This window comes from Hetaerina americana, unplaced genomic scaffold, assembly GCF_022747635.1.
Source record: "Hetaerina americana unplaced genomic scaffold, ioHetAmer1.1.p SCAF_3, whole genome shotgun sequence".
Taxonomy (NCBI): Eukaryota; Metazoa; Arthropoda; class Insecta; order Odonata; family Calopterygidae; genus Hetaerina; species Hetaerina americana.
This window is the reverse complement of record NW_027286874.1, coordinates 65,470,750-65,714,542: the sequence shown is the minus strand read 5'-3', so window position 1 is coordinate 65,714,542 and position 243,793 is coordinate 65,470,750. Positions and strand designations below refer to the sequence as shown.

Here is a 243,793-nt window from a genome sequence, read left to right as displayed (position 1 = left end):
TATGAGCATGAAAATATCAGATGAGTGGTTTAGAAAGCTGTTTAGTACTCTAATATTTCCACTGAAAATGTTCCTAATCTTCCTTTGACTCAGATATTTGTAAGCATTACTGCTTTGTGTATATCCTTCACCTGTGCTGCTCTAAGAGCAGTCCATTCCTCTGATTATACTGAGTTTGTGTTTCAACAAGAATGCAGTATATTTTTTAAAATGAAAACCTTAAAAATGTTTAATATAAAACTAAGGACACACTTCCAGAACACCACACTCCACATAGCAGCAAATTCTTTCTATGTCCACATAATTTTTTCACCAAGAATGTTCTTCATAAAACCATATTTTCCATATAATCTCAGATCCTCATCAAGGGCAATATTTATCTCCAATGCAGGTAGGTAAGGTGAATCCCAAGCCTATCCCAAAATTTTAATACTCGACAATTCCTCACATTAAAATAAATGGTATACAATTTATGCAGCTGTATTTTTTGTGGTGCATTTTATCATAATTACAAATATACACTGAAACATGACAAAATACGAACATAAAAATTAAGCGATGACCACATATCAAAAAAAAATATTAACACCAAACATGTTTATAAAAAAATAAACATTTTTTTTAACATGAAGGCTTTTAAAATTAACTTATGCAATAACATGTCATCAGTTAAAATTAAAAGTAAATTTTTTAAACATAAATATGATTTGTGACCATGTCTCCCATGAAAACATGTAAAATTTACAAAGGGTAGTATGATGTACATGCAATTTTGGGCACATACGTTAGAACGTAATACTATTTCTGCAAAAAATTGCCATAAGGTACAAAAATGGAATTCATTTGTAACAAGCCATTCACAGGGTATGTTGTATTATCCCGTTGTTACATAGAACTATCTACCTTATGTCGCTAGCTATTAGATCAAGGTTAACAAGATGGCGCATAGTTGGCCGACCATGAGGGCAGTTCTGGAAAGTAAAAACAAAATATCAATGGTAATTAAGATTTTTTGATAAAATTATCATGCAAATGCAACAGAGAAACATGAAAAATGTTCAAAAGTAACAAACAATTGAATGCTTAAATGAATGCCATAATAGATTATTTAAATAACTTAAGTTATCAATTTTTTCTGGAATAGGGATAAAATGAATGATTGGCTCTAAAAAATTACAATGAAAAAACCAAACAATTTGTTTGAAAACACATGCAAGCATGTTTCTTTAATATACCACAGAAAATGCCATTTATAACCTGGATCTCATGCATATTTTTTTATCTAGTTTTCATTATCTCCCAGTGTCTTCCTTCACTTATTGTAGGTCATTTACACTATTATCTACACATGAAATTAAGGCACTAGTTAAAATTAACATCGCACATTTTTTTTAACATTGATGTGATTAATGATAAGCTTGAGAGAAGAGTACTAGACTTTCAACAGAGAGAGGTTTTCAAGAGAGAGACTTTTTCAGCATGAAATTAAAAAATGATTGAGATGAGCACATATGGATAAAATACATATAAATTACTCATTTTATTCATGTTTAAACACAAAAAATCTTACACCGATTTAATTGAGGCAGAGATAGATAAAAATTAGAGGACAGTGATCAGCAATGACAATATGGGTACAGAAACAGAAGGGTAAGTATGAAGAGAACAGAGCTGGAGAGATAAGTGGAAGTTTCTTATCTTGATTAGAAAAGTATCAGCCAATCAGAAGGTACACGGCAGTTTTGGATTCAGTGTTCAACATTCTGAGGACAGAGGCAGAGTCAACCTTTAAGAAAATGGCAACTGATAACTAGGCCTGACACAAGACATTCATAGACTTTACTTTTTTGCAATAATTTTGTACCCATATCAGAGTATTATCATGTGTGACAGATTTGATGAGCAATAGAATATAAGTTATTATATCACTGGAGTCTAGGTTTAAATTTTTTTTCTCAATCTATAATTCTCAACACCCACCAATTTAGTCAATGCTTTGGGATGAAGGTGGACAAAATAGTAATGGCATCAGAAGGAGAATGGTGTAAGTTAAAGAAGCTTATACAAAGAGGAGAGAATTAATGATGGGGCTTGAAGGGAAGCCACAAAGGAAATAAAGGCAAAAACTTTAATTTGGAATGCAGCACAGCTAAAAAAAATTGTCTCAGAGGTAAGAGCAGGTAAGACGTTTTTGGGATGTAGGAGTTAAGGAAATTGATTTAAGTGAAGCAGACAGAAGAAAACACAAATGAAAAACTTACCCAAGGTTGATCCATCTCGCCCATGTGAGTAATAATGCGGTGCATATCAGCAATGCTCAAGGCATCTCCAATCATGACTGATTTGCGACAAGCCCGTGAAGCAAACATGTCTCTTACACGAGAGGGCCTGCAGTTTGCATGGGGAGAATCCTTGATAGAAGACAAAGTGGACTGCATTAGTGACATTTGACAGTGAAATGGTTAAATATGAAATGGTCATGGAAATTAGAGCTCTACCTGTAGCATGAAAATCAACTCATCCACATCCTCCTTCCCAAAAGTCCAATTTCGGCTGAAAGGAATGGAAGTCAAATAGGCTTTGCAGTCTGAAACTTCCTCCTTGCTCTCCGGAGGGAAAGAAAAACGAAAACCATTACGCTCAAACACTTCAATGTTTTCAGTTAACACTGATTTGGCTGCCACTGTTAAATCCAATGGTTGGGGTCTGAAACAAATTAAATACTGGATATTAAAAAACACCGTTCAAATGCTTAACAATTGAGGAATTATTAATAGTGCCTCACATAAAATGAAATAAATACATAAAAATAGGTACTTGAAACATCAAAACATATTGAAATGAAATTATTGACTTTGTGATGCCACACACTTTGTTTAAAAACACGACCTAGGTTTTGACGTTGAACGTCATAATTAGGTGGTCCTCATAGAAACAAACTTGGTTTATATTCCTTCTGATCAAGGGAGGGGGGTTGGTCAGAGAGGGAGGGTAAAGGAGGGTGGAGGGGTAAAAAGGTTAAAATATAGTAGTAGTAGTATTTAGGGGAGGCGACGGACTTCTGAGGTCATTTGCGCCATGGGGGATGGATAGGAAAGGATGAAGGGTGGAGAGAAACCCGGCGTCAGCATTAGCCTACTCTTAACGAAAGGCGCCAAGGGGTCCGCAGCTTAATGTCCCATCCGACGGACGGCGTACTCACTCAAAGTGCCCTCCACAAATCATCTCAACTAGGGATCGAGATACCTTTGAAAAATATTCAACACCACCGGGATTTGAACCCGGGCCCTCTGGGTGGGAAGCCAGTATGATAGCCACCTCTCCATCTCGATCCCCAGGTTAAAATATCGATGGGAGGAAAAGAGAATTACATTTTTCGGTGTCAATTGTTGACTTGGAAGAGTGGTATGTCTAGGGGGGAGGGATACAATTTTTTGTTGCCAAGTTCATCCTTTCAACGGATGAATTTAAAAATTTTCAACAGCTCCTAAGCATCAATCCTTAAACCTTTGTTTTCAAAATAAGGAATTTTAATCACAAAGTTACTTTTGTGGTCATTCTCAATGAGGTACTTCGCATGGAGGGATGTTATGTTCTTATTTTTCACACATGTTGACCCAAAATCACATCTAGTGTGAAATTATGAGTGCCCAGAGACATCACCTGGACACTATGCATTCTATGATGCCATTGAAATAACACAGAAATGACAAAGAGTTATATCATTGAAATTTCTGATACAACAATCCCAGCTTATGGGTCCAGAGAGTTGGCCAGTTTGTAAAACACTGTAAAATGGTCTCTCTTATTGCAATTATTTCAAGATTCAATAGAGGCATGAGGTGATTGTCAGAATCAAAAATATTTCTTCAACTATAATGGCACTCAAGATAAGAGTCTATATTTCAAGGTATCTTTGAACACTGTGTAAGGCACACATTAAGTGTTGGCAAAATAATTTTTGAATGAAAAAACAAATATTATGTTCGTACAGGTTATCAATTTTATATATCATGAAATGGGAAAGATAAATTTGTCTAATATATTTATTTAACTTTAATCTTAATAAACCCTAGCTTCCAAGAGATACATGTTAATATTTAGGTGCTCAGGCATATGAAGCTATTTGGGTATGCTGTATCAATTCAAAAATATTAACAGCAATGAAATACATCACCAGTGGTGGGAAGCAAACTGAAATCATTGGATAACACACATGCCTGAATCCAAGTACAAGACATAAATCAAAAAGGTCCAGGCTTAATGGAATAAAAACAGATACTGCAACAATCTCAATGTGCACTTACACCACCAATGGCTGCTGCTGAAGATTGGTTGTAATCTGAAGGGTCTCAAAATTATATTTTTCATCCGATGCATGCTGATCAATTATGAAAAGGTCTGACCCCAATTTTGTTATTAAAAATCCTAAGTTGAATTGTCCAATTACTTTCATCTGAAACATAGAAAGACATTTGTAAGTTGATGCATTATTATTATAAGGTAATCTACCGCTTAAGGTAGGTTTTTGGATGGACACAGCTACTAAATAAAACATTTTGTGACTCCTAACAAAACACAAAATCCAGCAAAGTTGATGCATATGAAAGTAATATTCAATTCCTAATCATGTATCCATGTCTCTTGCATTTGAAATGACTTATGTGAAATCACAGAACTTGGTAATCAAAAATGATCTAAACATATTGATCAGACATATGTCTCAGCTTGGGGTAAATTTCATCTTGGACCATATTAGGTAAATTAATTTTATCTCACAAACAATTGTTTAAATTAGAAATTCCCAAGAGAAAGAAAAAATAATAAAAATGTACAACAATACAGATTTTAAATGTTATCTTGATTTTCACTTAATATCATCAAAAATGGAATCATTTCAATGACTGTATTTTCCCATCGAAAACTCGCACCTTATGTATAACGCGCACCCAGAACTTTGTAGTTATTATGAATTTGAATAGATACCGCACACCCAGGGTTTCATAGTTATCTTGAATGTGTATAGATGCCGCACATCTGTATTTACATATATATATATGTGCATAGAAATTATATATAGTTTGTGTAAAAATACGTCTATATCAGAGACGGAGAGGAACACGAAATTTGTGCAAAAAATATGAAACTAAATTAAACTACAAATTTAAACAGTGGTAAAGAAATAGCAAATCAAGACAAAAATTATGATACATTTTACAACCTTAAAATAAACCTTTCATACTCTATACATGTATTAAAACCTCACCAAATACAAATATAAACATTTCTTCATAATCCAGGTTCAATTGATATTTTCTCAAAACTAAGGATGCATCAGGTTTATTTAGATCACGGGGGCTATGCTATGTTTCACCTTCATTCTTTAAGACTTGCACATCATATCCGATGAACTCTGCAATTTATAGGAAGCTATGTTATTGTACCTCTAGTACCCTAAAATCCAAGCAGTCAGTGAAATTTCACAATGACAATAACATTTTTCTGGTTTGAAAGTTATTTTCCCATTTACCAGTACTTAATTATGCTTCCATTCCTTAAAACTTCTAGAAGTTTGATTGTACTGATTTTCAGTTTCCATTTATCTGGATAAATTAACTAAAAGGCTGAAGCCGGTTTATAAGCCAATGTATTCTTTTTCCTAATGCATAAAACATATTTCTTACTCCTTAAAAATTATTTTGATAGAAGACAGATAAACGCTCCACATTGAAAGCAAATGGCTGTGATAAAATGGAATGAAAGCAGAGAAGTGAAAATAAGGAAAGAAGGCAGTACAAAATTTCAAAATTCCTGTCAAAATGGAATGGATACATCAACGGGTTTATTTTAGTTACCTTTGAGAACATGTCCTTAGTAATTTCCCGTTGAAGCTCAGTCTCAGCCATGCTATTATCTTTTGGATTTATGGCAGCGCTGAACCTTAACTTTTTCTTGGATTCTTGTTTAATGCACTTTAATTTTCTTTCCTCTTCCCTTTCAAAATTTTTTGAAATGTCAATCAGAGAAACATTCATTCTCACAGACCTCAAGTCTCTATTTTCAGCGACAGCATCCTCATCCAAGATTACAACTTCTATGCTAGAGTCACTCTCCATTTCTGAGCATTGCTTCCGAGAATTTTCAATGGGCAAATCAACTTCATACTCTCTGACTTTCATCTTTTTGGCAGATGCATGACGTTCATAGATGTCGATGCTTCTATCCTCGGCTTTAAATGAAAATCTCCTCACATCACAAAGTGCCTCTTTTGCATTACCTGCCACGGGCTCCCTAATCTGTGTCTCGATTGTCATTTTGCTCTCCTTTCCTTTCGAGGGTGCACATTCACTATGGTCTGACTCAATGGAAATATCTCCAGAAGTAGAGTCTTTCATTTCTGAATTTCTTTCGGGGGCTTTTATGTCCGTCACACTGATTTCAGAATTGAATTTATCACCACTATCACAATGCTTCAAAGAGTCAGTCACAGTATTTACATCCACAGCTTCAATATCAATGGCAAGTGGGTGGGTTTCTTTACTTTGAAATTTATCAAACTCTTTATTTTTGGGGGGATTGCCAGATAAATCAGTACAAACACTTTCTGGTTCTTGGATTACATCTGCATATTGTGCATCATTCACTTTAGGGACCTGAGAACCGGCAGATTTAGATACCACAAATGAATCCAATCGTGGCTCTGGAACAGAAGAACATTGCACATCATTACCATAAGTTATCATTCATGGTAGTTCCTAAAATCAGATAATTATCAGAAATATCAAAGTCAGAATAAAATAATACATAGGATTTTAAGTTTCAAAGGGTGATAGCCCATAAAAAACAATGTCAAGAATAGCAAAATACACTATTGTAAGGCATCAGCAGGTTTTATCAGTTAGTGTGTACACAGCAAGAAATTCTGTTGACCTTTGAAATGTCAATCTACTCAATTAATGGATAAAAACGCTGATTCTATACACTTACGCTTGATTTTTGGGCTACCAAAATTTGCACCATGCCTCTTGGATGTACCAGGAGCACTATTTTTATCCATTACGGAACTATTAGATTGGGCAAAACGAGACAGTGCCTAAATCAAACAAGAAAAAGTGTAAAATTAGTCTCAATATATGCTGTAGAATTATTGTATAAAAACAAAGGGTAAAATTAAACAGCCAATTGCATAAAAATTACAAAAATAAATTCATTCTCACATCCTAGTATCATCATAATAATAATGAATTCAAATTTTATGTAATTGACAGAATGAATTCAAATCCCACCAGCATTGAGCTTAATCAAAAAATATACCAGGTAAGTTGGGTATTCTAAAAATAATTTTAACTCACTATGTAATATTTATGTATTGGGTATCTGATTTTGATTCAACTGGCAAAGATGGTATTCAACATATGGTTAATGAATCAGCCCACTTATTGCATCCTATAACCATCATCATCATCAGGGTAGGATGGCCAGTTCCTTCTCTGTGCTGGCCATGGTTTCCCAGGAAGATCTGACCCCCACGACCCGCAACCCAATAACATCATTCACAATGCAAACCACAGACTTTTTGTTGCAAAAGATGTCTTATCAGAAAAGCATACACTTTTAGGACCTTTTTCATATGAGTACATGATACGTGTACATACATCTAATGATTCATCAATTATTTTTTGAAACTCATATTTTAGGTCTTAATGAACAACAGACAAGTCTGTCCATTAATACTATGGAAGATCAAATATCTATTACCTTAGTTATAGTAAGAGCCTTGGAATGTGGAGGAGTTGATGAAGTTGCTGTAACTTCAGTTGCAGAATTTAGTGCTGCATTCATAGAAAAAGAATTGGGTAAATTTTGAAGTTTAAATGTGCTAGGAGTTGACTTGTACATTTCCAGCAAAGATGTCTGAAAAATAAATAGTATTTCATTAATCTGTGACAGAGACTTGCAAGGCAAAAATATTGATTGACACTCAATAAGCACTCAGTGAGTAACTTAGTAATGCTTAAAGTTTATGTACACAAGCATAAGTATATAATTCCTTAATCACCATTAGCCTGAACAATAAAATATTGGAATGAGATAAACAAAAGAATACCAACAATTGTTGATATTATGTGTGTCCTCATCAAAGAGTAAGAGTGCTTTATATCAATGGTGGAGATATTATGCTACAAAACCACAGACAGCTGAGGAAAGACAAGAAAAAAACCCATCACTTAATGAAATGTTACACTATAAAATAAGCACAAAATATATGTTAAAAGTAGAGCAACACAATGTGATCTTGAAATAAAGACAATACACTCTTTAATAAAATATGCACAGCAGAGCCTCAGTCTGTTGGTCACAGTAAGAGACATTCTATCTCCTCTCAACCACCCTCACTTTCATGCTTTCACCAAATGAAATTGAATTCACTTGAGAAGTTTTTCTTATTTCACCTAAGTAATTTACTACCATAATTTAATGGCATACAGTTATACGATGAGTCTTCCAATGTATCTGTATAAATACAACCCAAGATAGCAACTGCATATGCTGCTTTAACTTATGTTGGAGCTGTCTTATTAATGTTTCCTCAGCATGACTCAAAATCATGAGCGCCAGTGCCTAATATCGTTCTAAAAATTAATTGAAAAATAGTCACAGAACGTTCACAACAAAAGAATAGACATTGAGTGCAAAGATAGTCTGATCAGCTGTCAAAACTCATTTTTTTGTTGTAAGGGGAGGACCTTGATTTTTTAGCAATCTAGGAGGAGAGAGGATTCAGCTAGCAATAATCAACATCTGGGAATGATTGGATCTCTGAAAGGCCATCTCACTAAGGACAAAAAACTGCTACTTTTTCAAAGCCACTTTCTTCACAACCCCACTCTACTTTGAACTTAATAATAGGTCAAAAAACCCAAGGTGTTAAAAAAATACTCACTCAATACAAAATTTTAAAAATTCATTACAGCCCTGTCCGTCATGCTATGTGGGTATGGGAATGGAAAAGGAGAGAAATTTTTTGCAGTAAGATTGGAAAATAGGGATCATCAGGGAATTAACTTGATGCTATAAGGTTTGTTGGAGCTAAATGCAGACACGATGAGGTCAACTAAAGCAAAAGTGGGAGGAGAATGGGATTTCATAGATAGGGAATGTCATTCAAAATGCATTTTTTTCAATGAAATATTTCTTTCTCATTTTGGATTGGATTACCTCCCACTGTTTTCATGTATATAAGCATTGACCTTTGTTCTCAGCATGAAGAAATTTAAACTTGAATCCAAGCTGTTGGGTGACTTCAGCGATCAATTATTGATCCAACACCACCAGGATTCTGACATCCTAATGTTGAATTTCCTCCACATGTTAAATAAATTGAGCAAAACACAACTATTACAAGGCAACTGGTTTACATTGAAAATGTTTTTTGGGTTCAACCTTTTGTTTAGTACTTCATTCAAATTTTACCGGCCCCAGTGGTGGCGGGGTAACATCCTCGTGCCAACCCTGAGGTGGCAGGTTCAATTCCCACCTTGGTGGGTTTTTCTCCACCTAAGGCTTGGGTGTTTGTAATTGTCTATTGTTAATTTTTTGTTAAAAAGTCCGATGTAAAAGGCTGAAGTGCTGTTTACAGATTAATGTTAAAACAATAAATGATAATTAAAGAATTAAGGGGATAATACACGGTGATTTATGGATGATAACCTAATCACTTTAAGAGATGTTTTTTCAACAAAGGGAAATTGCACTATTGAGACAAAGAAAAATTACATATGCAGTGATTAACTGGATTATACCTAAATTTAGGAGTTTGGTTGATGTGTTGGCTAGTGCGCCAGTTTCTCACCATGAGGGCTCGGGTTTGAATCCTGGCAGCAGCAGAATTTTTCAGTGGCATCACAATCCCTCCTTGGGATGTTATGTGGAAAGTATTTCAAGCGGTGCATGATATCCATTGAATGAGAAATTGAATTGTGGACCCCTCTGCATATTTCATTATAAGTAGGTTTATGCTGATGCCAGGTTTCTCCCAACTCTTCCCCCATTCCCTGAAAGTTCTGTCAAACCACCTACCTAAACCTTAATGGTGCACATGGCTTCGATTGATGGTTGCATACCCTAATAACTGCTAACATTACTAATGTGTCTAATTCTTCAGTATACGAGATCTGTCTGGAAACTATCAATCCATACAATATTTTGAGAAAAATAGCCAACCTAGAACAATGAGGCCTTAGTCCCCTTGGGACCTCACACACTTATCCCAGCATCTTCTCCACTTTTCAAAACAATCAGTAAAGTCCTTTTACAGAATAGTCATCAGCTTCCACGTCAAATTCTCCTTTATCTCATCAACCAACTGTATAGAACTCTTAGCTTTTGTTTCTGGGTCATAGCCGTAGACCCATGTCTCATCTCCAGTTATGACCTTTTTTAGAAAACCTGGGTCATCACTTGCGGCTTAGAGCAAGTTCCCAGCAACTGCAGCATGAAATTCTTGATGCTGACAAGATGACAGAGAATGCAAGGAAGCAGCTGATGATCATTCCAAGAAAGGTGTTTGCCAATTGTTTTGAAAAGTGGAAGAGATGCTGGGATAAGTGTGTGAGGTCCCAGTGGGATTACATTTAAGGGGACAAAAGCCCCATTGTTCTAGGAAGGCTATTTTTCTCAAAATATTGCAAGGCTGAATCCTTTCTGGAAAAACCTTGTATGCCTTTTAGCCAAAGTGATGTTTTACTCTTCTAATATTCGTGTGGAAGACTAACATTTTTGCTCCCTAAATGATAAGTGTATACATGAATCACTGGGCAAAACTAAGATCAGGAAATAAGTTCAATACATGGAACATTAGAAAATTTGAAAAGGATTTGACAAGAGTTCAATCCAGGTCATATATTCTTCAGGAATATCCAAGATTTTCCAGGGCATGGTACTTTTATGATAAATAAAACACATCAAAGAGAAAGGAACTAAGCTGAATGCATGAATTCTATGACCTGCGACAGAGAGTAACATGGTAAGCACAACTCTTAGGTGAAAAATCAGCCTTTGGATGGATGACTCATTTTTACATAATATTCCAATTATTTCTTAAACATTAAAAAATTTAGCGGGGGATTATTCCAAGGAATGAATACGCGTTTAATACTTCCTTAATGCACTTACCTTGATTGTAGCCAGCAGTAACTTCTCATTTTCAATAAAAATCTGACGTTTGTCTGGAGTCACATTCACATCAACACCATTTCCATCCATTCCATTTACTTTGACGTCTATGAACACAAATGGATATTGGTGAGAGTTGTATTGATGGTATACCTCATTTATTAATCGAATAACCTTAAACAAGAAAGGAGAGGTGAAACACTCTGCAAAAGCAACATATGAACACAAAACCTCAAAGAGTGTAATATCAGTTGAATATTTTTATTGAACTGGAATATATACCAATATGAATATATTTTTTATTCACGAAATGGCAACTGGTTACCTTTGTTGGCTCACATGGGCGAGAGTTGATGAAGAAGAATTGCCTATCAGGAGCACCCCTACCTTTCCCATGCTCACAGGAGGACAAACAGCCAGTGATAGTAAAGGGGGAGGATTCAACTTTTATCTTCTCTAAACCTATAGCATATTTGTATGAAAGGGAAATACATGGTATTAAATGCAATACATTTTCAATCAAACAAGCAGAATTAATGATTACAAACCAAGCACTCTTCTTGCAATTCACAAATTTACCTTCACATTCTTCAACACCAGATTCATTTAAAGTATCTCTTGTTTTGATGCCAAACTCCTCCATTATTTCTTCAGTGACTTCCTTTTGCTTGAAATCAATCAATGCCATTAACTGAAATAAATGTATGAAGAAAACGATTTTAAGCAATAAAATAACTTCCCATTAACATAGAGTTAAACAATAAATTAGCACTCCTAAATCGTACAAAATTAATAATGGCAATTGGGGCTGAGAGGTCAAAGCTGATTACCAATCACCTGATTCCATCCTTACATCACCAAATATTTCCATATATTCTGATTAGAACAACCCTTACAATTAGAGTATGGTATCTCCTCTTTGAATGTTTAAAAAATGAGTGTGATTCTATACCAAATGGTATTCGAGGTTGCTGTATTGATGTGATTTTAGTAGGCCAATTAATGTACACTAAAGTTACTATTATATGTATTTTATAATCCCAAGAAACTGGCCTGGAAAGTTCTTTTAAGACCCTGGTGGTTTTTTTAACAAAGGCACTTCAAGGCCTCAGGGAAAAAAAGCATTAGATTGTGATCAAGTATCTTCTGATGCTTTGAAAGCATTAAGATCAAATACAGTAACTAGATTGACCAGTCTAGTCAATAGATTCAACGATTCAGACATTTGGCCTGAACAGACAATTTTAGTTTCCTAACCAAAGTAGGGCAATTCAAAAGAATGAATGTAAAGATAATGTATCACAATCATTTCTACCTGCCATTTTACATTACCAGTTACAACACTTTAGAGAATAGGAAATAAAATAGACGAGAATATGAACGAAAGCAAGTTTGGATTCAGAAACATTTGAAAGAGTTAATCAGAGAGAGAGAGACAGAGTATGACAGAGAGAGATACAGAGCAAAAACAAAAAAAACAAGATGCTATTCGGTCATTGACAAATAAATGCAGGACAAGAACCAGGACCTGTATACATCTTTTGTAATTTGGGAAAATGGGTTTACCAGAGTCAACTGGAGTATGCTGCTGAGGATTTAAAAGCAAATTGGGAATAGACTCAATGGACAAAGGAATAACAAAACAACTGTTAAAAAAAACAGAAAGTGATGGTAAGAGTTGCAAATAATGAGACAGATGAGACAGGTATTGGAAGTGGTGTCAGATAAGGATGCTATGTCGCCAACTCTCTTCAATATTTATGCTGAAGAGGTTACTAATAAGGCTTTAGAAAAATCAAGAGTGTTTGTCTTGGGAGGGGCAAGAATAAATACCATGAAATATGCAGATGATCAGGTAATACTGTTGGAATAAGAATAGGAGCTACAGTATATGATGGAGAGTGTGGACAGAATTTGGAATTAACATAAATGCAGGAGAGACAAGCGTTGAGAGTAGTAGGCACGATTGATATGTGTATAGAGGGAAAAATGGTTAAGCAAGGGACAATACTTTGGCGTTTGAGAAGCTTAGTGGCACTAATTTGAAGCTGTACTGAGGAAATAAGAAAAGAGATATCAATGGGTAAGAAGATTTTGAAAAGGCAAAAGGGCTGATGATAGCAAATAGAATTTCAATTGAACAGAGAAAAGATTTGCTAAATGTTTTGCCCAGAATGTGCCATCTTACAGCAGCAAAACATGACTGGGTAAGTACTAGCAAAATTTTGAATTGTGGTGAGGAGAAGAAAGCGTACGGTAAAGTGAACTGATGCACTAAGGATTGAGGAAGTAATGATGAGGATAGGAGAGGGAAGAAAACTGCTGAAGAAAATAAAAAAGGAAAAGACATATTGGTTGGGGCATATATTATACTGGAATTGCTTGCTGAGAAGAGTCATGTAGTTCATATATTTTGGTCAGTCTCTCCATTTCCCTTAAGCATGTTTCCAAGAAATTATTCCATGCAAGGCCTACCTCTACCTAAGGAAAAAAATTAAAAGAAAACTCAATAATATTCAACTTACCACTGTTACATTAATATAACCTTGCGCCAATCACAAAATATGTGTAATTCCCAAAAGCCGTAGCCATTGAGGATAAATACTGTGGAAACCTCGGATTCCATAAAATAGTTATGTGTGTAAGCACCCAATTTTTAGGTTGAAGATAATTTTAACATTATATAACTATGATGTCTATGCCATACGGATGGCAGTCAAAATCAATGCAAACATCTAAATATAATTCTTTATCGCATGCTTTCTTTCCCCTATAATAGTACCTGTTACTAACTCAATTTATGCCTTTATGTTAGTTATAATAAGTATGTTTATAATAATAAGTATTTAGGCTAGGTAATGCCTTATTGTAGCAATAGAAATGTATACACTAGCCGCTGTCAATATGTACAAGGGATAATAATTGCCAGCTAACTGGAATCAAATCAGAAAGGAGACTATGCAAAAGAAGACTATGCAAAGATTTTCATGATCATAAAACCATCAAATTAAAATTTTCAATTAATAGTTCTGAACATGATTATTATTATGAGATCTCGTAAACAATAAAAATCTCACCTGTTTATGTCCAAACACACAGCCAATATTATCAGTAATTGATTCTCCTCCTTGAGTGGCAACGATGGTACTCGAGTGTGAGCCCTTGCTTTGCTTTTGATTGGTGCAGGTAATTCTGTAACAAAATTTGTCAACGTTTTAACTAAAACAGGATACAGTTAAACATGGCTAAGGGAAAAAGGAAGAGCTCCATATCATTAGGATTGCTACAGAATCTGAACATTAATACTTCCTGACTTCCTTAAGTTTTAATTTTAATATTTCCTAACTGCAGGACATGGTACTTTAATGGATAAGATCATTGGACTATTGACCGGAGATCCCAGGTTCGATTCCCACTTATCATGTAAAAACTGTGCTTTATACATGTATGATATAATGGTATTATTAAAAATGATTTTGATAAATATTTCTGGAGCTTGAAATGCATATTATACTTCTTTTACCTAGTCATTGACACTTGGAGTTCCAAACACTCAATGCAACTCAATGCTTCTGAATATTGTTGCTGGCTTATATATAGGAGCTCATCAATCACACACCCAATGGAGACCATTTTCAGCCATAGTCAAATATGTTTCAACTAATGGTCACATGCAATCTGTGATTATTTCAAATTCTATCTATGACAATCTGTTTAGCTATCTTCACACCAGCTGAACAATAGCCAAACTCAGGCTAATATCCTATTAATGTATTCATTTCTGTTTCAAGACACATATTCAGCTCAGGACCTGAAGATTATGATCTAAAAATGTATCCAACATCAGATTAAAGAAGTTTGCAGCACAAAAACTTAAAGGAAGATTCTGCTAATCGAGACGTTTTGGACTCAATTTTACATTGATTTAAGAGACGAAAGCATTTAACTTAAAAAAGATATGAAAATTTACAAAGCAAACACAATCATAATGTGATTTATCAGCAAATATCATTACAATATTGAGACTATATTAGTGAATACATTGAAATGAAAGCCCATTACATGTGTAGCAGAAACCACTCTGCCACAAACAACAGTTGCAATGTTTTCATAATAGGGTTTTTTCCATATTTTCTAAATTGATTATTGGTCAGTTCAGTCAGAGTGACTATAGCAACATTAGATACTTTCAATATACTATCACAAAAAAGAAATTGCTAAATCAAGGACAGTATATGTTACCATAACAGATTCAATAAAACCTGCCAAAGGTGGAATCACATAGGACCATGTGATTTATTTCTGAGATATGCGGATTTTCCATCTTCAGTTGAATCAATCAGCACAGATGTCCTTCCAGAAATTGAATAAATGAAACGCATTGCAATATATGTTTAAACTCAAAAATTTACCTTTAAAAGCATAACATTCCTGAAAAATAAGTAAATTAAAAAGAAAAGGTATTTTTATTTGCAGCTGACACTAAAATGTAAAGATCTCAAAGCTTATAAAGGACAAGCTGAAAATATTTTTTTCAAAATACATGTATTATTACTGCCTTTATTATTATGAGACAGGTTTCACTGTATTTAAAATGCCTGGCTGTCAACTGCTGTTCCCGGAATTTGTTACAATATGTGTAACAGAATATGCAGGACATAATTAACAGAACACAAGTTACATTAAAAGCATATGAACTGCCAGTGAATATACTTTAAATGCATGAAGGAACAGATACTCACCGAACTCTAGTTGAGACAAGGCAATATGCATATAGGAGATGTGTCATTTTTGTAAATTCCCTCTGTAAGTGGCGAAGGAATTCCCTGCGACGAACAGGCAATCCAGAGAAGAGCGACTTTAAGGAGACTGTTGTTCCTATCTAAAGCACAAAGGATTTCTATAAATTCAGAGCAAATATTTCAAATGGTAATCTATTTATTATTTCATCTTGTTATTTTACAATGGTAAAATATAAGACATGCTGCACAAAAATATAAAATGAATACATTAATTTTGAGAAATGGTTATTAAATCACCACTAGTTATACCTTGACGAAAAATATTCATTAAAGTCATAAAGACAATTCTTGATTAAAAAAGATTCAAATCTAGATTTAAATATTTGATATGAGTTGGTATATTTTATGCCTGCTGATAAATAATTATAAATTTTAATGCCAGCATAAAGATGTCTTTTTTGAGACAAAGAAGTGGAATGCTGTATTACATGCACCTTTTTTCTTTGTCTTGTGATGTAATCACAGTTACTCTCATTTTTTTTAAATAGACACATGCTTTTCTCGCCCTACTACAACCTTGACATGTTGGAGGAGCTTGTGCATTCCGATAACCCATGTGCTGACGGGAGCAGTGATAATTATTAATACCCATGATATTTATGATGGACAGTATAGAAAAAATGAGTCCTGGCTTTTATAGGACTAATCAACCATGTGCCGTGCCCAACAGGGGGAGAGGCAAGGCTTCCACAGTCATCATCTCATAAGAGGCTTGCAAAGCAAAACCGACAGAAGATGCAGAAGAAAACAACCAAATTAGTTAGAGTAGGAACTTGGAATGTTTGGACAATGTAAAGGACAGGAAAATTAGAGAATATAAAGAGAGAGATGGAGAGAGGAAAATAGATATTTTAGGCCTCAGCGAGATGAGATGGGAGAATTGCGGGGATTACAGGAGTGATAGGTATAGAATAACATACAGCGGAGAGGATGAGAGCTAGCATTTGATTAAACAAAAGGTAGGAAGAAGCATGGTCAACATAGGGCAAGTAACAGATAGAATATTACTAGTAGAGCCAATGGACTAACTTAGTCATTGTTCAGGTATACATGTCACCAAGCAATCATAAGGAGGAAGAAGTTCGGTTTAGGTATGAGGGAACTCATCTACGGGGAGAAAGAAATTGAGTTCTGCAGGAGAGAGGGGTTAATCATCACCAACACTTAGTTTAGACACCACAAAAAGCATAGGTGTACATGGAATATGCCAGGTAACTCAGAAAGGTATCAGCTAGATTATATTATGAGAAAAACAAAATTTGCACTTTTCCACAGATTTATTTGTAACATACAACACGTTCCAGTTCATCAAAATATCTTTAGGTACAAGACAAGATTCAACCTGCCATTAATAATGTATTTTGTTCATTTAGATTCGTACTACAACTTTAAGGAGAACAAAACTTTTTCAAAATAGTCCACATAAATATTGGCCAAGAGAGGGAACAAGAGCAAGCCCATGGCTAAACCATTGGGTTGCTGGAATATGCACCATTAAAAATAAAATAATTTTGGGAAAAACACGTCTTTAAGAATAACTAGAGTTCCCTAATAACTGGCACTGGGATGGATTTCCAGAGAAGGATGTCTTCGGCGAGGTTCACAGCTTCTATGGGTGGCACGTTGATGAAAAGGTTACATACTTGAAGGAAACAAGCATGCACTTTTATGGGATGACCTTTTTTATTAGTTTCCTGACAAGGTCCAAGGAATTCACTACACCATATTCTGTGGAAAATTTGGAAACCTCCCAGAAGAGTTCATTAAGTCTTTTCCTGGCATGTGGTTGGGAGCTGACATATTTGATACTACTTGTATGATCGGAATCCCATTTTTGTGAACTTTTGGTAGCCCAAAAAACCGTGGTGCTGAGGGATCCATTTGCACTAGTTTGAACATTTCACAGCTTTAAAATGATGTATCACTGGATTTAATCACTTTCTTAATTTATTGCTGAAACTTGGGGGTTGGGTCTGAACAAAGTACTTCAATATTATTGTCTCTGATGAAGTCTTTGCATTTTTTGATGCAAGTATTTCTTTCTAATAAAACCACTGCACTGCTTTTATCTGCTTTTTTGATGAACAAGTGTTTAGCCGTCACTGAATGTATAATGGACTTCAAGGCCTCGTACTCTGTAAAATACTTTTTCTTTTTTACTTCCGGTTGTGAGATTTTAAGGAGCTCCTGTGAAAAAACTTGTTTGACCGTGATGTTTCCTTTCTGAAGGGCAACTTCAAGGTCAACCACCAAGTTTTCTTTATCTTTAACAGAAATAGGAATTTTAGGTATGTACTTGAGGTACTTTTCTAGCAAAGAAATTTCACTATTAGAAAAGGAATGCCCAGAAAGATCAACAATTTGAGGTCCAAACTTATGGTCACATTTAGAACTTGTTGATTTTAAATTGTACTCATTTTTCTGTAGTAATTTTACCTTAAGGTTGATTTTTGCTTTTTTTTAAATAAAAGGAAATCTAACTGCATTCCTGGCAGACATCATTATCAAAGTATAGCCACTCGATGGAATGAATTTCATGAGACAATTCCACATACAACAGTATTAAATAATGGGATATAGCATCTCTTTTAACAGACCATTTGTGTAACTCTCTTTTTAGCCAGGCTTTCTTGGCTACTCCTCTAGCAAACTTTCCAGTCGAGGATTGGGTTTTCATACACTGAAGGTTGATGAATTTCAGGAAAACTCCCAAGGGATATGCAGCAATCGCTGAAGAAGATAATCAGTGACACAATCCGGTATTTGATGGAGAGTCTTCTGTAGAGACTTGCCTTAACTGCATTACTGGTGCACCTAATATGTGTTTTTAAATAAAGTGTGTGGAATTACAAAGTGAATAATTTTGTTTCAGTAGTTATGCAAATTCCATATAGTTACGTCGAAGACAACAAATTTTAGATTGGATGCTTTAGAAATGTAGCTGTGGAGAAGGATGGAGAAGGTGAAATAGACCGAAAGGAAAACAAATGAGTAAGTGCTAGGTATGGTGGGCTAGGAGAGAAGATTGTTTGGAGAAATCATAAGAGGCAGAAAAAATGGATAAAAAGCATATTAATTACGCAGGGGGTGGTTAAAGATTGTGATACAGGGGAGACTGTTGGGCAAACAAAGAAGGGGCAGGAATACGTTAGGGATGTTAGATGGAATGAAGGTTGGAAGGTAATATATGGAGATGCACAGAGGTTTGTTGAAGAGAAGGATGTGGGGTTGTGTTTTGTTGTTAGAGACAATATATTTGTTAGTTTTGTCCATCCAAAATCTACCTTAACCAGTAGATTACCTATAATAATAATAATAATATTTTCTCAAACATACACACATACATGATATATGCACAAACATGTTACAGGTTTCTTAGGGCTTAGGAAATTCTGGAAAGTTTACTGCATTAATGCCTAATATGTTCATTTCAGTTTAAACTTTCATCAGTTATTAAACCTAAAACGTCCATTTCAGGGGTTTCTTTCTTTTTTTTCTTGAATTGTACTTGGTTTTTCAAAATTTACCGAAAACTCATTGTTTGTGAATCAGTTTCCTAAGAGTGCTATGGAATCATTAACATTATACCTCAGCAATGAATTGTTCTTTTTACTTAGAATTAAATTTGTGTCATCTGTATAAGAATTATTTCATCTCTCTAAACATAGGTTGTTAAATCATTTATCTAAATAAAGAACAGGACCTTGTGTACTTCCTTGTAGTCATTATGAAAGACAAAGAAGAACACTTTGGAAATTCTAATTTATTTCTACATCAGGATATAGAAATTCCACTTTAGAGTCCCATGTAAAGGCACAGTGTGTCCCATCTAGTGTACCACACATCATGAAATCAAAAATAGGAACTATCTCCCACTACTATGCTGTCAAGACAGCATGGCAGTGGGGGACACCAGAGACCAGCTATGAACCAAAGAGATTATTAGTATTGGGTACTGAAGGTAAGGACGGTTTTCAAGGAAATTGGTTCCCACAATGCGACTGCAATTGGTTGAAGTTTATCGATTTTGATACTTCACTAAGCGTAAATTTTCAAACTGTAAATAAAATTGTGTCTATAGGATGATAGTATTTACTCTATCATTGAGTTGAAATGTGGCTTCACTGTTTAAGCTGCTGTAGAATCATCATATTTATGCTGTCCTATTTAGTAATCATATCTTTTAGCGCCAAATAGGAACTGCAATATATAATTTAAGATTGGACCAAAAACCTCTCCCAATTAAAGGAAGGTTCTGCATTGTGTTTGAACATTAAAAGATGGGACTAAATTGTCATTAAGGTAAACATATGGCTAAGCTATAAACAAGGAAAATGTGAAAAATTCCAAAGAAACTGCGGGAGATGCCGCAACAGTAACTTTTAACGGAGTCATCCGCTAATGTGCATTTCAATGCAACAATTTCAGAGCGTAAAAATCATTCGCCTTGACTGGGACTCGAACCCAGATCCCTCAATATCCGGTCGAGTGCTTTAGCCACTTAAGCTACCGAGGCGTCCTCTTAAACTCTGAAATTTTGGGGCTTTTAAAGGAACTAGATGTTATGACGAAATACCGTACATACAATGTCACATGTATTCGTAGTCGTGCGCGAGGCGCCACTGTCCACGAGGTTAAAGCCAACTTTTAAACACGTATGGTGTTTTCCCTTTGACAAATTCCAAAGAAACTGCGGGAGATGCCGCAACAGTAACTTTTAACGGAGTCATCCGCTAATGTGCATTTCAATGCAACAATTTCAGAGCGTAAAAATCATTCGCCTTGACTGGGACTCGAACCCAGATCCCTCAATATCCGGTCGAGTGCTTTAGCCACTTAAGCTACCGAGGCGTCCTCTTAAACTCTGAAATTTTGGGGCTTTTAAAGGAACTAGATGTTATGACGAAATACCGTACATACAATGTCACATGTATTCGTAGTCGTGCGCGAGGCGCCACTGTCCACGAGGTTAAAGCCAACTTTTAAACACGTATGGTGTTTTCCCTTTGACAAATTCCAAAGAAACTGCGGGAGATGCCGCAACAGTAACTTTTAACGGAGTCATCCGCTAATGTGCATTTCAATGCAACAATTTCAGAGCGTAAAAATCATTCGCCTTGACTGGGACTCGAACCCAGATCCCTCAATATCCGGTCGAGTGCTTTAGCCACTTAAGCTACCGAGGCGTCCTCTTAAACTCTGAAATTTTGGGGCTTTTAAAGGAACTAGATGTTATGACGAAATACCGTACATACAATGTCACATGTATTCGTAGTCGTGCGCGAGGCGCCACTGTCCACGAGGTTAAAGCCAACTTTTAAACACGTATGGTGTTTTCCCTTTGACAAATTCCAAAGAAACTGCGGGAGATGCCGCAACAGTAACTTTTAACGGAGTCATCCGCTAATGTGCATTTCAATGCAACAATTTCAGAGCGTAAAAATCATTCGCCTTGACTGGGACTCGAACCCAGATCCCTCAATATCCGGTCGAGTGCTTTAGCCACTTAAGCTACCGAGGCGTCCTCTTAAACTCTGAAATTTTGGGGCTTTTAAAGGAACTAGATGTTATGACGAAATACCGTACATACAATGTCACATGTATTCGTAGTCGTGCGCGAGGCGCCACTGTCCACGAGGTTAAAGCCAACTTTTAAACACGTATGGTGTTTTCCCTTTGACAAATTCCAAAGAAACTGCGGGAGATGCCGCAACAGTAACTTTTAACGGAGTCATCCGCTAATGTGCATTTCAATGCAACAATTTCAGAGCGTAAAAATCATTCGCCTTGACTGGGACTCGAACCCAGATCCCTCAATATCCGGTCGAGTGCTTTAGCCACTTAAGCTACCGAGGCGTCCTCTTAAACTCTGAAATTTTGGGGCTTTTAAAGGAACTAGATGTTATGACGAAATACCGTACATACAATGTCACATGTATTCGTAGTCGTGCGCGAGGCGCCACTGTCCACGAGGTTAAAGCCAACTTTTAAACACGTATGGTGTTTTCCCTTTGACAAATTCCAAAGAAACTGCGGGAGATGCCGCAACAGTAACTTTTAACGGAGTCATCCGCTAATGTGCATTTCAATGCAACAATTTCAGAGCGTAAAAATCATTCGCCTTGACTGGGACTCGAACCCAGATCCCTCAATATCCGGTCGAGTGCTTTAGCCACTTAAGCTAAAGCACTCGACTGGGTAAAGCACTCGACCGGATATTGAGGGATCTGGGTTCGAGTCCCAGTCAAGGCGAATGATTTTTACGCTCTGAAATTGTTGCATTGAAATGCACATTAGCGGATGACTCCGTTAAAAGTTACTGTTGCGGCATCTCCCGCAGTTTCTTTGGAATTTGTCAAAGGGAAAACACCATACGTGTTTAAAAGTTGGCTTTAACCTCGTGGACAGTGGCGCCTCGCGCACGACTACGAATACATGTGACATTGTATGTACGGTATTTCGTCATAACATCTAGTTCCTTTAAAAGCCCCAAAATTTCAGAGTTTAAGAGGACGCCTCGGTAGCTTAAGTGGCTAAAGCACTCGACCGGATATTGAGGGATCTGGGTTCGAGTCCCAGTCAAGGCGAATGATTTTTACGCTCTGAAATTGTTGCATTGAAATGCACATTAGCGGATGACTCCGTTAAAAGTTACTGTTGCGGCATCTCCCGCAGTTTCTTTGGAATTTGTCAAAGGGAAAACACCATACGTGTTTAAAAGTTGGCTTTAACCTCGTGGACAGTGGCGCCTCGCGCACGACTACGAATACATGTGACATTGTATGTACGGTATTTCGTCATAACATCTAGTTCCTTTAAAAGCCCCAAAATTTCAGAGTTTAAGAGGACGCCTCGGTAGCTTAAGTGGCTAAAGCACTCGACCGGATATTGAGGGATCTGGGTTCGAGTCCCAGTCAAGGCGAATGATTTTTACGCTCTGAAATTGTTGCATTGAAATGCACATTAGCGGATGACTCCGTTAAAAGTTACTGTTGCGGCATCTCCCGCAGTTTCTTTGGAATTTGTCAAAGGGAAAACACCATACGTGTTTAAAAGTTGGCTTTAACCTCGTGGACAGTGGCGCCTCGCGCACGACTACGAATACATGTGACATTGTATGTACGGTATTTCGTCATAACATCTAGTTCCTTTAAAAGCCCCAAAATTTCAGAGTTTAAGAGGACGCCTCGGTAGCTTAAGTGGCTAAAGCACTCGACCGGATATTGAGGGATCTGGGTTCGAGTCCCAGTCAAGGCGAATGATTTTTACGCTCTGAAATTGTTGCATTGAAATGCACATTAGCGGATGACTCCGTTAAAAGTTACTGTTGCGGCATCTCCCGCAGTTTCTTTGGAATTTGTCAAAGGGAAAACACCATACGTGTTTAAAAGTTGGCTTTAACCTCGTGGACAGTGGCGCCTCGCGCACGACTACGAATACATGTGACATTGTATGTACGGTATTTCGTCATAACATCTAGTTCCTTTAAAAGCCCCAAAATTTCAGAGTTTAAGAGGACGCCTCGGTAGCTTAAGTGGCTAAAGCACTCGACCGGATATTGAGGGATCTGGGTTCGAGTCCCAGTCAAGGCGAATGATTTTTACGCTCTGAAATTGTTGCATTGAAATGCACATTAGCGGATGACTCCGTTAAAAGTTACTGTTGCGGCATCTCCCGCAGTTTCTTTGGAATTTGTCAAAGGGAAAACACCATACGTGTTTAAAAGTTGGCTTTAACCTCGTGGACAGTGGCGCCTCGCGCACGACTACGAATACATGTGACATTGTATGTACGGTATTTCGTCATAACATCTAGTTCCTTTAAAAGCCCCAAAATTTCAGAGTTTAAGAGGACGCCTCGGTAGCTTAAGTGGCTAAAGCACTCGACCGGATATTGAGGGATCTGGGTTCGAGTCCCAGTCAAGGCGAATGATTTTTACGCTCTGAAATTGTTGCATTGAAATGCACATTAGCGGATGACTCCGTTAAAAGTTACTGTTGCGGCATCTCCCGCAGTTTCTTTGGAATTTGTCAAAGGGAAAACACCATACGTGTTTAAAAGTTGGCTTTAACCTCGTGGACAGTGGCGCCTCGCGCACGACTACGAATACATGTGACATTGTATGTACGGTATTTCGTCATAACATCTAGTTCCTTTAAAAGCCCCAAAATTTCAGAGTTTAAGAGGACGCCTCGGTAGCTTAAGTGGCTAAAGCACTCGACCGGATATTGAGGGATCTGGGTTCGAGTCCCAGTCAAGGCGAATGATTTTTACGCTCTGAAATTGTTGCATTGAAATGCACATTAGCGGATGACTCCGTTAAAAGTTACTGTTGCGGCATCTCCCGCAGTTTCTTTGGAATTTGTCAAAGGGAAAACACCATACGTGTTTAAAAGTTGGCTTTAACCTCGTGGACAGTGGCGCCTCGCGCACGACTACGAATACATGTGACATTGTATGTACGGTATTTCGTCATAACATCTAGTTCCTTTAAAAGCCCCAAAATTTCAGAGTTTAAGAGGACGCCTCGGTAGCTTAAGTGGCTAAAGCACTCGACCGGATATTGAGGGATCTGGGTTCGAGTCCCAGTCAAGGCGAATGATTTTTACGCTCTGAAATTGTTGCATTGAAATGCACATTAGCGGATGACTCCGTTAAAAGTTACTGTTGCGGCATCTCCCGCAGTTTCTTTGGAATTTGTCAAAGGGAAAACACCATACGTGTTTAAAAGTTGGCTTTAACCTCGTGGACAGTGGCGCCTCGCGCACGACTACGAATACATGTGACATTGTATGTACGGTATTTCGTCATAACATCTAGTTCCTTTAAAAGCCCCAAAATTTCAGAGTTTAAGAGGACGCCTCGGTAGCTTAAGTGGCTAAAGCACTCGACCGGATATTGAGGGATCTGGGTTCGAGTCCCAGTCAAGGCGAATGATTTTTACGCTCTGAAATTGTTGCAAGGAAAATGTGTATTATGACTGCTATTATTTCTTACTTGACGAGCACATGGTTTCTTCATGATGAGGGTGCCACTGGCATCAAACTCAAGGGAAGATGCACACGCAGATGACTGATGGCAAGTGCTGATGGTGAGACCACCACAGAGTGAACAAAGTGAGCTGAGGGCCTCTCCTCTGAATCCAAATGTACTCACAGACTCCAGGTCCGTGAAATTGGATATTTTTGAAGTGTGATGCTTTAATGCTGAGGGTGGTAAAATATCACCAAGATAAATGAGAAAGCCAATCCTTAGTACATGTACATACACTCATAAATACATAGCAAGGCAAAAAAAGTTAGCACACAATTATTAATAGCCAATATTTAATTATTATATCCAAAAAAGTCATCTCAAACATGCATAAAAATAGCATATGATATATTTTTTCTTGATCAGATGCGCACATACTTTGCCTCTTAGGTGTTGTCCACAGAAGACAAACAGTTTAAAGTCACTTTTTGATAACCCCTCTTTAGCTGAAACTTTATTTTAAGAAACTTAATAATTAAAAAGATGTCCAAAATTATGGTAAGCTCCCAAAGACCAAATAAAATTTTATATTGTACATGGGAAACCTATTCTTTTCTACAGTCAGTTTGAAAGTGCATGATAGCATTCAATGAGATACTTGATAATATGATAGATTAAGCAATAAAATAGCCATGCCAATACATGGGTACATCATTATTCATTAAATTATGATTGATTCACGGCAAATTCCCCCTCACAACTAGAGTGATCAACCTGAAGATAGATTTTGGTAGGTGTGATTAATGACCACTTTATGCTATAACCACATGTCAGTTTAATGAATTAATATCTTTAAGAAATGTGCAAGGAAGTTCAACTCCACTTAATTTGTTTTTCGTGTTACCTTTTTTAAATGCTATTAATCATTGTTACGATTATAACAATTTCAACGTAAAAATTTTAAAAGTGAATAATATAATGCTCAACTAGCATCCATATAAAAAATGCAACCAAAGGAATATTGACCAATTAAAATTATGACAAACTTTCAATAGATGACAATTAAAAATGAACCTACCTATTCCTTTAAAGTCTTCCTCTTTGATTCCTGATCCATTGTCAGCTACTTCTACAAGGGTGCTACCCTGTTCTATCAAGCGGACATCGATTGTTGTGGCTCCAGCATCCAAACTATTTTCCAGGAGTTCTTTCACTGCAACCGCCAAGGTCAGTACTACCTATTTTGAACAAAATTTATGGAGATAAGGTAATTCGTTAGTTCACAAGTAGGAAAAAATGTCACTCGACAAACCTCAAATACTATCATTAATTAATTTAATGGCATGCATGACTGCAGCTGTTACACTTATTACACAGGTATTGTCCAGGATACTAATAAAAATTATGACAACATAGACTCAGATACTTAAGGGACCGAATTCTTTTATTGACGTAAACTGCTCATACTTTCATATCCAGGATATATTTTCAAGGAGAATTGGAAATTTTCCATAAACCGGAATGACAGTTAGAGAGGTACTTACATGGAAGCTATGGATTGGTGATTTACAGGGAACATTTATTTTTGCTTCATGGCAATGCCCTGAGAATGACCGTGGAACTTATTCAACATGTAAGTTTCAATACTTTTTAAATTTTATTCGGACTTTTCCTTTTTCGTGATCTTTTATTTTATTTTAAATTTCAGCCCTCATTTTAAGACACGAGTATAGCAACAAATAACAATATATTTAATTCTTTTTACAATCGAAAGGGCACCAACGCACTGAGACATTTGTATATTGCTTGTCGAGACTAGCGTCTGACAAGATTCAACTACAGCGGTTCATTCAATATCATGGAAAAGTTTAAGAAATCGCCTTTTTAATACGTGAGCATTAATTTTGAGTCACCCACTGCATTGATCATATAAAATCATCATTCAACACAAACCTGTCCAGAACATATTTTGTGCACCACATCTTGGCTGATCGGCGTTATTCCGGAAACTTTCGCCGTATTTGATTGCAGGGCATTCTCCACACCAATTTTACCCATGTTATCCTAATATATTGTGTTTTATCGCATTATAACGACTTCAAAGTACGTGTTTACCGCTGTCTTCGAATCTTTTCACCTCCAAAAACATGCGCATCTACCAAATGAAGGTAGAAGCGCGGCGACGCCATGTGGGCGCGTAAAGTTTACTTTAGATAATGTAAAGTACGAGCTGAAAAATGCAATAGATATTCACCACCCAATCCCCTCAATGACATATTACCCGTCGAAACCTTTTTTATTAGTACAACTATTAATGGTCTGAATGAAATTGACATTAAAACTACCCCTAGGCGTTAAAGAATTTAGATATTTATTTACGGGAATAACCCTTTCACAAGATGAAAGGCAAAAAACTATATTAGTTTCACAAATAAAAGAAAACATTTCATACGGGTATAAAGAACATCAAGTTACATACTCGTTATTGAGAATTAAAATATCATTTAAAATTTTGATTTTCAATGCATAAAAGATATATCAGATGGTATAGTTATACAAGCATACCTAGTTACATTAATTAATATAGACAAAATATCAATATTAAATAATAAATCGCATTAAAAAAATTTAAATATTATAAATACAGTATTTGTTAGAGGCCAGTTTATGGAACAAAATGATAAATGTTAGGAGTAGTTTATTAACTAGACCTTGTGGCATCGATTACGAAAATTTTCCCAATGGGCTTTAGGAATAACTTATTGACGTGTAGAGATATCCACACGGCAATGAATAGAAATCTCGAATTCTTCAGATATTTTTGATTACATTTTTTTAAGGGATAATTGTGAAATAGAAAATAGTTCAAGATAATCACAAATGTTGGCACTAATCTGGCTTAAGGACGATTAGTAAGTGTAATTTCGTACATGATATCTAATTTCAAAGGGTGCTTCATACCTTGTGTTACGTGAAGGTACTCAGATAATATTGTCCCTAGGAGTTCTAAGGACTCAAGCTTGTAATGCAGTAATTTATTAAGAAAAGTTTTGTTATTAATTTTTCTATCTTTATGCAAGGAAGGAAGATTTAGTAGAAGTAATATTTCATGATAACAATAAAGATCTTTGTGAGGATTGAATTGAATGCAATTTTGCGCACGAATTTTCTTTGAGCACATTCGATTGTATGAATATGGAGTTTGTAGTAAGGTGACCAGAGAGTAGAGCGGTATTTACAGAGTGACATAACTAATGAGAGGAACATAACTTTAAATAGCTCTACATGTTTCAAGTTTTTACTGTATCAGGAGATAAAACCAAGTGATTCGTAAGCTTTAGATTGGACATAGTTATAATGTTGATGAAATGTCAACAGTGAGTCAAATATAACTTAGAGGTCTTTTATACTAGTTGATCGGGCCATAGGATAATTGCTTAGTCTATATTCATGATACTGTGGACTTTCCAGCTGAATGTTACAGAATAGCATTTTTTTAAATTGAAAGTTAGATAGGTATGCTCACACCAGTTTTTAAACCTACAAAAGCAGTTTTGAAGAGTTAGGTGATCATCAATTGATTGAGTGGTTAGAAAAAATGTAAGTTATCAGCATATAAAAGAAAAGGAATTGGGTTGCCATTATATCATTCCGAGTCCAATTTCCAAGCCAATAGTCCAATTTCTCTGCTGAACCAATTCAGCAAAATATTTGAGAAGGCATTCTATGCTAGGTCAATTTCTTACCTAGAGGTTTCCAATCTCCTTCCACCATCTCAGCATGGTTTTAGGGAGCATAAATCTACATCTTCCGCTATCAGTTAATAACCCAGACTTTAAATGCTCTAGATAAAAAAATGGAAGTTGCTGCAATATTTTTTGATTTCTAGAAAGCTTTTGATTGTGTTGACCACCAATTACTTCTCAAGAAACTCCAAAGGATGGGTATTCGTGGCATACCTAATGCTTGGATTAAATCCTACCTATTTGATAGAATACAACACGTGGTTGTTTCTAAGAATAGTACATCTTTTGTTTCCCCAAGTAAAGTCCTTAATGTAGGTGTCCCTCGAGGCTCTATTCTTGGGCCTGTCTTGTTTCTTTCTTAGATAAATGACCGTGTTGATAGTTTTCAACACATAAACCCCTACCCCCTTGTTATATGCTGATGACACCAACATTATTCTTGTATCACCTACTTTTGATGAATTGATAGTTAAGTGTGAAAAGGTTAGTCACACCTTACTCACTTGGTGTCATAATAATTTCCTAGATTTGAATATAGAAAAGTCTTACCTAATATATTTTGAAAATAAAAATAAAGCAAGCAAAGTACTTCCTATTGAAGTTGATCCCACAGGTACAAAATACCAAATTTTTGGGTTTCCACATCAATTCTCAAATCTCTTGGAATGAACACATCAGTACTTTATCCAGTAAATTAAGATCAGCTTGCTTTTTAATAAGGTTCATTTGATCCACAGTTTCAGTGGCTGTTCTCTGTGCACTATACTATGGTGAATTTTATTCTCACATAGCCTATAGTATCCTATACTGGGGTTCATCATCTAAGGCCTTCGCTATTTTCAGGGTCCAAAAAAGAGCCATTCGGCTAATGAGTTTTGCAAAACACAATGCCCCTTGCCATCCCCAGTTTAAAAAATTGGATGTATTTCCAGTGCCATGTATTTATATTTTTTTATGTAGTAGTACATACAAAAAGAAATCTGAGTAAGTGAAAAATTGTGACATCCACAAATATTCTACAAGGCAGAATGAGCAGCTGCACATTTTATATGTATGTACTAAAAATGCAGGTGCTGGCCCAAATTTTATGGGCCTTCAACTTTATAATAAATTCCCAGCTGAGATTAAGACCCATAAAAGTGTGGCTGCATTTAAAGTCAATCTACTTAGGTTCTTAAAATTAAAAATGTTTTACTCGATTGCTGAATTTCATGATTATGCCTGATATGTCTTGTATCCACCAATGTATTATGTCACTTTCCCCTGATGTGTCTTATATCAAGTGTAACAGTTGTAACTACTTGATCGCTGGACAAATAAAATATATTATTATTATTATCATTTATAAATAAATTAAATAATAGTGGACCCTGATGCCTGGGAAATGCCTGACGATGGATAGAAATATTTAATTTTGAATGCATTAATTTTTACTACAACTTCTCTGTTGGTCAAATAACTTTCCATCCAGTTACGTAAGGTACCACTCATTCCCAATGCTTTCTAACCCGGATGACATTCTGTGACTTATTGTACCATGAAATTAACTTATCTTTTTTAGAAGAGCTCTGCTGTGAAAACAACCTGACTTCAATGCTATGTAGATAAATTGAACTATACCACTCATTTTTTATTGACCACAAACAATGAAAAATATTAAATAGTACCTCTACAAAACTACCACATATTCTCAACCCTGCATTAGCATGATTATTTTGCTCCCATGCGAAAGAAATAGCATACCATACTTATATCATCATTTAGTGAATAGTATTTAGTAGGGAGCAGAATTATTGTCTGATTCAAGTACTTCATTAAGATAATCAATGCAGGTAATATTAAATAATTGGACATCATTGCAGTTGGGAACGTATTGCAAAATAGGATTTCATAAAAACATTTCTTTGAAGAAAACAGGTAGATTATTTCAAAATTAACACTTTATTTATTATATATAAACTTATATAATCAATATAGTTTAACAAAACTAAGATATAATAGCACATAAATGAATGCTAATTGACATAATAATAATGACAGTGTATTTACATAAGTACAGGAATGCATACACATTTTTATTTATAAGTACAAAAACTGTACTAATTAGCAAATTTGATACAAAGATATTTCTAATTTGTTCATGTAGTTTTCTTTTAATCACTTGTATATGTATATATATATATATATTTATTTATTTATTTATTTATCATTTATCGGTTGGCAAGAAAAAAGATATGATGCCTACCCATTCCCTGACAAGTCATGATTTACATGTTCATATCACTCTCATTAGTCACCAGGAAAATTTAATCACTTCCATTTATAAATTTATAACAGCCATCAGAAATATTATTTCCACTTCCTCAATCACAGAAAAAAGCAAGTCATTGCTTATGCCTCAAACTGTTTTCACTGAAGAGGAAAAAAACATAGGTAGTTTTATTCACATTTGAATTTTATCTTCAAACTAAAGGAATAATGCACTGCATTTGTACGACATCTCATCACATGTCAGGAAGAACATCACTTAAGTCTTCACATGTGAATACCCTGTCACCTCTTCAAGTTCTTACTGAATTTTCCTTACTTCATTTGACCATTAATTTCAGTTGCTTGACTAGTAACTTGAAAGCATTTACCTGATTTTCCAGCATCTGAATTCACTTGCCCCACAATTATTCTTCAGAGGAGACGATCAAATAAAAATAACTTCACAGATTTGTAATCAGCTTGGCCATCCCACCCATCAACACTGGTTTATAAAAATGTTCCAGATAATTACTTGTAGCCAAAAGTTTACGTAGCACCTATTGTTGGCAATTCTGAAAAAGTCAAAATCACCGCTGAGCTCCGCCATCAGATAGAGTTGTTGTCATCATCTCTGGTGTCTAGAGGTGGGGGTGCATCTGGCAGAGTTTTTGTTGTTCCTTGAGTCAAGTAACCAGCTACTCCAGGTGGAGCCCCTGCAGTTAAAAGCATATAAGTTAGCCACAATTTCTTTGTCAAAATTACATATGCAGAAAAGTCCCACATATCTGGACACCTCTAATCCAGACTTCTTCCAATCTGGATACGAGTCCACCTGTGTACGGCAGATGGCTTCTTAAGGATTAATGAGAAGCAGCACTGCTGTAATACATGAACAGGGTCTATACAATAGGTATCAGGACTGGTTTGCTGTAGCCTCACTGGAGTGGTTGATGGGGGTCCGACCGGTCAGCTCAGTAGAAGGGTACCCTACCACTCAGGCACCCTTAGTTCAGTCGCCTCCGGGCATGTGTTGAGACAAGAGGTGGATTTTTGTGACCTGTGATTGTTTGTGGTTGTCGCACCAGCATGGAGTGCACCTTCGAGCAATGCTACGCTGTGAAGTTTTGCGTTAAACTAAGGAAATCTGCATTGGAGACCCCTGGACTTATTGAACAGGCTTATAGGGATGATGCCTTAAGCCGCACACGAGTTTTTGAGGCGTACAAAATGTTTAAGGGAGGCTGGGAGCTCGTCGAAGATGAGCACTGCATCGGATGCCCAACGACCGAGCTCAGGTGGCCAAAGTGAAAAAAGTTTTGGACTCTGACGCATTTAACCATCGCCCTTATCAGTGATGAGACCGGCCTTTCAGTCAGAACCATCCACACCATTGTAACAGAGGATCTTGCGACAAGGAAATTGTGCATGAAGCTGGAGCCAAAAGTCTCGAGTGAGGAACAAAAACTGTCGCGATTGTTGTGCGGCAGCTGCTGACAAAATTTGGTGTGGCAACGTTGCCTCACCCTAGCCCCAACCTGGCTCCACCTGACTTTTTCTTGTTTCTGCAAATAAAAAGGGAGCTCAAAGGATATCGGTTCAACTCCATCGAGGCGGTTTAAGCGGCGACAACAAAGGCTCTCAACAGTAATCTGAAAACCGACTTCCAGCAGGCTTTTGATGAGTGGCAGATGCGCCGAACTAAGTGTATCGATGAAGGAGGAATGTATTTTGAAGATTATTAAGTAATTGTAATGATAACTGCAATAAATTTTGATTTTTGTAACCAGTCCTGATACCTATTGTAAGGACCCTGTATATGTTTAGGTTGCACATTTCTATGAATATGGTTGAAAATAATTATAATATTTCACTCAATATTCCAGCAGTACACTTAAAATTATGAATAACTATTTCTACATGAATATGATTCATATGTTCATCAAAATGCAGCATGTCTTGCCGATATGACACATTCGAAGTTGATGGCTAATTCTTTAAGTGCAATTTCATCTACCACCTCGTATACCTACGATTCTAGGATTGTGGGATCTTGTGAACGAAAAACTTAAATAACTTTAATAGCAGCACCAAAAAAGAATGACAGTAAAATAAAGGGCAACTTATCGCATTAAAGACCTCGTCCTTTACATTCATAAAAAATTGGATACGGAGGTTTCTTTTCGAAGTTTGGTATCACTTTACGCACCATCTGATCTGAAAAAGAAGTAGACTAACATCCATCTATTTGTTCATAGATTAGAATAATCCACAAAATGGGAAGGCAGGTTCTGGAAATTGTAACTTAAATTTGAAATATAACGAGAGGCCACCCACAGGTGGTAAGTGCATAAACAATAAAGTAAAGTAAAAATGCATAGAACTGACATACAAGACACAACATCACAAAAAAACTTTCCCAACACTTGCATACAGTGAATTTCAATCCAAGTAACAGTTGGCTATGGCTGTTTAGGAGGCATATCACATTCAATACGGGTGCATCATGAGTGCTGATAGTGATGCCATTTAATCACATTTACAGAACATTTGCAAACATTGATGACTGAATATGATCTGACGATCCTGAAGAATTGGTTCTTCATAGGTTTCCCATAGAGCAAGGTGCTGGAATTGGTTAAATAACTATGCAGAAACAGCACCTGATCAGGGAATCTATGGGTTACCACACATGACAAAATTCCTATCACACCGATACTTTCCTCTCAATTTCTTATTCAACATTACCTGTGAGATATGCAGGCTGATGTCCACCAGAAATAAAGAGATCATGTCTTTGGTCCCTGTAATCAGCCCACACAGGAGAACGGGCAAGAAGATTAGCTACTTTTTCTCCATGCACTTGACTACGCTCCATTGCCTTTAATGCTTTCACGACTTGAGCTTTGGCTCCACCACCAACAAGAGTTCCTCCACCTCCTTCTAATAAACTCAAAAGGAATGGCACCAAATCTGCATGCAGAGCCTGTAAACAGAACAACACCACATATTCCTTTTTCAGTATTTACCTCTACAATACATATAAAAATGAACTTATCTAAATGAAAAATAAAACATTAGTGCAAATATATAATCAAATGTTAGTTAACGAATCGAGACCACCATGGAAAACATTTTAATTCTGGAGCGAGGAATACTTATGATCATAGGAAAAGGATATATAAACACAAAATGAGAAAATGAGGGCTTTTTGGGGCAAACTTAAAATTATGCACAACCAATGCAAAAAATAATCATGCCCCAGTTCCATCTGGTCCCTGGGAAACATTATAGATAACCTGATGTAAAAATTGTACCAAAAGTGCAAGAACCTAAGATTAAAAAAAATTAAGGATTTTCATCAGGTTTACTAATGCCAAACATGAGTTTTCTGTCGTATGATGCCGTGAAAGGGATGATCTTTCTTTCAATGAGAAGAGAGAATCTCTCTGATACACATTATAACAACTCCACTGTATTGTATGAGTTCCATTTTGTCATTATGTTCATTCATTAGCTTCTGCTTCTCAATTTTTCTTAAATATTTGAATAAGGAGTACATTACCAGTTCATTCAAGAAGAAATTCAGGTAATAACCCTAGTAAATGCCAGATTGTAGGGGTTATTTTGGAGACTACATGAACCTCTATTGAATTTTAGAGAGACTGAATGACATGCACATAAAATCAATGTCCTCATATTCCCAGTCCAAGAACTCCTTATAAAATTAATTGACATCTAAATAACGCAACTCTCCTCATACATCTAAAAGCATGAATGGAAAATTTATGATGCAAAAATGTTTAAATAATAATAAAATATACAGGAAATAGAACATTGAGACATTTACATTAGATTATGAGCTCTAGGAAATGTGTGAAATTTATTGACAAGTATCTTTGGGTTGCAAAGAAATTGACCACCATATTTCCCAGCCCAAAGATGCACTTTTTTTTACTCCTAAATGTACTCTAAAATCAGCCTACATTTTATGCGCAGGTGGTATACAGATATAACTTCAACCTAGAGGCACAAGCTGATTGGCTAAAAAAATACTGACAAGTACGTATTTTTCCCCACATCTGGCATTGAAAATAGTTTTCTTGATTACTAATTTCAATAAAATCACTAGTTTGAATCACTATTTTGAGTAAGCAACAGAATTTTAATATTTTGTTGAAAGTACTCCCTAAATAAAAATCCCAAATAAATGGTAAATTTATACAATAGCATGTTAAGATTCAGCTCACACTTGGTACTGGTACAAAACTTAATACAACTTGAGCTGAGGATGATGCCCTTCTCCTGATACATACATTCATTGTACCTCTCCCATTTACCTAGGAGGCTACAGGCATTAAGACTACATTAAGTAGTATGAGAGTGCTGCGAATGCTTTCAATTCAAATTTGATAATAACAAAATAATTACAGAAGCTAAGCATGACATAAACAGCTAAAATGATAATAGGCATGGGTCTTAAGATAGAAGATAGCCATACAGTATTAATTAAAATTTGAAGTCATGCATTAACCTACAGAATATGGAAACAAGGCAGCTGAATAACATTTTGGCACACATCTAACTGAGAACATTATGTGAGAATAGAGGGAGCAGAAGGTAGATTTTGTAATTGCAGATAAAGAGTAAAACAATAATGTTCATGATGTCCTAAATGCCCTAAGCTTCCACAGAAACTCCCACTTTAATACAAAAGAAAGTTTATGAAGCATCAACCCATGACATCATACCTACGGGGAGAATAGAATAATCGTCGATTTCCAATGTTTGTCACACTGAAAACCTGGCGGAGGTCAAAAGTGAGATCATCATAATGCCTTTTTAAAAATGTGAAGTTGGCAATGTGCAACATGGAAGTGAAGATGACATTGTGGAGGAGGAAAGTGACAACCCTAGTGAAAATAACTGCGGAAATGATTTAACAACAGTGATGTCGAATTTCTAGGATTCAACTGTTCTATTATAAATGAATGTTGACATAACTCTAGCTGCATCTTATCAGCCGGGAAATATGGATCTGTGGCTGCAATTTGAAAAAGAGCCATTAAAGAGTGTGAGTTAACCCTTTTACAACTTGCCCAAATGATGTGGGGTACACTCAAAGAATGACAACAGATTTATGAGGACAATGCTCAACTTTGAAAGAAATTTGACATTAGTATCTCTTTTTGCATCAACCTTAATTTTTTCATAAACCACTCACATACTTTAGATATTATTAAAATTATTATCATATAACTATTTCTTAAAATATTCTTGACCATTAACAACTATCGCTATTAGCAGGACTTGGCGAAGGGTATCCACCAATTTCATTGTTGCACAAATAATATGGGTTGTTGTAACTAACTGGACTTTGACAAATTCCAAAGAAACTGCAGGAGATGCCGCAACAGTAACTTTTCACAGAGTCATCCACTAATGTGCATTTCAATGCAACAATTTCAGAGTGTAAAAATCATTCGCTCGACTTTCGTTCGACTGGGATCCCAGTCAAGGCGAATGATTTTTACACTCTGAAATTGCTGCATTGTAACTGAACTTAAACATACACAACATTAAAGCCTAAATAAAAGATATGATTATACGATAAAGAGAAATTCATTGGACTTGGGAAACATGTTGAGATAAATCTGTATGTTTTTACAATGAAATCATGTATGACAGACACATGACAATGAATAGAAGCGATTGCTAAAAATGGTGAGATATGGTATTTACAGGAACATGCCATTGTAATAAATGGTGGCACCACAATCATACACTGATGTACACTTAAAGAGTCTAACAATAAAAGAAAAATCGTACAAACTAGCAAGTTTAAAAGGAAAATGCATTATGAATACCTTCAAGATGATTCAGAGGAATTTTCACCCTAAGGAGGTGAATTATAGAGTAAACATTCTTCAACTGTTGAACCACTCAAAGACCTCAATGGCAATACAGAAACAGACAGCACAAAAAAGTAATCATTTAAAAACTTCTTTCCAAACCTTATTAAACCTTGGTTAACTCAGATGACCTGAGTAAACCAAATGTAAAGTTCCTCATATCCAACACTCTCATCTTGTGTTAACGTATTTTCCTTAACAAATCCTATGCACTAAAGCAAACAAATTTATCAGATGAATGGGGGCCATAAAAGGAGTTTTTAAACAGCTTTCTCCTAATGCTACACATTCCCTTGAAAAAAATACTTAAAAATTTTATTGATGAAGCAAAGTTTACCAGGACTACCACCACCACTGTTTTCAACTCTAATATTAGGTTGCAAGCTAAGGGTAGAGCCCACCTAGTACTAAGCCTGGAAGCAAGTAAAAACACACATTAGGGTAAGGGAGCCAATTTCTTTCCCTGTACTGCCTGTGGTTTCCCAGGAAGACCTCGTACCCAAAAGTAACAGGGCTTTGGTGAAGCTAAGGGTCCCCAGAGATATCCTCAGGAATCAAACCAGGACCCAGGATCATTAAGTATATTTAAAAATGCTCAATTTACATTGAAAAGACACACATTACATTGGAAAATTTGTGTACAAATGTTCAAAATTGTACGGAGTTTTATCAAAAAAAAGTTGAAGCTGATATTATTTTTGTTAATAAAAATTGAAAAATTAAAAAAAATATTTTATGGTGAATAATGGAGATTAATTATGGCTATTAAACAATGGTTCAAGAAAAAACTATTTTAATGATCTTTAGAGTTGTTAAAACAGAAAATTTCATCATTACTCCAGCAAAAAAGAAATTTACATTTGGGAAGGCAAAAATGATCATAAAAAATGATAGCCAATTTCTTACCTGTCGCACTAGCTCATCAAAATTTGCAGAAAATAGGCGATAGAGGGTTTCACAAGCAACTGCTGTAACATCACCCCCTGTAGGATCCCCAATCACTAAACCTGGTGACCGAAGAGCAGCACTTAGTGGGGCTATGCAATCTGTGTGAGAGAGCGCTTCAATGCACACCTAAAAATGAGAGGAAAATAAAAAAAACAGATTACAAAAGGAGTTCCATCAAGTATGCAATTAAAAGAAAAGACAAATAAATTCTAACAATGCAAACACAACAATGAAAATAACAGGGCTCTCTTAAATTTTAATTCTAGTAAAAAAAAACAAAATTTACTTAATAATCACGTACTGGAGAAATTATTGGTTATCTTTAAAATGACTTAATCCAAAGAACATGAAACCACCACCTAACCTGGGATGCTGACACTTGATGCAATATTTGGATGGCTGCTTTTGGCACTGGATCTTCCCTTTTGTTTTGGGCAGCAGATGATTTTGGAACTAGGGCTAAGGCTGACTTTCCCATGAGTTGGCACAGGCGAGGTAGATGCCCTAAAGCTGGAACTTGATCGGCCAAGGCAGGCTGGGACTTGAGGAGTGCCACAATAGCATTTGTGCATAGATCTAGGAACTCAACCTTGAAGATGGAAAGTAAGCACAAAATGATAATTAAACAAACAGATTTCTAAGAGCTTAAAATCAACATGTTAGAATAACTTGATTTCACATCTTGATTAATGATATATCACCACCATCAAAACAATGATTGATTATGATAGATACGATAGCAAAAAGGGTAGTTTGTTTGAATACCAGGGGTACACTTGTTCAGGGCACCTTGGATGGTGGCTAGTCGAGGAGGATGGAATAATCTTGGGGATTTTTTCACATTATATATAACTACATCTCCAATACTTAAAGGTGCGTCTAGTAAATACATAACCTTTTGGAAATAAATATACTTTCCAAGTATACTAAAAACAGAACTCAAATCGGAACGATGGGAGCGCCACACGGTGGTTATTCCGGGAACTTTTTGATCAAGGTAGTATTACCCAAATGTAAGTCTAGTAACTATGTGATGTAGATTTAATCAACTGCAATAATTGATAAGCCAACATGGGATCTCAATACAATGAATTTTTCTCATGCACAGGTCTCAAGGGTTAAGTGCTTAACAATTTTCTAACTTAATCATTCATATAATGGTTTCTTTGATCCATTAACTGATAAAATTTAGGATATATTATATGATACAAACATGAGTTTTAAAAATTGGAAGGAAGGCTAATCATATGTTTCCAGTCACTAAAAGCATTTCCAGTAAATTTGCATTATATTTTTATAAATCAATGTAAATTCATTCCAATGGCCATAAGTGAGTTAAATGTTTAGAAAAACATACTGAAATTTGATAAAGCAAGATTGACATGCATTCACATTCTCATTTAACAATTATTTTTCTTTATGGCTGCCCTAACAGTACCAATTGATATTATGAACTTAGAATCCATTCCAGCTGAACTCCGTGATTTTTGTTACTAATTAATTACATGACCTCACCTTACACTGACAACATTACCCTTGAAACAAATACAAGTACAACTAAATAGATTAGTAGTTTTAGTGGAGGCGACCGACAGCTAAGGTCATTTGCATCATTAGGGATGGATTGGAAAGGAAGGGTGGAGAGAAACCCAACATCGGCATTAGCCTGCTCTTAATGAAAGGTGCCAAGGGGTGTGCAGTTTAACATACCATCCAACGGACAGCATATACTCACTTGAAGTGCTCTCCACAAAGCACCTCAAGCAGGAATTGGGATATCACTGAAAAACATCTGCCGTCTCAATGATTCGAACCCAGGCCCTCTTGGCGGGAAACAAGCATGATAGCCACCGCACCATCCCGATCCCCATTAAACTAAATTAAAGCAGTTATCACTAAATTAACAAATCAAGCCATCATAAACATAAGCAACTTACATCAACAGTCTTAGGATCACGGCTCATTATTCCCAGACATGTATCAAGCAACTCTGTTAGGAATTCTCTTGGTCGACGGAGTTGCCAGTTTGGATTTGCCACATAGAGACGAAGATAAACCCCTCCAACTACAGCTTCTCCTCCACCACTAACTGTTGAGGCACTACCAAGCATCTCAATCAGAGTACTCTCCTCTGGAAGTCTCCATATTGTTGAAAGATTCTCCCGCTGAGCTTTGTAATGTCTGAAAAAAAATTAAGAAAGAAAACATTTAAAAAAATGAGAATATGTATTTTAAACTATATAAATTGAAGAGATATGATGAGAAATGGATTGCTAACTGTGAAGCAGTAACTTGCGGCGCTATTTCATACATTGCATTTATATACATGCATTCATATAAACTACAGTTATTTATTTGAATTAGTGGGGTTTCTTCTACTGAGTTAAATGATACTCTTGGTAGTATGCTTAATTAATGCCTGCTACCTAGCAACAGTGTATGAATAAAAAAAGCTAGTATCCATTTGTATCTTTTTTATTTTATATTTTACCATTGTGAGGCATAATAGTTATTTATTTATAGCTCATTAATTTTGTATATTCTAATCATGAAGACTAATGAATATACTCCTGTCTAATGCCAAACAAGTCAGATGGATAGTGTGCTCATCTGCATGGCTATTAACAGCTGAATCATCATTTCATTATTTAAAACAGGCAAAATATTAGTAATAAATTAACTGAAGAAAAATTGGTATTTTTATAGTCTGGATCATAATATTATATAGAGGCAAATGCTGCACACCAAGAAAGTACTGAAGTACTTAATAATCGCCTCAGTGGGAGACAACTTACCCTTCTGCCAAATTTCCTATGGCTGAACAGAGCTGTCTTCGGGCGTCATCATCCCAAACTAATTCAGGATTTGCATGACGAGCTTCAAAAGCTTCAACACAAGATGCTGCAGACAGCGTTGATCCCGTATCACCCCGGAATGAATCAGCCAGAGCTGCAGGAAGCAGTTTTCCCAACACAAGTCTAACCTGATTCATAAAATTGTGTCCGGTGAGCACAGTCATAGAGAATTCCCAACAATATTCATCAATATGAATTTCAAAAACAGAGTCATTTTTATACATAAAACCACAAGTAGAACAAAATGTCCATTAAAATTTTGAGTCAGCAAATCCACACTGGGTTAAATCAATGACCATCAACCAAGAAATAGAATACATAATTGTGAGTTCATGGTAAACAAATGAGTAAAAGTGTAGTTCAAAATCAGAAGTGCTAGAAAAGGATAAGGGGTTACCAACACCACAGTTATGAACTCGAAGGTTGGTTTGATAGGAATGAGTATGTAGAGCTCACCTAGTACAAAGCCCAATGGCATGTGAAATTCACACATCAGGGTAGGGGGGCCAGTTCCTTTCCCTGTGCCGCCTATGGTTTCGCAGGAAGATCTGGTACCCAAAAAATCACACATCTTGGAATAGGGGTTAATATGGTAATATTTAACATGACTTTGCTAGATACTGATTGTCTGAGCAAAATTATAACAAGTAATCATGAGCCATGAAGGATCAATGCTACTTCTGGGAATTACCGTCACGTAGGTTGATTTTTGGAAAACTGTTTCACCCCCAGTCCTGGAGGCGAAAGTTGTCTAACAATCAACCTTCACAACAGTAATTCCCAGCAGCATGGATTCTTCATCAGATAGACATCGCGGAAGCCTTAGGATTCATCATAAGCTATGACAATAAAGAAATAAAAAAGCAGTGTCAGCACAAATCAGCTGTATAAAGATAAATACAGAACCCCCTGATTTGCACAGATCCATGTTACATGAATATGTGAACACATTTTGCCTCAAATGAGTAAATTGAATTTCCCCATGAACTATGGGTATTCAGTTAACTAGTTATATAATACAAGGCATTGGGAACTTGTAATACGCAGGACTTTGCATAACTTGTACTATACAGCCAACAGTGAAAAAAATCTTAACAAAAAACATAAATATTACAAATGTGAATATAAAAACATGGTATGAAAATAAGATAATTTTTACCAAAGCCTATAACCAGTCAATTTTCTGAAGATGTTCCATATGATGTATAAGCAATTTTACTAGCATGACAGTCAGCAAATAACTAGTGTAATAGGTTGCCCCCATATGGTAGTAGTAGTTTTAGGGGAGGTGACTGAAAGCTGAGGTAATTTGCGCTACTAGGGATGGACAGGAAAGGATGAAGGTTGGAGAGAAACCTAGTGTCGGCATTAGCCTACTCTTAACGAAAGGCACCAAGGGGTCCACAGCTTAACATCCAATCTGATAGACGGCGTACTAACTCAAAGTACCCTCCCCACAAAATACCTCAAGTAGGGATCAGAACACTACTGAAAAATATTTGGCAACACCCTCAGGGTGGGAAGCCAGTACATTAGCCACTGCATCATCCTAATCCCCATACCTCCATATGTCAGACTTGCTTAGTCATTTTGTTGACCCTGACAAAAAGGTCTTCAATTGCCTCTCCATTGATTTTCCCTTCTTTCCTCACCAAATACAAGAACAAAAATTATAAGACAATACCACTAAATTTACTTTTGAGTTCATAAACTGATACTATACACTATATATGGTACCAAACAATATAATACATTATCAGTAATAAGTAATTTATTTAAGAATTTTTAAAACAGTCCAGGGATAAATGACTTTCTATATAGGATTACAAAATAAATCTTAGCAGTGGTCCAGCAGCCAAGTAAGCTTTTGATGAAACTAGGCATCAAGCAATGTAAGAAATCTCAGGGTTACCTTATAATACTTAAAATATTCGAACTCCCAAAATTAACAATAAACTACTTTTCAGCTAAACATACATACTAATTCTTCATGGAATCCAAAACACCAATTATTTTCCTCACTCTACCTTAACTGCTCAACATTCTCCATTCTATAAAAGTCTGCACTATTAAACTGCCTCCCAACATTTCTTCCCTCCACTTTTCCTGCATTCTTTGAATCTCCTCAAAAAAATTTCTCTATTCTCATATAATACACATTTCTTCATTTTTTTCTTTTCCATTAATTTGAGTGTTTCTATTCTTTTCCATATTCATATCTCCAAAGCCTCACCTGCTCCATGCTAGTTCTCTTGCCCAAACAACCATGTTTCACACTACAAAAGATTATGCTCCAAATCATACGTTGAAGTAACATTTTATTTACATTTTTGCTAAATTTCCTTATCATCATCAACTTCTTCTTCATAAATGCTTCTTTAGCAATTGATCCTCATAATGCCATTTCTACTTTCACCACTTTGGTTTAAAATACTTTCAAAATGTGTAAATGAAGTAATTCACCTGCTTAAATTTATGCACCTAAAACTTTAACATCTGATTTAGACTACCTGTTTCTATAGAATCACATTACCTTCATTTTCTTATGGTCGATTCTTATCTCATCCTAGTGAGATATTCTGTACTGTACCCTCTAAAAGTGAGCATGGAGCAGAATTTCCTTTCTTACGTGCTGATATTTCTTCAGATTCCTATAGGGTTGGTTCCAAAAATATGTAGAATAAATTAAGGAAAAAATTTACTGCAGATCAAAGAACAAATTACTAAAATTCTTCAAAATAGCACCCTTGTGCATCGACATACAGCTGCCAACACCTCTGCCAATCGCAATATGCTTCCTGGAAGGTATTAATGGGAACCTCATTCAGGCACCTTGTCACAGCCTCTTTTATATTAGGTATTCAGCATTCCCTAATGGTTTGCTTTCAAGCTCCTTTTTATTTTATTGGGTACAAAAAGAAGTCCAACGGCACCAAATCGGGGCAGCAGGGTGGCTGGGGGCAGCATTGCCACCTTGTGCTTGGCAAGGTATTCGGTCATGAGGAAGGCAGTGGTGTTGTAGTGGTGCAGCCTCCAGTTGGCAAAGATCTTCTTCCTGACACGTTGCATCCTTTTGATTTGACATAATACTTACTGTCTATGTCCGTCCCTGAGGCATAAACACTTTGTAGATAATGCCTTTTGAGTCAAAAAGATGATACATTTATACTTATTTTTGGGACAGACCCTGTATGTAGCACACCCATTTCTATGTTTCTGTAAACTCTATCTCCCTGAAATCCTCTTTCCACCATTCTTTTTGTACTTCCTTTTCCATTACTCAATTTATGCTCTTCCATTTCATTCTCTCATCTCAATTCTTAACCCTCTATTCTGTAAATTCCAAGAAACTGCGGGAGATGCTGAAACAGTAACTTTTTAACGGAGTCATCTGCTAAGTGTGCATTACAATGCATCAATTTCAAAGTGTAAAAATTATTTGCCTTGACCATGATTCAAAAAATTTCAGAATTTAAGTGGATGCCTTGAGAGCAAAACTGGCTAAAACACTCGCCCGGACGTCAAGGGATCCGGGTTTGAATCTTGGTCAAGGGGAATGATTTTTACTCTCTGAAATTGATGCACTCTATTTCGTAATCGGTGGCTTTTAAATACTTTCCTCCTTTCTCTACCAATTGTTTTGTTTGTAACTTTCATTATTCTTTTATTATGATCTCCCTATCTTCTTCTACTGAACCTATCTCCTTGCCTGAAAGAGAGCCGTTTTATTATTATACATTTAAAGTCAATGCGCTCTCGGATTTCTCTAAAAAAAATGTAAATGTACACACATCTGCAGCCTTTCAGTTGAAAAAAGCTGGTAACCACTCCATTTTCTTAAAAACTCTAGATACACGTAAAATCAAAATAATCCTCCAAGGTAATGAAACTAGATTTTATTTTAGGTGAAGGTAGAACTCACCTTGAGCTCCTTAAAGTGAGTGAAATTCATAAAGCATAGTAATAGGGTCAGTTTCTTTCCTTGTACAATTTACAGCTTCCTAAAAAGATCTAACACCTAAAATTCACACTGTTTGGGCAAACTTTGGGGTAACCAGGCATCACCCACAGTCAAACCAGGGCCCTCCAGTCCTATTATCTTTAACATATATATAGAACTTCATTTCGTTTGCCATATATCATTTCCTTCTTCAGTTCTTTATATCTTCTACTTGCCCTCATGTATTTAAAAAACCTATTCCCTGCCTTCCTTCACCCCGTTTACTCAACATTCAGCTTACTTTCATGGCCCTCAGCATCCAATATTTACTTGATTTGATTTCCTTACTTTATTGAATTTCTCCCAGCAACTTCCTCTCTTCATAAACCCTTTTAAAAACTTTGTTGGTAGTATTTCTTTCTAGCCAACTTATTTTCATCATTTTCTCCTTAACCATGTCTCAAAATCTCTTATCTCTCTGCATCCTCCAAATTAGTCCTTTAGCCTCCAAGGTCAGATTTTGGATCCATAAAGTACTATATCCCTTTCTGAAGTCTTTACTAATCTATCAAATTACAAATGCATCCATCATCAATTCTGCTCTCCTGGTAAATACATGTACTTTCGCTAAGTCTCTTCTCCTAATGACCAGAGTTATAATGCAAATTTATTTCCAAATTACTGTCCACATTTGCACATTGATTCACCTGCTACAGTTTATCCCTTCCTACTTACATGCCAGTGCCTTCATACTTACATGTATACATTTAACTTAGATTTCCCAATCCTCAAGAATTCAATTACTTTAGTTTTTTCTTATCAATCATCATCTTACACTACTCACATTTGTCCGGTAAAGCACTCAACAATAACTGCTTTCCCTTGGCTCTCTGACTAACTATTGCTTCATCATCTGCAAACCAAGCTGACTTAATCACCTTGCTGCCCATTTTTATTCCTAGCTCAAGCCCTTCACTTGCCTCCCTTAACATTTGCTCAACGTACATATTTAAAAGTAGTGGCCATTATGGGAAATACTGCCTCATTCCCAAATCATTGACTATCGAAGATAATCTCAATAGTTACATTAAAACAGTAGCCATTAACTTAGGAAAAATCAGATCAGATAACTATAAAAACAATTTTATCACCTTGTTTTTCAAAAAAAGGTTACAACTTGTACATACCTTTCCCCCAACCAATTTATCAGCACTCATTTTTCCTAAAAGCTCAGCAGCCTTCTCCCGAAGAGTAATGCTAGCACCAGCACGGCCAGTAACACCACCAGACCTTGCTGTACCTCGGGCAACATCACAAAATATGGCCAACAAATAGATGATCGCCCCTGTTGAAATGACGTTAAATTAATCTTTCAACAGAGACAAAAATATAATCATAAGTCATTAACACTTTCAAAATAGAAAATATATCATTTTGATTTAATATATACCATTCACTTCTCAGTTTCTGAGTATGGGACAAATATTAGGGTTGGAAGGTTACCATAGTGAGTACTTCACTAACCAGGTAATTAACACTCAAAAATACATATCCTCACATTAGGAGAGGAGTACAGTAAACTTACTGCTGTAAAGTGTACATCAATCATTAACACTCAAATAGCATTCTTTTTTAACTATACGGGCACCAAGATGTGCACAGGAGCCAAATTTCTTTATACAATGATGTCACAATAATCAAATGCATATAAAATGTGTTATAAATGCTTAAAAAATTCAATATCATTTCAGAGTATATAACTTAATCACCTCAATATTTATTTCCAACTGCCATGGGTTGAATTAACTTTATTTTACAAATACATACCATATATACAATCTTCCATGCATTATGTTCTTTCTAGTGAAATGAATTTCTGCAAATTCATTACATCTCCTTCACAATGCTCTTGCATACACACATATTACTTTGGGAATGCCAACAAGAACAAAGTTAACCGAATTTCAGTTTCGATTATGACCTAAATTTTCAGTAAATAAATATTTTTCCTAAAGTAAAGGACCCTCATACATATAGCACACTCATCTGTGATAATTTATTAATTGGAAGCTTGATGTGGCATTATACAACAAATGCCAAAAGTATATGATTTTGGATGATAAAAATTGAGTCTAGGAAATCAAAAGTGCAGATTCAAAAGCGCTTAATATTTAAGGTATGAAGAAAAAATATAATGCTGGTCTTTATCAAATTTTTGTGAAGAGTTCCAAAGAGGGGAGAAGGAGTTTCTGCTTCACTGATATCAACATATTTGCTTACTATTATTTATGTAAATTTGTATTGTACTTCATGTAATACATAGTACTCAAGCAATATTTTCAATTGCCATAACCATAATAGTATTGGTGATTTTAAAGGATTGCAATATGTATGTAGCATAATTAATTCTTTCTTGACAAGTTCAAGACTCATTACACTACAGTATGAATTATTATAGCATATTTAAGAGTAGAAAACCCAAAAAATACCAAGGAAACCAAAAAAATACAATGCCGAAATAGAGGAAATGTATTCATAGTAAACAAATACACACACAAAATGCTGTTAAGTTCAGACGAAAATGCTTTGCTGAAGCACCACCTCCAATGAAGAGTATTTTGCTGATGACTCGGCTCAAAAGTGAGTTACAACCATGTGACATAAGTTAGGGAACAAGCACCCTGGAAATGGAATTAAAACACCTAACAGCCACATTCCAGCAGAATAGATATAGCAATCGAAAGACTATTTCGGCCATGAAAATAGCCTTCATTAAGAGAGAAAAATATAAAGTGGAAGAAGACAAGCTGATTGCCAAAGCCTGGCTTTCCTCATGTCTCTACTATATCTAACTGGATTTCCAGGATACTAGAAATGTATAGGGTGGGAAGCTATCCACAAATGTCAAGGGGGGCTCAAAACATTCCTCACTGCTGCAATGCATAATTGGGCAGAAAGCATTATTCTATAAGGTTATATTATATAAGGTGAGCTATGTGAAAAGCAAAAAACGTAAACACAAGGTCGTGTTCGGCAGCGGTGCGTGCTCAAGTGACCAGCAAAACTTTTCCGGTGTCCCCCGGCGGTCCCTTCTCTACGTGGGACGAGTAGAATTAGCTGTAGTAACTACTGATGATATCACCAGATATCTTCAAAAGAAATTTCCTAATAGTGATTTTGTTTGTGAAAACTTATATGCTGGTGAGAAATTTCGTTCCTTTAAAGTAGACGCACCACTGAATTTACGAGAAGATTTATTTAAATGTGAAATCTGGCCCCAGGGAGTGAAGATAGGAAAATTCTTCCCATCGAAAAGGTTTAGTCTACCCTCCTCACCTGCGATGGACACAGATGTGGTAGTTACTCCTAATCAAACGTCATATGATATTGTAGGTACCCAGACCGGAATGGTCACACGGAGACAAACGAACTCTATGAAAAAAGGCTCCACGAACCTGTGACTATACTCGGAAAATTTCGGCGAACCCACCAAAAGGTTAACCGTGACGAAAGACCGACCTGTTTCATGTAAAAGTGGATCTGAGTTAAAAATCTTAGTGCTAAATATCCAGTGCTTAAGTAACAAACTTGTGGGTCTTGAAGCTGTGGCTACAAGTGAAAAACCTGACATAATCTGTATCTGTGAACATTGGCTAAAAGACGTGACTGTATCAATCCCAGGTTATGTAATTGGTGACGCTTTCTGCCGTCAAAATCTTCAACATGGTGGTGTTGTTATTTTTGTCAAAGATAGCCTAGTTTTTAATTCTATTTCACGTAACATAAGTAAACTCAATGATGAATTAACGTTTGAATGCTCGGCTGTAAGGCTTACAATGGCTGACCATGCTTTGGTTGTCCTGGTTATTTATAGGTCTCCCCTGGCTTGCTATGTGTCATTTCTCGAAAAACTCGAGAATTTATTGTATAATATAACTAATCATTCGTCCAGACCCTCAATTATACTTACTGGGGACCTCAATTGCAACCTGATGGTTGATGGTAAAGATCAAAGACAACTACTGCAAGTTTTTGACACATATAACATGACACCACTAGTAAGTTCCCCTACCAGGATAACAGCAAAGAGTAAAACTCTGTTAGACAATGTCTTCACAGATTATCCTGAAAGCAGTACTGAAACCAAAGTATTTGATCCTGCAGTGTCAGATCACTCCGCGATTTTGTCTACTTTTTATTTGTGTAAAAATGCTTCATCATCATCCAGGGCCTTTAAATACCAGAGGTACTTCAGTGAGTCGAATGTTAACTATTTTCGGGTGTTGCTTAACCAGCACAACTGGGTGGGGTCATTTCAGTTGGCCAATGTTAATGAAAATTTCGAAGTCTTCTACAGTTACTTCATACATTACCTAAACCTTGCTTTTCCTTACGAGCCAGTTAAAATTAGGAGAGGTAATAAGAAAAGCTGGCTTACGCCCGAAATCTGCAGTATGTCAAAAAAATTGAAAACAATGTACTTACAGATTGAATCTTCTAGTGACAGCACAACATACCAGCTTTACTCCCAGCGAAAAAGAGAGTTCAGGTATTTAATAAAGCAGGCAAAAAAGGAGTATAATGATAGGCGGATTAGGAATGCCTCTAATTTCTCAAAAGTAGCATGGGAAATCATAAAAAGCAACAGCAACTTAAATTCCATGGTTTTGCCTCTCCAGGTAAATGATAACATTGGCAACTTAATCACGGAACCAGGTAAAATAACCAATGCTTTTAACAAAGCTTTTTTGTCTCTACCTAATTCCCCACATCCTGTGCCTTCAGGGCCCATGTCAATCAATAATGCAACTTATACATCAATGTATCTTAAACCCTGTGATGTGAGTGAATTATGCTATTATCTCAGTAAGATAGGGAAAAAACACTCTGCTGACTTTGATGGTGTGACTGGAAAGTTATTAAAAGACTGTGGAGATCTCATTCTAGCACCACTGCTAATGCTGGTGAACCAGTCCTTGGCTGAGGGCATTTACCCGAATTCCCTTAAAATGGCTAAGGTTTTACCAATTTATAAGAACAAAGGGGACCGAAACGATTTAAAAAACTATAGATCAATATCTATCATTTCACAATTTGGTAAAATTCTCGAGTGTGTTTTCTGCAAAAGACTGGTTGATTATCTTGAAAGCCAAAATGTGCTATCAGACAACCAGTTTGGCTTCCGCAAGGGAAAGTCAACTAATCTTGCTCTTTTTGAAGCTATCAATTATATAATCCAAGAGATTGACTCTAAATGTAAGGTTTTGGGAATTTTCTATGATCTGAGCAAAGCATTTGATACTGTAGACCACAGTAAGTTGATATCAAAATGTGAGCTATTGGGCATCAGGGGAGTAGCATTGAGCTGGCTAAAGTCCTATCTTGCAAATCGGCAACAAAGGGTGGCCTACAAAAATGATGGAGAAATTTACCTCTCCAGCCCCCTGGAGGTTAACAGAGGGGTACCACAGGGGTCAGTGCTTGGACCTATACTTTTTCTAATTTTTATTAATGATCTTCCTGGGCAGCTGCAGTTAAATGGTTCTAAAAAATGTGTTATTTATGCTGACGATGTGAGTGCAATGACACCCAGTAAAAATCTATGGGATCTGGCTGTGGCTGGTGATCTTCTGACGAAAACAATGTCTACATGGTGCAAATGTAATAATCTGGTTCTCAATGTTGAAAAAACTCATGCAGTGGTCTTCTCATCTCTGCACAGCACAATTGATAACTCTTTTTCAACATATGGTAGTAATTTAAATTTTGTAAGTAATTTTAAGTTCCTAGGACTTCATGTAGACTGTAACCTCAAATGGAATTTCCACGTTTTGAACTTAATTAAAAAGTTAAATTCTGTGTACTACTTACTCTCCATAATAAGACACACTGTAAGTCAAAATGTGTTGATTATGTTGTACTATGGATTATTTCATTCAAGAATTTCATATGGAATTGTATTGTGGGGACTGCCATCTCACCTTCTCAGTGTTCTAAAGATACAGAAAAAGATGGTGAGAATTATGTGTAATGAAAATTATTATGCACACTGTCGACCTCTCTTTAGAAAGTTAAAATTGTTAACTGCTCCCTGTGTATATATCTATCAATCTATAATGCTTGTTAAAAATTATAGTGCAGATTTTGAAACGAACAATAGCATTCACCTGTACAATACAAGACAATGCAACAACCTGCATGTAAAATCAACAAACTTAACCATGACTGCAAATGGTCCTAAGTCAATGTGTATAAAATTATATAATAACCTACCTATATGTATTAAAAAAGAAGAGCGTGAACCAGTATTCAAGAAAATGGTCCGAGAATACCTCTCTGATAAGTGTTTTTACAGCATCAAAGAATACCTGAGACCTAATTCATAAATGTTCATTCCTTCCTTTTATCCTTGTAACACTTGTTTCTTGTAATACTTTCTATTTTTGTAAACCATGACATGTCCTATACACTTGCTAGAGCTAGTACTATGCACTGTGTCTCTTGGATGAATAAATATTATTATTATTATTATTATTATGAGTGGGTAGAGCATAAGTGGGGGGAAACAAGCTGAAGAATTGAGAAGAGAATGAAAGAACATTTTATTTATTTATTCATTTAATGACTTTTATTGGGGCGAGATTGAGACTTCATAGTCCCTTCCTAACCCTTGTGCATCATGTTGAAAACAATTACAAACACCTAAGGCCTACGTGGAGGACAACCCACCTAGGTGGGAATCAAACCCATGACTTCTGAGTTGGAAGGCGATGACGTTACCCTGCAACCACCAGGACCGGCCAAGAGAGGAGAGTTTTCTACATTGAAAAATCTATAGTGGCATAACACAACTTCAACAATGTCCAAACAATATATTTTAAATGCACCAAGTTGCTCAGTAGCACAAATGGCTGCTGGGATCAAATTGTGACTGAGGCCATTAAAGTATAACTGAAGAAAAATAACTTCAATAGACACAGGGGCTTCAGTTTATGGAAATGCACGGAAACCTATGCTGAAAACAATATGGATGATATGAAAATCCCTCCACCAGGAATCTAGCTAATAAGGGCACACCTTATCAAAAAAAATAATGACAACTTTTCGCACATGAGTTGAACTATTTCAATTCAAAAATGTAATGGTTAAATAAAAAAGTTCATATTAACTCATTTCACTATTTGTCAAATTTCAAACATCAAATAAATGGAGAATCACAGAATTATTACTCCCTTGTTTGGGGCTAGCCCAAGAGATTAATAAATAAAAAGACCCAATTCCACACCACAACTTATTCAATAAAAAGCAAAAAGAAATGACTAACCTCTTGCAAGAGCTTCTTTCACTATCTTTGGACTGGACATGAGAGCATGGAGGGTGTCCAACGCAACGACAATATTGGCACCTGCAGTGGATCCCTGAGCTCCGATTGGTAAGGAATGAATGGCCATTAGTAAATGAGGTAAGACAAAAGCTCCGTTTGCTGCTATGTCCTCCACACACTGCTGGTTCCTTGAGGCTATTGCTAGGACACCAAGCGCCCCACACTGCACCTCTGGCCTACACTTAGACCAACTCATTCCAGGGCTTCGCTCCTCAGGACGTAATAGTGAGAAGAGTAGGGTGAAGTGGCCAATGCACTGAATATCCACACCTACAATGGGGAGAAATTAAATTTGATCTGTTACAGTAATGTATTTCATAAATCAAAGAAATACTGAACTCTCCTGGAAATAACAATTAAATCAAACCACAGTACATAAAATTTAAAGTAGAAGGACATTGGATAATGTTGGAATTGATCAGGCTTTTATAAGCTAGTTCATCAAGGAAATGCAATAATAGCTGAGCACATTACAGAAGCAGTGCAATAAGCATGGGATGAACATCAATCACAAGAAAATTAAGGTATTGAAATAGGAAAAGGCTGTCCATTGAAGGACCTAAAATTGAGTAGGTAGAACATTTCACTGATTTAGGAGGTGTTTTAGATGAAAATGGACACATGAGTAAGGATATCAAGAGCATAGTTGCATTAAAAGAAGAAGCTTTCACTAAGAATAGGGAGTTGATGACAAGGAAGTTCCAGAAAGTAGTAGAGAAAAGAAGAGTGAAAAGTTTTGGTATGGAGGGTGGTTTTATACATCACTAAAGTTTGGTTGTGCAGGGAAGAGAATACATGTAATTTAGTCTTCTGAAATGTTAATGAAGAAAATAAGATGGTCTAATAGGAAAATTAGTGAATTTATAGGGGGAATGGGGTAAAGAGAAGGTTGCTCGGATCATTGAGAAAAGTTGATTAAGGAAATATCGAGTAGCAATACAGCAGTGTTGAAAACCAGGGGCTGATGACCAGTAAGAGACATTAGAGTAAGGACTAGGCACACTGGACAGAATGAAGAGTGGTCATCAGAATGTGGGGATAAAAAAATGCTTGATTTATACGTACGATTTTTAGTGTATTTTGTATTGTGTTAGGTGGGACTTAAAAGAGTAACAGCGAATTGTTCTTTAATCCATCAAAAACCTATCTTGACCAGAATACTAAAGTTAATGAGTACCTAATGCAAAGGAGGCCTTAATGGGTGATGGAAAGCGAAAGAATAAAGAAAATCACTTTGTACAAAGGTGGATGAAATTCAAATACTAAGATAGGGGAGTTAGTTTCTTCCCCTTTCCCACCTGCTATTTTCCATAGAGATTCAGCACTCAAAAAACCCACACAGCACAGGCTGAAACTGGGGGAGTCAAAACGTGTCACCCATACCAAAAACCTCAACCAAAATAAAATTCACCAGTTTCAGTCAATAAAATGGCTACAATTATTAACAGGGAATGAAAGTACAGTTTACTGCTACATGTAAAATTTATACACAATGAAGTATGTTCAAAAAATCATGATGCAGTGCAAACTGCAGAGCAGTGAAAATTTCTTCTCATGTCTTTCATGAAACTAGCCTTCTGAAGAGATTTACCTGGATTATTCTTTATGACATTTTCCAGCGACCTTAGTGCCATGATCACATGTTGTACTCTTTCTACTTCACTTTCTGCCCCTGACACTGCATCATAGCCAAGTTCAATTAATGAACCATCTTCTTCAGGCTTTGATGGCAGTTCTAGCTGACTTTTCTTCCGAATGAAATCAAGAAGGTCTATGGTTAGTCCCTTAGGATTCTGCAAGGATAAAGAGAAAAGAACAGAAGCAAATGAAATAAAAAATTAAGTAAATGCATGTTTATAAAGATTACACAATTCACAATAAACAAGAAATAAGCGATTCATAATCATTATGCATTTAATAAAACTTGAATTTTCATAGGCTAAAACTAGCCACAAACAATTGTGAACCACATATCTGCATGGCACATTTTGCGACACAATGAGTCATGTGCATTGTAGACTCTTGATTGTCCAGGATCAAAGGGAAATAATTACACTGAATAATTCTCCTACTACACTTATGTATTATTCCACTACTCTACACATTCAATGGTACATAGTGCATTAATAATTTGGCCTAAAAATGCTTCATGAGTTCTTGTATACTCTGCAGTGGGTATCATGATCTTGTATGAATTTCTAGTGAAGTAAATCACTTTGTAGGTATTAATATTGGTTCCAGAAAAGATAGTTTTCCAATCTAGTTCAAGTAAAAAAGAAGCTGGTCAAACTGAAAACTGAACCGAGACATAACTTAACGAAAATCTTGATCCTTAAATGATTGATACTTCATTTGAAAGTATGTTAGCGTGCATTTGCCAACATAGGTACATACTTGGGCTGATATCTACGGATCAGATTAGTTATCAGAACAAAAGGGATTAAATTATGTTACTCTCAAACTTCAACTATTAAATAATTTTCATGCAACAAACTCCTGGCCCAATGCATAAAAAAATGAATCTATTCAATTTAGCCATAAGCTGGTTTTACTATGCACCACCCTATGTATACCCCGAAGAATTTTGAATGACTGACCTCAATAGGAAATGTAGGCTGCTCGTTGTAGATTTTCAGGAACACTTCCCCAACCATGAGCTCTTTGGCATGAGCTGAGTATTTAAATGATGAATCTGCAAGCAATGCATGGTCTCCCCCACCTTCACTGCTGCCCCATGATTTCTTGCCTTGTTCTTCTAAATGCTCACCCAACTCCGCCCTTGTACCATTATTCCATATGAGATAAGGATTTTCTGTATTGCTAGTTAATATTTTGAGGAGCTAAAAAGATAAAATCATAAAATATATCATAAATGTGGTAATGGCAATTGAAATATGTAAACTGTTTGAAAATTTTTTCAAATTAATAAAATATAGACAAACATTTTCACTCAACCCGATGGGCATTATTGCACAGCATAACCACGATATGGGAATTACTTTTATGAACAAAAATTAATCTACGTTCACAAAAATATCACTTTCTATTATTTTAGTGGGAAGAATTTGGCAAGATACAACAATGAATTTTAAGATAAATATCCAACCTCTTGCGGCTGATCCTTAGTCAATTGCCGGGCCAGATAAGGAGTCAAAAGAGCTGAGAGTGCAGCTCTTGCAACAGGATTAGCTGGCGTTTCTCGTGGCAAGTAAGAATCAGCATCAGAACTTCCTTCACTTTGTAGATAACCTCCTAATCTAGCACATGCTCCCACAGCTAGTTTGGCAAGACGGTTTGACACCTCCTGAAAATTGGATTAGAGATAAGTTAGTGGTGTCCGACGACAATCCTGAAGAATTAGATATGAGAGTGTGCAGAGCATAGTTACTACCATTTATGAAGCTAACCAGTTGAACTTCTAGTGAATTATACACAAACAAATTCATTACCTAAAGTTGGAGTTACATGCATGCAAACTATCTTGCATTTTGACTGCTTATGCCAGAAAAAAATAGTAATTATGCCAGTGTTTGCCTACAACATTAACGCAAAAGGTTGTGACATATGATTGAGAATGTTTCCAAGAAGATATGTACATGCTTATTATTTTTAATTCCTAGAACACGTAGTTCAGAACATTCATTTGGTTATTTCACAAACTGACCCCCGGACAGATAAAATACCTTCTTTCCCTGAATATAGCATCCCCACTTTTGATCAAATATTAGTAAGAAAAGAAGGGAAGACATAACATTGCAAAAACAAATAAGGAACAAAAAATAACAGCATCAGCAATAAATAGAGTTACTTCTTAATATTCTCAATTCATTTAAAGTTTAAATAGCTTCTAATATTCTTTTTACCCTTATAATGAAAGAATTCCACAAAGTTAAACCTGGAACTGTTATGTTGTGTTTTATAGAGAATACTTTGAGTGAGTACACCATCCATCAGATAGGACATTGAACTGTGGGTCTCTTAGCATTCTTCGTTAAGAGTAGGCTAATGCTGGGTTTCTCTCCACCCTTCCAATCCATCCCTAATGGGGCAAATGGCCTTAGCTGTTGATTGCCTCCCCTAATAAGAGCCACCACAATACATAATTTTTCAACACATGGGACATAATAACTCAATTAATTTTATTCCATCGGTAAAACTACATTCACTCTATAGAACTATGTCATGAAAGTATGAAATGTTTTTTTTACCAGGGCCAAAAAAGGCAGCAACATTATTTCAAGTCGGGACAATATTTTTACAACAAAGGTACTTAAACATGAATAACTTCTTTAAGATGATGGCAAGACTCATCAACGTTATGCTTTATATCTGTTTATATAGGTAACACCAGTTCATTACTGACTGATGTAAAGCCTTTTAAAAGCCTTTCAGAGTTTCCAAATTTGATTTATTTAGATTTCACCTAGTGCAGTTGTTGAAGTTTTTCTTTTTCTAGTAGATAACTGGAAACCTCTTTCAAATAATAATTACACAATCTGTTATGAGATTTAAACCTTTTACCAAAGCTTAAGGTTTCAGCAATGGGGGGCGCACTATGTTCAGGGAAATATAGTACATTCATTGTAAAGGTATCATAACATACACATAATAATAATAAAAACAGCCAGCAATATTGCCTACAAAAATCACAGAATTATATTTTGTTATTGAAGTAAGCTTCTATTTTATTACCTCATACACAAATTTAGGAAGATTTCAGTTTGTTAATTTTGGATACTTATACGAGATTTATGGACAATATGATCAAATTCTTATTTTATTACATTATACACTCAGAACGTTAATATGACTTTGCAGATAGTTTAGTGATTTCTCCAACTCATTATTTAATAAACTATTACCATAATTTATCAAATAAAAATGAACGAGAAACAGAAGTCATATAAAATCTTAAATTTACAATGTAGAAATTCAAGGGAGAGCAATTAGAAATGAGTAGAATTTAACTTAAAAAAGGTTAAAGTATATAATTTAGGAAAAGAGTGAATCAGCCCACCTGTTGGTTAGCATTCTCAGAGCGAGTAACACCACCCTCATCAAGGGTATAATCATATACAAAAAAGGTTGGCAGGAGTCGAGCAAGGGCACCCCACTGCAAGAGCTGCATCTGTAGGATGCCATCAACGCTTAAGGCACTGATGCACTCCACAGCAGAGGAACAAAGGCGGAACAAATGCTGAAAAAGTGTCACAGATAGCAATAAGACACTCACAATCAGACACAAACATGGACTTCAAATAGCTAAATTAGTTTCAAAATGAAAAGAAACACAATGCCTTCCCGCTATATTTCCGCACCATGAATATTTTAGATAATGAGGGTCTATCCAAGGCCCTTTACTACTAGATATGAACATTGATCATGTGTGAACATTTCACAAATAGAATTAGTACTTTAACAAATAATATATATAAGATGGATCAACTTCTAAAGATATCTTATATGAACAATTTTATAAGTCTGGCATTGAAACAAAAGAAAAATCTCTTAATATAAATTTTAAGTTAAAGACTGTCTACAGTTTGGCTCAAGAACAAAAACTGATATTTGCCATTTTTTTAGGATGGGTTTCTGTAAACTAAGTAGTTGTATTTGTTTTTGTGCAATGAAATGATTCCCTGAACACATTTAAATACCAAAATGGCATATCAGTTTACATTACTCAGCATAAAATTTACATAATATTCTCCATAAAATAAATGGAGAAAGCATTAACACCTTGAAACGAAGAACTCTGCATAAATCAGGTACTAATCCAGTCATCTCAACCATCTTATCTCTGCAGGCTTGGAATCTTGCAGCAACGGTAAAACATCTTATTGCATTATGACAAACATGAACGGCAGTCTCAGCTGGGGCAGTGGAGTCACCTATCACTGATACGCATCGAGAAAACGCATCAAGCAGGGCCTAAAAATTGAATTAAACATGAATTAGCCAAATAACTACCGTCAAAAGTAAAACGGACATACACAGTCATAAGATATTAAATTACATGCAATATACAATTGATTACTTGTGATAGCCAGTAGATAACTGAAAATGATGGATGAATACAATTTCCATGTTCTTTGGGCCTTGTTTTTTACGGGACATTATCTTAAGGTCTCAAGCATAACTTGAAGCAATTTATTCAAATTTTCTCGATAATTTCCTTTACCCAATTGTTTATTACATTCACCTTTGTGAATGGAATAAACTCCCAACCAGTTCAACATATTAAAAAACATTACATAACAAAACTGTAGATAATTTTTAATGTTAATTGATAAGATGTGACTTCTTTAAAGATTTTCAACATGTATTAGATAGCTCATATGATTATTATCATTTCAGTATTCCACTTATCTCCAGAGAATTCCTTCTGACCAATGAAAAGAATCAAATTATGCCCATTAAAAATCCAGGGCCAGAAAGGCAAGAATCCCTATTTTAGTTTTAAAAGAGTTAGTTAGCAAAGTTACCTAGGAAGCATTTCTCTATTATCAAATGACAATTTCCTTTGGCAAAATAAATTAAATGATTTAATGTAATATTTCAGTTCAAATGTATTATAGATATTTCAACAGAGCTTCAATTAATATTATTTAACCCTGGTTACGTTAGAGAAAGGCTAATATTGACGCTCTGTAATTGATCACGAGGATACCTTGAGCTGTGTACCCTCCATACCTTATGATTAAATAATAATTATCAATTTAATTTGGCAATCTAAATACATGTTAATAACCAACCCATGTCACAACGCATTGATTAGCATTAACCAAGTTAATACCTTTCAAACAAATGGACTGAAAGCAAGAAAAATTTCCACAACATTAAATTTTAAAAATTATTGTCTTACATCCAATCCCCGCTCACGCCTTAATTCTTCAGCATTAATAGCAGAACACTGTAGAGTATGGTAGGCAAGTTCAGTGGCTGCAGCCAATAAGGGTGCTTCCTTACAAAAGAGTCTGTCATCCGATGTCTCTATTCGAATGGTCTTTATTAATTGTGGATAGCCAGCATACTTGTAAGGATGCAACTCTGAGAATAAAGACATTAATACTTAGACATGAAGTTTAAATGAAGAAATACTATTATAAATTACATCTTAATAGGAAATACAGCAAACTTTCAACCATCCATGTGTGAATTAACCATGCTATTCTCTTCACAGCACCTCAAAATTTCCAATAAATTCACAACTGTAAGGATAATTTCAAACTTAGATACACTTTTTAAAAAGTATAAGTTTAAAATGCATCGGCTTGGTCAAAAGTTTTTAAGGCCAAAAAATCAAAAGTTGTCAATGGTATTTAATGTTTTCATTTTAAAATTTTTGTACTGTCTGTATTTTGCCACTATTGTTTCCCATGAATTTATTAACCCTAAGAATTCCATATTCTCCTTTGCAACAAGCAAATACATAGTTTTACTATGCAACAAATAAATTATAAACTATCAACACTGTGCTACAAGAATCATGAATTCATAGGATGAATATTTCTTTTCCACAACCCTTTGTAAATACTCATCCTTTACCATTTCATTTGTTTTTTCCTAGCTAAGTCATTGGTTTAGCTCTCTGATGAAAATATGTCCCACGATTTCCTTCCCAATAATTTTAAACTCTTATAAAACTATAATTTCACCCTTATAAAAATGGCTGAAATATGGAAAAACTGTAATTTCAATTGCTAAAAATCTTGAATTAATCACATGGAATAAAAAGTAGTTTCCATAAACATACATCCATTTATATCACATTCATATTTTCTGCATATTTTGGCTATCTGTCTTTTAGAGTCGAGAGTTTACCGTAGCCTTGCACTTAATTGCAAAATGATGTTTTTGAATTTCCAAAAATGTTGGAGATAAATCATTTTACAATTTCTTTTTATTTTTCAACAATAGATAAAATATTTGTTTAGTAAAAATAGTAGAATTTTGCTTAGTTCTAAAACAGCTACAAAAGCAGCTTATTTTCACTGCCAACATGCATTCATTTGCACCAGTTAATGTAACATTATCAGCCCATCTCACTTTCTATATTTTACATCATCATTTCCAAAGGCAATCAAAATTACAATAATTAAATGTATAATGGCAATAAAAATACATATATGACCGCATGGAAAAATTTGATGGGAAAATGTCTTGTCACTAAATTAATCTGATTTGTGTATATCTGTGATGCTAAGCAAGAATTTTTAGCAGCAAATGCTCAATTAATGGTAGCACCAAGTTGGGAAAGTTTATGAACACAGAGAGCTGAGGAGGAAGCCACATTTTCAATCAAACTCTCCAATTGACAAAGAGGTCAAAAGCCCCTTCTTCAGTGACGCAAATGTTGATCGATAGAAATATAATCTGAATCAAGAGGAAGAGGTCTAGTATCAGCTGCATGGATCATTCTCCTATTCCTGTCACCACTATTTTTAAATGTTACCAATTCTACCTCCAACATCCACCCTCTCTCCAATAACCAGGCTTCAACATAAAAGTGACTCTGTCATATCTTTTGCCTATCTAATCCACTGACTGAAAGAAAACATTAGGAAGAGAATGAATTCTTTGCATCAGGACAATTAAGTTATATGGCTGATGCAATCTCTTCTCCTCACATTCAAGGAGTTTCCCTACATTAAAAGATCAATCAATAGCATTATACACAGGCAGCATATAAAAAAATGTATACTAGAGATAGTGGTTTAAGATTACAATGTTTCACCTTTTTCTTTCATATTTGATATTAAATCATGTTGACTATTGACCTATCAAAAAGAAGTTATGTATATTTACTGTGGGGACAGTGGAATTCTTTTCCAAGAAAATGAATAACAGAAATACATTGCTTACATAATGAGCATAGGTTATCCATTATTAAAATAGAAAGAAAGACTCGTACTTTTCCACAGATTTTCCACGAGTCTTTCTTTCTATTTTAATAATGGATATTAATTACTTTCACGAAGTGAAGCCTGAAACAATAGAATATATGAGCATAGGTTACTTAATAACATGAAAATGCACAGTAACATGCAGTGTCTTGGAGAAAATTTCAAAATAAATTACATGCTCGTGAGTCATGGGGTCAGATCTTCGCTTTGTATTTTATTGCAGATATATTTTCATTTACCCATACTGAAAAGCACACAAATTATTGCACTTTTGTTCAGAGACTAAAATTAACAATCATATAACAATGTTTTAAATTATGTAGCATTGATATAATGAAGTTTTGCAATATTTGGCATGGATTCTGATGATTATGAATTATTTTTTTCCACCAAGCTCATCAAATAGTAAAATTATTGTGACGTGAAGACACCGGAAATCAGGCATCCAATTTATAAGATTTTATAATTTAATGCGAGGAATAAACTCAGATGATTACAAGTAAAAGTTTTTTTACTACAAAGGAAGGAATTTTAGTTCAAAGGTAGCAAAAAGTTACGATGGTAAGCCAGGATTTACGGAAAAATGTAAAAACAGAAATGAGAAAAAGATAAAAGGCCATCAAGAAGTTCAAAACTTTATAAATAAAACAGGAAGCACTATAAATTCAATTTAGTTTTGAATGAAATAATTTCGACTTACCTTCATTGTAACGTTCAAAAAGAATACTTTGAGCTTTTAATATTAATACAATATTGTTAGGGTCGGGTCCATCGGATGCTGACCACGCAGAACGACTACAAAGGAACTCATATGCTTTGTTCACGGCCTCAAATTGATCCTGGAATAATTAATTAAGAATTGTCAGAGAAACAAAACATAAGTTAAGATCTCACTAAATTTGAGAGACATCTTTTCAATGTTGATGGTGTTGCAACAGGAATCTTAAACACACCAAAAATATTCACTCGAAACTGTCACATCAAAACTGCCATTTCCCAATTATAATGCACACCAGTCATATAAAGGACTAACGTTCTTACATTGAAAATGTTAATACTGTGAATAGTATTAACCATATTTTAAACTTTAAACCGATATGAACTCACCCCTTTCACTTCCCTCATCAAACATTTATATTGGTGAGAAACTTCCCCTCTTCCAAGGCACATGTGTTTATCCAAATGGTAAAGCATTAAATATTATAAAATATTCTAAAAATGTACATAAAATTTCTGTTACCCTGTGAAAAAACGTTGCATTTGCTTCAATGCAAAAATTTCAGAGTGTAAAAATCATTCACCTTGACCAGGATACGAACCCGGATGTCCGGCCTTTAGTCAGTTAAGCTATTTAGATGTCGTCCTAAACTCTGAAATTTTGGGGGCTTAAAAGGAACAAGATGCTGTGACAAAATACCATACAGACAATGTCACAGGCATTCGTAATCATGTGTGATGTGCCACAGTCCATGAGGTTAGAGCCAACTTTAAACACTTACGCTGTTTTTACCTTTGAAGAATTCCAAGAACCTGCGGGAGATGCCACAACAGTAACTTTTAACACATTAATACGCTAATATGCATTTCAATAAAACAATTTCAGAGTGTAAAAATCATTCCCCTCTCTGAAATTGTTGCATTGAAATGCATATTTGCAAATGACTCCATTAAAAGTTACTGTTGCGGCATCTCTTCACCCAAATGTTTTATCTACATAAGTATGAAACTTACTTGAAGGCCTAAATCTTCGTTTTTTTCCATAAAACAAATTTTTAAATAGCTGACAATTTGAGGAGTATTTGTGAACTCTAACGTGAATATATTTAATACATATATATATACATATATATTTTTTTGTACATAATTTTATGCCCATTTCCATGGGTCCACCTTTTAAAGCTTTGGTTCTTATACTTTTGTAATGTATGCCTCTTATATTAAAACCATGCACATCACTGTTCAGCGTGAAGTAGTTTATGTTTCGTTTGGCATTGATAGTCATACTTGGAAAAAGATGCATGGTAGAGGAAGTAATTTGAAGTCCTTGAAAATTGGCAGGGATGAGGAATCATATGGTTTACCAGAGACCTTTTTTTGCAGTTTAAACACCTTCTGTGATAAGTATGAATGTCTCCAGAAGGGAATACTATTGAAGACATATTAATATAATTCACAATAAAAATTTCTAATAGCATTGTTTTAGTAGTTGTCTGTCTTAAGTTGATTTTGAAGATAGCATGTGGAGGTTAATTTTTTACAAAGAGATGTAATATTTTCTTCCCAAGTAATATTTGAGCTTGATTTGAAACCTAATAATTCTATTTTAGAGACTTGCTCTTTGCATTTACTAGTAAACTTTCATCAACTTTTTTGTGGAAAAAGTGTATCATTTTACCTTTTTGCATATTGAGGTTAATGAGATTATCATTGCACCATCTATTCAATCAATCTAATACCACTCTTGACTGAAATTGGCATGGGTCATAAATTATTATGTAGATGAAGGATTACATTTTTTCCACAGTTCACCATTAATTTTATTCCACAAAAAATTCATAAAATGTTGTTAACATGAGGACTTTCAGGTATTCTGCCATTTTGAACGCAGCATAGAAACCCCATAGGCTCATTCTCTATTAAAGGTTGGTGCCAATTCTATTCCACACAAGAGGAAAACATATTTCCAAGAGAAATACATATGTAAGAATTATCTGCATGAGGTCATATTGGATACATTGCTATTCCTTCATTTTTTTGCCTTTAGGAGGCACACAGAAAACACTTTTAATTGTCCTGAGTAGTGCAATTTGCTACCACAATTATTAAATACCATTCTTATCTCCGCTGATAAAAATGAAAATTGTATGGCCACAGCAATGTCCTCACCACATCAGATTTTAAAATGTACCTTTCTATTTCAGTACCTTCTTAGACATACCAAAATATCTTATGGCAGCAGAAAAAAGTAATATTGAGTTTCACTGTGAACTGATGATTGAGGTCATACTCATTCTAATAAAATCACTCATAAGACAGACAACACAGCATTTGCACCCTTGGTGGTATTGGAACCAACTGGGTTCAAGTAGATGAGAGAGCTAAATGAGTGTCTACGTACCTCTTGATCTAGAGAGAGAACATGCAACTGACTAAAATGTCAATCATTTTAAGGAATATATCCTCATACTGCCTGCAAGAGAAACCAATTGTAAATACTACTTACCCTGCCCTCAGGGTTCTTGTCTGGATGAAATTTTGCAGCAAGACGATAATACGCCTTGCGGACGGCTGCTTCATCATAGCGCTTCAAGGATCCTTTCACGTCATCTTTCCCTTCCTTGGCTTCAGAACCTTTGTCTTTGCCTTTGGAAACGTTTACCCCAAGTCCTAACACCTTGTAAGCCTCCTCTATTGACATAGTTGGAGGTTTTTTTTCAACCTCTGCACGCCATGCTTCAAGAATTTCCCTCAACAGTTCCACCTTCATGAAATAAACAAAGTAATTAAGAGCTATTCACTAAATGAACTGAACTAATAAAGGGACCAATTCACAGATTAAAATTACGAAAAATAACAAATATTTTGCTAACACATTTTATGATACAATGCTTAACTTGTTTCAATGAAAACTTATATTTTAGTGAATGCGATTAGTTATAAAACACTACTATGCCCGTTAAAAAAATACTACATTCATACAGATGCTAAGAGCATAAAATATTATTCCACAAAATTAAAATTGTAATTGAAAAAAAATTACTTTCTATACCAATTTTAAAACAGTATTTCAATATATTTATTAATTATGGCTGAGGATTTTTTTATCAAACTCTGATAACAAAATACGTCATTGAAAAAGTAATCAAACAAAATAAAATGCATCAAATCTACGGTAATAAGAGTGGAACTTGGAAAAAACAGATATCACATTATAAAATTTGAATTCCTCAAACACTAATGACAAAATATTTCATCACAATGTTTTTCTTTGAAAAACTACAAATTATAATCACATGTTTTGGGAGGTTAAAATGTTTCAAAAAACTCAAAATATGATAGTATTAATACATGAAAATAATACATCAATAAATCAAATAATACATCCAAAGTAATAATACATCAAAAACATGAAAATACAATAGTAAACTAGAATAAGATATAAAATATCAACTGAATAATTTTCATTCAATTAGCATGGAGATATTTTAAAACTATAATAGAAATTACCAGATATTATACAAAATTAAGAAAAATTATTCTACAACATTCAATTCTCACATTTGCAGTGTAATATGTAAAAATTCAGGGCACTAAAAAGAGTCTAACATCCCATTTAATACATCATTACTGGGACTCTCCATTTTTTAACTTTGGATCTACTTTCCTTAAGCAAACAATACAAACTTGATCAGGATTACTTTTTTGGAAGTAGAGAGTATGTGATTTGACAAGTTTTGAAAGCAAGGTTCAGTTGTACGAAGAAGGCCTGATGTCTTCAACCCCTAATTGGAACAATATTATGACCATCAATCTCCCATAATTTTCTACTATCTACATTCAGAAGTTGGCTAATGACATCAGAGTTCTTGTAAATAGTACATACTCCTTAAAATATATTCAATTCGGTGGAAAACATAATAAAATTCTGTGTATATAGTATGAATTTTATAAAAATTGAATAATAAGAAAAATGTTGATCAAAATGATTTATCCCCTTTATATATATTATGGTTGTATTTTGTAATGGGTGGATGTATTAGCATTATCTGTAATGAGATTGTGGATATGATGTTCAACTCTATGATTTGAGCATTGACAACAAATACAAATTAAAAAAAAACTATTTCCAGCTCAATGAAAAGACCCTTCCTCCTCATTAATTTTTCTTAGGAAAATCTTGTGGAATCTCTCTTGTTCTTAGTTTTACCTCTCATCTATTTCACAGTCTGTCCCTAGCGGGGCAGCACGGTAGCATGCTTGCCTGTCAACCTAGGACTCGCAGGTTAGATTCCTGTCTAGGAGGGTTTTCCTCCACCTGAGCTTGGGGGTTCATGATTGCCTTCAGTGCAATATTTAGGGGTTAGGTGGAAGAAGAGACCTGTCAATCTTGGCCATATTAATTGGTTAAACAAATAAATACAGTGGAATGTCATTATATGAGCAATATCCATTCTGCCATCTTTCTCGCAAAGTGGAATACTCATTTAGTGAAACAACTTTTTGCATATAAATTAATGTAAAATAAATTATATACAAGGTTTGTTCAAAGAAAATTATGTACACATGTGGTCTGTGCACGAACTGGTGCAATCTGGCGGCCATAACGTGGACTATAGCCCTGTCCACTAGTGGTGCTAGTTGCCTGGGACCCATTGAGCTGTCTGTGCTTGGCGGATCATCAAGCGGTGAGTATGGTACCAGTTATGTTAGTTTCTGTTGTCCTTGTTTTTACTGTTTGTCGAAAATGGAAATTGACGAAATCTCGGAGCAACGAATCAACATCAAGTTTTTAGGTGAAGTGCAGTCAAAAATATCAAGAAATTACTGAAATGTTGAAAGCTGTTGATGGTGATAAAGCTCTGAAGATATCATTCGTTTTCAAGTGGATTATGCATTTTAAAAATGGCCAACAAGATGCCATGGATGATGCAAGGCCGGGATGACATTCAACCACCTATGTTGACGACAACATTGATGGTGTGGAGTCCCTTGTCCTTACCGATTGTCAGAAAACTGTCCAAATGATAGATGATGAATTGAATTTTTAAAAATCAACAGTGCACACTATTTTAACTAAACATTAGGGTTAAAAAAAATGTGTGCGAAAATCGCGCACAAGCTGCTGACACCAGATCAAAAGAGACGCCAGTTTCTGACAAAAAATTTAATCACCATCCTTGATCACCCTCCTTATTCACCAGATCTCGCCCCCCTTCGACTTTTTCCTATCCCCTAAATGCAAAAATGTGATGAGGGTACATGATAGGGAAGATGTGGACACAATAAAGTAAGAAACGACGAGAAAACTAAAAACCCTAACTGCTGAGGACTTCCAAGGGTACTTTAAACAGTGGAAAAGAAGATGGAATAAGTGCATAGCAACAAATGGAGAGTACTTTGAATGAGACAATATAGATGTAGACTAAATTTGTCAAAAAATAAAGTTTTAATGACCGCAGTTCATGTATTTATTGTGCAGACCTTGTCTTGTTTAGGATCGTGGATCACGTTCACCTTTTTTTCTATCGTGGAATGAAGCAACCAGGAATGCAAACTCAATTTGTAAAAGCAAAAAATAATTTTAATAAATGGTTCATTATTTATGATAAGCACCAAATTCCTTTTTATTACAAAGCTGTCTAGGAATAAATTTTTGGCTGATATTTCAAAATTTTGTAAAAAAGTTACTCAGAATTATAATTTAATAAATGCCAGGCATGCATCGCCAGTGCCTTATTGGGGCAATGCCTCGTATGCATTGTAATATATCACATTTAGCTAGCTTTTTTGGACTTAACACTTCTTGAAAGGCTCATGGACTTTCTGAATGGTAAACAAGTGGGGATTTAATTTTTGATGCTTAAAATTGTACAAAAAGCCACAAGAGAGATGGCCTTTCATTGGCTAGTGGTTGGGCGATGCATTCTCTTCTAGCGTTAACTGTAGAAATATAGGTTTGATTTGGCATCTTCTTCCAGGTGGCACCCATTTTGTCACAATTAAAAAACTTTTCGCCCCGGTAACCCTCAGAATTCAAAAGTTTTTTTAAGTCACCGATGAAGTTCTCTGCTACCTTTGACTCTGAGCTTGCAGCTTCACCATGCTTCACAACATCGTAGATGCCGGTTCTTCCAGTAAACTTCTTAAACCTTGCATAGCTCCCCTTAAATACTTCTTCAGCCATTGATGAACCTGACATCTTACTAACATGGTTGGCGAAAATCACTTTCCCCTTCTCAAAAATTATATCTTCATTTATAATGTCGCATTGCAATTGCTTTACATTTATGCATATGAGAAGCAACCTTTCAACATCGTTGAGAATACGTAGTAGTTTTGAGGGGAGGCGACCGACAGCTAAGGTCATTTGCGCCATAGGGGAAGGACAGGAAAGGATGAAGGGTGGAGAGAAACCCGGCGTCGGCATTAGCCTACTCTTTACGAAAGGCGCCAAGGGGTCCGCGGCTTAACGTCCCATCCGACGGACGGCGTACTCACTCAAAGTGCCCTCCACAAAGCACCTCAAGTAGGGATCGAGATACCACTGAAAAATATTCAACACCGCCGGGATTTGAACCCGCGCCCTCAGGGTGGGAAGCCAGTACGTTAGCCCCCGCACCATCTCGATCCCCTTGAGAATACGTAACCGTTGAATAGATACTCTAGTAACTCTATATGAAGCATCTATCTCCTTAGTCTTGCCCGTGTTATTGAAGAAAAGGCTGACCATTGATGTCGACCTATTGTTGATGTGCATACTAGAACAGCCATGCTCACACCTTGTTCCTGATTTTCAATGGTATTTTCATTTCTGCTGATATTTTTTATTTTTAATCTCTAATGGATATCTACTCATGAATTTTTCTTTGAGTCAATTTCAAAACTATGCACAAAATATTGTAGAACTTTATTGGAAAAGGAAACACTTTGTTTTCCACATATATTTTATCATGCACAACTTAAGTTTCAACTAACAAAGTCATCATCAGACCTGATGATGACTCTGTAAGTCAAAAGCTAGGTCATGCACAATAAATTTTACGTGGAAGAACAAAGTGTTTTCTATTCCAATATGAATCCTGTCCACAAAGAGATGCCTAAAACCATTCTAATATTAAACTTAGCACAAAAAATCACTAATAATATGTATGAGCACAACTTTGGAAAAATGTGTAATCACTAACAATGCAAAGATCCTAGCAGAACGAATTCTAGAGACAAACTGCAATGAATCTGAGAATTCCTCACTCCTTGTGCCTTTTTATGCGAAAAGTCATTTGTTAAGCAAGTCATTTTCAGGACCAATATTTTTGCTCGTTATGTGAATAACTTGCTGTGCTAGGTGCTCATTAAGTGAGGGTTCACTGTATTTATTGGTTTATTTTAATTAATATTTTCCAGGTTTCCAGCTAGCATAAAGATAATATATTTGTAATATTTCATACTGAAACAAGGTCTCATCCATAATATTACTATCTGCATTGGAAAATCTTAGAACTCTGGATTCAAAAGAGTTAATTTTCCAAGCATATATAATCAATGAATCTAAGTACCAATATTACAAAATTGTGTGACAAAAATAATCTTAGTGAAAATCTTAATCTTTCTAGTGGATTAAGCTAAATAAATTTAGTGCTTCCATTCTTATCATCTTTTAAGCATTATAAAAATTCCATTGTGTCATCATTAACTGATATATGGAATTCTTGAGAATTTTTAAACAGTAAATGAAACACGGACTGTTTTTTTACAAATTCAGATTGCGAATTTTTACAAATTCAGATTTACAAATTCAGACGCATGAACAAATATGGCTCTGTGAATTGAAGAGATATTTTTCAAAAACATACGTCCATTCCTTTTCATTTCTCTCTCTCTCTTTCCGTCGGTCAAACTGAAAATTGGTTGGGAGCATTTTGGTTCATTGGCATTCAATATTCTTCACATTTCTTCATAATTCCCACATCCGAAATTTATCATACTCTGCTTTATAAACTGAGTATTGATTTTTCTCTGGATCTTTTCCTATTTACATGTCCTCTAAGTATTGTCCAATAGTTCTTTTCATAATTTGTTCAATTAAGGATACCTTGATTAATTATTTTTTGGATCAATACTGGGCGATTACTGATCTCCATACCAACACTATACATTTACTTCTTCTAAGAAGCATGCATATATTTTTATCTTTCAGGCATCTAACTAGAACTAATCCACTTTCTCCCTATTTCTTGGCTTCATTTACAATGATTTACCATATTTCCTGACCCACAAGATCCATTTTCATGTTTCAAAATGTGCTCTAAAATTAGTCTGCATCTAATGGGCGTAAGGGTATAACTTTGCCTTATAATATGCCAGCCAATTTCCTTGAAAAATATTTTATAGAAGTATTTTTTCATGAGGCATAAAAAATGGTTGCCTTCATTATGAATTTCGATAAAACCACTGTGTTTGAACCAGTATTAGGCAATAGAGTTCCAATATTACCTTGAAAGTATTGGCTAAAAAAAAATTCTTAAATAAATCTGCAGGGATGTTGCCCCTCGGCTAATATATTGTCTCTCTCTCTCAATAAACTCACACTAAAAAATTTGCATTCATGTGCTCCTAATTGTCTTAAGTTTGGGGAACATGACCTGCACTGGATAATAGATCACAGAAAGAATGGGATTACTCTTTCAACAAAAATGATTTCAGCTGAACTAAGAAAATCAGTGATAGATACTTCAGAGGTCTGTTCAAAAAGTATCGTGAATTTTGAATTGCCACGAGTTACATATATTTGATTTTTGATTTTGTGGAGTTATGTTGGTACTGATGTCTCCCACTTATGCTGAAAATTTCGGCCATTTTTAATGTTACGTTAATTTTTGACAGCTGTTTACCTGGGACATTTTTCGCTTGTCTTCGATTTTTGCTTGTTCCAAAAACTGGATCAAAGAATCTGTATCAAATTTTGTGTGAAAAACGAAATTAAGTGCATGGATGCATTCTGAATGTTGACTGTGGCATATGGAGAAGCTACCTTGGACCGAAGCAACGTTTATTGGTGGTACAAAATGTTCTTAGAGGGCCGAGAAGATTTGAACAACGAAGAGCGTGCCAGATGCCCGAGCATGTCAACAACAGATGAAAACATTGATGCAGTGAAGAAAATAGTATTGGCCAATCGTCGAATCACCGTGAGAGAAGTTGCTGAGGACCATAACATTTCGATTGGCTCTTACCATTACATTTTTACCAATGATTTCAGCATGACATGGGCTGCCATGAAATTCGTACCAAAATTGCTCAATTTTGACCAAAATGAGGTGTTGGACTCTGTCCGCGACGACCCAAATTTGCTCCAGAGGGCCATAACTGGTGACAAATCATGGGTCTATGGATATGACTTAGAAACTAAAGCTCAATCGTCCAAATGGAAGCTGTAGCACGAGCCAAGACCCAAAAAAGCGCCCCAAGTTCGGTTGAATGTGAAAGTTTTTCCCACAGTTTTCTTTGATAGTCGGGGCATGGTGCATCATGAGTTCTTGCCACACGGAAGAATGGTAAATAAGGAATATTACCTGCATGTTATGTGCAATTTGCACGGAGCAATCCACCACAAATGCCCGGATTGGTGGAAAACAAATATTGGCTTTTGCATCATGACAACGCCCCTGCTCACACATCGTTAATTGTGTGCGAATTTTTGGCCAAGAACAACACACTAATGACTCCGCAGCCACCATATTCCCCAGATCTGGCCCCCAGTGACTTTTTCTTGTTCCCGAAACTGAAGAGAACCATGAACGACGCTGTGCTACGATTGACGAGATAAAGACTGCATCGAAGGAGGAGCTGAACAAGATCATAAAAAATGATTTTTTGAAGCTTTGAGGATTGGAAAAAACGTTGGCACGAGTGTATAATATAAATGGGGATTACTTGGAAGGGAACAAAATAGATATTCATGAATAAATAAATAATTTTTGAAAAAACACTAAAGTTGCAATACTTTTTGAACAGACCTCGTATATTGCTAATTTTTCTGGGACTCATTGTGCGAATGATCCATGAAAATAAATGGTCTGGGCACACATACCAGTTTTAGAATAACACATTAACTGCCACTTGAATATGAAAGATACGTTATAAAGCACCAATTCATTAATTCACAACAACAGGAAGAATGAAATGGCTTACGATTTCTACTGTTTGTGATTCATTGAAAAAGTCCTCTCAGAAAGTTAAAAGTGAAACTACAAAAATATGAAAAGCATTTATGAACAATAAGAAAGAAAATAACAATACATATATAAACACTCTGCAGGGTATATTTCATACCGGATAATCAAACATACTGGAAAAAAGAGAACATATTGCAGAAGTGATATTTTTTCCTAGATGATGCATATAATATTTCTTAATTGTTACTAGAGTGCTTACACATTCATATAGAATAAGTGTAATGATAAAAATGTAAATCAAAGCAAACTCATACAAAAGAAAAAGATTAGGAAGTGTACAAATGGCGTTAGTGTACAAATCCTTGAAAAAAATAAAGCTATATTAAATGAACACCTAAACCTCTAAAATGTGCCATCCAGGGTAAAACTAGCAGACCTGACATTTGCAAGAAATAAACTAAGACTATGAAAAAAGGTGAAGCAGAGCAATATTATGACACACAGGCTTTAAACCTAATAACAGAACTTTTCTCTTACCGGCCTTGCTATGGGCCATTCAGGAAAGCGAGTAGTATCACACAGGTGTCGCAGGTAGTAAATACCACAGAATAACTCCCGCTCTAGTTGTGGATAGCGCACAGCCGGGATGGCACAATAAACATACTGAGCACGAATATTGCTACGTAAGCGGGGACTGAAGTCAGCCACATGCGCAGCAATCCTCTCAATCATCATTCGCCTGGAGGTAAAGTGATGTGTGAAAGAGTCAACTTTGGGTGTTACAATTTTACAAAGCAGAAATAAAAAAAAACAATGAAAACTTGGTAAGACTAGATAGATTGATAAGGAATATGGATGACTGTGGTATCACAACTGAACAGACAAAATGCTATAATTAAGCAAATGTAAATTCATCATGACCCTTTGATTAAGGGAATCCTCAGGGGATGAATATTTTACACAAGGAAATATCTATTACTAAAAATCAGAGGATAGTCCTAATGATGCAAGTCTAGTTATTAAAATAAAAGACAAATTAACAGAAAAACCTTTAAAAATTATCAGACCTGTATAATATACCAAGCCAAAGATCATCCTTTTGTCTATACAAAAATTAATGTATTCTCATTTACCAATTTTTGATATCTTTCATCAGAATTTATACTATAAGTTAAAAATTAATTCAAGCAAGGAATGATTCCAGTTGATAAATTAATAACCTCATTTCAGCATTCCAGATGGCCTCTGGTGTATCAAATTCCCCAAGGAAAATCTCTGCAAACCTTTCTGGTCCATGGTTTTCCAAATAAGAAACCATTGCTTCTGGAAGTAACTGTCCAAGCATACTACCTCCACGTGGCCAACCTGGATCCTTTTTGTGGCAAATGAAATAAAATAAAAAGGGAATTAAACTGAAGAGGAGACAATGTCAGTGTTTCTCTCTTATTTTACTTATGAGGCTAAAATTTACATGGTGAAAATTACAAACAGCTGGCTTGGTGTCAGAGTAGGTGAGTGGTTATTAGCCAGCTTTCCAATTACAGGTTGTTTCTAGATATTAAGATTGTTTTCAACAAAATATATTCTAAGGATATTTTGAAATTTATTCATTGCTTTGATATTTCAGTATAGAAATAATTAGGGAAATTATTATATAGCATATTTTAAATTATTTTTTCTAGATAAAAGATTACAGTTATGTTTTTCAAAAAGTTTTGCAATGGTAATAATAATAATAATGCCTTATTATTCATAATGGTTAGCTATATGCCTTCATAGAACTCATCACATTAAAGGATGCAACAGACAAAGCTTTACATAATATATTGATATTACAAAACAACATGTATAATATTGCATACTTTTAATAAATTAAGTATTAAATACCGTGCAGTTCATTGATGAATAAGGTTAAACCTCATATTAAAATTAAGAGTACTACATAATTTCAGTGATGCTGACTCAAATAGTTCTTCTCATCCTGCAACTTTGAAATGATTATAAAGACAAGGCTAATAAGTCCAATGTAATCACCATCAGTATAAAAACTTTACATCCATAGATTTATAAGGATGGTGTCATTAGCACAAAAACTATGATAATCCTGATTTTAGAGGCAATCCCATTGATGCATCTATTATAGCATAGTAGTTTACAAAAAAGAAAAAATACATAAATCCATACAGGATTATATTTTAGATGGCTGGAAACATGCACTTTTCCGGAGGTTGTCGGCTAGATCGAGAAATATCCAGAACTATGTGACTTCACCTCTTGATGTTCTATGTTTGGGGCTTAAAATTACTTTCTAGATTGTAACTTAAAAGGTTATTACCAATTATTAAAACAGTCAAATATATGATACATGAACATTTCAGCAGAATAGTCAGTACAAATGCACTTTCATGACATCAATACCCTTATAAAAGAATGGAAAATAGAGGGTGCCAAAATATCTACAAATTCATAAAATAAAAACTTGAAAATTATCATTAGGAAGAGAAATCATTCCATTAAAAAGTTATGGACAACACAATCATTTTATTATGCTCCATTCAATATTATGCTGAGTAAATACAAAAGTAGGTGACAATTCAGGAATAATTTTTCCTCTCTAAATAAGGAGTTTGCTTTCTTTCTATGGAGATTTTCTTTACGGAGGTTTGACTGTATTTAGGGAGCTCTCATCTCAACTACCAAACCAAACTTCATGCTGATCACCATGGTTTTGATGGTATCATATATTTCAACACAATCAGTCATAGGAGAGTGAAGTTTAAGAGTAGCTACAAAGTTTTTAAATTAGAAAGCAAATATCAAAAAGTTATAACAAAAACATGCTCAACTTAGTGAAAATGAAAGTTTCGTTAATGCTTGCTTCATCAGAATGTAAAATCCCCAAGGTGAACAATCTAGTGGTCACCCAAATTAAGACTGGACAACCAAGAACTATAATATACAAAACCATCATTGACAAGAAGAAAGGGCATATTCCAGTTTGAAGCCTAACCAAGGCTCCAATGGAAATTTATTATATTCTACATTTGATAACAACAAGTTAGCTTTTCAATAGACTTGACTATTTTTCATCACAGTAAAAGGGCATAGAAAACTTAATTTCATAGCCCCTGGAGAAAGATGAAGTTAATGATACCACTAAGAACAATTCAGCTAAGGAAGAGAAAAAGTGCCATGCCCTATCCTATTCTTCAAAATGTAGGGCAAGCAACGAGTAATTGCATAAGTTTGGTGTCTAATACGAAAACATTACGGCTCAGAGAAGCTACATTTTTTGGCTAATAGATATTCATTTCTTTCTTGCTAGATTTCAGTATACTTGGGTATAATAAAGGAGAACTTCTGCTAAACTTGTGCTGATAAAATTATTTATGCAGATTTACATTTTAAAAACTTCTATCAAACAGATGAGAAAAGAGAAATGCCAATTACCTCATTTGGGTTTTTACTGGCACCAAGCCTTGCATGAGTCAGGTGAAGTAGGCGAGCAACAGGAAGAACATTTGATCCAGTGTACATTAAAGCAAAATACACAGCCCCGGTATGGTGAAGCAGAGCAATTGCAGAGCCAGGATTGTCACGCAGGGCCTCCCAAAGGAGAGTGCACACCCTCTCCACCAGACTAGGTTCAAATGTCAGCAGCAGCTGAGAAAGGTGGGGCAGGACCCCTGGATCTGATATTTGTCTTTTAACTCTTGGAATGGGTCGTATGACAGCTCCATCACCATCTCTGAAGGGAGAAAATATCATATTTACTACTTGAGCATTAACATATAAGGGATCTTTTTTAGAAAAATAAATCAACCTATAATACTTGAGGTGCATTGATTCATAAAATAGTATGACATTTTAAGGAAAATTAACACAGTGGAATTCGCATTGAAGGATCACACACTTTGAGAAATTTCCCAACAGGTTGATGATCTTTCAATTAAAAAAAAAATACATGCACACTACTTTCATTAAAGTAGGCCTGTGATTTAAGGCTATTTAAAAAATCCTGGCTTGAGGATTCTGTAACATACAGTCATACCTTATGTAATAATAATTTCCCTGGATTTATTAGGTTTCAGTTGCACTGCTATATTATAGCAAATTTTTCTTGATTCCCAGGTAGATTTTGAATTTTCCCATCTCCTTCAGGTTTTCTACATGCTGCAGCCCAGAATTACTTAATGACAAAACAACTACGTAATGGTTTCAAAGTGGAAAAGCATGAAAATGAAACTTGTGAACTCCTATATGATGAAGCATGCATACACAGACCAGGCTAGAAAGCAATAATCTTCATGCTAAAGGAATGAATGCTAGAGTACCAACTTTTATCAATGAAACATTGATTATATCAGCCAACACCCAGACAGGTAACTTGGATGCTTAAGTTGGCCTTATTTTTATCATCAATCTTATGATTGGTGACACCCATGACTTTCCTCTTTCATTTAATAGTCTTTTCATTTTATATAGGTTACTATTAGTATTTTCATCCTCCATCATAATGTTTGGTATGTTTTTCGATTACCCGTACTTAGCATCAAGGTTTTCTCAGATAAAAGTGGAGGCAGTAACTCTGAAAACTTCACAATTTTGTCAGCGGTAAAATAAACGAGTAATTCATTAGGTGGCAAACCTAAATTTATGAGTAGATAAGCAATATCTTACTAAGATGGATTCATCATACCTATTATGTTATTTTTTTAAAGTATTTTAGTTCTGTGATCATACAGGGAAAACATTGCTTAAAATATGTATTGTCATACCAACATCAAAACAACAGAGTAGAAAAGTGAAAGACAATAGTTATCGTTATAATATGGCTTTAATGAGTTCAACTACACGATTATTGATCAAGTTTATATCATTTTGTAATATCTACTCTAGCGATGAGCAATGTGAAAATGATCTTTTAAGTAGAAGGCACAGGATACGAGTACATACACTGGAGCTGAATTGCAGAAGACATCAGATAAAAATTAGTAGTAAGCCTCAAGCAACAGTCCCAGCACTACACTCCTCAGCAATCACTGCATATTGACATAACAGGGTTTGTATTGAATCCTCTACTTACATCTACAAGGCCATTCTGGCTAGCTATTACATTATCTTCAGGATGATTCATCTCAGTCTGAAGCCATTATAGGAATAAAAAAATCAAAACAGCCATGCAACCAGTAGATCCATTCCTACCCATTAAACACATTATATATGACAGGTGCTGAATTTGCACATTTTTTTGAACATCAAGATAATGTGAATATTACATTACCTGCTTGGAAAAAAATTACACATTTGTATGAGAGTATCCAGAACGAGCATGGCTAGGCGACTCTCATCCATTACAGGGGGGTTACTATTGGCAGCAATAAGGGTCCAACGCAACTGAGGAACTTGGACTAATGGCCTCCACCCATCCATTCCTTGGGCCCAACAACGTGTGCGAGCCGTCAATTTGTTTTCATTCCATAGCTTCTGCATCTGCAAGGGATATCAAAGTTTATGAATAACACACACATTTTTCATCAGCACATATTCTAGGCATTTGTTTCAAAAATTTTCAGCTAATTGAGGGCAGCTACAAATACTTAATTTAATCAAAACTAACTCCCAAATGGAAAGTATGTACCAAGTTTGCCATGAAAAATCATACGTAGGTATCTTGCTAATATTTTTAAAGATTGATTTGCTTTCCAGCAAAATTAAAACTTCAAAATTGTAATAAAATTATTCAAACATGTGGCCACAGACACATATAAATGACTACAAATATAAGAGAAGAAGAAGATTGCTGTTTCCATGGGGAAAACTCGTAGATACCCATTCTCACCACCACCATGGAGATTTGGAACATTTAAATGAATCTTTCATGAGAAAGCACATAAAATTCAACTTAGCCACTCTCGTGACATCAACTGTAGAACCTGCGATAATTATCCATGGTCATTACCTCAGGGAATCGGCTCCTTATTTGATGAGTCCTTATCATCTCATCTACGGTGAAGAATAACACCTTTCAGAGCTACAGAATTAATAGGGTGACAATAGGTGAAGTGCTATTACCAGAGTTGGCTCAATCTCCCAAGTGAAAACAGCAACAGAATGCGACTCCAGGCTGCGATATGTATGGCTGGCATAATTATGATTTTTTTTGTTAAAATTACAGTGGAATTGAGTGTGAATGCATATATGCATGAAATAGGTAGTCCTCTGTCACCTTGCAATTACATGGGTGGCATTCTGCAATTGGCTTTCTTTGGGCTTGGAGACAATACGGGGTGAAATTTTGAACCCCTTGCCCGTTGAAAAAAATTAGTTTCATATTTAGGTCAAGAAGCAATATGTTGGTAATTACCAAAAACAAAAGAATATAAAACAAGAAGAATTTACTAACCTCGCGAAATGTGATTGGTCCTTTCATTTCTTCAGAACTTCCTCCATAATACCACTCTTTTTCTTCCTCCCTTGTACTTGATTCACCTTGACCTTTCGGTGCAGCTTCAATGGTATTACCAGCTAGAATAGCAGCGGTTGGAAGAGTAGCCCTTCCTTCATGGAGATGAGCAAGCGTCAGGAGGTCAACCAATACCCTGACACCATTGGCATCTAAAAATTCTTTCACATTACGTCGAACTAGGGCCAAGTTGGATATGAAGATCAACAGCCGATCCCTCTCTGTCCGATCCATACACTGCAGTCAGAAAATGATTAAAAAAAAGCATGAAAGCTGCTATGCCTACTTTGGTATTTCACAGACTTAGTGTAAAAATAAATAAAAACTACTACAAACCCGAAACAACATTTCAACAATATATTTAGTATCCGAAAATGGTCCAATGTCATCATGATGTCTCCCATACACTATTGCCATTGCCTGAAGGCACATGCACTTCATTTCTGGTTTTGCACTTAGTAAGAATCGGTGGTAGAGATCATTGAAAAATTCATAACTGGAAAGTAAATTAGAAGACTCTGTTTAATTTACAGAGGACATTCCAGCGTAAGTAATAGTAAAGATGATTGTTAGAGCACTACAGACTTACGATCTGCGTATTGGAGATGATGATGCTGAAGAGGTTTTGTTACTTTCTTGATTTGAATTATCACTGGGAGCTTTCAGAGAGCCAGTGTTGACACCATCTCGTTCTAGGAGGAGGCGGAGGTAATAGTCACCAATACGAATTTCATCAGCTAGGCACTGATACGTCACTTCAAACTCTGAATGATTCCAAGATACCGAGAGTGTTCCTCCAGAACTTGCCACTTCTCTATCTGCTACAAATGATTTGACTTCATTGTCCAGTGCATCTCTCAGTTCTTCTCTTGTCTGCAAAGAATACTAATTCTTATACAAAGAATAAGAAGATAATTATGGATTTATGTCAGCCAATATTGGAATTAAAGGGAAATATCAGAGTGTAAAAAGTTACCACGAGAAGACAAAGAATTAACTGAAGACAAGAGACACAATATTTACATTATGTTAAGTTGGAAAGAACAGATAACTCAGGATTTAATTTAAAAAGTCAATTCAATTTATAGATATAGCTTGAGTGGTGAATAGTAAACAATTTTAATTAGTCCTTAAAACTAGGAATATGAAAGGAGAACAAGAAAATGTATTCCAATCGGATTACTTCACTTGTCTAGCGCAAAAGGTATGAAATGGCACCAAATATAATATTTTTTCAGCAATTTAAATAATGTCTTTCGTAAACATTTTCTTTCTTGGTTTCTTTCTCCATTATGTTACTTCTTAAACAAATATCTAAATCACATAAAAAGTACAACCATTGATATGCTTTTTATTATTTCAAATCTGCTATTTAATTTTTATAAAGAAATTCAATATGATACAAAATTTACCAATGATGTAATTTTAGATATTTCACATGGGAATAGTAAATAAAATTATATTTATATGAATGCACACCAAATTTTAACTTCATGAAATAGATTCTTCTTTTAGCCACACTCGAGGATGGCCAGAAACCACACAGGCTGCCAGCTTACCGCTCACCAGTTAGTCATGAATTTAGGATGCCTAAGAGATATGGCTGAGAGGAACTCTTGAAAAGAGGTCAAGAGAAATTATTTAAAATGAAATGAGGTACTGTGTGAAGTTAGAACGAAAAAAAATCAGACAAATCTGCAAATTTCAATGTGCCAGTAAATTTTATGTCACTAACCACAGTATAATGCAACAATTTCCGAGGGTAACAATCATTTGACTTGACCAGGATTTGATGCTAAACTGGCTAAATCACTTGGCTGGACATTGAACCAGGGATCTGGGTTCAAATCCTAGTCAAGGCAAATGATTTTAACACCCAGAAATTGTAGCACTGTAATGCATACTTAGCAGATGACCCCGTTAAAAGTTACTGTTGCGGCATCTCCCGCCATTTCTTAGAACCATAGTATATTTTGTAATCACAATATATTCAGAGATCTGTCCGGAAAATATCCAGCTATTTTAAATATCTGGAGGAGTGACCTTCAAAAAACTCAGTAGCCAATCACATGAGATCTTACTGTATGTTCCTAAAAAGTCATACTTCCATCTGACTAATTCATTAGCGAGATGCCATTGAGTAAGCTTATGTATTGTCTTATCTTCAAATTCACAATGACTGAGAAACTAGATCAGTGAATTTGCATCAAAATTTCCTTCAAACTTGGACATTTATCAACAGAAACTATTTGTATGATAACATGCTCAAATTCACGTGTGGTATTAACACCTTTAAGTTGATAAACATAACAGTTTCAGGTTTAACTTTGTGGAATTCCTTCAGTATGAGGGCAAAAAGAAAGGGAAGTGTGGAAGTGTTAAGTTTCTTTTTACCCTCATAACCTTAAAGTTGATCGCAAATCTGTAAAAAAGGAATTCACACTCTGGAAGACCATAAACCAGCCAAACCCCCGAAAATGTCAATCTCATGCAAGCTGCAATCAACAAAAATCGATGATTGACAATGCCAGAGTTAGAAGATTTAGGTACTCCAAAAACCATCCTCTCTGAGATGTTTACGGAAGATATCGGCATGAAATCTGTGGCTGCAAAATTCCAAGTTTAAAATATTCTGAAAGCTTAGCAGCTTGAACTAGAGTTGGCACAGAATCACTTGAGCAAAAAAAAGGCAGAGAAATACAAAAACTATGAAGTACGAAAATTAAGGAGTAAAGGAATAGTTCAGATTCATCACTTTTTCTAAGGTTCATAATCGGAACAACTGCAACTCAAATAAACATCTAGATTTATAGATTCCTGGCTGTTATTTTTACTATGGATGTCATAATATCAATCCTCTTGCCTTATGATTCCAAATGAGATTTGGTAATCCATGATCTCTCCCAAACTGGTAGTAAAATAGAGGCCAGTTGGCTTCACTTTTGATTCTTTCCCTTCGTTTCCTCAGCACAATGGGTCGAGAGCTTAAGTCTGCAGTTGCACTCGTGGACTTTGCACCACCCAATCCTGATTTAGAAACCCAATCTGGAGAAAATCCAACTCGAGCACTCCAGTGCTGAAGGGTGCGCTACAAAAAAATAAAACAATTACGTTACCTTTCATTTCATATGCTCCTTTTACCTTGAGTGAATTTGATATACTAAAATAACTTTCATATTTCATAACATTTACTTTTAATTTTGAGACTTTTGTTTCCAACTATTTAAGTCCTGGACCAAAATCTACATAAATATTACAGCATGAGTGAGGACTAATATTTAACCATTCTCACTGACGATTTTCATTTTCAAATCCTACTACTTCAGGTTTGAGTTTGTATGATCCAAGGAATAGGGATAGAAAACCTGAATTGCAAGATAATGAGAGAGAATTATAGAAGTAAGGAAATAAGTTATAGTTTTCAAACATAAATTGTAAGTTGATGGAAATTCTTTGCTTGCAAGAGCTATCTTTCCTAAAGAGAGAAAACGAATGCTATCATGCTGTAATTTCAAATGAAATAATATTTCTGACCTTCCCACCTCCAAATATTAGCAAATTTAGCAAAAATGTAACCCCTTCTTAATAATATAATTCTTCCATTAATTGCCCTTAAAACTAAAAACAATTAAATGCTTGTTCTGGGGAAGATCAATGACTGATAACATACAAGTATAATGTCTATAACAGATATATAAAAAACAAGCTTGTAGCAGATGCTCAATTTGTATTTGCAGGCCTGAAAAAGACATATAAGTGTTCCCTTCAACAAATTGTACATGAGAATGCAGAAAAATTGACTGAGGAAACTGCATGCAAATACAATAATTAATAATCAAAAGAAATAATTAAGAGCAATTACACAAATACAAGCAAGTGCATTAAAATTAGAATTCAAACTACTGATCTTTGTATTGTTAGTTCAGGACTTCAGCAAGGTTGCTGTATTTCACCTACATTTCCAGTATCCTTAAATGAAGCAATTAAGAACTGGTCAAAATAACAATAAATAACATTCAAATATATACAGATTACATATGCATTTTTCATAAAATATACATGCTATCTATATTATACGGAAAGCCAAAAATTAAAACATAAATTACAAAGAAAGAGCAATTTTAGACTTCACAGAAAATTAATGAGAAAAAGGCATTAAAAAACTGAAAATGGAACATCTGTACTTCACATAAATTGATTAGGTCTCATTTGAAATTCCCAGAATGCTTGTTTCTTTCATAAATGCTTTCATGAAATAGTAATCATGCCTAACATATGGCTATATATATATATATATATATATATATATATATATATATATATATATATATATATATATATATTTCATCAAATCAAAAGACAATGCAGGCTATGTAAAATCAATACTCAGCATATTATGGAATAACATGTTACATTAAAAGTATATATGTTGAACTCTTTACATCATCAATTGTTCCATAAAAATTTATTAATTAAAAACATTATTCATTAAATTTACACATAGTACTAACACTGGAATTCAATTTCCTTATCCACATACTGATATAATTATAAAAGTTATATGATATACTGCATTCAGTGGCTTACCCATTTACCGATTCTTCTGCCCCAGTTACCCATATATCCACCAATAAAAAAATATTCTACACTGTTCTTTAAATAAGCTAAGATATTTGGAAAAAAGTTAATGTAAAATGAACAGGAATGATGATCAAATTGTACTGTTATGCTGCTATGTGATATGATATCACCAAAGACTTCATTAATGAAGAACAAAGTTCTCCTAATAGTAAAACCATTAAGAGCTACTATAAAAAATGGGTCAATTCCATCCTAATGATAAATTATTTAATTTACCTCAACTTGCTTCTCTACAAGACGTAACTGGCGCTCCATATTTGCCCATTGTGCAGCTGTGGGTTTCCGAAAACTCCAACTCCCACTCCTACCTTCACTTTCAGCTTGGGCCAATTTTAGGTTATCTCTTTCTAAAAGATGCTCCTCTTCATGAGGGGGGACCTTTTCTTCTGAGTCAAGGTATGCAAGCAACCCAGCAGGCTAATGAAACCAAGAACACAAAGACTGAAAAGGTTATGTCCATCATTCAGGAACTTAAACAGAACAAATATCTTCTATTGTTTCAGGCTTCACTTCGTGGAAGTAATTAATATCCATTATTAAAATAGAATGAAAGACTCGTACTTTTCCACAGATTTTATCATACGGTACAACGCGTTTCACCGACTTGCGGCATCATCAGGTACAAATTTGCAAAACAGACAGAGCAAGCATATATACCCTCAGGACAGAGTGGGGGCGGGGAGGGTTGGAAGGATTTGAGGGGGGTGGGGGCTCGCAGGTGCGTTGATGGATTGTTTTGACCATTTCCAGGCTAATTTCTCGGAGAGGAGTGGGGAGGGGTATGGGAATAATTGCTCATTACAAAGTGTCGTGTTGGGGTTCACCAAGTGCCTTCTAATCTCTAATTGCTCGAGAGCGTCCATTTTTAATCCTTTTGGGAGTGTGTGTAATATCTCTGGGACAAAGTCACTGCTGTGGTTGAATTCTAGTAAATGCTTGGCGAAGAGAGAGTTGTTATTCTGATTTTTGTGACACCTAGCGTGTTCCTTGACTCGTAACTTGATATTCCTGCCGGTCTGACCGACATAAACGCTGTTGCAATCCTCCCATTTCAGTTTATAAATGCCTGATTTGAGAAGGCTATCCTGGGTGTCTTTTCCATTAGCTAGAAGTTTGGAGAGGGTTATGGGTGGGTAGAAGGCTGCTTTGAGTGAGGTGGGTAGGCAGTTGGAAATCCTATATGAAAGATCTCCCAGAAACGGGATCGAGCACCACTTAAAATCTTTAGATACTGCGGGCTGAGATACGAAAATGCTTTTTATGGCCATTGCTTTTTGTTTTTTCCGTGGTAATGTGTCAACTAGTTTGGGGTTGAAACCATTGTTGGTAGCTATATTAGTGATATTCACGAGTTCAATTTTGAAGTTTTTGGGGGAAAGAGGGATGTGTAGGAGGCGGTGGATCATGGAGTGGAGGGCTGCGTGTTTGTGAGAAAAGTGGTGTGTGGAATCATTAGAAATTATATGGTCTGTATATGTGGGTTTCCTATAAATTGCAAATTCGTGTCTATTATCCCTAATTGTGATTGTCAAGTCGAGGAAGTTGATGGTGCCGTTGACGTCTTTTTCCATGGAGAAGGAGATATTCCGATGAAGAGTGTTTAGGAAATTAAGGAAGGAGTCTAACTGTCGGTTGGTTCCGGTCCATAGGCATAGTATATCGTCAACGTAACGAAACCAATAGCCCACGTTTTTGTTATGCTGGTTGTCAGCATTAAAAAGATGTTCTTCTACGTTATTAAACGTCTATTAAAGATGTTCCAGTATGAGTCTTTCATTCTATTTTAATAATGGAGAACAAATATCATTCAAAGGAGGTACTTATACTTAACTTAGGTGGCCTAACAATCATGCAAAAAGATCTAGGTTTAACAAAATCACAAATTTTGCAATTCAACTCAAAGACAAAAAAATCTTTTCCCAGGACATCTAAGGAATACAAGTAATGACATAATATTAAAATACTCTTCGTGTGTGAGCAAAAATTCATTAAACAGGGACTTGAGTGTCATGAAAAGAATATAGCCCACTTTCATGCGGTGTGTCCTCCTGCACTTTTTGAGATGGCAATATCAATTTAACCCTTTATCTGTTTTAATTAACGCATGAGAAAAAATATTCTCATCTTCTCTTGCAATACCATTTGATATACAACAGAATCCCGACATAACAAGAGCTCAGGGCATTAAAAGTCACTCATTCTGAGGTCTCATCATCCATTAATTCCCGTGACTATCCCAGAATAGTAAAGCTGTCAATTGGGATATTTTATGCCACAGTTATACCAACATCAATCAGGATATTAATAATGATGATATTTAATACATTTTATTCGACTTCGGTTGATTTACATAGAATGAATTGTATTCCATAATATTTATTTTGATATTTGGTGGTTGATCTTGGTACTGCACTAGTTTGCTCGAGCTAATAAGGCATATCATTGGTAAATAGTTATACAACACATAATGGAACAGAATGAGAATACAATTTGTTCTTTTAAAGGCTCTAAATTTTTTCATTTTTTTTATAACTTAAAGAATGCACGTTTAAAAAATTTTCATGGGAAAGCAGATGATGTTGATTTGTAATAATATTATGGCATGACATGGACTTGGCTTTTGCCTAAATTAGAAGTTCACTTGAGCTGCTGACACAACTGAAGATAACGGTCTTATCCAGCTGCCAATCTCTGCAGACAAAATCAGTTTATGAGTAAACCTACTGATAAGGGATAGCCATGCTCACACCCAGTTCTTGTTTTTCAATGACTTCACTTTTTATTTCTACCATCATTTTTATTAATTTGTGGCTTTCTTTCCACAGATTTGTCTTTGGGGTCATTTTTAAAACTATGCACAAAATATCATTTAACTTTGCCCCAAAGAATCACTAATAATAAGTCTGAATACATATTTGGAAAAATGTGCAATCACTAGCGACACAAGATGCAAGTGGAATGAGTGCTAAACACAAACTGAAGTAGCAGGCACGCAATCATTCCGAGAATTCCCCTCTCCTCCATACTCTTTGTGTGAAGTCACTCGTAAAGCAAGTTGTTTTTGAGACCAACAATTTGGCTCATGAAGCAAATTACTCGCTATGCGAGGTGCTTGTTAAGCAAGGTTCCGCTGTACAAGGATTCCACAGCAGCCATTTAATGCGAACATCATTGCTTCTATCTATCAAATAAAATGAAATGAATAATATGGTAAGGTCAGTCAATGGAAGAAGTGTTTTTTCAGGTGATTAAAAATAAACAGCTCCTGCTGGAAAAACAGAAGGTTTCACCTACTTCAGATTAATTTCTCTGATGATCATTTTTAAAATTGATCAACATATACCTTAATTACTAACTTATAAGTCAAAACTAATATTAACAAATCACTATGCCTAATGCAGATATTAAAACTAATTTATTGATGAAATTGGAGTAAAATACAGGAATCAGCTTGTCATATCCTTGGAGAGGTGAAAATTTATGTTCATGGAGGTTCTAGAAACATAATTTTCAGGTCCTTACTTCACTGATTTAGTACAGTGAATTTGAGGGTTATGAACATTTACAGTTTGTAACTTCAAAGGTTTTGCAGCATTCAGATTCAAATTTAGCAGCAATATAAAAACATTATCTGAGAGATGAAGGAAAGCATGCCTTAAAATATAGAACACAAGAATTAAAATACTTCTGTTGCAGCACCATGGCCAAGGTGATCTCTACAGTAAAATTCATGATGGCAAGCAGCCTTCAATTATTTTTTATTACAATTTGTAAAATTTCAAAAGTAAACTCACCAACTATTCCCTGATTTTCCCCTCCCCAAACAAGTTCCCTGACTTTTCCTGGTTTTCCGAGTCTGGAGCCACCTGGTGTCTTTACAGTGAAACACATTCTTTGAGCAATGCTGTAATATGCCCAATTCCCACCTTATTAATACCATTCTTAAAATGTACACATTAGAAATCTATTCATTAGCTCCTCAGTTGGGTGCTCAGTTGGAAGTGGTGATAATAAAATGGAAAGTGGTAACAATATATAAATTTGTAAAGAAGTTTGAATTTATTTGTTTTAATGTTTGAATAAAACATTATTTGAAACTGAGCTCTGTAATGAGCTGCTCTCAACAATCATGTTTTCAGATGTTTTCCTTAATATTTGAGATGGAATAATTAAAGAAAACATGTGAGTAAAAACACTTATTGCAATATTCAATCTGATAAGAAACAAAATCAGTTTTTAGTTCCAAATCAGACCAAGTTTGGAGTTAATCACTTTGGAGAGCATTTATAATTCTACAATTTCCAAGTGTTGCAAAAGAGAATTAAATTAAAGCTTTGATTAATTGGCAGGTTTAAAATAAACAATAATATGCCATACCATAATTCTTTTCAGCAGTCCCATAGCTGTTGGATGACCTGCCACCCATAGCCCAACCAGATGCCTTGAGAGTTGTCTATGGGCTAAAAGTCGGCTGTCCACAACAAGAGGTCCATTTTTATTGGAATTTTCTGCTCTTGATGCTATACCTCCCTAGGGAAAGTCAACGAGAGCATTGAGTTACTACCAAAGATCTCTTACTCTGTCAGCAAACAGACAACTTATTTGGTCATTGTCATAATTAGCAGTTTTTAAATTTGTTAAAAAATTGTTATATTTAATGATAGTTAGTTAATGGTAGGAGAACAATATTTATAGCCCAATAACGGTGTCAGAAAATCTTACGGAGGTAAGGACAATTCATCAGAAAAATTTTTTTTTGGTCTGTATATTAGTCATGAGGGGAGACACACAGCTGAAAACTTTTAAAAGAACAAGAAAATTCTATTTTTGTGAATGATACAGGCTTTTTTGCTAAATATATTTCTTAATCAAATTAATCCTGAAATAGTAAATGTACACATGAACATTTTTATGCCAGGGGCAATTATTGTGGGGCAATATACTCAGTTATCAATAAAAGGGTGTGATTTAAATTCTATCACCATAGGTTTTCTCCTCGAATGTTAATATGATTGAAATTGAAAATGCCCAATTGCAGTTCTCCAACATAAAGGAAATAAAATTAAATACATATCAAACACTACATTATTTTATTCAGACTGGAAGAAATAAATTGGCATCACAGACGACATATGCTCGTATTTTCCTGCAGTTTTAAAAGCAATTGGGGGGTAAAACAGATGTCATATAAACAACTTTAAGTCCCGATTAACTTGATAAAATTTACTTAATACACTAAGATTTCAAAAGGACAATTAATTTTTCAATGATTAAATTTCATCATGCACATTAAAAAATTGGTACATCAGAAAATTATGCCTTCATCCTGGGTCCTTGACTTTAACATGTGTAGTCAATTTCGACTACAGTGAAGAGAAATACTTCAGAGAAAAAGTTGTGATTAACTCCTTGAGAAGATATGATGAACTGAATATTATCAAGCATAAAAATCTCAATAAAAGCTTAACCAACAACTTACCAATGATGGTGGAAGAGTAAATAATGCTGCGAGCAAATGTCTAGGCAAGGCCCCTTCTGCAAGTGCCAGGTCTTGCATACGCGCTGCCACTTCTGCCTCTCCCTCCTCCACAACAGCACGCATAACAAGACCAGCACCTTTTACTATTGCCAAGGAAGGATGCTGCAATCATTCAAAAAGAAAAAAATGAATGCACACATAAATAAAAAACATCTCAACACTATAATTTACCTGTATCCTATATGTACCTTTTCCCAAAAAAATTTGCCTTTAGACAAGCAATATAAAAGTTATGTCAATCGAACAAACGCAAAAAAAAAGATACTATTCACATAGTCATATTCCCATGTTTGTCTTAAAGCCCTGTATTCAAACAGTCCTAAGTTTTTGTCCTATTAGAAGACAGTAGGCATCAGAATTGTTTTAAGCCAGCCACCTAGGTACAGGCATTGCAAAATTTGTTGACACTTACCCACACAAAGGGCACATTTGTAGCAAAATGCTCATGGGAAGCACACATGTGTATTGCAAGCATAGCTAACTTGCGAACCATGTGGCACTCTCAACATATAAAACCAATATTACTGTTGGCCAGCCAACTGCACTTCATGCATAAAAAATAAGTCTCTGAAGTCATGAACCACATTACACACTATCAAATGAGCTCCATATCAAAAAACTTGAAAAATCTGGTACCTTTAAAGTCATTAATGAGAGATTTTATTGAAAATGTAATAGGAAACATTATAAATTTACTATCATTTCACCAACAAGTTTTTGAACGAAAGAAACCAGGGTTAGAAGGCAATGAATAGAGGCCATTCATGAGCAAGTTTATGCCTAATAATTTAATTAATCAATTACCACATTTGACTAAAAGTAGCAAACCCCTTATTTTTTAGTTCAAATTTGATATTGTTACTTCTCTCCTAAGCCCTCTCCAACCATTGCATTCCAGCTGCCCCTTATTATAGTTTCCTTTCCCTCTAACATTGCTGACATCTAGCAGCTGTTCAAATACATCTTTGCCCTCTTCAATTGACTGGATATCAGGATACAGACCTGCGCTAACGTTGTGCCCATAAGCTGGCTTTCTATCTTCGTCACAGTGGCCCTCTTTTATTACTGCAAGCATGCCTTTACCCTTTTCTCCCATTACATCTTCATCATAATGTCTAATACTGCTCCTTCATCTTCAGGTAATGTCTTGAATACACCAAACCATATTTGTCATTCCAGTTGCTTGCCCCAGTCTACCAGATTTTGCTTGTTCCAAATAAACTTAAATCACACCTATGAAACTTAACCCATTAGATTTACAGCTTCCTAATCACTTATGTCCCTCACCAAATTATGTTCATCAACTTAGACTGATGTTCCCTTCCCAGCAGTTCCCACTCAGAGAGCCATTTTGTGGACCAATTTACCTCAAAAAAATTTAATAGGAGGAATGTAATTATATAATATTGCTTATGAGAATAAAAGCTTCACTCTTGCCCACAGCTGTAACAGCTAATGCTGGACCAATAATCTTTTTAATCTGTGCCATCACAACCTTTTAGCAAATTGACTACCTCTCACCGGTGTTACAGCTAAGCTGGTAGTAGGTTCAGTAACATTCCCTCGTTATGAGAAATGATTTTTTTCAAAGGCTGAAACATGTTTGGCCTTGCTGTTATCTGAAGTAGGTACCACCAGCTTTATATTCAAACTTGCTTCTCCAAGGTTCCAGCTGATCGTTAATCAGACTCTTCACTTGCAAATGATGACCAAGAGCAATGACCAGCTACAAAAGGTCCCTTCCCAAATATTGTAGAAATAATTTGTTGCTAGGTAAACTGTACGACTGAGCAGGTGGAATAAACCAAAATATGTGGCCTAGTCCTCCACCCAGTTGGATTAACAAGTATCCTCACTGAATAAATAAACTTGGTATTTTTTCACAAAAAACTTTATAATACTACCGGTTTTGACACAGTATTAGATATGTATCCTCCACTGTATCTCTTCCATCAGCAGAATTTCTGACCAGCCAGCTGAATGATATCCCCAGGTGGTCAGTCATTTTATAGATTCCTATTTTCCAAATGAACATTACAGTAAACGCTCGATTGTCCGTTTTGCAGATTATCCATGTTATTCTATACCCAGTACCTCAAAATGTTCATAGCATTACAATTGTGAAGATGATTAAATGCTTTGAAATTTTGATATACCGTATTTTCCCATCGATAACCAAGGCCGGCCAAATTTCACAAATTCAAAATTTGGCCGGCCTTGGTGGTGGCGGGGTAACGTCCTCGTCTGCCAATCTAAGGGCCGCGGGTTCAATTCCCACCTGGATGGTTTTTCCTCCACCTAGGGCTTGGGTGTTTGTACTCTTCTCCATTGTTTCACAGTTAATAGTCCAATGCAAAGGCTAAAAAGCACTGTTTTCGGACTTTGGCTAAATAAATAAAAGTTGTCAATTGCATCAAATGCTATAATTTAAACATTTTTGTACTATCCTTACTTTCCCACTATCATATCCCTTACATTCACCTGGCAGCCCTGAGAATTCCTTATTCTCATTTAAGTCGAGCAAATACAGAGCTTTGCTATGCAACAAATAAGTCATTTACTATCACACTGTATTATTTTAATTGGCATCATAAAATGAACATGAATCCATACATCAGCAATCCTTTGTCCATATTCATCCTTTCCCAGTCATTTGTTTTTCTTCCTTGCTACGAGATTGGTTTAGCTTTCTGAGAAAAATACATTCCACTATTCACTTGATTATAGTTTCATGTTGTTGTACAACTATAATTGTACCACTCTTATAGATATAGCTGAAAAATGGAAAAAATGTACTTCCCAGGGTTAAAAAATCACAGAGCAATCCCAAGGAATGGAAAATGAGAGCCTCCATAAATATCACAACCACATTTTATTTGGAATTCGATTACAAATTTTTTTGCAAATCATCCCTGAAGGCATTACCTGCCACTAGTATCAATTAAGTTAGTCCAACTATAGTTTCAGTTTTTTCTTTTTTTTCAGTTTTTGAAGGTCTTGCATCCACAATGGTCTATGGCAAACCAGAAGTAATCTCAAAACTAACAGGAGCAGGGAATTTTTGATCCCCATATTATATTCCTGATTCCCAAATCAAAATCCCAACTTTTTCAAAAACTTTGGCCCCTTTCCACATTTTATCTCAAATTCTTTTGAGAAATTAAGCAACTGCTGACTCTCACCAGAGTTTCTCAACTGAGTGGTGTGACAACTGACTTGGAAATAGAAGCTTCGTATTAATACTAAAATCTATACTTTGTGACCTTTTTGGAGTCTATCATGAAATAATTTCCATTTTTATGTTTTAAGAGTCTATGGTTTCCTTAAGACATTATCATGGTAGGCATTTAGCAGGTTATAAAATCAATATTGATAAGAGAATGATGGACCTGTATTAAAATTAATGCCAGCATCCATACCAATTATGTGATGCACTTAACTACACCGTGATTCTTAATTTTCATTATGAAATTAAATAGTTTAAAAATGTTTAATTTATCTTCAAAGAAGAGACCGCAAAATATAAACGCTAACAGTCACATCCTGAAAACTACTCACTAAGTCCTCACCTTGGATGGCAGCGTTGTTAATATTGATGTTTGGCCAAAAGAAGTGAAATGTGTTTTGACAGGCACAAGGATTTTGATTTGTTTTGTGTCTTACTTTTTCATCAGCTTGTTTGATGTGTAATCATATCAGGCACACGTGAGTGTCATGGCCCAACGTGCATGCATGGAATGAGTGATATAAAAAATGTTGTCAATGCATCATATTTCCACACGTTATCACTGCTATAATTAATTTTCCTCACATAATCTGCTATTGCATAGTTGACCATACCATTTGTCTTACTTTACACAGTGTTCCTACCTAGCAGGAAATATTCTTAATACAACTTTTGTTCACCAGTTTTAAAAGAATATCAGAGGAATATCAACCTTATCATCAAACTGAGAAATCACATAATAACAATGACCTTTTCCAAAATTTTGTATTCATAAATGCTTAAATGAATACACCCACAATACCACTCAATTTTTTCACCCTTCTTGTAATTATGGAAATAGTAGTTTGATTTTATTTGTATTTATTAAAATTTTCAGACAACCATATTTCTTCAAACAATGCCTTAACAAAAAAGGTGTTTATTATTGGACATAACCAGAATACAAAAGGAGAAATGGTGGTAGCTTACCTGAAACAAACGAAATAATGAGCGACCCCTTTCTGCCACCATTTTAAGTAGAACATCAAAATGTGTTCCATCGGTGGTCTCACTATAAGGCACACAGAGGGCAAAAGTCAGGAAGTCTAATACAGCAGCAACTACAAGGGCACCAGTGCCCCGACTCTGTCAGGAAGAAAACAAATTTAAAATGAATTAATATTATTTTCAATACGTCATATAACAGTGAAAATGCAAGAAAGTGGTTTGCATAATATCTATCAATCCATACTGATATTTTATTTCAATTAGCAATGGAAAGGATATTTTAACTGAAAATGAAACAAACTGGGTTCTAAAATATGACTTAGTCATCCACTCGGCCGTAAAAATTTCATGCAAAAGCAGTTAAATGTATAAAAGAAATTACCACTGATATCACAATGATAATGCAGCACTAATAAAATCTCAATTGAATGCCTAATGGCATACATTATATCTGTACATGCTGCATTGACCACAGTTGCACACAATAAATTAAATATTTAATTAAGAGGAAATAATACCACAGTCTGAGAGCATAAGGCTTGTTATCAGTTTAAAATAATGCAATTATGAAACTTAATGAATCAATTTGCGAAATCTAAAAAATAGCTTGGAATTAAGACCTGCTTATAACTTTATAACACACATCTGCATCTATAGCACCAATACAGAAAAAAAAATATTCATGGGAGTTGCTTTGTTTAAACTTAACTTTGAGAAAATTACAGGGACATATGAACATTTTGTACGCCAAATACCTTTCATACCAAGTAGCATAATTTTCAGAATATTACATAAAAATTAGTAATTTACCATTTAATTAAGTTCTAATTGGTAAATTTCGATTAATCTAAGACAAAGAAAATCTTTGAAGCAAGAGGTGAAGTGAGTATGATAGTGAACAGCAAAATACTCTCAAACTTGGGATAGTGCACACAGAATTCAAATGCACAAAATAAAAAAATAATTTACAAACCACATGGGATGTCCACATGTCTAGTAAGGATCCAAGAAAGGTACGTGAGGAAAGCAATGATGATTTATTGAGTTGTTCTTGACGAATATCCTGAGGCTGATGCAAGTGAACATGCTGGCAGTGCATGGGTTGCATTAGAGCACAGGTTGTGTCCAATGCTGCTTGCGCAACTCCCTCCTCACCACCACGCAAGGCATATACAACTTTACGACCCATGTATTCTCGGAAGCTGAAAAAGGATCCATAACCAATGTGTAATTTGCTTCCAAATGCATTGAGGAAAGAATGCAAAAAGAGAATGTGAATGAATATAGCTCATTCTGTGCATTTATTCACTTATGGAACGATTCATAATCTGAATTTGCATTACTTTATACATTATTGAAATTATGAAGTACATAGAATAACATAAAATGAAAATGGTAAACTGTGACTGCCCTGAATTTTAGTGCTACATAATACAATAATCCAGTAAGTAATTAACACTACACAAAACCTATTATTTTATTATACTTCCAGTATTCAAAATAAAGCAGGTATTTTACTAACCTCATAAAAACTCACCATTCATTCTCAGAAACTATGAATTAAATACAGCTGAGTGTTGTTCTCAGCAATGGAGGGGAAGGAACACGTGGATAATTGAAAATCATGGATCATTATAAACATAAAAATTTCAAGGCTTCAGTCAGAGACAAATCCTATTCTGGCAGAAACCTTTTAGTGCATTATTTAGCTTTTTTTCTTCATTTTGATTATATAAATAGTTAATTCTTTTCACTCTGCCAAAAATTTCACAGAACTGATAATCAATTATCTACATTCTTGCACCTCATCATTGTGCAGAAAAATAGTGTGAAGATTTATTAAGTTTGAGCATTCACCAATATTCGTGCCAATATAGTTCCTCCCTATTACATTATGCCTGGCAATAAAAGGTGGATTGACTAAAAAGATCGAGTGACCGACTCGAGAGATACTGTAAATAATTTCATAAAATTTTGTATATTAGCAAGCGGAACTAGGTACTGCACTGTGAAGCTACTTGAAAAAGGATCTGGCATAGGAGAAGGCCTAAGTCAGCAATACTCACTGCCAACTTGTTGCTAGGTCAAGGGATACCCTGGTTGACATACCAAAAAAACTGTAAACAATTGTTGTCTTAGAATAAAGCAACAAACTTGGAAACTGTTTTTGAGTAAAGCACTTGAAGACAAATGTGGAAGTAAGACATGGTGAACACAATTCAATGCAATCCTATTGGGCTAATATATCCTCCAAATTCTTTCTCCTCAGCCTCCAGAAGCAATCCTAGTTACATGATTGCTTCTCGATGCTGAGGAGAATGCAAACAACTACTTCCCTTCTATGGCCAATAACTGCCGCCTTGATCTCTTTCAATTATCAAATACACTTTTAGCAAAATCATTTGCATTCACTGAAAATCCCTCCATGGAAAAATTCATGTTGAATAGTCACAATCCATATATGACAACTTGCTGAAGCATAATGAACAGACAATAGGGCACAATAGGGAATATCCAATGTCCAGTTATCTGAAGGGTGGATTATTTGCTGGTCCCTAATGGAGACCTTCCCTCCACTCCTATCCACTTCAATTTCTTCTCTCACCTAAATGCAGCTCATGACATTTAATCCAACAAAAACGTTTTTACTTCTAAAATCGATTAATTTACTTGGGTAACATACATTCCACTATAACTCTTCTGAAGCATTGCTCTGTGTCAGCACTATCCAAGTGGGTGAATGCATACATTTATTTCTATATCTATTGAATGCCATTCAGAAAGATAGTTTAAAAAGGCCTGTATTTATTGTTTACATGCCCTATCCCATTTTCTGAATTAACAGCACCACCAATAAACCAATTCCAAGCATCATAGACTTGAATCATCTAGATGTGTATTTGAAATTATCTTCCAGATAAAAATAAATTTCTACCTAGATAAATTTCCTCACTTTTCAAGGTTTTCCATATTGTCTAGATAGGTGGTAGCATAGATATGTGGGTCACTCAATAAGTCCTTGGGGAAAAAATAGAAACAAATTATTCTGGGTAGTGTTTGAAAATTTTTCAATAATCTCCTTTAAGCTTGATGCACTTTTCCCAGCATTTCTCCAGCTTTATTGAGGCACCCAAAAAGTAAGATATTGGAAGGTCCACAAAATAGGAATCTATGTTGGCAAAGACCTCCTCATTCAATTTGAATCATTTTCCCAGGCTATTTTTTCAAGTTTGGAAAATAATAAGTCACTGGTGGCCAAATCTGTTGAACACAGTGGATGTTTCAATAATGCAAACTTTAATTCCATAATTTTCACCAAGTAAATTGAACAGGTGTACCTGGGCAGTGTCTCGATGGAAGATAGTAATTTTTTCTATGTCAAATGACGTTTTTTATTGATTTCTTCGCTCACCCCGTGCAGTAACGATGTATAATACTCTCCACTTATCATTTGTTTCCCCAAGTCATAGATGTTGATGATTCCACATGCATCCCAAAAAACCATGACCACCACCAAATATTGGCTGATTTCACCATCTTCACCCTGGACCAAACTGCCCTTAATCTACAATGCAAGTCCAAATCTGTGGGGCTGTTTTTTCTTTTTTTAATACTATAAATTTTCTGCAATGATCACCAGAACTTCTGATAAATAATTTACTAATATTTATATATATTTATTTATTATATATAATATTTATAATATTAATAATAATTATAATAAATAATACTACCACTTGATTTATTTTAAAGCTAAGGAAACAAGATTGGCATGATTTTTGCAGTGATACCACGTATGAATAAACATTCACACCTAACTTTCTGCATAATGATGAGACATGGGTACTTGAGCTAGCAGTAATGTAAATTAATAATCTTAGAGGATATTTAACAGACATATAAAACATACCACTGGAAATAGGCCAAAATAATCCAGACTGTATATATCTCTGATTATCCTTCACTTTCAATTATCCACCAGCACTTTCTCCTCCATTACCATGGATAATTGGCACTCTGCTGTACCAACGTCAATACAGCTGGAGAGATTGCCATATATACTTTGACAGCTATACTAACTGCTATGATGAACATAGTCGAGCCATGAGAAATCTTCAGGTAAGTGAGTAAAGCACAAAAAATTTACAATACTCGATAAACATGAATGATTTCAAGGTTAACGACATGTTTGTGGGTCAAGGGCCATTGTGATGGTTTAGGATCTCATTGTAAACTTATTTTAACTAATCTGTACAGAAAATATGCAATATTTTGCTTTGTGTTTCAAGACAATTAGAATAATATTATGGGAATTATTTACACCTAATAGGGATCAGAATAAGACAATTTTTACTCAATAAATCACAGAATTATTAGTTTTCATTTTTGCAAACGTTTCTAGGCTAAGCGCATTAAGACACCTGGTAATAAATAGCTAAAAATATTTGGATTTCCAAAAAACAAGGCGTGGAGAAGACTGCATGTTACACATGGAATTATGGTATGTATTTAGTTCAGAGTTGACACTTTAAAATTGATCCATAACAAAGGTGACTGGTTTAACATGGTCGAAATCCACAGGTCTATGCTTTTGAATCCAAAAGGGGTATACTATTTTTTAATGAGCAATATTGTTAAAATAGATTTTGTGAAGATAGAATAAAGAGCTTACCCTGTAAGATTAGTAAATGCTGCAAACCCAACCTTAGAAGCAGCTAAGCGACGAAGGGCATGAAATTGGGCCTCGAGCTCCATTAGGGCTGCTGGGTCTGACAATTCTGCAGTATTACTACTTCCACCAGGACTGCTTGGATTATTAGCAGCCCTCTGCATTAGAGCTTGCAATGCAGCTGTGATCTTCTTCTCCTTGTTATCAGCAAGCAACCCCTATCCAATATGAAAGAAAACACGAATGACATAGGGCAGAAATTGCTATTAAGGCTCTGCTAAGGCACAAATGCTCACTATATGCTATTTCTTACTCTTCCAGTTTGAAATTCTTCTAATTACTTACTATTAGACTTTCTGCTTTGAATGCTTCAATGAAAGTTTTCATAAATATTAAGAATAACATTTACATACACGTAATTGTGCCAGAGCATGTGTGTATGTCTACAAAGTCATGTGTGAAGTTATCCACTCCAAAAAATCTTGGTGAAGCCCCTCGGTTTTGAAGATATTTGAAAATGAGAATAGTCTACAATAAAAGCACATTAGGCTTCCAAAAAAATATATATTAATTTGGAGCATAGTAAAATGTTCAATTATCAAGTTTTGATTGCCACAATCTATTGATGGTACCAAATTATAGCAATGATTAATATGGTTTATGGCATGTAAATGTAACTCCGGTGAGCAAAAATAACATTACAGCCTGAAGCAGTAATGGCGCAGTGGCTAGTGCATTGGCTTCCCACCCTCGGCGCCTGAGTTGAAATCCCGGCAGTGATAGAAATTTTCAAAGGTATCCTGAACCCTAGTTAAGAATGCAATGATGAGAGTACTTAGAGTAGAGTGTGCTGGCCATTGGATGGGACATTTAATTGAGGACTCCTTGGCACATCTCATTGGAGTAGGGTAATGCTGATGCTGGGTTTCCCTCCTCTCTTCCCTCTCATTCACTGAAAGTTCTGCCTTAACTAAATTACCCACCTATGCACAAGTGACCCCAGCAGCTGGTCACCTATTCCAATTGCTACTACAGCTTCAAAAATATCATCTAGTTTCTGTTTACATAATTACTTGGCTTTCTCGGGCAAAAAGGGAGATCAAATTTACATAAATAATAATGAACAAACTTACATCTTGAGTTACTGAATGAATGAGGCCACTATATGGAACATTGGCATTAAATCGTTCTACCATTTCAGCAAATGTTTTCCTTCCAGGAGGTTGTTGTAGAAATCTCAAATGCATAGATTCCACCTAGAAATAAAAAAGAAAAATATTTTACCAATATCTATTATGAAATTAATTGAAATTTCTCTTATATCTCACTCACTCTCATGCAAGATTCGTAGTGGCAACAAAAATGAAAAGAGGAACTCAGTACACTAGCTAAAAGAAAATAGAAAATATGGAAAAAGACTTTGATAGTGAAAATTAGACTACACAGAATACAAAAATCTGATAAATCAGGATTATAGTTAAGAGGCACATTAAGTTACTCAAATGGAATTTTTTGCTTAGCCCACAGTATTTCAAAACAGGAAGAAACCTTCTATTGAGATATAAAATATACACAATCAGTACAGACATGATATGATTATGTACAATTCTGCATGAAGTTTAATCAATCAAGATTCTTGGCTTGAGCTTTTCCTTGGGAATTCCTTCAGTGTGACCTTTACTCATGGCTCCGAAAAGCTTTCCTTTGTTTCTGAAGTGATATACATGTCCTGTTCACAGTGAATTCTCATCCAAGATGCGTTCAGCTAGATGGATGACATTAAAAATGAATGAAAACACAGGTGACAATGTCCAACTATTTAATCTTACAAACAGTGCATGCCTTCCAACACATATGCATACACAGCATGTGTACTAATTAATGTTTTTCAAGCACATAAAACATTCCACTAGTCCCCTGATAATGGTGTACAGACATTGATATGCACACCATGTTTGTAAGAACAAGGAAGTAAAGAATTCTGTTTTTTCAATAAATTACATTGCGCTATTCACCAAATTACCCCAAAAAATTTTGACTCTTTAAGCTCATTCCATTAGCAGATGCTGATTAACATTTGGGTTTTTTATTTCTATTCATTTATATATTAAACATAGATGACAATGCAACAATTTCAGAGCGTAAAAATCATTCGCCTTGACTGGGACTCGAACCCAGATCCCTCAATATCCGGTCGAGTGCTTTAGCCACTTAAGCTACCGAGGCGTCCTATTACTCTCTGAAATTTTGGGGCTTTTGTCATTATTCCTGACTTAAGTTCTTGTCCTTTCTGCAATTCAACTTAAGTGTTATTTGAAAGACTCCTGGTAGCAAATGCTTTGTTTGAATTAATAACATGAGCCACAAAATTATTGTACTTCATTCAGGAAACATGGGGAACCCAAGTAGAGACATAAAATGCCAAGCAACCCTTCAATGATTTTGATTATCACATGGCTAAATATACTAATATTGCATGAAATAACATGCATGCAATTTAGGTATTTAATTCCTGGTATCCAACATGCTTGCCAGCATTTTTGTCATACCCACACTTATCGACTTGAAGGTTGGTTTGATAGGTGACGGCAGAGCTCATCATGTACTAAGCCCAACAGTATGTAAAATTGACACATTAGGGTAGGAGGGCCAGTTCTTTTCCCTGTGCCACCTCTGAATGATCTGGTACTCTTAAATACACACAGCTTAGGTGAAGCTGAGGATGCCCAGGGGTATCCCTGGGAATCATTACCCACAAGACTACCTCATTCCCCTTAAGATTTAGAATATCTTGAATGATATAACTATATATAAACCCAAGATCATAGGTGATGGTAATTGCAGGTAAAATAGAAAACTGTTTATTCTGCCAATGTAATGTCATATTTGTGCATTAAGTGATCAAAATAAAACTCTAAGATGCATTAGTATTTCAGATGACAATAAAGCTATAACTCCTTACTACTTCTTCAGGAATAACAAAAAGCATAATTTCTGTCTTTGGCCTACAGGATTTGTGCAAAGACTACTGCAAAAAAGACAATGGTTGACATGAATCAAAATTTCAATAAGAGGATACATAGAATCAAGAATACATTCATAGAGTAGCATTGCACTTTGTTGAATGCTGTGGCCACATAAATCTTGACATGATCTGATTGCTAATGAGTTAAATTACAATGATCCTAGATTCAAGAAAAATGTGAAGCCTAGAGCAGCAAACTATATGCCGGGTATCAATGTTGACCTATGGCACCATGAGTGCCCTGTGTAGATATATATGATGAAAACCTGAACAAACAGAGTTAGCACAACAGCACATTCCATAACAGTAAGTAAATTGTTCTGAGATTTTTATAGGATGAAATAATACAGACTTTTGGGTAATCACAAAATTATACAAAATAACTATGGGGCCAAATTATAAAATTCATCCTAACTGCTATAAGGCAACCAAAAATTACTAATATTACCCACATTAATTACCATTATTTTATTGTATTGCTATGCCATGGCCGTAGTTTTTCAAACCTATATATACCTCCTCATCCACAGGAAGATTCAAAGGTCCCAGTCGCTTTCCTCTTGGAGTAAGACCCATTCTGACATGGACATCACGGTTTCCGGAGGCTCGGACTGCATCCAGAAGTGTTGCCAGGAGTGAATCCCTAACAAATTAAAAGCATATCAATTCAAAATGTATCATAAAAACTATGTAAGCAAATGCCAGGTGAATAAAATTTTATGGCCATTTCTGATTCAAGAAGTATCAATAATTGGGAAATATTCATAATTTAATAATGAACATACCCAAAACTTTAAGACTGAAATCATTTTGTGATAATTGGTTAAGCTCCATTAAACTACTTGGGCTTCATTTAAAATACAAGAATTAGCGCAAAATTATCCATAGAGTTCAAAAATTAAGAAAAAAGGTATTTAAATTTGGCATTCAAATATTTTATTTACCAAAAATTTTAACTTGAAACAAATGCAGTACTTATGGGTGCACTATTTGACAGTATCCATCAAAATGTATACTATACATCCAATGAAGAAAGATTATTTATCTATTAATTTCATTAAATTTCGACTCGTATACAACCCAAAAATAACTTTTACTTCAGAGCAATAAATATTTAGACAAGACAACTGTAATAAAGCTGAATTCTACAAAGGAACTTGATTTTGCATGTGTAATTGGTACATGCCTCACAAAATTAAAGCCTAATTATATCAAATTCATTTTTTAGATTTATAAATAAACCTTGGTTTTCATGTGATCTTCATACACCAATGAAAATTCTTTGCCCATAAAACTAATTTTGCTACAGAGAAACATGCAGTAACTGTATATGTAATTCTGGTTATTTCTAACCCATTAATTTCTTTCCCATGCCATCTTTTATAATCCTTAATTGTACACATGAAATTATATAAATGAGTAGTTGTAAGTCATACAATTGTATTTCATAAAATGTCTTTTGTCACAGGTTACATAGTTATATAGCATACTTGGTTATTAAAGTTTTGCAAGCTCTTCTTTATTACTCTAGTTAAGTGCACAAATATTTCGTTTATGAGCGTACATACTCAGTGTGTTCACTACTACAGTGCACAGTAGTAGTGGTCCCTAGACATTAATTCCAATTTAATAGAGGAGTTAAATCAGGAAGAATGCCTTTCTGAAGATCCAAGGCCTTAATTGAAAAATATTTTGCAGATTTTAGATTTTACCCTTTTTCATGCAGACACTCATTAAATAAAACAGAAATAATGATAAAAGTTATATTTTATACAAACTGAAGGGAATAATGATGACCGCAAAAATCAGCGTGGGGCTGACAAGGATGTAAATAATTGATGAAAATAAGATTATACAACTTATTTAAATTTTATATTAATAATACTTAATATTTCTCATAAAGCATAAAATCATGTTTACCTATACACTAATTTTTCTTTTCAATGAATGCCTATCCATTACTTGATGACCAGCTCACACACTTACAATAGATATATATTTTTAATTATTTTTTATGAATTGTTAATTTGATAAGCCCTATGAAATTTTTTCCTTAGACCTATTTTAGTTTACCACACTAAAACCAGGCAGAAAATTCATGTATGAAACACAGAAACACTTTTGCTTCTCACTGGAACACTCCTAGATATGAATGTGGACTCATGAAACATTTACAGGGCATACATTTATCTTTTTATAAATATGGATCAATCATAGTCATTAACTGGATACAAACCTGTCAGTAGCCATATATGAACGCACTTGACCACAATCATATTCAAGAGCAAAAAGTTGTGGATTCTCTGGTGAGCGAACAATAGAGCATATTGAGGAGAGAGGTCTGAGTGTCACAGCAGCATATGTTTGAGGATCACGTTCCACTATACAAGTTGCAGTCAAACAAAGTGTTCTTTTCTGAGGCTCAAGATGTCTTTTACCACCCTCCAACAGTTCGCCACCAGCCATACCCTCGCCAGCTGCAACTTTCTGGACTGTGAACTCACATACAGATGTAACGTGCTCATCTCCACTGTAAAAACAAATACAAGTAATATTAAGAATACATTAATACAAACTTGGGTAACACTAGTAAAGCATTAAGAATTCCTTAAGAAGGCATCACAAAAATTATTTTTAAACTATGAACAACCCTTGAACAACCCATTATGCAGGAATCAAGGGAAAGAGGAAACATGACCCCGTCCCCACTTCTTAAGAAGGAGAGAAGAAAAACACGAAGAACATCTTTTGCCTCCATTTTCAAAACAAACTTTTGTCAACAGATAATTTGATTGGTCATATTCTCACAATTATTATCCACAATACATGAGGCACTTGTTGAAATAATTTATTTTTCATTATTATCGGCATTCTTGCCTCAAGTGAATTAAATATGCAAAGCAATATGCAAAATCTTCTATTACGAGCAAATTCAGCAAAAGCATACATCATAATGTGGTGTACTAGGTTTTTATAAAAAGTATCAGCAACAATTTTTTCCTTATGTATGCGTGAAGTACTGAATTCAGACCATTGGTTAAGTGTGCGCATGATCGAAGATCATATTGGCATTGACACAATGATAGTGCACACCATTATCACTGAAAATTTGGCAATGCAAAAGATGTGTGCTAAACTTATCCCAAAGGTCTTGATGGATGACCAAGAGCAGAGTCGAGTATCTGCTTGCAAAAACCATATGCAACAGCATCACAACAATTCCCCAACCCCCTTACTGTCCCAACTTGGCACCAGTAGACTATTTCCTAATCCCAAAAGTGAAATCTCCCTCATAGGACATCACCATGGAACCCCAAGTGCTGTCAAAGAAACTTACACATATACCCTGAAGGACCTGCAGGAATCTGCCAACCAGGGAGCCTTTGAGTCAAGTAAAAGCCACTGGCAAAAGTATGCTGATGCTAAAAAGATGTTATTTGAAGAATTTTGAGGCATTGTAGCAACATCTGAAATAAATCTATTTTTCCAAAACTTTTCTTGATACTTTTTACACTAATCATGTAAAATATGAAATGATTAGCACATTGTTCCATTGAACAGGGAGCATTTCGATTTGAGTAGTGATTATCTAAGGGAATTAGACTGATTTCATGAAATTCACAAGTCTATGAAACCAAGCATTTATTCACAGCATAACTGATAACCTTTTCCTATGGTGATACTGAATAAGATCAAGGTTGTTTTGGATTGACATACTAAATCATCCAACATCTTTTGATTAAATAGGAGTGGCTTTAATTATTTCCCCCACAATTAAGGCATACAGGATTACACACTCCATGAGGGCATTGATGCAGGCTATATGCTTAAACTGTCTGGAACAGTTAATTTATGAAGCATGAGCCGATTAAAAAAAAAAAATTATTAATACTTAAAGCAAACCAGTGGGCATATGAAATTTTTGTTACCTATTAAAATATCATCTTACCATACAATTAAATAACTCTATATTAGATGCTCTTAGAATGATGAAATACACAACGCATATAAAGCTGTTCATTTCATAAATGAGCCAAAAAACTATCTTTATTATGCTTGGAAAGTATAATACTTTCTTTTCAATTCAAATAAAAATTAATTCATTTTTATTTTACACAGAAAAATTGTTATTACACTTGAACTAGATTTATTGAGGGGAAATGTCATTTTATTGGTTCCTCAAATGCCAGCGAAAAGAGCACTTCATATTTACACTAACAATAGATGAGAGTTCAAAATTTTATGTTTGGGTATGATTCAAGTGCATCAACATAGGAGTAAATCATAAAAGTGTACTACATTGATTGGAAGAATCTAAATGAGTTACACTGACAGCAACAATAAAATTGCTGCAAGGACATTCTGACAACACTTATCGTCTAACAATTTCACTACCAAGTTGAACGTTATTGCACCAATTACAAATGCACATCATTCAAAATTGCTACAAACAATTACTTTCCACTTCTTTTGTTACTTCTTTCCACCCTGTTTGTTACATCCGCCCTTTTTTCTCAAATTCATTTTTAGTGTAAATTTATAGCACTACTCTGTGGACAAATTGAAATTAATGAAATTATTGACTTTGTAATCTTTATGTTTAATTTTCATTTTATTTACCATAAAAATTTTTCATTTCAATTCAAAATGCTATGTAGATTCCATAAAGTTACGCCGGAGAAAAATTTTACTCTATGGACAACTTGAACAGTATGATGCTATTTTTATTTATGCCTCATAATTTCAATGGTAATACAGTATTAGCCTACCTTGAAGAAAATAAATAACTTACCAAGCCATACCAATATGGTTGGGTAGTTAACATATACAAAATGTTCCATCAGTGTTCCGACAAGACCCTCGACAATATGTAATCGATTTCCTTCTGAAAAATCTTCATTCCTGGCAACATGGACTATTTCTCACAATTATCTAACTTATCCTGAGAAATGAAAATTGGAACAAACTGATATTTGAATAAGGGATCCTGATACCAGCAATCCTTGATTTAAAGACATTTTAACCAACAAAAACATGTGATAAGGCAAAAAAAATGTTTTATGCTTGAAGACTCCAACTGATGCAGAATTGTGGATGAAGATATGTTTGGCTCTTGCACCAGCTCTGGTGTGGCATGCAGGTTTATTTGATCAGTGAACATTTTGAAAAGGAAGTCATCAATCAAAGCAATGTACACAAAATTCATCGAGTTTGCCTTCAGACTGCTTTTCAATGACTAAGGGTCCAAATCCCAAGATATATTTATTGAATTTGGGCTGCTGGCTATGGAGTAAAAAATATTAATCATCAATGCAACTCTCTGTTTTCATTAATGTATACCATTGGTTTTAGGTTGTGGGCAGTCACAATTGTTTTTCCAATTTGTCATATTAATCATGTGATAATTTGTGGTTTGAAGCCTGTCCATCACTGCAGGGGTGTTATTGGAAGATGGAGACTTAATAGATGTGCTGACTTGATGAAGTGTTTTTTACTCCTGTTGAGGTAAATTATCAGCAATGCTTTACCAATAATAAATGAATAGTCATTTCATTTTCAGCTTTACAGAACTCACTTACTTTTATCAGCAAGTATTTCTCAGAAACTTGTGAATCACAAGCATCACTTGATTAATTATAAAGTAAGGGTCACCATTCTAATCCTTATGTGTCTTATCTATCTTCAGTCGATAATCCAAGAGCCTAGCAACTCCACAGCCTCAAAAGGTTTTTATTCAATATAAATATATATTAATTTCACAGTTTCAGAACAGCTAGGAATTGGAATCAGCTCTAGTAAAATTGTGATACAGGTAGAATGAGGAGTCAACAAACATAGTACTAGCCCTATTTGATGGATTGCAAGGATGACTTTTCCCCTTTCCCATATCAGACTAGGATTGTATAACTTGAAAGCATTAAACTCTGAAATTGTTGTTTTGTCATGTACATTAAGCAGATGACTCTGTTAAAAGTTACCGTCGTGGCATTTCCAGCAGTTTCTTGGAATTTGACAGTGTGAAACAACCTTAGTGCTTAAAGTTGGCTTTAAAACTCGTGGACTGCGGCACATCATCCATGACTACAAATGCCTGTGACATTGTATGAATGGTATTTCGTTACAACATCTTGTTCCTTTAAAGCCCCCAAAATCTAAGAGTGTAAGAGGATGCCTCAGTAGCTTAACTAGCTAAAGCACTTGGCCAGACATCCCAGACATATGGGTTAAAATCCCAGTCAAGGTGAATGATTTTTACACTCTGAAATTGTTGCATTGCAATGCACATTTAGCAGATGACTCTGTAAAAAGTTTCTGTCGCGGCATCTCCCCAAGTTTCTTCAAATTTGAAAACATTACTTTGAAACTCAACATAAAAAGAAATCATCACAGCAAATTTATGACAGCTAAACACCCGATTCCATTTAGGTCATTTTGACAGAAACCTCTAAAATAATGCATTTGGAAGCATGAAAAACGAACACACATTAAAAATGATTATAATCTACAATTAATGAGGTGAAACAAGAATATTAAAAAAATTATTTTGTGTGGAAAGTAAATCTGATTGAACATGCCAAGGGGAGCATGTTTTTCAATTATGCCCATTTGCTACATAGCATTAGCATTCATCTCCTCATTTCATTTTTGCATGAGCTGGCACTATTATGGGTGACTTCATTCATGTATGACTTATTCAAAAGGCCTTTTGTTAGTGTGGTTTGTAATTTTAATCTTTGGAAAACATTGCTTATCATTCATGGAAATGATGCTGGCGATGCATATTGCAATTTTGGTGAATATTTGGCCATACTTAATGCATATTGCAATGAAATAAATAAGACAAAATACAGAACATTAAAAACTCACCTGTACTTTCCAAGACGGTGCTCATTAAAATGGTCAGGTGTAATTGGACTACTTTGAATTCTAACTTGAACACCACTGTAATATGGAGCAGCTTCAATTATTTTATTCATTATTTCTTTGGACTGGTTGGATGTGAAAAGGTGCTGAAAATGAACAAATTCCAATTAAGTTTCTACACAATATGATTATAAAAGATAAATGTATCTCTTGACAAAAACTATTTTCTAGTGATTAAAATTTAAGTCTACCAAAGCATCTTCTAATCAATTAAAACGTTTAAAAATAAAATATCATCAGTGAGATATCAAAACAAAGGGTGAATAATTAATTTTAATGCATGGGCACTCTCTTAGATAATATTTCGGGAACTGCAGTAATAAGCGTGTCCCTAAGTTAGATAGTTGATAAATTTTATCCTTTTTCATACTGATGCAATATTTCCACAAGTATTTCTACCAAACACTTTAAGTAGCAAAATTAATATTTATCAGTTTCAATCATTATCCAAGGCAGCACATCAGTGAGAGGTAGTTTTGGAAACAACGGCATATTATTAATGACTCATCTAAACAGCTGAGCCTGAATAATCATCATACAAAACTACTTTCTCCAATCAAGAAAGAATACCCCTATTTTAGGAAACACTTGAGAAATTCACTCTGTAATTTTAAAGAGCTAGGGATTCAGTTCTTGAGGAAATGCCTCACATCTTTTCCTTTGGGGTTTGTTGGAGTCACTGATGAAAGAGTATCCTTTTTCTTCCTATTCTATTCTTCACTACAAGGAAAATTATCCAAGGTTATCCAGTCACAAAGGAAGTAACAATGACAAAATGTGCGAGAGGGGTAAATAGACCATGGGGGATATTTATGAATCATGCAGCTAGAATTGAAAAGATAGACAGATAGATAGAGGTTTTTATTTAGGCAAAATTGAGAACTAATGGACCCTTCTTCCATTTAACCCATCATTGTATACATATTATTGTAGGCATAAAACTTATAGTTACATTCATACGTACACATAAATACATATAGATAGACACATTTTCATTTAGCATAAATTTGCACATCAAAAAGAAAAGGAAAATAAAGTATACAAACACACACACACTACTTACTGGTTCGCAACCTGCGAAAATTCAAAATTTGAGATACTTTTTGAGCAGACCTTGTACATATAATTACACATATATACACCCATACATACAAACACATATGTAAATCAAGGATATACCTATACATACTCAAAGTAAACGACAGTGAAAAAATAGAACAATAAAATAAGGAAAGTCTAAGCAAAGAATGAGGTTTGTGGGAAAAGCTAGGGAGAGCATAGGGAGCAGAAGGGAGAGATATTTATCTACTGCTTAGGATTGATTTCATGGGTAAAAAATCATGCATGAGAAAAGTTTAGGGTGCCAGCATAAGTCTCCCTCTCACCAGGACATTGGTATCTTGGCCGCCTGAGAGGTTACCAAATGGAGAAGAGGTGGGTTTCACCACATTATAATTCCCTTTTTAGCTGCACAGATTTCATATGAATACTAACATGGGTTTAAGATTTCATAAAGAATGGTGTAAGTATGATGAGCAAGAAGAGTAGTGCGTCAAGTTTAGAGAAAAATTCTCTTGGCTCCACTTTTTTTTCAATGCAGCATTAATCAATCCAGATGCTGCCATTTGCATCAGTTCTCTTCAAAAAAAACAACCAAAGAAGTTAAGACTTTGGATTTCTTTTCAACCTTATGAACTTAACTATAACACAAAAGCACCATGCAAATCAGCATAATCCTTGATAAACCTACTTCTGTTATGGTTTTTAGCCAAGGACTATCCCATTACATTCCTTGAAAGATGAACTTCATAAAATATATAAAAATTATAAGTTCAAAATTTGAAGTTTCCTGATTACTATTTCCAGCAATGGTACTACATGGCAATGGCAGGTCAAATATTATTTTTGCTTATTTGTTCCTACTCTTAGTGTTTCAGACAATCAATATTACTTCTGTACTTAGGGCATGCTTGGTGTTTAGGGGTTTCTCAAGAGTCTGACAACATCATAACACATAATTATCATCAAATCTAAGTAGGAAAATTCTGGGCAATCCTGCTGATAGCCTCTCTCATTATTTTTTCAATTAGTTTACTTTCCTAAAGCAATTCTGAGATTTACAAGCTTGCAAGGTTACACTGTAAAAAAAATTAAATCATCCCTTGGATTAAAGTGTAGGTTTTAAAAATAATAAGGAATGTATTTAAATATGTATGAATCTTTACTTTCCAAATGACTGTCACACACCATATTTAATTCACTTTCTGGAGAAATCATGTCGGGATAAAGTGTTGAGTGGTTACAGCAAGACTGTCTAAGGGGTAAACATAATGCATATATACTGTATAGTTTCTCAATGGCCTCAAGTTTCTGGAAGCACCTACAATATACAGCAGAATCAGGACTTGTATCTAAGAGATTCAAGAGAGGATCAGATAGATAGATTAATTTGCCATAGAACAGTACATAATTGTATGGACTTCGTTAAGACTCAATTACATTTATAGGTGCATTAACAGAAATACGAATTCATAGGAATAATAATGTGCATGAAATATATGAGATAAAGATTAAAAAAATCAGATAAGGGAAATATCATGCCTTCAAATTATATACACTGAAATGATTATTGAGAGCAAAACCTTGAAACCCAAACCAAGTGATTGGAAAAATCCAGAAATGACAATAAGAAGTATAAGAGGGGCTGAGAAAACGAAACAGGAAGCATTTAATATTATTAAAAATCCTCAAAGCTAACAATGCAGGCCTAGAAGTACCAAAAAAAAACACTTCACATAACCTCACAGTTTTTCACTCTCATTGTAAAATCTTTAAACTGGATTCAGTGAAATGTCACAGTTAAAGAGGATTTTTCAATTATGGTGAAGGTATGAAGCATATTTTTCCTTTGAGGGAGAGGAATGGATAGTAATTGCAAAAGCAGTGATAGGATTTGATGAGTAAAGTTGGATAACATAAAGCTATTAAGTGATCCAAAAAGGTGATTTTAATGTACATATTTAATGAGCTACTGGTGTGAATACAATGACAATGACCAAAAATTGCAAAATTCTGAGTGATGAGCATGAATCAGAATATGGAACAGTTGAAAACTGCAATGAAATATCAATATGGGATATTAACAGAGGGCATGGCTTCCAAATGTTCTGTTTTACTCTATAGTAATGCTGGATCTCCATTCACATGATACCTTAATATCTAGGCTCTGTCAATGTATATGATACTTCATTTATGATATTTTGAATGATATCATAAAATGGTTTCATCCATCTGAAGAAAAAGAAAACATTCAGATTTCAGGAAAATCATTAATCAGGGACAGAACTTTAGTGAAGACAAGTACATTTAAATCTGAACCAAGTTTTCATTCTGATTTGAATAACTAGCTACTTATGCAATATTATGAAATGTTGGGGAGATTAGGAAAACACAGTGGTTAGGGTACTGGCCTACCATTTCTTTCCATGGGTTCAAATCCTGAAGGCAAATGAGTCTTCTGTCGCAATCCCTCCTTTTTGAGTGTGGGGTTTCACCCAACCATTCCTCCTCTCTTTAAAACTATCACCAACACCAAATTACCCACCAACTTTAAATGACACCAATGACCTTGGGCTCCATAGAACTATCATTACTCTGGGTCAATGGACAGAATTATTTCTCACGAGGATTGCATTTGCCTGCATCTAAGGGTAACTTTTCAATCTAATAAATGAAGATAAAGTATAGAAGGCAAGGAAAAATGTAGTCATACTGTGCAGTCATAGACAAAATTTTATTGTACCTAGAAAATTAAGGCTGTCATTGAAAACAGTCTTTAAAAAAAATGCAATTATATGAGCCAATAATAATGGGTATTTTCATTAAACATTTTCTTTTCTGACCAACTTATTTGCCTAAAATCAAATTTCTTTGATCCGATCCTTCACTTGGGGCCTGTTTCTCAAAGTTACATGTAGGTATATTTAAAATCACTTGGAAAATTATTTTTCATGCAATAGTAATTATTCTAAACCATGTATTCTCTGAAAAGCAGGCACGATGAATACCCAAATACATTTATTTCCATCAGAAGTACCAGCAAGAACAAGCTACTAAGAATTGTAAATTGAATTGTAGCTTTGAGAAATTGGCCCTTAATGTCCTTAAGGCAAATGAAAAACGATTTGCGCATCAAATAGAAGGCGGTGGTACCTAAAATCCAAGTATGGCACTAAAGCTGGGCCAACAAGACAGGGGAATATGAATTGTGAAAACATGGTCTATTCCCAAGTTAAACACTGGTACTGTACATCTCTCTCTCTCTCTGAACCAATATTGACTCATTCTTCAGTGGCCCACCTACCAGTCAAAATATTTATATTTCCCTGCCCAGAATACGCTATCAATCTATACTCCAAGTAAAGACTGCTTCCACGAAAGAGCAGACATAAAACTACTTTCTTTAACACAATACTTTAACAGCTTCCATCGTAACACCCAACTTACTCCATGCTATTCATTTCAATACCTCAATGAGATCTAGACATACTCCCCCTCTAAAGAGGCCAACAGAGAGATAAGAGGTCTTTATTTTGGCAAAATTGAGACAAACTGGTCAAAGAGATGATGTGATGAAGCATTCCCTGAATGATGTAGGTGATACTGAACACATTGAAAGAATTTTTAAAAATTGATGGTCACAATGACCTTTTCCAAAATACAATTACTTATCTCAAAACCAAAAGTCACTATTTTGGGAAGTTTTCATTGTCAATGCAGATTCGCAGTGAGTCATTGTGATGAGTTATGATTTAATGTCGTCTTTTACAAAAATATACGGCATTATTGCCTGAAATTTAGTCGGGGTCCAAGCATGAAATAAACTATTATCATTATAAAAAGACTGCTTATGTGGGGATTTCCTGCCAGTTCTCTTTTTTTTATTGTAGGTCCTTTGAGTATCTGGCATCCTCCCTTTTCAACTTTTTGTAACCCTAAGCCAAGGCGACAATGATAAGGTAATAAACCCATTAGCCTTGATAACTAGAGTCGGTGGTACTATTGACTTTTCCCTAGAATGGGAGCTGCAGTATCATTCCTTCAGTTTTTATTTCTATAATGTCTCTTTTCAACATGCCCTATTGCCCCCAGGCCTTTCCAAGGTAAACTCAAAATACACTCTTCTTGCTAGATTACAAATATTTTTACAGAAAATTATATCAGGAAACCCCTCTGTAAATAGTACTCGGAGTTGGCATTAGCTAAAATCAAAATAGATGTATACTTTCTCCCTTTGAAGTAAACTACTGAAAAACAGTAAGATGCTAATTAATCGGTAAATCAGCTTTGTAAACATAATTTATAAAAAAACACAGTATCTAACAGAAGATGTTCACTGCTGCCATTTGTACATAATAACTTTCTGAGCATGAATTGACAGCAGCTGACTAAAGAAAAAAATACAAAATGAAAAAAATGACCAACTTGATCACAACACAATGTTAGTGTAGGTCCTCCTATGGCTTCTAGGAGCTTTCTGTTAGGGCATCTCAAGACAAATTAGAAAAAATGCCAATAATTTTAATGAGCCTTGAAATATCTACTCAATGGTTTCACCATGCCAATGGTTTAAAATTCAACCAAATTAGAGGTGTACTTATCCCTTGCCATTTTACTTGGAAACTAAAATTCCTCACTCATCATGCTAGTTTGCAATGAGTTAGGTAAGACATGCCCTAACCTGAAACTTATTTAAAACCTCAACCTTATGATTTTTTTATCATGAAAAAATCATAAGATTTAGCATTTCAAGCCATGATCATAAGGCACCAATGCTCCACAGTCCTCATGACAACACATCACCTCTGTCATGCTATGAGTATTAGTTTAGCTGCCATGCTGATAAAAATCTGAGCAACTAACTAGTCAAAATTATGCTTTTACCATTCTGCCAAATCCTCCAGCAACCACAACAAAGCTTCCTTGTTGTTCTCCAGAAACTTCTATCAATGATTCCATTTTGTAGTAAGGGTACGAAGCCAGAAGTACTTTGGTAGTTGGGTCCAGCTGGTCCAAAGAGGCTGCACCAACCCTGAGCATTACTGGCAAACGAGTTTCTGACCAATGCAACTTATATGCATTGTAATGGTCTCGCTAAAAAATGAATAAAAGTGAGACTTTTGATATAAAATAAATAGTAACATGTTTTGTGTTTGTGAATGGAAGTTGATTTATTGTAGGTCAACAGGGCTGTGTGGAGAATATATTCTTTGGTAAAAATATAAAGAGTAGGGATATTACATTCCCTCCGGAAATAATACAAAATAACCACAGAAATCAAATTCATTTACTCACTGCCTCTGCTTTAATGGCTGCTTGATCCGCAGTAGCAAACAGGTGTCTATATCGCAATGCTTGCGACAATATTTGAGCCCGATGTTCTGAGGAAAAGCGCATTGAATGTGCTTTTCCTGCGCCACCAATATTGCCCCCTCCACTGTCTTTGTTACGACGCATTGCAACCACAAATTCGGATGCATCTCCAGGCGTAGGACAAACAGAAAAGATGTCTGAATGTGACCACCGGTTTGTAACTTCAAGATTACTAGGGTTGTAAGTAGTGATCCCAAGCGTTCCGACGGAAAATATCCTTTTATATCTGTTTCAATAAGAAAAACCTCCATGAAATCAACATTAATATTAGCAACGACACTGTTACACAAACTATTGCTATGTAAAGCACAATAATGAAACCAGCATTTAGCATGCCCGCTAAAAATGTCTTAAGATCTAATATTTTTAATCTCTATGGAATTTCTTAACGTCAATAAAATGCTGACAACTTCTTTTAAGGGTCTTTTCATGCACAATGTAAGTCTGATGACTAAATAGAAGTCCACAAGAATGATTTTTACGGACTTTAAAGAAATTCCAAGATAAAATACATCTAAATTATATCCAAATTATTGTTTACTAAACTTACTTTCCACGCCAGGAATGTTTCGTGACGTAGAAACAGGCCACATCCTGGTTATCCTTAATTGGCATCATCTTCGCGGCTACCGAAATAACATGCTGTACTTGCATTTATTTTAATAATAAAGATGAATGGCCATTTAAAAATATGTCAAAGATTTACTTACCTGTTTATGTTGACTTTGCCACTGAATTACAATTACATACAGAGGGAATCACAAAAGTTCCTTTTTCTTACGAGAAAATACATTATATACTCCGTCGAAGATCACAACTTTGCAGGTCATTTAACATCAAACAAAGATATCAGCATAGTAAATAAGTGGGCGGTTGTCATTAATTAGTTATGGCACACGTCAACTTCCTCCGTTTTGTGTTAATATAATTACATCAAATGAATTCACACTTCAAGCACTAAAAAATCCGCATAGAAAAATACTAACTCCAGCACTTCCTCGCACAAGAGCAAATAACTATACGTCATTCACGTACTGTCATCTTCGTATCACTCTCAAACACTTGACAAAGAATCCCTGCCGCTATCATTTAGGGGTGTACATTCTCCTATTGCTTAACGCAAGTGTTTTGTTTTTTCCGCCATTCACTGTTACCGCCAACTATTATGAATGCTTCAAATTTTCAATGCCTCTTTCGATTAGAGCAAAGTTAAAATACAAATCGATCCAAAATGTTTTATTTTTTATTGCTATTACCAAGTTTTTAAATTGGTTCTACACATTAAAATCCTGACGTTTACCGATCATTTAAAATATAAGTAATTGATAATTAAGTTGTACAAAGTGAGCATCCCAAGCACGATTAGGCTTGCCGGTAATTATCTTTTAATGAACCAAACTTTTAACGTTAGCAATCACGATAAATATCCTGTTTTCAATTTTAAAATAAATTCCGCCAAGGTCAAATATGGGCACCTACTCTCACCAATAGATCCAGGAATTGTACTACCTGTGATACAGCATTTTTTAAATTTATATTCACAATAAAAATTTATTTTTTCATTTGAAAGGAGTATACTCAACATACAAGCAACTTATTTATACAACTTCTAACATCGGTACATATTTTACATTTTAGATAAAAATTAAAATCAATCTCTTAAGGATTTCCAACCAAGAATGAACTTTCTTGATTACCATGCTGCCAACCTGATAGTGTATCCACCTTTCTTCACTGGATTCTTTCTTTACGGAAATCCCTTCACAGATGGTTTCATATTATCTCTACGCTTCATTCTTATGATGAACCTCTCAGGTGCAAGGCTTCATTGTTTTGTAGGAGTAAGGCCTTCAGTGTACCAATAATATCAAAACATCACCTTCCCAATGAATCAGCTTTGAGAAGCGCTCCCTTATTGGATCATAGCTATGGTGGCAATGTACTGTTAATGATTTTCCACCTTAATGCCATAGTACAAACAGTTTCAGTCACACTGTGGTAGGATAGAGAGAATATGATTCGAATTTAATCTCTCAAACCATCATGCATCTCATAACTGAATCACACAATAAATTTCAATAACCTGATAAATCATCTAGACAGTCAATGCAAGACTAGATTTTATCTGGTGCTATATTGGCACGGGACAATTCAATATTCGGGGCAAGTGAGAAAATTCCTTTCTGTATGCTGCAGTTTCCAAAAAAATCACACAGGGCTAGAATTGAGCTGAAAGTATCCAGAGACACTTTAGTTTAAATCTGGGGCCCTTGGAGAAGCAGGTTGCTACGAGTAGTTTTCTGTTGAATGAGGAGAAGGAGCCCTAAAAGGCCTGCCCACCGAGTCCTCTTGGTCCATCGTGGTGACCCTCATTAAACCTAACTGGAACATACTGCAGACAGGGATAAAGAGTACCAAAGCAGAGTTCAAAGAAACTTCACGAGATGCTGCAACAATTTCAAAGATTAAGAATCATTTGCCTCAATGTGCATAAAAATCATTCACATCAATAAATTATTCCATTCAAGGTGAATGATTTTTACATTTTGAAATTGTACAGGTCCAACATTATTTAAATTCAGTGATGTAATAGGAAGTGGTGTTTCTATGTGGTTAGGGTCCTGGACTCCATGAGACAATACTGAACATATTACTCATTAGAGTGGTATGCCACCATGCCATGGCCAATGCACACACATACACAATTTATCTTCCAGGCGGATGACTGACTATTCCAAACTTTGATTACTTTCCCAGTACTAATGGTACTAGCCAACATCTTAATCACATTAAATTGAAATTATTCTTTCCATTTCAAATATAAATAATTTTTAATATAGAAAAATATCATAACATTATTCATTGCATAAAAATTCAACACAAAATTTTATATCAAACAGCTGGAAGCCCATTGTGAAACTTCAGTGGGTAGATCCTTGTAGTTTCTAACGGCATCCATGACTTGATCAGATGTGGCCAAAAAGTAGAAGAGCTGAAATTCTTTTTGATAAGCCTTATCAAAACCACTGGAAAATTTTATTTTCATGGAGCCTTTAGCTGCAGGCTGAATAAACTCCAACCTCTGCAAATTGTCACCACAGAAAATAAAATGGTAATAAAATTATGCATAATTTATTTTTCTATGAATAAAGTATCGCAATTAAAGAGTTTTGTGAGAAAAAAACATGAATGAAGATACACACATGATTTAAATGGCCACATTTCTCACCTGTAGGGTCTCAAAGGCACAGAGGGCAATATGCTTCTCAACGCCCTGAACTGTAGACTGTTTGCTGATAAACTTCTTATACTGAGCAAACACCATTTCAAAATTAAATGGCTCTTTGTCATATATTTCATTAAGATGTTTCATAGATATAACCTATAAAAATAACAACAATAAATTAGGCATTCAAAAAATTAGGAGTGAAATTGTCTCATTGAAAACTACCAATCTTATTTTCAAGCCCGAAGAAAAATCAATCCTGGAACACAATCCAGACAAAATACGTGCAATGAGCAACTACTTATTTCAAACAAACTAGTTTTCACACTTAATTCCTCCATGATAATAACGGAAACCACCACGTTTATCCAAGCAAGACATAGAATGATGGCTAGAATTGCATTCTACATGGGTAGTTTGACAGGTTCTCGAAAATCATAACTAGATGTCAGGGCTAGGGCAACGAGTTAGAGGTAATCCTTGATGAGTAACCATGTAACGCGTCAGTCCTCTGGGAAGAGATCTGTGGTTAAGATGCCTCTCTGTTGTTGTTCCCATGTTGTGATTTGTGAAGATAGAAAAAATTGAGACTTGAGCAGTGATAATATACTCTGTAAAGAAAGGTATGAAAGCAAAGGACATTCATGCTGAATTTCAGAAAACTCTAAGGGACTCTGATCCTTTACATTCCACTGTTCACAAGTGGACAAACGAGTGTAAGTTCAGTCAGGGCAGTTTAGATGATGATCTGTGCAGTGGTCGACCAAAATGTGCCACCAGCCCGCATTTTATTGCAAAAGTGCATCACAAACACAAAAGAATGGAACTTCACAAACAAATTTTGACCCATTGATATGAAATGAAATAATTTACTTTGTAATTTCACACACTTTGTGTTTGGAATTACAAAAGTGAATGGAATTACAAAGTAAATTATTTTATTTCAATATGTTATGCAAATTCCATAAAGTTACACCTGAGACAACAAATTTTGATTCATTTTAAGAGCAAGCAACATGATTTTCTGCCCCGGTTTGTGACCACCGATGAAACTTGGGTCCACTCCTATACTCCAGAGATAAAACAACCCTCAAATCATTGGAAACATGTTGATTCCCAACCATCAAAGAAAGAAAGGCAATACAGTTGACCAGAAAGGTGATGGCTTCAGTTTTTTGGGATGCGAAAGGGATTCTGTTCATAGAATATCTTTCCACCAGTCAAACAATTACTGTACAATATTACACTAATCTTCTGTGCCAACTACAGCAAAAGATACATGAAAAAGGGCCAGGTTTCGCAAGGAAGAAAGTCATCTTTCGTCAATACAGTGTATGCTCACACACAAGTGTCGTTGCCATGGAAAAAATACACGAACTAAGATATGAATTATTGCCACACCTGCCTTATTTGCCTGATTTGGCTCTATCAGATTTCCATCTCTTCCCCAAGTTCAAAATTTTCCTTGGTGGACAGAGATTCTCTTCAAACAAAGAACTAACAGCTGAATTAGACATGTATTTTGCAGGTCTGATGGAATCTAATTTTCAAGATGGGATCAAGACATTGGAACACTGATGGACCAATCGCATTAGTGTACAGGGGGGCAATACTTGAAAAATAAAAAAGTATAATTGAAGCAAGTTATTTATTTCTATTTCACTTCGAAAACTTTTCAAAATACCCTAGCATAACTCTTATCACTGGTGAGGAGCCATCATCCTTCATCTTCCTCCAACCTTCAGTTTCTTTAGCCCAAAGAGGTGATATTCTACACTGAATATTGGGTGATATGAAATGACCACATCAGGGGCATGATCTTTCTGGTGCTGGAAATGGGCAATTCATCTTGCTTTTTATTTTAGATTGTCAATGTTCCAACTCTTCATTATGTTAGTGAGGATGGGTCTCAGCAGCAGAATTTTCTCGCATGAAAATGATGTTGTTCTCATTTCCTTAATTGTATTGATATTTATGGACTCCACTTCTGCCTTCAAGAGAAATGCTTTGCCATTTTAAGGGGCTAATATCAAAAAACATACCTATATCTTTAAATGCGGCAATGCTCAGCTAAAATATATACAATAAATCCTTCAAAGCAAACTTTCTCCATAGTTACTTCCCTTATCATCCCTGCACATCAAAAGTTGTTCTCCTAAAATGACAGCTAAAAAAATCCAAATTACCTTATATTTGATACCATCTTTTATTTGATTCAATATTATTCTTTGAATTTATTGCCAAAATGACTTTTAAAAAACTACAGGAGGATATTCATGTGACCTGGGTTTCAATGCATAACAATACTCACCTGAAAATTGATGTAAATTTATTTTGCCAATAAAATCAAATCATGATATACCATTAAGATCCCACTCAGCAATTTAATTAAATGCTTTTGTTACTTATGACCATATTTATATCAATTATGTTGCATGTTTGCATGTTGCAATTATGTTATATAATTAGGGTTGCATGTTTAATAGTAATTTTGCAATTTTTGACTTGAAAAAATATCTGAGCCTCATTAACCACCTATTAGGTGCCTGACAGCAAAAAATGTGACCGATTATGTATTGTCTCCTCCATTGAATTATGTCGTCATTGTTCACTACGATCAACAAAACACTGAAATTGGCATTCATATGCAAATTTCAGTAAAATGTTGACACAGATCAAACTATTTAGAATGAATGAGATATGTAAAAATGAAAAGACTGATACACTGAGACCCATGATGCTTGCTGAAAAGCAACACATGTGAATGATATCCAATAATGTCATTTGTTAATTTAGGTTAATTATTTTGTTGCTTTTAAAACCTTGCAAATGACTCTTCCAAGACCCCACCACATTCAGCCAAAAAAGTGCACCGTAATATCTTCATTTCATTAGTGATTTTTTAATGTTTTTACCTTGAGGAAATAGTCAAAATACATGTGAGACACTCAAGAGCAATACTCATATTGTCAGCTAATGGTAATGGATGGCACTAGGGAGAGAGCATGTGACCACTGCACATAAAAGGGCAACCCACTGCTGATAATGTAACAGGTATATTCACACTAACCTAACAAGTGAATGTACCATGTGACAGTTGCTGCTGGGTTTGTGACTGAATGAATGAGCAAAGCCATTAGAGTCAAATGATTGGACATTATGAAACACAAGAAAGGCCATTTAAATGCAAATTTTGCATTCCTTTTTATGGAATCCCCAATTGAAACCTGTTTTTTTTATCTGGCACATACCATTATGAATGATATCCCAATTGCACACTGTCACTGAATGGAGAACAAAATTGCAGGATGGATTGAAATAAGATATGACAACTTCCCTTGAGCAAAAAAGAACTAAACATAGAAAATATATTTTTGTCCAATTTTATATAAATTGCCAGAGCAAGCTGGAATATTGTGACCTGATCTACATTAAAGGATCCCACATAATTGTGATGATAAACAACGCAACTATACGAGCTATTTATATCACCTGACATCCAGTAACATAAAATTTCAGAATGATTTACATCCCAGAGGAGGCCCTAATGGACACTACATTTTGATGAAATAATAATCACTGCTGGCCATCCTTGTCTGACAACTATGACAGGGCGAGTCCTACATGAAGGTCATTATGTTAATTTCATAATCGACTTAAAGCTACTTGCCAATTTTATTGCTACTTAAATCATTAATGAAATACTATTTCCTATGTAGTTTACTATACTACCAGAATCAGCAACTCACCAGACACAATTCCAAAATAGACAATCCTTCCAGCATTTGTATCTTAGAATCAACTCCAATAAACAACTTTGCGGTTCTGATGAAGTCTCCTTCTTCCAACATGTGATGCTTATCACCCAGGTGTGAAGTCATGCACATCTAAGGAGTCAAAACTTATTAAATTTTTCCATTATCCATATGAAAAATAACTCCATTTTATTTTCTTATCACATATGTTTCATCATAAAATATTGACTGCAAAATTACCAAAAAATTTCGAAGTATTCTTTCATTTTTGCTAATATCCATTAACTGCCTCAGAATGGATGCTACTTCAACATTAGAGAGAAGGGACTTAATGGAATCATTCCAAGTTTGAATTATTTTCTTATCACCCGGACATTTTAGCGAATTTTTTGGCAGAGAGAGCAAATCAGATGCTATGCTCGTGAAGGAATTTGCATCCCCACCCTCAGGCAAAAGTAGTATTTGCCGGTGAGAAAACCTTGAGCGCACTCTTTTCTCTAGGAGCTCTGTAACATCAAGGCGAGATGTTATCCCCAGGACACATATTGGAGCCTGAAAATAAATATTATTTACCACTTAGCTTGTTTACTTGATTCACTTACTAAATTAATCATCATATTATCCTGGCTGTTGGAAGTTTAATCCTTCCTGCATTACCTTCCTTAAATCTAATCTTTGTTTAAGGTAGTTGAGAATTAAAAAAAAATAACCAGGAAAATTTTCATAAACAGCTCTAAAGATAAACTGAAAGAGATATAAATGGATGCAGGAAAGTAGCAAATATAAAAAGAGGAGTGAGGCGAGGTGGTCTCCTATCTCCCTACCTATTTAATTTATTCAACGAGAGAGCAATTAAAAAAATGAAAGAAAGGACTAAAGATATTTAAGTGAATGGAAGAAGAATTCATAGTATCCACTTTGCTGATGATATAGCAATAATTGCAGACTCTGAACAGGACATGAATAAGATGCTGAAAATACTATTTAGAGATAGAGAAGATTTGAAAATGAAAACAAACAAGAAAAGAACAAGATAATGGTTATGGAAAATGAAAATAAATTGTTAAAACACATTTTAATAGACAATACTACCTTGGATTAAGTTGCACATTTTTTCTACTTCCGGAGTATTATTAACAACAAAAATAAATGTGAGCCTGAGATTAAGAGGTTTCCCTTGATATAGCCTTGGAAAAACAAGCATTTCAAAGCAAGAAGAATTTATTTGTCAATAACCATATAACGATTAAAGCCAGAAAAAAGTTCATCAAAAAATTTGTTTGGAGTATATTGTTATATGGATGTGAGTCATGGACAATTAGAAAAGCAGGAAGAAAGAAGAATGAGGCAAAGGAAATGAGGACTTTCATGAAACTTACAAATAAAAGCCGGGTAGAAAGAGGAAGTAATGTAAAAGAGATCGCTCTTAAGGACAATAGGACAAAGAAGAGCAAAATCAATTGGATATTTATTGAGATAATATCAATCCCTTAAGAACATATTTGAAGGAAAAGTTGTAGGGAAAAAACCAAGAGGACATTCCAGAGCTGCTTTCTTCAAGAACATCTACATCTACATCTACTCAATACCCCGCAAGCCGCCGCAAGGGCGTGTGGCGGGGGGTGCTAGGACACCACCCATAATTTAGAAAAGAAAAATAATAAAAAAAAATCGCATGCAATAACGACAAAATCATATATAAAAAAAACATGGCATACATTCATGCATGAACACTTACACCCCACACACATGCAAACACTCAAACTACCAACTAACATACACATGCACCTGAAAGTATACCTAACATCTCTATAGTGTTTAATTTTGTTCCGACTTGTAAATTCAAAGTTTTTAATATTTCTAAAGTGACTTCGGTTTCTTGCTATTATGATTACTGATTGTTCGGGGAAAGAATGAGTATTTGTACCTATCTGTCTTGGAATCTATCTCCCTTAGTTTATCTTTGTGGTCTGATCTACCTAAGTAGTGTGGGGCCATTATAATTCCTTCAGTGTCATATTTAAACTCGTTTGTTCTGAACATGGAGCATGAAATGGACTTCAGATCATATGCTAGCCTGGAGTAAGCAGCAGTGAATTGAGATGCATAGCTATTGTGACAAGGCACTGCCTTTAGAGTGTGATTACAGCTATAACGATTTTACAAATAAACTCTATAGATGAAGCTGTAAATTGCCTTAACTCTTTGAAATAATATTTTTAACTCACTTATTACCAATACTTCAAAGGGTGTATTATTTTAAATTGCTTCCATTAGCTACCAAAATTCACTCCAGGTAATCAAACATCTTATAATAAAATTGCATGTACAATAGTATAAGCATCTGGGGTATGAATTATGAGAGAATATAGGATAAAAATTAAAAAAATCCAGGTCCCATTTTTGAATAATTTAGCTATGGCGATTTGAGCCCAAATTCAAGTGATTTGTCAAAACACCTCCAGGTAAATCCAAGCTGTATTATTTCCTAGTAACCAGAACTTGAGAGATACCAAAAGTTCCCTAGAGAAGGGAAAGGACTGAACCCTTTTTCCTAACGAGGGAAATTTCATTTCCCATCAAACTATCCCAATGGTTGATTACTGTATTGGTAGCAGGCCTGATTAAAATGATTATTTTTTGTTCACAAATACCACTTGAATCTCATTTTGATCACGATATGCTTTAAGTAGAACCTATTTCAAGAGTACCTAATTATTAGACTTGGAAGTACAGAAGAAATGATTGGAAAGGCCAATGAGAGAAGGAAAAGAAAGAATGAAAAAAATAATTTAATAGGAGAAAGAATAAAAAGATTTGTATACTTTCTTCCATGGAATTATTTTTTTCATTCTTTCTTTTCCTTCTCTCATTGGCCTTTCAAACCATATCTTCTGTACTTCCAAGTCTCATAATTAGGTACTCTTCAAATAGGTTCTACTCAAAACATACCATAATCAAAATGAGATTCTATATACTACTACTACTCCAAAGCTTGGTTGTTGAGGCATGAAAATATGATGTAAACCGATGGGTTTTCAAGAAACGAATGCCGAGTAGAATGTGAAAAATAAAATGGGCATAAAGGAACAAATGAAGAAGCTCTAGACATAGTAGGAGAGGAGAGAGGCCTGCAAGGCTAAGTTTATAGAGGGTAGAAAAAATAGATGCACATCCATTGAGATCCAACTTTAACTGGACTACATTGATAAATTTACAACAGATTTTTAACAATGCAATTTTCAGGGGTTAACCTCGGGCACATTTGTATAGTAATCTTTGGAATATAAACGCTACAACAATTATATGAAATAGACCAAACGAATTAAAATAAACTAAATATTAGGCAGTATTACACCAAAGGAAAGAATTTTAAACAATGAAAAACTTACCTGAGCTGATTGAGAAACATCAAATAAATTATAAAGCAACGTTTGATTTCTATGGTTACAAAATAAATCAAATTCATCCAAGATAATCAGAGTTGCTTTTGAAGTTCCCTTTTCCCCTGATCTTAAACTTTCCAAAAGAAATGTCAGGTTTTCTGAAATGTACGGAACGAAAGGTCAATAGAAATCTTAGTTTCGATGCACAATATTTTTCAGTAAGTTTTAATTAAATCCACCAAACCTGAAAATGATCCAAAAACCTTATCTTGCACGACATTCTCCAACTTCATTTGCCGAGTCATGTCTTTTAGTGAAAGTCTGTCATCCGTATGTATCAATCCATTAAGATGTACAACAAGTGCTTTGTGGTTGAAAGCCGAATCCCTTTCAAGCTCGTTAAGAACATCATTCACTAACTGGAATCGGGAATAAATAATTAGTACACAGAATCAAAATTTATATTTATTTCGCTACAGTATGAATTATATATTAACTGAAAATTTAATATCCAGCATATATGCACTGAAAATGTACGAAACTGTTGACAGAGGAGGCAGTGAAGAGCAGAGGATATCTTAACGATTATAATTACAACGGGAAGAGCATTTGGGCGAGGAAAGAAATCCCTTTATCGTCACTAGTCCGATTGCTCTAACCAGAGGTGGCAGGGTGTCGATGATCAAACGATTAATTCTACGGAGACCACTTCATGAACACACTCAACATGTTACTCGAGAAAGTACCGGAAAACTGATCCCGAAAAGTTAGTCATCATCTATCATGATAGAGAACATAACTAACATGTCAGACATATTCCTTAAACTAAACATTCTTTCTCAGCTAATTTCACCATCTAGAAATTACAAAAAAACTTAGTTACCGTAGTTTTTCCGCAACCTCTCGGCCCAATTAACAGAGCTGAATTGCTTTCACCAACATTGACTGTTCTAGTCATTAAATCAAAAACGTGCAGCCTCTCCTTTGAATAACCTCTTAAAACAGAAATAGGCCTTAAAATTTTTTGCTTCAAAATTTTTCGTATGGCCTCAATGTTCATATGAATTTTTTCATTAGTGTCGTTAACCCCCATATTATCCTTTTAAAATCAATGATTTTGAAATTCGACCTTTTTACTTATACAATACAGAGTCAAAACTTTACTTCAGAGATTCTGTTGATAATACCAATTGACTTAAAACCCTAGTCTTCTTCGATTCTATAGGCAAGTTTACAAATGATAACCAATTCTGGCGGTTAAATACGCAAGAAAGTAAACGCGTTTCAGCTAGTTCGTATCCTGCAGTAGTAACAACACATGAAATTTTATTGCGTATAAAATGGTAAATATAAATATTAGTAAATCTTTTAGACTTTAAAATGTAATGGTGATGTGTCTTTCTTGTAAATACATCTTACTTTTCACGACATGCTTAATGTATTTAGTAACTATGGGAATGGCATTAAAATTTTATTACGTTGGTTATTTCAGGTGAAAATACCGCACATGACTAATAAGAATGCGGTGTGCGAATTGTCACCAAAATCGGCTTTGTTGTTCTTGAATAGATTAAAATATGATGTCCGAAAAAGATTACGCACCACTAAGTGCAGCGTGTGTTAGAGCATTAAATGATAAAATATACGAAAAGAGAAAAGCAGCAGCTTTGGAAATAGAGAAGTACGAGGGGGCGTACCACACCACATTACACCTCACATCACTTATCGTTTATTGGGTTACATGTGAAATAATAAGCCCTTATTTTGGTAATGTAAGCTCATTTTTTAATGATGTTTCAGAATGGTGAAGGAATTCGCCGCTTGCAACAATACTGTGCAAATTAAAAAACTCTTAAAAGTTTTGGGCCGTGATTTCGCCAGTTCACAGAATGGACATGTGAGAAAAGGTGGCCTTATCGGTCTAGCTGCCATAGCTGTAGCCTTAGGAAATGTGAGAACATAACATTCATTAATCCTGAAAATGTAACTCCGTTTGTCAGCAATAACAAAATCATTTTTTCTATTCTAGGATACTTGTTTTTACACAGAAGAGCTTGTTGTGCCTATTCTAGCTTGCCTTGAAGATACAGACTTAAGAGTTCGATATTACGCTTGCGAGTCTTTATATAATGTTGCCAAAATTGCTAGAGGGTCGTTGCTACCGCATTTATTTCCTCGTATATTCGATGCACTTGCTCGTCTAGCAGCAGACCCAGACCATAATGTTAAAACTGGAGCCGAGCTTCTTGACAGGCTTATGAAGGTAATTTATTTGTGGTTTGGTTTTAATTTTCTAAGTACCCAGTGCATTGCTATCTTATTGCAGTGCCTGAATGGCTCTCACATGGCTACCGTACTCCCTGGTGAGCCTGCAGGAGAATTTCTTCCACTCCTTCGAGTTAAATTTTCATTGAAGTCAGGAAAATTGTGACAATATTGGCTTTGTTTTGGAAAATTAATCATATTTATATTCCATTCAAATCACAATGTCTCCATTAATCAGGGACTAGGCATGGAAAAAATCGTTGCTTGACTATTAACATTAAAGTTGATTTATTCTGCGCTCAAATATCATACCTATCATTCATATCAAGATATGGTGACGGTTATGCCTAATGTTAAAATCATTTCAATGTCAAGTACTGGTAGAAACTAGTATTTGCACATAATAATAAAAAAGTTATAATACAAGCAAAATGAGATCCTTGAGAACAAGGTAAATTCTCTTAAAACAGTAATAAGGACTTAGAAAACCTGGAAATCCATGTGGATAAACCTATCAGCATTGTCACGCTGATCATGCCTTTTTATTTAGATCAATGTATTTTCATTTTACTTTTGTCAGTTTCATGACAGCCCACTCATTTAATCTCAATAAAGCTCTCTTGAGCTGTGAAACTTAAAGACATTATTGAAAAATGCTCTTGAAAAAATGTGAAGTGGTGAGTTAGGGACAAGATATAAAATATGTTGGGTTGAATAATTTATTTAATATTAAGAAATTCATCAATCAGTCATGACCTCTATTTGTGAGAAAATTTCCATTCAAAAGCATTATAGCTAATTAGTTGTCTCTGGCTTTAGTTCTGGACAAAATAGTAACATATTTTTTAAAATCTTTTAAATGATATTTTCAGGAGATAGTGACCGAAAGTGGCACACCTTTCGACTTGGCAAGTTTTATACCCATGCTGAGGGAGAGAGTTTATGCAACCAATGTTTTTGCTCGCCAGTTTGTGTTGTCTTGGATTGGGGCCTTGTGTGCATGCCCATCATTCAACCTTCTTCCATTTTTGCCAGATATACTTGATGGCCTTTTTCGAATTCTTTCTGATTCTACCCCAGGAATCAGACAAATGTGAGTTTACTTTCCCACAGCTCAAGTGGTACAAGCTACCTGTTGGATTGTTTGTTAATATTATTATTTGGTATTCATAGTATTTTAATTTGTCGAATTTCAATACATTTGAGGTGTGAATTCCAGGTGTGACATTCTTCTTGGGGAATTCTTGAGAAGTATTAAACATGAGCCATCTTATGTTGATTATTCCTCAATGGTGAACATTCTTATTACCCACTCTCAGGCACCAGATGATCTTCTCCAGGTATTGCATTTCAATCAAATTAGTATTCAGTGAATGTCCTGGTGATGAATATTGAATAACTGTCTCTGTTCAGTTTACAGCTATAACATGGATAAAAGAGTTCATACAATTATCTGGAGAAACTATGCTTCCTTTCACCGCATCCATTCTTTCTGCAACTCTTCCATGTTTGGCGTATGAAGATGATAATCGTAAAAGTAGGTATATGGACATAATTTTGTTTCAACATTTTGCCTGGTGCAATCAGGATATATTTAATATTTTTAAGTGACTGTATTACACCAAGAAATATACTTTATTTTCTTTATTCTCAGATATCAGGGAAACAGCTAAAGCTGTTAATTATAGTTTTATGAAGTTAATCACTGTTACCAAGGAAAAAAATAGTGCTAAGAAAGAATTTGGAGAAATTGAGGGTAAGTTACAGGCTGTGAAATAAGAGTTGATTAAGAAATTATTTTTATTGCATGCACATTTTTTTCTTACAGTGCCCTGATATTATTGTTGAAACTGCATTGAAATGTTGTAAGACATCAAAACAATCTCTAATGAGCATTAATCAGTACTAGCAGTGGAATTACTTGTTGTTAAATACTTTAAAAAAAGTTGAATCAAGATTATTCCCTTGACTTATAGTCTCCAATTCCTTCTGTGGGCACCAATCGATTGGACATTTGCATAATAGAGAGAGGTTACTGGGAATCCTTTGGGTGAAAAATTCAGAGGTTGCAATTTTGATAAGAGGAGGTGATTTTTAGTGGACAACAACGAGGGAAAAACTGTTGTCACTTTAAACTGACCTATGCAACTGAATTCCTCAAAATGGAACCTGATTATTATTAGCAGTAGTGTACTGGGTTGGTATAGGTTTTTGATGGACCCTGAAACTACACACTATTCTACGCATATGTCCTTACTACATTGACACAAAATATCTGTAAACCTCCTACTGTTTCCCCCTTTTATATCCACTGTTATTTTTATATGGACCAGGTATTATTTAAGTTTCCCCTTTTCAGTCATTTTATGCTACATGCGAATGTTGTGTGTTTTGAATTTCATTGAATTTAGTCTGACATTTATATTTTTTTAATTATTAAGCTGAAAGTAGTAAATATGTAGGTTATAGTTGTAATTTTTGTATAGCTTATTAGGTTAGGGTTTTGCCACTTTTAGACAGTTTTCTTCTGTTACAAATATATCAATTGGTGATGGAAGGAAGTATTATTATTACTTTAATTCATATGGTGTGCTAAGAAATGTTTTGAAAAAAGAAAATCAGTGGTACACTTTAATTTACGATCATTTGTTTTTGAAGCTCTTACTCTGTATTATTAGAAATGACCTGGGTGATCTAGACACTCCAAAAAACAGCATTGCGCTGATCATTTTTCTGCTCTATGGTTATCTAAAGGCCTGAAGCATATGATTAAAGAAATTGATAAAATGTAAAATTATTTTATTGTAAATAGCTTACTTTTTCAGTCGTTATTTTTTCCAAGTATGAATTTCTCCTTGCTTTTTAAATAAAAAAAACTCCCTTTGCTCATTATTTTGAACACTCTTATGCTGGTGGTTGGTGTAACATTGAAGATAAGACTTAAAAAGTTTAGGGAAATTTTCTGCTGCACAGACAAATATAAGGCATATATTTTTTTCCCCTGGCAGAATTCTTGACCACATATGCAGATAAAATCAATCAAACATCAATTTGGTCTATCCATAAATAAAATGCTAATGCATAACCAGTTAGCCATATGGCTAATTAAGACCTGCCACACACCCTTGTTTGCAGGGTAAGATGTAGTTAAGAAGTTTGGTTTGGACCATTTAGAGTTTATTTTATTTGTAGGGTATGCCATAAGTGTTCTGATACTTATCTTTGATTCATTGTAATAGTTTTCTTAATCAATTTAAGGCCTCCAAATATTGAGCTGATTATAAAATGTTGTATTGTCAATTGGAATCTTTTTCTATGTTTTATAGGAAAAGGTTCCAATGCCGAAGGAATGAACGAGAATTCTGTAGGTAATGCACCAATTCCTGACCAAGGAAAAAGTGAAAGTGATCAGTCGTTGGCAGGAGGTGAAAAGTCTGTAGATTCTTCAGCACTGGATTTAGAATTAGTTGTGGAAGAGCTAACTAAGCACTTGAACCATACTTCAGTGGCCACAAAAGTTGCTGTTTTGGGATGGATACATCATCTTCATAGTTGCATGCCTCATGAGGTGTGTTTTATTTCTTAATTATTTTTTATTACATAGCATCTTGAAGGAATACTCTTATGAAAAAAAAGAATGCTCTCTCCTTTAGGTTCTTGCTCATTTGGAGAAGGGATTGTTTCCTGCTCTCATTCGAACCCTCTGTGATCCATCAGATGAAGTTGTACGCCAAGCTCTTAAGGTGATGGCACGACTAATCTCTGAAAGTAAGGGCCCACCATTATCCTCTCTCATGAAAGCTGTTGAAGCTGAGGATAATAACTTAGCCCCTCCTCAAATGCCAGGTGGTGATGAATTGGCTCTTTCAGGTATTCTGGATTTATTTTTTCACCAAATGTTGTTATCATTAAAAAATGCCTGTCAGTGGTTTAATCTATTTGAAAAAGCCTTTTGTGAGAAAAATATTATTATATGAAGTTTTTTTTTACATATTGTCACATAGCATTTCATAATTTTAATTTTTCAGCTTTTGTTCCAAACCCATATTTTTCGAAGTTCATCATTGGTCTTTTACGGTTGTTTTCTTCAGATCGATCCCTTCTTGAGGACCGTGGATCCTTCATAATTAGGTATGTGTTATCACCATAAGAGAGACCAAGTGATAATTTTATTATTCTATGTTGTTGAGGATGAGAGGTAATTTTATTCAGTAATTACTCTATAGCCTGTGGAATACCTGATGCTTTCTCTAATTATGAAACTACCTTGCCTGCATGACTGAAGTTCATGAAGTGCATTTTATGTGCATTCATTACCACATTTTACAAAACTTCCAAGCACCTAGATTCCTATTTCTCATGATTCTTCCTTTAATATTATTTTTCTATACTGTGAGTTATTTGTCATCTAGAATAAAAAATTTATTTCTTGCTTAATCATTTCACTCTGAAGCAAAATGCTTTTAATAAGTGAAATAGTTTTTTTTCAAAATGAAATTTTTGTAATACTTAGTTTTCTATTTTCTCATATCCTTAATTAAAGTATTTTTTTAAATGAAAAGGATATTTCCTTTTTTCCTCGTGGGTCTGAGAGCTCTTGTGTCTTATGCAGTTGCTCCACTTTCACCCATAGGACACCACTGATTTTAATAGATTGTCAATGGATATGAGGAAATGAAAATGGTACGGTAGCTTTAATGGCTTCTCATAATCAGTTATTTAAAAAAATTATTTTGACAAATAATCCAAAAACTACAAATTTTAGCCCAATAAATAACAATATGGACAGTTACAAACACCTAGGTTAAGGTTAACCGATCTAAAAGTAAATTACCCCTGGATTTGCAGGCAAGGACAGCCTTGCTGTCACTTAACATTGAAAATTCTTGATATGTTTGATTTTTCTCTGTTATTTAGGTCCCTACTTAAGCTCCATGTAGAAAGCATTAGCCTTTATTGTTACACCCCTGGAGTTGGATGAGTTAGACCTTAAATGATAGATGATATCAATGTCAGGTTTCCATCCATCCTCTGCTCCCTGAAATCCTATCTCTGCCTACTAATGAACATATTATTAATAATCTGCTGGTTTCAGTAAGTTTTGGATGGACACAGGCTATGCAACTGTATAACAGTAGTTCTCTTACCTCTCTCACGGAACACTTATGCTCAAAAATATAAAGTATGAATGAAATCCACTCTCATCCTCCTTATACACATATAAACTACTATTAAAAAAAATGGTAATTCCTTGAGCATCTTCAGTTAAGCATATTTGGCTTTTTAAGCATATTGATGTACAAAATCATTTTTCAGGCAGTTATGTTCCTTGCTGAATTCGGAAGCAATATACCGTGCTCTTTCAGAGGTTTTATTATCAGAGGACGATTTAGCTTTTGCAAGTTTGATGGTAGAAAATCTTAATTGCATTCTCCTAACATCCAGTGAACTCTTCACCCTGAGAATGAAGTTAAAAAACTTGGCTGATAAGGTTTGTACTTCTTTGACTTGGTGTTTTCTGTTTGGGTTGTAATCACGTACTTAATTATTGAATCACTAATATCAATGTGAAAGGGACAATTCCATGATATCTTATGTTTTATCCATGTGTGATGGTTTTGACTGCTCATTGTTTTTGTTCTTTTAGGAAGCACATGAGCTGTTTCAGTGTCTGTATGCATGCTGGTGCCATAGTCCAGTGGCTACTGTGGCTCTGCTGCTTTTAACCCAGAATTATGACACAGCTTCTGAGTTGATTTCCACCTTGTATCCTTCAGTCCTATTACATTATAATTGGAAGTGATTGAGATTAATTGCTTGATGGGACTACAATTAGTCTTATATGAGACTGTGGCCACTGTTCCAACTGTTTGCCATAAAGTAGTTTATAGTTTAATCAATTTCACTAATCATTACTCATTTTTTATGAATTACAATAAGAATAAACTTTTCATTGCATGAACATTTCAGTTTTAGATTATTAGTTCTCCAGAATGACTGAGAAATACTTTGTGTACTAAACCTTAACCTATTGCAAGTGGTGATTTGGATGTCACTGTTGAATTCCTGACTGAAATTGACCGACTCATTCAACTTATTGAGTCTCCTATTTTTACATGTTAGTATACCCTTTTATCAACGTATGCATGTTTATTTGCATTTTCTCTTAAAATTTGATGTATGTTGAATCGGTTTAATGTATATTATTTTGTCAGGAGTAATGAAATGTGTACATATTACACCAGTGAGTCACTAAAGTTCATTACATACCATTTAAGCAAGGTATCGGAATAAATTTCAGGAAGAGTAGGATGTCTGATTCCTTAAACAAATACCAAAACAGACCCAGACCAAAACAGACCAGATAGACCTTTATTTTATGAGATTTATTTTCAGTATTGTTTTCTTTGCTCATGTTGGTGAAAGGCTTAACCTGAAGAAATAATTTTTTACCTTAACCTTTAACACTTCTTTTCCTAGCAGCATGTTATCGGTACAAGACATAACTCCTTTCACCATATATATTGCTTGGATACCCACTTAAATCAAATGCTACTCTCAAACAAATTACACTTGATTAGAAATTTATAAGAAATTCTTCACAATTGATTAGGCTAATAAATCGCCAGCAAAACTACTGTAGCTTCTGAGGAAAAGATGACTTAGCCAACGACTTACCTTTGGAATAGTTGTGCACTCAAAAAAAAAAAATGCTTCTGTAAGCGGTGTTCACCAGATATGAAAATTATTGAATTCCTTCCTCAGATCTTAGATTGGAACTTCTTGGAACCAAACCTCCTGGAGGAAGACAGAACAGTAGCCGCGAGTCTTTGCTTCGTGCCTTGTATGGTCTGTTGATGCTTCTTCCTCAATCGGAAGCTTTTCATACATTGAGGCGGAGGTTGCAGTGTGCACCTCCTCTCTGGCCAAATTGTCGATGTGGAGGGCAGTTTTCTGGTCCATCAGCTGGTGATGCAGTGTCTTCAAGTAGTTCACAACAAAAACCAAAGTATGGCAAAAATAACTATGCACTGATTCTAAAAATTATTTTATAAGTCTAAGGAAATCAAGACTTTTATGGAAGGAAAATAAAATTTTAATGGATGGCAGATGGTGGGTTTGTGGGCTCTTAAAGGATGTGTTGTAAATACATATATATGCATGAGTTTTGGGATAAGATATAATTTTTATGCTTCATATTTAAATATAAATTCTCCAATGGAAATGTTCATATTGACCCAACTTGTTGTTAAAATATACTTTAAAATACACAATTATTAAAATAAACAAATGCTTGCATAAATAATTTTTTTTGCTGAATGTGCTTGCATTTAATAATTTCAGATTTTAAGTCTAGTTTAATAGTATGAACTAGGGTTTATACATAATTGTTCAGTAACAAGAGAAATAATTGAAGTTTTAGTGCTAATTGTCCTTATTTTTGTTCTCTTAGGAGTTCTGATACTAAGGATGAAAGTCATAAAAGGAAAAGTTGGTTGAAAAAGGACGGTGACCAAATGAGTGGAGATAGTGAAGCATATACCCACATTGATCCAGGGTTAAAACATTTCCTATCTGTTCAAGAAAGGCATAATGCTGATAAGAAAATGCGAAGACTCTCAGGAGTTGTGGAGTGCAGTGTTAAATTAAACGAGTCTTAGCAGATGTGTTAACTATCATGATTTCATAATAATTATGAAATTAAAATATTTAATGATATGGAATCAACTTTGCAATGACTCTTTCATTTATTGTATATGATTGTTATGTTAATTACTCATGTTTATAGTTAAATTCAAAAGATAAAAATGTTATTTTAATGTAAGAGATTGTTTGACAAGATGAAATCTTTATCCACTGTAATTGAAATTTTTATCTGTAGATATTTTGTAAGATATTCAACTTTTGATAAGTCTTTGTTCTGAAAATGATTGGCATTGTTGATATTTACCTTTGCTGTTACTGAAAAATAAAGCCCCTTTGGAGTACATATTATCTTCCCAATTAATTTTAACTTCATGGCACATGTTGTAAAAGTTTAAACATGAATTGTTCATGGAAGAGTTAGAAAAAACTGGAACAAAAAAATGTTTTCCAGCATTTTTTATTTCCTTTCACTTACTTTCCAAGATTTATTCAACCTTGTGCTCCAATGGTAACATTTGGCATCAAGTTGCTAGATTTCTCTAAAAATCTCTGAATTTCATTAAGTTTATACATTTGTTTTTATGAAGGAAGATGTTGCCACATTTTGAAGAGCTTCATCCTTAAATGTGGAGAATAATTGATCTCGTATTTTTCCATGAATTTACATTTATGTATTTAAATATTGAAATAAATTTGAGTTATACTCAAAATTAAATGTTAAACCTGCACTATTCTGATTATTACTTGGGGTTGGAGGAACAACGTTTTCTGATTAAAAATTTTCAGATACAAAAAATCATCAAGCACAAAAGTAATGCCATTTTCACAGATGATGAAATATCTCAGTGGGATTTCAGGTCCTGCCACTTATGTGCTATGGACCACAATTCCAAGTATCTTGTTTGTTGGGGCATATTATGTGTACTTATGAAAATACTCCTGAACATTTACCAGAGGAAAAGTAGCAGAAAAAAAGCTTTTCCTCTTTGCATCCACCACAAAAATTTCTCCATTTAAGAACAAATAAAAAAATAAATCTCTAAATTCTGAAGGTACTGCCAATACCTTAAGCGGATGTTGGATATTTTTCTTATTCCTATGCATTCACTTATAGATGTACTACTGTTCTTTAAATGCAAATATTGGCAGTGAGACAAAGAAGATTTAAATACATGTATCGACTGTTCGTTGCTCCGGCAAGAATTATTTACATTCCCATGAGTGCATTTTGTCTGGAATTGAAGTTTGAAGTAAGTTTTCCTTATAAACCTTTACCTGCTACTTATACCATAGGTCTCTAGGTCCATAGCTACTTATGAACTACTGTTAAATCGAATATATGTTAACTTAGAGATAGTAGTGTAACTGAAATCCAAGAGATCACAGTTTTTGAAGTAATCATTAATGCATAGAATATTATATTACATGTACCCAGATGAAAAATAATCAGAATACAATGATTGTCGTTAGTCTGAATATATCCCTGATGATTGCTAATATCATGGAAGACAGAGTTATGGAGTCGATTTTGACATGGACACATAACACATCATTCATTCCCCTTACAGTAAGGCAATATACAGTGTAGCCTGATTATTTTTTTAAGGTTATTGAAGGAAACTAAACACACTAATTTCTTCCATACTCCCCTGTCCTTACATACTTCTTTTACCAGTCACAATGCATTACTGTTTCATCACACAAATTTATGAAGACTTATGATATTCCTCTATGTATATTATGATGTCCTGGGACAAATTAAATTATTATTTTTCTTTGCTTTGGGGGTCTCTTGAACCACACTCACCAATGACTTTCTCAGTATGCTCCTTCCTCTCTACATCTCTCATATATGTTTGGTGACTTGACATTCATTCATTCTGTCAAGATGACCAAACCAACATTGTAAACTTATTTCACCCGTGTCAGGTTATACAGTACATCCAGACTACATGCTTTTATAACCCACACATCCCTCACCAGCCCACTAATTTCCCTCAAAGGACATTTATCTGAAATATGAGTAGTTCCTCAGGCATCACCTGAAGTAATACTCTGAATTAGTATGCCCTTGAGTAGTCAAAAGAATATCTTCATCAGGGTTGCTCCTAACTTAATTGTTGTCTCAATGAATTCCTTCAGAGACTGCAAGATCAACTCATCTTTTGGATGATTGATATGGAGTTGACAAGTCATGCTGGATAGTTGATGACAAATCTCAGTAACTTTCCAGCAGTGTTACCATTTGCAGTGACTTCACTCAGTCACTTGAGATTTGATGACATCCACATAAAAAGTTACAAAGTAGCATGCTTTCATTGCCTTGTCATTTGTTGTCTTATGCACATGCTGATTTAAACTCATTACAAAGCTCCCCCCACTCCCCTAAATAGAGGGAGAGGCTGTGTGGGTAAAATGGTGCAACACTGGCCTCAGAAAGAGTGTTGTCCAAAGAAAATCAACCATCTACGTTAAAAATGAGATATGTAGAATGATTTAGTTTTTACCTTCACTCTATAGTTTTATCTTTGCTAAACCCTGTGGGAATTCTCAGTTATACAACATTTCTGTCTGAGCATCACAATGCAGCAATATCAGAGAGAAAAAATCATTCGCCAGGATTGGGATTTGAACCCGGATCCCTTGGATGTCCAGCTGAATGCTTCAGCCAGTTAAGCTACCAAGGCATCCTGGCATTACCGAGGTGTAACTGTCGTAGCATATCCAGCAGTTTCTGGGAATTTCTGCCTGAGATTGGAGCAGTGAAAACATTAACATGCAGCATACAATTATTTTATTTCAAATATGAATGTAAATACAATATCTGAAATAAGAAACAATTTTTATTACACCGTTATACATCCAAAATTGACTCCTCAAATGGCATTTTATGGAATGCCTACTTTCCATGCATCTCTATACATAACAAAATAGCATTCACAGTGGACACCTTTAAAGACAAATCAGACTTCTATGAGCTCATGTTTCACTTAATGTTCAACGATATTGGGGTGAATGTTGCTTGATCAATGATCGTGACACATCAGCATGCCCTAATGGAGAAAGAAATATCTATTAGTGGCAGAGTACAAAATTAACCTAAAAATTACTTCAAGTAATAGTGTCTACTCACCAAGTTGTAATTCTATATAAAGAGCAAGCATTATGACATGAATAGGTACATCACAGCCAGGTCCTTTTGATTTCCAAACCTAAAATAAACAAAGCATGAGATACTATGTGATAAAAAAACAGGTATTCAGGGGTGGAATATGCTGAGGAAAGTTAAGACGTAAGCCATTGAAGAAATATAGATCGATGAAGAAATGAATTATGGGGTAAAGATAATACTCATTCAGCATTAGAAGAAAATTACATAGTTTCTGTGGGAGAGGATGTAGAAGGTATATGACTGCTATTACGTCACTTACGTATTGTGAAATAAGCAATGTGAATAATGAGAACACAAAATACAGAGAAAGGTGAATGGAAGGTTACACAGAATTGCTATTAGCCTACTACTAACTAATGTCACTAAAAGAGTATAGTTTATGCTACCAGCTGATGGGCACTACCACTTAAAGTCTCTTCATAATGCCATAAAGTGAGGGAAGTACTTAAGGTGATGCTTACGGAGGATACCATGACGGCAAGGACTTACAAAAATTACCCAATGAATGAGGAAATGGCAGTCCCTGAATCTCACATGGAGACTTTTCTCATTATAACATTGCCAAACATGTTAGCTTTCCTAACCAGTCTAAGACCTTAAATTACCCACTGAATTTTTAATTATGTATATTACCGTGAACACATTCAGATAACACTAAATTCAACAATTATGAGAAAATATAGTGCCTTTAACAACATAATGCCATTAAAGTTGCACATTAAAACTCCTCTTTCACACTTTTCTAGGAAACAAGGAAAACAATGTAAATTGCAGGAAAATGAAACTCGAGGGTAAGTATTATTAGCAGGAAATGGAAGCAAAATTGCCACTTCCTTCATGTTATTTGACCCATAGTGCCACAAATTTTATATCAAGGCCTTAAAAGGCCTAGATATAAAATTTAGAGCACTATGAACACAAATTTTAAGTCTCCAGATATCTCTCAATGCAATGAGACAATACATTCCTGACAAAAATCTGTAGTTAGTTCAACTTAAATGCATGAATTACAACAACTTCGAGGCAGCTGGTTAGGGCAATTAACCGGCAAGAATACCAATTTAATTTACTGTAATTTCAATATCATTGGATGTGCAAGACACTTGTCCAATGACAACAATTGTTTTTTTAAGCCATCTTTGCATCAAAGGGATGAATTTGTCCTTAAAAGCTATTTGATTGTCATCCATGTCTTTGCATTGGCCACATGGGTTGTTGGTGAGGTCTTGAAAATTTTTAAATTATCAAGGATTCTTGAATTTTCCAATGGAAAATAGCTTCAGGTCAGCAATGTCATTTGCGTTAGCAACTAATAATCAAGTGACATGATTAAGTTTCTTGCATAAATTGAAAGGACGTCTCTTTAGCAATGGTGCTGAAAATGTACTATTAGCCTCATCATACTACTGTATGAGAGCTAGTGTAACTATAATTGGAGAGATTAAGTGTAAAACAAATAGATTCAAGAAGTCATTTTTCCAACAAATGATAATGGATCAGAATAGCATTATCTGATCACACTAGGGGAAAAGGTATTTTATATAGTCTGATATGTAATCAGTTAGGTTTGATCATCATCATACCTAACTTATTTTATTATTTGTCCACCAACTTCCATTCCTACCTCCAGTTTTTCCCATGTCTTTTTTACCATTTACTCCACATGCATGTTGAAAAATACAGGTAACGTTGGCCACCCTCCCTCATAAACGCTATGAATTAGTCCATAAAACTTTTCCCCCTACCTTTTCCTAAACCTCAAAGTAATTCCCTAGGGATATTGTCTACCCTTTTGGCCTTAATTGTTTTAAATTCTGTTAATGCAAAGGGAGGAAAGATTACTGCTCCTGCCAGAACAGCTCTAGGGGTCATCAGAGCACAGAAGCCCTTCCACCATTGAACATTTACTCAAAAATCAAAAGTTACAAAATGATTTGCTTTTGTTTTTAACATCAGTTAAGTGATTGGTTTCAGATGGTGAAAGCAAAATTAAATTCTCGTTTCGATTCATCAATACAAGCTGTCCCTGAGTCTCCCATTACGCAAATGATAACTACTAAATATAGGAGCCAATAATTTTTAGAAGCAACTTGATCATTTAAATTTGAGTAACCTGTAAGAGTCCCACTCCTTGTTTAAGTTACTGACCTGTTTTAGAGTTTCTGCAGCCTTCTCCAGTTCCCCTCGAATAGCAAACGCCACAGCAAGATTGTACTGCATCACCACTCGGGCTGTTGCAAGTGTTGCTGGGAACCAGGCTGAAAATATAAAAATATCATCAAAATATTATAATAATTTATTATTATTCAAAATATTATAATAACCTTCCCTTCCCTAAAGAAACATGACTAACAAGCAAGATGAAAAGTATCTTTGATGGAGGACGACAGCTTTTCATAGAATTGAACACTTAGAAAAAATTAAATAATTAAAGGAACTCTCATGACCACAAAGAGATAATATTTAAGTTAACTTTCAATTGTAATTTATCTTTTTTAGCCAAACATTGATTTAGAAGAGCCTCAGTTTTTTGGAAATGAAGGGAATAAACAATTTGGAGTGATACATTTGTTGACATGTAAGGTTTCACAAGAGGAAATGCCCAAGGATGGTTGAAACAGAAATTCATCCAAGAGAGAGATTTGTTAATTACAATGGAATTTCCATGACTTACAGTTGCTATTGATGCCATTGTCAATACATGCAAAAATAAAAGGTGAACACACTATATTTGGCTAAAATATTAAACAACAAATGCCTCAAATAAAATTTCTAAAACAGTTACAGCTGTACTAACATTGAGTCTCAGTACTTTTGACAACATTTTTTTCATATGAAAAATATGGATTTTAGCATAATGAAAACAATGCAAATTGTAATCTACAATATAATTTATTAAGACTGTACATTTTAATAATTTGTGATTTGTGGAACTCAACAAAATCTACTGCATATTTTTCTTAAAAAACAGCAATCATAAATCACTTTCTCAGCATAATCATCATAGAAAAATCTATTTCTATAATTGATTAACATTATTTGCCTTTTTTTAGATATTTGTGATGGCTGAGACTACTTTTACAGAGGAGTGAAACCCCACTCCATTGAACTTACTATTGTTAAGGGTAATGATATGTCAAGCTCTTTGGTATTTCAAGCTGAATGCCAAATTTAAAAATTTAAGATTGACTGTACAGCAGAATTCAGGGTATCATTGTTAACTGAGTGGAAGGCACTGGTGGATATTTGACAATAAATGATAATTGGATACCTCTAAATTTTGGGCTAATGTGGCCACATTATATGTTTCGTAAACATCTTTTAGTATGTATGCATTATTCCTATTATTTTTATTCAATATATCCTTCATTTAATCATCCATTCCATTCACCCTGATTAAAAAATTAAGATATTTAAAACTACTGCTAATTAATTACCTGCAGTTTCCAAGGCTCATTTTGGGAATGAAATCTCAATGCAAAATAAATCAATTTGTGACATAAAAAAACATCAGCAGTTAAGATTAATATGTATGTAATATTACCAAAATAGAATTCATGCCAATTCTTTTGCCGAACTTATCATAAATTATTACACTCATTTAACAACATTTATAGATATATCTATCAGAAAAGACAGCCACATTGATTTGGACTTACATACAAGGATAAGTAGAGTTAAAGGTTTTGGGCACAATAATCTTCAGTTATTATCCACCAGCAATTGCTACTGCTCTTCCATAAGTGAATACATATTAATCAATGGAGAACGTGGTAGCTCAGTAAAAACGAGGTCCTCTGGCTTTCATGGACTGTGGCACATGGTCCACTTGAGATGGCCTTTCAGAGGTTCCAGTAGTTCCAGCCACTAATCATCATTACCATGACTGGAAATTCCAGAAATTCACCCTGAAGAAAGGAAAGGACAGAGGATGGACGCACTAGAGTAGCTGGAGATTAAGAAGAGCCAATGCAAGAAAAAGCTTGCCAATGATAATCTTTTTCTGTTTTCTCCTTCTCTTGTTGATACCCCCATTTATTATAGACAATAGCATTTTCATCATCGACCCACATTACCTCTCGTACTAAACACTCTTGAGTCCCATATCTCTACTCATAACTTAACAGGCCCTTCTGAATCTGAATTCCTTCTGCTTGGTACACTCAAACCCCAGTGGATTCCTCTATGAGTTCCCTGATTTACATTCGTATCAACCCACTAAGACTTGGTCCTAGCTCCCAACCCTCTCCTCCACTCCTGGCCCAGAACTCACACCCGATCATCTCGGTCCCCTACCCTTTCCTCACCTAAGATTGGTCAACATACAGTAAATGCTCAATTATCCATGCCAAAGCATATTTAAATAAATTTACAATCAGAAACATTCTGAGATCCACCAACCCTTTTGCGCCCCCCATCCTCTGACAAATTTCCTTATCTTTCCCAAATTTGCAACTGCCCCCGATGTAAACTATGTCCACTTATCAGATCTGCTCCCCACATCCCCTCCCCACCTCACTCCCACGCTAACTGCCTCCCCAAAAATGTAATATATCTTCTGACATACAATCAATTCTAGTCTTTCTACACAGGTGAATGCTTACCCCCTTGTCATTCCCATGAACAATAACCATTATTCCTGTAATTCTGCCTCACTCTCTTCTTATCCCTTCTATCACAAATTACCACAATATTTCCTTCGACCAGTGTTTCTTCCTAACCATCCTAGAATCCCCACCCGATTCAGTCACTAATATTGAGGTGAGAACTTGTGAATCCATGTACATATCAGCATTCTGATGTTTTGAATTTTCAGGGCTCAACCATCACCACTAGATCCTTACCACTTTCCTTACCCATTCCCATCACACCTAGTACTTTCCCCACCCCAGCCCTTGCATTCATTCCACCCAAGACCATCCAATCCTACCTGAAGAAGGCCGAAAGCTTAAAGGTGAAAGTCTCACGGAGATGAATAATAATGTGCATCAAGTTAGCACTAGAGAACAAAAATAAAAACACAGAAACACACAAAAAAGAAAAGAAACTCAAGTTTTGGAATTTTCGGTGGTCAAGCCACCTTTCTATAAGAAGAGAAGGAAGGAACTCCTTGTGACTGTAATTTCAGCCCTCCATTCTTATATATAATACATAAAATGAATTACCTTTAAGAATGCGGCCATTTTCACTACTTGCCGTTGAACTTGGAGTAGACGATGATATAGTTGCTGAAGTTGATGAAGGTACAGAGGTGGGAGGAGGCATAGAGTCTACTCCCTTGTTTCCAGCAGACGTTTCTTCTCTTGTATCTCCATCTGACCCAATGAGTGTGACCCCTTCAAAAGGAGCTGCAGGTACTGTGAGAGATATGTCCCAAACATTTTCCGGGTTCAGATGAGAGACAGCTTCAGAAAGTCTGTCCAGCAATATTAGGGCCTCGGCAGCATATAAATGCCCAAGTAGTCTGAAAATAAAATTCTGAGGAATGAATTCATGACAAAATACACAGGTCATATTATCTCTTAAAAAACTTAAAACCTCAGCAAAACCATTTTTTTACCTACACCAAATGCTGCAATATCCCTACATTTAGGCATCAAATTATCCTACAAAATCCTATATCAATTATACATTAATTTTCTAATACCTAACAAACATGGGAGGCACCACTGACACTCCTATCAGGAAGTTAATATTCACTTGCTTCTTAAGTAACCCATTACTGCTACAGGACAAACAAAGGAAAACAAAGCCTGCACTTTCCTGAGATAGTGGGATAATTAAACAGGACTGTAAATGGACACTAGACATGTTTTTAGGATGTTTCTATCTGTATGATGCAGACATTTGACCACCCATTCACCTGAATGATAGGTTTTCCAGTGTAAGTAACCAATTAGTACTATCCATCCTGCTCTCATCAACCTAATCTGCTACTACAATGGAAGAGAATGAGGGGAAGTGCAATGGGAAACATCTGAGCACCTGTGTGGACACCCACTACTGAGGCAATGTATCATTCACAATCACAGCTGGACTCCACTGGGGAGACTCTTGCATGCAACCGTGTGAAGAACAATTGCATTTTGTACTTACTTTTAGATTATCATTGGGCGGCAAGATCATTCATTGCTTGATTATTCTAAAACAGGCAATATAACATTATTCTTTTTAAGTAACAAATCCATTTAACTTAAAAGTCAGTCCTAAGAAACAAATTACTATTTCTGTAAAAACTAAAAGATGGTTACTGGAATTTAAGCACCAAAACTGTGATTATATTCAGTCAGTACGTTGGTCATTCAAAGGAATATGATGAAACTTGTTATTGCTATGAGGTAGCACTTTAATATATTCTCTAATGTATTTGCATATCAATATTAATGCTTAGCACTAACTGTGGTTTAGCCTACAATGAATGGCCCATGGTTGCCTGTGATAGACACAAATAATCTGCTTATAATATTATGTTACACCCCCATTATCTTTTGGACAAGCAGAGAGAACTCCAAACAACCCTAAGGGATCAGATACTTCCATTGTTCTTTCACTAATTTGAGAGACATTCATCCACAAAAAAACCAAGAAAACCACAACTAGGTTCAGAGGAGGATTCAGGAAGTTTGTTACAGCTCTATGATATGTCCATGTTTGTTAAAACAAAAAAAATCTCATTGAATTGTTCTTACCATTAAGCTCTAGCCAAACAAAAACAACAAGTATATATACAAGGAAGATATCTTAATATCAAGATATTTGTAACCTAGATACCAAAAATACCTAATGATTTCCTTGGCTGGAAATTGATATTATGTATGTAGTTTTATACTTTATGGACCACTCTAGATCCTAAAGTAAATAGGCATACATGCCTCCATTTAAAAGAGAAAATATATGCAGTAAACTCTCGATTACCTATACATGGATCGTCCATTTGGCAGATTATTAATGCCTCTATCTCCCTAGCACCTCAAAATTTTATTAAAATCACAATCATTTCATGATAATTATATACTTTTAAACTCCAACGTAATTTCTGAAACATGCAAGTTTGAAATTCCTGGGCTTTCTTCAATGTTATTAAATACACCAAATCAAAAGTTGTCAACAGTATTTAATGCTTTCATTTGAACATTTCTGAACAACATACTTTCTGATCAACATTTCCCATGCATTCATTAGCCCTGAGAATTCCATATTCTCCTTCAAGGTGAGCAAATACATAGTTTTACTACACAATAAAAAAGTCATCAATTATCTACACCACATTATTTTGATCGGTGACATATGATGAATATGAATCTGCATTAGCACAATCTTTTTAAATTCATCCTTCACCAGTCATTTTTCCTTCTTCACCAGCTTTTTTTCTTTGCTACATGATTGGTTTAGCTTCCTGAGGAAAAAATATTCAGCTATTCTCTTGTTCTTTTAAATAATTAGCATACTATGAATATATTTACTAACAGTTTCTACTTTTTGAAGCAAATTAAAGTTTACAAAAAAAAATTTAAGTTTTTAAAACAAATCATAGTTCCTCACCTGTGGGCTCCCGAAAGTCTTGGCTGCGCAAGAAGACTTTGTGCATGAGTCAATGCAATTGTACAATCTCCAAGGCAAAGTGAAACATATGCAGAAGCAGCAAGTATTGAACACTGTAGAGCACCCAGGTCACCTGCGTATGACCCACCCATTCCAGATGACATGCCATTGCCATTCCCTCCTCCCACAATACTACTATTAATGGAAGAACCTAAAATGCAATAATGATATACAAGATGACAAAGCCATTGAAAATACTTAAAAAACAGCAGCAGAGTCAGAAAGCATTTGAAAAAACTTATTAATTCGTAACCTTCCCCAAGACATATTTAGAGTAATGATTATTTTTAGTTGACATTACTTTACATCACACTTATTGGCACAAATAAAAAAAGGATATAATGTAGGAATGAGCACAAAACAATTGTTTTATTTTAAGACTTTCTCCAACATTTCAATCTCTTTTTCTCAGGATTCCATGCCACAGAGAACACAATTTCTGCAAAAAAATTCCCACAGATTAAATGATTTCTGAACTTCCAAGTGGCTGCCAGAGTTTAAAAGTGGCTCCTAAAACAATTCCATTATTTGTATTTGGTAAACCAATACATATTTATTTGAAATAAAAAATCAGAAGAACTAATCTTTGCAATGATTTTGATAAATTGTGGCAAAAAAAATTGAATAACACAGTCACCATGAGAAAATATCACTTTTTGCCCGTTAAATTATTTGTAAAAGTTTAAATTCTGAATTACATGCCTACCTACAATAACTTTAACAGCATGCGGTGAGATTCAACTACCTCTAATTATCTGGGGACTCCAAATGTGCACCATAATTTTATGCATGCAATCAATTGATCAGTTACTAAGGTGGAAGGAAAAGACACTAACTCAATTTCAGCACATTTAAATTTTCCCTAAAAATGTGAAGTTCAAAATACAGCAGCATACAAGTGTGATTTCACTTCAACCATCACTCTTCCCATTTTAAAGATAGATTTTGGACGGTGGATTATGACTAATATTTCTACGTGATGTTAGAAATTCCTATTCCTTTATTAATTTCTACACGACTTCTGTCTGTCTTCCTGCTGCTCAAAAAGCTTGCTCTTTTTCTTCCTCCATCCTGATTTCCCAATATACTCTCTTCTATCACAGCCTTTAACATACCAGGACCATTCAATATTTCTTCCGTTCACTTAATCTGTCATTTTTGGACTTCCCCAGGTAACTTCTTCTCTTCACCCACCCAATTTATAAATTAGTTTTTGTCTTCCAGTTTGACTGTAGGACCTGGTAAATATTATGTCATTTTGTTTCCAAAAATCAATTCAGTAGCTAATTACTTAATTTTGCTGCTTTTGGTTGCCAAACTTTGAATAGTCCTAACTTATTATTATTGGCTTTTCTATGCATTGAAAACATTTATTAATAATTTATCATTAAATTATGTTAATGTTGAATAATACCCAGAAAACAACAACAAATATTTGCTTTTTCAATGATTAACATAAAACCTCTAGTATTCAATCCTGTTTACGCTACAGTGTGCTGATCAAAAGACTAATAAGCCATCATATTGAAGGTTACTAGAGAGAATTTATCTACTGCCTTAAAAAAACTTCAAAAGAAATCAAAGCAAATGGCACCTTCAGGTATTGGAACAAGACGAGGATGGGAGTTGTTTGTACTTTTGTCTGATCCCTCTTCTGGTTGTCCAGAGGAACCTCCAGTCTTCTGCCCTTTCCCAGGCATGTTTCCATCTTCCTCCACTGCTGATGGTGCTGAAGGAGATGGAATTTGTGCATTTGGAAGGATCAGCTGGAGAGAATTCCTCAGGCACAGAGAAGCGAACTCCAATGAGGGTACTGGGATGGCTGATGACTGGCCATCACAACTAAACAGGATGTGAAATGTTACATTTTCACCATCATTTGACTGGGAGAGTACTGAAACATTTGCACTTTTGAACAAGTAAAGTACACAATCACATGAACATTCCGGTACAATGACTACATGAGTAATGGCTTTTGAGACTTTCTCCAACATTTCAATCTCTTTTCCTCAGGATTCCATGCCACAGAGCATACTATTTCTACAAAAAATTCCCTCAGATTAAATGATTTCTGAACTTCCAAGTGGCTGTCAGAGTTCATAAGTGTCTCCTCAAACAATTTCATAATTTGTATTCGGTGAACTAATACATATTTATTTGAAATAAAAAATCAGAAGAACTAATTTTTGCAATTATTTTGATACTTTGTGGCAAACAAATTTGAATGACACAGTCACCATGGGGAAATATTACTTTTTGCAAGTTCAATTATTTATAAAAGTTTAAATCCTGAATTACATGTCAACCTAAAATAACTTTAACAGCATGTGGTGAGATTCAACTAGCCCTAATTATCTGGTGAGTTCAAAAGTGACAAAAGCAAGCCACAAGACAATGACTTGCCTTTTTATTTTAATTCATCAAAAACCTCCACTCAATACACTTTATCTGGTGAAAGATTTTTACGTGAAAACAAAATTCATTTCACTTTCTACAAAAGATTTGATCGAGAAGAAATATTTTAGTAGAGCATTACCAATGATCAGACATCATCCACTTTATACTCCTACTTCCATTTTCGTTTTGTTACTTGTTTTTTCATTTTAATTCATCAAAAACATCCACTCAATACACTTTTGCACACTATTCTTAACTTAAACCTTTAACATAGCCAAAAATATTCATTAACATAATGAGTGCCCTTGGTGTAACTTAAGTTCAAAATTACAACTCAACTAATAAGTCTGATCACAGAGTAATATCATAGCTGGCAATACTTTTATTTATTACATGTATGGCACTGTTTATACAACTCACACTACCTGCATAATTAAACAGAGAGTAAAGACTTACCTGTACTTATCATCTTTGGAAAGATGAGACGTAAGAACAATCTTCCGATGAGGAGGAGCACCCACTACACCTTGTACTAAATCCTTCCTCCTGGCTGACAGGTCAAAATCAGCTTCATTACCCTGATGCCATGGAAAACCAATAAATGTTAAAGCAAGTGACGCACACATAAAAATACAAATGAAATCCAAATTCTGTGATTGAAAACATAATTTGAATTCCCTTAAAACTACAGCCGAGGATGTACAAAAATAATGCCACCATATCAAAAGAATTATGCGACGACTCACTGTAATCACTTTATTTGCAATTTGATCTTTTTTTTTGTTGAAGATTTTTGTGTGAAAACATAATCATTTCAATTTTCTACAAAAGAGGCGGTTGGGAAGAAATATTTTAATGCAGCATTACCAATGATCAGACAACATCCATTTAATTTATTTAAAATGTTTCGCAATCCCCTGTCCCGAAATTTCTCGATGATTTCTAACATGAATTTGAAATATTTTGAATTAAATATTCGTATTAAATGTGGGGAGATACTAACAGGGTGATGAGCAGCAATGCAGCACTCAGCCAGCCTCAACCATAATCGAGGGTCGGCATGGTGAAAACGGACCGCAGCAACAAGACAATCGAATGCTTGAACAGGTCGCCCGGAGTGAAGTAAACAAAGTCCCATGTTATGTAGTAGCCAAGGTGAGCGGTCACCAGATAGACAGTGTAGGGGCCTCCCTGAGAGACGTTCACCTGTTATAAAAATAAAAATAATAATCAGGGAATTGTGGTAATATCAGTACATCATTACACAATGTTAAACTGCTCCGCAAAACTTCATAAAGGTGTTAATGTATAAAAATGCTGGATTACACGCAGAAAATTCTTGAATTATTGTATGTTTTAATAAGTTAATATTTCCAATATATTTTTATTTTTAAAATTTGCCCTGAGTGGAATGTAATATATTATTCTCATTCAAACAATTCCTTCTGACTTATACCTTATGTCTAACAATTAAGTACTACGGATACCTTGCTCAGGCTGAGGTAATGATGAAAGCGCTGCATCATTCTCCTGCATTGCACGATTTAAGTAATGGCAAGCTAAGTTTGGTTTCCCCATACACTGATGGATGCAAGCCATACCATTGTAGTAAGCTACAGCCAAGGATTCTCCAGTATCCCTAAATTAAGGAAAAAAAATACAATTAATCCAACTTACTTTTAATTAACTGGTTTCTGGCCATGTCGATTTCTAGTGTTTATGAGATCGTGAATGTTAAAAGAGAGGCCATCATAAATTATTGAAAATAAGGTGGAATTAGCACATAGCAAGGTTGAAAAAAGATGACATTTTGTATTTGGATAGAGACAACTTCAGAAAAAATGACTGAGTACATGATTTTAGCTACGGTGATGACGAATTTCTGAGATTTGGGATGATGAATTTATTAGTTTATATAGTAACTATTTTTTAAAATGTCACAATTCCATTTTATTCGCATAAAGTGCAATACTTTGATACTTTTCAGTCTGATTCAAGAATTTTTTGGTGATTCTAAACCAAAAAATCACAGCGTATCTTGTGCATCTTATGACCGTACGTTTTATGTATATACCGTGTATACGGTATATACATAAGAGAAAGGTTTAATTACATTGAATGTTTTTGAGAACATATTACTTCAACCTTAATAAATGATCCATATCTTTAAACATTTTTATCAATTTTGATGATAAGGAATTATGCAGGGGTAAACATTCTCAATTATGTCAGACTTTTTAGAAATAAGGTCACGTGCAATAGTACCAGCAAAAACTCACTTGAATGTTTGATCTGTCTGTGGTATTGAATTAAGGACTTTGATAGCTTTCCTGTAATTTCCACGTAGATACTCCAAGTTTCCTTTTAAGAATACTGATGCAGGGCTCTATAATATTAAGAACACAAATTTTTCAGTGGATTCATAATTTCATTACGTAATTTCAAAAGGCACTTTTAAATTATACAATGTCCACCACTAAAATTAATATTTAGTACATTTAATGACCATACTTACCACTCCCCCTGAAGTCATTATGGCCTTAAGCTCCCTTTTACAAGATTTGAGAGCGTGGGTTGCCAGATATGCACGAGTCTTCAACATAGAAAGTTTTAATCTAAACCATTCCCATCCTCCATTGATACCTTCTCCAATTATTGACTGAGAATCCTGAAAATGAAGAGGATTAACTTTTAACTAACAATATTGTGAGATCATAAGATTTAATTAATTTTTTGTGTATACCCCACACCAAGTTATGAACAACAAAAGAAATTTGGATAATATGAAAAAAAAACCATCAATCCACATGAATTCATATTTTGTATCACCAGAATGATATTCAACAAGGGTGAAATACATTCTAGTTTAAATTAATGGTATTTACAAAGTATTACCTACACAATGCCAACAGTGAAGAAAACCAAATTTGGAAACTAGCTCAAAGGTGTGTTAAAAGAACAGTTCTCTTTAGATGAAGGAAAATCAAACGAAAGAACTTCGAATAATGGAGGAGAGAGCAGTGATGATATTTTAAGGCAAGGAAGATAAGATGCATCTGTTTGGAACCTTATGTACAAACAGTCGGCATCAAGTCTTTCACTTAAAAGATAATAGATGGCAGCACCATTGTGCACAAATGATATGTAGGGGTGCAAAGTCATTTAAAATATTTTTAATAAAAATTATTAAACACTGCTAGCAGGTTGCGGCACCCACTCCATTTCAGGAGTGGGCGTTTCTTATTTTCTAGAAGAAATATATTTCACCAAATTCAAAGTATCAAAATTATGAAAATTAACTAATTATTTAAAACTGATATTCCTAGACGGTCTCACTTAATGTGTCCATACAAAGAAATTAGAATACATATTAATTTAAAAAAAGTTTATTTTTGAAAGGTAATTAATATACTACGGTGTTAATACAAATATTCTCTGTATTCATTGAATGGATTAGTTAAAGCAGATCTCACAATAATATTCCTGACTGATAAAAATTTAACTGAGGTAATAAAATTAGAAAGATATACATGCACTATCAATTGAATGGAATGAAGAATCCATATTAACTTCATCCAAAACTGGTTCCAGGACAGAGCCGTGGGGGACACTGGATTTGATAATGTTGGGAGGTGATACATCTCATCCCATTTTTGCATAGGGAAACACATTATTGTCTATCACTTAAATACAACTTAATCCAATCAAAGGATACACCTCTTATGCCAAAGCTAGGGAGTTTTTGACAGTAATAGGCGATGGTTGACATGGTCAAAAGCCCTGGGGAAGTCAAAGAAGAGTGCTGCAGACTCATATCTGTTGTCCAGATCAGACAATATTCGATTGACTACTTGATAAGAGGCTGTGGAAGTAGCCCTTGATTTCCTTAAGCCATGTTGAGAGGTGGATAGTAGATTGTGGGCTTCCAAGCAGCATATTAGCCGATTGTAAAAAACTGTTTAAAAATTTTACCAAACTGATTTAGTAAGGAGAATGGCCAATACAAACTCATATGTAGTTTATTACCTTTACCCTTAAACAGGGGTATGATTTTGGTGATTTAAGTAGAGCAGGGAACTCACCAGACCGAAGAGATTCATTAACCAAGAAAGTTAACGGCCGTTCAATTGCTAGGAAAGATTTATATATAATCAAAATTGGGATGCCACCGGAAGCCGCAGGTGAACTTGTTGCCTAGTTTATGTATGATACAAGTATACCTTAATTCAGCATCAGAGCAAGGATACAAAAATAATGATTTACAGGCATTAGAAATTGGTGGGACCATGTTATAAAAAGGGAGATTAAAAGCTGTTTGCTGGGAGAGATAAAATTCATTCAGTTCAGAAAGCAAGCCATTAATAAAAATGCTATTGTGGAAATCCAACAATTTGATATTAGATTTTACATTTTTGGAAGGCTTTGATTCTATTACAATTTTCCAGATTTTCCTAGTTTTATTTTCGGCAACTGAGATCCTGTAATTATTGAAAGACCTTTAGGCATTTGACAGGGCGCACCTACAGATGTGATTTAAATAAATTGCCATGCATTTATGACACACTTCCTAGATTATAATGCTATATGGAACGGTTTTATATCAACATTTGATCAGTTTGAGTGAGTTTTTAAGACGGGAACCTAAGAAATTGCATAGTTACAATAAGTAAGCAATGTTTATAAAATAGATATTGCGATATGTATTCATTGCCCTGAATTTATACCTTGTGAACTGTTCCTTGCAAATTCATTGACCTTGTGAGCTGTTCCTGGCAGGTAAATCTGTCCTCACCTTACAATCATATTCTTTCACCCTTGATTATGTGAATACATACACGGAATTCAATTATATGTGTAAGACAAACTTGTTTACTAGGGCAAGAATGACGACACAGAAAGTGTTGACCCTTTCAGACAAGCAATTGGGATATGGAGCTATTAACCCTATAGCAATAGAATTTAGATGTAAGTCTAAAAACCAATATTAAATATGTGGAAAACTTCAAATATTTTGGCCACTAGGTAAATATTGCCACAGTGAACTTTTGTGTATGAAACGCTTCACTCTTGGAATACATTTTTTCCATGAAGGACGAATATTAACAAAGTATAGCTGACACACTGATTCATATATCATATGATACCGGTGATTAAAATAATGCAGTGTACATAGTTGATGACTTATGATTTGCATAGTGAAGATTTTTTATGCATTTGCTCATTTTATGGATAATATGACATTCTCAGGGCAAGGAAAACAATAATTTGAAAATATGAATAGTACAAAAATAGTTAAATTAAAGTATTGAATATAAGAGTGCATATACACAGAATGAATTTGTTTGTTTCATAGATTTAAGAAAGGCATTAAATAGAGCAAACCGAGTAGAATTAATGAATATATTACAGATTATAAAGGTAGACTGGAAGAATCCATGATTTATTCAGAGCCTGCACTTGTCTCAGAATGTACAGGTGCAGGTGGTGAATGGTGAGTTCGGATGGAAAGTGCTAGACAAGGATGGACGCTGAAAGAGGGACGAACTTTGTAATTTTCTCACAGATTCTTGAGAAAACTGGAGTGGAAAGGCACAAATTTTGTTTTAGTGTAATATAATGTATGGGTCCTACAAATTTGGATTGGAAATCGAACGAGAACGTCATGAGAGTAAAATGAGTAGATCTACTAGGTAGTCCCAAAGCCTGGAAACAGAGTTCCCAGAAATTGTATGAGGAACAAAGGAGTCAAATGAAATGAAAGTCTTATTAGAAGAAGAAAGGATATGATCCTCATAATCCAGACACATTCGGAAACAGGATGTCTGCCAGCTCAAGGAGCAGTAATAATCCGAAAGAGAATGTCGACCGGAAAAGAGCTAAGCAAACAAATCTTAATAATTATTCCCCCTGTAATCAATTATTTTCACATCTGTGAAAAATGGACTCATTTATTTCCTTTTGTTCGATTCATTACTATTGAATGATAACTTTTATAATATCAGCTAATTGATGAGAGTGTATTCACTAAAATTATAAAAACTGCTAGTGAAAATGTAACAAAATAACGCCGGTAAAATATATTAAATGGTTTCAAATAAATTTATGGAAAAACGACCGCTCAAAAATAATCGTCTATCATGGACAAACCTTTAGTTTCAACAACATCCATCACTTAAACTTTTAGGCAAATTTTTGGAATGATGCGTTGGTGCAAAGGCAATCATTCTCTGCCTGTAATATTGACACTGGACATCTGTCCCGTTTAAAATCAGCAAATTATACAGCTGCACCCAGTACAAGGATATTTTCCTTGATTGGAAAAGTGGAAGCAGTACAGGAAAACTGTTGATTAGCCTATGCATACTAAACGGCACAACAGATAACAGATCTTCTTGATGGACTATTCAACCTTTTTACTGATACTTTAAAGGTAATAATATGGATTCCATGTGAACTAAATAGCTTCAAGCATACATTTTTAGAAAATATGGATATTCATTATTAAAAATAATGTATTTTCTACATTTTTATTTGTATGTAACACAATGCATTTAATTTTATTGTAACATATTCAATGCGCAATATAGAATTATTGGAGTTTAAATAACATCATGGACTATACAGCACATGAATATTCAGTTATTTTTAATTATGGCTATCCATTTGAACAGTTACATTGGGTTTTGCCCATTGGGTGGAATAAATATGACATCCTAAGCCTCTTTTGGCCTGTTAGTCTAAGTTTTCATTATGAACAACAAACTTTTGGGGAGGATCACACATTATTTACAAACAGCAGAATAAAATATCAAACAAATTGACATGAACATATAGATTTACTTCACACCCTTGTAATTATACGTTCAAGAGATAGGTAATATGTTTATTTACCAACATACTAATCTAAGATAAAAACCCCAAAAAAAAAGACAATGAGCAGATCTGCAAACCTAATTAAAGTGTAAGACTGGAATCCATAATATTAAAGATATGCTATTTTAAAACGAGTAAAAATGGAGTTTGGCTACTCTGTGTTAGCATAAATATGTGGATTAAAAAACTCTTAGAGAATAAAAACACTGCATTTCTCTGAATGTTTTGAATATAACATCCTACTTACAAACTAGGATCATTCACTTACCTTCCCATCCTTAGGTGTGTTGCCACTGCTGATTGAAGTAGGGGGTTGGAGGGGCGATGATGTGAGTGGGGGTGGCCCCTGGGGTGATGATGATGGCAGTGGAGCAAAGTGACTGTCTGCGTATGCCACCAATGAAAGAACTCGATCAGGGCGATGAGCACAGAGATGCAATTCCCCAAGGAGTAGAATCACTCGGTGTGCAAGGCTTTCGTCTAGAACAAATTACATCAAAACAATAAAAAAAAGAGCAAGCGAAGGTGTTTGAGGCTACTACTTCTAATGTGACAAAATGATTTGGTAGAGACAGTGGAGATAAAAACAATGAAGTTTTTTTACACATATATATGAAAATCTAATATTCATGCATTAAGAAAAATACATATCTTAAGGCTAGATGTTATAGTCAACAGATGAGGCCACCCAATAAGTGCATGGAAGATTTTCACAAACTTATTTCTTTAACAATACAATATTAATATTTTTAGCCACAAGAGAAGTTTCATAAGATGCACTGCTATTTATTAAAATTGGTGATAATCTAGGACAAAAAAAATACTGGCTGACAGTGGCAACAATTAATCTAAGAAAGGAAGTGCATTGACACAATGCATAGCTATAATATAGGTGGTACTAGATTCATGCACTGAATTTTCTTTAACTGTTATAAATGAGATCATTAATTAATCCTTGAAATGAACTCTAATGGAACATGGAGTTTAATAAATAAATAAAATGGAGAAATACCACAGAACTTCATAATCATATGATGATAATGGAGAATGTATATCACACTTAGGCATTCATATTTCTTAATTTGAAACCACACTTATTGATAAAGAGGGACAAGTATAAAAATTATTCTGAATGAAGCAGGCTACACCATTAAATTGCTTCTATTCATTAATATTTAGTATTTCATGATGGTAGTTCTGTTGATGCAAAAGCATCACTGGTTTAATCTGATTTCTCTTAATTAATAATAGGATGAAGAATACCTACTGATAATTATATATTAACACAAGTTGACAAATCTCATAGGAACACGAGAACATACAACTAAGATACAATTGTGAGGTCATTCACATACTGTGAGGTCATTCTCCATGCAGGTAATTATCAGTTGAATACCGTGTGAAAATCAAGAGAGGCAATACATCTTTTACCTAAATGATAAAAATGCTACCGTAATTATGCCTTATTATTAGAAATATATATACATTGCATTTCACCGGTTGCTTTAAGTTAGAAACACAATTTCATTGTTCCCTGCCTTACCCATTGCTTCAATGTAAGGTAGAAGGGCATTTAGTATACGTATAGCCGTTGAATACTGCCTCATATGGTACAGTAACACAGCCTGATTAAAGAAGATAACACAATGTGTGGGGCCTTCCAAGGAGTCCAAGTCCTCAATATTAAGGTGTGCCTGAAAGAAAAAATCAACTGATGAGGAGAGTGTGGAAAATCAAATTCCACCAAAGGATAATTTAAAGGCTATTCCAAATAAAAACCCGGAGTTCCATATTTTCCCAAAACATTACATAACTAAGAAAGTGGGTTAACTAAGAATATTAACTTTACTTCACTGGATTACGACGGAAAGAAATTCTCAGTGTAACTGCAGTCTTGCAAAGAATTTGCTAGACAAACGCGACAGTCTGAGAACAAATCATCAACTTAATGTCAAATAATTCTCAATCATTCAACGAAATACAGCATATAAGAACTGACCGCGTTGCAAACTGAGTTTAACGCTCTGCGAAACTGGTCCGTCTTCCGTAACTCCCCACGGTAATATTCGGCAACTGCTTTATTATGTACTATCTTAAAGTCCATTGGCCTGACAGCTGAATTTCCTCCAGGAGTCCCAGAGAAGTTCCCCCCACTAGATCCAACAGCTGCATTACCACCAGTAGCCGAACCAGAACTGCTGCTAGCCACAGCCCCTGCCGGCACTCTGGCGGATGATTTGTCCATACTAGCCCTCGCCGCGGTTTGTGTTCCACCTCCACCAGAAGCCTGAGAAGCAAGCGTCCCCAAAGTATAACTGCCACCACTTTCCATCTGGCTTAAGGCCGATATAGCTGCAGAATAATTTCCTCGGCGAAATTCCATCATTGCCGTCTGAGCAAATTGCCTTTCCTGCTCTGAACATTGTGAAGCAAATGATGATATGGCAGAAGTTAAGGCCGAATTGGAAACGGTAGCAGCGTGCGAGCTAGAAGCAGGCTGATCAGAAGAGAGTGCCCACTTTTCAGCCCCCTCTTCACTTTTTTCCGCCGCCTCATGTTGTTTCACCTAACGTTAAAAATATTACAACATGTAAGGCAGACTTAAACCAACTATCAACAGTAAAATAAGAGGCATTATTTAACTTCAAGAAAGCTTTAAGAATATAAAATTACAATGCAATTAGACATCAAAAGGAACGAAACTGAGAGAGGCATACCTTAGTTCCTGATGAATTTAGTTTCATCCTTAAGTAAAACAATAAAAATAATCAGAGATCCATATGACCAAAGCAAAGGTGTCACAAAATCTAAATATTCTTCTTATATACAAATTATTAAACCCTGACTTAGGGCTTGCGCAGCTGCAAAATAATAAAATGCTTTCCGGTACATTTGAATGTCTGCATTTTATTCGAACCTCGGATCACAATGATAGAAATTACCAGGATTCTGAAAAACTTTCATGACAGCCATTATTTTCGATCTTCAATTATTTTGCCCTTGAAAACAACAGCATCTCGGAGACGATTTACGAGCAGGATCTGATAACACTGTGTCCGGTAGATGTCTCTACGGTTAACGTTGCATCCATTCTAACCGCTCACATTTGAAATGTGGCTGAAGTGTAAGTACCATTTTCAATCAGATCATATCGTATTTACTACCTCAAAACATTGCCGGAACGCCAAAGAAGTAGAATATGTTTGCAAAATTCCACAAAACAGTCTCATTAGAAGTTGTTTTTTAAAAACACCTCTGTTTACTGAAATTTGGATTTGTTGAGATATTGATTAAAAGGAAGTCCTGTAAGTCCGAAACTTGGACTTTTGGTGAGCCAAAAATCTAATTATATTTTAAGGTAGAATTAATTGATATTTAGGAAACAATGTAATATGCATGAAAAACTCATTAAAAGTATCCATCTTTTTATCATATAAGGGGAATTTCAAAATAAACGAATGTCACTAAATAAACCACATGCACCATGAAGTTGCATAAATTATAGTTGTGATAGCTTCTCTTTCGTTTTAGTTGAACATCATGTTTACCTTTACGGCGGCAAGTCAACATCTATTCCGTACGCACTGAAGACAACTCCCTTAGGTTGTATCCCTGTCTATTGTTCTTGATTATTTAGTGCCTTAATGCCCCTTTTAATTATCACCATGCGCAAGGATTTTTGAGTATTTATCTACTACGAAAGTTATTAGCTAAGTGCTTTACGGATTGTTTCAACACTGGCAGGTTGATGACAGTATGGTGTAAAGATAATCGCTCGTAAAGTTTCCTGAGCTTCAATTTCTCAAGAAGGTATATTAGCATCCGAACTAGTAGAAAGTTTTCCCACTTTCCCCAATGGGTTCACTAATTTGATATATTCTCGAGGGGGCTCCGGTGCCAGCAAAGTTCTAAAGACTGGTAAGTCATAGTATACTTATGGTTAAATACTAAAGGTAGGGTTGTTCCTACAACAAAAAGAATATCGACGTAGATTGATTTTCCTCGTCTCGGTCCCCATAAAACCGAAGTCACTCTCATGCCCCGTTCAAAAGTTACTATTAAAAATACTCTCAGCAATATTGCTTTATTATTACATTATTATTATATGTGGTAATCCAGGGGGTAGAGCGTTGGGCTACTGACCGGGAGGTCCCGGGTTCGATTCTCAAGCACTCTGGGCACATGCAGCTCAACCCAAGCTATGTGATTTTTCGGGTACCAGGCCTTCCTGGGAAACCATAACCGGCACAGGGAAAGGAACTGGCCCCCCTACCCTGATGTGTGAATTTCACACGCCGTCAGGCTTAGTACTGGGTGAACTCTACCATCACCTACCAAACCGACCTTCGGGTTGATTACTGTGTTCATGGTTTTTTTATTATTATTGCTATACTATTGAAAGGGCTAGAAGGAGGCGAATACTGTGCATATTTTGAACATTTATGATGCATTTGGAATAACTAATTTTAAAGCGGGAACAATTTGTGGAAAGTGACACTTGATTTTCTTTACATTGCTGTTAATGCGATTCCTAAAGATTTATTTTACAATTGTGTTAGTTTTCAAATTTGTTTTCCAATGTTCCCGAGTTGAAATAAGCTATTTAGAAACAGACCAAGAAAAGTAATCTATAAAGAGTAATCAACCTATCTGAACCACTAATAAATGAGATGAAATAAAACCAATTACGAATGCCTAGCAGCCCCTTTGAGTAATTATTGCACATATCGTATATCGGGGTTTTATTGGAATGATAATCCTTCTTCCTGACTTTTTTGGTGTTTATGGAAAGTTGAAAGTTAAAGAACTGCGCATCCGAATTACACCTACATTTTTCGATCTAAGACTATATTATTTGTTGACAAATTATGTCATTTCTCATTGTAAGAGGTCATTTTTTTATTTATGTACTACTTATTACTTAGCCCGCGTTTGGCCATGTGTTGTTGGCCATTTTTCACAATTTGAGCGCATCAGGGAAGCTTGCAACCGAATCTACCCTAATTATTTTTTTGAAAAATCTTATTTGATGATATTTAGTGAGCGAAGGGTTGAAATCCAGATGATTCAGTGGTGGACAAAGGGGGCAATAGGAGGACAAAGAGGGTCATAACATCCTCTCAAAAAACTACTTACTGACCATTTGCAATGAGGCACGAAGAGATATCGCGGCAGTTATCACTTTGCAAAAGATTTGAAAATAGTAGCCCAAGACGCCTTCGGATGGTTCTGTAAATAAATTGAAATTTTGAAGTTGATTTAAAAATACTGAAGTTTAAAAAAAACAAGGAGTTATTTAACATTATTTTCGTAATTTTTTTATTGGAGGCGACCGACAGCTAAGGTCATTTGCGCCATCATGGATGGATGGGAAAGGAAGGGTGGAGGGAAACACAACGTCGGTATTAGCCAACTCTTGTCGGAAGGCGCCAGGGGGGCCGCAGTTTAGCGTCCCATCCGACGGATGTCGTTACACTCAAAGTGCTCTCCAAAAAGCACCCCAAGTAGGGATCGGGATATCGCTGAAAAATATTTGTTGCCTCCAGAATTTGAACCCGGGCCCTCATGGTGGGAAGCCTGTACCGCTGTAGCCACCGCAGCATCCCGATCCCCATATTCTTTTCATTTACCCACGGCGAGACACCGACCGATAAAATCTAATATGAATATAAAACTAAATTGTTAAGTGTAGATCCGTTCCTGGATGATTTCTATAAATATCTATTGAATAGTTCGAGCAGTGTGATTTTAAGGGAAGGTGTCAGAAAATGGAGTATCCTTCAGTAAATATCCTCCGGATACCCTTGGAATCCGCATTTGGCACAACGAAAGGAACTGCTCCCCTCTCCCTGAATGCGCGAAGTTTTCGTACCGTTGAGGTTATTTGCTCATCTAAGTATACCTTCACCTATCATACCTTACTTCCTTCCATCGAGTGAAAGACTGTGATTTTGACTGATTGAAATAAGAAAAAAATGCAATTATGAACCGGGAAGAAGTGGTGTATAGCCACGAAAAATTCTTTGCTACCTCGTGGAAAGTATTACTCCATTGATGATGTTTAAACCGAAACAAATTTTAATTGGTATTCATTAAATTTAAATGTTTGTCTTCACTTTCTCATTTATAAGTAACGGAAATATAACGAAATTTGTATATTTTTTCCTAAGGTATCTTTTGATTGTAAACTTTGGAAATAAACCCTTTTTAATTTGGATTTAAAAACATTAATAGAATTTTTGAAAATCAGAGAATCGTCAGTGGTGGTAAAATGGGGATCCCTTTGATTGAATCCATGGGATGTAAGGAATCACGGCACGGAACAATAATTTATTCTTTGCGCACATATTCCACCATATATATAATGTAAGTATGATACGATACAAAACAAAGTGATGCAGGAAATCGGTTCTAGAATTCATCATTTACTCAGTAAAAACATTTACTAATTTTTAAGATAAATAATGCTGATAAAGTCTGTTGCTAATTTTTTAAAAACTCAATGAAAGGGATTCTCCACAAAAATAGATTAATTCGAATTGGATAAAAGATTTTTTTTAATAATACATAATTTTTCATTATTAAAAAAAATGCGATTTTTTCTATTATTTTGCCATTTGATCTTAATCATTTTGTTATTCAGCTTTATCACATGGATTTGGGAAATAATACGAAAATTCTTGAGTTTTCATTGGGTGAAAAGTACAGAAATATTTAACAGGGGTTGACATTCTTGTATATTTTTACGAGATATGCAGTTAAAATGTACCAGGATAAATTAAGCGTTTGCACATCAGGAAACATAGTTATCTTCTATGCATGGGAAAGTGGTTAATATGAAAGTTCAATGAATTAAGCGAGGTTTATCTACGAGGGTCATCCGGAAAGTAGTACCCGTTCGTGAAATAAAGACACAAAAGTAAATATTAACAAACATAAAAAAATTTATTTGAAAGAGGATACTTTAAACTACTTCTCAACATAATCTCCAAGCAAATTAAGGCATTTGTCATAACGTGTGACAAGTTTCTGTATTCCTGCTGCATAGTCCTTCGCCGCCAGCTCATTGAGATACGCGAGGGACCCATCTTGCACAAATTTTTGCATAATGCAGATGGTGTTTAACAATTTCATGAACATTGTTCGAGAAACATTGGGAAAATGCTCACAGATGTCATCAATTGTGACGCGCCGATCGTTCCTCACGAATTCGTCAACTGAGCTCACCAGTTGGTCTGTAATGACAGACGGTCTCTCCGAACGCTCATCGTCGTGTGTGTTCCCCCTCCCCATGCTGAAGTTGCGACACCACCGCCGAACAGACGACTCGTCCATTACATTGTCTCCATACACCTCCTTTAATTGGCGATGAATATCACATGGGCGAACGTTTCTTGCATTGAGGAATTTAATCACTGCCCTCACTTCACAACTGGCGGCGTTCTCAATTTTTTTAAACATTGTAAACAATCACAGAAACAACACAGGCAATGCTAGCGTCACGCAACTTGGCTCAGAGAAGGCAGACAAGCCACTGAAGCTATCTGACCTCGTCCAGCGGCTACTCGCGTCGTCAGCACTTCAGGCGGCACGAACGGGTACTACTTTCCGGATGACCCTCGTATAATAAAATTGATGAACCTTGAAATCCACAACTGAAAAGTGAAAGGTTTCCGCACAAATCTACCTTTGTATAGTAATTATCCAATTCGAATACCTTTAGTTTAACAGATTTACACATCGCCAGTGTTGACGCTTCCATCGGTCTAGAAACTAATCGCCACAGTAAAATCCTGAAGATGAGTGAAAGATAAGGTATATTTTATCGGATCAAGTTTCGTAATACTTGAAAGTTTAATATCACTTAAAGTTAACTGCTACTCTTCGAAAGATGAAATTTTGCTATAAACTTCAGCGCATTTTACTTGAACTGTAGCAATAAATCGCAAACTAGACAACGTAGGAACTGAATAAGAATAAATTCGATCAAAAGATATTCGAATGGCCTACCGAAGTAGTTCAACCTTTCTCCATTCCAGGCGCTGCCACAACTGAATGCCCGGGAAAGTTAGAACACTTCGCGTGTTTGCAATAGAAATTTTGCACATTGCAATGAATATGGTTTTCTTGAAGGCTTTTTTGAAAAAAATGAGGAAAAGGGAAGAGAAGGGGATCGAAAGAAAGATACAACACAAGGAGGATCGATAGCTACATTTTCTCGATAAAACTTAAAATTTTTAAAAACATATCATTTTGAAAACGTAGATACACTTCTTTCCGATTAATTTTGTAATAATTTTTCCTGGAGTGTCAACGTTTAGGAAGTATTTTGTTCTATTCAATTTAATCAAAATTTCACTTGATGTCAAATTGAATGATATTTGTGGATCTTAATTGTGTGGAAAATGAATTTATTCGCAACCACTGCTTCAGAAAATTATTTTGTTTCACCTGTTAATCGAAAGTTTTAAATTCATTGTGCCCCATGGATTTATTATCGAAAGACTAATTAACGGAACTCCAATTGACAGGTAATAATTCTTTTCGTGAATAGTTCCTACTTTTTAAACAAAGTTATATAAGAAAATGCTAACATGAAATCAATTCTTCATCAGGGGTCTAGGAATTGACCGACTTCTCTTATCTCTGCACTCAATTCTTCTATCAAAAAGACGTTTCATTTCTTCCTACTTCTTAAAGTTCACCTTGAAGTTTACATATCTCAATACCCCTTCGAAATATTTCACCCGTAGCCTTTTTCGTAGCACTTACCATTTCTCATTCCTTCCATCGTCGTGCCCAGGGGTCTGGTATGGTCCAGTTTTCTATTTTATTTCAGCTTGTCCTCAATGATGTATACAAATTTTCTTCCTCTTCCATTCGTAGGACTTCTTCAGTAGTCATTCTCTCAATCTATTTCATCTTCATCATCGTTCTGTTATACCCCAGATACCACATTTCAATTGGCTTCTACTTTCTTTTTTATACATTCTCTCATGAGTATATGCTAGTACAAATGAATATGCTTCATGTACATATTATTGAAGTTTTTCTGCACATTTCAGTTTGGGTTGAGAGCTATTTGTAGGCTATTTTTTCTGGTAAGATGGCTTCTTCATATCTTCCATCCCAAGCGATCTTGCTTTTTCAATGACAAAATATGCTCGTTTGATCCAGTCTCTGTTACCTTGGTCACCTCACCTTGTTTTCTGGTCTTTTCCCATAATTACATTAATCATCTCAATTATTCTTCTGTTGGTATTCTCTCTTTATTTGGCATTTTCATGGAGATATTAGCCATTTATTCTTCATTCTCATTCTGCAAAAACTTGAAGGTCATGGGCGGCAAAACTCATTATTTTTGTTGAATCTTCTTCATTAATGCGCCTGCCCAGCCTAAGTTGCAACATTAGTGTTTTATTATTCCTAAGGGCGTTTCGTAATTTCCTCGAGAGTTACCTTGTGGTAAATTCTTTGCTGCAACGTTGAATTCTTATCTCAATACAGGGTAATACTCTTTACATAATTCTTATTCATCGTAATTTTTTTCTGTTTTTGCACTTTATCTCATCAAAATTGCCTGTGTATCGTTGAGAATTCCTTTCTCATTCCAAATGGCATTGATAAAGTTCTTCCAATGGACATTTTTTGGACGTTCTTGGAAGTGATCTTCCTTAACCATGATCTTTCCTTCTCTATCTTGGCATTTCCTTCTTTAGTCGATTTTTTATATCCCATAATCTATTTTCGATTATGTTAATTTGTTGGTAGGTTGTGGGTGGGGCAAATTAAAAAAATAGGCAAAACGGACGTAATTATCAATGGCAAAGAACTGAACACGTGAGTAATTAACTGCCAAGGTGTCACCTAATTGTATACAAAAAACATAAAGCTACATCCATTACCACCAAATTGTTATCGTTTTCATGGTGGTTAAATTTACACAGCATTATTGTTCATTTTAAATTTAAAATGGTCAGCCATGTTGTATGCCTGTATACGTATTGCACTGTTGCTTAAAGAGTAGAATGAAAAGTTTTATGAGTACAAAAATGCGAAATAATGTCATGAATTTTTGGGGTGGACAAGTCTATGTCAATGAACTTACGAGAAATGTCTTAGAATTGCATAAGTTTGGGTGGCGTAGTGTACAGGGGACGTAACCCATAACAAGGATCGGCCCTCTTCTTTTAGTGCAATGATTAAACGCTCCAATATTATTCCCTTAGATATTAAAAAAATACGTTTTAGTACCCTAAAGCCACACCAGGCTAATTTTGACCCGAATATTTTTACCCTTATCTCGATCGGACATTGCTATTCTGATCCCTTTTCGTTCGTGGGAAAACTGACATTTGAAATCACTCTGTTCTACACTTAACCTCTCTAATTTTACTATCATGATCTCTCCTTCTATGGGGGTAATAATACATTTTCAACATCACTGCTAAAGAGACATTCTTCCAATTAATGCAAGAGGTTTAATCGGCACTTTAACCTTTGCTTCGTGGGTGATTCCCAGCCTAGCGTCTCTAATGTTTTGGATACGCTACCAAGGCTATCATGACAACGATTCACAATTCTAGCTCCTCTTCGCTGCAGGCGATGCGATTCGGCAATCAATCCAACTTCGTGAGGATCCCACATACTAGCAGCAGAATATTCCAGTTCCACATACATGTATTATGCGCGGACACTATGCTGCAAATTAAAGGGACGAAATGAGGGTCATATTTAATTCTAAGCTCGTTTAATTTGAAACTTTTAAACTTGTTTGTTGATTGGAAAAATGAGTGATTGGTATTTTATCGTCGTGATGGTAAAGGAAAATTAGGTAGTAGGACTGACAGAGAAAAAATAAATTAGGTTACAAAAATATACTAATGATTTCCCGGTATAATGTATGAATGAAGGATTAACCACAAATGAAGTTGTTTGCCGTCATTATCTTTGGTAGCAAATTCATTTCGATATTGCGTCGATAATATATATCCAAGCTTGCAATGTCTAAAATTGCTTAAAATTTTCATACATGCCATTGCTGTCTCCTAAGGTCTTATGATAAACAGCTATTGGATGGAAACTGTTTATTCTGGCATTGATACCCCAGAATGTTTCTGTCGTTGAGAGATTTACCATATAATAATCCGAAGGAATAACGAAGATGGATACCTAGCATGCCATAGAATGAATTTCATAATCTAACACCGGCATTCGATAAATAAACTGAATTACAATGGTACTTTGTTATTTTATTTAATATTTTAGAGCCCTCCAAGCCACCGCTAGGGTTTGTACCAGAGGGTGAATCCACACCAAACTAATTTTGACCTGAATATGACCCTACCGCGGTCAGACGATTCCATTGTTATTTAATGTTGGAAACGTAATTCATTTCTATTATGAACTTCGATCTACGTAATTACATATTTTATTCTCACGATTTCGATGAGAACATTTTTGAGCCATTTGATACCCAGTGTAAGACTAATTTTAATGGAAATATCCACTTTTATTTATGTAGGAAAGTTATTTTTTCGCCCTCGTTAGATTCTACTAACTAAATGAAATTCTGAAAAACAGGTTTTGCACGACATGTTCGATGTCAAATGAGAGGCTATGGACCAGTGAAAAAGTTTTAATGCATTTATTTGAAGTTTTCGTACCCCCAGATTTAACAGCCGCTATTCGATAAACATTGTGCGTGACGGCGTGTTTGTAGAACGTCAACGGCGGCTGAGAATGCTACTTATTCCACTTTGTATTGATTTGCCACGTGGTCTGTGCAAGTTTATCTGTTGGTTGTAACGGTGAGATAATTATTATCAATTGTTTGATGGCATGTACCCTGTAAAACATTCGTGATGTGGTCGGTAGTCGACTTATTGATGAGGCGCCAAGACACTGTAGAAGCTCATGGCTGATTTATCCCCGTTCACTTCCTCCTTGGCCGGTTTTACTATCACTCCCGAAATGAACATATTTAACGGAAAGCGAGACTACCGAGATAAATACTTTAAAATGGAAATTAGGAACTCATTCGCTCCCTCTCTCTCTCTCCCTCTATCGCATCATATAGGAGAATCGGATCGTGACTGTGGTAAAGAGTTTTTCGAAAGCTTGTAATAGGTACGGTAGAGATACCTAAACCTTAACAGGGATTTAGGGAAATAAATGAAAAAGGGAATTCTCATCCAAATGGAAAAGAGAGGAAGAAGAAAGTGGGGTTTGGGGGTTACGGTTAGAGGGCCGTGGAATGGAGTGGAGGGTGGGCGAGGGGGGGGGGAAGGTGGCAATGGGAAGGAACAGAAATAATGCATGGAAATTCGTGAAATCTGGCTTTTCCATCCCGCAGCCGTCTCCGGCGGCATGGAGAGTCGAGGGTCGGACTGAGGACGATGGAAGGGAGGTCGAAGTACGTGGAGGGAATGACAGAGAGAGAGAGAGGGAAAGACAGAGAGGAGGCATACAGGGCGGGTTAACGTGGGGGTCGTGGGATGGGGAGGATTTGAGAAAAGGGGGGGGGGCTGGGAAGAGGATAAGTTAATAAGTAAAAGAGACGTTACGTTCAGGATTGCCAGTAATGCGGTATAAAAATGCTACCTCCTCTGCTCTCCGTCCCGAGTTTAAATTGAATTCTTAATACTTGCGTGCGTCACATGCAAATGTGACTATAACAAAAACCTTTCCTCCCCACCATCTTCCAACCCTTTCCCAATCCGCCCCTTCCTTCTCCTCCTCCTCATCCTCACGTACACCTCCTCCTCCCTTCCATTCTCCCTGCTTCCTCCACACCCACCTCCTTCCTACTACCTCCCCATTCTTCTCTCCGCCGCTCAGCGGCTCAAACAATTACCCATCGACCAATGGCAAGGCGGCGTTTCCTCTTTCCAGAGTTACTCTGGGGTGGAGGAGGAGGGGGAGGGCTGCGCGACGGGTATGTGGAGTGGGGGGGGGTGGAAATTCGGAGGGGGGTGAGGAAGGAGGTTATTCCGGACAGAGGGTAAGGGAGGGATGGGGGACGGAGAGTTGGTAGGGGGTGGGAGAGAGAGAGGAAGGGAGGGAGGCTGAATTGGAGAGCGGCCGGAGGAGGAGATGAGGGGAGGGAGGAGGAGGTGGCGAGAATGGGGAGGCGTGGCTTCCGACAAGGGGGCCCGGGGAAACGGTTGCGAATGGGTGGGTCGGACCCGTGTCACGTGACACATGCGCGATGCAGGGGTGGGATCTGAAAGGGAATGGGGGAGGGAAGGGGATTATCTCGAGGGAGTGGGGGTGAGGACAGGAAGAGACGGGAGGTGAAAGGAAGGGGAGGGGAGAGAGGAAAAAGAAGGGTGGAGGATTTGTTATGTGTACATTGGCAATAGAGATCGGTTTTGGGGAGCATTTCGAGGATCCTGGGTGGGTGAGAAATTCTTTCCTCCAAACTCTGCCCTGCCCCCTTCCTTTGAACATGATTTGGGAACCATTAAAAATTATTTCCATTCCATTTTGCCTAAGACTGTGGTCCAAAACATTTAATTCCAATTATTATGTTCGGACTAAACCTGTAGTTGAAAATTAAGAAAAGAGCATACGATCTTTTCAGGGCGGCAGCAGGACTCAAATCAACTATTCATTCAATATGGGTGGAAGGTAATTAGCTATTACCGCCTAGGTGTGGTTATACCATTAAGTGTATTACCGAGTTAACATCGAATTATTATTCATAAATTTTTAATATAAATTTTATTATTAAATCTAAATAAATAAAATTTTTTAATCGTCCTTATTTCTTGGAATTTACCAATGGTATTGAAATCACGAAAACTAGCTGTGAATGTGTAAGTTCGGAGAACCTAAAGTACATACATATATTTTTATTGCTATTGTTTATGTCAAGGATGAGTGAATAATGTAACGACTTTCAACTCTCACGGCGACATCGCTGCTAATTAATAAACTTATTTTTAACTTCAATTAGGAGGCCATCATTACATCAGAGTATAAAGATAATGTTTGAACCTACCTGTCTATTATTGAGAACGTGGCTAACTTGAGACGAGGTTCCCATTGTGTTGGCATCTAGCGGTATGCAGCAATGATTTTACACTGTTCGGAGGGAAGGAGGGAGAAGAAAATTGAGCAATGTTGATTCATATGAAAATAAGCGCAAAGTAATCACCTGTTGAAAATCTGAATTATTAAAATTTAATTCTTGGATTGCCTGCTGCAATCATGAATATTTCTCCGGCCTTGCATTTGTTTATTTATAAATGGTGTTCAAGCAATAGGATAGCTAGAAGGGAGCTGGTACAAATGAAACCTCGGGTTGATGACCCATGGTGATGACTTTCAATTATCCTATTAATAGCTAAGAAATGCATGAAACAAATCAATGAAATATCAGTGCTTACTTATTCTGGCTGTAGTGATAAGATTACTTGTGTACTTACAATAAAAGGCACTTTGACCGTAAGCTATTGTTGTTGACTGGCATTAATTATTATTAAAATAGACGCTTTTAATATTTTGGCTCTTGAATATCGATTGATAACAGTAAAATGTCCTCACATTCCTATAAAATAAACAATCAATTTATTGCAACTTTTTGTCCACGGCTAGAAGGAACCCTAACTATTCCATACAATCAGCCCTTTGGGAAACGCAAACGCAACGGCGCATCCCGAAGGACATAACCCTTGGCTTACAGCATATAGGGTCTCTTCAAAAGTATTTATCAGAAAGCAAACAAATACTGTTCTTATCGCTTCGGTTCATCTTAGGAAGGGTCCATAAACTGCCAGCCAATCTTAAGCGAATACGTACGCAGAATAAATTGCATAAGAGCTGTTTTAACAGGGCCCTTATTAATTCATCCATGAGATTCAGGTTAAGGAGAACTTATCGATTCCGCTCGACCCAGTTTTCCGAAACCGTACATTCCTAGTAGTAGTTTTGAGGGGAGGCGACCGACAGCTAAGGTCATTTGCGCCATAGGGGATGGATAGGAAAGGATGAAGGGTGGAGAGAAACCCGGCGTCGGCATTAGCCTACTCTTTACGAAAGGCGCCAAGGGGTCCGCAGTTTAACGTCCCATCCGACGGACGGCGTACTCACTCAAAGTGCCCTCCACAAAGCACCTCAAGTAGGGATCGAGATACCTCGTAAAATATTCAACACCGCCGGGATTTGAACCCGCGCCCTCATGGTGGGAAGCCAGTACGTTAGCCCCCGCACCATCTCGATCCCCCCGTACATTCCTTCGAGTCTCTTTGTGTTATGGGTAAAAAGTCACAAAACGATTTTTACATAAACTCATTATTATGATTTGCATGGTAATTTTAATTTCCGAGGGATCACTTTCGGTTCAACGTGATTTAGAAACTCATGCATCCGAAAACAAAAACTACCTTATTTTTAAATTAGATGTACACATGTGTACGGTAGAACCTATAACATCGGTTTAAGAAGAAAAATACTTTGAAACAGCTTATTGTAAAAGTCCATTCCAATAAAGTTCCTGAATACATTTAACATAAACCATGATTTTTAGAGTTCAAGTTCACGTCTTATAACCCTCTTGCAAAGGATCGTAGCGATTCATATTAGATAATACATTAGGTAAAGTGCAAGACAGGGCCTTCCATTATCGATGATAAGTCTTAACTTGAACGTCGAGGAAATGTAAACAGAAGCATGGGAAGGGCTTCGACTGGGAATGAATTTGGGTGGCGAGGTGTACAGATGATCAAGCAATAGTGATAGTAAGACAGCCAAGGAATTTCTGTTGAGTACATTACAGGAACAAAATGTAAAGTATGTGGGGAGATTAACGATAAGAAAACCAAAGTAATGAGGTAATCAATCATAAGAGAGTTATACTAGCGGGTAGAAAAGTTAAGCGTGTATGATTTATGTTTTGGAGGAGAATGGGCGTTTTAGCTGGAACATTTGGCGAAGACTAATACTGGCAAAAGAAGCACTTGCTAGGCGAAAGAAAATTATGACAGTTACGCTAACTAAAGAGTTAAAGAAAAGATTAGTAAAGACTTTTAAAGTGGAGCAAGTATGTCTGGTCTGGTGCTAAACCTGATTTTTTAGGTTTTAAGAAGAACGTAGATAGGCTTTTTTTAGATGTGAATATGGAGGAGAATTCGAAAAGCAAGCGGCAAAAAGGCAAACTAAGACATCTTGACTAGTATGGAGGGTGAAGAGAGTGTTGCTAGGTGAAGTGTAAAGAAGGCAGGTGAAGTGGACGGGGAAAATATTGAGAGGTAATGGGAGTGTTAAATATGCGTATAAAATTAACTATGATAAGTTACGTGGAAAAGGAAGGAAAAGAATAGGATTTGTGGACGGAATAAAAGTAGGTCTAAGGTACGAAGGACTGACTGAGAAACTAAGGCAAGGAAAGTTAAAGGAAGTTCACGAAGTGCTTAGGACATTATAGTAGTTAGGGGAAGTGTAAAATCTACCGTTAATAGGTATATTTCTGTTGAAATACCTTCTGAAACCACTTCCTCCGCTGGAAATTCTCACAAACCATCAAAATTGTATCCACTCTTCTCTCTTGCCTTCCTTTGAGAATATTTTCAATAAACTTGAGTAGTTCTAGTTTTATAGGAATAGTACAAGGAATCTTTGTGCTTCCTCATTATATAAAATGTAAATTACCGCTTCCAAACATGATTTTCCTTCTGAATATGGCTATTATTGCGTGTAAAGATATTCCTTGTATTCTGAGTAAGGATATTACGCGTATTCTCCGTAAGGATATTGTGTGTATCTAATGAAAATATAAACACCTGCTACCATTGGTACAGTTACCTCTTAAACCTTTCTTTTAAATGTACCAAAAAAATAGTTTGCGCAAACTCCCAGCCCATTGTTAACTACACTAGCAACTGATTTTATAATTTTATTTTGAAGAAAAAATAGTTTGATAGTGTGGAAAAACCATTAATTTTTTCCTATCGAGTCAAAAGGAGGCGGAATGGCTTCGGGTGCACTGTTTATGGACTCTCTCTTTTTAGAAAAACCATTGAAAAAATTATTAGAAACAGTCAACAAGGCGTAACAAACTCGATGAAATTTCTACGAATCTAAAATACGAAATGTGCTTCAATCATTATTATTCATGTAAGTGGTTTATCTAATACAATTCTTCTCCATGGATCCATTTTGAAGCAAGGTTCATTCTAGTCTTCGGACTTCCTTAAAGTAATTGCAATTAAATTACAGTGTGAGGAGATTTAGAGGAGAAAGTAAAACCTCAACGGTGAAAGTCTCATATCATTTCAGGTACTTCAGGCCTTGTGGAAGTTATACTTCAGAAGTAATGAATGACATATTAAAATGACCGCAATAGAAGAACACATTTCCAGCGACATACTATCTCTGTAGTCAACGGCTCATAGTCAAGTTACCCTCTTCAGATATCTACCCTGCTATCCGCCACAAGGCGTGTAGCACGTCATCAGTTATTAGATTATCGCAATTACAGCCATTAAAGTCAGACTACCGGGGGAGTACAAATTGCCCTAAGTTAGGTTTCATTTTGCTGAGGTAATGAATTTTTACGAGAGAACATAAAAATTTAATGCATTTAAAAAAGGTTTCTTCAAGCACCTATCTTTGTCTCGTTTTTATTTTTTCTACTAACCACTTTTGCTCACCAAATTTCCTCAAAATTAACTTTGTACGCACGCTAAAACTGTACCAAGTCTTTGTATATCCAATGATATCTGCATCTTGATAGTTTATTTTACATGTGGTTTAATTATTATCATCCTTTATTTCGCGTAATATTATGGCCATCCCTTGAGAAATTCAAAATAAATGTTAATTTCCCCATAGCTATTATTATCTTGGGCGTAATATAGATAATTATCATATTGGGGAAGAGTGTATAAAATATAAAATAAGGGAATGATAGAAAATTATTTGCAGTTATGAAATCAAATACTGAAATATTATTTGAATATCAGTTTTTCATGCGGAGTCATAGCGAGTAGTTGGCGTGCTATATGACCAACCAGGATATAACTGAGGACGTTTTTGGGAGAAGTTATTTGACAAGACCAAATCAAACCTGCGTGATAAAAACCCAGTGTATGCTGATTATAGAAGATCCGAAGTCTAGGAATGACGACGTTAAAATAACAATGGTGTTTTGCAGGGAATAGTATCTAAAATAACAAGTGACCTGATTATAACGTTATGACGAGGTTAGATACAGAAACAAAGTTAAGGGACGAAGGCATTTTTTTCCATTAGATTACTTATATATCCTATCTATATCGTTTTCTATAGATTTAGCAGGATCGAGATCAATTCGCACAGGTTCTTTCAGTTAAGACAATCCAGGTAGAGTGAAATGTTTATACGCGTACTTTTTAGGTTCAAACGATATGATCATGGCTCTGAAATTTAGAAAACAAAATAATTAAATGTATACATTTAGATACCTTCGAAAGTTTATGGATGCAAATTCAGATGTGAAACAATTTAGATTATTTCCGTATTCATCCAGCGTACTGTATTTAATTTTACGATCATTCCGACCACCGATAGAAAACTGTTCTGCCATGCCCGAGAGAAATGTAGGACGTGCAGCAATCCGCTAAAACCCGGTTTTCAGATATTTTTAGCAACAGCAACAACAACAGTGCCTATAAGAGTTATGCTACAACACATAAAATTGGCTTTAACGACATTTTATTTGATGTGATAACTTTGGTACGAACCTAAGATTAGGTATAACGAATTCCATTTTTCGTTGCAGGGAGTACGACAGAAATGAATGGCCGCAGTTCAAAGATTCTCGCCCTCCCTTTCCTTACCCTCTGCCATCACATAAATATAGCAATAAATGATCTTTGACAGGTATTTAAGGTGAAACATTTCTCCGAAGGGTTTGTTGTACACGCATTTAACTCACTATGAACGTTTAAAGTGGGATCAGACAAGCTGCCATTGAATACCAGGGAATAGCGATAACATGCTTACTCATGATGCGATGTTTCGATTGTGATACCTTGCCGTCCGCAAGTAGCACTACGAGGACTCAAAACTTTCAAGGACGTCAGCGAGAAATCAAATGTTGTAAAGCAACAAAGGGAGCAAGTGTTTTCGGACAGCAAATGCCAGGTCCCGACAGGCAAATGCTAGGTCGCCAACTTGTGTTCAGTCGCTGAGACAATTTCGCATTGCGTCGTGTCTGTCTCAAAAGAATGGGATAGATTCGTGCCCCATTTATAGGAATACACACATCGCTCACTGTGTTTCGGCAATTTTCAAAATTCGCTCCTCTCTCCTCCTCATTCTCCCCCCTCCCGTCCAGATTTCACGGCACCGCAACAATTACCGAGGGAGGGCAAGAGAGCGAGCGAGCCGGTCAAAAGAATGACCGGAGTCGCGTTCGGGGGGGGGGGGGGGGAGTGTTTCGGGCGTGCGGGAGGGTGCCTGCCGGAAAAGGCAATGGGGAAAAATAGATAGTGCGAATCTGGGAATCAAAAAGGGAGGCGGGGAACGGGGAGGAGGGGGAGAATTCGATGGGGATGGGGATTCGGAAAGTGACCCGTGGGAGAGGGGTGGTGGGGAGAGGGTGAGGGTTAGGGGAGAGGGCAAGCAGGGATTAAGAGCAGCTTGTGAATGCATGGGCCCTCCTCCTCCCTGGTTCTCCATCTCCCCCTTCTCACCCGCCTCCTCCACCTCCGCCTCCCCTCTCCCGACCACTCCTAGTCTGCCCGCCCCCGTATCGGCCGCACCGCCCCCTTCCCCTATTTCCTTCCTTCAACAGTTCCACAACGCCCTCTCTCGGCTCCCTCCCCGCCCCACCCCAACCCTCGCTCCGATTCTTCGGTTTGTCCTCCCCACACATTCCCTTCCCGACCTCTGCGAGGAAAGGAAGACCCAGGCTGACGCGACCACGGGCGCCACCATTGCAGGACAAGACTTGAGGAGAAGGCGCTCAGGGTTTGCGAGGTAATCCAAACCTCGTCGACGCTGCCGGAAGCCGGAGGAGTCCCTTCGCCGTGGAGGCAACCAGGAGGTTTCGAAGCAGTTTTTCACCACTCCCGCTCACGGAAGTTTCTCCTTGGAAACTCTCCGATGACCCCGCCGTGAGGAGCCGCGGAGGACTCGTCCCAGATCACTCGGCTCGGGGAGACTTGATCGGAGAGCGGCGGATCCCGCGCCCCGTGTGGGAGGGAAGAGAACAGTCCGAGAGGGGGTGTCGACGGTTCGGTCCACCCTAGTCCCGTGGGGGGAGGGGGAACCGGGCCACGCCGGTCGGTGATCGGGGGGAAGAGAGACTGTACGTACGTGTCTCGCACGTAATTCCGTTGGCCGTTGTTGTCGATTTGGATCTCGGTTGTTGCTTTTTTCCCCTTTCGTTTTTTTCACTCGAGGGTGGGGATAAACGGGGGAAGGGTTAGGGAGAGGGAGAAAAGGAAACAAGTGGGGGTCGTGCGTGGGTGAATGAGTTGTGCGGCCATCGAGGGTCATCGCCGGGTCGCCGAAGGAGTGGGCCAGAGCGCGGAATTGGAATCCTCCACTCTGCTGGTGAGTGGCTCATTTCCCCGTCGCTCGGCGACAAAGCGGTTTGGGTTGTCGTGAGTCCGAATTGTTTTCTTTCTTCTAGTCGAGGATTTTTCTGTGTCCCCCTCTTAATCCACCATTCAGAACCAACACTTACTGCACCACACCTTAGATGTTTTATTGCATGCATATGAACTTAACGGGTGACATGAATACACAAACTTCCTTATCTTTTAACAGTGTGGGCTAGTAAATTCTGCCGCTTCACTATTTTTGTCTTAATTTGCACCAAGATCTTCTTTAAATGTATTATTATATCACTTATGACCTCTGCCTAATGTTAGGGCGCTGTATTTATTTTCTTCTAAGATTTTATGACTGTCAAAGTCCCGTTGCTAAAGTTTGCTTTGGAAAATTGCCCGGTAGTCAGTACCATATGAAGTGATTTCAATTGAATTTTGATGAAACGCCGTAGTAGTAGTACCAGTAAACCATGTTACCTTTTGAATAATAGGCACAGAGTTCATATTTGTAAAATTAATTTTCGCAGCCTTAAATGAAGATGTTTAATTAAAACTAGTAATCCGGGATGACTGAATAATTAATAACAAACCGAACGGTATTAGGGTTATGAATAATTAATGTATTTGTAATGCATGACCTCATGCCTCGAATTGAATTCAATAATATTTTACTTAGTTTCACATTCCAGCTTATTTAACTGCTAATAATACAATCAATTATTCAAAATGCCTAATTATAAATTGTTTACAAATATAATGTTTGCAATGAACAATTAATTCAACATTCTCCCTTATGTTTCAACCAATGGTATGGCAATTTATTAAAATTTCACAATATCGAGAATTCATTTAATATCGTTATCTTCAAAGTGGCTCTGAGAAATGTACTATTCCACTTAATAAAAAATAGCAAGAATGTTATAATATATACATTTAAAATTTTTTATGGAGTTAACGAGGAAAATTGGATGGAAAAAGTTTTGTAATTCATTTTCCGACCATTAGTTTAACTTCCTAAAATTTTTCACAATCAAGTGGTGCGCAATATACAAGCGGCATACTAAGACTTGTTAATGTCATTATTACACCAATCGAGTATTGTAAAAAAAGTTCAACGAAAAGGTTATGGTGATAATCTTTCGTTTTTCAAACGTTTTTCATGGAAACGAAAATTATTTTAGGGGTATTTTTTTCTATTAATATTTCGAAAAGATATTTTTATAATTATTGTTCTCAGACATTTGCTGCTGTTTGAGCACCTTATTCGGTGCAATTTGCGTTTGATCTCCACAGTACTTTGATTGTCCAATGATTGAAATTTTTTGTTTACTACTGTTAGGTTTTACTCACATTTATTACAGGTATGAAATACGAGCGATATGCTATAAATATTAGATAAAATATGTAATTAATACTAGTTGATTGAAATTTATGCTATGTTTAGAATTTATTCTTATTTAACATTAGAATATATTAAATACCACACATAAATACCAATATTAAATTACAAATAACTTAATAGGTAGCAAAAAGTTCTGAAATTCAACTTCAGCACTAGGTTTAGGATAATATTGCCTTGAGTTCGCAAGCATTTTAAATAAGTTATATGGTTAAAATTGCTATTTATTTATTGGGATTGGGCCCATATTTTTATTTGAAGATTTTCAAGAAACGCTGCATTTCCATATAAAACTCATTAATACACTGCCAATGAGAAAATGTGTACAGATAATTTTGCGTATCTGAATTTAGCAGGGTATTTGAAATTACGGGATGACGAAAACCGTAGAAAGATTATTGCAAATGCAATGAAGCTTCTGAACTTCTAAGCGATTGCCTCAGTCCTTGTCATAAGGCTACAATTATGTTATTATAATTGGTAGACTAGTGCGTATTTAGTAGTTAATATATCCTTTCTGAATGTAGTCCCAGTGTAATGTTAATGTGCAGTGTTAATGCTTTCCAAAGAGTTTGTTGCAGGTTAATTATTTGTATCGGACCAATTCGTTTGCGAATCCTGAGGATATTTTCATGCAACAAGGGTCACTGAAGTATAACTGTCGGAGCTCATTTCCGACGCTCTCTCATCGACGGAGGCGGCTGCTCCGTTCTCATCTAAGGCACGTACCCTTGGCTTTCTCGCATCCGCCCTCGTTCCTCATGCCGCTGAATGAACTCCTCGATCTCGCGGACCCCTCTCCCTCGTCCTATCCCTCGACATCACTCGATCACCAACCAACCACCCCTTTATTCTCAAACGGTGGAGAAAGACACTCGAGTCCATTCTCTCCGTGTCCGCCGCTCGTGTCTCAAACGAGTGGTCCCCACCATTGTCCGGGAATAGCACACGGCCGGCTCGCGGAGAAGCCGAAGGGCTCCTCTCTCAAGTAGGTCCGCGCGTGGTGCCCCAAGACACGGGACGGCACTCCTGGCGGAAGGACCGAAGAGAAGGAGCTTTCGGGCCACATTTTCAGTTTTCTTCTTACTCCGCCTTCCCCGCTAATTTCCCCTGGGGGGACCGCGCCGCTGATCGCCGTGCCGGTGTAGGGGCGGCTCCCAGGGGATCGCTCGAGCCGCGTGCCCCGTCCGCTCGGGAGATCGTTTTCTGTGCGACAAGAGGAGAGTCCTTATTTTCGGGAGGTTTAGGGATTTTGGAACTCTAGAATTTGGCTTTATAGTACGTGCTATAGAAAGTCGTGGACCACTGCGGGGGACGTTGACTTCGCGAATTTTTTCAACGACCGAGTCAACTGGAAGACGACGAAGGAAAACCGCTCGGCGACAGGATGATCAGCAGCCGACCCGCCAATTACGTTAGTTGAGGTCTCCGATATTGGAAATATCGGAAAAAAATCAAGGGACATTCTTTGAGCTAATAATCAGTTGTTCCCAGGATAATTAAGGAGAGAGGATATGAAGGCCGCATTAAGGACTTTAATTTTTCTATTTCTATCTATTATTTATGAGGTTTTAAAGAAAGTGTGAAGTTTCTACTTAGTGTTGAGCATTACCTGGTGAAGCCTTCGTTAGGTTATTTGTCTCTGGAGTGCAAGCTTCCCAGTCATTAGAACCAGTTTTTTGTTTCCTTTTTTTTTTAAAGAAAGGATAAAAGTTTTTTTCAATTTTGATGTTCTTAATTTTTTAGCTGCCTTTCAACTGGGGTATGGTGATCTTCAATAGATATCGTATATTTATATTCTATTATCTGGTTTTCTCCTCCTCCCAGGAGAAGGAAGAAACCAATGTATGCGTAACAATAGCACTTGACTATTGTATTATTTCGTATATTTCCCAAATCGGAACTATTAGAGGTCATGCAATTTTAATATGGCTCCATCTTCGATTTTTTATTTATATACTGTGCCGCAGTCATAAGAAGAGGTGCTTCGTGTATTACTCGTCTGTGAATCCCATTTCTTCTTGATATTTTTCAAGTGTTTGTAAAACGTATGGTTTGCAAAATTGTTTTCTGTTCAAGTATTGAGTGATAAACCATCCACAGTAATCAACTTATCGGTTGATTTTGTTAGGTGTGGTAAGGCATCTCATCCTGAATTGAGCATTTTGGCGTTTGAAATCCACGCATTCAAGGAAGGGGGACATGTTCTTTTTCTTTCACCACCATTCGGTCTTTCACGAAGTTAATAATCAAAAATCTCTTAGGAGACTCTAAGCTCTTAGGAGTTTTTTGGAATTTTTCTATTGCATCACCCGAGATTTGAAATCGACACCCTACGATCTCTGGCCGGAAGCTCTACTCACTAGATTACGATGCCAGAGAGTAATAAGGAATCATTCGTTTAATTAAAGCATTCCAGAAAAAGCTTTGATACCATATCTGTCTCAATTTTCCTCTATGAGCCATTGCGACGGTGTATAGGATATCTGGGACTAGTAACTGATTAACTGTGGTGAGCCCAAGAAATTACGTTACGGAGTGTTGCTATCGGAAAATTACAGTAGCAAGCAGACTAGTGTTGTATTACTTGGCGTGTAAAATAATTCTTTTCCTGCAATGGTTGCAATGTATTATAGTGAAACATAGCTCTGTTAATTGTAGTTTGCTTTTGTTTCATTCATTGCTGCTATCTATTTTGGGATTCAGAAATTGTAGTTACAAGCTCATTCATCTGCGACTCAAGGGATTCCTCTTCTATGTTTTATAGAATGCCCATCTTGTGATATTTCACTGTAGTAATTCTTAATTAATATAAGAGCCTTTCTTTGAAATTAATGTAATTCGTTAACAAAGCACGTCATCGATAGGTATCGCGTAAGCGAATCCTATTCCATAAAATGTGTGGCACCATCAAAGTGAAATTTCACATTTTCCCTAATATTTAGTCGCAATTTCACCGTATTTATTTCCGGAATACTACATTTTTCTTCCACTGTTAGCCCAATTTCAAAATCTGTACCGTTAATTTTGGTTATTTCATTGATTTTAATGAGTTTCATAATGTATTATGGTTATTTATTTTGGGGTATACAGGATAAATGAAATTGCGACTAAATATTACGGAATAGGTGAAATTTCACTTCGATGGTGCCACACATTTTATGAAATAGGATTCCCTTACACGATACCTATCGATGACGTGCTTAGTTAATGAATTACATTAATTTCAAAGGAAGGCACTTATATAAATTACTGGCCTGTAGATATTTAACGAGAAGATAGATATTTAACGAGAAATAAGATACAGAACATTTATTATTTACATCTCAAAACTGCATATCTCTGCTATTATTTCCGCATTATCGCTAAACAGATACAAGAATTAGACATGTACCTGTGAGCTAGTTTAGAAATTTCCTCGGCATAAAATTTTGCCGCGTGAGATTGCAGCCAATCGCTGACGGGTGGAGTTCCTCGACGAGACAAGCACAAAATTTATGGCAGCATAACTTTTTAGTCGGAATTTCATGCAAAAGAACAAGGCATCTGTGGGAAATTTTATAAACAGCTCAGATATCGCAAAACGCTGGTTTTGACGAACTTTTCCGTCAATTTTCTGGAGCAGTTCATTGTTCACCACAGACGGATGGCCAGTTATTGGACATCATAGAAATTTGTCCGTTCTCTTAAACGAACGACACCACTGACGCACAACACTATCACTCATCACTTCGGTGCTCAGTAAACATTTCCAAATGAATGTCAGTAGTTTTAAGTTAATTTTCAGTGGAAACCTTATCACTAACTGGATTTAACATTTAGCGGGATTCACAATTATATTGCTCGTTTTGACTCACTACTGTAAACAAACGACAACGGGCGCATCCTTCCAAAATCAGCGGCTCGAGGCGTACTGCCCTAGGGCGTGCTTCAATAAAGCAAAAATTCGGCTTCCCCAGTACTTGGCTCGCAACACGCAAACGGAGGTTACTTTCTGGACGGCCCTTGTATTTTGTGAGATACTTTTTTCGTTATTTCCTTCTCGTTGTATATACTTTGATGCAATTTAAAAATAACTACTGAATGCTTTTTATTAGTTGAAAAAGGAACATTTGTCATTCGATTGCCCTCACAATTTTAGCATGCGTAAAACCTTTAAATTTTTCATATTGCTGCATACGAAAGTCGTCAAAGAAGGTCTGTCTTGTTCGTTCGAAGGTTTCCGCGGCGATGAGTAGGTGATTTCCACATTTTTCGGGCTGCGTCCGCGTATGTCGTTTAAATGTACAACAGTTTCTTTCTTTTCATCCTTGACCTGAGGACGCCAGCAGGATAGCTGGCGAAACTGTTGTGAATTTAAACGACATACGCGGACGCAGCCCGAAAAATGTGGAAATCAAGGTCTGTCTTCTTCAACTATTACCATTTTACATCGAAACCCTCTAGATAATTTTTTTTTAAACTTTTCCCAGATCTAATGCCCTCCCCTCCAGTTTTGTGCTTTTCCTGTCTCAGTCAGAGTTAGAGTGACTTTCTTTCAACCATTTTATATTTTTTTATATTTTATTGTATGCATATTGTCGAATCAAGTTTTCCTAGACGATACACGCCTCCCTCCTGCATCTCCTCTTCCACAGGAGGTCCCTGGCAATCCGGGGATATTCCCGCCCGGGGGAATCGGATCCTCGAGAGGCCACGCCACTCTGTTCCGCGGCGACTTCGGTGGTTATGGTTTTCATCGCGAGGACGAAGCCTTCGCCATGAGCATACCCGGAGGACTGGAGGCGGGAAGCCGTCGCTCCGAGCCCCCCACCGCCCTCTCCCTTATCAGCCCACACCCCCAACAGCACCACGCCCTATCCTCGCACCACCCGCACCACCCACACCATCCTCACCATCACCACGGCCCACCGCCCCCACCTCCTCCCCCGCCCCCTCCACCACCCAATTCCGCCCAGCACCACCCGGTGCTCGGGGCACTGCCCCCGGCGGCGGCGGCCTTCTTCTTGCGGGCTGCCGCCGCCGCGGCTGCGGGGGGCGGCGGGGGCGTGGGTCCCCCGGGCGTGGTTGGCGGCGGGAGCATTGCGGCGGCCGCGGCGGCGGCGGCCTGCGTGGCCGAGAGGTACCAGAGGACCCCCAAGTGCGCGAGGTGCCGGAACCACGGCGTAGTGTCGGCCCTCAAGGGCCACAAGAGGTTCTGCCGGTGGAGGGACTGCGCCTGTGCGAAATGCACCCTAATAGCGGAGAGGCAACGTGTCATGGCTGCTCAGGTGGGTCCTATACGAGTAGGTATTTCTCTTATTGGAGCTATTGTTGTAAACGTCGTTGAGGGTAAACACTAATTCGAGCTGGGAGCACATGAAAGTACTTAGGGGATTCACCAGAAGTTCTTGAAGGTCAACAATTTAGTAATGCTCAACTATTCTAATATTTGCAAGCACATTATCTCAATTTACAGGAAGCACATCTTGCAATCATCTAGGTAGATGAGAAATAATCTCTGCTCTTCCGTTCCATTGGAAATTTCGCGGATAATTTTAAACGATGCCAAGGTAACCGCGTATCTAATTGATATTTCCTTTTCTATTCCCCATGATTTCGGAGATGCAATTTGAGAGCGAGATATTTTTGAAAAATTCGGAAATACTTCTTGAGCTAAACAGAATTTTAGTCCCCATTATCCTAGATTATTCAATACTCGAATACCTTTCATTTCTTCTGCGACAATGTACTACACCTGATAATTCTTGCAGCCTTAGCGTTTTATTAGTTTATACTCTTTACGCATATTACTTTTTCTGAATATTATTCCCCAACCATATCCTAATTAAAATCCTGTCTCTGGAGTAACTTAAGTAAGCAGTGGTTTATTCAGCATTATTTAGACGAAAAACACATTTTAAAACTAACATCAAATACCACAACCCTTCAGGGTTCATATACCTTTAACTAAATCCAAATATACATAAATGTGCTCAGATACGTATTTTTAGTATTAAAATATTAAATAATCTTTCAAATATTTTTGCTCATTACGTTTATTCCTTCAACATCAACAATTACTTATTTGGTCACACCTTTATGGATATATGAGATATCCATGATATTTTTCATATTATATTAACACCAATTGAAATGGTCAATGTATTAAAACTTATGGATACTAAAAACTGATTTGATGGAATTCTGTTGGAAGCATTAAAATTTGAATAATTATCCTACTATAATATATATTTTAATGTATTAATATAGTAATATGCTGATCGGGTAATTTTTAAGTGGGTATATTGTGCATTTACACTGTCTTACTTCGAAGATGGAGAGTTTTCGACCGAATGAAAAATTGTCAACTTGTAAGATTTTATTGTGCTTGGGAGTTCTCAAGAATTTACTGGTTAAAAATATTTTACCGACGGCTATTAGAAATGAAGTATCCATTTTTTCCTGGATAGGCACATAAATAATTTTCTTAAGGAGAATTGCTTCAATATTTTAGATGATATTTAATTGTAGACGTGAAATATGTTGGATTTATTCATAATACGAGGGAAAGGGACGTCAAAGAATATCTGTTGTAACAGTTGATTTTATATGGATTAATTTACTGTTGCGATTCATGTTATATTTCACTTTTACACTGCAAAAGCAGTCAAATTTTTAATCTCATGTCAACCGTTCTTGATCATATAAGTGGGTGCGTAAAGAAAGAGATTGCAATTCACAACATTCTTGAGTTCGTTCTCGAGCGTTCTGTCTACAAATTCAGCTCCCTTAGACCGCAGTTACCCGGGAAACGAAACTACGCCAATTCAACAGCGTGATCAGATTTAGCAGAGTAATGGGATCAGCTGCAGATGCGTAATTTCACCGAACTTCGTCCTTACGCACGTGCTCATGTGATCGTAATATCATAGTATTATTGCAAGGAATTTCATGATCATCATTAGACGTGCAACAATAATCAATATATCTCAGATTTATCGATTCAAAGGAGGTTGTTTGATTGCTCTCTAACGGAGAAATAGTCCTCGGGGAGGGGAGGGGGTCACTTAACTCTGTAACATGAAACGTTACCCAAACGAATGAAGGGTATTGAAATGATGATTTCACAGGAATGTATGATACAAGGCACCGCCAAACGAAATAGGTACGTAATATGGTCACTTAAACATTTTAATATATCTGAATGTATTTTAGTCTCGGAGAAGTGCTCATAGGCTTTCATATTTGCCCTAGAAATATTACAGAGGTTTGGTTTAAAATGAATCCTTATGATGACTTTTTACTTTCTCGGATCGTGTGGAGTATGCACCCTCATTTTGTGCTATTGGCTTCTCTCAAGCAGGGAAATGAATTTCAATACCATTACTTCATGAAGAAATGTTGGGGCGAATAAAGGCAGGTGACTCGTGTAGTGCACCTATGGCGATTACAGCTGGTATGGCGGTGCCTTCAGTGGTAAATTCCGTTAGGAAAACTGTTTGAGAGCTTCACTCGACCGCTCTCTTCCCACACCCGTTGCGAGCTCGATTATCACGAGTTTAGCAATCGACGTTCAGCTCCCTCTCCCGCGGGGCCAATTTGAGAATGACCAATGTCGTCCTTTGGCACTTCCCGCCCCCCCCCCTCGGCAACCCCCTAAGCTGAGACGAAGACCCCGCGGACACCGCGAGTCCCGGGGATTGCATTTACCTTGCAGGCGAGGGAGAAACAACGGAGAGGGGGGGAAGCCTGGTGGGATATCGAAATTACACTTCACAGCTCCCCTCGTCATCATCTTACGACTCTCCCTTTTTTTTTAAAACTCCCAGAAGAGGCACTCGAGCGGAAAGGGGCAATTGACGCGAGCAAAAACCGTTCGAAGTACCAACATGTATCACACGTACGAAGGCTTGCGATTGTGTGTGCGTGTGTGTGCCCGAGTGCGAAATGATGGGGGGTGAGTCTGACATCGTGGCTCGTTCGACTTAGGTCTGTTATGGGGAGGGAGGGAGAGAGAGGACTGTGTGGCGTGGATGGATGAAACCTCGACCCTGTGTTAAACGGGAGAGCTTGAAGAGCGAGGGACACTCGAAACATTTCCCCAACTTCTCTCCCTCGAATAAAATGTTATTATCCGCTCCGCTAAGAGAGCAGCCGTGCCTATCTCGACTTTTCACACTGTTGCCTCTCGAACGGGGGACAGAAAGCAGTGTGCGTGTGTGTATGTGTGTTTGTGTGCGCGCGAGAGTCGTTCTCGGAGAGGTGTGGTGGGGATTTTGTTAGGAAAGGGTGGAGGGGGTGAATTGGAGTGAGACGAGATTGAACTCATACGTTGAGGGAGGAGGGGAGGCGCGGGAGATATTTTTTTTTCAAAAATTTTATCCAAACGAGTCGAAAGGGTGTGGTTAAGGGTTGGGGAATGGTGTGAGGGCGCGGAAGGTTGGGTGTGGGGGACGTTTTTGTGTTCGCTTGTATCTCAACGCACGATTCATTTGAATGAAAGGATTTCTGTGACTTCTGAACGATACAAAACGCGCGCGGAAGTATTGCGGTAGGCGATGGAAACCGTACGAAAACTCGGCGGGGGGAAAAATGACAAAATGTACCTCGGGAGGGGTAAGGTTTCTTCCGCCCTCTTTCCCTGCCACCACCCCCCCCTCCAGATCTCGCGTCCCCTTTTCACCCTCTCTTGAGCGGACCCCCTCTGAACGGCCACCCTCACCCCCCCTCGGATCTTTGGGGAGTCCTTGTGTGCTCGCGCTTTTAATCATCACCGAAACAAACCGCTCGCCAAAAAAAAAACAGTTTCCCCGTTTCATCATTTTAAATGGCCTTCTCTACTTCCACTACTACCCCCACCCCGCCTCCATTCTTTCACATCTCCGCTTCCTCCGTGAGGGAAGAGTGGCGAGTCAGTTCTTGAATTACATCGTGAATTAAATTGTGCATTCTCTCGCCACGGGGAGAGATGGGGAGAAAGACGCGCGCGCTATAATAATTCCCGGGGCATTCGACGTTTTTCGAGTTGCGGACGGAACTCCTTTGTTTGTCGTCGACCGTTGTTCCCCGAGCCCACTCCACGAAGTAGGCTGTGGCGAGAGATATTTTCCTTTGTCTCTGCTGGATTATGCAGGTACCTACATTCATTGTAGTTCCCGAAAAACTGAATCACAGTGCACAAAACAATAAATAATCTGGAATGTTCTCTCAATTTGCTCTGCATGGCGAAGTTCTATAGCTATTCTGTGTGATGGGTTTGTTCCTTTTTTTTCGTTTCCCTTCCTGGAATTCTGAACGGTTACTTTAGAAGATTTTTTTTGACGCAAAACATGGAGGGGATGGTAGCATTACCTTTTTCGAGAGACGGTATACGGACACACAATGCGTGAAACTGAATTTCTCGGTGTTCAAACGTTTAAAAATGAAAAGAGAATCGTGTACAAGGGAAGTATTGAAACCCTGATGTAAGGGGAAAATACGGGTGTGGAAATAATGAATAGCCTTCCTACGTATTATTTTTCTCGTGAAGCCAATTTAATTGTCAGCATTGAATATCTTAATTTCCATTCAAGTTTGGTCACGTTTTTTCGAATGGTTTTCGAAGGTTTCGCTTGTATAAGTCAGGAGGATTAAACGACCCAGGTTCCATTTTATTTACATCTATATTATTTGTGTGCTTGTTTTTTGCAATAAATATATATGAAAGTAGTTCAACCAGTTACGGCGCAGTGATGCGAGCTCTATTCCTTGCCCGTAATTAATGTTGTTCGCATCATTGGGGTCGGAGGAAAGACGACTGCTTAAATCTGTAGCGCTTCCTTTTTCAAATTTATTATCATCTTCATATTTACGAAAATATTTCAAGTGAAAACATAATGACAGCAAACCCCAACAAGCTACAGCACCTGTTTTTTTCTGATTTAATCGCATCTGAAGTTTCATGATGACAAAAATATTGCGATCTAATATATTTCATATTCCTTAAATATTGGAAGTGTATATGTATAGTCTTCATTCGGGTTTGCTCTATTAAAATATTTGTTTTAAAAATTGCAACAAAATATTTTGAATATATACCTGCAATATAATACGTCCCGAGGCATTGAAATAAAAATATAAAACTTGGCTAATTTTTCACTACAAATAAAAATTTAATGACAGCAAATTCCATTATTTACAGCAATTATCAGGTGGCTAACTTTACCGTTAATATGTACATATGTATAGCATAAATGCTCATGTGGAAAATTTCAAAAGCTTTATGTATTTTATTTATGATATTTAGCAGTCGTCTTGATTGACACTGATATTTTTTATGCCTCCCAAGATATAATGTTTTTCTCGCATTACCATATTTCCCCCTTTGAGCCCATTTCTAACCATTGGCCCTCTTGTCCCCCTCCTGACTTCAGGTGGCACTGCGGAGGCAGCAGGCGCAGGAGGAGAACGAGGCGCGGGAGTTGGGCACCCTACTGTGTTACGGCGGCGCAGCGGCGGCCGCTGCCGGGGGCGGCGGAGGAGTGGCCGGTGGCGGCGGGAGCGTTCCCGGCAGCGGCGGTGGCAGCGGGGGCGTGCCGTCCTCCTCCCCGCCTCCGCCTCCTCCCGCGCTGCCCCCTCCGCCCCCACTCTCGGAGCTCCTGTGCTACGGCGCCGGCGGTCCGCTCTCCAATACCGCCGGCGGAGGCGGCGGGGACATGTCCTCGCCCCCCGGCCTCCACCACCAACCGCACCACCACCACCCCCTGCACTCGGGGCAGGGTGGGGCGGGGCAGCCGCAGCCCCCGCCCCCCCCGACCCTCTCACCCCCTCCAACCTCCTCATCCTCATCCTCGCCGCACAACCTGTCCGCCTCCGGCTCCTCCACCACGTCCTCCGCCACGACCTCCGCCCCACCGTCCACTTCCGCGTCCTCCGGGGGGGACCACCACCATTCCCAGCACCATCACCAGCACCACCAACCTCCCCACCACCATCACCACCACAACCCCCACGCCAACGGGCCTCCCTTGTTCCACCGACCTGCCAACGGGCTCATAGGCAGCCATCCGCTGGGACTCGCCGCGCTGGGCGCCTCCGGGGTGCACCCCCACGCTCAGCCCCTGTTCACGGGGATGCACCCCATGCCCTCGCCGATGCACCACGCGGCGCACCTGCACCCGCACCATCCGATGCAGCATCAAATGAGCCCCATGCAGGGGTACGATTCGCCCGCGGCGACCCGCCGAGTCTCCGGTAAGCCCATGGAATTTGCCTCCTGCCTAGGTTGTCTTTCGGGGTGACGACTCGATCGCTGTCCCGCTGTCAGCGGTTGTTGAACGGGACTTTTATTGATCGATTTGGGCACCTTTGTAGAGCTGATTTCGACCCGATATCTCCTGAAATGTAGTAACCGTGGACTTCTTATTTGGAAACTAGAAAGCCTGGCTCTTTCTCTACAGTAATTTTCATGTGCCATATATTACGATGGATGAAAATATTCCGAAAATTCCAGCAAAATACGGAGGACTTTAAATATATTTGCTAAATATATGCAATTTTTCGCAAATAAAATTACATACAGCTCCTGTATTCATGACCCAGGTTTCCATGCGAGTAAGTCATCTTCAGGCCCTGAAGATGATCTACTCGCATTGAGCCATCGGCCATGAATGAATAATTTTATTTTTATAAATGCACATCTTTCTCTTGCAACTTGTTTGGTGTCCGTAAAATCTAACTGTATCTAAAACAAGTTCAATATCCAATGTTATTCAATTTGAACTATCTTTAATCTGGCATTTTCCTGGATAGTTCCTAGTTATCTTCATGATATCATTGAATTAAAAATTAAGTAACTGCTTTGGGGTGAGCATGTTAATACACTCTCGCAAATTAATTATTTTTCACTGTAATTGTATTGCTAGTGTCCATGGCCCCATGGTTAATTTAATGTAAGTTAATGAGACTAGTCTAATGTGATTTCCTCGTTCAAGGTAGCTTAAACATTTGGTAATAAGATTAAGATAAACTTTAGATAAAATGAAATTTAGTTGATACAATTGATTAGAATAAACAGGTAATAATTTTTCCAGTTGTGAACATGACCAAAAAATTCCTATTTTTTTACTGATCGCGGCAATAAGAGGAAGAAATTTGCACTGGTGAGGCAATTTTGTTCTTCCCCTTACTGCAGCACGAGTAATAATGCCACATGTTAATTTTTTGGTTGAAGTCAGTATTTTTTAAATAATGGTTTATGCAATTTTTTATGTAGAGTAATGATTTCACGTTTGGGTCGATGGATGGAGAGGGTTGAACGATATCACTGTTCAAATACCCTGCCAATCAACTCGCTGCAATATTTCTGAGGGAGTTGTATCTTAAATGATTTCCTTCATGTTTTCATCTTTTTGTGACAATTCAACTGTCAACGCTGCTTTTTTCATTAATTTAAATCTGAAACATATTTCTAACATATGACTAATGTTGAGGGTAATTCAGTGCTTTTATTCTCAGGAATGTGTGTAAAAGGACGTTATTTGTACCCACTTATGTTTCCGATTGGTCCGTGTCGTACGTATTAGAAAAGCCGATTTATTTTTAATGTTACAAAAATATATTTTGCCTTTTTACTTCGCTTAAAAGATATCGTAGAAACTTTTATCTCGGCCTCTTATTTTGTATTATAGGTAATGCAGTTTTGTTAGTGCTGAGATATCATAGTCCAACTAAATTAAACGGTAAAATTTTCTCAGAAAGCATCTAGATTTTGTTTGGTCTGGTTTAAAAATGCAGAACTGTAATTTTTTTCGTTGAAACACTTTGCAACGTCACTCCAAATCTCAACTCTTATTTAAGTTTACCCATCGTCCCATTATACGAGCACTGGTACCTATATTGTTAAGGTTTTTAAGGGTGCTATTTATTTGATGATTTGACCTTACAATGTTGTTATTTTTCGCCGGAATAAAAGATAGGTGAAGTAATAAAGGAATGCGGGCAAGCATGATGGTGTACGATATATTTGTGCGCTAATATTCTATCTCGGACGTTAATGTTATGCGATGGCGTGTCCTGCTGCTAATGAAACATTGGGTGAATTGCTTGTAATCGTGTGAAATGATCATATCTTTCGAAAATTCCAGAACAAGGGAATACTGCAACTCTGCTTAGGTTATCCTAAGTAGAAACTAATGCTTCAGATCGTTAAAAATGTATTTCTTGATAGAATATGGCTCAAAATCTATCATTTTGAACTCATTGTGGCTGATGTAATGTGGCCACTTACATCTACATACTTTATCTATGCTTAGTTAGAGGGGAACATTTCCTTTGATAGTTCATTACTTTCAGAAGAGTCATCTAAGTTATTTTGGTGATTTTAGACGAAATTCTCCTTGGCTCGACAAAAGCTTTATGGCTTGCATTTTTGCATTTTTTTTTTCACAATATTTCGTTCTGAAAGAATTCAGAGAACAGATAGTAAGTCAAGTATTCTAAATTAACTAGATATTGTTCCTGTAAAAGGACTACCTTCGCAAGCGTGCTCTTCGGGAACGTGAGACGGAGAAAAGTCAATTTTCGCGTCCTTCGAGGTATATTGAAAGCGAGAAACGGGAGAGCCCGCCCGCTCTCCCTCTCTCTCTCTCTCTTTCCCCGTCCCTCGATTGCTCGGAAGATAAAAATCAAAAGGAGCGCCACCCTCACGAGTCCTTCAGTTTCAAAATAAGAGGGAAAAGGAAAGTGGAAAGAGGAGTGGGATCTGCGAGGGATATTTCAGAATAACGAAAGGAAGAGACGTTGGATTATGTTAGTTCTTCTTCAGCTCTCATACCCCCTTACCGTATAGTCTGCCTCTATGCGACGTCGGTGACGAAGGAAAGAGACTATGGAGCAGGGACGTGTTCGAGGAAGAGCGATTGAAGTTCCTAGTGAACCAAAACTTTAACTATTACCAGAATGTAACACATAAAGGTAGGGTTACGAAGCATCCGACTGAATACGCTCGAGTAGTTATTTATATCAGTAACTTACTCCTTAGAGAAACCCAAGAATTAATGACTGAGAGAAACGCAGAAGTTTCAGGCCCGCATTGATAGTTGTCTCCCAGCTCTGAGTGGAGGGGAGGTCTGTCTCCAGCATCAAAATTTTCCGTGATTTTTGGCGTAGAAAACTTTTCAGAAACTCTCAGAGCTGGGAAATCACAAGGGAAAATTGACATTGAAGACCCCTGATAGTCCCTTGATCTGGGAGACGACTATACGCATGAGATCGCCTTCTTATTTGGTGGATTAACGTGCCCTAGCTTAGTTATATATATTTTATTCTCGATGAATTTACGCGGTCTAGCTTAGTTACATATGGTTTATTATTAAGATACGAGGATCATGCGTGAAAATCTGAAGACTAGGATGAAATGACTGTATGGAGTGAAGGAGCGTATTCATTGGTTACTTTTGGTTACTTAATGTCGCTGGTGGACCGTTTGCGCCTATAATTTCGATAAGTCGCTCTTCGAAGTTGGGGAAATAACCAATGCCAAAGGCAATCTCGCGACCTTTTGGTTGAGCAAGTGGGGCTCATCAAAGTCTTCGTTTTTCTTCGCTCGCGTTCCGTTTTGAATTATTCTCTTTACTGTTCTGTTTACATTATTCCTGACCACTGCAATGACTACAGGTCGCTTAAAGTCTGGGTTTTCTCCGCACATAAGTGTATTGAAGTTTGTATTTGACATTCCATTGCTGAAAGTAATTAAAATATGTGTAAGGACGTCAAAAATATTTCGAGCGAATTAAAAATATTCTTATCCCTTTCTATTAACCTCGCCAAATTTCCAGCAGAGTTTTTAAGCTGGCTACTTCTGTATCATATATCAATAATAATCAATAATTTCTGTAATTACAGTAACCATTGGTATAAAAATTACTATAAACTGTATCAAACTAGTAACCGAGATAATGTAACACCCCGTATAGTATTTTATAAGGTATAAGACTCTGCCATTCAAAATTACGAGTGCTCTTGACGTGACGTTGGAAAACACACATTACGATTTTACTAATCTACATAAGAAAGCCAGCCATTGACCAATACACTGTGCGTGTAATTAAAATTCCAATCACCTAAAATTCAAGAAAATAGCCAAAAGGATTTCAAAAATTTTTAACGGCACTAAAAATCAGTGGAAGCCGAATGAAGGTCCACTTTTCAAATCATCTCAGGAAATGTGCACTCAACTGTCATTAGTTGATTGAGGAATAAGATAAACTTTGTAAAATTCACAAAACAATTATTAACACGGCACTACCGGTTTCATTACATGGATGACATCTTCCCGTACCTGAAGATTTCCCCTCTGTGAGAAAACCGATAGTGCCGTGTTATTAATTTTACAAAGTTTATCTTATTCCTCATGATAAAATTTCACAGGGTTGAACCCGATACCATTGAAATCATTAGTTGATTGACTCCTCTTGATATGCTCTGTTCATTTAATTATTCATCTTGTTCTTGGGTCTCATCTCTGATTTATCAAAGCCTTTCGCTTCTACCACTTGCCTAGACTAGTTACAATATGCAGAGCTTTTGTCTCGGCTTGCGTCAGGGAGCGTATGGCGATGTCTGGAAAGAGACAGCCTTTGTGTCGACTACTTCATTTAGCGGCACAAATTGGACGATTGCGGGCAGAATACATGTGTATTCTGCGCTAAATACTTGCGTTTTTACATTAGTTTGATGAATGTAACTAAACTACACACACAACTATAATTACATGCGAAACCAGACTTAATTAAGACGATTGCATGACGGCCGCATGTAAATCCTCTGCTGCTTCTTTCGGATATCTTTCAAGCACGTGATAAAACACCGAACAAAGTGAGCGGAGCGTTTTTCCGAAAGGGTCGTTCAAAAATCATGTGGCATTTTATTTTTGGGACGGGAGGTGTATTCAATGGATCATTACTTGAGTCACATGTTAGGGTCACGTTACGTAACGATTTAATCGGCAAACTGCAGAAATTAGAATCCTTATTGAACGTAGCATAGTCTCTGTTACTGTTATAAAATCCAAAGCCTGTTTTCATGTTTATATCAAACAACGCATAATCCCACTAGTAATTACGAGTATAGTTACATGATTTTTTACCCGGCATTTGTTCCAGTCGCGAATTGACTGACGTGGGATTATGCGACCGCTCTCTATATCTATAAATGTGCCAATTCAAGCACTCTGCATCATATATAAGCACAGAAGGCTGGTTTAAAAACATACATATTTATGTGCAGGAAACAGTTTCCTTGGGCAAAGCGATCTTTGGATCACAAGGATTCCCTCTTACGGGATTTTAGTATTTCCCACTCGCGTACCTTCCGTAAAATAAGCATCAGTTTTTTTCTGGGAATGCTATCCTGTGTGAAACACGCAACTCTATGTGGTGCGGTGAGGGACAAGCGTCACGTCACGTGTTTGGCGACTTGCGTCACGTGGGTGCGTGAGATATTTGAGGAAGAGGGGCGTGTGAAACTGACGGGAGAGATGCAAAGGTGAAGCGGAAGGAATCGGGGCTAGGCTCCCGGGAGAGAGGAATTTGACGGGGAGAGTCGGATGAAGAAAGGATAGGGTTTAGCACTTCCGATAAACAACTAACTGAGCGATTCCGTCTTCCTCTCATCTTTGTACTTGCGATCCACGGGGAGGGGGTCGCGGAATCGGTGCGGAAGTGGAGGGCGGGTGAAGAGACGGTTGGGTGTTCCTGGAGAGGAGAGAAAAGATCCTTCACTCCTCAGTGGAGTCTCCGTCTCCCGTTCTCCGGCTCTCTTTGCCTCCTGCCACAATGCCCCCCCATTCACTCCCCCTCTTAAACAACAACGTCGCAAAAAGAGAAGGTGGAGAGGGACGTAGGAGAGGTTCTCACCCACGTAATAATATTGCTTTCTTAACTGTGTGTGTGTCTCTCAAAGGGGAGTAATATGGGGAAATGGAAATTTTCGATGCATGGAGAATGGGAGGCGGGGGGGAAGGAGTGAGAGTGGGAAAGAGCTAGATAGAGAGTGAGGGGCGGTGGGTGATGTTTCTTCCCCCCCCCCCCGCGTTAAGAGGACGTCGTCTTGGAGGACCTGTTGGAGGGAGGAGGGGGTTAGAAAGAGTGTGGGAGGAGGGCGTGGAAAGGATGGGACCGTGGCGAGGAGGAGTGAGTCAAGTGCGTGGGGTGAGGGGTGAGATTACGCCGGTGGGCGTGGTGGTGGGTAATCCTCAACCCTTCGTCACCCCTCGAGAAGTCATTGAACGGGAGACACTTTTGTATGCGCCACAGTTCTCCAGTTCGCCTTTTATTGGATCAGAATATTTCCCACCCAAGTTCTCCCTTGCTTTAGCTGGTCCCCTTCCCAGTCCTCAAGAGTCTTTTCAACAAGCATGCATTGTTGTTTCAAGGGGAATACCCCATATACCCAGCGCGATCTGAGGTCTCTTTTGTAGGGTTTCTCCGTGCATCTTCTTTCGAAAATCTCGAAGGCACTGTAACGTCAAATATTGATTTACTCCATTGACATGCGATCGAAGAATCCAGTGTATTTGTGAATCTAATTAAGTGCCTTTGAACCGTCGCATTACTAAGATATTAATTCTAAACTAAACGCACAAACATTTTTTTGTAATAGGTATTTGATAGGCTTTCTTTTTCCGACAACGGTTTCATCGTCCTAGTGTCATTTCCTGGGCACGAATACGGCTCTTAGGGAGACAACCGACATTGCACCAGTAAAATGACTTTCGAACCCTGAAATCGCTGTCAAAAATTAAGTATTTCGAAGATTTCAGAGTTCGTACCTATTGAAAATTTTCAATATGGAAAATTTGATTCACAAAATGCCATGAACACGTTGGTACACTTCGTTACATAAGAGTTGGAGACAAGGAGAATCTAAGGAATGCGCTCCGCACAAGTTTAAAAGAGAAAGCAAATAGATGAGGAAAGTGCGAGTGTTAAAGTCTTGACAGGGTAGTTTTAACTTCAGATTGAAGAATACAGTAGGAATGACGCATACTAGGTATATGCTGGTGAGCTATTTGCTCCCAAGGCCATACAAAGGACGCTCGAGCAGAAGAAGCGGCTTATTGCCCGCTTGTCCCTGTTTTAAACCTTGCAATTTCTGTTGTTTCATTCAGAGGATGGAATTTGAGTGAGGTTCATAAAATTGGAGACGGGAAGAATAGGAAAAAGAAAGGTGAGGCTTAAGTTATCCCAGTACCCCGTGTAAAAAATAAGTTTCAGCTTTTGAAAAAAAGGAAAACTACTTGGCTGCGCGACGGGAGAAAGGTACGACACCGGTATTAAAAAGCTGCTTACAAGGATGCAAAAAGTGAATGATCGTCAAGGCGACTAGATAGAAAAATAGCTAATGCTCAACCTTTCCAACGATGTAGGTAAAGTTGAGAATAAATTTGATTTTTTATGAAAAAAATAGGAGACCTTACTTTTCGAATCACCCTCGTATCTCAGGCCAATGTGTGACTCATAATCTTAGTATTTTTGCCTGTGCGATTCGATACCTATTTCCCGTAAAATTAGGCTCGCACAATATTACAGAAATACACCAACCAATCTATATAAATCCTCTTCATTTCACGCCGTTTTGTGAGGCATTCTTTTCTATCAACCAAACGAAACGGTGATTTGAAATCGAGAGAAGCAGCATCAGAATCCCTCTCCGCATACTCGGAAGTCCCCGGTGTTCTTTTCTCACACTGTCTTTCATTGTGTGGGTGAACTCGGAGTGGAGAGAGACGGCTGAAGATAGGAGGAGGTGGAGAGGATATCGGTTAGACGACAAGCGGGGGTGTGGGTCTGTCGGTAAAGAGGGTAGGTGGGAGGCGGGGACACGGGAGGTAAGGTGGGTAGGTGAGAAGGGGGGAGAAAGGGGAGCGTGTGGGAAGGAGAAGGGTTGTCTTTCACAACTGTGTGTTTCGATGCTGCGAAGAGGAGGAAGTGGATGCTAACGTTGCGCGGTGATGGGATGGAGTAGAAAAAGGCCGAGAGAGATGGGAGGAGAGAACGGCGAAGCCTTTCGATCAAACGAAGTCGAACAGGGGCAATATTTCTACTCTTCCCTAGTGTCTCGGGTGTTCTAGAGAGTTTCATTCGAGCACTATTTTCTTAAAAATGATGGAGGCTCTTTCTTCTTCTCGGATATCTTTGCTCCAGGAAGAGGGAGGGAGAGAGGGAGGCGGAAGGGCAGGTATACGGTAAATCTTTTTTTCTTTTCTTTTTTCATCCCCTCGTTTTATCGGTGAGAAAGCTCCAGAGAGACGAGGACCTGAAAGTCTCGACTTTATTAAGGAAGCAAGAGGTATTTGAGCAGCCTTCTTTTGGGAGCAGTCCCTCCTCCTTGAAGCGTTAAACGTGCTATATTTCATTCGGAATTGTTTCTAGCAAAATTGAATGAGACTTATGCTGTGTTTTTTGATTGATTCTCATCGTTCAACGTGAACATGGATTAGAGAATCTGTCATCTTTTACGCTTTTAAAAGATGAAAAATTAGAGAATGAAATCCAATTGTGAGCGTGGGCATTTCATTTTGGTGAATATTGGATTTTTATAGCATCATTTCATTTATCGAGGAGTCTCGCATTGTTTCATCGATTGAGTACGAGCTAACACATCTATCTGCCGTACTAACAATAGGTAGGAATCGGTACGGATATGAATCAAAACCAGTGCTGAGCAGTTGGATTTGATGGTAGTTGTCAGTGTGTTTCGATGTATATACGAGTTTCGGTGTGTATCGTACGTGTGTATACTTGTTTTTAAATTATCGCGCATGATTTCTGAAAGTATATACAAGTGTGAAATCTAAAAATTCAGGGGAAGGAAGGAAGAGAAGAGGGCCACTTCTTTTTCCTGTCCTATTATTTGGTTTACCATGAAATTTCAGCAACCACAAAGCCATGTTGGTTGATGTTTAGGTAGGACTATCCAAAAAGCAACACCCAAGATTTGAACTCAAATTGAACACAATGGTCATCTCGCCTATAAAAAACACCATTTTGTTTGCTTATTTTGGTTGTGTTCCTGAAAGAATAATAGTGGTTATATGTTATTTATCTCAAGAAACGGACAGGTAGCAAATTTCGTAGGAGTGGTGCTGCAGTGAAGACGTCGAACTTAAGAAATGTAAACAAGTAAGAATAAGAGTTTTCTAAGGAAAAGTATTGCATTCATATCAGAAACCAAGTTAGCAGGGACTCTCAGATGCTAAAATGATCTATAAGTTTCCAATATTTTTGTTAGTGTCAAAATAAGTTATCTTTTGATTGAAAAAGGTTTATCTTATCGTCTTGGCTTCCATCACTACTACGACCATAGCATAGCCAAGGACCCTGACTTGTCTCATAAATGATCAAGCAGGCAAAAATTTTAAATTTCAATTTTGCTTTCATATGAATCGCTAAATAACGTGCATCAATCATTTCACTTCGAAGATTTGACATTAAAAACCTATGTCACATGATGGTATCATTCATTCTTTAATGAAGGAAACTATATTCACGTAAAGCCCTTTTTGTATCGATGTATCTTGGTTTTCTGATGGCCATATTCTGAGCGGAGAAATTTGAAGGGAAGTCAAACGTAAGGTGAGATTCATAACCCAAGGTTTTATTCGTGTTTGGGATAACAAAATAAACGTTGACTAGCTGGTTGAGGGCTAGTGAACAGAGCAGTAAGCGGTCGTTGAAATCTCTCGCACCGGAATCCTGGCTCCTAACGTGCCTCAAATAGATTTACGAGTACGCATCCCATTTATCCAGTACCTGAATATTTCCCATTGTAGTGTTATCTACGTGTGCTATGCCTTCATCCCTCGGCTATTATAGCCCGTACAGGATTAGATTGCGGACACTTAGTATTCCATTACGCAGGTAGGTGCAGTCCATTTCGGACAATATCGAAGATATAGTGCTTATTCAGATGGGAGTCATGCGCGAACAGCATTCGATGGGGAAAAGGGGGAAAGAAGGAGGGGTCATTTTCCTCTCTCCTACCCGATTAGGGGAACCTGCTCATGTGCTTGAGGATTGCACTCCCCTTGATGGGTAACATTCTGAACTTGGACCAACCCAAGCCAAAATCAGGGATTACGCATGTCGTATAATGTATAAGCGACCCTCAAACTTACTGTATTTTATGTACGGAACGAAATGAAGTTTCCGAGATTGCCACCTTAGTTGTAACTGAAACATAATTCCAATATAATTATCATAGTCAGCGGTTTTTGTCAAATTTGAATAATTAAACTTTATTTGCGTTTAATTAACTAGGTCACACTAGACTGTTGTTCTTGAGGAAAATATTTGAAAGATGCAATCGATTCAACTTATTTCTTTATCATCGTGTCACTGAGAATTAAGTTTAAGGAATTGGTATAAACTAATGTTGATGTGTAGTCATTTTATGAAATAACACGCTCTTTCCTTCGTGTTGCTTTCCAACGTCTTTGCAGCTCCTTGATATTTTCAAAAATTACATTTTTTAATATACTTGAATTTAAGCTAAGGCAAATATGTGGATTATTATTATTATAAGTAATAGTAGTTTACCGGTTTAGAGTAGATTTCTAAAGGACTCTGTCAATATACATACTATACCCGCAAAACTTCAACAGGATTTCCAGAAAGAGTAAGCTGGATTAGTGAGGTATAAAAATTGTATGAACCAATTAAACTAAGTTACGGAAATTCAAACATCAAAATAATAGGTACCAAAAGGGCTGAGGTTCATAGCCTTTTAACCCTAACGCCTCCTCAGAGATTATCTTCCTGCCTACACAACTCTTCAAGACGAATAATACACGATTTATAAGAAATGCAGCGGTACCCTTCGTTTTTGAGGCTCCTCAAATTCCCCATGAGCTCCCGTTTTAAGTACTTCTTCTAGGGCGATGTATCCGACTGGTTACGAACATCACCGACACATTCTTCTTTCGAAAGGAAAGAACAGGTCTCGGTCAGTTTTGGCAATATCCAAGCCATAAATTTGATGCCAAAAAGTGTCGCTTTTTCTGCGCTGGACATTTCCACAAAGTCATTCCGCATGCGATGTGGCGAATGGTAATCGTACGCGTATTTCAAATCTGTCAACGGGGAGAGAACTAGATAAATATGCGGGTGAGTGGGATGAAAATTCGAACGGAAGGATTGGAGAAAGATCACGATGAAAAAAGAAAGAAGGAATAACAAAGGATTCTCGATTGGTTTTAATTGGGGCGGGGGTGGTAAGGGAGGATTTGTTGAAGTGGCCGAGATGTTTGAAGCCTTTCGCAGACAGAGTGGCGAGAAGAGGAGTGCGTACACGAGGGGGTGAGCTCGGAGAGAGGAGGAAGTTAAGCGGGACGAGGGGAACAAGTAAAAAGGTGGAGACCCTTAAAGGGTGCGTGTAGTTGTTAAGGGGCAGGAAGAGGGGGGACGAGAAGCGAACCCGACGACGGAAGGAGGTGGAATGGGGTCCGGAAAGGGTAGGAGGGGAGATCCGGAAGAGGGCGAAAACGAGCGGAGAATAAAAATCGAGGGTAACCAATCGAAGACCCCCAAGTACCGAACAAAAGAAAAACGATTCATTTGGACTCCGGTGGAAGGGGGTACGTATTAACTGCGGTGTAACATAATACCTGCCTTTCGTTTCCATGGGAAACGAAAGGCATTTTTTTCGAACTGACCAACTCGATAGACGGAGGGAGATGGTTCCTCGGGACTTGACAATATTTTTTGTGATGGTGGTCATGCCAATATTTTTCCATATTTCTGATAGCTTTGTTCCATCTCTAATGACCGAAAAAAAATATTTCGCTAGAAGGCATTGCTCTTTCAAATAAGTAGATGTCTTTCCTGATATCTCGAAATTGTGAATAGCAGTCAGAGGTGCTTGACCCATGACTCTTTATGAGACATAGGCCGAGGCTTATTCTGGAGCATTTTATCCCTCACGGTAATCATGTGTTCAATGGATTGTCGTCGGGAGATTCTCTTTTGTATCCAGGGTGATGATTAGAAAAGTATAATGATTTAACGAGTGGCTTTATCACTGCTGGATAAGTTCATGGCCAGAAGTCAAAACTTGGGTCTGTAGATCATCGCTCTGGGTACTAAAAGGTCAGGGATTTGAAATCCGTCTCAGGAAAGTAAATCGTGTTCTCCTATCAGTAATTAGATATTGGTGCTTGATCCTGGGCATTGTGACAGCAAAACGAGGGCGAAGGGGATCGAGATGGTGTGGTGGCTTTCCCCCCGGAGGACCCGGGTTCGAATCATAGAGACGACATATCTTTTTCAGTGGTATCCTGATCCCTTGTTTAGGTGCTTTTTGGTCAGCACTTTCAGTCAGTACGCCGTCCGCCGGATGGGACGTTAACTCTGGTCCCCTTGGTGCCCTGCATTAAGAGTAGGCTAATGCCGACGCTGGGTATCTCTCTACCCTTTATCCTTTCCCGTCCATCCCTAATGGCACAAATGACCTCAGCTGCCTGTTGCCTCCCCTAAAACTACTACTGTTACTACTACTACAAGGGCGGAGACTAAGACTTCCACTAAGTTTTTCGAGATATTTATCTATCATTTATCCTTCTCAGGGATAAAATAATTTGTAATACTCTCTACGTATCGGTAGATGCAATTCATATCTAATCGCACGCCATCACTACTTATTTTTTATAATATTACTTAAAAGTAAAACCAGGTCTTGTTCAATAACCATATACAGCATTCAATGCGGATTAGAAAGCCTTTTTTTAGTCTTCAAGACATTATTAGGTTGTGTCATCAGAATCTCGTTTATAATCATATAACATACAGCTCTCGAGTGGCGTTGTTCTCACAAATTCCCTTCTGAGGCAAACGACATTGGGCCATCATGTGAGATCTTTCCCACCGCGGTATCAGACCGGCAATTAACTCCAAAGAAAACGAAGCCCATCGATTCCGTTGGTAGTTTCCGACCATTGGGTGTGGGAGGTGGAGGTTTTTTTTAAACTCCTTTCTTCCATTTTCCCGAAGATTATTCACGTAATCGGCGTCAATAATATCCGCGTGCAACGAGCCCTTACCGGTTGCATTGTCCTGGCGGCTGGAGATGATTGCTCCCAGGGTAGCCATCCCCTCTTTCCTCCGCCACCCAGCGGACGACCCCTTCAGCTTGCTTCCACTCGCTGATGGGGGGTTGGGGTGGGATGGGGGGGGGATAGGGATGGTGCGGACGGGGACGAGAGGGGTGCGGGCAATTAAAGTCGGAACGATTCGGCCCGGGGGGTGAGAGGGAAGGAGACCACGTGGCGAGATTTAACGGCGAAGCCGGTTTGCGAGGGTTGGGGAAGTGGTCGCAGTTCAAGCGGGGGCAGGGGAGAGAATGACGGGGAATGGGGATCGTACTCCACTATGGGTTTGGCAACGGGACGTACCAGCGAGGAGGGAGGGTGGCAAGTATCTCCGTCTCCCCCTACGTACCTTTCAGCCGAACCAAGAGATACCCCCCCCCCCCCCTAGCATCCCAAATTGCTGTCCTCCCTCCTCTCTCGCAACCTCAGCATCTCTCTGTTTCTCGAGGGGAATCTAAAGAGGTGAAACTTTTGATCGGTTATCCCCGCCCTCTTCTCCAGTCTATCCTCGAAGCACTCTCGGCCGTTCCCCATTCTTCAAACCCACACACTGGCCGAATGAACCTCCTTTCTCAGCCGGCGCACGCTTCGGTTGAGGCCATGGTGTCCCATCTCGTAATGCCCAGGGCCTCCCCCTTCCAACTGCCCTGCCCCCAGCCTTCTACCGCCAACACCTCCCCTCCCTTCTCTCAACTCCCATCTGAGAAACGGCACATGCGGTCCTCCAATCTTGCGGCCCATTCCCGACGTTCCCCCGTCACGCGCGCGAGAGAGGGAGGAATGAATCCCTTCTCCCCGCCCGTCCTCTGCAGACGATCGCCGTCGGTCGGCCGTCGCATGCGGATCCTGTGGCGATGTCACTGAGTGGACGGACAGAAAGAGGCTCGTGCACCAAGTCTGGCGTGGGAGAGAATAGTTAAGATTTAGATTAGAGGTTTGGAGGGGGTTAGGGGTCGTGGCGATAAAATCTTTCCCTTGAAACATTGGGTTCCTTGTTAGGAGGACGTTTTTGAAGATATTCTTATATACGTATGAGACTATGCTGCTTGATTTTAGCACATGAGGTTCTTCTCATTACGATATCCTGTTATCCAAGTAAAATCTCGACTATCTTTCGCTTCGGTCATTTGATAGTGGCTGACAAAATCACTACTTCGAAGGATGAAGCCAGTATTGTATTTTATGTGGTGGCTCCGGAAGAGTCAGAAATTTGGTTAGGCAGATCAAATGAATCAGGCGTCCGCCCGCTGAAAGTACCGAGGAACTTTTAGTCGAATCCAGGAAGTTCATATTTTGGAAATCTATAGTATCTGCATGAAATCTAAGGGATCTGTTGAATTCGTGACTTATGATGGAATCTGCCTGAAATAAATATATGGGTGAATTTTACAATACCCATTTCACTTTGTTCATTTTGTTTACATCACTAAGGTCTCACTTCAAAGGATTCCATTCTAAAAATACTATTCTATCTCCGAGTAGCTTGGAATGTAAATAAGTACATGTATAATCATTTAAAATAGAAGCATTAAGTTAACATGCCGTTAAACGAAAGAGTAGATATGAATAACATAAACATCTAAGGGATGAAATAAGGACTTTATAATTTGTCATTTCTGTACCGACAGTTCAGTTCCAAGATGATAAATCATTAATCAGGTATACCATTTAGAAATTAAAGACTCTCTAAAAGATATCTTAAACCAAAATTATTTCACTTTAAGTCCACTCCGAGGAAACACGTGATTCTCCCAATTATACTAAATTGTAATTACTGTAGCGGCCATATACCACATAAGGTTATGAACTTGGGTGAGAGGAGGAGAGAGAGAGAGAAGGAGGGGATCTCATTTTCAAGGAACTTTCAAGTCGCAAATAAACAGCAATGATCCCGTTGGGAATCTAATCTCCGACGAAAATCGCTTCGCTTCTGGTGCAGCGGGATAACGTTCAAGATCTCGAAGAGTTATTCATATTTTCTTTCCTTTCTTCGTCTCATCGAATGGGTAAAAAAGAGATCTTCCTCCCTCCCCTTAAACATACGATGACGTCTTCCTTTACAGACTCACCTCTTTTGTAAAACCTCACCATTTTTTATGGAGTTCCATTCCCTCTCCGGACCCCCAAGCTTAAGCCCTCTCCATCTTATTCACTTGGCCCCAAATTTTTTGGGGATCCCACCCCTCTTCTGCAACATTCACTCTGGCAACATAATATGTGTGTGTGTGTGTGCACATATATACTCGTCCATATAGTTATACTCCTCGCTTCTCTTTTGGGTCTTTGAAGTATGGGCGGGCGGTGAGAGGAGGGGAGCAATCTAACCCACACCATTCATCCGAGCCACCCTCATTCCCTTCCCCACAATATGCTTCCGAGCCAACCACTTGAAAACGATACACCACTAAAGGATTTCTCCATTTCGCCCCTCCCACACCAGACACAAACGCACCCTTCGCGCAGCCTCCCCCATCAATTTCCTGACCTTCCCTCCTGGCGTGGAGGTTTTGAGCGTGTTTGTGTGTCTGCCGACTTTTAACTGCTTCGGTGCCGCCGCCATCGGCTTGCTGGGGTTTCCCCCTTCCTTCTCCGCAAATCTCTTTCCAGCTTGCGATTCGCCACGGCCTGCCTCGTTTGCCGATTATTTCGAGGGAAGGATCCCATCCTCTTCGGTGCGAAGCGGTAGGCAAACCGGTGCGGAACGCTATCGGAGGCAGGCCTGTGTGAAAAACTTAACTAACCGTACAAGGTGATGTTCGTCAGTCGACGACTTTGCGACTTGAACAGAGAATCTTTTTTGCCGCGCGATCCGGGCAACTCGGGATGGAAAAAATCTCCGATTGATGATAAATGATGGCCTATGATATGGGATGTGCAAATATTTTAATAAGTTAACCCAAGAAATATATACATATATATGATTTCGACGAAGAAACACGAAAGTGTTGAATAACAAACTTGGACAGCAACAAACAATATAAGAACACATAAAAAGATCACTCATTTCTATTTCTTCCGATGAAGACGGAGCTGAATTCCGTCGAAATGATCAAGAGATAACGTGTGAGTGATATTTTTATGTGTTCTTATATTGTTTGTTGCTGTCCAAGTTTTATATATATATATATATATATATATATATATATATATATATATATATATATATATATATATATATATATATATATATATATATATATATATATATACCACCAATTAATGTCACCTGGACTCGAAATCATTGCCCGATTCATATTGGAATAAATTATATAAATCTTAATTTGTTTTTTGTTTTTCTGTTATCGGTTCCGTAGATTTAAAATTAGAATCAGAATACATCCGTTGGAAAAGAGTGATTTATTTATTGTTTTCATCTTAAACTGTTTAGGTTTAGAAAATGTGGTATTTTACAAATTATAATAGTATGGTGCAAATCACTTTCTGTCGCACGCACAATTATCATTAATGTATCATGTTGAGTGAATCAATGTATTTTTGTTGATGTGTGTGAATTAAATTAAATTAATAGCGTATCTTTGTATAGATAATATACATAATCCAATGTTTTGTTCGTTATGTGCATACTAACCCATTGCTGTAATATTACCTTAAGATATAGATGGGGGTTTTGTATTTAATACATACTATCTTTCTGCCAATTGCTTGGATTACATTTGAAATTGACATGATTTTTACAAGTATGATCGCAGTGCATGATCGAATATTCGAATTTATTTTCAACTACTAGGTCTCTTTTGGATAATACTCATTACGTACTTATTACTCTGTGTTTGCTTTTATGCCAGTAAACTTGCAAGAGTAATTACGTAGTACAGTACCACTTTAATATTAATAATGAAGTAAATATTAAGAACTAGAATGTAAGAATAAAAGTTTTGTGATTAGAAACAAATGAGAATTTGGATAATTTGAACATACAAGTATCCGTATGAATATTTGTTTAGCTAGATCTAAATAAAATTTTTCCGCAAATTATTTTTGAAAGAGTTGGACTTAAGATAGCTCGATCTTGAAGAGCGGTAAAACATTTTATAACTTAAATACCAGATTCTGTAATGGCTGTTCTTAATTAAAGGATACCTCAATATTTCCAGTTAAATACATAAGTATATCAAATATTAATTGATTTTGTATGGTTGCGAAAATGTATTATAATATTTAGAATGGCGTGTTTTGACAATTTAAAGAGGCATACTATTCGTCTTTCCATGATAGCACTTTTAGGAAATATTTTTTTAAAATTTGAACTGACTACGCTGTTAAGGCCTTTAGAGGTGTTACTTTTGATAAAGAAAGACATGAGGGGGGAAATAATTTATAGTAGACTGATATAAATCTTCGATTTTGTTATCGTCACGGTAGCTGGGGTTGTAAGATTTTGTGGTGTTATGAAATTATTTACGTTGAAAGTCTATCGGGAAAAAAACTATATCTGATGTCATTCTTCTTTAAGTTTGACGGATCGCATTTTAACGTTATCAAAGAGTTGGAAACGAATTTCTATCAATCCTTACGTTTTTCTCATAGTTAAAACCCATGCTCCCCTTCATGGTTCTCTGCGGGAGAGCTCTGAATTTAATTAGTAAATTAATCTTGCATTAATTCCTATATCCCCATGTTTTTTTCATCAACCGCGATCCCCTTTTGGGAAAGCATAAAAGAAGTTCACGTTGCTGCAATTAGATTTATAACTTTTGTACTTTTTTATGGAAAACAACTTTATGTAGGGTTTGGTGTTTGCAGCTGCGATTTTTGGAGCGGCGGAAAACCGAAACAATACGGCGGAGGGCTTCTCTTTGTCGTTTCGGAAAGATGTCGGCGTGCGTGTGACAGTCCGCCAGCGATTGAATCCATGTCGCCGTCCAAAGTTGTAAGAGAGAGACACAAAATACCTGCCTCTGAAATTGTTTCGTTGAAATACGTAGACATCATAGGGCGAAGACCGGGAGTGTTCCCGGGAGAGGGAAATTCTGCTGAAAAATAATTTTCGACCTCGGCGAGTTATCGAATCGGGAGGTTGGAGAAATAGATTTGGGGGGGGGGAGAGAGAGAGGGGTGGAGAGGTTTGGGGGGGTGGAGAGAGAGAGAGAGAAAGGAGGGGGGAGGGAACAATCGAAGTTGATATTGAGAATAACTGAATCCTAAAAAATGCTCTAAAGTGAAAAAATGGTGGATATTCATGTGATGAAAAAAAAACTCTTTCGGGCGGCTGATGATATGTACGAAAAATACCGAAAGTCTTCCTCCTCCCCTGTCACTTCCTTTTATTTAGGAAATTCTAAAATTTTCCCGCTCTTGTTTTAATTCATTTCTGTTCTGATTAAAAATCGGCCGCTTCTACCCTCCCCCCCCGGGGGATCCCCTCTCGGCCACTCCTCCCACTTACCCCCCTTCCCCTCCCTCCCCCCCAATCGTTTCCGATTTTTTTATCCCTACAGACTTCCAGAATGCCTCTCCTGGCGAATGCATGGCGAATTTTTTTTTTATTTCCCCATTCGGCCCGAACAATATTCAAAACTGGCAATATGAGACCGATGAAGCTGCAATAATGCGTCGTCAAATTGAAAACAGAGAATTTTGTGTTCGATTAGAACTCTGCTGCTATTTATACGCGACCCCTTTATTTTGGGTATCCCGTCTTTTTTTTATTATCCCTTTGCTTTTTGGAATTTTTTTTATCAATTGTGACCCGGGACCAGATTCAAGTCGCAACGGAATAGAAAAATTTGGCAACTCGTCCCGCTGGAAACACGATCCCGCGTTGTATAAGAATTGATTGATTTCCCCAATGTTTGTTTGTTTTCCCGTGATTTGCTTTTGCCTATGCTCCCAACATCATGAACAAATTCACTAACGAGTTGGAGTTAATATAAATGGCATTGATAGCCGAATGTGATAAGCATATGCACATGTTTATCTGCCAATGTAATGGAGAATTTTAGTTGATTTTTCATTAGCTGGGTTTGGTAAAATTATATACTGTGAAATACAATCAATACCAAATGAAGTAGTGATCAGCGGTTGACTTTTGTAGTATAAGACTATAACTAAAAAATTAATAGTTAAATTTTCTGTTGTTATCAGCATGAGAGTCATATTGCATAGCTAATTATTTTTCTATAGTTTCCGAATACAAAACGGGACGATGATGGGACTATTTTCGCATTATTGGCATTAAGCTTTTGCTGTCGAAAAGGTTTAATTTGAATTAGCAATACCATTGAATAGTTGCAAAGGTGTATTTATTTCGGGTAATGAAATATTCACATCCATTTATATTTGGATGATAGCGAAAATGACAATTAAATCCCATTTTTAATACATCATTTTAATGGATGTCGGTAATATCGTTTTCCTCGTTTCGAATATTTTGTATAATGAAAGGTGGTCTTTATAGCAATGTCGCAACATTGAATAAATTTTAATTTTTGTTTTAATTGAAAATATATATGTATAAAAATGTTTTTAACAACATTTAAACTTATGTTATTCTGCTATCACGCTTTTGCTTAGCTAAATAATCAAGGGAAGATATTTTAATGCATTGTGTAGTATTTGAGTTTAAAAAAACACTTGATACTTTATTTGCTTACTCAGTACTTACATTCAAGAAAATACGAAAAGTAAGAATGTATTTTTGAAAGTAATGCTCTGTTATCTGAATTAATGAACTAATGTTACCGCAAACTTCTTCGATTGCCATTTCCGGCTGTAGCCAATCTTAAAAAGTTAAAAATAGCATGCGAACTTTTTTTAAGTATTTTTTTTAGAGGTACATATTTGGCTTTCTGAAACCTCGTCCTTTTCCGAGTATGAATCCTCTTCGCGCGTCAGTCGCTGCGAAGCTGGAGTAAATAAGCAGTTCATTAGTAGTCGATTATGCCCCACGTCTCTTTCGTTTCTATCACGTTATCATTTCACCCTCCTAACGCAAGTGCGCCGTAGAAAATATTGCGGAATAAAAATTCTCTCGGCCACCGTTTTCACGAAAGTAGAGGATAAAGAAATTGATGAAAACCGCTCCCTGGGTAGGCGAGTTCTCACAACATCGTTATCACATTGTACCTTTTTTTTGAGTCTCAGCGTCCGGCGAGAGGACCCCCCCAAGGATTTCTTTAGAACAAAACCGGCCGACGGCCGGAGTGGGAGAGGCGTGTTTTACTTGGACGGCGGAAAACGGCGAAGCTTTTCATGTCGAGTCCGGTGGTGCTGGAAGAGGCTGTGTGTGTGTATAAGGGGGCTGGGTGCGGTTTAAGGAGGGAGATGGGAAAGGGAGCGTGGTGTGTACGTGGAGGGTTGTAGTGGAAGGGTTTTGGGGTTAGTGGGGGCGGCTTGGTGGGAGAGAGACATTTCTCCCAGGACGGCGCGGGAGGAAAGCTGGGGGGGGGGACGCAGTGGTCGGCGAAGGTGGCGCCGTCGTTGGCCACTGAAAACGAAAAATGAACGACGTGAAGAAAAAAAAGTTTACCTACTCGCATATTAAGGATTGCATTCATAAAAGGTTAGTAATCGCGGAGAGCGAGAAAGAGGCGTAACGTACTCCAGTGGCAGCTTTCGGGAGGCTTAAAGGAGGGCAGGGTATGCAGGAAGGAATTGGAGGAGAGGGAATGGGGGAGGGGGTGGGGACGTGAGAGGGGGGTAAAGGGTGCGTGCTTTCTTTTAGGGGGAGGGATGTGGTGACTCGTGGGAAGTAAGGGTCTCGGGATCGAGGTGGTGGAGGTAAGGAGTGCGGCGATGGCTTTATGATACGGGGAGAGGGAGGGATGCGAGGGAGGATGAGGGTGTGTGTTGCAATGGGGTGTTTGTGGGGAGGGAGGTGCTCTGGGATCTAGACGGGGGCCGAGGGAGGGCGGAGGAGCCGGAAGACCAGAGGGGGATTGGGTTGGTTTGTGGGTGGCGGGGAGGGGTCACGGAGGGGGGGTGGGTGGGTTGGACGCGGGACTCGGCGAAGTAAGAGTGGCCGGCAGCTGGAAATAAACAAGTCGCGTCGTATCCATAATGGCCAAACTCGACGCTCTCTTGGGCACACGTACTCACATTGGAGTATAAACATGCTTTTGTGAAATAAAAACGAGTAATATCTGAAGTGCGCGCTGCAGGGAAGAGGGCGGAGAGAGAGAGAGAGAGATAAAAAGAGGGAGGAGGAAGAGAAAAAAGTGAAATAATCTGCATGGCCTACGTGGTAAAGAGGCAAAAAGGGAAACGAAAGGGGGGGGGGAGAGAGAGAGATAGGCTGTCAGGCGGTTATTGAGGAGAGAGGGTAAACGGTTCCGTTTGTATTAGAGGTGTGTGTATATACATACATGTGTATATATATATATATATATATATATATATATATATATATATATATATATATATATATATATACAAACACACACATACATACACACACGCACGTAATACGTGCACACTTTTTTATGTATAATTTATTTATATAATTATATTTTACGTTTACATATATATATACATATAAATATATATATTTATATATATATATATATGCATTAGATGTGTATTTTCCCTCCCTCCCCCCAAATGTCCGTTTTCCGCAGCAGAGGAAATGTATTCCGTAGAGGATATTTGCGAAACATGTAGAAATGATATAAAAATGTGCGGTGACGCGAATGCGGCGTGCGCAATAATCCACTCAACATTCCAAATGCGAGAGAGTTTGGACTCGAAGGGGGAGAGATTATTATTATTTTATTTATTTTTTATTTTAATTTTTCAATGGTAATTTTACATGCAGGACGGAGGTAAGAGACGCGAGGTTGCCCAATGGAATTAAATGGTTTTTCACGTTCTGCATCTTCTTTTTTGTATCTTTTTTTTCTCTCTTCGGATAATGATCTCATGCTTGATTGTCATTCGGCACAACGCAATGAAATGCAATGTTTTTATCGTGTGGGGGTGGGGGAGAGGTGGAAGTTGCTTGACGAAACTTCTCGGGAGCGCAGAAAAATTTCACATTACGTAGTTACGCAAGGGTGAATTCAGAAAGGATCTTACATGAATGCGGACTAAGTGGTACCATTTCTGGGTGGAAAGTCAATCCAGAAATGTAGGAGCGATTATCCTATTACCCTAGGGTACCTGTGGTTTTTTTTTACAGCTTGTGCGATCTCTACAAACTTATGTTGCGCTTTGATATTTATTTCAATATGGAATTGTAGACTTGGCTCTTTCAAAGTATCGCGAATGTATTGGTAAAAGGCTTACTGTGTATTTTTTTAAAATATCCAAATGCATAAAAATTGAACTTGTTAGAATTTACAAACTTATTGAACTAAGTTATTTGAAAATAGGTTCGTAGGAATACGCTTATTTAAAAAAAATCATATGATTCCCATCCAAGAACACAGTTCTGAGATAATTTCATTAATTTTAATTTAAAAGATTTGCGGAATTAATTATTGCAATTTATTGGCTCAAGGGACGTAAAAACCAATATGACCTAGGAGTTCCTGTCAAAAACAATTTAGTAGCGTCAGTAAGGAGAAATTTCTTTTTATCATTAATCAACCCTAAAAAATTAATTTTTAAATAATAACCTTTTGGTTGCCGAATTTTCTTTCATTACAATTTTAATTGGAGCCATAATTCAAAAGGAAGATTTAAGTTCACTCATAGCATAGAAAATATCTCACAGAAACTGGTTCATTTTAGTGGAAAAAATTTCTGTTAAATATTATCTTCTCCATAGGCTAAGTAATTACACATCAATATAGTTGATTTTTTCCCTTGCAATCTTTTCACTACAGGACAGAGTTTCCGAATAAATAAAAGGTAAACGGCGAAGAACTCATTTCACCTCCTACATGTAATGCGGAAATGCCTTTTTGAGTGATGCAGTAAAAGGCAGAAATGGTTCAGTTTCCACGGAGGGTTAAAAAAAAATAGTTTTTAAATTTTATTTTGATAACTCGAAAAACTCGAAATTAATTTCTGCGATGGAGTAATTCCTCGATTTCCATGGGTGAATCGGTAAACGAGCGCACAGAAAAATGGAATTATTTACTTCTCCGACCGAAAACTGCAATTAAGCGGGTTTGTGTGTGCGTGCGTGTCTCTGCTTGTGTGCTCTTTTTCTCTCCCCCCTCCCCCCCTCCGGACAAAGGTGGTAACAAGGAGAAGAGAAAAATTAAGAATGACAGAGGCGAGGCACGGATTCAATGCAACCCACCAAGTGCGACTCTTTTCCTCTCCTCCCCCCACCCCCTTCCCGCCCCCGCGCTAATCGCCATTTGCATGGGGTCTACTAGCATGGATACGGGGAGATTGCTTTCAATGCCGCTGCTGGAGTTTGACTACGTTACACCAAAATAAACATTTTCTTAATGCTCCACCGTGTTCACATTTTACGAGTGCCCTTTTCATGCCCGGCTTTCGCCTCCCTCTTATTCCCCCTTCCCCCCTCCCCCTTTCTATTCCTCCTGCCTCCAACCTACCCTGGAATATTCCGTTTTTCCTCCCTTTCTCCATTCTAACTACCTCGACATCCCGATTCAACTTTCTTTCCCCTTTTTAACTGAACGAGCAAACGGTTGCAGTCAAAGTTTGCATGAAACTTTTTTTATAAGTTTCGCTAGATTTTTGTGAACGATCATTAGCAGCGTCGAGAATGAGCTCTGGGCATTTTTAGAAAAATTATATTGAAGATAATTTTTGCATGTTTTTTTTCCTCATCCCCCCTTCCCCCCCTAAGAACGCACTCGCAAATATTTCCCGTGAATGACCATGGGGTAGGGGGAAAGAGAAAAAGCTAAATGTTTTATTCAATCTCTTCAACCCATCGGCCTGTTTAAATGAGTGTTGGGGATATGAGATGTGGACAGGTAGGGAAAAGTAAAACGGAAGAGAGAGAGAGTATAGACATTGGTTTGTGTGTAAACTAAATCGTGGAAAATGGGGCGTTGCGAAAGGAGTATGTATTGACTGAAAGAGAATGAAACAGTTATCGAAAACCTGAAAATATATACCTCCGTGTTTCTTTTCAATAATATATTCTCCAACCAATTTGTACTCTCTCAGTTCCGAGAAAACTCTGCGGCACTGTATAAAAAGGTGGAAACACTCTCCAACGCCTATATCAAGCAGACCAACCGATTTATGGAAATTCGACGTTATTTCAATAATTGACGCCGAGTTTGAAATCAAAAGGGGGAAATCAAATCAGTCTCAAAGTTTGCATGAAACATGAAACCAAATTTCACGCGAGTAACCTTGCAATCCTACGCGGAACTCTGAATAATAGTTCTAAATAATCGGAGCTAATAAAATTAATGACTAAAATCTAAGATGCCTAATTAATTGAAAATGAAAATTATACTGATGTGATAATAGCAGTTGGTCATGATCCGTTTTCGGACCGTGTATTCTTCTACTTGAGTGCGATTATGTTCCTGATCTGTTGTCAAGATTGACATAAGTTGGAATGCACGTGGGGGTGAAATCGAGAGATTCACTGCGTTTGGCTAGAACTATTAAAACAAATAGGTGGTGTTGATGATAGCAGCATACTGAAACAGAGATATCGGGAGTGCACCGTCGAAGAAGAAATACACATTCATGGTCTTCACACAGCGAAATCCTGGAAACTAACCCTACGTATTGTTGACATAATCGTAACTCAAATGTCTCTAGCCATTTCTCAAGTAAGAGTCTAGGATAGAAAATGGAGTATCAATATCAATAAAAAATCGGGAATACAAAACTTTCGTTTTAACCAATTATTCATTTTTATAATAATAATGTTAACAATTGATTAAATATTAGAAATTCATTGCTTAAAGTTTTTAGGTGAGTTTGAAAATGAAATGATTTGGGAAGCATTTTCTTGTGGGAAAAAAAATTAGGAGTGAAATTAAGAATGGCCCAAAATATATTCTATTTACTACTCATTGGATAACCCTCGGTGATTGGTTACCTGTAGAAAGCAAAAGATATTTTGTTGACATTGTTGCACACCTGACGAGAAGGGTTTTTTTAGAAGCATATTGGTTCATCGGCATCAGCAATTTCACACACTATATAACATGGATCAGAAGTGATATCTATTGCATTTGCATTTTAGTAGCAATTTTAATAATATTAAAAATAAAATGAAGGATTTGCTTGGATATATATATATATATATATATATATATATATATATATATATATATATATATATATATAAAGATCCGGAGTTCAAGTCCCGGTCTAGGAAATATTTTTACACTCGTGATTTGCCTGATTTCGGCTTCCCCACCTCAATTGTGTTCGTCCTATATGTGTGTTCCTATCCCTTTTCCTTATATCTATTTCTATGTGAATGAGTATATATATATATATATATATATATATATATATATATATATATATATATATATATATATACATACAGCGCAGATATTGTGGTCAGTGACATTCAGTATCGCAAACTTTGTTATCATAGACTATATTGGGCACGGAATGGGAAGTTAACTATCTTGATTTACTTAATTGTCATGGGTATGTATAAAAGTATTGAGTACCAATAATGATGCCATTCTATTCCGCAATAAAAACTTTTAAAATTTTTATGATGCGAGGAATCTGTGCAGTTAAAAATTTAGGAATTTCGATCCATTTACATAAAACCTGGAAAATGACTGCATCACTTGACTCTCTTGAATTGAAATTGTTCTTGTTAACCATGCATAAAGGAGACAAATTTTATGGCTACCATAAAAGTTTCAACGCTCAGTATCAGAGCAAATGAATTAATTCAAAGTTCCACCATAAATAATTCGGTTTTGAGATAAGCGGGAGTAATTATTCGGAGTGGTGAAATGAAAAATATGTCATCGTAATAATCAGTTTTATTTTATAGGTTTCTATTTTCATCCTGCAATCTCTAGTAACAGTTCTCTGAGCATTCTCAGCTTTTTTTGCATATTAACATGACCTGAGCCTAGGTAACATGCTTCCTTTTTAAAATAATGACTCGTAGATAGTGCCTAGAATCGAAAACTGTGATGTAGCTTAGAATTGGCCAAACACAGTTTTATAAGTATACAGTACTCAAAGAAAATTAACCTAAGTAGTTAGATTTTTTTGGTAAAAGGGGGGGAGAAAATAATGCTATATAAGGATAGACTTGGGTAATTTGGTCATTTGCAATCTCGGACCTTATTAGAGGAGGAGAATAAATTAATCGAATGAATGAAACATTTGATGAAAAAATACTTTATTTTTTTGGTAATTCTTATTTTATTCGGGGAAAAGAAAAGAAAGCATTACTATCAAAATTCCGGCTGACCGGATGACGAGAATAGACTTGAATCATAGTGAGGATAGAAGTAAGGTTTTATGGAACAGCCTAAGCCCATTTTCTGACTTAAGCCTCGAAATATTTTCTACTCCCATAAGTGTTAAATTGGAATGATGCTTTTGAATGCACCTCTGCGACTAGTATCATAGGAAATCCATGTGTATCTTGTGATCACTCAACTCGCACGACTCAACCAAACTTCAACGTTCTTGCGGCGGATGTGACTTCAATGGTAATAATATTTGTGTCCAGAAAAAAATCCAACGTTGAAACATGCAAACTCTCTTCTCTTGAACCATTCTGATGTCGGGGGGGGGGGGGGGTGGATGTAATGTAGGGGAAGAGAGGAGACCAGTTGAGACAAAGGTTGGTGGCAAAAAATTGGCGAAATTTCAATGCGTGGGCAGGTGAGGCAAAATTAAATGGATATAGAATCGGTATCAAATAGCCTGTGCGTCCTCGCCCCCTGTTTCATACATATTAATTATTATGACGCTTTTACTTGACGAATTACTGTCGCATTATGACTGAATTCGGTTGCTGTATCGTAGGGAATCCAGCGCACAAAATGTCAATTCGCTCAACGATGAAAGAAATAGGAATTTCGCGTCGGGCGGGAGGGGAGGACCGAGGTTAGGGAATGAAGATCGGAAGGGCGTATGATCAGAGAGAGGGTAGGTGGAGGCTTTGACAATGGGCGCTTTCTCTCCAAAACAGGTAGTATCTACATAGCTGCATGCGCTTACTAATATCCCCGTGCGCATGCCCACGTAAACAAATGCTTTTAAAAGCTAGAGTTTTTCCCTGACCGCTCAACACTAACATTCGGCTGATTACCGAACAGCTCGAGTGGATAGAGAGGGGAAGGTAAGAGCCACGATTGGAGTGTACACACACACACACAAATACAAAAATGATGTTATTTTATTCAACCGTTGAAAAGCTTCGGACGGCCGTTTAGAGCGAAAGAGAGAGAGGGAGAGAGAGGAAAAAAATTACGTTTGAAAAACGATTCTTCGAATTTTTTTCCATCCACCTTCCCCGTTCCGAGGGAAAGCGCAAGAGTATTACGGAAAGGGAGGCAACAAAACCGGCACCACCTTCCATGTGTTTCCCTCCTTTCTCTCTCTCTCTAAAATGCCTACAAAAATTATTTTCGGCCGATATAATTTTTCCTTCGCGTTTCCCCGTCGGGCAAAATATAGAAGTGGACGGAATTAAGGGCGTAGGGAGGAGAGTGGGGGGGGTGAAGGAGGTGGGGGTGGAGGAGCGGAAAGCATTCAATGGGAATGATACTTGAGTTGGAATGACCAGCCTAATTGCCTCCAGTCAATTTGAGCTGCTGACCACCCCCGCCCACCTCTATCCTATCCTCTCCTCCTCCTCCCCCCCACTCCTTTCTACTTCAATTGCCTCACATTTCAATGTTCTCAATCCTCAGGCTCCCTCTCCCTCCCCCTCCTCTCCCAGGCACGTAGCCAGGATTTCGTTCCAGAGGTCGGGGATCGGCGGAAGTCGGTGAAGGCAGGGGGGGGGGAGGAGTCCAGGTCGGGTGGGGTGGTTGGGAATCGCTAGCTGAAAAGCGTTGGGCAACTTTCTTTCAGAACGGTTAATTTGAACACGCCTCATTTAAACGAGAAACGCTGAAATGGCAATGGAAAATAATCTTTTGTTTATTTTCTTTCATTTCTCATTACAACTTGAAGTAGGGATAACCATTTTGTGTCGTTTGAATCATGCCAGTTAACTGTTGTTTTTCGTTCTCTGATCCGTTTATTGTGAATATTATATTATAGTACCCATTGAACTTTGCGAATTTTTTTTTATATAAGATATTGAGTGGTATTTTTTTCAGCCGTAATAATGCCTCGACTACAAGCTCAATTTTTCCATTTAATCTAAATCGTCTCTTTCTATAGTCGTAGCTTCTGGTAACCATATCAGAGAAAACGGTTTTAGACTCATAATTTGTGTATCGATTATCAGCCTTCTTATTCAGCAATTCAAACTTTAGGCCATGGGATATTTTCTTAGCTTCCTAGGAGGTTTAATTTCATAAGATTCCCATGCCAGATCATACTTCTTTGCCCAACCTCTTGCAACACTTTTTTTGACTTACACTTAATTACTGTTTATTACTTCGTAGTTGTGATAATTTAGTTTTTATTTCACTCTCACTATAAATAATCAATGGACCGTAATGCCTAACGCATCCATTGAAATCTTCTTTTCGTCTCAGTGAAGTTTAAAAGAAATTAGCAAGAATACGTAAAATAATGAGTTTGAAATTTGAAAGTAACTCAATTAGTGATCGTAACTGCGTACTTATGATTGCAAGCATGAATTAATAAATAACATCGCCTTTTTTTCTAATATCACAAATATAGCATCTATGTATCTCTAAAATCTCACGTTAATATGGATAACATAGTAGTTCTCAAACATCGGCCTTCATGCATTCAGGAGAGAAGCTGGCTCACGAGATCAGCGATCTTAGGTATAGATCAAATATGATTGGCCAATGATCACTACTAATGAACGGGACGTTAGTAAATAATTTATTTACTTGTCACCACAAAGTTGCAGATGCCAACCTGATTGGCTAATACGCCGTCGAATTGAGTAAGTACTGCAGAGAGTTTAATCCTGGAGAAAGGGAAATTTTTAAAGATTAAAGGTTTAAATCCTATTTCCAACCTAATTAGACGTACAGAAATTTCAGGTGGTCTTCAGGTTAGGAAGTATTCATTCTGCCGTAATCGTAATGCTTAAGGCATTGAAATCTCCAGTATTATCAGCCTGCTGGCTGTGAGTGGCCTGGACACAGTAAACAAAATATGGTAAATGAAGAAATACTAAAAAAAACCCAGACTTAAGCGTAAAATTAAAAAATGCAGAAACCTATGCGAGTTCCTCAGTTTTTGTTATCTGCCATGGATTTTATTTCGTGCATTTTGAAAAATTATGCCACAAATGCTATTATTTATTAAATGCTTATACGAATGCTGATAATGTTGGATGAATGCCACAAACCCAATAAGCCTCCGATCATTAACCTGATGACTTCTTCAGTATAGCAGATTTTTATTGCCAACTACGTGTTTGCACGCATATTATAGTTGGTAAGTTTTAGGTAATGACCAACGGCATATGGTTTTTCGAAAGTATGTCACTCTTAAGAGTGCCGAAATCAATTTTATGAACGAGCGACTATCGATTCGGAGCAACGTCTTTCTTTTGGATGATGGAACAGCAGCCGAATAGTTTGCTTAACCAAGACGTTATTTTCGGAAAGATTTCAAGAAGGAAAAGGAGCAACAAAAAATAAATTGGCGAAAGAAAATTAAGAAGAGGGCGCACTGAAAATAGCAAAAGTCAACAAACACAAAGTGCAAGTTGTACACATTGGGCATCCGAATTGATTTCATTCCGAAAATAAGTGGAGATTAACGAATTATTCAAACTACACAAAATAAAAAGCTCTCAGCTTTTTTCCTTCGACTTTCCTGAAGTTTTTTTAATATCCTTCAGTTTCAATCATAAATATGTTCTATTACCGACGGTACCATTTGGAATGTAACCTATTTTTACTCCCTTCTTGTCTGATGTAACATTTTTGGTTTTCTTGAAGTAGTTGAATTCCTATTCCCCATTTCTTCCCCCCACCCCTCTTTCTCCTTTGCGGATTTCGTCGTCCTTCCCTTATGGCTGTGCATTTAACTCACTTCTTACGCATTATTCACGCAAAACAAACACTCTTCGACGACCGCACGAGACCCTTCGTCATGTTTCCCCTTGCCTAACCCTCACTCCATTCCCCCCTCCTCTGGCATCATCCCTCGTCCTTCTCTCCTCCCGCCCACTGCCGATGCCCCCTCCCCCACTATCCCTCAGGCCTCCTATTGAAACCTCTTTTCACGAAGCCAGCCACCTATCTCTCCCTTGAATGGCCACGGGCTATTTTCGCCCACCCATTCGATTTCCCTCCTGGTTACCTCGAGTGCCTGCCCACCCGCGGCCCTCTTGATCGAGATCATCCTGAATGTGCTCCGGCGGACTCTCTCTCTCACTCTCTCCGCTCCATAAACCCTCCATGTATTTTCTCCCCCTCTTCGGCCTCACTCCGCGTGCTTGCACTTGTGTTGTACATACATATATATCCTTCCCTCTTCCCCTACCCTACGCGAGCCCTAACTCTTCGCGTTGTTTCTCTAAACGATTTTTCGAATACTGTTCCGAAGTAATGAGCGCCTAATTGGAGGAGAGGAGCATTCACCAGTTTCCCTTCGTCCTCTACCCCCGTTCCCTCCCTAAACCACCCTTTACTCCACCACCCCCGCGGTTGGAAATAATGGCCGCGTGCGAGTAGTGTTATCTTGAAAAGCGAATCGCCCCTCGACGAGCTCGCGAGGTTTAAGGTAACAAACGCCATTGAATTGCCTCTCCAAAAACCGCTCTTTCAATCTCTCTCTCCATTTCTTCCTCTCTCTATCTTTCCCTCTCTCACTTTCCCGCTTTATGAAAGGTAAAAAAGGGCGCAATTGTTCGCTACCCGTCCTTACGGTTCGTTGAAGATTATCCGGGGGGAGTTTCATTTGCGAAGTATGAACTCGACCTGAAAGTTACCGTGATAATGGTCCGTTTTGCAGGACTACGCTGGGGTTCCTGCTAGATAATTGGCTGTGTTTCTGTTCACTCATTTTTCTACATTTGCTCAAAACTCTTGACCCACAGGTAATGTACCAGGTCTTCTACAAATAGGTACACTCTGAGTGGTAACTTTGAAGGCATTTACTGCATATTTTCATTATTAAAATAATAATTTTCAGGAAAGCTATAAGAAGAGGGTCTTCTTTGAAAAGAAACTGCTCTTTTTCCTGTCATTTTCACGCCTTCTTAGGTCGTGATCTACGGGTGCCGAGATATAACCCTTGCAGGAACCCTACAGCATCGGCCCGGCCAGTCGAAAGATCCGGTGTTCAAGTCCCGGTCAAGGAAATATTTTCACGCTTGTGAATTGCACGATTCCGCCTTCCTTACCTCTCCTGTGTTCGTTCTTTGTGAGTGTTCCTATCCCTTTTCCTTGTATCTATTTCCATGTGAATGAATATTTGTTCGCCATATAGCAGGATTTCGTATGTGTATGTGTGTGTGTGTGTATGTATATATATATATATATATATATATATATATATATATATATATGTATATAAACCGATTATGTAGAATCACTTACGAAAGCAATAAGCAATATATGTGTGTGTGTGTATGTGTACACACACACATATATGCGTTTACAAGATTTAACCCCTTACTTCCATAGTTTAAAAATAAAAAGGAGCAATAACAGTGGAAGTTTCCCCCTTTTATTATTGCAATAAAAAATTACTAACACTCATCGGCATGATTCGTATTTATTCCTGTTTCTGAGCAGCCATGGGAGATTCTCGAGGGGAGCCTCTTTAGTGCATCGAATTTTAGCCTCGTCTTCTTCTGCTCGTAAGGGAGCGAAATGCCGCACCTCGGATATTGAATTTCTCATTTCAAAGGATATTGAAAGCACAAGAAACATTCTTGGAACTGCGGGAAGGGAGACGACGCCCTGGGATAAAATGTGACTATATTGCCTCCGAAGGGTAGAACAAAGGAGGATCGTATGTCCGTGTATCATCGCGCGGTGCAAAGCCGGTCCTTTCTTCTTCCCCCGAGCCGAGGATTTGCTTCTGACAATGTCTGATTTACTCCCCTTGGTACACGACATCATTCGCCCGACGGGGAGCTTCCCTGAAACCCCTTTTCATACCCTTGCGCGCCTTCATACCCTCCTCCCCCACCACTCCCATTGCCCCAATTTAGATTATACCCACTCCTCTCGTTTCCCTCTCCCTCCCCCTCTTCCCTCGGCACATAGCAGCTCTTCACGCCAGCCCTCCACCCCTGTCCATCCCAACGAGATGGTATCAGACATCCATCACGGGGTGACCTACCACCCTCTCCTTTTGCTTCTTCTACAAACCTCGTCTTTCCTAGGTAGTATTAAGTTTGCTTCCACAAATATACTACCAAACACTTTCAACTTCCGGTGTTCGGAAAGGTCTTTGGGATTTGTTTGAGCTTTCCGGGGTACACTTCCGCCATGCGTTGCGTTTTTTTTTCACGTCGTCGCATCGTGGTTTGGTGGCCGAGTAGCAAGTCCACGGAGCGAGAAATATGGAGCACTCTCGAGTCTTTGTTTGAGGGGCTTGGCGTGAAATTATGAAAAGGGGTTGCTTATTTTATTTTAAAGAGGGTCTGGGTAAGTGTACATTTTAGGGGACTCGTGGCAGATGGGACTCTCAATTAGCGGATGGCAGTCCTCTTTCTTGCGCTTCAGCTATCCATCTCGTTTATCATTTCTGGAGGTAATGAGGGTGAAGGATGGACCCTGCCGATTTTAACCCTTCTTTCTCAAAAATGAAACTTTGATAGATCTAATATTAGGTATGTATGTAATTCACGATCGAAAATATCTAAAAAAGTGATAATTACTATCACAGTCATTATTTTAAATAGCGATTAGCATTGAAACTCATCTAAAGGCCCCGAGAATTAAAATTGGCAACTGATTTGTCTGTTTCAATTCAAATTGTTCATTTCGTAAAAATTAGATTTTTTTATACAAATTTCCAAACACAATATATCTATTGTGTTCATTATAATTACATATGTTGTTTAGGTAGACGTAGGTGGCATAGTTAGTTAGATAATAATGAATGAAAATTAATAATTGATTTGGATTACCAAAGGGTAGTCAGCACTTTTGTGGAACAACTGTTCCGTCGTTTATCTGGCCGACCTTTATTTGATCTCGAATACGACGGCAAAAGCGCAAAAAGTCTAAATTCCCAAATAACTGAGCACTCAATACATTATCCAGAAAATAAATGAAGAATTTAACAGGATAAAAATCCCGTAAATTTAAACATTATATACTTAATTGTGAAATTTTAAAACTTGAGGTTTAGTTTGATGCAATATACATGGAAGGAGGAAATCGATGTGACCCAGACGTTTGCAGCATAAGGAATTTAAAATATACTCTCCGATCCAACCTCTGGAAGCTATTAATGTCAGCTGCAAAGGAATATTTTTTCACTATGTCTCTCTCTAATTCATGAGGCTCTTCGTCTCTCAGGGAAAAGTTCTGGTGTGATGGTTATATATTTAAAATTATCTCTTTACGGGTGATCGTTATATGAGGCATGGTCCATGAATATGGAAAGAAGCTACTGCGAGAGACAGTAATAGGGATACGTAATGGTAGCCGTGCAAATGTCAATGTGGCAGTCAGTAGGCGAACAAAGTGGGATGCCTACGTAGGAAGGAAAGTAAGACGAAGTTTGACATCAGCAGTGAATTCAAAAGATCAATATATCCAAGCCACTTCATACAGTTGTGAATCGGTCAAGGGGTGGTGTATGCAGAAAGGTAAAAACTAAGTAATTGACCTCATTATCCTTAAAGATAGTGTAAAATTAGTGTATCCGTAGTGTACATCGTAAAAAATAGTTACCATCTTTATAATATTGATTCATTGATTACTCCCAATTTTGAATGAACTATTAAACTGGTTTTTGTATTTAAACAATTTTGATCAAGGCACTCCACTCGATCGATTGCATAAAATATATCAAAGCAGACTGCATTTTGATAACTTTCCACGGGTTTATTACCTATCATTTCATTATATTTTGACGTTTCCCTACTTAGCACATTTCATAGTATCAAAGACTGCCTCCAATTCAACCCGCGATTGATTTGGTTCATCCATTTTTTGTCTACCCATATTGCATCCATGAGTACGAAAAAAGATGAGGAATTTATTACTGTTGAAATGCATATAATTTATCTTGCACTGTGTCTCCCTCAGTACTATTTAAAAACTTCGGATTTAAAGTGCACAGAGAGAGCGTAAATTAATAGCGTTTCTTTGCTCACGGCCAAATTTGTGAGCACTGAGGAAATGATAATAAAACGCGGATCGAAAACAAACACATTCGTTTCGTCGGAACGCGGCGATTTACTTCCCGCTCCATTCCACGAATCCATTCAATGGGTACCGTGTAATCATTTTGAGATATTTCCGAAACATGAACCCGCTTATACACGGATGCGCGAGGGAAGAAAGGGATTCGAAAAAAAAATATATATATATAACAGCATGTGTGTGTGTGTTTATATATATGTATATGTATGTATATATGTATGCATATAAATATATGTATGTATATATATATACACATGCATACATATTTTGGTGTATGTGTGTGTGTGAATAAAAACAAACAACAACAAAACCAAACTTTGAAAACATAACGCAGAGACGGCTCATTGTCCCCGGTCCCACGCGCTCGCGTTCCCTGGAGCGATCGGCGACAATGGGAAGAGCCATGGACCCAATAAATTACATCCGAAACACTCATTTGGGAACATTTACGGTCGCGCGACTCTCTCAGGGTGGTTATGGGAGGCGAGACCGGAGTGGGAACGTTCACGCGGGTGTGAGGGAGAGAGCTGTGGGTGGGAGTGGAGTCGAGCCGGGGGGGGGGGGGGGGAGAGCATTGGTGGGTGGTGTGAGATCGAAAAATTATTAACTTTCGCAGCGTTCCCACTCCCTCCGCGTCTCCTCGCACCGCCTCTCTCCCTCTCTTTGCCTTCTCCCCTACCACCCCCTCGCGATGCGCGACAATGGCAGGCTAACAGGATTATATGACGTGGTGGGATCGATATTCCTTTGTTGCCGGACAGGAGTTACCGACGGAGTGCGTCATTGTTTTGGAGTGTGACGATGGGGTGGCGGGTGTGGGAGTGTTGGTTGGCTGCTGGGTGGTATGAGGGGAGCCATTGTTTGAGGGAGGGCGGGGAGGCAGGGGTTGGGAGGGAGGACAAGGGTTGAGTGTGGGGAAGGGTTTGGGAATGATTTGAGTCAAAGGGGAGAGGTGAGGGTGTCGGTCTGGTTGTAGCTCGGATACGTCGACCCCCGCGGAATCTCACTCTTTTGTACGAGTTCCCTGCACTTTCAAATTGAGGCACCCCGTACTCTCGTGCCTCCTCCTGAGGAAGTGTACGGGACGAATCCACCTCGTGTTGACGCGTTTTCTTCGGCATGTAGTCTTTTTATTGTATCGAGAGGAAATTAAATCAAATGAACAAATTATTATTGAAATACTACTACATCGATGACCGCCGTTTTGGGGCGCACCTCAGAAAAATTAAGTATCAGGAAAGAGTTTGTTTAAGAGAGTCCATGTGTTTAATTATTATACGTTATGAAGAGCTTTTCACCATTTTTCAGATGGTTTCGATTATTATAGAGTAGTGAGAAGCCGAAATGCGATGGAGACAGATTTCAGCAAAAAAAGAGAAATCGGAAAATAACTTCAACTTTACGGTTTTTAGGTTTTACTGTTCGAAGTTTTTTCTCTTAATGTGTCATTTTTATACTTTCCGGCTGAGTAATCAGTTTTTTTAACTCAATCCATATCCATCCATATAATCAATATGGGTGTTGTATCCATTTAAAAATATTTTTGGGCGATTCACATCCTTAGTATGACTTCAATTAATGAAAAAATCACACCTCCGATATCCGAAACCTGGGGACCTTTTAGTTCTGATTCACGTGCTTTACTAACTTAAAATCTCTAGAATGAAACTTAAATTCTATGTGAATCCATATTGATTTTTGTTATTGGTGGTAGGTTCTCTCAGGTGGAAGATGCATTCAATGTGTAGGTAGAATAACGCTTCAAGCATTTTCAAACGCCGTGGGTAAAAGCTATAGTAACAACAGAGAAGTTCAAATATAAAGAAGAACTCGTCGTTAAAGAAGTTTACTGGGGAAAAACGTTAAACATCGGCATCCGAATCTTATGTCTTCCGTTTCCTTAGATTTATGGCTCTTAGCGCCTTGGGTGACCTGCTAATAAAGCGATTCTATCCCACTTCTTCACCAATTTCAAAAAAGTCAATCAATTTTCTTTATCGTTTTAAATCCCATAAGGTTTTCTGAATAAATAGACAATCGGAATCTTCAGGCCCAAATTGAACTTAAGATGCTGAATGTACTGTGGGAGAAACTGCCGAGCAGCGAGATAAATCTACGCGGGAAAAACCCGAAAACCTATGAACAGTTAAGTGGCAGCTGAAATAAACACACTTACTTAGGTTTATCGGGACCTTGGGACAATCCAGCATAAAACCCTCACTCATGAAGGAGATTTTGTTCATGTGTCCTCGGAAAATAAAAAGAAAATCTGAAATTAATTCTCCGCTTTCGAAAATTCTTGAGGATTCAATGGGAAATGGTTATTCTCCTGTTTTTATTAGGAGAGACATCAGCTCAATGTCGGTAATAGGAGACTTTCACTCGTTTCCTCCCTATGCCTCGTATTTTTTTCCCATTTGTTCTTCCGTCTTCAAGCCCTTTGTGCTCGTGGCTTCCCTCGCCTGTAAACTCCATCCCGTCCTTTGTCTCCCACTCGTCTCGAGTCCTTGATCCCCGCCCTCTTCTTCCTCCCACCAACGACGATTGCAGTCTCTGTCCCATCCCTCCCCGCCGCATTCTCCTCCTCGCACACACAGCCAGCCGCCCTCCTTCGTCTCAGACCCTCCCGCTCACTCTCAACCCTTTCAACTCGAAACGTGTCGCTCGCGGAAACTCGCGCCGGAATTCCCGCCGCCTATTCCCTCCCTCCTTCCGTCTCTCTCTCTCTACCTCTCCCCCCTCTACTCCTCAGCGTGTGGGAAAAGAGGACGGGGGTAAGGGGGGCCCACACTCCATTGGGACGTTATAGCAGATTCCAAAGCCCTCCCCGCTCCATTGACGACAATTTAATTAGGCGGCTCGACGCCTCTGTGCTCTGCAGCGATGCACCCGCCATCCACCGGCGGATTCTACAGTTAATAATCCCCAGGTCTCCCACCTCCCCACGACCCTCCTGTCCCACACCCCCCGCGATTTGGGATCACCATCCCCCTTCCCCCCGTGAGCCCATCAATTTGTCTGCACCCGCACAGCTCTCTCCTCTCCCCCCATTTCCCCGCCTTGCATATCACGCACGAGGATGTGTCTCCCCCCACCCTCCTGCCCCTCTCCCCTCGCGTCTGGTGACATCGACACTTCCGCCCCTCCCTTGCGTGCTATATTTCGGGCATAGGAGGAGACCCCATATGGTCGCACCCCTTCCATCCTCAATCGAGTCCGCCCTCACCCTCCTCCACCCTTATATCCGGCCATTCCCCTGCTCCCTGCCGCTCCCACAAACGAATGGCCCCTCATTCGCACCATACGCAATAATAAGCCCATCCCTGTCACACCCACCAACTCTCCCCTCACCATTCACCTTTCCCCTATCCCCCTCGTTTCCCTCTGTAGTAGCCGGCGCTTTTATCGGGAGAATATTCGCGGCGGTTTCTCCTTTGCTAGCGGGGAAGAGAGTGGGAGATGTTGTTTCATAGGGTGGGTTTCATAAGGGGACGGGTTCGCGGTATTTCTGGGCGGTTGAGGAATATGGCGAGAATGGGAACTAGACGTCGACTGTGACCTTTGCATGCGGAGCGGAGAAATATGCGTTTGCTCGCCATGATTTATTTACTGTTGCAGGAGGGCCTCGAGTAAATAAAACAATCGAGTTTTCTTTGCCTCGTTCATATGAATACGGGGTTGAATACTTGTCTAAACCTGCGGAGTATTCGATATGCTGCAAGCCTCCGGTAGGACGACGCGTTGCTATAAATAGCTTGCCGTCTTTCAGGTGGAGCGATGAAGTTTCGCTTGTTTATAGTACCTGCAGGAATACACCTGTATACTCGTCATTTTTCGCCAATTAACGCTGCTTTGTTAAGTGATGACTGCTTCTCATAGAAAAAGTTTTCACGAAAATATGTTCCTAGTCACACCTATTAATACATGGTTGAAATAAAAATATTTCTATACAGCCAATTTTCAATTTTCAATAGTTTTTTTCAACTATCATCAATTAGATTTTGTGCACTCACGAGCAGTTTAACCCCATGAATGCTAGCTGAGCCATTACACTTTTGTGTGATGGAAAGGTGATCTTTTGAAAACAGTCAACACAGAAAAGCGATGTAACAAGAAGAAAACATGAAACACAGATACAATAAATACTAATAAATACGACAGGTGCAGTAAAATGAATATCAACTGCAAAGTAGTAGAGAAATGTTTAGCTATGCGGGTTGTGACCGCTAAAATTATGAATGTACACGCCTGTATGAACGGATTTTCCCAGGATGGTATTTTTCCATTCTACGCGCCCTGTTGATCACTTAAACTAATACTTTTAACTTTTTCTTCCCATAGGAAATATGTAGGAAATGCCAAAGTAGGTCGAGAGAATTCATTATGTAATAAATGCAGGTTGTTGGAATGCACTCAAACTCATGAGATCCTTTTGGGATTTACTTAGGTGATTTTGGATTTACTCGGTACTTTATTGTGGAAGTGCAGAGTTTCTTTTTACCATCATAATGAAGGAATTCCACAGGGTTAAACCTGAAACTGTTATGTTTACAAAAAGTCATCGATACGAAAAATTAAGGAAAATACTTGCCCTCGTACATAGGCAGTCCATTCTTCCTTGGTGGTCTCACTTTCTTATAACGTAAATTACCTCAATTTCGATGAAACCATTACCTTTTATTCAAATTCTGGATATTTATATCTCTGTAACTAAACTAAAATTATGTTTTCTTGTTTACACGTGCCCTACGTTATTATAATTTCCATTGATTAACACCAGAGCGTTCCAAATGATTACGTTTTGTAGATCAATATTAAATTGTGTATACTCGATATGGTTTCAGTTAACTGTGCCCTTTTATTTGCAAAATTTAAAGAGGCCTATAAGTCTTCTATGGAGATTTTGTGCGTGTAAGACATTAGTACTGACGGATGCGGTTTCACATTTGTGTATTCACTAAACTGTGCTGGTTGTGCAAAGAATGCAAGAGAGACCTTGGAGGTAAAAAAATGAGCTTATCAACTCAACTTTTTTTCCTCTCCATCTCTTAATGGAAATTTTGCACAAGCTTTAATTAGGCTATTCATGTGTATTATTACTTTTTAATTCTCTAGTTCTTGATTTCTGCAATTCATTCCGAATTCTTATTTTCCTCTATGGTGACTATTATTCGGTTTATCTTTCCCTGGGGTCCCTTGCCCTTTCATTTGGGTGATAGTTTAGTCAAAGTTAAACGATTATCACCATGCGTTTGTTCTTTTATATTTTATATAGCAACTGCTTTGTGTATGCGCCCTATCATGGAGAGCATGGACCGCGGGTAGAGACGAGCGCGGTGGGGTTTTGTCATCTTTGGAAATATGGGCGTAGAGAGTGAAGCGGGGGGCGACCGCTATGGTTATGGGTCGAGTCTGCGTGAGATGGGCGGTTTTTTTTAATCGGACTCTCCATTTATTGAGAATGGCAGAAAGGGGCAAAGTGTGAGTTATATAGTTGCGCCCGAGAGAAGAAGAGGAGGCAGCAATAAAGTCAATTTTGAAGAGTTATCACTTGGATGTTCACAATATAAATCCTTTCACGCACACACAAACACGTTGATACCCCATTTTACGTCTCCTCAACCCCCATTCTCATACTTTTTTATTACAATCCTGACTGTCCCCTTTTCCTTTTGCCAATGGTTTACTCCGATCATCCCTTCTTCCCGTTGCGTACCCCACTCCCGTGCCGCCAAACGCAACTCGACTCCTTTACCCTGTCGGCCTGTCTCTCTCTTTCTCTTTGCCTCTGCGAAACGAACCCCACTCCGATCATCCCTTCCCTCCGTCTCTCCTCCCACTTCCCCGTCCCGCCCCGTACCCCGTATCTCATGACCCCTTTGTTCCTCGCCTCTCTCCTCGCCTCCCCCTGATAGTGTGATATTGTGCCACGTACCCTTTCTCCCCTTCCTCTCAGTGAGGATTGTCCCTGTCACCCGGACCATCGGCGACGAGCGAAATATTTAGTTGTTTCCTTCTTCCACGTTGCTATATGGGCAGAGGAGGAGGGAGAGTGGTGGTTTGAAAGGGAAGGGATGGGATACAGAGAGAGAAAGAGAGGAGCCGAGGGTTTCATCTCCGAAGCGGACAATTTGATGTTTCCGTCAGAGCTCTTATATATATATATATATATATATATATATATATATATATATATATATATATATATATATATATATATATATGTATACATATGTGTATATATATGCATGTTTGCACACATTATATATATATATATATATATATATATATATATATATATATATATATGTATATCTCTCTCTTTCACACCCTCTGTAGACCCCGACTTTCCATTGTTTGCCGGAATGGATTTTTTGCATATGATCCTTATAAATCAAATATCAATTGATTATTAATCTATTTTCGGTGTTCAGACCTTTTTACGAGTGGGTGAACGTTTAATCGGAGAGGTTACTTCATTGGAATACGGTACTGGGATTGAATGGCCTTGATGATTTTATTTTAAAATTATTTATTGCCAATGGGTTGGGTGTACCGAGTAGAATTGGAGTCATTGCTAATACGAGCTCGAGTTTAACGTTGGGGTTATTGATTTTCGATCATCATCAAGTGCAATTTCGTTCATTAAGAGTAAGTTATTTAATATGTATGCCGATAAACCGCAGATGATGACGGAGATGACGCTCGGCTGTAAACATCATCAGCAGAGAGGAACCATTGGAAAATATTTCCTAAAATCTACCGAGTTTAGTGCTTAGCATTAAAATAATGGTCACGAAACAAATATATTCTGGGGGATTTTTCTAAAGTATTTATTTTGCTCCCAAAATGGAGATATTCAATCTGGTTCATTGAAATTCCGTTTCATTAATCAGAGAAATTTTTAAAGGTTTTGTTTCATAATGAATTACAATAATTATACGATGAATTAATAAATGTCTTCAAGAATAAAGTTAAGCATAATAGCAAGCAAGTATTTTTGTACAAAAACGTAATGACTATTTGCACTATTTTCATTTATTAATTTGAATTAATAATTATGCAAAATATATTTACGATGCAATAGCGGATAAACAAATTTAAATAACCACTACAAAGTGGTAAATTTTACTTTCAACTCTATACATGTCTCCATTCTGTGGAATGATTTCGCGAAATATAATCTATCTGAGAGCAGAGGGCGGGGGGGGGGGGCGAATGGAATTTTTATGAAAGGTCAGCGTTGGATTATTCTATGGCGAGATATTAAGAGAAGTCTCTGGTCTTTATATGGCCCATGTTCACAGTCGTAAATTGAAATTAATAAAAAAGGGGGATGAATTGAAATGAATAAAAAATGAGGAGGGCTAAAAAGTAAAATATTAACTTTAGTGGAAACTTGACGTGACCACGTCGAAATCGGAAAACATTAGATTCCGTCAGAGTTGGAAGATTCATGCCTCGGGATTAAATGACAAAAACATTAAATACGATGCTCGCGCGTTTGGGAATTACGACCACAACGAAATCATATGCCATTAAAATCACTATATTTTTCTGAGAACTGCGAAATAAACCATGGTGACAAATAGCTTCACTTCAGTATGCACACATATGCAAAATATTTTCCTCAATCGGCTGTAATTTTTAAGGTTGATATTTTTATTTCCAGTATCTTCCTATTTACCAAGTACCGTTACTTCTTCATATAGATCGTGTATTACTAAAATAAAAATTCGAACAGACAATAAAGTTTGAATTATTGCTTGCTAAAAGTCATCTATATGTTTGTAAATTCTCATGCATTTGTGCCTTATGACATTATTTTCTGAGGTTCTGACTTCAATAAACATAAATTAAATTTGTAAATCCCGTAATCAAAAAATTCCTGGAGAGTACACATGAACTATGTACGTTAAACGAAGAGTTTAACAAATTTACGCTTTGTTTTTGAGCGGAAGTTCCGGCTAAAAATATTGCAGTGATACCATGACACTACGGCACCAAAGGTTCTCCCTATGGCTCACCTTCCCACCGTGGCCGTATGCCGTGAACATCATTCGGAGCCTACCTGTGCTGCGACTATTTGCCTAAGAGGACGAGGTGAATTCCTTGACCACGTGATTTCTTTTGGCCTCTGCATTATTCCGGTAGCGACGCAAAGTCTCCCAAGTGGGTTGGAGGGTCTCTAAAGAGTAGAGTCGAGGAGGGTGGGGGGGGGCAGTGAGGGCGAAAAGGGGAGGGCCGAAGGGAGTCGGACTGAAGAGGAAGGACCCTCAGCAGATCGTTATTGGAATTCCCAAACTCCCCTTTCTCCTCCTCCTCCTGCTAGTATCTCCGAATGGAGAGGGGAGCGGGTGAGCGTGGGCAGGGGGAAGGGGAGAAGGGTTTGGGAGATCGGATGGTGGAGGACTAAAATGTCTCTCCCGTCTTACCGAAAGTGTCGGGAGAGGAGAGGATGGACGACGTGTAAGGGAGGCTAGTGGGGAGGGGATTTGTTGAGGAGGGACTGGCTGGAGAGATCTGACTGGGGGAGGGGCGTACGTAGGTACAAGGCGACGGCAACGTGGTTTGATGACTGGAGAGAATGGGTTTCTCTCTCCCGAGAGAGCGTCGTTGAAGGGGGGGAGGGGGAGTGTCAGTGGGCCGGGCTCCGGCGTTGCCAGCCTTGTGAACGAGAGGGTATGAGAAGTCGCAAATTTGAACGCTAAGCATGCATCCCCATTGTCGCAAACATCCAGAATCAGTCTGTTACGATAAAGCGGCAAGTGAAGAATCAGGATTCTCTTTGTCGTCACTTATGAAAGTTCGTGTATGATACTAGTATTAAAGAAATTAGTGCCCGATGTGTCACTCAAAAGAATAATTGTGAAAATTGCAATATTTGATCCACGTAAAGATGTGGATAAAATATTGGAATTATTTCGTGAAAGAAGAACAAATTATCTCCTCATTATTTCGCGAAGGAAGAGAATGGATGAGTGAAGTAGGTGACATTATTTTAAGGAAATGGTCATATGATATAAATTGTGATAGTAGCATTATATTAGGCGAAGTATCTGAAGGATTATCTCAAAATTTCCTCGTTAGCTAGAAATTCCTGGTGGTAAACGGCCAGAATCTATATGACCTTAATGGAAGCTGGATGTGCTTGCCAATGAAGACTTATGCAGCTGAACCCCGTGTAATTCTTCAAAGTTAAGTAAGGCACTGACGTAATGAGGTGGAAACATTTCGACATATTTGTGAGTTTTGCTGTTTTCTGTTCGATCAACACTTTTAAGCGAATTAAGAAGACTTCGATTACAGTGACGTTTCTTTCAAAATCTTTCAATAACGTTTGGGGGTCTTTCAGATTGCAACTTTATCCAGTGATGGAGGATAATTTTGGGATGTATACGAGTATATGTATGTTAATAAAATACCTTGAGGTTGTTTCGGTTGGATGTATTAGCATAGTAACCAGATATTCACAAACTTGGTGTAAATTTTAAATGCTATTAAACGCTTTAGCTGGTCTTAGATTCGTACTGCAGTTGAGACTGCCAAGACGGTAATTGCAATACAAGCATGGATTGGAAATGGTCTCTGGATTAAGACATCTATAAATTAACTCTCAAAGTCTAATGGCTATTTTATTAACTCGCTAGCCAGCCAGATTGAATTCAAAGTATGAATTTTGGGAAAGCGATAGCCGGTGGGAGCTGTAGGGTTTGCCAAGGTTACCGATTGTACCGGATACTCGTACATTGGGCCGGTGAGTTTTTTCATTGATATGCCGCTCACCACACGAATACGCGTGGAAATCTCTATACAAGAACTCAAGCTCAGTACTCCATCCGAAGTTACGCTAAACTCCAATCCCTCCTGGTGTCATTTTGTCGATTGTGATGGACATTAATTTATTGGTCCACCGTCTCGTGTTAAGATGCGCATCAACTTACTCCTACGGCATGATACACTGCAATTTTTTGGCAGCTTCGTCCGAGTCGCGATTCCTCCTTTCTCCCTAGTGTGCCCTTCCCCTCCTCCTCCGAATCTTCTTCTCTTAAAACACTCTCGTGCCTGAAGCGTGGACGTGCGTCATAGGGCACTGGAGGGTGGGCGGAGAGTAGGTGCCGCTGGAGGACAAGGGAAGCACTCATTCGGAGGCCCAACGAAGAGTCTTATTATTTCGTCGAATTTGATTTTCTAAAAGTCACTCGAGAGGGCAAGTCGAGGTTGATCAAGTTTGTTTTATTGACTTGGGATGGGTGTGTGGAGTGGCTTTCTTCCTTTTAGACCCCTCCTCTGCCGCCTCCTCTTTCACTCCTTCCCCACGCAGCTGCCGTAGGGAATCTCGAAATGAAAACACGCACTTGGACTACCTCAAGTCTCAGATGTGGGAGGACGCACTTCAGGATTAACAGATTCGCCTCCATTTCTTTCGCTTTATGTTGACTCTTGTCGAGCACAATATCGCTACGGGACATCGTTGAATTTGTCATCAGAGGAAGAGAGAGCAGCTAGAATAAATGCCGGACCACAACGTTTATTTTCCATCGTCAGGTTCGTTAAATAAATTATGAACGATGGGCGAACCATTTCAAAATTTTTCAGTTGAAGAGACTCGGGCAAGAAATTATTATGAATGTTGAGTGGTCCATTTTCGATCCTTAGAGCAAAAGAAATTTTCCGTCAAACTCTTTAAGCTTGTTTTTCTTTACTTCATTGTATACTATCTAAAACCATATCTTATTGAACTCAAACTTTCAACTTTCACGTGAAGCTTAGTTTTGTATGGTTGGGAAACATTGTACGCTACGAGAAAATAGGCGTCGATTGGGGAATTTTGAGATGTAGATATGAAAGGAGAAAAACGAAATGGACGGAAAAAAGAAACGTTTTTAGGCAGGGTACGGGGTAGAGAGAAGACTGTTGGGAGAAATTCGAAGAATCTGGGACAAGGGGATTTGGGAAATACTGAGAGGCAGTGGGGCGTTTAAGACGGTTACAGAATGGAAAATGCTAGGAGAGCGAGGTAGGGAAAGGGAAAAAATTGGTATTTTGGATGCAATTTAGAGAGGTAGATTGTCTGAAGAGCAAAAGAACGACTTATTGTAATATTTAGTTTGGGGCATGAGGTTTTTTTGTGTCCCATTAGGGCAAGCGAAATCCTACCATAACCTGTTTGACCACTTTTAACAGTAATTTAATTTTCTGGCTATTAACGATCATTGTTAGAAATTAGCCCAATCAGCTTCTAATAAAATCATAATTAGTTGGGAAAAGAGACATGTCAAAGATGAATGAAGATATTTATAGCGATAGCATTCTGTGACTAACGTAACTAATTCAGTCCTGCTGGACTTAAATTCGCTCGGATAAAATTCCTTCGAAGAACTATTATACGTACATGAGGGATGGTTTGGCAATTTATAATCCAAAATATATCAGCAAAATAATAACATTTCTCATTCATATTCTTCAGAAATTAAGACTTTCGTGGCCTATAGGAATCGATTGGTAATTGGTCATTTGCGACCAAATACATTATTACTGAAATATTTGTCGATAGGGAACGAGTAAAACGGCATCAGTTGTTTTCACGCTTCTCTTATAAATAACTAATTTGATTCTCCAGTGCAAGGCATGAGAACTTTGTCAACAATAGACGTCTGTCTACTTTAAAATTAAATATTGTAAAATGCCTTATAGGCACCCATGGGAGACTTAGAATAAACAATAAATAAGTTTCAGGTTTTGTTGTTTATTTTAACGTGCGAATTCAGTACGAGAGAGCGTCTAATGAACGAAGAAAGAGGATATTCTATAATTATGCTAAGGTTATTTTTCTCTCGGGTGAGATTGTTCATGAGCAATAGTTAACACGACCACCTAGTTATGTGCGAGGCTTGATTTTGCTGCCATACTCCAATAGGCATTTGGATGGGCTTGCTCTTTAGTCTATGAAATGGTCATTTCCTCTTACGAAATAGTTTGATTTCGCATGTAACTTCGCATTCACTTTCCTTATTTGAACACAATTTCACGCTTCAATGGGCAAGGAGAGAGAAGTACGAGGGTCATCCGGAAAGTAGTACCCGTTCGTGAAATAAAAAGACAAAAGTAAATATTAACAAACATAAAAAATTTTATTTGAAAGAGGATACTTTAAACTACTTCTCAACATAATCTCCAAGCAAATTAAGGCATTTGTCATAACGTGTGACAAGTTTCTGTATTCCTGCTGCATAGTCCTTCGCCGCCAGCTCATTGAGATACGCGAGGGACCCATCTTGCACAAATTTTTGCATAATGCAGATGGTGTTTAACAATTTCATGAACATTGTTCGAGAAACATTGGGAAAATGCTCACAGATGTCATCAATTGTGACGCGCCGATCGTTCCTCACGAATTCGTCAACTGAGCTCACCAGTTGGTCTGTAATGACAGACGGTCTCTCCGAACGCTCATCGTCGTGTGTGTTCCCCCTCCCCATGCTGAAGTTGCGACACCACCGCCGAACAGACGACTCGTCCATTACATTGTCTCCATACACCTCCTTTAATTGGCGATGAATATCACATGGGCGAACGTTTCTTGCATTGAGGAATTTAATCACTGCCCTCACTTCACAACTGGCGGCGTTCTCAATTTTTTTAAACATTGTAAACAATCACAGAAACAACACAGGCAATGCTAGCGTCACGCAACTTGGCTCAGAGAAGGCAGACAAGCCACTGAAGCTATCTGACCTCGTCCAGCGGCTACTCGCGTCGTCAGCACTTCATGCGGCACGAACGGGTACTACCTTCCGGATGACCCTCGTATTAGGGCTATTGGAGATGAAGTGGATAGTAACGACTTGGAGAAAATTACTGTCATTTAAAAGTGCTTTCTGTCCCTCATGTCGAGCCATGAAAATGGGAAGGAAATATTTCTCAGAGATATTTTCTGAAAATTAATTTTCTATATCCTCTGATAGAGGAATTGCTTGACGGGGCGTTTCGGTGACAACATTAAAGATTAAGGAAATAAAATTCACTGACGACCAAGCCCAGAGGTGGGCGTTGCATACAAATGATCCACAATTCAGGAAGGGGAGAGGACACTTCGCGCCCGGAATAGAAACAGTAGGATTAAGAGACAGAGAAGAAGGGTTGTGGAGCGGATTTCCGTATCCGAATTGGCCACGGCAAGGATACCAAAGGGGGGGGAAGTGTTTAGACTGTGCATTAAATGAGTCAAGAAGGGGAGAAGAGGGAGGCTTTACGGTTTATGGGATGCTTACAAAATGAAAAGGGGTATGAGCTTAATCTAAGGGAGAGAGAATGGGGGGGTAATATGAGTGTAAGGAAGGCACGGATAAAAGGGAGTTACAAAATCTAAAGAGGCGATCAATAGAGGAAACGAAGGAGAAAATTTGAAAGCTATATAATGAAGTAATCCTAGAAAAAGTTTTCAATATTTTCCGTCCAGAGTTTGTTGTTGGTGACAATAGCATTATAATTATTTGATTTAAACCATATAGTATTTATATTAGAGTTAAGAAAGCATCAGGACAGTGCGGTGCGTCTCTTCATCGAGATGCAGTCGGGTTAAGGTCAGGTTCATTCCGATTGCAATGAACTGTTACCGAGATTGTCTTGCTTGTCTATTCATTAATTTGTGATGAGAAGGGAGAGATTGGACAGATCATTTGCAAGAGAGGTGAGAGAAAAGGCCGACGGTGCCGAATCTACGCAAAACCCGTAAACTAAGCAATTGTCTTGCAACTATTTTGGATTCGATTCTTTTTCTCAATTTTTAATCGTATTTTGTACTTTTATCAGTTCATTCCTTCTCAGAAACGTTTTCATTCGATATTTGCTTATGTTGCGCGAGAAGTAATCTATCTTTCAACTGCAATCAACCATATTCTAATAAGTAAAAAAATCCCGTATGTTTTTAATCATAGATCCATTGTTTTTCGTCCAGTAGTTATTTTTGAGATAGAATGATTGCTAAAATATGTTTCTTAGTTTAAGCTTCTTGAACGAACTAACTGAAAGAAACTTACCCTCTTAAATGTCAATTAGTTGAAAAAATAACGATTTGCTTCTTCGGCTAATGACCAATCTCGGCAAGCGTAGTTGGAAGAAGGGCTGTTGTTTCGGTTGTCAACGCGGTCTACTTCTTGGTGTAGAGAATGAATGGGGAAATCTCAAACAACGAGCTCTCAACCAAAATCACGAGTATGAATTGAAGGAATAACTGAGTGGTAATCATAGCGCGTAAATATCTTACAGTAAATTATCACGCGGAGTGCCAGTGGTAAAAAATGAAAGTGAAGGCCTAATACAGGTGTGAAACGACTATCCCTATTCTGAAAAAGGACTTCACTTGACACACTTAACGGGATGGATGTAAATTCTCAGTTTTCTCAAGATGGCGAGGGGTTTCAGAATGTGCCAAGAGTTAAATTCCGTTTCAGCTAGTTACTCTATCAATTGGCAAGTGAATGACAATTGTGCAATATTATTCCGTAATTTGAAGCGAAACACGAAAGATTAACTGCCTAGATCTGGGATTTTCGGTCACATATATTTAACTTTATTTCATTAAAATATTTACCCAAAATCACAAGTACGATTGAATTATATGTTTTGTTAAATTTTTCATTAGTTTTTGCAACACATTTTCCTCCAGCTCCATCAATTCTATCTCATTCATAACTCCTTTTCATCACCGGGACATAAATTCTTGTCACTGAAGCAGATAACCGCAACGAAAATGCCCTCGGGGGGGTGCACAACCATCTTTCGAGGAGAAAGGAGATGACGAAGGGGAGGAGTCACGCAAGAAGGGCGAGATGAGGTGAGCGTGAAGAGGGATCGGGGGGAGGCAGGGAGAGAAGAACGTTCTCCAAGGTAGCGAAAGAAGAGAAGGGGAGATTGTGAGCGACAGGGTTAGGAGAGTGTGGAGGGTGGAGAGAGGTGGTGCAGGGGGGGGGGTGAAGGATCCAAATGGGATATAATAAGTGACAAATGACTGATGCCGAGTTCTTCATTAACGCAGAGCGGGTGGCGACTTGGAACGCGAGGAATTCGTTCCCATACCCAAATACTCTTTCTCTCTCTCACCCTCTCCCCCCCCTTTCCTGTTTCCCCACCACCCATTCTCCCCCTATAGGCGACACTCCCTTTAACCTTCCCGCAATATATCCCTCTCACTTCTCCTTTGGACTCCTTCAGTAAAACGTCATCCGCCATCTTCCCCTCCACCTCTTAAGCCACCCGTTTTATCTCTCTCCTTCTTTGTTGAAAAGTTTTCTCCAGAGTGGAGATTCAAAGAGATTCTTCCTTTTTCTACTCCTTACGGCAGATCCTGCTTTTTGTTTCGTCTCTTTCCGCGTTCCGTTTTTCTCTCCATCCCGTCTCCTTTTATTTTTTCTTCTTCTCCTCCCTCGAATTTTGTCGGAGCCGTCGGAATGTTATCTGAGTTCATGCGTGTCTGTTTCAAAGGCACACCGTCTCTTTTATTCCGAATTATCCAATTCAGCTATTCATAGAAGGGTATTCATTTTGCGTTTCTGTATTATTTTTTCGATCCATTAAATTATTTCGTGCGAAAGGAGAAAGTGAATGGTTAGGCGAAGTTTGGCGCTGGAGGCGGTTCCGTCTCCATCAAATAGAGTCGGGAGGTGCAGAATCGCAAAAATATGGGGAGGGTGATAACACTTCCATCTAAAAGGGCGAAGAAATACCTTTCTAGAAGCTCGTGAAGACTCAATCACTCCCTTCTTGGGAAAGAATACGTGTTGACCGATGCACGAAGCGAATTACAAATTTGTGGAAAGTATGCACTTTAAGTATTCACGAAGGCAGAGTTTTGTCTCAAAGATTGAGTCTAGTTTATTACATCCTTATCTTCTTAGAGCCGCATTGTCTTGGCGATATGAAATTATCTTTGTTGAGTATGATATAACCTGAAAAGTACCCGGCTAAATTCAATGTCCTATCATCCAAGCCTTCACAATGTTGCTTCTGTAAACAACTCAATTTATAGGCTATAGTCAATTCAGAAGGAGTCTTTGTTTCTGCAGATGTGGGAGACCGCAGCCCCTGACTGGATCTTCTCTGTAGCGATTCACTCGAGCAAGTCTTCATCGAAAGCACTTCAATTGGAACTGAGGTTTTAAAGTTTTATTAAAAAAAACCCACAGCGACAAAGCAAAAGTTGTTGTCGAAGAAATAAGTGAGGTATTTTTGGCTATATATTTATTTCAAGTGGATTTCAGAAGAATGATAGCACTAATCTATTATTTCCTATATTAAAAGAACGCTTTAGCGTGAAGATATACTGTTTTAAAATAAAAATGGTATCAAATTGTACTTCAACTGTAGTAATAAGAATAAATTGTAAAATTACACGCAGAAAGTACAAGCAACTAACGTGAATATTTTTAGAACACCATTAGATCGGATCGCGTGTCAAAAAGTGCTTGGTTTATTTGGTTCGATGCAATGCATCCTGAGAATATTGCATCGTTTTTCCAGTGACGAGCAGTAGAATATACCTACTTTTGAAATACATAATTTGTTGAAACGCGAATTTAAATATTGACACCAATTAGACGTTTATTATTTGAAATTAAACTTTTAGTTGGTTTAAATTCCTATACAATTTCATGCAGGCTGCAACGTCATTCGCTGTAGTGGTTTAAACTTGAATTAAAAAAAACACCTTAATTGTCTTCATTGCTGGTTATCGCATTTGTACTCAGATTCAGTCGATTTGGTTTAATTTCAAGCATTGTATGCCGTCAATAGGGATATGATGCGAGTATTTATGTTATACTTCCTACATAACTTCCAAATTTTCTTTCTGTCGAACATCTCCTGTGGTTTCCACCGAAAAATTTTCCCGCTGTAAAATTTTCATGCTCGGCACCATACTCTCTTTCTCGCAAGCCTCACCCTCCTTCGAACTCTCCCTTGTTCTCTCCATCTTCTCCCACCAAGAAGCCGTCCCATAGGCGTCCACCGTCGTTTTCGAACTTGCGGGCCTCCTCTCCCGCCCAACCACCCACCACGCGCCCCTTTAATGTGTGCGCCGACCCGAAACGGCCCCCATCCCCCTCCTGGAGACGTGACCGAGGCATCATCCACCACCGAAAGTGCCACCGAATTTAGCGTCCAACTCCCTCCCAACCCTCCCCTACCCTCAGCACAAGTCCCAAGAGCATCTCGCCCCCTCCCCCTTCCCACTCTCAGGATGCATAAAGTCATTGCAATGCCCTCTACGTCCCCTCTTAAATAACCATCCTTCCACCGATGGCATTAGATTCTCTTCCCATCCCCTCCTTTCGCTTGAGCCGATGGGAAACTATATTCGAAAACGGAAAGGGCAAGTGGGTTGGCCGTGGAAGGGAAGATGCAGGGAGGGGGGCGTAATAAAACCGTTTCGAAACGTGTACACATTTCGTTCTCCCGCGCCCACCCTCACCCGTAGGGAGTCTCTGGGGTGGGGGAAGGAATGTGTTGGGATGGTTACGGCGGGAGTCGTCCAAGGGGGGAAGGAGGGAGGGGAGTGGGAGAGGCTTCAAACGAAGCGGAGGGTGTGTTAAGAGGTCCCGGTCCACTTAACTTACTTATGTGCGGGAATAAATTCCATCTCGAGCCTTTCGTTGTAGGGTGCCGAGGTCAATATGGAGGAGGGGCAGGCTGTATACTATATACTCGTAGGTACCGCCGCCAACCCTCTCTCCTGTTTATGGCAGAGCGGGCGGATGGGGAGTGGGAGGGGGCGTAATGAGGGAGGTGCATGCAATACCACGCACTTGATACTTTAGCAGCCCGGAGAAATGAATGAAACTCCTCGCCACATTTCATTTTTCACGCATGCTTTCCTTCCCTGACGGATGAATAGATTCGCCTCTGGCTTTCGCTCGGCCTGCTTTGCTCGACTTTTCAGGGCAGTTTTTAGTTTTGGCTTGTGGTGAAGATCGTTGGATTTACTATTGTTTTTTCGGTCAAATATATTGCGGTAGGCATTGCGGGATAATTAGACGATAAAGTCAACCAGCTAACCAGTGGTGGTTATTCTAAGAGGGAAATGAATTGCGCTCAATCGGAAACGTTGCCACCCAGAACAAATCAAATACGAGCATAAAACGTATTAGTTTCATATTTTCAAAATATATTTTCGATGGAGTCATAGCATTTACACATAAGCACACACACAGGGTATGTGGATTGAATTATTATGCCAAGTCTTGGCACCGATTATGGAAAATAAGCTTTTGGAACAAGGAACATATAAATATGGGCTTTATAGGATCATGAAAAATATTTAAATGAGTATGCGAACGGTGATTTGAAATGATTCGGAATTATTTGCTAAAACAAATGCGAAAAGTAGTTTTTTTGCCAACGCATGCTGCGAAAATAGGTGATTACAGAAATACATGGCATTATAGGGAACTAAAAATGCCATTGTACTCATGTAGACCTACTGTACGCTAAATGTTTTTCTACCACATGTTGGTAACATTTTATGCAATAAATGCAAGCTAATTTTAGGTACAGTCTGTTATGTTGTGAGCTTTGCTTTTAGTAAACGTGAATGTCAAAATTAACAAAAGAAATTCCAAGAGCAGCTTATAGATATCGAAAAAAAGTCGCAGGTATATGATTGGTGAACTACTACTTCAGATAATCACACACTTTTCAACGACATGAGGAAAATATTTCAATTGCGTAGAATCTTCCAAACCGTTTTTAGACAACAAAGGGAGAAATCAGTTTAATACACGCAAAGAATTATTAAACTCGCATTTATTACCCAAATTTTTAAGGAAATACTGGAAGGGAAGGTATGCCGTAAAATTAAAAGAAGTGTCTTCGTACGTATTCGACTTTTCTTTCCTAAGGATGGCACGGAACGAAATAATTTCACTTAATTTACATGCAATGTGTGCGAGAAGATTCCACGAGTCTTCACAGTGTTGACATATAACCTCTTAACTACACCTTTCTCTTGGCAAGTCACTACCGCGGGTAAAACTAACAGTTCCCTTTATTTATGGGGCTCACATTCAACCCGAACGTATCTCAACGAAAATTGAATGCCAACTTCTTTATTCGCTCAACGTGGGGGTATCCATCTCCACTTGAAGTTTCAATCCGATTTAATTTTTTCGTCATGGGACGTCATATTGCAATATTTGCATGGGAATCTGTTGAAATTGATATCACTTGCTATGTGTAACCGATTCTCGAGCGAGTGAAAGTTATTGACGCATCAACGACCTCGAGGGCTCAGATATTTGTCCGCCATCTTCAACGCAGCCCCCACGAAACGGAGAGCAAACAAATTATTAGAAAGCCTTAATGCACTCGTCAAGTAGAATATTCATCCAATGATTTCAAAACAATTGCCGAATGGTGTCTGAGAGAATTGAGAGCGAGAAAGTGTTGAGCGAGTTTGAACGTAGGCTTTGGAGCTAATTTGCGTATTAGAAAATTAGCAATGTTTCCTTTGTAAGTATTTTAGCAAATTCCTAAATATTCTATACACTAACTAATCGACATATCCTTAAGTTGCCATCAGTTGTGATAGTCTAATATATTTTTCATACCATTACTTATTTTGGCTAACAGCTTGGTGAACACCATAAACAGCCTTTTGATTTGGTTATGCTATTACTATGTATGGTAGCCGCATTACCGATTTAAATGACACAATTAATTCTCTCTTATTTGAAAGTAAGTATGCAGTAACTAGTGAAACACCCTTAAACTCTTCATTGTAACGTAGGTCTTGCTAAGTAATATGTTCGCCAACAATAACAAGCTCGCCATTTCTGATTACTAACCAGCAAGGTCTACAGTCACGTTACTAAATTAATAATCGGTTATGAGGTTTTACAACTGATTTACTAGATTCATGTGATGGAGTATTACTGATTTGCATTGCCCAGAGCTATTTTTTGAGTCACAAGAAAATTTATTTTTTTCAAAATATTTACGAGGAAAAGCCTCTTAATCTAATTCAATTATAATTTTTTTAGGCTCCTTGCCCGTTAATGTACTTTGTCGTGAAATGGTGTACTTACTTTAGTTTGTTTTCTAACTGAAATATTTTACTTAGCTTTCCTATTGCTTGAGAAATTATTGTCTCATTTTACGGTCGAGTCTGAGTCCGCAGTTATTTCACTGGCAATATGATGCGCTCACAAATGTAATTCCTTCTCAAAATGGCTAACTGAAGTTTGAACATCCCCAAATCAAGCTGATTCAATCAGCTAAACTACTTTCATTTGCTTACCTCTATCTCTCCCGTATGTTTCTTAACATTCTCTCTGTACAAGTTGAAAAACACTGGTGATAATGAGCGACACGATTATCCTTGCCTATTATTTCCAACCTTATACTCAATTACATCAAGTATGCGACATATTTCGGATCCGGATGAGACGGTACGATGCATTCTTCCGTACGATTGTCTTATGAAATACGCTCATTAATTATATCAAATGTCTTCTGTTAAGCACATAACTCATAATTCACGAAGCAGAAAAATACCACTTGATTTTATTCTATATTCCATTTTACCAACCATTACTCCTATCGCGACACGCACATCGTTCCCCTTACTAAAGCCAACCTATTCTTCTCCTAAGTAATTATTTGCCATATGGTCCTTCAATTTGTTGGTCATCCTTGATAGTATCTTTGGTAGTAGCGTAAATCTGGTGATCTTATTTTTCTCACATACTGCTGTTTTACACTTTTTTTAATGGGAAACAATACCGATCGAATAAATTCTCCTGGCCATTATCCTCTCCATAATTGCTAGAAATGAGCCATATAAGCCTCTTTCCTTCCTCATTTTGCTAACCCCTTGAGCAGATCTGCAGGATTTATCCCCACAACCTTGTTTGCTATCATATCCATTTACATCTCTTATATGTCGTAATTAAGTATACCCGAAACTAACCCCTTTTCATCGACATCATATTTACTTCCATTAGCTAGCCTTACTGTGCAAATATCTTTACTATATAGTTATCTTATGAATACATAACAATATACAAAAATAGCGAAACAGGTAAAATTGTGAAAAAAGAAAAATTTAAGGTAATTATTTTGTATTGAAAGTTACGTGGCACAAAATTAGAAGCACCAAACGGTTGAGATACAAAATACACACATTGAGTTTCATTGTAATATTTCCCTGTTAGGCTCCGACAACGTATTAATTGATGATAACACGCTTAAGATGTATATTACGATCAAACCACTCGTATCCGATTCCACATAACGCTCGAATATGCTAAACAGCAGTGGCAAATGGATGAGAGGATTTTTTTATATTAATGAATAATGATTATAGAACGATCGAATGTGAACTAGTAGTGAATGAATCAAAAGTTTCATTTAAAATGAAATCTTGAATTATTCCGAAGGAACGTAGCTTCCCAGATTATCTTCATCTTAACTTGCGGTTTGTTTGCGAGTTCTTTCTCCTTTTTTCATCTCACGCTAATGAACATTTATGTCCGTCTGCGTCATACAGTGGCGTATTCGTTTCATGGCTTAATCGCTTCTCGTTGCAAATAAGGTATTCACCTATTCCTCGGCCGTCGTGCGCTGTGAGATGGTGCCCTGAGCCTCTCGGCTGACATCTTCGCCATCATCACCCTCGTTGTCGTTATCATTTTCGCCGGATCTTTTATTCCCTTCCCGCCACCACTCACGCAGCCGCAGGGCCATCGCGCGGGCGAAATTTCGCCTCCCACGAAATCTCCTTAGTGATTGATACTCTAGGAATTTCAGCAATAAGCGAGGCGCGGAATTTTTATGCAGTCTTACCCGCTTCCTTAACTTCATATCTCCGGTCTCCCCTCCATCTCATCCTCGGCATATTATTTTCCTCCTTCGACTGCAGCACTGCTCTCGTGCTTAAAGTGGCATGGGGTCGGAGGAAGAGGTTTGGGGCAGGGGTGGTGGAGTCGGCGGGAAAGGGAACAACGCTCATTTTGATGACTGAGGAGGGAGAGTGTTAGTGGGGGTGGGGCGATTGCTGGAGTGCGAGGTGCGGCGGGATATCTCCGAAGGGAGTGGGGAAGACGTAAATTTGAAAGTGGTTGCCTCTGAGCCGTTTGTGAGGAATCATGTAGTAAAGCTCATCAACTTGACTCGCAACTTTGATGCCAGCCTATCTTTCTGTCGCCTCGGATGGTATCAACGTTCATAAGCGTAAGTTAACGTGCGTCTGACCTCTATTGGCGTGAAAAGGGGAAACCTATTCAGATTCGCTTCGAGGGGAAATCAGCTTTGACGAGTCTTCTATCTTTGCATCACTATGCAAGATACTTGTATTTAAATTGAATTATGCCACAAGTCCATTGATCCCATGTA

The 243,793-nt window shown here is 37.1% G+C and overlaps 5 protein-coding genes across 7 annotated transcripts; 1 reads left to right on the top strand and 4 right to left on the bottom strand.

Annotated features, from left to right (window-relative positions):
• Nucleotides 1-464: 464 nt before the first annotated feature.
• Nucleotides 465-27,072, bottom strand: Pms2 (mismatch repair endonuclease PMS2). The gene is made up of 15 exons (XM_071588404.1): nt 26,904-27,072; nt 26,029-26,188; nt 24,975-25,183; nt 15,918-16,057; nt 14,253-14,367; nt 11,755-11,866; nt 11,501-11,637; nt 11,176-11,349; nt 7,759-7,914; nt 6,988-7,093; nt 5,856-6,700; nt 4,308-4,456; nt 2,499-2,706; nt 2,262-2,411; nt 465-971 (listed from the first exon to the last, which is right to left on the bottom strand). Exons 1-15 carry the CDS (start codon nt 27,006-27,008, stop codon nt 900-902), a joined length of 2,838 nt encoding a protein of 945 aa, XP_071444505.1. The 5' UTR covers nt 27,009-27,072; the 3' UTR covers nt 465-899.
• A 3,638-nt stretch (nt 27,073-30,710) lies between these two features.
• Rme-8 (receptor mediated endocytosis 8) lies at nt 30,711-114,760 on the bottom strand. Its single transcript, XM_071587281.1, has 38 exons — nt 114,400-114,760; nt 114,240-114,315; nt 113,612-113,915; nt 113,201-113,410; nt 107,201-107,343; nt 102,570-102,863; nt 100,850-100,976; nt 98,442-98,564; nt 97,312-97,526; nt 93,613-93,841; nt 92,622-92,777; nt 88,367-88,528; nt 87,265-87,417; nt 83,104-83,304; nt 81,110-81,334; nt 78,836-79,119; nt 78,583-78,742; nt 78,187-78,483; nt 77,065-77,273; nt 75,231-75,528; nt 73,001-73,152; nt 72,318-72,519; nt 64,112-64,369; nt 61,589-61,727; nt 58,848-59,032; nt 57,722-57,913; nt 57,000-57,179; nt 55,089-55,286; nt 54,580-54,822; nt 53,574-53,775; nt 51,923-52,252; nt 45,786-45,943; nt 40,599-40,786; nt 39,741-39,984; nt 38,168-38,392; nt 37,762-37,929; nt 33,692-33,929; nt 30,711-31,659 (listed from the first exon to the last, which is right to left on the bottom strand). The coding sequence occupies exons 2-38, from the start codon at nt 114,305-114,307 to the stop codon at nt 31,553-31,555; spliced, it is 7,467 nt and encodes a 2,488-aa protein (XP_071443382.1). The 5' UTR covers nt 114,308-114,315; nt 114,400-114,760; the 3' UTR covers nt 30,711-31,552.
• Nucleotides 114,761-116,576: 1,816 nt separating this feature from the next.
• On the bottom strand, nt 116,577-125,280 carry Orc4 (origin recognition complex subunit 4). The gene is made up of 7 exons (XM_071588162.1): nt 124,940-125,280; nt 124,301-124,475; nt 124,063-124,214; nt 120,911-121,222; nt 120,665-120,802; nt 116,919-117,071; nt 116,577-116,771 (listed from the first exon to the last, which is right to left on the bottom strand). Exons 1-7 carry the CDS (start codon nt 125,147-125,149, stop codon nt 116,577-116,579), a joined length of 1,335 nt encoding a protein of 444 aa, XP_071444263.1. The 5' UTR covers nt 125,150-125,280.
• Nucleotides 125,281-125,365: 85 nt separating this feature from the next.
• Nucleotides 125,366-134,594, top strand: LOC139690213 (protein VAC14 homolog). The gene is made up of 16 exons (XM_071587512.1): nt 125,366-125,399; nt 125,549-125,737; nt 125,857-126,007; nt 126,086-126,319; nt 127,194-127,414; nt 127,541-127,661; nt 127,735-127,858; nt 127,976-128,077; nt 129,648-129,889; nt 129,975-130,191; nt 130,350-130,452; nt 131,638-131,812; nt 131,969-132,087; nt 132,360-132,439; nt 133,087-133,330; nt 133,775-134,594. The coding sequence occupies exons 2-16, from the start codon at nt 125,634-125,636 to the stop codon at nt 133,980-133,982; spliced, it is 2,445 nt and encodes an 814-aa protein (XP_071443613.1). The 5' UTR covers nt 125,366-125,399; nt 125,549-125,633; the 3' UTR covers nt 133,983-134,594.
• Nucleotides 134,595-136,745: 2,151 nt separating this feature from the next.
• Nucleotides 136,746-156,987, bottom strand: Not10 (CCR4-NOT transcription complex subunit 10). Of its 3 annotated transcripts, XM_071588290.1 has the most exons (16): nt 156,930-156,941; nt 156,730-156,757; nt 156,012-156,578; nt 155,556-155,706; nt 154,281-154,492; nt 149,655-149,807; nt 149,419-149,525; nt 148,627-148,778; nt 148,143-148,345; nt 147,596-147,717; nt 146,337-146,584; nt 144,683-144,893; nt 142,306-142,604; nt 139,289-139,398; nt 137,102-137,180; nt 136,746-137,021 (listed from the first exon to the last, which is right to left on the bottom strand). In XM_071588290.1, the coding sequence occupies exons 2-16, from the start codon at nt 156,754-156,756 to the stop codon at nt 136,966-136,968; spliced, it is 2,697 nt and encodes an 898-aa protein (XP_071444391.1). In that variant the 5' UTR covers nt 156,757; nt 156,930-156,941; the 3' UTR covers nt 136,746-136,965. The 3 variants fall into 3 exon arrangements, with proteins under 3 accessions (XP_071444391.1, XP_071444392.1, XP_071444393.1); XM_071588291.1 differs by having other exon boundaries at nt 146,379-146,584; nt 156,730-156,987; XM_071588292.1 differs by lacking the exons at nt 136,746-137,021; nt 137,102-137,180; nt 139,289-139,398; nt 142,306-142,604 and adding an exon at nt 144,238-144,536 and having other exon boundaries at nt 156,730-156,987.
• Nucleotides 156,988-243,793: the final 86,806 nt, after the last annotated feature.

Excerpts from the sequence above, each read along its gene's own strand:
- Pms2 (XM_071588404.1), bottom strand. The coding sequence starts at position 27,008 with ATGGGTAAAATTGGTGTGGAGAATGCCCTGCAATCAAATACGGCGAAA. Across the intron at positions 11,867-14,252 it reads GTGTGTTTGGACATAAACAG|TTAATGGCATTGATTGATTT; the intron begins GTGAGATTTTTA and ends CATTTATTTCAG. Across the intron at positions 972-2,261 it reads GCGAGATGGATCAACCTTGG|AACTGCCCTCATGGTCGGCC; the intron begins GTAAGTTTTTCA and ends TTTACTTTCCAG.
- Rme-8 (XM_071587281.1), bottom strand. The coding sequence starts at position 114,307 with ATGATGCCAATTAAGGATAACCAGGATGTGGCCTGTTTCTACGTCACG. Across the intron at positions 53,776-54,579 it reads AGCCTACATTTCCTATTGAG|AATCCTAAGGGACTAACCAT; the intron begins GTCAGTCATTCA and ends TTATCCTTGCAG. Across the intron at positions 37,930-38,167 it reads ATCAAGTGTCAGCATCCCAG|GTGTGCATTGAAGCGCTCTC; the intron begins GTTAGGTGGTGG and ends TCTCATTTTTAG.
- Orc4 (XM_071588162.1), bottom strand. The coding sequence starts at position 125,149 with ATGGGGGTTAACGACACTAATGAAAAAATTCATATGAACATTGAGGCC. Across the intron at positions 124,215-124,300 it reads GGTTTTTGGATCATTTTCAG|AAAACCTGACATTTCTTTTG; the intron begins GTTTGGTGGATT and ends CGTACATTTCAG. Across the intron at positions 117,072-120,664 it reads CTATTTTGGAATTGTGTCTG|GTTATATCTATGAAACATCT; the intron begins GTGAGTTGCTGA and ends TTATTTTTATAG.
- LOC139690213 (XM_071587512.1), top strand. The coding sequence starts at position 125,634 with ATGATGTCCGAAAAAGATTACGCACCACTAAGTGCAGCGTGTGTTAGA. Across the intron at positions 130,192-130,349 it reads TGATGAATTGGCTCTTTCAG|CTTTTGTTCCAAACCCATAT; the intron begins GTATTCTGGATT and ends TTAATTTTTCAG. Across the intron at positions 133,331-133,774 it reads AGTTCACAACAAAAACCAAA|GAGTTCTGATACTAAGGATG; the intron begins GTATGGCAAAAA and ends TTGTTCTCTTAG.
- Not10 (XM_071588290.1), bottom strand. The coding sequence starts at position 156,756 with ATGAAACTAAATTCATCAGGAACTAAG. Across the intron at positions 148,779-149,418 it reads CAGACAGATCAAACATTCAA|GGATACTGGAGAATCCTTGG; the intron begins GTGAGTTTTTGC and ends TCCTTAATTTAG. Across the intron at positions 144,894-146,336 it reads TCTTGTTCCAATACCTGAAG|GTTCTTCCATTAATAGTAGT; the intron begins GTGCCATTTGCT and ends ATTGCATTTTAG.